The 288,358-nt window shown below is 42.9% G+C and overlaps 1 protein-coding gene across 2 annotated transcripts; it reads right to left on the bottom strand.

Moving 5' to 3' along the window:
- Positions 1-5,796: 5,796 nt before the first annotated feature.
- On the bottom strand, positions 5,797-240,903 carry LOC146035694 (vascular endothelial growth factor receptor kdr-like). 2 transcript variants are annotated; one of them, XR_014460700.1, is made up of 31 exons: positions 240,397-240,903; positions 171,009-171,105; positions 164,068-164,279; positions 158,221-158,345; positions 141,387-141,540; positions 139,029-139,165; positions 137,904-138,063; positions 131,111-131,228; positions 129,584-129,759; positions 98,541-98,691; positions 94,942-95,062; positions 86,168-86,279; positions 76,429-76,716; positions 73,882-74,028; positions 72,015-72,143; positions 71,774-71,880; positions 69,888-70,023; positions 68,346-68,450; positions 67,086-67,199; positions 59,859-59,947; positions 52,681-52,834; positions 46,113-46,210; positions 42,868-42,990; positions 40,453-40,564; positions 34,324-34,423; positions 32,316-32,421; positions 31,522-31,646; positions 26,498-26,576; positions 23,987-24,087; positions 10,630-12,419; positions 5,797-10,549 (listed from the first exon to the last, which is right to left on the bottom strand). XR_014460700.1 is itself a non-coding variant. In XM_083159281.1 (30 exons), exons 1-30 carry the CDS (start codon positions 240,458-240,460, stop codon positions 12,221-12,223), a joined length of 3,939 nt encoding a protein of 1,312 aa, XP_083015407.1. In that variant the 5' UTR covers positions 240,461-240,903; the 3' UTR covers positions 5,797-12,220. The 2 variants fall into 2 exon arrangements, 1 of the variants encoding a protein (XP_083015407.1); XM_083159281.1 differs by having other exon boundaries at positions 5,797-12,419.
- Between the last annotated feature and the right edge of the window lie 47,455 nt (positions 240,904-288,358).

Raw genomic sequence — 288,358 nt, forward strand, 5'->3', positions numbered from 1 at the left:
ACGTATATATACGTCAAATGTCGTGAAGGGGTTAAACAAATACATTGTCGTTGCAGTCATACCTAGGATTAGAACCTGTGATATGTCTCACTGGAGGCAGACACCGTACTGATAGAGCTGTCTGCTCCTGCGCTGTAAGTATGCAGATTCCGACTATGGGCGGTATTCAATGAGGCTGATTCGCCAGGTTTTTATGGCGATTTTGTGCTGTAAGGCGAACTTTTGACTAAAACGGTGAATCACCCTATTCAATGACCAGATGGCGAATACATTTCAAGGTTTTTTTCGCCATGATTCACCGAGTAGCAATCGCTATCTTTTTATGGTGAAGTGAAATGTGAATTTTTAAAATAAAGTGTTTTGTTTTTTACATTTGGTGTCAAAAAATCAGGAATTTTATTCTGAGGAGGGGCATGCTATTTTTATTCATGTGCTGTAAGCACATGAATATATATTTAATACAAAAATATATATATATATATATATTTTTTTACACAGACCAGCCAGCAGGGGGCCGGAGCCGAGCCGCTCATTATATATTCATATATTCACTGCATCCGATCATTACATATGCATGATCGGGTGTAGTGAATATACCCTGTCCCCTGCTGGCACCCCCGGGGGGCAGCCTGTGCTGCCTGGCACCCGGGGAGCCCACCTCCCCCCCACAAACGTTCTGGGGCAGGCAGGGAGACTTCCATCTCCCTCCCTGCCACCGTCCTCAGGCTCCCTGCGGCATCGCCGCAGGAGTTAAAATTCGCCGGTCAGGGGCGTTGAATACTGGAGCCGGCGAGGCTCCGGAACGCGGCGACCAGTGGCGAATGTGCAGCGAATCCTAAACAGGATTCGCTGCACATAGCCAAAATCCTCATTGAATACCGCCCTATGTATATTTGTTAGTTCCAAACTATTAGGCAGAGCTATGTAGTGTAGCAACTTCATAAAGCTAGAATTTGCATGCTTCCTACACCTGAGCAACTAGCTTGGTCAGTAAGGTATCTGCTTCTAGTAGAACGGGTCATGGGTTCTAATAAAGAGTGTGACATGTGCAAAACTGATGTTTAGAATGAAGAGAGTGTGATGTCTAATCAAAAAGAGTCTTCTTCTTTTCTTCTCTGTTATTAAATTTCTTCACTGTTGTAATAAAAGTCTAGAAACATGGCACTACCATTCTTCTACCACTGATGTTGCTCTACCTTGTGGTTTAATTTCAGCTTGTCTGTCTGCCTCTACTAAAAGGATAAAAAAAATGGAAACACACCAGCGCTGTACCTCTACACAATGTATACAAATATAATATAAGGTATAAAAATATAACTAGAGGGAGTCCTCTATTGGAAACACCACCGTCAATGTCTATGGTCAATAGCTCCTTTGTCTGGTCGATTGAGCATAAATTTGATAACTGACCTTATGTCAGATCCCTAAATTCCCAGGGAATATAGGGAGCGTAAGACTGACTTACATTTGTGAGCGCTGAAGAAATCATTAGATGGACGGCAACTATTGAATGATTTCGGGCCGGCACACCAGCCTGCGAATGGATGTTTATGCAAAACATCCATTTGCAGTGCTGTGGGTAAATTTGCCGTGCAGCGGGGTTGTGAGACAAGGCTTGCTAAGCAGCAAAATAATGCTGCTTAGCAATCCAACCAGAATCAGGTAAAATAATATGTTTTTTTTGGTACTCTTTACTTAGAAGGGCGCCCATCATGGCCATCTCGGGCATTGAATGCACTAAAAAATCGGGTGCGATGCGACCGACGAGATGCCCGAGATTTCCCATAGGGAACAATGTTAAATGTCTCAATTGACCCGATTTTCCTGTTCAATGCCTCAATTGACCCGATTTTTCCATAGGAAACAATGTTAAATGGGCCACAGAGGCCAAATAGGCACCCTGAAGTGAATAATGGCCACCCGAATTGTTAACGCCACCCCACGATCAACGTGAACCCGAAGCGTGGCGAGCGCAGCGAGCCCGCGAGGGGCGGCGGTACGCGTCCTACGACCTTTTCATACCCCCACTATCCACGTCAGCGTGGAGTTGAGAATAGAAAGTGTGGCGAGCGCAGCGAGCCACCGTGCCCGAAGCGTGGCGAGCGCAGCGAGCCCCGCGTGGGGCCGCGGATACCTTCACAGGTATCCGCGTCCCCTCGCGGGCTTCACAGCTGTCCGCGTACCCTCGCGGGGCTCGCTGCACTCGCCACGCTTCGGGCTCGGTGGCTCGCTGCGCTCGCCACACTTTCTATTCTCAACTCCATGCCGACGTGGATAGTGGGGGTATGAAAAGGTCGTAGGACGCGTACCGCCGCCCCTCGCGGGCTCGCTGCGCTCGCCACGCTTCGGGTTGACGTTGATCGTGGGGTGGCGTTAACAATTCGGGTGGCCATTATACACTTCAGGGTGCCTATTTGGCCTCTGTGGCCCATTTAACATTGTTTCCTATGGAAAAATCGGGTCAATTGAGGCACTGAACAGGAAAATTGGGTCAATTGAGACATTTAACATTGTTCCCTATGGGAAATCGCAGGCATCTCGTCGGTCGCATCGCACCCGATTTTTTAGTGCATTCAATCACCAAGATGCCCGAGATTTTTTACTAACGATGCCCACGATCAAAATCGTGGGCGCCGTTCTAAGTAAAGAGTACCTTTTTTTTCAGCTAGAAATGGAATTTGCAAGCGATTTTTGGTGATATTTGGTCATGGTGTGATTTTTGACATATGCGATTTTTTGCACATGGTGTGGGGTCCCCCCTCCTGAGCCAAATCAGCCCCGGACTCATTGACAGTTCTGGTTCCAAAAATATGATGGACAAAAAGCATAGTTCTTTGATTGGTCCTGCTTCCAAAAATACAGGGAACAATAAATATGGAGATCCCCTGTACTTTGGAACCAGCAAAGTGCTCCAACAACCAGTGGTGTCATGCCACAGCTAGGAGACACTTTTTATACAAGGCCCCCGCCATACTATGAGCACTGTGGCTGGTCAGGGGGCCCCCCATTCAGGGCTAAAGCCCGGGGCTGTCCCCGGCATCCCAGGGTGGTGAACGTCAGGCTGATCTGTGGAAAAATAGAATGAAACACATTGCTTAATATAGGTGAGCTACAAGACCCACCATGAGAGTCATTAATATGGCCGCTGGGTCTCGTAGTTCACCTGTAATGAGAATGTAGATATAACAACACAGACACCCGTAACAGTAAAAGTTTATTATACACTCCTTTTACACCAAGAAAGCACACGTACTTACCTTGTTCAGCGCTGTCCTCTCTGCTGCTGCTCACTAACAGCTGCCGAGTGAGCAGCCTGTTTTATAGCGGAGATGAAGATGCCCCTGATGTCACAGGGATCCCTGTCTCTGCAATAAAACAGGTTGCCAAAATTAGACTAGTATATGGGCACCTTAACAGTACCCAGTCAATAGTTGGGATCCTGTCTCATGAAATTACACTGGACTCTGAAGCCCCACAAAAATACCAAACAGGAAAACAATAGTGAGCACTATACACTTTGCACGTTTTTTTTCTGATAATACTTAGAAAATCAGCATCAGCAACATTTTTATTAGTATTCATTTATTTTTAATTTAATACACTAGGGAAAGAGGAATAGGAATACATTTTATATAGGAGTATGACCATTAAGGCCCTCATACATTAGTGCGACGTGTCTGAACTTGAAGGGCAAGTCACATGCGATTTCTCTTAAACTCCCCCGACCATCCGATTAGACACTTGGGGTGAAATAAATGTAATAGGATGAGAGATTCAGAAAGTGAGAGATTTGGTAAGAAATCTCCAGTTTTTTTTAAAGTGGTAATCATTTACACTGCAAAATCATTGTGATTTTGAAGTGTAAAAGATTGCCACTTTAAAAAACCTGGAGATTTCTTACCAAATCTCTCACTTTCTGAATCTCTCATCCTATTACATTTCATCCATGATGTGCAATTTTTATGTGCGATTTATCACATGTAAATATAGCACGGAATGAGCAGGGAGCTGCCAGGGGAGATCAAGGGAAATTGGATGCGATACATTAGATGCAGACGCGAGTGCACTGAAGGCTACACTACTGTTTTTTTTATGTGCAGGAAAGGATCTGATGTCGGACACATTGATTTGGCCACTTTTCATTTGTTGTCTCGGGCCGATCCATTGGAATCACAAGTATATTTCCACGTTAGTTTTATAAACCTCACTCTCCACAATTTTGGATAACATCTAAGCCAATATTTGGAGCTAATATGATGAATATTAATAGAATTGTGTCATTCTAGCATCGCCCCCTCTATATAGACCCACAAAGTGCAACATTTTGCCATGTGGGTGAAGGGCTTACTAATATCATGATTTCTTCTTTTTTGGGGGGGGGGAGCCCCCAGAAAAATCCTGCTTTTTGCCCTTGACTCTATGAGATGAGAGGAGATAAACAGGAACCCTGGGACCTGCCTATTGATATTCCTGATTTTAAAATGATCTGTGTACCGGGTTCATGCATTGATTGATACTTAATAACTTTTAAGACATTAACAATGGTATTTATTCCTGTAGCCCTGTTCCAAGATACTTGACATCAGTGTTTCTCAGGGCTATAGAGGATAGAAGCCCATACACGGTCCGTTGTGTACGGCTCCGTTCTGTACTATGCGATGCGCGCTCCCACGCATCACATAGTACGGTACAAAAAGTATGTGCTGCACATTCTTTTTGTACTAGCTACACATCGTATCGGATCGCAGTGCATGCACAATGCATGCACAAGGCATGCGATCCGATACGATGTGTACTATTTAAGTCCAAACGGATCCGTTAAATGGACCGTGTATGGGCAGCTGATGATTGATTTATTTATTTATTTATTTACAGTTTCTTAGTAGATAGTAATCGAAACAAAATGTAGAGCATTTACCAGATTTCCATATGAGAGAAATGCTGGTTCCCCGCCAGGCATTTGATGAGAAAAGCTTTATTAAGGAAGGCGTATAAATATAAAACTAGCCTATGCTGGAATATTTTATTATACAGTAGATGGCAAAAAAAAAAAAGTCTTTCCTGGCGCCTACCCATAATTCTGACTCTATATAGCATGAATAATTTCCTTGGCCAAGAAAATGGCACTAGACCAAGATAATATGGGTAAGTAGTAAGAGGAAAGGAATGAGTTTGTCATTTTGGTCAGTTCAAGATTAAATGTGTGCATTGCGTTGTAAGCATGTCTTTTTAAAAGTTTTCTTGCTATGTATTATATATAAACACTAGTAAAAATCCCATCATAATGACAAACAGCATAGTCCCTATCTGCTCCTACCTCCTTTGTTCGTATTCTAGTTCACTCTTTCTGACAAAATCCTTCTTAGATGGACAAAACCATGGGCGCTGCAGGTGGGGCAGATGTAAAATATGCAGAGAGAATTAGATTTGGGTGAGTTATTTTGTTTCTGTGCAGGGTAAATACTGGCTGCTTTATTTTTACACTGCAATATAGATCTCACTTTGAAGTAAAACCCCACCCAAATCTAATTCTCTCTGCACAAGTTACATCTGCCCCACCTGCAGTGCACATGGTTTTGTCCCTCTAAGAAGGATTTTGTCAAAAGGAGTGAACTAGAATAAGGCCCCATGTGCATTTTGCACTTTCTGTTAAGGAGTAATCTTATTCTTTGTCACTTGAAATATGGAATACTCTGAAAAGAAAACTCAACTAAAGGTTGTAAAGGATCATGCACTAAAGGACTCCATAGTCTGATATTTATAGTGTTACTGAATTGTGAAAAAGCAGAACAATCATAACTGTATAAATATATAATCTTTATTTGTTTAGATTAATAGATAAAATACATATTTGTTACTACATATAAAAGCTTACAAAGTTTCAGTGCATACATTCTTTAATCCAATGCTTGTGGTGTAACAACATCAAGCCACAAGCCTCCAGTCACAAGTTTCACACATGTTCCACAGTGATTCACATAGTCTAATCATTTTGTTATAAAATTGCCCAATGGGCATTGCAGTTAAAAAGTAACAAATATTAATACAATAAAACAGCATAAAGTGAATGGTACTTGTGTAGTTTCACGGCGCCAGCATGGCGCCGTGCTACTTCCGGTTTGTACGCTCGGCAAACTATCTAAAATAAACTAACTTAACTCCATGCCAACATCATGCCAGTTCATACCCCCACTATCCATGTTGGCATGGAGTTGATTTTAGATAGCGTGGCGAGCGTAGCGAGCCACCGAGCCCACAGAGTGGGCGAGCGAAGCGAGCCCCGCAAGGGAACTCAGACGCGCCATGCTGGCGCCGTGAAACTACACAAGTACCAAGTGAATTCTTTCCGATGTCAGATGTCAGTTATTTAGGTAGATGTCCTGATATATATGTGTGTGTGTGTGTGTGTTTACACAAGTTGAATCTCCCATATCCAAAATGCCTAGGAACAGATTTTGGATATCAAATCTGTTGACTTTCTTTAATGTCTTGGGGATGGGACCCAAGTCTAAACACATAACACATTTATCCTTCATATACACACTGGGGGTGATTCTGGTTGGTTTGCAAAAGCAAACTCCATCTTTACTGGACAAATACATGCTGCACTGCAGGTGGGGCTGATGTAACATGTGCAAAGAGAGTTAGATTTGGGTGGGTTATTTTATTTCCGTGCAGAGTAAATACTGGCTGCTTCTTACGCTGCAATTTAGATTTCAGTTTGAACACACCGCACCCAAATGTAACTCTCTCTGCACATGTTACATTTGCCCCACCTGCAGTGCACATGGTTTTGCAACAAGGTTCGCCCTCATTATACACACACCACAGTCTGAAGGCAATTTATTTTATACAATATTTTTTATAACTTGTGCATTAAACAAAATCAAAGGTTTCACTATCCCAGGTGGGCTACATCAATTCTGTGTTTCAGAATTTGGGATGTAGGAGACTTAGGGGGTATGCAATCCTCGGAAATAGGGATGGGGCACTATGTCTTTATCGACAGCAATGAAGAGGGATCACAGCTGTATATATACACACACAAACACACACTGTACATACTGTGTGTGTATGTATATAACACACACATACACACATGTGGTGTGTAAGTTGTTCTCACCAAACCATGACCATTTTTATAAACCCTGTGGAAAGAGCATTATGTTCCTCTTAAAACTGCATTACATTGGTTACTTCAGAAAATGTATAGTGATGATCGATCTCATGACTACAGCATGTCCATGACACGTTCTTATATTTTTACAGCTTTCATACAACAAATAAAAAAATAATAATCAACTCATACCAACAAAAAGAAGCCAGATTTACCTGATAACAATATACGTAGCAGTTATATTTTCTATAGGTAGGTAGATTTGTCATGTTAGCACTGCAGCTGAGGGTCACAATTGTACTAGAGGACAAAATAGATCTGGAAACCTTTCACAAAACACTTGTATGCACAGTACTGTACTGTATGTTACCAATCACTTAAGCGTAAGTGGTGGCACTTCAGAATTAATAGTCCATCAGGTTTAAACAGCGACTTTTTCAGGTAGTGTTAATAGTGTGTAAATATATTTCTAAAGGTAAGTAACCACTGATACCAACATTTACAGCATAAAACCATATGTTGCTAGTTTACAGCTGGAAAATTCCAGTCAATACGATCATTTGTTTGCAGTCCAGGACCTTGCACAGTTTATTGTAGTTCTTTGGTTGAGTCCATTTACGTATGCAGTTGCATATTAACATATTGGCATATTATAAGCACAATGTTTAATCAATTTATAATGTAACAGTTTCATTTCAATGACCATTCATTTAGTTATGTTGCTGTGTCAAAAATAACCTGCACCAAAAAATCGGCAAAATCAGCAATAAACATAGTTACATATCATTTCATAGTTACATATCATCGTTTTATTAAACATTACTGAGTTCGCGAAGACTTCTTAAGGCACAAGTGGCGAAAATGGTACTTGGAAATAAATGACATTGCTTTGATGTTTATGACTGCTTGCAATATATGTATAATGCATTATAACATCACAGAGCGCTGGATTCACAACACAAGCAATGTTTGTATCATTCTGTAGCAATGTCAATGCCATCCTAATAATCTAGACCCGTGGTTCCCAAACTTTGAATCACGGCACCCTAAAGCATCAAAATATTCTCAAGACACCCCTAGGCCAAATGTTTCTTATCGAGAAATTCTGAAAAAAAATATTAAATTAAGTACATTGTGTTTATATGTCACAGTTATGTGGTGAGGGACAGGATTTGCTTCTGTTTGTCCACATATTATGATTGGCAGCCACAAGCACTGGTTTTGCCTGTTACATTGACCATAAATAATATGAATTGATCCTGGTCCATCAACCCAAGGCACCCCTGCAAGTGTCCCGAGGCACCCCAGGGAGCCTATGCACACAGTTTGGGAACCACTGATCTAGATACTGACTAATTCTAACTATGCACAGATTTACTGGCAAGTAACTGTACAAACCCTGGTCATTGTGGCTAATAGGAGGCATTTACTGTAACAACAAGAAAACATGTTTTGCTATTTTTGCTCTACACATCCTTCAATGATTCTAGTCATTTTAAGGCACGGGAAGGATTCCCTTAATCTCTGGCAATCGATTTTTCCTTTTATAACGCATACAAAAATTAACTACTGTTATACTCCCTGAGAAATTATACAAAACATACGACAACCTGTCAATCTGATTTATATTTGCTAAATGTATACAACTGATTATCAGAGACTTTAAGGAAGAGCTTAACTTGTGTGACACAAGATACTGTATTTTGCATTCACAATTCAGGAAGTCATGTGACTGTCAGGGAGGTGTTAGGAGATTTGTAATGGGGTTTTTCTTAGTCCTTCAGAATTATTACATTAATGCAATCCACAGGGAGACAAAAATAGCCTCATGAAGACATCTTTTTATTGTCAGTCTAATTAGATGACATAACCCAATAGACTTTAAATGCGCTAAAGATTTAGTTGATTGCAACATTATTCCATATTCAGCTGGTCACAACCTATGAGTTGGGAGAACAGGGTTAGTTTTTTTGGGCCCCAAATTGTCAGATATGCCAGATTTTTTTGGGCCCCCACATTGTCAAATATGCAATGTACTTTATCAGATAAAATATGTAATTTGGGATCCCTGAAAAATAGCAAATACTTAATGCCCCAGTAAATAATAAAATAATGAACATGTCACTGCTTTAAAGGATCAGACGATGACTGTGCAACATTCTGGAGCATTTAGGAATGAGTAAAACGGACAAAAAAAAACTTTTAAAAAGCAGCATTTGTCATTGACACAATAAAATGGGGATATAATAGCGACTATGTGTCTTCATAATCTATTCAAAGACAGTGCAGGAGATATAAAAACGAGGAATGAAGAACTGAAATTGACTGTAAAAGGAAAAATTGGCGGGAAAAAAACCCATGGCATAAACTTTGACCCACTTCTTTGATCATATTTTCAGCGCAGTGCCCAGAATATCTGCAGGGAGTTTATTCCACTGACTTCCAAATAGTCCGTATTTAGCATTCAACAATGAAATGAAACAAAATGATTCTGACATCTTTAAAACAGTCTATTACATTTCACAAAATAATATTATGCTATATGACACTAGAGTGGTTAGGATTCACAAAACGTAAGCACATCCTTGAGAGGATTGGCTTATAGTTTGTTGTTATTATAGTGTATTGTAAAAGGAATATGTGTTATTAAGCATAAAATTAAGTTTAATGAAAAAAAAGAAAAAGCTAGGGGGTATTTGGCTTGCCCTGTAGCGATGAAGGCTTAGCCAGATTTGTTGCTTTCACATGTTACCAGACAAAAAAATTCAAAAAGTATTTCTATAAGATTCTAAAATGTTTATCGTATAAACTTTATACATCAGGGGAAGGGGACAGTGAAACAAAATTAAATTACAAAGTAATGACCAGTGAAATATTAGTACAGATACAAAGCTACTAATAATACTTTAAAGGCAACATTTTGTCCTATCGGGTACGGTTAAAAAACAGATAAAGGCGCACTAATAACCCCTGATGATCTGGGTGGTCCGGAGAGTATATAGATACTTTCTTATTTGCTACATTGATAATATTTTGTGATAGTCACACAAGTCATACCAGCAATGATTATACCAAGCTAACCTATTATCATTAAGGTTGCATCACCACCAATATGGGGCTGACTCAGCCCCATTGTGATGGACTGCGACTCTGGAAGCGAAGGCTAGCTTGCTGCTCATAAAGTGATTGACACCCTGCGGTTCTGACACCCTGCGGGCCATCAGTGGCCTCCTTCTCCCATGGCCTTCCCAGCACTGAGTGAGTTCTGGCTCACTCAGGACTGCAAGCAGGGGAAAAATCTTTCAACGGTGGATAATTTCCCCCTTGGGAGCACTGAAGTCATTATAGGAGCCTGTATGTAACTATATAAGCCTGTACATCACTATATAAGCCTGTACGTCACTATAGGAGCCTGTACGTCACTATAGGAGCCTGTATGTACGTATAGGAGACTGTATGTAACTATAGGAGCCTGTACATCACTATATAAGCCTGTACTTCACTATAGGAGCCTGTACGTCACTATAGGAGCCTGTATGTACGTATAGGAGACTGTATGTAACTATAGGAGCCTGTACATCACTATATAAGCCTGTACTTCACTATAGGAGCCTGTACGTCACTATAGGAGCCTGTATGTACGTATAGGAGCCTGTATGCCTGTATGGTACTAGAGGAACACACAAGCAGGAAATATTAACAACTGGACCTGATACATACATAATTCTGACCAGTATCATGAGCAGTGACGCTCACTGTGCCATGCATGCAGCCAGGCATCATCATTACTATGCAGAGCACTTGGCGGCTCTCTGCTGCTCTCCAGCCTGTGCTTGTTATTTGCTACACTACAAGGAACATTACCCTTCCGTCATTGTTACATGTTAGTCATAACAAGAATAAAAGAAGCTGCAGTGTAGGAGGTGCACATACAGCAATAACCACCAAACACATTACTAGAACATGAAAAATCAACACGCACTATCCACCCCATAGGCAAAACTGCTACACAAGGCTGGGAAGTAGCTACATTGTGTATTGAGGGACACAATATATGACCCATTGTCCTTTCTCAGACCGTATGTATTATGCATAACCGTTGGTTATGTTGTGTTACATTTTATAGGCACATCCAAACTGCTGTCTTTATTGACACATACACCCAACTTCCTATTCATTTGACCTTGGCTAGAACCATGAAATCATTTGGGGACCAAACATGCAGTGGTGTCAGGCTATATGGCCAGTGTCGCTGGGGTAGGCCATCGTTTGCTAATTAGGAATGGTATAATATCCCTTTCATCACAGAGATACAGTAGTCTGTGACAAATACATTTTGGCTCAGATCAGACAACACTATGAACACAGTTTAGTTCCTTATATGACACTTGGTAATCAAGCATATCGCAACAAACAGAAAACACAATTCATTAATACAAATAATAACAATAATAAAAATATATGTAATAGGCATATACCTGAAATATCTTAATGATCTGACAGATCTATTAGTTACTGTATTGTAGTGTGATTTAGTGGCAGATAACATAAAGCATGTTTTAATATGCTTATTCCATTATATATATATATATATACATATATATATATAAACTGTATATAGATATATCTATATATATCTATATCTGTCTATATATATATATATATATATATATATATATATATATATTTTACATCTTATAATCCTATACTGTAACAGACTAGTTTTTGTCTTCCGTTTTCCAATGGTTGTGTTACAGCTTATCGTCTCTCAATAGGATTCAGTAACGCTTTGGCTATACCCCAGATAGCCATGTGACAAGAATGTGACCACAGCAATACAACTTAGTAAAAGGGGAATATGTGTAGTTACAAGTAGATGCCTACATCTTGCTGCCAGTTAACATATTCAGTTCTAGATCTTGTATTCCAAACAAATGAGCAGATGTCTGTTACTTGAGATATTAGGATACTTCATGTATCAGTGCTTTCTTCTGGCAGAGTCAGACAGACAGTCATGGTTCTGTTTGGTGTCTGTAAAATATGTCTGTATTACAAAACAAGCTGATAGGTGGACCAGTAATAAATAGGTCACTGCCACTTTGGCTACACTGGAGGAGTTGAGTAATGAACAACAGAATTATAATCTGGTGGGCTGTGACAATCAAGATTTAGATCCATGGGCAAAAGGACAAGGTCTTCAAGCATGAGGTCTTCTTCAATTTGGGAAGATGGCTGGTACTTCACGCAGTGCCTCTCATTCTCACCCAGCACAGACTCCTTACTTTTGCTTACAGTTTTCATCCTATTGAAAGATAAAGAACAGTATAAGACATGTAAAAAAGCAATGCATGTCTCAGTTATACCTATGCCAGAGTTGCAGTACTTGTGATGGTTCTCCAGAGAGAGCTCTGCTATTATTTGTCTCAGGGCCCTATCTGAGTAGGCGCGCTCCCATCCCCGACACCACATTACTTCATTTGGTCAGACAGTAAGAGGAACAAAAAAAAAGCCTGTCATACATCCAGCACTGCTCGGCAAATATTTACCTGAACCCAGCTCCAGCCTTATATTCAAACATCCAACTGGTTTCCAGCCTTACTGCAAATTTGGCTGCCCGCTGTGAGTGACCTGCGGCGAACTCTACAGCGTGAACGTCATCAGGCCGGTGAGTGAGCTCTCTTCCCTCAGCTAACATCTAGAGGGCACAGGCAGACAGGGGACGGACGGTCTGCTCCCGACGGTTGGCTCTCAGCACAACTGAGCCCCGCCGGTTGAAGTGGACGTCAGAAGAATCCAAGCGTCATCTACATCTGACCTCGACAATCTGCTCCCGACGGTGGCTCTCAGCACAACTGAGCCCCGCCGGTTGTCAGCGGATAACAGTGGAAACCCCCCCATCCATTTCATCTCCTGTCTGAGACCTCACAGAGCCTAGCGGGACTGGTAACTATACATCCTTTGGAATCTGATACATTGTAATAAAGGCCATTGAATTTAAGGAGCTAGGATGCTCAAGTCTAATTTATAGACATTTATACAGAGCTGCTTTACATCAATTGATGGGACCTTATGAATTGGTCATACTATACATCCCATCAATAATGCTGGATATCGTAGTGTACTATTGTTTTTAACTGTGTATTTATGTATGGTTTTGTGTATTATAAATTGTTTTTTATATCTATATTATATTATTTTTTATATATAATAAATTGTTGGATCAACACAGTGCGCTCTCTATATTTTCTTTTTGTTTTACCATTGAATTAAATTTCATGTGGGAGCAGCATAATTAATTATATATAGCTGTGGTTACTTATATTAAGAAACCAATATTATTGATCCCGATATGCTTTTTGCAAAAGTAAGAGGAACAGTCTTTCTTTATGAGGCCTATACAATTGTTACTGGTGAAACAAACCCGGTCTAATACCTAAGATCCATGAAAAGTGTACGTTTTTCAGCCACGATCACTGTAAAAAAAGCACGCTTATTACAAATTTGGCATTGCCTGCACGAGGAAGGGCAGCCTGACAAGAGGGGGAGTGCCAGAGGAGTGGGGACAAGCCTCCTTATGTCCTAAGTGCCCCAGACTCCATAAGCTAGCACTGCTTGGCACTACACTGGAACAATCACATAGGCATTTGACACATAAAGCACATGGCAATTATTTGATAAAATTATTAAACATCACTTATCTACCATATAAATACTATGGGTACTTGTGTATTATCACGGCGCCCATCGCATCGCATACCACAAATTAATGTATGCGATGGCATGCGATGGGACTGATTTGAGGCTTTTCCCGCGCAGAGTGTACAATTTTAATGTCGCATCGCATGCCATTATAATGGCATGCGATGCGATGCGATGCAACACAATTTCAATGTTAAATGTCCAGCCAGACCAGATTTTTTATTGTATCCCCACCCTGATGGGTAATAAGTATGTTAAATGCCCCCCCCCTGCCCCATTGTTAACGCCACCCCACTATCAATGCCAACCCGAAGCGTGGCGAGCGCAGCGAGCGTGCGAGGGGCAACAGTACGCGTCCTCCGACCTTTTCATACCCCCACTATCCACGTCGGCGTGGAGTTGATTTTATATATTGTGGCGAGCGCATTGAGCCACCGAGCCCGAAGCGTGGCGAGCGCAGCGAGCCGTGCGAGGGGACGTGCATAACTTCACAAGTATTACGCATGTGCTCGCCACACTGTATAAAATCAACTCCACGCCGACGTGGATAGTGGGGGTATGAAAAGGTCGGAGGATGCGTACGGCCGCCCCTCGCGGGCTCGCTGCGCTCGCCACGTTTCGGTTTGCCGTTGATAGTGGGGTGGCGTTAACAATGGGGGGGCATTTAACATAGTCATTACCCATCAGGGTGGGTGTACAATCTAAAATCGGGTCTGGGGGGCATTTAACATAGGAATTAGGCATCTGGGTGCATGTGCGACTTAAAATCGGTCACATCGCATCGCATGCAATCATATCGCATGCGATGCGATTTTTGGTTGTACAATGACCTGCGATGGAAATCGGGGGCGCCGTGATAATACACAAGTACCAAATACTGTACTAAGCAGTAAGGACATATTGAGCATATGATGACTGCTTTATTGCTTTCTTAAAGCCAAATCCTTCTACTTTGTATTGCATGATAACAAACTCTCTATTTGTCATTCTTTAAATCCGATTCATTTGTTGGACATTTCTGCAAATATCAGGTTTTGGGCTCATTTTGGTTGGCTCTCACATCCACTAACCTAAATCTTGGTTAGTTTGCCAGGCATAAAAAAGAAATACCGCACAAGCCATAAGAACAGCAGGATCTGGAAGGAGAACTACAAATAAAACAGTCCATGTTTGACAATGCAAAGTAATGAGCCACAAAAAGCTTTACTGTCAAGTAGGGATTTTGTCTGAAATACATCCAGGGTAAATGTCTCAGAACTCTCCCTATAATGCTGAACTCCTGAGTAATATTGTCTCAGCTCGTGCAGTTACTTCTCTGTTGTAGCCTTTGGACCCAGTGTGAATACATTTATTTTAGCTTACTGCTTTTACAGTAAACTCACAATTTATTCAAGTTCATTAATGTTTTCAATATTGCATAATAAGAATTGTGTATACCACAAAAGCAATGGGTTTCTTCACTACAATTAGCTTCAAAACACAAAACAACATACAGAAACCTTTGCATACTGTAATGTAAAGCATAGCTAAATAGACTCGTATGGGGGTTATTCTGGTTGATTCTCAAGGCTGAGAATTTGCAGCCTTGCGAGTCCACCAAACCCCACCTTGCGAATGGGTAGCTGGCACCACCCATTCGCAAGGGCGACTCGTTCGCAGGGGTTTATGAATGGATGTTACACAGTAACATCCATTCTCAGGGCAGGGGGAACCTCCCACATCTTTCAATGATCGCTGGCCATCAAAAGATTTGAAAGATGCACGCATATCAAAGTGACTTTAAAGTCATATACACCAAGTAAACGGCGCTAATGGACCACACTAATTAGTAATCAAAAAATGTATAAATTTATTAAAAATTAATTAAATGAAATATACACAACAATACAAACAATACCACCGGCCGGTAGAGCTATTAAAATGTGCACAATAATTTCTGGCCATAAAAAAGACAAGAAAAAAAGGCTTCTTTCATTAGGCTATGATGTATGCCTTAGACTCATTATTCCATTGCCTTTATAACTAGGTTTGCCCAATTAGGCTGCAGCATGAAGTGAATTTGAAGCTTGGTAACTTAAAATCCTCTCAATAGTTAGACAGTCCCAGAGAACTTTTTGCAACACTTTGATGGTTATAGATATTAACTGCAAGCGTGTTAGTCAGTCATACAATAAGGCTCAAATGCAGGGCAGCCTTTGAAATTGCTCCATATGAAAACTGCAGGTGCTCATTCATTCAAGCAAAGCAGCGTATTAGAATAAGGAATGGTAAGATACTTATGCTTTTCCGGCGAGTGTAGCACTTAGTTGCCCACAAATAGGTGAGGGTTTGCTGGCCTGAAGCGGGTCCCCAGCTGCTGGTCTTCCCAATTCTGCAGCTTCTTTCTAGGACTCCCGGCTCCGGCAGATGTCTCCCCAGCTCACGTGGTGTTTGGTTTGTTTGCGGAAGTGACGTTTGATGACGCGTTTCCCCGCCTTCTGGTCAGCGGCTTCATCAGATAATTTGTCACAGTACAGCTCCGTCTATTTGTACCTGCTCGCGCCGCCCATATGGGCGTGTGCGCGGCTGTAATTATACTCATTGTGCGGCAGCTCCGTATGTTTCTAACCAAGCCTCGTTTTCACTTCTATCATGGCTGTTTGAGGGAACCAAGCCTCGTTCTCATTTTAGTCACAACAAACTTTATTTCTTTTGTACAGCAACCAAGCCTCGTTATCGTGCCTGGTCTCCATTTCTATTTATACTCATATACGTGGCTCTGTTATTTAATACAATTTAATGATATCCGTTAGAAAATATACACATACGAAATAATGATACTAAAATCCGCCTAATCGCCATGTCAAGACATATATAATAAAGAAAAAACATGTACACATAGAATTTCATAATAATTCTATTTTCAAGAGGAGGGAAGGGGAGAGGGGGAGGAGGGACGGGATTCGCAGGAGAGATTGAAAGGAAGGGAGGTGGAGGAAATGCATTTGGGAGAGAGAGATAAAGTCTAGAGAGATAAGTATTTAGTGAAAGATAATTTTCCCTAACCGGTCAGAAAAATATATATATATATGGTAATCTGAATACACATATATTATCCATACTAATATAGTTAAAGTGGTTCCCGATGTTTCTTTTTTCATTATCATTCTTATTATGTATAGTAAACAGATACACTCACCCATATATATAAATAAAAATATATATATACAAAATAATAATAGCAAACAAAAAACAAATATATTAAAATTATCCTTGTCACGAAAATAAATAAATAAATAATATATGTATACATACTTTCATAGCCAGATAAAACATATTTTACCAAATTAATATGAATCTATCAGTAACCAATAATAACCAAGCAATAACAATTAGTGGCCCATAGTCCCAAATAGCCACATAATTATCAGCAATCATAATATTCCTATCGAATGACATAAGGGAGGTAAGCAGAAGATAGACATGCATATCAATGTATTCAGAGATACCTATTCAGAATATATACAATTTTTATTAACTCTTTTTTGTTGGAGATAGAGAGGGATACTGGTCCTATCCAAGTTGAAGTTGGGCCATTGAAAGTTTAAATATTATTCAGTTCTATGGTTTCGTTTAGACCATTAGGTATCATTGTCCCCAACTGGAAGATCCAGTAGGCCTCTCTTCTGCATAGCTTTCCAAACCGATCACCCCCTCTTTTTGTAGGTTTGATATATTCAATGGCTTTTACTGAAATATTATTCATGCATTGATTTTGACATTCAGAAATGTGTTTAGACAAAGGGTGTGTTCTGACACCGGTTATTATATTGCGTTTGTGCTCCATAAAGCGTGTGTGCAGACATCTTGTGGTGCGACCCACATATTGGAGGCCGCACCCACAGTTTATCAAATATATTACATAAGATTGTTTACAATTAATAAACTCTTTAATTCTATATACATTTTTGTTTGCAAATGAACTGAAGTCTACATTCTTTTGTTTTTCGCTGTGTGCGCATGTATAACATCTGCTATTACCACATTTATGAAAACCTATCGGCAGTTTTTTAAGCCAGTCCTTTTTGTCATCTTTCGTATCTTCCTGTTTTTCTCTACTGAAGTGACTACACACTAGTTTGTTCTTAAGATTATCTCCTTTTCTAAAGATTACTTTATTCCTATCACCCAAAATTTCCTTTAGTAGGTCATCTTGTTTCAAAATGAGCATATTTTTGTTTATAATTTTCTGTATTTCTTTAGCACAATTGTTATATTGAGTCACAAACGAAATTTGTTTGTTTTCTATTTCTATTCCCACCTTCTTTTGTTTTCTCTTTTTTGTTTTGGTTTCCATAAGCAGTTTGTTTCTTTCTTTTGAAAGAGGGCTAAATTTTGCCCCAGTATCAAAACCGAATATGTTCAAGCTGTTTGTGGATCTGAATAGATTCACACGCAACTTGAGCAGGAAACGTTACTTTGCGTACAAAGCTCTGAAAAATAAAAATAACACCCAAGAAAAATCCCCGATAATTCTAAATACTGAAGATTTAGGTGCTATAAATATTCTTGAGTCCCTACAAAACGAATCGGATCAAAATAGTGCAAATCCCTCTTCTTTTGTTAAAACATATGATTATGAAAGAACTTCAAAATTTAGAAGAAAATCAGATTTCTACCCCCTTCAATTTAAAGGGCCTTTCATAGAAAGTTTCCACAAGATAACATTGGATCAATTAAATAATATGTGTAAAAAAGCAGATTCCCAAAGATCACGAGACAATTTGAACCCAAAAGAACGTAAGGCACTAAAATGTCTCTACACGGACAAAAACATAACTATTAAATCGGCCGACAAGGGCGGTGGGGTTGTCGTCCTAAATACAGAAGACTATGCAACAGAATGCTATAGACAACTGGATAATTCCGATTTCTATAGGCGTCTGGACGGCAACCCCACAGCTAGATATCAGATCGAACTGCGAGATATGTTAGACCAAGCTCTGGCAGCGGGCGCAATATCCAAGGAGACTTTTAATTTCCTTTTCCCCATGCACCCCGTCACTTCCACGTTTTATTATTTGCCTAAAATTCACAAATCACTTGTTTCACCCCCTGGTCGTCCTATCATTTCAGGTGTAGGGTCCCTCACGAATAATCTTTCACAATTTGTTGATCACTTTTTACAAGGTCACGTAGAGGGCCTGAGATCATACATAAGAGATACAAAACATTTTCTCAACAAAATCAATGAGATTAAATGGAAAGAGGGATACCATCTCCTCACATGTGATGTAGAGGCATTATATTCCAACATTCCTCAAAAGAAAGGAGTGGAAGTAATTAAACAAATTTTGACAAATGATGAGGAACTCTCAGACCCTCTACGTGACTTAATTATTCAATCAATCACGTTTATTTTAGAACACAATTATTTTCTTTTTGATTCACGTTATTATTTACAGACACGGGGGACTGCCATGGGGACCAGGTTCGCCCCGAGCTTCGCAAACCTATACATGGGTGCCTTTGAGGACATACATGTGTGGGGGAGCGGGCTCGGGGGGAGTCTGGTCCTCTATGGCAGGTATATTGATGATTTGTTTATAATTTGGGATGGGGATCAATTATCACTTAATCACTTCACTGATAGTCTTAACACAAATGACTTTGGTTTAAAATTTACTAGTTCTCACAGTACCACCACTATCAACTTCTTGGATATTGCGCTCGCTGTGAAAGACAATAAGATAGAAACACAAACGTATGTAAAACCAGTCGATCAGAATCGATATTTAAAATATGACAGTGCCCATGCTAAAGTCTGGAAAGACAACATACCAAAAAGCCAGCTTATTCGGCTGAAGCGTAATTGTTCTACGGATGAAGCTTTTCACAAACAATCGCAAAACTTGGTAGGGACCTTTTTGGAACAGGGTTATCCAATTAACCTTGTCCAAGGGGCAAAATACGAAGTAGACAAAATGGAAAGAAACAAACTGCTTATGGAAACCAAAACAAAAAAGAGAAAACAAAAGAAGGTGGGAATAGAAATAGAAAACAAACAAATTTCGTTTGTGACTCAATATAACAATTGTGCTAAAGAAATACAGAAAATTATAAACAAAAATATGCTCATTTTGAAACAAGATGACCTACTAAAGGAAATTTTGGGTGATAGGAATAAAGTAATCTTTAGAAAAGGAGATAATCTTAAGAACAAACTAGTGTGTAGTCACTTCAGTAGAGAAAAACAGGAAGATGCGAAAGTTGACAAAACGGACTGGCTTAAAAAACTGCCGATAGGTTTTCATAAATGTGGTAATAGCAGATGTTATACATGCGCACACAGTGAAAAACAAAAGAATGTAGACTTCAGTTCATTTGCAAACAAAAATGTATATAGAATTAAAGAGTTTATTAATTGTAAACAATCTTATGTAATATATTTGATAAACTGTGGGTGCGGCCTCCAATATGTGGGTCGCACCACAAGATGTCTGCACACACGCTTTATGGAGCACAAACGCAATATAATAACCGGTGTCAGAACACACCCTTTGTCTAAACACATTTCTGAATGTCAAAATCAATGCATGAATAATATTTCAGTAAAAGCCATTGAATATATCAAACCTACAAAAAGAGGGGGTGATCGGTTTGGAAAGCTATGCAGAAGAGAGGCCTACTGGATCTTCCAGTTGGGGACAATGATACCTAATGGTCTAAACGAAACCATAGAACTGAATAATATTTGAACTTTCAATGGCCCAACTCCAACTTGGATAGGACCAGTATCCCTCTCTATCTCCAACAAAAAAGAGTTAATAAAAATTGTATATATTCTGAATAGGTATCTCTGAATACATTGATATGCATGTCTATCTTCTGCTTACCTCCCTTATGTCATTCGATAGGAATATTATGATTGCTGATAATTATGTGGCTATTTGGGACTATGGGCCACTAATTGTTATTGCTTGGTTATTATTGGTTACTGATAGATTCATATTAATTTGGTAAAATATGTTTTATCTGGCTATGAAAGTATGTATACATATATTATTTATTTATTTATTTTCGTGACAAGGATAATTTTAATATATTTGTTTTTTGTTTGCTATTATTATTTTGTATATATATATTTTTATTTATATATATGGGTGAGTGTATCTGTTTACTATACATAATAAGAATGATAATGAAAAAAGAAACATCGGGAACCACTTTAACTATATTAGTATGGATAATATATGTGTATTCAGATTACCATATATATATATATTTTTCTGACCGGTTAGGGAAAATTATCTTTCACTAAATACTTATCTCTCTAGACTTTATCTCTCTCTCCCAAATGCATTTCCTCCACCTCCCTTCCTTTCAATCTCTCCTGCGAATCCCGTCCCTCCTCCCCCTCTCCCCTTCCCTCCTCTTGAAAATAGAATTATTATGAAATTCTATGTGTACATGTTTTTTCTTTATTATATATGTCTTGACATGGCGATTAGGCGGATTTTAGTATCATTATTTCGTATGTGTATATTTTCTAACGGATATCATTAAATTGTATTAAATAACAGAGCCACGTATATGAGTATAAATAGAAATGGAGACCAGGCACGATAACGAGGCTTGGTTGCTGTACAAAAGAAATAAAGTTTGTTGTGACTAAAATGAGAACGAGGCTTGGTTCCCTCAAACAGCCATGATAGAAGTGAAAACGAGGCTTGGTTAGAAACATACGGAGCTGCCGCACAATGAGTATAATTACAGCCGCGCACACGCCCATATGGGCGGCGCGAGCAGGTACAAATAGACGGAGCTGTACTGTGACAAATTATCTGATGAAGCCGCTGACCAGAAGGCGGGGAAACGCGTCATCAAACGTCACTTCCGCAAACAAACCAAACACCACGTGAGCTGGGGAGACATCTGCCGGAGCCGGGAGTCCTAGAAAGAAGCTGCAGAATTGGGAAGACCAGCAGCTGGGGACCCGCTTCAGGCCAGCAAACCCTCACCTATTTGTGGGCAACTAAGTGCTACACTCGCCGGAAAAGCATAAGTATCTTACCATTCCTTATTCTAATACGCTGCTTTGCTTGAATGAATGAGCACCTGCAGTTTTCATATGGAGCAATTTCAAAGGCTGCCCTGCATTTGAGCCTTATTGTATGACTGACTAACACGCTTGCAGTTAATATCTATAACCATCAAAGTGTTGCAAAAAGTTCTCTGGGACTGTCTAACTATTGAGAGGATTTTAAGTTACCAAGCTTCAAATTCACTTCATGCTGCAGCCTAATTGGGCAAACCTAGTTATAAAGGCAATGGAATAATGAGTCTAAGGCATACATCATAGCCTAATGAAAGAAGCCTTTTTTTCTTGTCTTTTTTATGGCCAGAAATTATTGTGCACATTTTAATAGCTCTACCGGCCGGTGGTATTGTTTGTATTGTTGTGTATATTTCATTTAATTAATTTTTAATAAATTTATACATTTTTTGATTACTAATTAGTGTGGTCCATTAGCGCCGTTTACTTGGTGTATATGTTTTTTGTATTCTGTGAGGGCTGAGTATCCCTCCTAAACGGAAGCTGGGACCGTCACTAGTGCCCTGCGCTTGGTTATATCTATTATTATGACTTTAAAGTCACTTACATACGCACGCACACTGGGAAGGAAATGGGCGTCTGAATAAGTATTGCGGTAGGGTACAGAACACTGCCGACGGGATTAGGGGTTCGATAGCGTGAAAGACTCCTGCACAACAATGTTACATACAGGCAAATGCCTCCACTTCAAATCCCCACTATCCACACCAGTCTGATGCGTTGCAAGTGCAGCGCGCTCCACGCAGGGGCGCATTACGCATCCTCCCAACATGTTCATACCCCCACTATCTACGTCAGCGTGAAGTTGATTTTATAAAGTGGGCGAGCACAGCGAGCCACCGAACCCGAATCGTGGTGAGCGCAGCGAGCCCCGCGAGGGTACGCAGATTACTTCACATGTATTCCGCGTCCGCTTGCCACGCTACGGGCTCGGTGTCTCGCTGCGCTCGCCACACTTTAAGAAATCAGCTCCACGCCAATGTGAAAAGTGGGGGTATGAACAGGTCAGGAGGACGCGTAATGCGTTCGCTTGCCATGCTTCGGACTGGTGTGGATAGTGGGGGTGTTTAAGGACTCCATTCACACCTGTCATGTCAGGTAGGTTAAAATGGTCAATGGTTACTACACAATGTAATAAGCACAGACTGACTACGCTAACTACACAACGCTGACTGACTACGCTAACTAATAAGCTCCGGCTGGCTGTGAACGGATGGGAACACAATGCTGATACTAACAGGGATGCCTGACTGACTACTTGTGTAGTTTCACGGCAGTAGCTTAAGCTACGCTGTCAGCATAACCCAACGGCTGCAGCCACGGGAACACTATGCTGATTCTGACAGCGATGCTACGCTAACTACGTAACTGCCACCGTGGAACTACACAAGTACCTAATATAATGCTGCTGAGCTTATTAGACTTGCAAATGTTCCAAAAAAGTAATCCACAAAACCATAGTAACATAAGTGTTTAATGAGCTAAATCTTAAACAATTTCACACTGATATTGATCTCCTCATTGTATTTAATATACACATTTTTTTAATTTAACCATCACCATCCACAATGGTATTGCTGCATGTATCTTAAAAAATGAGAAAATCACTTTTGTAGCTTATAATGACACAGTGTCAGTTACCAGAACTGGTCAAAGGCTGTGGGAGAGGGATTGGAAGATCCCTCTGCTGAGTAACGAGCACATTCACCAATGGGACATCAGATCCCATGGATCATTGCTATGTCCTAATAGCCAGATACAGGAGATTGTAAAAGACAAATGATCTTTGCAGACCTAAGTCACCATTATTCTCAAATAGGACTACAGTCTGTGCCCTACATTTTTGGGAGTTTGGCCCCATTGGTTAACAACACCAACCTCTGATGGCGTTAGCCACATTATGACTATGGAGGCAAAACGTGAGCATAGTTATCAACTTTATTATGTATAATAGCTAAGTATATGTATGTAACTTTTTAACAATCTCTAGGGAAATAAAGACAACATGTATTTTGTTCTTTTGTGAAATATCCAATTAAAACGTGATAATCACCATCACTAAACAGTTCACTTACGCATGAGCAATTATTCCAAATGGCCAAGACCGAGTCTCTTGTCGCTTGAGATTCTTCATTTCCACTGAGGATAGGACCATCCCACTATCAGATTCACAATCCTACAGTGTAATAGAGAAATACCTCGTTATTGTTATTATTATTACTACAGCAATTTCTGTAGCCTCCTTCATTGCAGTTTTTCCTTAGGTTTCTACGTCTTCTCTTAAGCATCAGTCCTAGTTATGATCTTACTGTAGCATGTTTGGTGCTCACAAAAAAACTCCAACTTTATTAAATATGTAATTCTGAGCACTTGTTCTTCATACAATTAATTGATTTTTACAGCAAGATGTAATAACTAATGTGGTCCTAAATTCATAATGTTTCAAATCACCTGTCTAAAAAACACTCAATTTTATGTTGTTTAAGTCACACAACATGCAGTTCATGGCAAATGTTTGTTTTATGCTCTTGACTCTAGGGATGTCCAGGCCAATGGTAATTAACTTTGATCATCTCTTAGGACCTATTGCTGATGTGTGTTTGTGGAAAAACTTAAATGTGCCTCTTTCACTTCAATCAATGTCATCTGTGGAAAGGGCTGTTTCTAGAATTTAGTGGGCTTTAGTGAGTTAGTGAGCCTGTGATGACTCCCTGTATTCACTATAATTCTGAAGCCTGGAGAGTGACAGACTGTGGGGGCTAAAGGAGGCGGGAGGCGGAGTGAAATGCCAACCAGTCTGACTCTAGAGTTACAGACAGTAGGGGGCAGAGCCAACACTGTTTGTATGCTGTAGGTCATCCCAGTAGTACAGGTTTGACCATTTTCTCCTAATAAAGTAGCATATGTGGCCCCCTCGCTCTATGCCCATGTACACTGTATACTCTACATTAATTGAAAATGCACCATCGCTTGTACGACCTTCAGTATAAAAATTGTAAACTTTGTCCCATTTATTAGATTTAATGTCATTCTCCCTAATTGGTTATTACTTCTTTCATGACCAAATCAAAATTCACTTTTAGCAACAAAATCGTAAAGATTGGGCTACTGCTGAGGCTCAAAGAAGGATCCAGAGGGGGGCTGCAGCACAGTTCAAAATTCAAATAGGGGAGGCACAGCACCTGCCTCCAACTGCCATTCCAAACTGGCAGTTAGTGTTGCTCTCCTCCACTGGAATTACCACTGCTGAGGCTTATTTACTTTAACACGTGCATCTGCAATTCCTTTGCTCTATAATTCACATGTTTGTTGTGTGTTTTGTTCACAAGTTATCACTGAAGCAATCTACAGTATCACTGAGGCAATCACCTTGCAGGGAGAGCTAAAGTTTTAATTTCCCAGGAGGAAGTTTTGGCCAACCCTGGGGAGAAAATGAGGCAGAGGGAAGTTCGAAGACTCTTTCCTTTAAGGGGCCTATTGACTCTGGGGGTCGTGGATGGTGTACCTCTAAGCTTCAGCGAGGAGTAACCTGAAGACCCTTTCCCCCTCAGTAAGCGTTTTGGCTCTGAGGGGTTGGGGAGTAACAGGTACCTCTGAGCTTCAGCGAGGAGGAACCTGAAGACCCTTTCCCCCATCAGTAAGCATTTGGCTCTGAGGAGTTGGGGAGTAACAGGTACCTCGGAGCTTCAGCGAGGAGGAACCTGAAGACCCTTCCTCCCCATTAGTAAGCGTTTTGGCTCTGAGGAGTTGGGGAGTAACAGGGCCTTTTTCCATTTGGAGAGGGTCCAAAGTCCTATGCCCCCCAGCATGTTTTTTTTACAGTCAATAAAGCCATGAACCTTGGACTTCAAGAATGTTGTGCAATTATCACCAGGTGCAAGTAGTAGGTGGAGGAAGCACTGCTCCTGGTCATGCCATGGCAAGATCACTGCTACTTGGACTCTGCCAGCAGCCTCTGGAGAGTCAGGGTATGTAAATGCCATTCTGAGCCGAGACCACCACTTCGGACCTACCACCCTGGTGTGTGCACTTCCAGCTGTCTGTTGTACAGTTTATGAGAAACGCTGGGCCCCCAAGTGGAAAGCTCCCTGGGTGGTGATACAAATAGCTACTCAAAATCTAAATAAGGGAACTGCAATGAATCCAGCCAATGGGATGTGAAAAGCGGAGGGTATCTCAATAGAAATCCAGACGGAAGTGATATTTGCATATTTTCATACAGCCGCTGTGTACTAATTCGCAGCTGCGAATGTATTTGCCTAGATATGATTCAGGCCTCTAGTGTGCAAAAATATGCAGCACTGGCTGAACTTGGCCTAATCTAAAGAAAAGCTATTATGGGTTACGTTTGAAGCCTAATTGTACATTGACAAGTCACGCACAGTGTAAAGGACTCTAATGTGTGAATGCTTCGGTTACTCCTAATTCCAGATGTTTCTGGTGTCTCCCGAGAGCAGGTTTCAGGGTTCCTGCTGTACATAAACATAAGGTTCTTAGTAGATTCCTGTGTAGTGAATTGATGTGTACTGGATTCTTTTGGACAGAGGGAATGTGCTCACTCCAGTCCTTTCTGCAAAACTGTTTACCTCGTTGAGCACTTTGTCCTTTCCCACTGGCACCTCGTCAAATGTCTTCACACTCAGCGGTCGGTTCTTGTTGTTGTTCCTGAAAATGAGATCGGACACAGGGTGAGCCTGACACCCATGTTCCTTTGATAATCTTCCCAATTCAGCTATGAATAAGCAGAGTCGTTACAATGTCATGTTTATCTTTTTCCATTACTGTTCTTGCATTTATTAGTAGCAAGTGCAGTCGCTGTTTTATGTAAGAACTAGCAATGGAAGTGTATGAGAGCAATTAAGTAAAGCAGTTATTAGAGACGGCATCAGATGCTCTTACAGATGGGTTAAGGCTCTTCATTATTTTAAGCAGCTATAAATATAATATACTGTAGTCTGAGAGGAAGGGGTTTATTTACCAAGAGTTGGGTTGTAAAACCTGGACACTTCTGAGCGTGTTTATACCCAATATTTAAAAGGACAATGCTTTACTAGCAAATCTCCGCTAGTTAATATCAGGCATAAACACACTCAGAAGTGTTGGGTTTTACAACCTGACTTTTTGTAAATGAACTCCAAAATCTCTATAGAGCTATAATGAACTCTTGTTACATATTTGTAATTGAAAAACTGAGCCTAGCCTTCCACTAAAAACTGAGGAATGGATCTCCAAATGGGTTAGACCAGTCGGATAGGACCCCCTCCTTTCCGGATCCCTCCTTCCCCTACCCTGTCTCTTCGCTTTCCTTGTCTTCCTTCCTTCCTTCATTCACCCTCCTTTTCTTCTCTATTAAATTTCTTAAATATTTTTGCTTTATGGTTTCTGTAGCTTATAACAGTGTTGTTTTTTATTTTTCTTTATATGTATGTATATATATATATATATATATATATATATATGTAAATGTATATGTATGTGTATGTATATATATATGTATTTATTTATTTTTATTTTTTTATTTTTATTCTTTTTATTATTTATCACTGTTTATATACATTATATCTTTAGTATATTATCACCCTTAAAAACAAAAGAGATACTTCTATATTTTGTTGACTGTAAATATTTGGTCCGGGTTCTGGAACCGCTGCGATTGTTCCTAAATATTACGTTAATTTGTTCATATTTGGACCCTGTTCTACATTATGTCTTTTTGCCTAACTATTTCTTGATGTATCCATGGCATCTCATTAATAAAATTTATTTAAAAAAGGTACTTGTGTATTTTGGCGGCGCCCATCGCATCACATACCATAACGCATGCGATGGTATGCGATGCGACGCGATTTCGTTGGTTAGTGTACGATGGCATACAATTTTCAAATTGTATGCCATTGTACATGGCATACAATGCCATACGATGCGATGCGATTAAACATTGTATAAGCACCCTAATGGGTGCTTACAATGTTAAATGCACCCCCACGCCACCCCCCCTCCAGCTATAAACGTGAACCCGAAGCGGGACGAGCGCAGTGACCCCGCGAGGGGCGGCGGTACGCGTCCTACGACCTTTTCATACCCCCACTATCCACGTCGGCGTGGAGTTGAGAATAGATTAGTGTGGCGAGCGCAGCGAGCCACCGAGCCCGAAGCGTGGCGAGCGCAGCGAGCCCCGCGAGGGGACGCGGATACCTGTGAAGCCCGTGAAGGGACGCGTTTACCTGTGAAGGTATCCGCATTCCCTCGCGGGGCTCGCTGCGCTCGCCACGCTTCGGGCTCCATGGCTCGCTGCGCTCACCACACTAATCTATTCTCAACTCCACGCCGACGTGGATAGTGGGGGTATGAAAAGGTTGTAAGACGCGTACCGCTGCCCCTCGTGGGCTCGCTGTGCTCGCCACGCTTCGGGTTCACGTTTATAGTGGGGGGGTGGGGTGGGGGTGCTTATACGATTTTTCATCGTATAGGGGGTCAAAATTGCGTCGCATCACATCGCATGCCATCGGGTACATGGCATGCGATGCGATACGTTCATCGTACGATGCTGAAATCGGGCGCCGCCAAAATACACAAGTACCTAAAAAAAAAAAAACTGAGCCCAGGGCTTTAATAAATAAATAATTTGTGTTGTAATATGAATTAGTACACAAAGGCATAAAGGCTACCAGTTTAGTGGTGGATTGTCACCAAATATACATTGTTTTTATACAAGCCTTTAGGTATTTCATGCTTAATTTTTTTTTAAATAGTATTCATATTAGCATTATGTTTCCTAATATTGTACACATGTATGACTTGTATTGCCTCATCTTTCTCCTCACATAAACAGGTCAAGTTATGAGGGTGTTTCCTTTATCACAGTCATGTGCAGTAAATGCTATCCCTAGTAATTCTGCCTTAGAATCATTGTAGTGTTAGTGGTTCTGAAACCTACCTACCAAAAGTACTAGTTTGTGGATTTCATGGTCTAATACAAAGCTATCTTATACAACCAGTGAAAAGAGTGACAGAGGGCTAGATGTATCAAGCTTCAAAAAATTATAATTTGGAGAGTGATAAACAGCCAGCCAATCAGCTCCTACCTGTCATGTTACAGGCTGAGTTTGAAAAATGATAGATAGGAACTGATTGGCTGGCTGTTTATCACTCTCCACTTTATCACTTTTTGAAGCTTGATACACTGGATCTGCATATACTGATATGAAAGGATTAAGTAGTGAGATTTGTTTTATACATCTTCATTTACTGGTGATGAGTAAAGATGGGGGGTGGTGTTTAGAGGTTTAGCGGTAAGTGTATGCCCTGTGGAATATTCCAGTTCCTTTTGCCTATTAAGCATTCTTCCCTCCTGCCCTAATTGTTATCAGTTTTAATGGGGTTTGCAGGGAAGAACAGCTTCTGTGGCCATCATGCTATTGCTCTTGCAGGCCAATACATGAGCTCGGCTGAATCTACCTTACTGGCTTCAGTGGAACCACTTGCCAAATGATCCTTCTGTGTTTGCATCAATGGGAGGGAAGCTGCATACATTGAGTGGAGTATGTCAGTAATGTTGAAGACCCACAACAAAGCCGGGTCTGTTGCGTTTCACAGATATAATACTTGCCCTAATTAATTACCAACATCACATAAAATTAAATAAATCTGACCAGTTCCTCCCAGCAATATTTTCCTGTGTGTTGATATTTTAGATAGAATTTTTTTAATTGTCTGGGAAGTGGGGGCTAACGTCAACCAATAAGGAGTTTACCAGCAGTAACAAGGGTTATAGCAAAGGTAGCCTGACAACTGGATAAATATGGTGTGTCACAAAAGATAATGTACACATTGATTATTGAAAAGGGTATACAGCTTCCACCATCAAGGAAAACATCAGCAGATTTCTAAACATATGGCATTAAAATATACCATATACATACAGTACTGCATTGTTGCTTTTTACATCTGATTATGGAAATTGTGTCAGTGTTAGTACTATTTAGAAGCAAATCTAGTATTTAAAATTACAACAGGTTTCCTATGGGATTAGACTAACGGGTGTAACAGGCGCCCCTACTGTATGATGAAACCACATTAGGGGAAATTTACTAAGATGGCAGTTGTATTTCACATGGGATGTTGGTACAGGAAACCAATCAGAATCTACTTCTTATTTATTTTGCACCTTCTAGAAGATAATAGATAGTATGTGATTGGTTGCCCATAGCAACATCCCATGTGAAATACAACTCTAATCTTGGTGTATTTCCCCCCTATTGTGTTGCTATAAAATGTACCTCTCTTTCACCCCCCACATTCGTGCTCTCTCACAGTCTTGCCGCTTTCACCTACGCAACATCTCACGCATTAGATCATTCCTCTCCACTGACGCGACCAAAATTCTCATTCACTCTCTTGTCATCTCCCGCCTTGACTACTGCAACATCCTTCTCTCTGGGCTACCTCTCACCCGCCTCGCACCTCTCCAATCCATTCTTAACGCTGCTGCTAGGCTCATCTTCCTCTCCCGCCGCTCTACCTCCGCCTCCCCCCTCTGTTTATCTCTTCACTGGCTCCCCATTCCTTTCCGAGTTCTCTTTAAACTCCTCACCACCACCTACAAGGCTCTCTCCTCCTCCACAGCTCCCTACCTCTCTTCACTGATCTCTATCCACACTCCCTCCCGTCCTCTTCGCTCCATCGCTGACCGCCGACTGACCTCTCACCTAATCACCTCCTCCCACTCCCGTGTCCAAGATTTCTCTCGCGCTGCCCCCCTGCACTGGAACAACCTCCCGCCACCCATCAGGCTATCTGATTCCCTTACCTCCTTCAAGCGCTCCCTCAAAACCCACTTTTTTCGACTAGCCTATCCCTCCTCCTAACCTCTTTTGATCCTCCTATCCTGCCTCCGTTCCCCTCCGTTCCTACTTATCCTATTGTATTTCGTTCGTCCACCCACCTATTTTTAGTATGTTAACTCTTATGAGCAGGGCCCTCCTTCCTCACGTACTCACCCTACCTCATTACCTCACCTGTGCTCCTGTCCTGTTCTTCCCTTCCTCTACTTCATCTTCGGTCTCCTTGACTATTTTGACACCTACTTCTGAACTGATGCTGATTTTAGTTCTACCAGCTATACCCCTATTTATACTGTATCTTTCTACACACCCTGTACGTTACCTTGTAATTTGTTTTTTTTTTTGTTTGCTATGTACGGCGCTGCGGACACTTTGTGGCGCCTTATAAATAAACGTACTACTACTACTACTACCTACACTGGTTTCATGCATTACAATGTGCCTTACAATAGTTGGATAATATACAAAAAAACTGCACGACAGGTTTCATTATACAGTATGTGCTCCATCTTAGCTCACACAACTACACATCCTTAGCATCTGACAGAATAAAATAAAGCCTAAGATTGCACATACTGGAAGAAACAGTCTTTTTTAGTTTAATAATGTAAAAAAAAAGTATTTCACTTGTTTGCATTTCAAAACTTGGCAGCAATCCCCACACTTTTCTTTGCCAATGGCCACCAACAGAGAGATACAATTACAGTTCTGTAAGTATTGTTCCCAACGTAACATCCTTCCACCTCACTGGAAATGCAGATTCTCACCCAGATTCTAGCGTACTCCATCGTGTCATGGAGAATCTTACACTTTGTTCTTCACTACCAGGTTTTACGTTTGTTTCACCATCAATGCGTAAAGCAGTGTTCAGTGGAATGTAGTCTTTTCCCTCCTATAATAGATATATAATACACGTGATGTTAACATATGTACAAAAGAGTGAACACAATCTGTGACATGGCAGGTAGGAGCTGATTGGCTGGTTGTTTATCACTCTCTATTTTATCACTTTTGAAGCTTGATACATCTGGCCCTATGTCTACATACATCATGTGTACCTGGATCACATGACCAACTGTTAAAAAAAACTGTTCCAGGTGGTCTAGTGGTCTTTTGCCTTCCCCAGTGGCTTTAATGTGGCTTCTAGATCCTGTGCTGTAGCATATCTATAATGGGTTCAAGGTGCACACCAATTTAATCATACTCACCTCTCTGTCTGTGGTTGTTGTACTTATTTTCCCACTATCTCTAATTCTAATCTCTAACCCTTAACTCCAACCCTCTCCCTAGTGCCTAACTCAACATCTTTCACTCAGAAAATAACCTGGGTGCAAAAGTCTGAGGGATGATTCAGTTGAGCGATGCTATCATGCTTAATTTGATTTATAGCAATACCTTTGCTACAAAAATACCACTTTTAAGTATATAGCATATTTGGATCAATTTACACATATTTACAGTAAGTCAATTATATAACAATCATTAAAAAACAATGTTACAACATTGATAATCTCATGTCACCTATTTATTTATTTCCGAAGATGAAATGTTGACTACAAACCTGTTGAACATTTGCTTGGAGCAGGTCTCCTAATCGTTCCACTAGGTCAGTAAAATTTGGTCTGTCTGTTGGAATTCCCTGCCAGCAATCCAACATTGTTTGGTATCTAGCAAAGAAAAAATGTGTCTGTTTGTGGCATATGGTAATCTATAACAAATAGCAGATGCATATTACAGGTTTAGTCTCCCATATTAAACAAAGTTGGGGCCAGAGGTATTTTGGATATTGCATTTTTTACATTTTTTTTATATTTGCAGACCATAATGAGAGATAGTCTGAAGGGAATTTTATAAAATATTTGTAATAATTTAGTGCATTATAAAAAAAAAACAGTATCTGTACATTTAGCCATCAGAAAACAAAGAGTCACTGTCTCACATACAAACAAAATCTGTATTTCAGAATATTCCGTATTTTGCATTTGGGAGACTCAACCTATACACAGTTTCTTAATAAGATATTCTGTTGACTTTATTCATGTAAAATGTAATTATCTGTATAAAAACTAGACACCTAGAAGGTGGTACAGTATATGATTCCTGGACACAATAACTGCAGGGTTAACAACAAATAACAGCCAAAAGGGGAAATTTACTAAGATGGAAGCGCTATTTCACATGGGATGTTGCTATGGGCAAACAATCTGAATATAGTTTATTTATTTAGCACCTTCTAGAAGATAATAGATAGCAACATCCCATTTATGTATTTTTCTATTGGCTAAATATATTTACATGAAGCCAGAGCGAAGAATATGTTTTGCAGGGCCTGCTATGCTGATCTACTTATTCTAGTACAGCTACAACTCAACTGATGACCGATGCCCAGCACAAACTGCATTAGTTTTGTACAACTGCACCAAATAGCTTGCCCTGCTCCCCTCATGGGGCATGCTAATGCTCAGCAAATTAAAAGGGTGCCGGACGGCTCCCCGACAGTCGGGATTCCGACAGTCATTACTCTGACGTCGGAATCCCGACTTCTCCCTTGTGGGGGTCCATGACCCCCATAGAGGGAGAATAAAATAGGTGGCAAGCGCAGCTTGCCACCGTGCCCGCAGCGTGGCGAGCGCAGCGTGGCGAGCGCAGCGAGCCTGCAAGGGGCTTCATTGCGCTCCCTCCGCTGTGCAGTCGGGATTCCGACGTCTGACTAATGACTGTCGGAACCCCAACTGTCGGGAAAATATACCACACCCAATTAAAACAACTCCCTGGCCAAACATCTGAGCAAAAGTAGAAGGGCCACATCCAATTCTTACCTACCTACCGCCACTTAATATATTTGATCAGTATCTCTCCTCAAACAAAGCTTGTTTTAGTTTAACCTATAGCACTTAAAGTATTTATAAGTTTAAAGTGACATTGGAGCCGTTCTTATTACATGTGAAAGGTTTGTGGGCTTGAAGCTTTTCTTTATACTAGGTGGAATATGGCTACAAATGAGCTAATTGGTATAATGTGAAACTGGGGGGTACGAGATGCTTCCTATTAACGGCATAGGATGAGAAAATAATATCTGTCATCTCCAACTCCAACTCTCATCTCAAATGCCTATTGGCTGATGGAAACATCTGCCACTCCACGTCACCACCTTCCTCCTACCATTGTCCTAACCCTAAACTTGCACAAATTGAGGTTGCACAGCACCACCAAGGATGAGTTTGTTCCTCTGTTATTTTGTAAAATTCACTGCTCTAAAAAATAAGATTCATAATGCAAGTGGTCATTTCCCCGTTCAACACAAGAAGGTGTTGGTACGCTTGCTGCTGACACCTCATCCACCACTTTCAGTTGCCTCTGCCAGTAATTGATGGGTGGAGCGGTCTGTGCCAGAAAATGATAATACTTATGTAGCAGAATATGATGGAGCTGAACGTGCCAGAAAATAATGAAACTGCCTTGATCATATTATTCTATTTTCTATATAAATGATTTCAATTTCCAGACATATAGCTGTATAATGAATTGTATATTGTATAATATGTATTACCGGAAGCAGGTATTCTTACATTTCAGGGGTGCAGTACTCCGGCGGTCTCATGCGTGTTCCCTCTTTCAGTCGGCAGCAGAAGTCCTCATCTATCTGTACACCGGGGTAGGGAGAAGCGCCTAGTTGATAGCGATGATATGTATTAATTTTTAGGAAGCATCGCTGAAGAATTAATAGTTGTCCAGCTACCATTTTATACATTTAAATCAATTTAGAATTTTTCTACAACTTTTTTATTTGAATTTGATTTTCAAGGTGTAATCATTTTTTTTGCAGAGCAGTGGGACACAGAAAAAAGAATGGGGAAAAGGGGATTAACAAATTGATTAACATGCAAAATAATATTTTTTTCTGTTTTCCAATACATAATACAGATCAAGGGCAAATATTTAAATTCAGTTATTCACAGATGGAATGCCAAGAACTGCTAAACCGCACAGGCCAATAATACAAAAATATAAGAACTTAACTAGCATTCGTACAGATCTGAAAGATATACGGTACAGCAGGTTTATCCAACATGGTGACATGTATTCCACTTAAGTTAAGATAGGCATTCATTAATAGTAGGACTAATCAGGTCCTTATCATAAATAAGCAAGGTTAACCATATGATATGGAATTTGGACAGAATATTATTTAAAACAGTTATTCATAGCAAAAAGGAAAGTTGGAAAGAACCTACCAACTATGATGGGTCCATAGATATGATACTTTTAATAAAAATTGAAAATCACTTTAGAGTCTGTCTTGTAAGAGAACAAGATTGTAGTGTCATGTAACTTTTTAAGTGATTACTAATTTTCAAGATTACAGAAAATTATTTCCAAAAGCATTCTGGTTAATACATCCAGGCCTGATTCAGGGATAGATGCTAAAATAGCAGATGGGGTATAGACACTTCCTGTTGGCAATGCAGATACACCTTAAGTTTGGAAGCAAATCATAATTGACTATTTTCTCCCAAACACCAGAAATTGGACAAAAACTTGCTCACAGAGGAAACGCTATTTAAAGTTGGTCATACACTTGGCGACTTCTCCGAGCTCCTGTGTTCCCCCTTTGAGCTACCCGGGAACCTGCCAGGCAGCAGGGCCACATAGGATGTGTTATTTTTGCATAAGCTGTATCGGCTGTATCGGCTGTGATCCCAGCCAAGCCTGCCTGGCATGGCTGTGATGCAATGGATCCTACGTGCAGCTCGTGTGATCCAGTAGCTCCAGTATGCACAAGGCCACACATCACTTGGGATCTCATGTCACATACATGCAATTTGGATGCTTTTTAAGATTAAGCTTTTAAGGGGATTTTTAAAGTAATTGCAATCACATTAGAGAAACAGATAAATGGTTGCTAGCATAAGTACATGTTACAGTGGAGTGGTTGAGCAATAGAGAAATTGAGTTTCCGGCATGTTTCTTAAATTGGGACACAATAATGTTTCAGCAGTCAACCCAAATTATATTTATTATCTAGATTCTCCTCCCAATTGGGAGAACAGTATGGCTTTCCATTCCAATTGTAAAATTGAAAAATGTCCCGGCATGACCCGGTATCAGTGGTCACGTCATGCCTCATGTTCCATGCATGGATCCTTCATGCTATCTGCTCTATTATGAAATCTCTGTACCAAGAACAATTGGCCAGCTCTCCCCTAGCGGACATCTCACTGATGGAGTAACTAGTTACTAGCCCGACAAAATGACAACTTAACAGTAATGCCCGCACCAGCGGCTGAGCGTCCCCAAATGTAGCAACATTGTAATTGCTCCATCATGTGGGATTTAGTGGCCACTGGTGCAAAACACTTACTGTACATTTACCCAAAGAGGAGAGGAACATGCGCAATATACAAGTCCCATCATTCCCATCATTCTATGCCAGCAAAGTGCTTTCTGGGAGCTCAGCTGCCTGGTGTTTGCTATCTTTATTAAGGTGACTTATGGTTTGCAAACAGTCCCATAATTGTCAGGTTTCTTTTGCTGTGATCAGGTATCCGTAACCCTTTGAGTGCCAACGTTGCTGTGAGAGATGCATAAAATATCTGCTAAAAATGCCAGCCTCACTCACAGCGACTGTTTTTTGGGGGGGAAAAATTTATCTGAACTTCAATTAATTGACTTCAGATCGTTTGCTGGCACTAACTAAAGTGATTCATAATCCTTGACTACTGCCCTGGCATTTTTAGTGGATATTTTTCCCATCAAAGTTGGCACTCAAACGGTTAAAGCAAAAATGTTCAGCGGCCAGTGAGGTTACCATTAGGCAGGGCCGCCAATAGGGGGGTGCTGTGGGTACAGCTGTCCTAGGCCCTCTGGAAGGGCCCGGGCAGCTAATTTTGCCAACTGCAGCCCCCCAACTGCCTCCGTTGATCTGCACTCAGTAAGCTGAACAAAGCAGGTCCCGGAGCACAAGATTATTCAACCCAGGATGCCGGTGGCCATTTAAAATGCTGCAGCGGCTTTTGAGCCAATCAGAACTCACCTACCGGCAGCCAAGCAGAGCGGCTGTCGGTACACAAGTTTTGATTGGCTCAGCAGCCGGTGCTGTATTTTAATTTGCCGCCTGCATCCTGAGTTGAAGAAGCCTGCGCTCCGGAACCTCCTGGCTGCAGCTCAGCGGAAGAGGAGATGGGGGAGCAGGAGCCGGGTTACCGTAAGTCAAGGAGGGGGGACCCGGGGGCCCGGACTGAAAATGAGTCCCAGGCTCAAGGGTGTTTGTGTCTATGGGGGCAGCATGTTAAAGTCTATGGGCGCACACCAAGAGATTCCTTACCATGGGCTCCACTTGGTCTAGAACTGACTTTGCAATGTATCTTATTTTTTTCTTAGTTCATACATCTGCAACTAGTTACTTTTTATGAAATTTAAAGATGGTAAGGTCAAAATGATTCAAAGGTACAGCAGGTGGTAACCAAGGACAATTATAATGTAATGAATACACCAAGACATGCAGTGAACTATTTGGAGATATGTCCTTTTAAATTTAATTTACTGATGCGATAATAAAGCTATGTTCAAAAATAATTGAAAATGCTGAAAAAGTAATTTAATATAGGCAAACTCCTGGGAAATGACAGTCAACTAGGTCACATTTTATTATAGAACTGACATAGTCACATAGGAATTTACATTTGAAACTTCTATTATTCCTTTGATCTCAAGTTTTGTTACAGGACACAATTTATGTGTTACATCTACATGCTTATGAGTCAAGTGCCAAGTATATTAAAAATGCCGACTTTGTTGGCCACCAGTTGGACAGGCCTGGATTATTACACTGTAGGTAAATAAATAACTCGCACAGCATCACAAGATTGTTATTGCACTGTTATATGGCATGGGAAGAATTTCCTCACCTGCTTTTATAACAGCATGCATTAAATGCGAGCAAAACAACAACAGCAATCTCCGTATGACCATTTAATGCAATAATAAGGACAAAACAGCACAAGAATGTTAGTTATAACTGCACATGCTTTTGTAGGGAGGAAAAAACAAGTACTGCATTCCTAGGCAAAACCATGCATCATTGCAGGTGGGGCAGATTTAAAATGTGCAGAGAGATTAAGGGGGGTATTCAATCCATGGTCATTTTTCTGACTGTCGGAAAAAAACATACTTTTTGACATTTTTCAGTCGGAAAGCATGTGGCTCTGCAAACTGTTTTAGTCGAAAATGCATCCACTTTCGACTATTTTCCGTGGATGCAAATATGACTTTAAACAAAGTTGAATCTGTATCAGCAGAAAATGTTATATTTACATCTTCTCATCAAACCAAGTGCCACTTTCTTTGTTTCTAATTATCTTGCATTTAGTGTGGGTGATTATCCCACCATCAAGGGCCTTATTCTGGTCTGTGCGGCCGGAGCCGAATATGCGGCCAGGACCGTGCGTCCTAAACCCGCCTTCCGTCCGAATGCGGTAAGCCGCTGACCGCACGGAGCACGAGTGGATTTCTCATGTATACACCTCCTCCATCTCTGGGAACCTCCCCCATCATTCGATGGTCGCATACCATCGAATGCAGGACCGAGCGGTCAGGCAGCTCCCGCGAGTTCAGACCACTCGGGCATTTCTCCGTGCAAAAGCAGGGATCTGGGCGGGCAGCTGACATCCGGCAATGTCATATGTCCACCCCCTACACGTGCGTCACGGCCGCATTACCATACGTACGCCCAGCGTTTTCATGGGAACGCCCATGAAATGCGGGGCGTATGCATATGGTAATGAGCCCAAATAGCCCTTCACGCCCCTCTCCACTCCCTGTTCGTAGTGTAAACAATTCATGCGGAATTTGGACGTGCGTCCCTTTCGCACATGCGCAGATATGCCTCTGCACATGCGCAAACACAAAACATCGGCGGAACGAACGCACGCGGACATATCCGCACCAACCAGAATAAGGGCCCAAGTGACTGCTCTTGGCAAACCACCCCGGGCAGCGCCAGCTAGTGCTACCTAGGTAGGTAATTTTTCATATCCAAGTCTACATGGCAGATAACAAATAAGGATGTATCCAATCCTGTCTCCTGTTTCCGGTGACGGAAACAGCGGCCCTTTCCTATTCAATGCTGCCGATTCCGACACCATTACTAAAAACAAATCCAACTTTAAAACAAGTCGGATCTACAGATGCAGACTGTCAAATTCACAGGTGTATTTCAACAAACCGCATTGAATTCCGACTGTCGAGAGAAACAAAATCGAGTTGGGATTCTGACTGGAATCCCGGATTAAATACCCCCTTTAGTATTTGAGGGGGATGGGTAAAGGCATTCGTATGATATGTAGTATACTGTACATGCATAAATTAAAAAAAGTATGATTGACATTAACTCAAACATATAAATGGTACACAGGGCTAGATTACATTTGTTGGGACCAATGGTATCTGACTTGTGGGAGCCGCCTCCAATAAAACTGTCAATATGATATGCTGGCAATACTATTAAAAAAGTATAATATGTAAATACTCCCAGCACAACAAAGGGATACATTTAGTAAAGGTTCTAAAAATAAAAAAGAGGTGATGTTGCGCATAACAAAACAATATGAATCATTTTCTAGGATGCAATAGAGAAATGATAGAGATAATCGGATTGGTTACTATGGGCATCATCACCTCTTCATCTTTAGAAGCTTTAGTAAATTTACCCCAATATATTAGACACATTGTAGAATCATAGAATTCTGATGGCAGATAAGCCCCACTTGACACATCGAGTCTGCCCTAAACATGAATCGGTAATGCTAACCCTTACGCCATCCATACTGCCTGCCCATATAGCAGCTGTACTGCTCCAAAATGTAAGTTTCCACAGTCGATATTGAGACAGATGTATTAAGCCTGACGAAGAGATAAACTGGAGAAAAAGTGGAGATAAAGCGGAAGGAGATAATGCACCAGCCATTCAACGCTCAGCTGTCGTATTTCAAAAACAGCTGATTGGCTGGTGCGTTTATTCGCCAGGCTTAATACATCTGTCCTATTATGCCATACAGAAAACACAGTTTCCATATGCCACAAGGGCATCACACATTGATGATGTAGCTGTGTACGAGGGCACCCCTGGGTGACTACCCCATTTGCCTCTTGATATTAATGCAATTATGGCAGAAATGTAAAAATAGCGATTTGCTGGATTCCGTATGGCTCTGGAAATATAGCTGTTAGATGGAAAGTGGAAATTGGTTTTATGACAAAAACAACTGATCTTGTTTAAAATAATTGCCACTTTCAGTCCAGTGTCTATGGGCCTGATTCAGACCTGATTGCTGATCTGAAAATTTGCAGATGACTGCGAGTGGTCAGCCGCCACCCAGGCAGAGTGAAAACGTGCCTTGCCTAAATCTCTGAATGTATTACAAAAATGTTGCAATATTCGTACATCCGTATGCAATTCACTTGCCATCCAATGATTTTTCCCAGTCTGTGCAAATTCATGTAAGTCTGACCCTTTTGAGACAAGTCTGACCCAATTTTGAGACAAAGACAGGATGATTGAAGCCGGTGCTGACATCACACACCCTCCCTACAAATAAGAGCTTATAACATGTGGGTCATCCTTTTAACTTGTGCAAGGGATATATAACATTGCTTTGAATAAAAACATTGCATAGGCTTCATTTACCACTACAACTTACCTAATGAAAAGATCTCCCATAGCAGTACCCCAAAGGACCACACATCACTTTGTGTAGTGTAGATTTTATCAAATATAGCTTCAGGTGCCATCCACTTAAGAGGTAACCGTGCCTATGAGCAGGATAAACATATATGAACATTTTGCTGACATAACTGGAACATAAAACAATAACCTCTGTCAGGTAACATTGTCAATGTAACATTATGTAATTGGCCGTTTTTCTGACCACATCTTTTATCCCTTATAGTAATTTAATATTTAGGGGTTTTTATGTTTTAAGCAGTGAAAAGAGTGGAGAAGCGCACCAGTGGAGAGGTCACACAAACCAGTCAGCCAGCTTTAGGTAACATTTATCAATTACATGATAGAAACTGATAGGTAGAAGTTTATTGGTTGCTAGGGGCAACCTCTCCATTAGTTCACTTCCCCACTCTTTTTTAGATATCAGCACTATATGGGGTCTATTCATAAAGCAGTGACAAGAGTAGAGAAGTGAGCCAGTGGAGAAGTTGCCCATGGCAACCAATCAGCTGCAACATATCATTTTATTGAATGCACTTATAAAAAGGTACTTCAAAGCTGATTGGTAGCAATATGGCTCACTTATCCACTCTTTTTACTTTGGAGAGATAAAGTACAACCCGCCGGGGGGGGGGGGGGGCTTTGGGGGTATCACCATAAAAATCTGGTGATGCCCCATAGAAGCCCATGGGCTTCTAACATGACCCCCCCCCCCCTGCACCGCCCGACCCCTGCCGCCTCGAATCGACCCCCCTCACCTGTGTCCGGCCAGCACAGAGCTGTGCTGCCCGGACCTGTGACCTCCTCCTCCCTGCACTATGATCCTCTTTCGGGTGCAGGGAGAAGGAGAGCCCGGCGCAGCAGCAGCAGGTAAGGGAGGGAGGGGAGAGCCACCGGGTCCCCATGGGACCTGCTGACTCTCACAGCAAAGGACAGCTCTTAACGCAAGAGCTGTCCTTTGCCATAATTATTGCATATGTTAGTGCATATGCGATAATTATGAATGCGGTTGCCGGCGATAGGGGGGCGCGGATGTTAGAGAATCCCCCCCTCAACCTGTAACATGGCATTTAGAAGTTGATTTGCTGGTACTTTGGGACAGATGTACTAAGCTTGTAAAGCTTATTATAAAATGGAGAGTGATAAACCGAAGAGACTGGGTTTGAAAAATGACAGGTAGGAGCTGATTGGTTGGTGGTTTATCACTCTCCATTTTATCACTTTTCAAGGCTTAGTACATCTCGCCCTTTATCTCTGTCCAAGACTTAGCATATAGACCCCTTAATATGGTTGTAATAAGTCAGTAAGACGGGGCCACACCCAACACAGGAGTACTGTATATGTTAATGTAGCATACAATTATGAAACAATATTGAGTATGAACATAATACTGTATTTTCCACAATATTCTATCATTTTTTCAAGCTCTACTCTTCAAATTTACTTTAAAGCAGATGGTACTTATGTAATATCTGGGCTCCCATTTTTCTTATGAGACCAGGTCCCCTCGCGGGGCTCGCTGGGCTCGCCACGCTTCGGGCACGGTGGCTCGCCACACTATATAAAATCAACTCCATGCGTAGTTGGATAGTAGGGGTATGAAAAAATGGGATGCATTTAACATGGGAGCCCAGATAATACATAAGTACCAAGCAGATTTAAAAGAGTACAGGAAAGTGGTGTATTTCTCAGCCTCATTCATCAGATAAGTTATATGCCCAATACCAGGACATTATGTTGGTGTGGCCAGAAGCATGTGGATGTGTACACACGGGGCAATATAAAGCACATATCGCTGGCAATATGGTCGCTGAGCGATAAGTATCCTTGGTAGTTTTCGCCTGATCCGACAGTAACTCGACAGTCGGAATTCAATGTTCCAGCTGTTGAGTGTTGGAAAGTCTGTGGATCGGCAAAAACGGCCGTGGATTGTCGAAAACCGTCTATTTACGACAAAACAGATCCAACATTAAACAAAGTCGGATCTGACACCCTTCAATGTTGTGGTTAACGGCAGCATCGAATAGGTGAGTGCCGGTATTTCCCCTGTCAGGAAATATCGGGGACATATTGAATATAGTTGCTAGAACTGTCTTTACTAACACTTGTAGAAAATGAAAAGCGGAGGTGTTGCTCAAATCATCCAATCAGATTCTAGCTATTATTTCTCTGTTGAACTCTAGAAAATGATAGACAGGAACTCATTGGTTGCTATGGGCAATTCCTCTACTTACATGTTAAAAAAACATTAGTTAATCTACCTCTATGTTTTTTACATGCCTTCGTGTCACATCAGTGACAACATTTGCTAGTGCTCCGTATCCTTCTCCCGCCTTATTCATATAAAGCAGTGTACAAATTAGAGCTCAGGCACCTGCAGAGGGCTACTCACATCTCCTTTGCGCACATAGTCTGGGTCTTTGTATATATCACGGGCCAGACCAAAGTCACAGATCTTCACAACGTTATTTTCAGACAGGAGGATGTTTCTGGCTGCCAGATCACGGTGGATGCACTGCAAGACAAAGAAAGAAAGGTCTGAAATCCGCAGGATATAATATAAACAATAAACATGCATTCCAATGTTTCAAAGAATAGTTTTACAGTCCATTCATGCCAGTAGATACTATTCTCATGGGATTTACACAAATGGATTTGAGAAAAAGTATTTTTAGCAGTTGAATTGTTCATAAAGCAGAAGAATGCTTCCCAGTGTCTCACTGTAGTGTGTTATTTATTTGTATTCATTAAGATAAGGACGTGCAAATCTTATAGGAAGCCAAATTTTATAGGGAGCCTAAGTAAGGGTGTACATTCTGATATTATAAGAAGACATAGAGGGCAGGATGTATTAACAATTCAAAATACATTCCGACCATTATTAGTATTGCAAAGGGCAGCTCAAAAGACCTGCCCTTTGGGAAGCCGCTGGCGCCAGACGAGAGGGTCGCTGTGGGTCTCCCTCACCTCCTATACCTGGGAGCCTCCTGCTGCTGACGGCTGCAGTGACTCCTCCTCCCTGCACCCAGAAGTCACTGTTGCTAGGGAGGAGGAGGTCTCTGGGTCCGGGTCACATTAGCAGGAAGTGAGGGAGGCGATGCAGGTATTGCAGGGCGGTGGGATGCGGTAAGAAGTCCATAGGCTTTTATAGGGTATTGGGGCAGATGTATTAAGCCTGGCAAAGAGATAAACTGGAGATAAAGTGGAAGGAGATAGCACACCAGCCAATCAACTCCTAACGGTCATATTTCAAGCACAGCTGATTGGCTGGTGTGTTATTTCCTTCCACTTTATCTCCAGTTTATTCATGTCAGGGGGCGTAACTAGATATTTGTAGGCCCCATAGCAAAAGTTTGTAAGGGCCATATATTTAGCGACTGATGGTGATAAATGTATGTAAAACATATACAATTGACAGTAAGGAGGGGCCTCCTTTAGCTCTGGGCCCCATAGCAACTGCACCCATTGCACCTATGGTAGTTGTGCCCTTTCTTTTTGTCAGGCTTAATACATCTGCTCCAATGCCAGAAAAAGCTGGCGTTACCTTCAGCATAGAAAAGATGGTTACCACCCATTGATATATATGAAAATGCGGTAAAATCACAGAGAACAGGGTTTTTACTGCAGTTTTAATTTGATACATCCTGTCCAGAATCTGTACTTACTCATCCTTATTGGAATGTTTATTATCAGGGATGTCTATTACAGCTTTAACATAGTGTCTTTTTCCTTAATAATAGACAAAGAGCTTACAAGTTAACACAAAGCTCATTGGGATTCAGATGTAGAAAGAGGCTATCACTTATTTTGCTCATTTGGACATTTGGATTAAACATTTGGGCTGCAATTTAATAGGGTGAGAGATTCAGAAAGTGAGAAATTTGTTAAGAAATCTCCAGTTATTTTAAAGCGACAATCATTTACACCTCAAAATAAAACTGGTTTGGCAGTGTAAATTATTGCCACTTTAACATCTCTCACTTTCTGAATCTTCCTATTAAATTTCCCCCTTGAAGTGTTAGTACTCGGACCTTACACACAGTTTCAGTATGATTTCCCAACATGCAAAATTCAGACGGTCAAAATACTGACCAGCATTGCAAGACAGTCAAAATGCTGACATTCATGATGAAGACATGGTCAAAATGTCGACATGGTCAAAATGCCAACATTGCAAATGTTGGCATTTAAAAAAAATCATGAAAAACTCATGTCAACATTTTGACATGTCAACATTTTTACGAGTTCTGCGCCAGATGTATCAAGCTTCAAAAAGCGATAAAGTGGAGAGTGATAAACAACCAGCCAATCTGCTCCTCCCTGTCATATTTCAAACCCAGCCTGTAACATGGCAGTTAAAAGCTGATTGGCTGGCTGTTTATCACTCTTGTTTTGTACGCATAAAATCTTCTTGATGGAGAATTTTTTTATTAATTTATTTTTCAAAACAAAACCATTACTTCTTGCCGTATGGTATGATGTTACATAACTCAGCCAGCATCCTCTATATACATCAGCCAGCAATTGCCTCACAAAGGCCCTTATTCTGGTTGGTGCGGTAATATCCGCGTGCGTTCGTGCCGCCGATGTTTTGTGTCTGCGCATGTGCGAGCGGGACGCACGGCCACATTCCGCATGAAATGTGTACACTACGAACAGGGGGTGGAGAGGGGTGTGAAGGGCTGTTTGGGCTCATTACCATATGTTTACCCCCCCCCGTTTCATGGGCGTTCCCATGAAAACGTTGGGCGTACGTATGGTAATGCGGCCGTGACGCACGTGTAGGGGGCGGACATATGACATTGCCGGATGTCAGCTGCCCGCCCAGATACCTGCTTTTGCACGGAGAAATGCCCGTGTGGTCTGAGGTTGCGGGAGCTGCCTGGCCACTCGGCCCTGCATTCGATGTTCTGCGACCATCGAATGATGGGGGAGGTTCCCTGAGATGGAGGAGGTGTATTCATGAGAAATACATGTGCGGTCCGTTCGGACAGCTTCTTACCGCGTACGGACGGAGTTGGCGATCCGTATGGAAGGCGGGGTTTAGGACGCACGGTGCTGGCCGCATATTCGGAACCCGGCCGCACCAATCAGAATAAGGGCCAAAGTTTCTATAATGCCTGTTTCAGTCTGTATATTAAGCTGAGATTGCGGGAGCTAGAAGCAGGGCCAGATTAAGGTCTGTGGGGGCCCTGGACAACAAAAATTGTGGGGGCCCCCTCTTCTCACACCCCCCCCCCTCCCCCTACCCATCAGAGTCAGAGCTGCTGCACAGGCACAGCTGCTTCATGGCACCTGGGTCATGGGGTGATCAGGCGGGGAGAGCGGGATAGGTTCTTCCGGAGACAGTGTGACAAGAGAGCAGGTTGTTGACTGTCCAGGTGCCGCAGGGACCCCCTTTAAAATGTTAATATGTTTGCAAACATAACACTTTTTTTCCTTGGAACATTGTACTTTGTTTAAAAAAAAAAGTGTTTTATGCAACAATAAATCAAATGAGGTTTGAAATAAATTATGCTTGTATACATTTCTGACTAAATAATAAGCCCCAGAGTACATAGCATGAAGCATAGCTGTGGGGAGCTGCAGGATATGAGCTTGTAAACTGGCCTGAATATAAAGGTCCGGAATTCTTACTTTTCGTGAGGCCAGGAACTCCATCCCCTTTGCCACCTGAAAGCTGTAACAAATGAGATCTTCCATTGTTAGCTGCTTCTTGCTCACATCTTCAGGGTCTGAAAAAATAATACACTTTGTTTAATTTATAAATACTCAACTGCTTCAACACTGTAGGGTAGAGTCATTTTCTGGATACTTTTGGACCAAAGTTGTTCTTAACAGCAGTAATATTTCCTTGTCAATTACTCGGTCTTTACTCAAGAATTCTTTTAATAATAATTGTTTCCTGCAATTAGTTTTTAACATTTTTTGCGTGATATAGAGTTCAGTGGGAGTTATTTGGCTGCAGTAGTTGGGAGCTGCACAATACAGGGAACAGATTCTTAAGGGGTGTACACACAGGGAGATTTTGACTAATGGACAATTTTGACTAAGCAATTTTGGGAGATATTTTGACTAGATGCACTGGAGATTTTGACTAAGCGATTTTGTCTAAGCAATGATAGTCTATGACAGGGGTTCCCAAACGTTTTTGAATCACGGCACCCCGAAGCATCATAAAAAATTTTTTGCGGCACCCATAGGCTAAAGGTTTCTCATTGAGAAAGTCAGAAACAAATATTACGTTAAATAAATTGTGTTTCTATCTCATCCTTAGTATCCGTTATGTGGTAATGGACACAATTTACTTCTGTTTGTCCATAATTTGACTATTATATTGCACATAAATAACTTGAATTGGTCCTGGACCATTAACCCAGGGCACCCCTGCAAGTCCCCCAAGGCACCCCAGGGTGCCACGGCACACAGTTTGGGAACCACTGGTATATGATCTATTTTAGTCAAAATTGCCTTGCCTGCACAGTCAATCTATGCTAAGCAATTTCTGCTAGACAATATTAACTAAGTAGGCGAAATATAGAGAGATTTTGGGCAGTTTTCAATGTCCCTAATCGCGATGTGCAGCGAATCCTGTTTAGGATTCGCTGCACATTCGCCGTGTTCCGGAGGGCTGGAGCCCTCGCTGCCAGCCCTCGCTGACACAGTATTCAATGAGGCAGGGGCTCGCTGCCCCTGACTACAAATGTGAACCCCTGCGGTGGACGCCTCATGGAGCCTGAGGACGGCGGCAGGCAGGGAGATGGAAGTCTCCCTGCCTGCCCCAGAACGTATGTGGGGGGGAGGTGGGCTTCCCGGGAGCCAGGCAGCACAGGCTGCCCCCCGGGAGAGCCAGCAGGGGACCGGGTATTCACTGCACCCGATCGTGCATATGTAGTGATCGGGAGCAGTGAATATATGAATATCTAATGAGCGTCTCTCGACTCCCGGCCCCCTGCTGGCTGCTATGTGTAAAAAATATATATATATTTTTGATTAAATATATATTAATGTGCTATAAGCACATGAATAAAAATTCATGCCCCTTCACAGAATAAAATTCCTGATTTTTTGACACCAAATCTAAAACAACAACAACTTTATTTTAAAAGTTCACTTTTCACTTCACCATGAAAAGATGGCGATTTGCTACACGGCGAAAATCACTTAGAAAGACGGCGAGAAGTGCACGTTGAATAGGGTGATTCACTTTCTGACCCAAAAAAATCACCTTCCAATGCGAAATTACCACATACAGGGCGAATTATCCTCATTGAATACTGCCCTTTGGCTAACCTTCTAGGAGATATTGACTACTGTATCTATTCAAAATCTCCTGTTAAAAGTTCTCCATGTGTACACCCCTTTAGTGAATGTTTCTGCAAAGATATGGCAGCTTCCAGGGGAAAATACTGTTTACAGTTCAAGTGCAGAGCTATTTGCTATTGAACACAGAACATTGTTCTGCAATATCCTCCAACACGAAGCAGTTAATCATTGATAACAGCACAGCAGTGAGGAAAGGAATGAATTGAAGGCTGATTAGCCTGTGACAAACACAGCACATTGTATGTATTTATTCCAATAAAACCAAATATAAAGGAACGACATCCAGTAACTGGTGTCACAAGAAGAAATCAGCAAAACCTCAAGGATTCCATGAACTGTCCAATGAATCCAACATCTGGTGCCTACTCAGCTTTTAAGCCTGTATTGAACAGTCAGCATCAAAAGGATTTTGGGCTGAGACTGTATAATATAGTTAAAACACCAAAGAAAACTGACAGCCAAGCTTTACTATCACTCAAAAGGAACCAGTACAGAGCTCTGGAAGCAGCAAGGTGTTAATCTGTACGTGACTCCGTTTATCCAGCTGTAATTTGGTAGGCTTCTTTAGTCTTACACCTTGTAATAGTATTATAAGGTCAGAAAATCACAGCCATCACTATGATTGATGAGAGCTTTGTTATCTTTACACATTGGCTTCTGGATTTTGTTATTTAACACAATTAAAGTTATTTATAGAACACAAGATCAGCAGACCCGCAATGCATATTTAAGTGCATCAGAGCGCCTACATACTTTTCCACCCACAAATCCACCTCCATGTAAATCTTAACTCCTTTATAACATTTAAATACATTAAGTAATAATTATTTTTTATGCACCTACTTGCAAGGCCTGGGAGACTCAGAAAATGTTCTGGTAGTTCCACAGAACCCTGAAGGGTGGATTTTCCCTATCTTCAACCCACTTACCAGTAAAGTTGACAGGGTGGGGATATAGTTCAGTTTATTGTAGGTCTGTAGGGAGGGTGCAGGTTCAAAATGACACAATTCTAGAATTACATAATTGTATCCCTGCTACCTCCATGCGGACCTGTGGGAAATGGCGTGGCCTCTGTAAAGATACAGGCCCCACCCCTGGCAACCCTTGGCAAATAAGTTTATACACCACCTTGTTCCCTATAGTACTAAATGCAGTATACATAAGTTAAGGCAGCCATCTTGGGCACACTCAGTTGCTGTTCTAAGCAATTATTCTCAGTTCCTTTTTTTATAGGACCCAACAGTCTTTTAATCTACTAGTATGCGTTTGTTTTTTTACTTCTGTAAGGAAACTAGAAACCCCCTCAAAAAAACATGGGGGTAAGCATACAGACTTTATAACATAGGTCTATGTCTGAAGTTGTATCTGCGACTTTTCCTAATTTCCTAATGCCACTACAAAGACCTTCCCTTGTGTGCAGCCATGTATCCGAATGTGTAAAGACTGAGCTGCACACTTTCCTCTTTTACCGCAACTTGGAAACTTGCACCAGTGCTATGACAGGCATAGATTATCGATTATGGCCTCCTGTGAATGAATCTGTGTCACTGTACATAACCACTATCAATGACATACACACACACACCTCGGACACTCCCGTAAAATGCAACATCTTCATTTACCTAATTAACCCCTCCTGGTTACCTCCCTGTCACCACTCAGGAATGCTCATACATTACCAATAAAAGTCTGATACCTTTTAATTTTTTAAATCGGGATGCATGCAGGGATGAAAATCATCACTTTACTGCATCTGACATCGACGCTATGTCCAACCCAGAATCAGGCCCTATGAGTCGCTACTTTGAGTGACGCCTAATGTGAAAATTTGTGACAAGCTGCCATCACAAGACTTATTTATTGGGAGGGCTCTAGGGTAACGATACTTACACCATCTTTTTTATCCACCCCTCTGTTACCTCCCAATCGCCATCCAAGGGTGCTCCATAAATCTCTGCTACAGTGCATATAAATGTGTACTACAACTCTATATGAAGAAAATCAGGACGCATGTGTAGTGCGACTAACTATCAGGCCACAAATCATAAATAGGAATACTGGCTGGACCAGTAATGAATAGGGATGTGCACCGGCCACTTTGTCGCGTTTTGGGTTTTGGGTTCTGATTACCTTCAGGTTTTGGGTTCTAATGGGTTTTGCCAAAACACCCCCTAAACGTTTTGGGTTCTAATTTAAAAAAAAAATAATAATAATTTGCTCCTACTACGCTCCTACATTAATTTCCACTCTTTTCCAGTCTATTCTGAACACCTCACAATATTGTTTTTAGGGCAAAAGGTTGCACCGAGGTAGCTGGATAACTATGTTAAGCCACATAAGTGTGCGGCACAAACATGTGGCTCATCTAGGAGTGGCACTGGAGTGGCAGACAGGATGGCAGTTTTAAAAACTAGGCCCCAAAAAGACCCCTACCTGGCTTGATCGTGTTGGATCTCTCCTTGGGGGTTTGTGATAACATGTCTTCTTTAGTAGGCAGAGATGTTTGCTGTGTTTTTGATGACAGCTGAAATCTCTTCAAATTTCTAAAGGGGGGAGTAGGAGGGCTTGCATGGTCATGTGAAGTTGAACCACTAGTCATGAATACAGGCCAGGGCCTTAACCGTTCCCTGCCACTCTGTGTCGTAAATGGCACATTGCCAATTGTACGTTTCTCCTCCAAATGATTTGAATTTCTTTTTTTTTTGGTCCTCCTTTTACTGAACTTTGGCTTTTTGGATTTGATATGCCCCGTACTTTGACACCGGACATCGGCCTTGGCAGACGACTTTGATGGCATATCATCATCTATGTCATCATTACTACTTGCATTTGCAGCAGATTCAGAAGTAGGAGGAAGCGGCCCTTCATCTTTTCCTATTTGATTCTCCATATTTTGCATCACCGTTATTTTTGTGGAGTCATGCAATATATTACACCACAGGACAGCACCACCATATACGGCAGTAGATGCACCAGTAGAGAGATATCATATATATATATATATATATATATATATATATATATATATATATACGGCAGTCTATGCACCAGCAGAGAGATATTATATATACGGCAGTATATGCACCAGCAGAGAGATATTATATATATATATATATATATACGGCAGTATATGCACCAGCAATGAGATATTATTTTTATACGGCAGAATATGCAACAGCAGAGAGATATTATATATACGGCAGAATATGCAACAGCAGAGAGATATTATATATATGGCAGTATATGCACCAGCAGAGAGATATTATATATATATATATATATGGCAGTATATGCACCAGCAGAGACATATTATATATACGGCAGTATATGCAACAAAAGAGGCATATTATATTTATACGGCAGTATATGCACCAACAGAGAGATATTATTTATACGGCAGTATATGCACCATCAGAGAGATTTTATTTTTGTACAGCAGTATATGCACCAGCAGAGAGATATTATTTATACGGCAGTATATGCACCAGCAGAGAGATATTATTTTTATATGGCAGTATATGCACCAGCAGAGAGATATTATTTATACAGCAGTATATGCACCAGCAGAGAGATATTATTTTTATACGGCAGTATATGCACCAGCAGAGAGCTATTATATATATTGCAGTATATGCACAAGCAGAGAGCTATTATTTATACGCAGTATATGCACCAGCAGACAGATATTATTTTTGTACGACAGTATATGCACCAGCAGAGATATATTATATATACAGCAGTATATGCACCAGCAGAGAGATATTATTTTTATACGGCAGTTTATGCACCAGCAGAGAGATATTATATATACGGCAGTATATGCACCAGCAGAGAGAGATTATTTATTTATACAGCAGTATATGCACCAGCAGAGAGATATTATTTATATGGCAGTATATGCACCAGCAGAGAGATATTATTTTTATACAGCAGTATATGCACTAGCAGAGAGATATTATTTATTTATAAGGCAGTATATGCACCAGCAGAGATATATTATTTTTTATATGGCACTAAATGCAGCAGCAGAGAGATATTATATATACGGCAGTATATGCACCAGCAGAGAAATATTATTTATACGGCAGTATATGCACCAGCAGAGAGAGATTATTTATTTATACAGCAGTATATGCACCAGCAGAGAGATATTATTTATACGGCAGTAGATGCACCAGTACACTGGTATTAATATTTATTTATATGTCAGACTCAGTATACAGTAGATGCACAAGCAGAGAATATGTTTACTAATTATATAAGGCTGTAAATACACCAGCAGGGAGGTATTAATAAGTTTAACAACAGTGCACACTGCACAGTCATATACTATTTCTGATTGAAGTGGCCAGGTACTGGCTGGGCTGGCAGCCACTGGCAGTGCAGAGCACATACCACCAGAGAGCAGAGCAGACAGTGGCACTAGTAGGCACTGGCAGTCATCCCAGCAGCAAAAAAAGACAGCTCCCTAACCTAACCTAACAAAGCTCCACACAGTAAGCACTCTTATCCCTAACCCTCCTAACTCATGAGTGACAAATGTCGCCGGATTCTCGTGGTTATATAGAGATCCGGATCTCGCGAGAATGACCTTTTGCCCATGTTCCTGGATCCGAGTCAGGTGGGAAGCTCCGAGCGCTGCTTGGATCCAGGCTCGGATTAGTGACGTTCGTGCGGCCTCGGATCTGGGAAATCCGAGCCCGCACATCTCTAGCAATGAACAGGATGAATGATCTCTAAGGCTGAGATTTTTATGCCCAGAAGAAACGTATGATGAACATTTGTTACAAGAGTACTCATGAAATGGGGCATAATGTGTTCATATAAGATATTTCACAATTTATACAAAATGTGCTTATTTAACGCATATTTTAATTACCTTCTTCTTCATCTTCAGAGTCAATATAGCTCTTGTCTTCTATGAATCCTGAGCTGGCTGAACTACCGGTGCTGGCCACACTTTCCAACCTTCTCTTTATTAACTCAGAGAGGTCGTCATTTGACTCATCCTCCGTTTTCTCCATTTCCTGTGACTGATAAAATGTGAAAACATATAAATAGGCTTAGCCATCACATCTAACATCTAACATCACATCTTAGCCATCACATTGCTCAACCCAGATAAATATTCATATAACCAAATATTTGTTTTACACTTCAAGTCCTCTAATAATGTTGTATCTGCTCGAGTAACATCTTTCCACCTTGGCATGTGTTCTATTAAGGGATCTCTCGAAACATAAGCTACACCGTCAAAAATGGCACATTCATAAGAAAGCTAACATGCGTGCACCTCTTCCTACCATTCCCGTAATACGAGGCATACATAAGGATAGGATTCCATAGCATGGCAGTCCCACCAGATTGCAAGACAGTCCTGATGGGATGCAATTAGATATGAATGCTAATGGAGGTTATGTGGGGGTTCCAGAATATGATAGGCTTGCCTGAAGAGGTGAGTTTTCAAGGAAAGCTTGACAGTTTGGAGGCGAGAGGAGAGTCTTAATGTGCGTGGAAGGGCATTCCATAGGAAGAAAGTCCTGCAATTGTGAATGGGGTCTAGTAATGAGACACTTATTTATTTCTTAACAGTTTCTTATATAGCGCACACATATTCCGCAGCGCTTTACACAGAATATTTGAACATTCACATCAGTCCCTGCCCCAGTGGGGCTTACACACATTGGTGCAGATGTATGGACTAGCATTTAGGGCATTTCTGAACTTAACTGTAGTTAACTGGGGGGATTACAGTTTTTAATATGTACTCAAAGTGCACTTGGCCATTATGGGTGCCCGCTTCTCCTCGTTATGCAGGAGAAGCGGGACCTGTTATTTTACAATCTTAAAAGGGCCGTTTAATACATCTGCCCCATTCATTCTAGGGTTACTTTTAAGAATTTGTTTACTAACATGGGAGCTCTATTGCAGAGTGGATGTTACAATGGGCAACCAATCAGATGATATATATTATCTTCTAGAAGGTACTGTACAAAATAAATAAGTAGATTCTGCTTGATTGCAGATAGCAACATCCCATCATCAGCAGAACTCCACATTTAGTAAATGAATCACTTTGTTTCCAATTTGTTAAAAATAAATAAAAACATTTTTGCCATTATCTAGATATATTTATTCAGTAGACATAGGGCCTTATTCTGGTCAGTGCGGCCGGAGCCGAATATGCGGCCAGGACCGGGCGTCCTAAACCCCGCCTTTCGTACGGATCGCTCACTCCGTCCGAATGCGGTAATCCGCTGACCGCACAGAGCACGAGTGAATTTCTTACGGATACACCTCCTCCATCTCTTGGAACCTCCCCCATCATTCGATGGTCGCAGAACATCGAATGCAGGACCGAGTGGTCCGCCAGCTCCCGCAACCTCAGACCACACAGGCATTTCTCTGTGCAAACTCAGGGATCTGGGCGGGCAGCTGACATCCGGCAATGTCATATGTCCGCCCCCTACACGTGCGTCACGGCCTCATTACCATACATACGCCCAGCGTTTGCATGGGAACGCCCATGAAACGCGGGGTGTAAACATATGGTAATGAGCCCAAACAGCCCTTCACGCCCCTCTCCACCTCCTGTTTGTAGTGTACACATTTCATGCGGAATTTGGCCGTGCGTCCCGTTCGCACATGCGCAGAGACGCCTCTGCACATGCGCAGACACAAAATATCGGCGGCACGAACGCACGCGGACATTACCGCACCAACCAGAATAAGGGCCATAGATATATAGATAGAGCATGGCATTACTTTTAAATGATCGCTGCAGTCATGTAACATTCTGAAAAATGAAAAAAAAAAAGTCCTAATGAAACACAGATACCATACTGTGTGGGGAAAACAGCTGCTAACCCAAAAAGCCACAGATTTTCTATAGTTAATATGCATCAACACAGGTTCTGTGGCTGTCTGACCCCAAGCCTGCATGTCATCTGGTTTTAATCAGCCACAGAACCTGTGTAATCAATGAGTGTCACAGTTTAAATGAATATGGAAAGCCTATCAATAGGTCATCAATAACCTGAGGACCTGCGCATTGGCTGAGCTGCAGCAGTGAAAAATGATTAATATACTATGGTGCATGACAAAACTAGTGCATATGTTCTCCTATAGTAGACAGCTTCAGAATTAGCACCTGATGGGACCTGCATTTGGAGCCCCTGCTGGTTCCTGTAGTGCTGCCACAAGGAGGATCTAGGGATGACTTCCGATAGACTGGCTCTCAATTTAAGGTACTCTTTACCTAGAACGGCGCCCGCGATTAGAATCGCGGGCGTCGGGGGTAAAAAATCGCGGTCATCGCGGGCATCGCGGGTAAATCGCGGGTACATAAAAATCGTGTACCCGCGATCACCGCGATTTTCCCATAGGGAACAATGTTAAAAAGCCTGATTGACCGCGATTTTGCATTCAATGCCTCAATGCCCGCGATTTTCACATAGGAATCAATGTTAAATGGGCTACAGAGCCCAAATAGTCACAATTAACCCTTAAATGTCACCCCAATTTTTGTACGCCACCCCACGATCCACGCCAACCCGAAGCGTGGCGAGCGCAGCGAGCCCGCGAGGGGCGGCGGTACGCGTCCTCCGACCTTTTCATGCCCTACTATCCACGTCGGCGTGGAGTTGAGAATAGAATAGTGTGGCGAGCGCAGCGAGCCACCGAGCCCGAAGCGTGGCGAGCGCAGCGAGCCCCGCGAGGGGACGCGGATACCTTCACAGTTATACGCGTCCCCTCGCGGGCTTCACAGGTATCCGTGGCGAAAAGCGGACACCTGTGAAGCCCGCGAGGGGACGCGTTTACCTGTGAAGGTATCCGCGTCCCCTCGCGGGGCTCGCTGCGCTCGCCACGCTTCGGGCTCGGTGGCTCGCTGCGCTCGCCACACTATTCTATTCTCAACTCCACGCCGACGTGGATAGTAGGGCATGAAAAGGTCGGAGGACGCGTACCGCCGCCCCTCGCGGGCTCGCTGCGCTCGCCACGCTTCGGGTTCGCGTGGATCGTGGGGTGGCGTACAAAAATTGGGGGGACATTTAAGGGTTAATTCTGCCTATTTGGGCTCTGTAGCCCATTTAACATTGATTCCTATGTGAAAATCGCGGGCATTGAGGCATTGAATGCAAAATCGCGGTCAATCTGGCTTTTTAACATTGTTCCCTATGGGAAAATCGCGGTGATCGCGGGCATCGCGTCGCGGCCGTTTATGTACTGCCCGCGATGTCGCGATCACCGCGATGGGCGCCGTTCTAGGTAAAGAGTACCCAATTTAGTTATATTGGTAAGTGCTATTATCATGTAGCCTAAAGCTGGCCATACATCTACAGATCGATTGTCAGATCTGGCTGGTTGGAACAAACACCTGGTTATATGTGAATGACCGCTTTTGGCAGTTTTCCAGCATTTCAAAGCAAATGGTCAACTGTCATTCGCTCTTATCCATTACCGAGATTTTGTTCCAACCAGCGCAATCTGACAATCGATCTGTAGATGTATGGCTGGCTTTACAGTAGACAATTATATGGCCCAGATTGGGTGCAGTTATCATGCAGTGTAGGACTGCCGAGGCCTGCAGGCTCATCATATTTTATGCAATTATATGTAACTAGTATCCCTTTCACATAGCACAAAATTACCGGGTTGATGCCAGTTTCTTGCTTACACTCTGTTTTTAGCTTCAGAATGAATAATTTTTTATTTATTTAGCAAACTTTGTTTATCAGAATCACAGACTGTATAGGGCCCAGATTTTGTCAGATTTGACCCAATTCAGATGGATTGGGCCAATTTATCTGACAAAATCTGATGTGCTTGATGCTGTAGGACCCAATGCGCTTTGGGTCTAACCAAGAGATTGATCCTCCTGCACATAGGATAAATCTCATGTCAATCAGGTCCAACTTGTTGCACAACAAGTTGGACAAGTTCAATTGCATGAAATTTTGGCTTTTGTTTTTAGGAAGAAATATAAGGTTAGCAGATAATAGTCTATGTCAGTGGCTCCCAAACAGTTCACATTTTCTAGGTCACCCAACAGGTGCGGTCACAGGTGTACTCATTACTCACTGACACATTTTGAAAGGTGGAGGGAATTATTTCACTTGAATTCTGGTTGATTCACAAGGCTGCAAATTCACAGCCTTGCGAGTCCACCAGACCCCGCCCACACGTGCACTCTCGGCAGAAAGTGGGCGGGCAGCTGATATCCGGTGATGCCAGCTGCCTGCCCCCCGCACTCGCATCACTGGGCAATTTGTATGGGAACGCCCAGCGTTCTCATGGGAATGTCCATGAAATGCTGGGTGTTCCCATGGGGGGATCGCCCAGCTTGCTGCCCCCATGCTCGTAATATTGGGTGTGTACGTCCGGCGAACACCCTGTTTGCCGTGGCCCCATGCACCCTGCATCTGCACATGCGCAAACTCACACAATTGGTCCCCCGTTTCAATGCAAGGGGGATCCGAACGGACCTGAATAAGGCCCCGAGTTTCAGAACCTATGGTCTATGTAATACCCTTATGTAAACAAGCTAGTGATATACTAACCATTGTAATGTATGAGGCTAAAAATGAGGTGTCCTATAGCCATACGTGTTACACAAACAATCAGGGGTTAAAAGAAAATTACTATCAAAATATTCCAGAGTGCAAGACCCCTGTCCATATACATTCACCATCGGTGTCATAGTAGCAGAGAGCAAAATAAAGGCTTTCCATGGAAAATGTGTCTCTACTCCTACTCGCCATAAAGTTGGCAGGCACAGAATATTATTTCATTCATAATATTGTAGTTCTAAAAAAAAAAGATTTCTATGTTATTTAACTGTTCGTGATATTTCATAGTGTGTCCTGGTTCTGAAAAGTAGAGTTTGGTTTGATTGAATTATAATTCAATTAAGTTATAATTTTGCCAGGGCTGGAAGTAAAGCGTATCCGATTGATGGAACTACAATGTCTAGATTGACCAGGTGTTTGTCCACGCTTAGTTGAACCCATCTAGTTAGACTCCTAAAGATAGTCGACTGCGTCTAGATCATCAGTCACAGAAGTTAGATGCCAGCGTTAGATTGACGGCAGGAGCGTTGATCAACATAAGTTTTTCTGTTTTTATTTTGTGCCGAATGTCACAGGTCGACTTGCTTCAGGCTTTACTATCCAAGTGGACATGGAGTGAGATTGTAATAGTGTGCCAAGCATAGCGAGGGACCGTACCCGAAGCACAGAGTATGGACACTGTGGACATATACAATGTCCATAGGGAACCAAAAAAAAAGAGAAAAACTCATAAAGACCATGTGACCGTTGACCACGCTGCCGTCGATCTAACGCTTGCGTCTTTCTGGTACTGTTGATCCAGTCGCGGTCAACTATCTTTAGGCGTCTAACTAGACTGGTTCGACTAAGGGTATAGCAGATGTAGACAGTGTTGATCCGCTATACCATAACCAAAGTAAAGTATCCAGTGTTCTTTATTGTAAATACCATATTAAAAGAGTGTGACTGTGAGGGGGTACATTATTAGTTGCAGGCTTTTGGGCTACGGCATACAGAATGAAAAATACATTCATTTGAAATGAAAAAGATGCAATAGATCAAGAAATTGACATGAATAAAATGACTGCAATACCCAATACTGGTCTATGAGTAGAATCATTATCGAGGACGTCAGTCTGGTTGTGGTCATCTTCTAACTGCAATAACAGGCTCCAGTGACACTGGAACAGCTTGGTCATATGCATTTCAGCCACATTCATATCAGGCCAAATCAAACAGTGATCCAGATGCCCGGCTATCAGACAGAGTGCCAAGATTGTACCATCTGTGGGCAGCATAAACCTTATATGGCAGAAATTTCTATCAAAACATTAAGTAACTGGGATGAACAAGCTTCTCAGCAGAAACATGGACAATCTCCCATATACAGCTCTCTACTTAAATGATCTCCTGTGAATGAATTTCCATGCATGTCTGTATAAACCCCTAGACAATGAGCTAATCTTTTTCAAACTGTAAATAGTCCAGGTCATTTAATTTGATTTCCGATGTTTGTAAAGAATAACAGTGTTCCATCATAGGTTCACTAATCCAGGCAATTCACACATTAACACCCACTCCTGCCATCAGAAACTGTGGGGCCTGGGGCTGACATAATAGGCAGGGCCCCACTTCCCTTTCTCGAACCTCTGGCTTGCCTGGTGAGACCTGTGTCCACAGCACTGACCGCACTACACCCCTACATTGCTTCAAGAGAAATGTGATTTTTGATAATGACAAATTATACTCTATAATCTCCAGTCCCAGGCCCCCGTTTTGTCTGGGCCCGGGACTGGAGTTCCCGCAGCCCCCCCCCCCCCCCCCTGATGGCTGCCCTGTTAACACCTTCTACCCCTCCCCCCCCCCCCCCCCCCCCCCGATGGCTGCCCTGTTAACACCTTCTATTCCCTTAGAAAAGACTGCTGCAAAAAATATCTGTGCATAGACATTTTCCACAAAGAAGTGGAAGAGCATAATGTAAATACAGTAGTTTTATATACATTTTGTAGATATTAACCTATTTTTTTTTTATGCAATTATTATTATCAGGAATTTATATGGCACCACAAGGGTTCTGTAGCACTTAACAATACATCAATGAGCACAAAAATAAATAAAACAATTAAATAATGAATTACAGTACAGGACAAATTAGGACAAGTACATAAAGACAGTTCCATCAGAGAACAGGACACTGAAGATATGATTAGGGTGGCAGATATATATATATATATATATATATATATATATATACTGATAAAAGCACATGAGAACAGAGGGCCCTGCTCATGAGAGCTTACATTCTAAAGAGGATTTCTGTATCCTTTATCATTTAAATTGTAATCTCTTGTGAGCAAAGGCCCTCTCGGGTTGCATTTCTTTGTTTCCTCCTGAATAATTGATCATGGCACTGAATGTTTACATATTTCCTTTTTACAGAGTTTTGTATACAGTATGTTGGTGTTACATAAATAAAGGATTATAAAACAAACAATAAAAATAGTTGTACCTTGTAAGCTACGAAATCTGCTCTCTTGCTTCTTAAATAATTAGACAAATTTCCATGCTTGCAATATTCCACAATAACCATGAAAGGTCCTGTAGAAAGACAGTGATTAGATAACATACTGTTACTGTACATAAAACCTTTTTAGTATATTGCATAGAAAGCCTGTGCCAGTACTATCCGGTTAAACTTTCAACAGTCTAAAATCAGCTCTTCCAATTGGCTCAATAATAGCATGATAGGTCAAGTCAGAATTTTTACTGGAAACTACTGAGAAGGAAAGGGATCTAGGAGTCCTATTTCAGGTGACTTAAAGACTGGTGCGCAATGTGACAAAAGCCATAAGAAAGGCAAGTTGGGGGCCTTCCAATGGTGACTGGACAATGGTCAACTGGCCAATGGTCGAGAACCTGACCGTCAGACATCCTATGTTGAAATCCTGACTGTTCAACTGCCCGACAGTCCCGACCAACTGGGCTATTCTCCCTTGTTGGGGTCCATGACCCCCATAGAGGGAGAATAGAACCTGTGGTGAGTGCAGAGAGCCACCAATCCTGTGGCGAGCCCGCAAAGGCTTATTTGCACTCGCCCCCCTGTTGGAGTACCGGCTGCTGGGATTCTGACCGTCGGCCAGTCATACCACACCCGGTATTTCAGATGCTTGGTTGCATAGGGAGAGGTATCAGCACTAGAAAGAAAGAAGTAATAATGCCACGGTATAGGTCATTGGTACGACCTCATCTAGAATATCCCCAGAAGGAGAAGGATATAAATATATTACAAATGGAACAATGCAGGACAACTAAAATGGTACACGGCCTACATCACAACACTTACCCGGAAAGACTAAAAAATCTCAATACAGGTTGAGTATCCCTTATCCAAAATGCTCGGGACCAGGAGAATTTTGGATAACGGATTATTCCGTATTTCGGAATATTTTAATATTTTAATGATGTATTTTGAAGTATCTTGCATTTATGCTGTATAAACACATAATATACACACAAATATATTTTATTACCACATAAAATACACACAAATATATTTTAATTGTTCAAAAAACAAGGTTTCAAAACGTGAAACAAAATGTGTGTACTATCTCAGCACTGAATTTGAATGCGAAGCAATCATTGTCTTGCACATATATAGTGCCAGTTACATATCATGTCCCCAGTGATGCTGTTACAAATGTCCCCAGTGAGTTTTTAGCAAAAAAAAAAAAATTTTTCACTTTCTGGAATGTCCGTATTTCGGAATAATTCGGATAACGGATATTCGGATACGGGATACTCGACCTGTATGTATATGAGCTACCATGGGGGGACATGATAGAAACTTTCAATTATATCACAGTTTTTATCACGATTCATAAGGGAAACATGTATTAGAACACAAGGACATGCACTGGTACTAGAGGGAGGGAGATTCAGGGGAAATCTGAGTAAAAATTACTTTACAGAAAAGGTAGTGGACAAGTGGAATAGCCTCCCATCACAGGTGGTAGAGGCTAAGACAGTGAAACAATGTACCCATGCATGGGATAGATATTAGGATAACCTTATCAAGAAATTAGGATCAAATAGGGTTTAAGGTAGCAATATGGTCAAAAAAGGGGCAGACTAGATGTGCCAAATAGTTATTATCTGCCATCAAATTCTATGGCAGAGGGGCGAGGGGTGGCGGAACGCGTTTTTCGACTTTTTCATTACTCCACTATCCACGTTGGCATGGAGTTGATGTTATATAGTGTGGCAAGCACAGCGAGCCACCAAGCCCAAAGCGTGGTGAGCGCAGCGAGTCCCGCGAAGGGATGCGGATTACTTTAAATGTATTCTGCGTTCCCTCGCGGGTCTCGCTGCGCTCGCCACGCTTCGGACTCGGTGGCTCGCTGCGCTCACCACACTATATATAAATCAACTCCACGTGATGTGGATAGTGGGGTAATGAAAAAGTTGGAGGATGCGTTCTGCCGCCCCTCGTGGGGCTCGCTGCGCTCGCCACGCTTCTGGATAGTGTGGGGGTGTGCGTTAAACCTATTTTTGGGACATACAATCATATTATTGTATACCTAATGTCATGGCAACTCACACCCTATAAAATCAAATGCGATCGCATGCGATTTTGCGGCAGATGCGATGCGATGGCCCGGGCAGAGAGAGCAGTGAATAAATATATAGGAAAATCGCATCGCACATCGCATGGCCCTCAAATGGCCCATACGATGCAATGCGATTTCACTACGCAGAATAGCCCACTAAGCAAATAGCTTAGTGGGCGCCGTGCTAGGAAACAAGTACCGAACGTTCTGTCTATCTGCTCAGCACATCTTGCTTACACACTTGGCTCTGTCCTCGTGTTTTTGTTGTCAGAAGTGACAGATGGCGTGCTGCAGATCCAACTCTACTGTTCACACATATGTTCTGCCACTCTAAAGCCTTATCTCGTTTTCACTCTCTTTTCCTCTGACGCAGGCACTAAAATTATTTTTTTAATTATTAGCGTCATAAATTAGTGCTGAAAGAACACTGAAGTCCAAGTGCAGTAATCATACATAACGTGATGTCTTACAAGGTTAGGAATGTTCCTACCTCCATCTCAGGCAGAAAACCAAGATTTCATAAATGATAGGTCATTGTTTTGTATGGCTTATCACTCAAAAAGTACAATTAGATTGAATAACTTGTACAAATACTGTACCCAGCCATGCTTCATTCAAACAAATATAAACAAGGGATCTCATTTAAGGACTGTCTGTGTAATAAAAAAATATAAGATATTGTGACAGTTGGAGTGGGCTCTCCGGTCCTGTCGCTTTGCTCCCACTCCACTATTTTGGAACTGAACATGGGATGGTTGATAACTAAGATATTTGTTGGTGTTACTGGATCAAATGTACTAGCCTCCGAGTTTAGCGGTTATACGGGATGCAGGATGAACTTGGTGGTGTTTTACAGGGGCAATCATTTACAAGACAAAAGCATGCCTTGCAAATGATTGCCCCTTTAAAAAAAACTCAGAGCTCAGCCGGAATCTCGTACAGTCACCGAACATGGAGGCAATTACATTTGACCTATATTCCGATGACAAAACGTTCCTGTATTTTAAACGGATAGATAAACTGATTAATTTGTGAAATGGAATTTGTTAACGGAGTATAGTTATAGAAAAAGGCCCTTATTCTGGTTCACTCGCAAAGGCAAATTCCTTCTAAAATGGACAAAACCATGTGCACTGCAGGGGGGCAGATGTCAAATGTGCAGAGAGAATTAGATTTGGGTGAGTTATTTTGTTTCTGTGCAGGGAAATTACTGCCTGCTTTATTTTTACACTGCAATATAGATCTCCTTTTGAAGTAAAACCCCATCAAAATCTAATTTTCTCTGCACAAGTTACATCTGCCCCACCTGCAGTGCACATGGTTTTGTCCATTTGAGAAGGAATTTGTCTTTGTGAGTGAACCAGAATAAGGGCCAGAGTTTCATGTTATGATACTGAACTATGTGAATTCTTAGTTGCCTTTATGTTGTAACAGAACAAGATTGTAAGCCACAGCTGAGAATATTGGGGGTTATTTTGGTTCACTCTTTCTGACAAATTCCCTTAGATGGACAAAACCATGTGCACTGCAGGTGGGGCAGATGTTACTTGTGCAGAGAGAGAATTAGATTTGGTGGGGTTTTACTTCAAAGTGAGATCTATATTGCAGTGTAAAAATAAATCAGTGCATATTTTCCCTGCACAGAAACAAAATAACTCACCCAAATCTAATTCCCTCTGCACATTTTACATCTGCCCCCCTGCAGTGCACATGGTTTTGTCCATCTAAGACGGAATTTGTCAGAAAGAGTGAACAAGAATAACCCCCATTGTGTCAAATATGTAACTGATTGCACATTTATGATTATTCTATGTATTGATGTAACTTTACTGAGGTTTTTATATTGGACTGAAAGATGTTGATATACATTGTAGTTGACATACTCAAATGGTGTTACAATAAAAAAGATTAACAGAAAATGTAATTGCTTGTATAATTACTCAAAATTAATTTAGGATTCAATAAGATCTTGACAGAGCAGCACAGTAATATGTCCCATGTTTGTTGCAGATTAGCTGGCGGTGAATCCCTATTAAGAATAGCTTGTTCCATCTCATCATACAGATGCCTGATTGGACAGAGATCTGCTAACTTGGAGGAGGGGGGGTTAAGATGAATTCACTGTCATATTCCTGGAACTGTTCTTTGCTAGTTTTGTGCCAAGAGACTATTTGTAGATTTGATGTGCCAAGAATAACAATATGCATCGGCAACAATGTTCAGACATCCCGTGGGAGTGAATTGCTAATATACTCACATTGACAATTCCAATATGTGCCATGAAAACACATCCAATAAACTGCTGCTACCTACAGTATATCCATTGTTAAGGCAGAGGGCATATTACACAGCGCTTTCGTTTTTTCCATCAGTCCGTGCACCAGTGGAGCTTACAATCTATTTATTGTACTACATGTACTGTATATTCATACTAGGGTTCATTTTTTGTAAGTATCCAATTAATCTGCCAGTCATGTTTTTATATTGTGGGAGGAAACCAGAGTGTCTGGCTGGAGCCCATGTAAACATGAATACAACATACAAAGGTTAGTGCTTGTTAGCACATCCTGGTATACCCGTCCGTTTAAAACAACAGGGAAAAGAAATCCTGAGATTCATTTGATCAGGTCATTTTTTTTTCCAATGACCCACTTTAATACAATTGTATTTAAAAATATATCCTACCACTGGCGCTGTAATTCAACCAGCTGCATAAAAGACTATGGATTGGTCACAGGACCACTCAATTAAATTCAAATGTCAAATAAATATAGTCTCTCATGCGCTACTGAATAAGTCCAGATAGAGTCTGATTCCTCCAAAGACTTCACCTTCCCTCATATGTTCCATAATTCATCATACAGTATGTGGAGAAAATAAAAGAAAAAATGCCATGGTGTGATATTATATACATGTTTCTCCCTTTGTTGTGGGCAGTCAAGAGGGAGGCTATAGAAAAGTTGCGTCCTGAGAATTCCCAAGTTCCCAGGACATTATGGGTTCACCTCATAAGTGCAAATCTGATAGATTGCTTACATGTAAGGGGTGGTGTAGACTCCTATAAAGGTTTCTTTCGATGAAAATATCACAATGAGTGGATATCAATTTATTTTTATTCTTAAATACATGTAAGCAATCTATCAGATTTGCACGTCTGAGGTGAACCCATAACGTCCTGGGAACTTAGGAATTCTGGGAGCAACTTTTCAACAGCCTCCCTCTTGACTCTCCACAACAAAGGGAGAAACATGTATATAAAATCACACCATGGTATTTTTATTTAATTTTCTCCACATTCTGTAGGATGAATTCTGGAACCTATGAGGGAAGGTGAAGTCTTTGGAGGAATCAGACTCTATCTGGACTCATTCGGTAGTGCATGAGAGACTATATTTATGTGACATTTGAACACAATTGTATTTAGTTGCTACAGTAGATGACTTATTGTTGATAGTAGGTAGTCTGGTACACTGCACACATTATTATAGCCCAGTGGTGTCACTAGGTGGGTGTGGGCCGAGGGCTGTCACTAAAAAGCTCACTACTCCTCAGGGACAAGTGCATCACCATCACATTAAGGGTCTGATGCAGACCTGTATGCTAGGCTGTGTATGTTTGCAGCATTGCGACCAGGTAAATGCCACTCGGCGACCGACCGAACGCAGCTCCCCCCCCCCGCCACGGGAATCCCCGCATTTACATGTGAGGGGATGTGTACGCTTCCCATTTTTCCCCATTCCCAAATAAAAGTCAGTCTAGACTGACTTTTATTTCTGACTGAGGTGGCCCATGGGGAAGCCCATAAAACTCTGGGCGTTCTCCTGCACCAGCCCATCCGCCCTCTTCCCACTGCAACAGTGCAAACGCCCCTGCAAGTGTGATACTCACCGATGGCGTTAGCACATGGTATTTGCACATGCGCATATTCACGCATGTGCAGACCCCCACCATCAGAAACAGGGTTGAATTCGGCCCCATCTGATCAAACCTGAATCAGGCCCTAAGTGCAGCATTCAGCTCCTGGCACAGCGAAGAAGCCGACGGTGCAGACAGACAAGTTTCGGAGCACAGCCAGCATCTCACCGGGCACATTTCAGGGTGATAAATACAGACCCAACCACCCCTTTTGGACATATATGCTTTTCGCTAGCGTGGGGGGAGTTCAGTTCACCTGGTGTCACTAATCCCAATGACACCAATATATAAGCAGTATTGGTTTCCATGATATATCATACAACGGCTGTCGATGTATCATACAACTGCTGCCATTCCATGTCCAAAGACAAATTTAAACACAGTTCTATGCACATATGAGGGATGACTCAGTTGAGGACAAAGCATAAAGAACAAGTAACTTTGCAACCTGGTAACACCATGTTTACACAGCAAGTAGGGGAGATTTACACCAGATGTGAGAGAGGCGTGTCCCAACTAATATGCAATGTAAACATAAAGCCGTCCAGCATTTGTGGGCTACATGCAAAAGAAGTGTTTACCCTGCATGCAATAGAAAAAATCAATGTACTTGCTCTTCTTGCACTGCAAATTGGTTAGTTAGAACCACAGTTACACACCGTTATTTGCTCACACCTCAGAATCAGCGCCATGATGAGATCACTGATTTATCTATCAGTTAAATGGACAGGAGGTACTTATAATAAAAGATCCATAAAAGTATTTTTATGAAAAACTACTACATGTGTGGAAAGGTGGAATGATTTGCGTGCTTTAGTAAAGATAAAAAAATATATATGTGACACTTTCCCAGAGAATAATATTCAGCGAGTTATACTAGATTTTCAAGGCAACATGTGTCCGACTATAGGATGAATATACAGCATCAATGCCCAGAATCATCAAAGTACATGAATGGGAATTATTGTGTGACATACGTGCACTACACGGGATTACACTTTGATGGCTGTGAGCTAATGTTTGGACTTCAACTGACCCAGGAACAATTACTTAAGAATTCAGTAATTGTCTTGCAATCAATGCAGACATGCACTTAAGTCATTTGTTTGGAATTTTAATCTTTGACTCCTGAATGACTGAAATGTTGTCCATGCTGTGCAGGAGAAGTGTGGCGCAGCAGCGCATAGAGTAATGGGGGTCCATTAGTGACTCACCTCCAGGCTTGGTGCAAGCTCCCAGCAAATTAACAACATTCAAATGATGCCCGATATGGATAAGGATCTTCAGCTCGGACATTAAAGCCTTGCATTCGTTGTTTGTTGCACACTCTATGTAACATAAACAGGACATAGTCATCGCTGCACAATGGGATATTTTTACAATGCACAGAAAATCCTGTTTATTTTACTGGGGAGACATCAAGAGACAAAGGAAAACATCACAGTCCCTAGAAGGAATCTCACACACACGCACTCGCAGCTCGCAAGTCGTCTTCTACTTCCTGCCCTGAGTAGGATGCCATTTATTTTGTGGCAGCAGACAGAGAAATATGCGAGTTCTAGACACGGCACAAATATGCCATATGGTAACTGCCTGATGTACGACGGCACAAATAAGACTCATTACTTGTGACTGAATAGAATCTTCGTGTCCAGCAAATGTTACAGAAATCCTGGAAATGTTCTTGTTTGCTTATTAAAAAGGACATTTCAATCAATTATTGTCTCAACATTTACTACAGAAAAGCAGAGGAAAATATTAGCAGATGTTTTATTTGCAGTCTGCTAACTGATACTGTTCATTCAATGTCACATGTACATTTAGGTATGTCTCCGCACTGCATCTGGAATATTGGGCCTGATTCGAGTTGACTCGCTAAGCAGCATGGATTCGTGGCTTAGCAAGCCCTCTTACGCCACCCGCTGGTCGAGAGAATGCAAACCCTCCACCCCCGCACGAACATCCTCGCCGCAATGCGAATGCACGAATGGATAATTAGCATAAACACCCATTCGTATGGGAGCATATGGGGCAAACATCATTCGATGTTCACAGACTATCGGATGATATTTCCCCCATTCGCAAATATAAGTCAGTCTTGGTTGACTCATATTTGTGGCGTGCAGAGTGGGGCGGGAGGCTGACGTCCCGTGATGTCAGGCACCCGCCCCCAGCAGACACCGGCCTTGCCCAAGACCCCTTGGGAATGCCAGTATTTTCATGAGGACGCCCTTAAGATGATGGGTGTTCCCATGTACCATCTCCCTGACCGACTCCAGCCTGCTACCCCCCCTTCCCCCCCCCTCTGTCCCTGGAGTGAATACGTTAGGGAACCAATCGGACATGAATCAGGCCCATTGTGTCTACGAGCTGTCAAACCAAGCACAAAAATGATATCAAGATATATGTGTTATCAGACAGATACTTCAGCATCTTGCTTCTGTCAACAGAGAAAACACAAGCAGAAATTATACCTTTAAGCATCTTAACAGCAACTGTTTTGCAAGTTGAACATTTATCAATGCCAAAAGCAGAAGCCTCCACCACCTTCCCGAAAGCACCGTGACCCAGCGTTTTACCTGGAGGTAAAAGTCAACAGTGAACCACGGTCTAGACAATATCAAGGTGATGCATGCAGTGTAAGTCATGCAAAGTCATGAGAGTGTATATTAGGAGCAAGAACAGAAAGCGAAATTGTCTCAAACATTATGCTAAAATAGCAGGATTAAAATGATTTTCATTATATTGACTGTTCTTTGTGTTAGAAGTGACAGAAAAGAAGCAAATATTGAAAGATTATATAGGTTAAAAGGTTATATAGAAAAGGGCTGATATCAAGAAGGAGTCATTTTTTTGCTTTTGTGAAACATAATGGACTGAATTGTTTTTCTACATTCCATTCAACGTATCACAGCAGGTGTGACTGTAAGGAGTAGGTCATGCTCTGTGATCGAGTATCTTACTCTTTATCGTCAAGATCTCTGTTTTGTTCCTGCAGATACATTTCCACTAAGAATTTAGGGTGGGTGAAAACAACCTGGCAAATGTATAGGTTGCACGCCAGTCCAATATTTAGGTGTTGCTATGCAGATTAATCAGTTCAATTTCAATTACTCATGGGCAAAGGAATGTGCAGATCATTAAAGAATTCCCAGTTATAGGTTAATTACTCCTTCTTGAGAGAAACCAAAGTTTGGCAAACAGAGATAAGAGCAAACTCCTGTGTGATGACAGTTTGCAGAAAGATTAACATTCACCATGAGGCCAGGATATGAGACATGTATACATAGATGATGAGGCCTTAAACATACAACATGCAGAAGAAATTACTATCGGTTTGTTTATCCTTTCATCCCATGGATATCCTGGCAATAACAGTTTATAATATAGGGCTTCAATAATTTAGAGCATACATCCACAATATTGTTGGAAATGCCTCAAGCTTGCCGATCAATATAACACTAATATATGACAAATCTCATATATGTACTGTAGTAAAGTACTTGACTACGTTATTATTTTAAATGTATGGCCTGGGGATGGAAACAAAGTTGGAGGAAGCCAGTCGCTCCTGTGGTCACAACCATGACCCTTACCCAAGCTAACATGTATTCTGGGTGTTGCTCAGGGGCGTAACTTTATATTTGTAGGCCCCATAGCAAAAGTTTGTAAGGTACCCTTATTTAGTAACTGATGGTGATAAATGTATGTAAAACATATTACTTAGAAAGTAAAGATGGGCCCCCTTCAGCTCTGGGCCCCATAACAGTTGCACCCCTTGCACTTATGGGTTACTTCCTTGGTGCTGCTTACATCTCCTTTACTACTTTATAAAATCGCTGGCACCTCAGTTATTAAATGGCACATTACCGCTTCTAGCCCCACTCCCCAGAGCGATCAGTGGAGGTCGCAGCAGAGCTAAGAGCCTTTAATCACAAGTATACGTTATAAATGACATGCTGTAATGGTGCAGGAATGACATGAAGTATTAAAATGTACAGAAGAATTGTACTTACCTAGACTAAGTCTGTCACGTGGGAACTCCCACTTGCTGCTGTCGTATGGAAGCCTCTCACACTGCTCATCCAGTGGCATCTCATCAGGATCCATAATGATGGAAAGGTAGCCTGTTTTAATTTCTGATGCATGTGGCTGTAAACAAGACAAGACAGGTAAAAATGCACACATATGCCAGGGTGCGTATACACCTGCGAACACCGAGCCGCCAATATGCATACACGGGCAAAGAGTGCAGGGGGGGAGTGTGGGCAATGCTGCATTCTGCATCGCCTTCATTAACGATCTGCTCCATTGTCCGTGCATGCCCAGATGATGGAGGGGGTCGTAAATGAACTACGGGAGTGTGCCACAGCCGTCGGGTGATAAAATGAGTGATATCGCTCAGAAGGGCTAAAATTAGCAATATCTCTCATTTTATTGCTCCATGTATATGCTCCTTTAGTCTATATAAAGGTTCCTAACAACAGAAAAGCTGCAGGTTGCATTCCTTTGCTCAGTGCTATTACAAAGCAGGTCGATTTGGCTCCCTGGAAGACTAGATGTTGGTGTTGGCTGTAGAGGAGGTATTTATCCCTCCTAAATGAAGTCTTATACATCAATTTATCATTCCAAGTGAACCAATGTCAGTTCTCAATCTCTGGCAACTGCATTAAAGTCTCCTGCCAAACACTGACAGCTCGAAATGGCCACATGCAGATTTGCTTTATCATTGTATATTTTTTCATCATATGGAGATAGGAGTTCGGAACGGGTATAGATTGCAGTAATACAGATTCATTGTAACCCTTTGAGTGCCAACGTTGCTGTAAGCGACCCTCAAAATATCCGTTAAAAATGCCAGCATCGCTCACAGCGACTGTTCTTTTAGTATAAATACATACAAATACAGCCAGGTCAATTCATTGAGGTGTAGTAAAGTATAGCACCCAAAAAGACAACAGGTGCTGTGAGCGGCACTGGCATTTTTAATGGGTATTTTGAGGATCTCTTGCAGCAATGTTGGCAGTGAAGTAGTTAAGAAAAAAGGTTTGCTTGTCAATTTTCACACCTATTTTGAACAGAATGGAAAGACACATGCAAGAATAGAGAAACCATTATCCTATTTACTAGTCAGAGCAAGATGGGTTTTAGCCATGTTAGACATGTAAACCTTCCATCAGATGTTGGTAAGGTTAGATAAATAAACAGTAGGGGTGCACACACGACGGGCTGTAGCAGGGAGATTTTGACAAAGCAATATTTGCTTAGTCAAAATCGCCCAGTCGCTGCCAGAGATAAGCCGGTGGCCATCCCCAGCAGCAGCCCGTGCATGCAGCCGAATAGACACTGCAGCGTCTAGCAAGAATATTCTTACCTGCAGTGTCTATTTGGCCAGGCTGTAGCGATGCTACGGGGCCACGATTCGCTATTGCCCGCTGTGTACACACGGGGCGATGCAGGGACACATTCTAAACAATTTTGACTATGTAGTCAAGATTGCTTAAATGAATCACGCCATGTGTACACATTTTCTTTATACTACATATGGTGTTGTGAATTGTTCAATTATTGCAGTGGTAAATATCAGTTCTATAGTCTTAAAAATCAGTATACTTGCCTTGTGCTTTCCCTGTATTATTTAGCAAAAAGGGCTCTGTTCCAGATGGATATATATTTTTATTTTACATAAGATAGACATTTTCCTACTGAAGATGTGATTGATAAAAATTGTATGGTAACATCCGTGTAGAGTTTTTTCTTTGCCTATCTGTGTATATGACACATCTGATGAGACATGGAAACCAGACACCCACTTAGTGGCTTCCCCCCTGCTGTGTAGTGTGTTCCATCACAACCAGCACTCTTTTATATGCATTGGGTCCATTCCTGGAGAAGCACTTACCTTTTTCAGCTTCCGTATGAACAGGGTGAGAAGGAGCCAGAACAATGTGGCTGCCACTCCTGTGCACACAAGGATGATGACTTCTATGTTAGATTTCTCTTCTCCACCTGTGAACACAGTTGTACAGTTTACATTAGGGAAAGCTCACAGCTGAGGTTACTAATGTACATGCCACATTAATTAACTATATCTTGTCCATACATTGCACGACTGAATGAGAAAAGTTAGAAGCGCTGCTCACCTCGTATATAGATGAAGGCAGAAGTGTTGGCATGACCCATGTCATTGGTTGCTAGACACTCATACAAACCCTCGTCTTCCTTTTTGACTCTCTCAATCATGAGACTGTTATGTTTAGGTAGAGTAATTCCTATAAAGATAGCAATATGAATACCATATGTATATTATCTCTTATAGAGAATTTAAGCATCACCTAACAGAATGTTCCACCATGGGAGGGATTCAATTAAAGGCAAATAATTCTGCCTGGCCTAATCAGCACAGTAGCTGCACTTTACGGAGCCCAATCTCGTACAACAATGTTCACTACATCCTAGGATAGAGAGCAATTTAAAGAAACTTTGGGATTTGGCCAAGTGGGTGAAGTGTGCAAAATGCAATGCCCTTGCCAGCATTTAAACTCCACTGCAATGTCAATTTGCACCCTTCACCTGGAATTAAATTTGTAATCTGTAATTGCCAAGAGATTCTCCAACACATGGTGCCTCAGGGGGGTGTGGCCAAGTGTCGCTGTGACCATGCCCCATTCTCAATAACACACAATTTAAAGGCCCTATACACTGTGGCGACTTCTCCTCTCGGAGTAGTTGCATGCAGTGCTCCCTTGAGCCACTGGGAAGGATCGCATGTGATATATTGCATGTGGTCCTTGTGCATGTGATATATTGCATGCAATCCCAGCCAAGTGTGCCCGGCTCAGAAGCAATCCAAGAGATCGCTTCTAGAGCAGGAGTGACTCACAGGGTAAGGTGAGATGTGAACGTTACAGCGCATTGCATCAAACCTGCTGTCAGTCTCCTGCAATTTGGATTTTTTTCCCTGTGATTGCTGCTATCACATATGATGGAGCTGGGTTTGCACTGAAGTTGGATATGAACACATCAATCTGTAGGCTGGAGGAGGCTATGGAAGGAGGGGAGGATTCCAGAGGCACAGATAGTGAGGCTCAGACCAAGCCTTGTATACAAGAGAAAAGAGAGAAGTGGAATTTATGGACAAACTCTAAGGGTCTGCAGGAGTGACTGAAGAGAAGATACGCATGATTAAAGAATCTACGTCTGTGGCAAATGCAGGATTTTAGAGGGAGGTTTCCCAATGTAATCCAAAATCTCCCACTCTGGAGCACATTGGAGTAAATACAGGAGTCTGGGGGAGTGGTAGCAGCTCAGAAAACAGGTATTTTTATACACTGGATACTGTATGGAATACAGTATTAATATTTAACTGTACAGCTGGTCTATAGTATAGGCTGTTTCAAAAAGCGGATAAGTGGTCAGAAAAAGGTTAAACACATCATAGTAAATAAACACAAACATAGTAGAATCAGTACTGCACTTTCTAAGCTCACAATCTCCCACTTCATGGTAAGGCTCCTGTATCTTCCTATGGCAGCTGCTCTCTGGTCCATTGTAATGTTTGAGAGCTCAGATGCACTCATACAGTAAATGTGGGAGAAGAAGAAGCTGGAACACTAGGCAGCTCTGTTCTGTCCCTTACACTGCATGATGTAGCGGCAGCTCTATTGATCATATTATATACCAGTGCTATTGTTGTCATAATTTAAGGCACTAGCCAAGAGGAGGGGGGTTTCCCGGGCAAATAGAACCCCCCTCCCTGCGTTTGCCTATGTACGTATATATGAAACTGAGTGAGAATAATTATGTGATTCAGGAGGAAATAGGACGTTTGTACAGTACGTTAGCACTGCAAATGCAATGGCGGAAAAACAACCCGTTGCTTACAGAATAACAGATACTACGGGTTGGGTCAGGGTGTGGGTGAGTACCTCAGGGAAACATACACAATGCTGCTGTTGGCTGTAGAGCAGTAGGAGGAAAAAAATAAATTGTTACAACCGCTATCCTTACCTGAGGCGGGTATCAACACTTTACCATTCTTCAGCCATGTAATGGTGGGAGAGGGTTCTCCGGTGACATTACATTCTAGGATCAGTGTGCTACTGCTGTTTACTATAGCATTTTGAAGATTCTGCACCATCCATGGAGCCTGCTTATCTGCAATAAAACAGATACAAAATGACACACACATAGAAATATTAACCATTACAGCACTACAAAACTTTTAACCTGTATACTGTATAACCTAATAAAGAAATCAAGAATATACTTTCAATAGGAACACCTTAGTTACTGTAGTTGACAAGTTAGACCAGGGGTGTATAATTTAAATCTGTGTGAGGAGCATAATGGGCGATAAATGCTTTCTCAAAGAACAAGGGCTGGAACAAGACCTGTGGATTCCTAGGCATTTCCCCTCACAGCTCACTCTTACATTGACAGGTGGAAGGTTGGGGCAGAAACCTTCACTCAACAGTTTGTGGCTCATGGCTGTGATTCCCCCTAACCACCTAGGTTCACCTTATGTTAGTGCTAGACCTGGCTTAAAGGGCAAAGATTATTATTATTATTATTATTATAATTTTATTTATAAGGCGCCACAAGTGTTTCGCAGCGCCGTACAAAGGAACAATACAGGGAGACAAAGCTTGGCATAACAAAAGATAAAGATAATAAATATAATTAATAAAGTAATTATATATAAGTATATATATATATGTAATAAATATAATAAAGATAATTATTTCTCCAGAATAATTGCAAAAGGGATGATTTTCAAGAAGCATGAGAAATGCTCAAGTGGTTTCAAATGAATAAAATAGATGTTCTTGAATGACCCTGTCAGAATAATTATATAAATATCATTAAAAACCTGTGCTAAGACTTTAACTTACTTTTCTTTACCGCTTCCCAACCAAGTTGAGCAATGTGCATGTAGGGGTGGGCAACAATTACTTCAGCTTGGTATCCAAAATTAATAGACTTCCTGAGACTACTGGGGGTTTCGTCAAGTAATAGCCAAGAAATATTGATTACAAAATGCCAGCTTTGTTAGCAAATCAAAAAAGCACAGAACTTGGCAAAGCCATGTTGAACTGCAAGTGGGGCTGGTGTGCAGAGATTTTTACATTTGAATGGGTTATATTTTTTTTCTGTGCTGGGTAAATACTCCCAAATTCACCTGTGCCCTAGATGCCGTGGAGACAATGCTGATCTCTTCCATTGTCTATGGCTGTGCCCAAAGGTTAGATCTTTTTGGCTCAAGGTTTATAACTTTGCTATGGATGACTTACCTTTTACGCCAGAGTGGGCTATTTTTGGTATGCTCTTCCCAATGTCGAATAATTTCTCGTGGTGGCTGTAAACTATTATTAAGCATGAGTTCGGCTGCTAAAAAAAAAACAATTCTACAGCTATGGAGTCATTCTGAGACCCCTCCTTTTACACTATTTAAAGAAAAACTATTTAATCTATTCCGGATGGATTGGATAGAAGCTTCCCTTAGTAAAGAATCCAAGGTTGCCACTTTTTTGAACTCTGTGAAAGTTATATTTCAACCCTCCCTGAACCGACAACGTTACTGATTGCTTAATGTTTTTCATCAACATTCTGGTACCTAACGCAACTAATAGCTAATGATCCCCCAATCTTACTAATACACTTTTGGTGTTCCGAGAGATGTGTCCTTCACATCTGTATTGTTACCATCAATTTGTACCTTTCTCTGATTTCTTGCTATCATATATTACTTGATAAACTTGATTTTTGATTACTTTATTGTATTCAGCAATGTGTGTTGTATACAATAATTCAGAGTTTTCTTATAAAAAGTTTTGGGGAAAAATAAAAAACATATAAGCATGTGTAAAAATGGAGCCTATACTCTACAATCGCTAATGCCATCTAAGGGTGATGTTAGCTATGAGATCAGAAATAATAGCACTATTACTGCTTTCATCTGCTGTGGTATCCCCTGGTTAATAGTCTATTTATATAAAGCCACCAAAATCTTCTTTGGAGAGCTGAACACAAGTTTTTTTTTTTTTTTTTGGGGGGGGGGGGGGGGGGGCTCTTTAGTCTGCCTGATGGTAGGACTAGGAAATCACAAGTAAAACAGTAAAGGCCCAATCCAGTGCTTTATGGCCACTTTTTATGCGATTCCGATGCATTGCTGCGACGGATCGCATGAAAAGTGACACATTACATATAATTTTCCTGTGATTGCGATGCGTGTTCCTATGCGCCTCACATCACAGTTGCAGATATCCCATGAATATTTATCACCCGTCGCCCTTGCTGGGATTGCATATGATGCATTATTTGCAAAATTACCACATACAATGTATCGTATGCGATCCTGCCACCTGGGTAAGTTGGCGGGGTATCACATGTGAGGTACCGCATGCGTTACCTCGCCCTAGTCTATCGGGCCTTAAGACTACGTTTGCCTTAATCAGAAGATTAAAATGTCATTGCACAATGATTGTCACAACATATAAAAAGCATTAAATCATAATATTTAATTGTGTCCTTTAGAGTGAATAGAAAATAACCCACCTAGAACGATCAAACTATTTGTCCGTCGAACTGTATCACTGTATTGAGTCTCAGCCGAGCAGTTATACATTCCAGCCTGCTCTTTTGTCACATTTCTCAGAGTCATTGAGAGATAAGTGGTATGATTGTCAGAATGGATCTCCATGAGGTGTGCAGGGACCACTTCTCCAGAGGGGTAGAACCACGACAAGTTTGTAAACAGATATTTGTCTACCTTGCAGACAAGCTTGACGTCACTCTCCACCAAAACAGTTGTCTCTTTTTCTGTCATGACTCCTGTTTTAATCTCTGCAAGAAAATGACACAAAAATAGACTATAAATGTTATCTTTCTTATGTCAGGTTATATTATGAAGCATGTCCTAGCATAAAATACATGGGTATTAGAAATCAGTGAGGGGTTCTATGTATTATAAAAAACACAATCATATAACCAAATACTATTATATAATATATGTTAATAAACTTACTTACAATAAACTTACATTTTAGTATTCTAATTAACATATGGTTAAATATTTTTTTGAATTTTTGGTATAAGGCAGCTGTCACCTGAGAGAGAACTAAAAAGAGTGTGCAGTAGATTAGATATTAGAAATTGGTACAGAGTTAAATGTTATGTGAAATTTGATAATTGAACCAAAGTAGCTGCTCTCATTTGTTTCAAACTTAATTATTAATTTAGAGTACATATCATAGTTTTAACATTGGAAATAATTCTGACTCGTTTAGTCTATAACGATATTCTGCCTGTAATTGGGGCACAAACCATGAGCCTAGAATTAAAATTAACCCATAAGAATCTTAACCATTTGGGGGTCAGGAAATATACAAATTAGATTTTTCTCTTGCGAAACTGCTCCTGTGACCTTTGACTTCCTAGTCCACTCAAGCAGATGTGATTCCAAAACTTTTTTTTTTATCATGCTCAATAATAATCTAAGAGAAATGTAGTATCAATCATGTTGGTAAATACAGTCCAGAGAAGATCACTGATCCTCTCTGTGGGCGATCATTTAATGACCCCAATGACGCCAGAAGAGATCAAGCCGATTGGCTCAATCACCAGATGGATAGGTAATATCCAACTAGGCCACTTAAATTTGTGGTCAAATGATACAATGCGAAGCCAGCAAAATGTAAAAAATTCTAGATTATAGAATTCAGAAGCTTTTCAATTAAAACCTTGTTACCCCTTATAGAGAAGTAACTCAATTCCAGTGACTGTGAAAGTAGTAATATAATTAAGGTCACCAAGTAAGAAGATACAGGAATATGGCCATGCATAGTCGTCAGTCTATCCCTAAATAACTTCCAAATGTGCTTGATGGATTTTGAAGGATTTCCAAATCTAAAACATTTGTAGGGAATCTTGTACTGAGTTGTATTCACATTACAAATATTCTAAGCCTCATATATTTACAAGCAGTCAATATCGGCTTATGGGCCCCATACATCAGCAATCACAATTTATGGTTTTCCAGATACAGGGATATTTTGGCCAGATAAATGGATTTTACAATCTATCTGACTTTGCCCACACATTACAGATTTATTTCAGTGATTGGCAGATTTTTCCATCTAAAGATTGCATCTTCATATCTGGAAATTGCCCAATCGATTGTCATTTCAGCTGTTCATAATGTAAATAGATGAAGAAGACGAATTGGGAATGCCCACACATATAAAAAAGATCCGCAGATAATACCAGATTATTAAGCATGTTTAAAAATCTGATTAAGCAATCGATTGGCGATTTTGATTGGGATTGCCAAAAGGGGGAGCCCACACATCTAAAATGTATTGTGGCAATCATCTCCATATCTGAAAATTGTCACAATTAATTTCTGATGTATGGGGCCCTTTACAATGTGAGATCTTTAGCAATGTAACTGCAGGAGGAGATGCATACTAGCCCCTTCCTGCATACCAGGAGGAGGTGCGTGCCACTTCCTGCCTGCATTTGTGATTGCTAACACTGTCATAGTTTTATATGAACATTGCAACCATTGATAGTGATGATCTTCTGCACCTGCTATGGAAAGCTATTCACCCCCTGTGAAAAAAAAATTGCTGGCCAAGGGGAAAATCGTTCAGTGTGTATACATTCAGCGATTTTCACATCATTGCTGTCCATACACGTTGGGCAAAATCGCCCAGTGTGTATGGACCTTAAGTCTTACCTTACTCAGACTTGCAGATGCAGGGGGCATTGTGAGGCTAAGGAAACTGTGTGGGCGACATAGTCAACAGGGGTGACAAGTACACCAGGCAGATGTGTGCATATTTGAGATGCAATTGCAGGATCTGTTCCACACAGAATAGATCCAGTTCATGCGCAGTTTCCCATAAGTCATGAAACTGCGCTACTGATTGCTTATGAGATACAAAATTGCATCTCATCTACATTTCCATAGTTTGTTAGTTAATTTAGCCGGTTTTACAGTTCTGTATGTGTAATCTATGACGCCAAGAAGCGCTTATCCACAAAGCATGAAAAAAATCCATTTTTGTGATATTATTTTATTTTAAGATTAGAAAAAGAATGATAAACAGCTATTATCAATATTCTTCTTCTTTCATGCAGATCATTATCCCAGTGCTCACTTCTAGGCGCATCTGCCATTACACACATATGCATTTCAATTGCAGACATTAAATGTGCCTTGGGCCATACTTTTATTATTGATACCAGTCACTGAATTAGTATGTGATGCGTGCAAATCACATACCGACCTTTGCACGTCTGAGCCATATGGAGAGAGCTAACACGTAGCTACTGCAGCCTGGAACCTATTAGTGAGAAACATGTATTCTTTATTGTCAGCCAGGAGGTAGTCATTTTACTGTCCTCTAAAGGAAATAGACAACAGAGCTGAAATCACATTGGACAAGTGCTGTGCGCTTTATGGAAATGCCCAGGAATGAGACAATGAGATTAGCATGTAAGCGTTCTAAGAATTTCCCAGACCCTTCACTTAATATGATGCAGCCAGCACATAACCATACCCAGAACCTTATACGTGAAATTTATAATCTCCTATTAGAATACCTGCAATTTGCTTTTACCCCACAAGACCCATAAAGTTGAACGTGTACTTTATTTATGCTCTATAGTACGCTGCTGCTGCTTCAAGCATTAGCCTCAGTGGTAACCTCAGGTCTCTTCTCTCCATCACATGAAGTAATTTGTACAACATGCCAGATGTTCTGAGGAATTTGAAGACAGATATACTGTTTACTTAGTTTATCATTCATTTTCCACATATTCCCACTCTCCATGGAACTGCAACTGATTATGATCAAATAATTATTAATGTTGGCCAAAGTGTGGAAATTATATTCACGTACACACAGTAAGGGGCTGGAATGGTGAGGGACATTATACTGGTGTTGAAATAATAGAAAATAATGGTAAGGCAAATTTGGCTATCTTTGTATCACTACAGGATTATCGCAGTGAGTTTACTGTTTAGCACGGCAGTCGTTTCATAATGTTATGATAGCCCTATGGCGTTTCAGAGGGGAGTCGGCAGTTTCACAAGGAGGTAGGATACCGCTGCAGAAACAGGAGAAACAGCTGGAAAAAGACAGAGGAGGGTGAAAGATACTGGAGAGGGACAGGGGGAAGGAGTGAATAAAAAGGAGAGGGAGAGAACAAATGATATGTGAATTCAAAGGCGAGAAGGAAAGATAATAAAAATCAAAATGTAAAGGGTGGGATGTATTACAGAAAAAATGTGGTTAAAAATCCCATTTTATGGGTTTTTACGGCTTTTTCGAATATACTAAAGCCGCTTCCACTATGCAGCATTGCCTTGTGAGGGATCGGCCGACAGTGTCTCTGTGGTAAAATAAGTATAAAGGCAGAATATGGTGTTACAACAGATAATCTATTCTATTTCAACAAAGGGCCTAATTCATGTTTGTAGGCAATGGCCAATGTTCACGCATTGGAGCTATTATCAATAGACTGCACGTGTGCTGCAAATGCAATGATTAGGTTTCAAGGTGCAGCTGCGATCCTGCTCGCAATGAGGAATTCATGGAGAAGTGATTGACAGGAAGTGACACTGTGGAGGTGTTAATGGGGAGTAGTCGAAAAACACAAGCGTGTCTTGCCCATTTTCGAAGCGTGCATCTGCTGTGGGCCTTGAAGGTATATATGTGCAGATACATGGCGCCTGTGTCACTTCTGCTGTGTCCAGGCTGTGAAGCCATAGACAAACCCTTAACCTCAATGCTCCTCATTTCTGCGATTGCTCTGATGTGCGTCTCTTTTCATTTCAGAGAGGACGCTTCACTTGGTAACATTAGCAGTTCTATAGACTATGGGCAGTATTCAATGAGAAAAATTTGCCGTGTTTTATGGCGAGTTTGTGCTATTTTCGCGTTGGAAGGAGCATTTTGCTCTCCAAAAGTTAACCACCCTATTCAATGTGATATTTTCGCCGTTTTTTTAAGTGATTTTCGCCGTGTCTCTCCGTGTAGCAATTCTCCATCTTTTCATGGAGAACTGGAATGTGAACTTTTAAACTAAAAGTTTTTTTTTTTTTGGTGTCAAAAAATCAGGATTTTTTTTCTGTGAAGGGGCATGTTATTTTTATTCATGTGCTTATAGCACATGAATATATATTTAATTAAAAAAATATATATATATTTTTTTTTTACACAGAGCAGCCAGCAGGGGGCCGGAGCTCTCGAGCCGCTCATTAGATATTCATATATTCACTGCACCCGATCATTACATATGCACGATCGGGTGCAGTGAATACTGGGTCCCCCGCTGGCTATAGGGGGGGCAGCTTGTGCTGCCTTGGTCCCGGGGAGCCCTCCTCCCCTCCACATATGTTCTGGGGCAGCCAGGGAGACTTTAATCTCCCTGGCTGCCACCATCCCCCGGCTCCCTGCCGCGGACGCTCGTCCGCTGCAGGGGTTAAGACTCGCCGCGAGTGGCAGTGAGTCTTAACCACATTAAATAGTGGGAGCAGGAGTGGCAGCGAGCCCTCCGGAACAGGGCGAGTGCATGGCGAGAGAAAAAATCGCCATGCACAGAGAATTTTTCTCATTGAATACTGCCCTATGTAGATACACAGGCAACTGGGTCCAAACATGAATTAGTTATTAAAACCTCCTAACAGACCTTTATGGATAGGATCATTTATGCCCATGTTTTATATTTGTATTCAGACCCCTTATCTCAGTTTAGTACATGGACCCCTATATCGCTGACTGAAAGGCATACAAATGACTGGTATGAATGGTGGAAGTGCTACTCTGAAATAATACAGATCCCAGAGAAAAGAACAGATTCTTTGCAGTGAAACATTTGGCTATTTGGAATCCAAATATGAGAATACTTTCGGGCATTATTCATTACAGCTGTTTAGGTTTGCACTGTATGTTCAGGAAGCATTGCAGTGTACACATGGTGCAAACCTGTCCCAAATAAACTGCTCTACACAAATCATTCATAGAAACGCCAATTACCTTCATTTTGTGATTGCAGAATGAACTGCAGATCTTCATATAAACATCTGCTGACAGCAATTGTCAGATTAACCTGCTATCCCAGCTGGAAACATTGCTGACACACAGTACAGTCATTTTAAAACATTTCAAGCATACCGATTAGCTGGGGAATTATTAATAGGCATAAACATTGCATCCTTTCCTCATATTACCAACTTAGTCATACAGATAGAGGAGTTTCTGCTTGTTTCTGCACATATTCACACCCCTGCCCTGGCAGCATATGCATCTGCTTTACGGGTATGGATCCTTTGGTCGACCATAAATTGTTAGACAGTCATTAGGTCGACACCCCTAGGTAAACATGCTGAACGGTCAACATATGTCTAGGTCGACATGGGACAAGGTCGACAGGTCATTGGGTCGACACAATCATTAGGCTGACATGGGCTAGGTCGACAGTCAAAAGGTCGACATGTGGTTTTTCACTCGTGGTGTCGACGTAATCACTGTCGACCTTATGCTTGTTGACCTAATGATCTATCCCGTAAGTAAGAATTGTGAATTCCAATGAGTATGTATTTTGCTTTTACTGTTACTGAAGCCCATTTTGGGTAAATATTGTTTCCATACCTTGAATTGTAGTATATATTTCACTAGGTATGTAGTCATTAGGTCAATAGTGTCTAGGTCAACAGTCAGGCCAAGTGATAGTGGGGTCTAGCGGGACAACTGTGATAGGCCCAACAATTCTGAGTGGCCCCAGAAGCAGAGCATAGCTGCGGCTGCAGTGATGTATGCCATCTGTGCCCTGCCACCTGTACTTTATGTGTGGTTCTGCCGCCGCAGCCATCCACTCAGCCATCTACAGGCTGTGCTGTTAAGTAACCGCCACCTGTACGGGTGTGCCTCGGCGGTGGGACCAGTGTTCCCTCTAAGCGTGCGCACGCACACAACTCGTTACAACAGAGCGCACAAAGCAGCTGTGGTCCGTTTCTGCAGTTGTGGACTCAATTAATGTGTGTTTCACCCATTAACTAATTTTCCAGTTATATATAAGTGCCGCACAAAAATTTAAATTTCCTTCCAAAGTTGCACAGCCAAAATCTTTTGCCGCACACAGCCTTCGTAAAATTAGAGGGAACATTGGGTGGGACCACATAGATAGTAGAGGCAGACAGTTGCGGCAGAGCATATATGGTGGCCTGGCAACACACAAAAGTCCTGAGTCTGTGTCCCTAACTCCCCAGGGCAATGAGCATATATGCTCCCCCTGGCATTGAGCATGTAATCTTCCCTGGGCAATGAGCATGTAATCCCCTGGGCAATGAGCATTTAACCCCTCAGGGCAGCAAGCATGTAAACCCCCCCTGGCAATGAGAATGTAATTCCTCCTGGGCAATGAGCATGTAAACTTCGCCTGGCAACGAGCATGTCAATTCCTCCTGGCAATGAGCATATAATCCCCCTGGGCAATGAGCATGTAATCCCCCCATGGGCAACAAGCATGTAATCCCTCTGTGGCAAAGAGCATGTAATCCACAGTGGAAATGAGCATGAAACCCCTTGACAACAACATGCAAACCCTGTCATTGAGCAAGAAAACGCTGGCAATGAGCATGTAACCCCCAGGCAATGAGCATGTAATATGTGGCATAATATGTAGTAGACATTACAGTGTGCTATAATAGGGCATTATGGTGTGTGGTATAATATGTAATAGGCATTAAGGTGTGTGGTATAATGTATAATGACATTACAGCATGTGGTTTAATATGTAATGGGCATTACGGCCTGTGGTATAATACGTAAAGCTTGCGAGCAGGGCCCTCCTACATTTTGACTGTCTGTAAATACCCTGTTTTGTTGTATCACTGTCCCCTTTGTAAAGCGCAACGGAATATGCTGCACTATATAAGAAACTGTTGATAAATAATAAATAATGGGCATTTTGGTGAGTGGTATAATATGTGATGGGCATTACATTGTGTGTTAAACTGTGTTGTAAGCATTACGGTGTGTGGCATAATGTGTAGTAGGCATTAGGTGTAAATATTTTCCGTGCGCCTGCGGAACGAACTGTTCCTATTTTTATAGTGAGGGAGGCTGTACTCTCACTCCACGTAATAGCATGGGGTTGAAAGGGTACTTGCATTTGGGTGTAATGATGAAGGAGGTAGGTGCTCTAATTTGCTGAGGTGGAGGAAGTATTAATGAAGGGGGTACTCCCATTGAAAAGAATAATTAGCTGCAGCTGTCAGTCCAGGGGTGAGGCTGTCTGCACTGGTGGCAGCCATTATATGGACCTTCTTGCCACCAATACTCCCACCCTCCCTCCCTGCTCCACACCACTACTAGTGCTGGAGGGGGTTGTCTAGAAACAATTGTATATGGGGCCCCAAGATTTCTGTTGCTGGCCCTGTCAAAGTCATTAGGTCAACACATGAAACAGGGCAACATGTTCAAAAGGTTGACACAAGCAGGAGGTCGACATGAAAAAGGTTGACATGATTTTTTCTTGATTTTATTTTGAAACTGACTTGTTCATACGTTCCCATCCCAGTATGCATAGAGAGAGTAAAGCTGTGTACACACACTTCAATTTGCTTTAGATTTAATGTTAGATTTGATTTTCTATTAGATCTGGCATTAGATCTTCCCATTCAATTTAGCATTAGATCTGTACTTTTGCATTAGATATCGATTTCGATATTGAATTCGATTTACATTCATGGTACAGTGTACACATTCCATTTACTGGATCAAATTGGATATTTCCTTGGCTGCACAGTCTATTTTTCTTTTCAACGGGAGCGAGCATCGAATTGAATGCAGATCAACAGTGTACTAAAAACCATTCGATGTGGATTCGATTTTGCGTCTATAAGCAAAATCAATTCGAAAACAGGGAAAAATAAAAGCGCGTTTACACAGCTTAACACAGCGCCCAAAGCATGGCGAGCGCAGCAAGGGGACGCGGTACACTTATACAGTGCCCATGTCGAGTTAAGTCGACATAGACACCAAAACCATGAAACACTCATGCCAACCTTTTACCATGTTGACTTTTTCAATGTCGACCTATTATTTGTGACCATGTCGACCTCATGCATGTCAACCTTCTTCATGTGTCGACCTAATGACTGTTAACCTAGACCGTGTCGACCTAATGACCCATAGCCTTTTACTATTGGGAAGAGAACAATGTACTGTATATTGTAATTGCCTTCATACATCTTCATAGATTTGAAGACTAAAGTGATAAAATAAAAAAATATATAAAATGTGCACTGAAATAAATAACTTTAAGTATAATTATTTAGGTGTAAGTATGTGGAGATAAATAACTAATATATTGAATGTAGAGATCCTTTTATAAAGGTAAGTGTATGTTACTAATGAGTGAGGTGGAAACATACCACTAAATTCACCTGAATAGATTTTATTATAGTGTAGTATATCTAATATGGATACATAACAAGAAGGAAGTAGTAACATCTGTGATATATTGGGATTTGGACTTCTACCGACTACCGATCTGCTCACTGACATTATATTTATATGTATACCAATGAGTCCAAGACTATCATTTAATAATATGAATTCAGCTTATCATCTTGTTATTATTACCATATCTCGTCCAGATATGCTGGCAGACAAGCTTTTAATCATATTTAATATTTACACATCTCCATTTTGTATGCTCATATCATAAATTTTGGTTTAACATCTGCCTCTGGTTTAACATCTTCTTGTATTACAGTATCAGTCAGGTCAGAATATTCTTATCCCCAATTATCAGAGAACAGAACACACACACAAATACTCATTATATTTATTCAGTAATATTTTTTACAACTGTCTTCCACCTGCTTGTGGGAGTGGGTGTGGCCTCCGGGACCGAACCCTAGTTTTGTCTATGCCCCCGGAGAGTGCTGTGGCTACAGTACCAGCACCTACACAGTGACAGGAGCCAAGTGCGCCCATTATGTCACAGTGCAGCACCCGTCTCTTGTAACTGAGCAGGAGCTGGCACTTTGGTGTCAACCCTCCGCAGGTGACACCCAGGTGTCACCTGCAACCCCTGCACAATACAACTTTTGAAAATCATAATATTATTGGTACTGAAAATATAGACATGAACATATCAGTCATAAAACAAAGTGTAAGAGGCAATAAGCATGGCTGCAATTTTTTATCTAAACTTTACATTTTACTCTATACACAAGCAATAGTTCTGTACAAAATAACTATATCACTATATTTACCTGACAGGATGAAGTGCATAATTCTTTCATCTGTCCCTTTCTCGTTCGAAGCTTTGCAGAAGAAGATCCCAGACTGATTGCTATTAGGAGAAGTAATCAGTGCACTCACAACCTGCAAAACATAATATACCCTATTTACCGATTACCATATACACTATATGCAAATTATTGCTAATTATTTTTTTATCTAAAGCTGTAGTATCAACACTGAGCTTTCATGATGAAACATATTTGTAGGCACTGATTGTCCATATGACATGATAACCATGAATTCACAAAGTTCTCCTTTAAATACAGTATAAGGAAAGCAAGAACAGCTAATGTTTCCACAGTGACATAAAAACTAAAATGCAAATAATAAGGGGAATCCATTGGTGATGTACTGTACTGTCCAAGTTTGTTGCAGAACTGCATCAGTCAGAGTCATTCATGGACATTCTTTTGGCAGTGCATTCATCTGGCTAAGAAGCCTACTTACTTATGTTAGTTTACAATCTTGTCATCTAATGTTATTGGAAATATATCTCTTAGATAATATGCATTTGTTTTTTTTACAAGAATCTGAAATTACTATACTCATTGAATGAAACAGATATTATCATGTATTATCAAATACAAGTGTTTGGCGATATCAGACAGTATCTAAACTGTCACCCTGTCTGCCACTGCTATGCTGCTGGTTTCATACCCCCCCCCCCCACACCCCACTGTGCACTATTTAGTGGGGAGCAGGTGCTCACCAGTGGTAGCCATGAGGACTGTAGTCCCCCCATAACACACAGTCAATAACCGTGGGGAAATGGGGGAGCCTCATACAGCCAGCTATATGCAGTCAGTTGTTTAACTGTGACCATATGAATAGGCTGATTTATTAGTGGTTCATAGATACCACTTACTGTAGGTACCACTTCATACCATACACTACTTGGAGTAGGGAAACAATATCATTTTTTAACAATATATTTTTATTAATTTATACTACTTAGTATATGCCACTCACCAAGCACTTAGTCATGTATGTTAATGGGTATTAATGGCTAAATTACAAATATATGCATATATTCAAATATATCTTTGTGCAGTCCTTGCACATTCAAACACATGGATGCACACAAGGGAGACTGTGCATTGGAATTTGCATACAGTGACAGATGAACTGGTCTCTCCCCATTCACTCACATTTCGGCTTCTCTAGGAGCGGGTTGTTCAGTCTGTGAAAGTTATTTAGGGACTGTGTGTAGGGACTGTAAACCCTATATGATAATTTCTGAATGAAAGGGAGGCCAATGAAATCTAGTAGACAGTCCACCATCAATCAAAAGCCAACAGATCTCCAAGCTCCTTACTTCAACGTCATGATGGAAATGTGCTTAAGAAGGATTTCCATAATTGAATAACAGAACAAATGCACGATAATATGACAAGATTAGCACATCATACACATCTATTGTATCACAATAAGAGCCCCAGATTCCCTGATTTTGGTCCAGCAGTGTGTGTGGTCCAATCATTTCTGCATTATGCTTATTAATACTTTAACGTTACGAGTCATATAACCAAAGGCTTCATGGTTCTTCAGTCTTTTTATTTCACTTCTTTCTGGATAAATGGAAGATCTCTGTGATATTTCAGAGACATATGGAATGCCTTAAATAGTTTCAATGCTAGCAATCAGTCAAGAGAAAGATGGAGGTCGGTATAGCTATTACAGTAAATGTGAGTCTGTGACTGAGACAATTATATAAACTAAGTATGATATATGTATATCTCATGCAATAGATCATACTATAAAAACACACACACTCCAACTATGACTGATGGTCCTTCTGCTCTACTACTAAGCATTGTATCTTTTCCTATATTATACATTTATGTACCTGGCTTTCATAATATGACACAGTGAATTAGACTATATTAATATCTCTCGTAGACATTTAATATAACATATTTCACTGCTATTGTTATTACGATTTAGGCAATGTTTTGGTTAATATAGATTACCTGTTACTGATGGAAAGTTGCACTTCAAAGATTGTAAAAAATATTTACTGTAACATTCAAAATTTAAAATAACTGAATTTAGCAATGCGATTTATTCAGCTAAACAGTTTATTATATCTGATGGTTCCTCAAAAACTCCTATTTTACTTTATTATTACTATTTGTATGTCCCACAAGTCTCACTGTTGCTTTAGCTGTTTAATGTAGAAATCTAATGAGTAAAACAAGGTATAAAGAAAAGAAAGCATCATAAGTGTCATATATATTTATATATGACACTTCATATACAAAACATTAATTGAAGCCATCAGAACAGAACAAAATCTAAATGAGAAAATGTCAAATAAATGGTAATATGTACAGTATTTTAATAAAAGTAAGATAAAAAAAAACATAAGTGGCACCACTAGACTCTAATTAGGCATCCACTTAAAAACCAGGAACACTGGTAGAGCCAGACAGTGAAATAGCCAACCAGGTTGCTGCTGATCCTAAATACTGAACACTGACATCTATATACTAATACTTAATCCATCTCATTATAAATATACCAGATTTCATATTTCACCTGCCTCAGCAAAAAATACTGTACCAATAACACTGGGATTAACAGGTGCGGTGACCCTGCTAATACACAAATCTCTAAAATTTTCATGGATTCTGTAAATTAATGCCTGTTAGCAAGTTACTTTAAGGACATGATCATGGGGGAATTCAGGAGTGCATTTTTAATAGAATTTTGGATAAAGCTTTTAGTGGAATCGTAAGTCTAAATTTACATTAAATATGGTACTTGTTTCCTAGCACAGCGCCCGTCGTGGGTGATCGCATACCTTAAGTTAAGGTAACTTAAGGTATGCAATGGACGCGACTGACGAGATTTTAGGGCTATTTTTAGCCTTTTCCCCGACAATTAAAAAATCGCGTCCATCGTGTCCATCGCATGCCTTAAGTTAAGGTATGCGATGCGACCGACGCGACCAACGCGATTTAACATTGAATGCATTGTATTCAATGTTAAATTCCTATGTAAAATCGGGTCCATTGTATGCCATTATAATAGCGACCGATGCGATGGACCCGATTTTACATAGGGAACAATGATAAATGGCCCAATGGACCCGATTTTTTATTCTATACCCACCCTGATGGGTAATTTGTATGTAAAATGCCCCCCCCCCCCCCATTGTTAACGCCACCCCACGATGAACGCCAACCCGAAGAGTGGCGAGGGGAGCAAGCCTGCGAGGGGCGGCAGAACGCGTCCTCCGACCTTTTCATACCCCACTATCCACGTCAGCGTGGAGTTGATTTTATATAGTGTGGCGAGTGTAGCGAGCCACCGAGCCCGAAGCGTGGCGAGCGCAGCAAACCCCACGAGGGGACGCGTAATACCTGTGAAGTAATACGCGTCCGCTCGCCACGCTTCGGGCTCGGTGGCTCGCTGCACTCGCCACACTGTTTAAAATCAACTCCACGCCGACGTGGATAGTGGGGGTATGAAAAGGTCTGAGGACGCGTACCGTCGCCCCTCGCGGGCTCGCTGCGCTCGCCACTCTTCGGGTTGGCGTTAATCGAGGGGTGGCGTTAACAATGGGGGGCATTTGACCCATCAGGGTGGGGATCATAGGCGTGCGCAAGGGGGGTGCCGGGGGTGCACAGGCACCTCCTAATGACCCCCAGCACAATTGCAGGCAGCACCTCCTAATGCCCCCTCCCCCAGCCGACTAGCAGCTGCTGCGTTGGGCTGGCTTGGCTGGGCTCCTTCAGCAGTCAGCACGAGTATTTTCAAAAGGGGGCGGGGCCACGGGGGGTCCGTGATTAGGCCACGCCCCTGCATTTTCCTATGCCCGGATGGAGTCGGTGGACTAGTGCAGCTGCAGGCTGGCTCCTGGCTAAAGATGTGTGCAGAGACTGGGGACCAGTGAGTAAGTGTGTGTGAGTGACATATATTGTGATGGAGTGGGCTGTGTGTGAGAATGTAGTGAGGGGAACAGGGGGCCTAATTCAGGATTGCTCACTAAGCAGCAATCTTTTGCTGCTTAGCCAGGGCCGGTGCTAGGCTTTCATGCGCCCTAGGCAAAAATTTAGCTTGCCACCCCTACTCCCCCAAAAATCTACTTTTGAGCCTCTCACATAACTCTTGAAAACCACTATACAACCCCCCCCCAGCCCCTCCTCCTCCTACCCTCAGCCTGGAACGCGTCCCTAGCATCCAAGTCACTCACCGCCCCCGGAGCGCCAACACAGGGTTTGCACATTGCAGAGAGTCGCGCTGTGTGCTGCTATGCATCCCTTGTGTGCGCATGCTGGCAACCCGGCACTGTCTGCGTAGCTGTGTCAGTGCTCTAGCAGGATTTCACCTGGCTGCCCGCCTCTCCTCCGTCCGATTTACAGCATTACTTCTGACAGCCGCCAGACAGTCACGCAGACAGTGCCGGGTTGCCTGCGGGCGCACAGAGAGATGCACACAGCGCGGTTCTCTGCAACCCCGTGTTAGCGCCTCTGCCATATTTGGGGGGAGGAAGCTTACCCTTGCCCCTTTCCGATGCCCCTGCTTGTGTTGTAAAATAATGTAGTCTCTTTCAGAGACATATTAGTGTGCTGATCCCTTCAGTTCTGCCCCCTCACTGCCGGCGCCCTAGGCAGCTGCCTAATGGTAGCACCGGCCCTGTGCTTAGCAAGCAGAACACCGCCCGCCGAACCCCTGTGTAATGTGAATATGGGTCACTGTGTGCTAATATTAGTCACTATGCACTGTATAATGTGACTATGGGTCTCTATGTGCTAATATTAGTCACTATGCACTGTGTAATATGAATATGGGTCAGTATGTGCTAATATTATTCACTATGCACTGTGTCATTTGAATATGGGTCACTATGTGCTAATATTGGTCACTACGCACTGTATAATGTGACTATGGGTCACTATGTGCTAATATTAGTCACTATGTGCTGTGTAATGTGAATATTGGTCACTACGTGTGAATATTGGTCACTGCGCACTGTATAATGTAAATATGTGTCACTATGCGCAGTGTAATGTGAATATCGGTCACTATGTGCGAATATTGGTCATTACATGCTGTGTAATGTGAATATCGGTCAATATTGGTCACTGCGCACTGTGTAATGTGACTATGGGCCCAAGAGCTGTGTAATGTGACTGGGTCACTACATGCTGTGTAATGTGACTGGGTCACTACGTGCTGTGTAATGTGACTATGGGCCCAAGCGCTGTGTAATGTGACTGGGTCACTACGTGCTGTGTAATGTGACTATGGGCCCAAGCGCTGTGTAATGTGACTGGGTCACTACGTGCTGTGTAATGTGACTATGGGCCCAAGCGCTGTGTAATGTGACTGGGTCACTACGGGCTGTGTAATGTGACTATGGGTCACTATGCACTGTGTAATGTGACTATGGGTCACTACGGGCTGTGTAATGTGACTATGGGTCACTATGCACTGTGTAATGTGACTATGGGTCACTATGCACTGTGTAATGTGACTATGGGTCAGTACGTGCTGAGTAATGTGACAATGGGTTACTACGTGCAGAGTAATGTGAATTTGGGTCACTACATGCTGTGTAATGTGAAAATGGGTCACTACATGCTGTGTAATATGATTATGGGTCACTACATGCTGTGTAATACCCAGTCACTACATGCTGTGTATACCCAGTGGTCTTTACCGCTGCTCTGCCGGACCGATGATGAGGTTAGAAGAATTAAATGGGTGAACGGTGTACAGCGTGTGGGACCCCCAGCGACATTTATGTGGTAGCATATGTAATAGCCATTACAGTGTGTGATATAATATGTAATGGGCATTATGGTGTGTGGCATAATGTGTAATGGGCATTATGGCACAATGTGTAATGGGCATCACGGTGTGAGGCGTAATGGGCATCACGGTGTGAGGTGTAATATGTAATGGGCATCACGGTGTGAGGCGTAATGGGCATCATGTTCTGAGTCATAATATGTAAGGGGCATCATGGTGTGAGGTGTAATGGGCATCACAGTGTGAGACGCAACATGTAATGGGCATCACAGTGTGTGGCGCAACATGTAATGGGCATCACAGTGTGAGGTGTAACGGGCATCGGGTGTAACGATGTGAGGCGTAATATGATGATGTGATATGATGTGAGGCGTAATATGTAATGGGCCTTACAGTGTGTGGCATAATGTGTAATGGGAATTACAGTGTTTGGTCTGTGTATTGGGCATTACAGTGTGTGACATAATGTGTATTGGGCAATATGGCATGTGGTATACTATGTAATGGGTGTGTGATGTGTAATAGGCATTATGGTGTGTGGCATTATGTGTAATGGGCATTACGGAGAGTGGCATTATGTGTAATGGGCAGTACAGATGGTGTAATGGTTAACATTACTGCCTCACAGCCCTGAGGTCATGGGTTCAATTCCCACCATGGCTCTACGCAAGTACGGGGAGAATATGCAAACTGTGCGGAGTTTGCATATTCTCCCCGTACTTGCGTTGATTTACTCCGGGTATTCTGGTTTCCTCCCACAATCCAAAAATATACTGGTAGGTTAATTGGCTCCCAACAAAAATTAACCCTAGAATGTCTGTGTGTGCGTGTATATGTAGTAGAGGGGATATAGATTGTAAACTCCACTGGGGCAGGGACTGATGTGAATGTTCAAATATTCTCTGTAAAGCGTTTCGAAATGTGTGTGCGCTATATAAGAAACTGTTAATAAATAAATAAATAATAAATTACAGTGTGTGGCATTATGTGTAATGGCCATTACAGTGTAAATTTTAGCACTTTCCCTGTTTCTGGTGTGTCTGGTGGGAATGATTAATTCTGAAGCACATATACATAAATAAGTCACCTTCTATTTAGTTTGCATTGGTGCCCAGTAGGCGGTGATGGACACACCCAGTAGGCTTTGATGGACATGCCCAGTAGGCGTGATGTACACGCCCCTCCAATGGTGCACCCCCTAATAAAATGGGCTGCGCACGCCTATGGTGGGGATACAATGAAAATTGGGGTCTGGGGGGAATTTAACATTGGGCCAATGTAAAATCGGGTCTCAGGGACCATTTTACATTGGTTCCAATGTAAAAATTGCGTCGATCGCATCGCATGCGATTTGGTTGCATGCAATCTGATCGACGCAATTTTTTAGGTCCCGATGGATACAATTTTTATCGCTGGCGCCGTGCTAGGAAACAAGTACCTTAAATATAAAAAACATAGGGGGGGGGGGGGTTATCAAAGCTAGGAGATAAAGTGCAGAGAGAAAATTGCAACCAAAAAAGCTCCTGTAATGTTTTGAACAGCCTGTAAAATGACAGGAGCTTTATCTCTCTCTGGGCGGGATGTATTAATATACATCGCCGCCCTTCGCATGGCAGCCGCCGCAATGCTGCCGCATATGTACTAACATATGCGGCCAGCATCGGGTCTCCGTCACCTCCCGGCGGCTGCCAGTGCCCCCCTGCGTCTCCTCCTCCCCCCTGAAGCCGGATGTCCTCCCGGCTGTGACACCTGGGGAAGGAGGAGATCAAAGGAGGACGGGAGGGGGGAAAACGGGGCGGACGGGTATTGATACATAGGAAAAGTACATCTCGCCCTCTGAGCTTTGTTAATCACCTCGTACTATAGAATGCTATGTACAGCAGAGAGTAGACTTTTAAAATGCTGGTAAAGTATAATAATGGAAAGGAGGAAAAAGGTCCATTTGCTTCCTCAGGGACAATTCTTTCATCAGCGAGGTTTTGCACATTTCTCACTTGATAATATGACAAGTGCAGGATGGTGCGATGTCTAAGATATTAAGAGATGCTAAAAGACAGATACAAATAGGTGATGAGATCCCTACTGTGACCCAGTGTCTAACAACCCTTACTCACGTAGAACAAAGGAATTTACCCAAAATCATTTCTGTAAGCAGACCTGTGAATTGAGCAAACTCAGAACAAAATGCACTTTTCAGATACTGTAGATGTTCCTCTCTGGACCGTGTTTAGATAAGCCTGCACAAATCAGTGAGATCTGTGCAGACATCTCTATTAAAATGTGTGTCCCCCTATAAGTATAACCAGTCCTGATTCTAAATATACAAGGGATAAAATATGTCAGGTCCCCCTGTATTTTAAGAACTGGCACCGTACTCTGGGAGAAGTCCTGTTAGCAAAAATATAAGGGGTAAAAGGCATAAAGGTCCCTCATATTTTTTTAAATCAGCACCAGGTTCCACTAGACAGGGAGGGGCTGTAGCAACTTGTCTGCACTTGCTGGGGTTTACTGGGGGAGTTGCCCCCCCCCCCCCCAATAATAGGGACACCCCCCTCTGAGGCACCCAAGTCCAAGGCTGAAGCCCAGTGGTATCCCTGGTACTGTACTGTTTTTTAAAATGTACACAGAGAAGCACTGCAGAGATCTCATTGATCAGTGTAGGCTTCATGTACCTGAGTGTTTGGCTGCCAACAAACACGACAGCCAAACACAGCATCGGAACACATGATTGACTAAAACAAGAGAACATAGTAAATGTCCATGTTTTGGCTTTAAAAAAGAACCCATGATCAATATCACCTGTGTTTGATCACATTCAAACACACGTGAAATACTATTCTTAGTAAATTTACCCCTAAGTGTGCAGTACTTCTAAACTCAAGCATCATATTTGCTAACACAGTGGCAGAACATACTAGTAAAATGAGGAAATCAGAAAACAGTATGAAGAAAGAACAGGCACACTTCCTGTCTATAAAGTTACCTTATTTTTCTCTTCAGGGGTAACTTTGACTTTTTCAATAACAGGTCTTGTGTGTATATCAGTGGCGTCAAGTTCAAGAGATGAAAGAGGAATCTTTTCCACCATGGAATCCACATCGCACCTTGCAGGGAAGACAAGAGCATTTATACACTGCAGAACTGTATTTGTACTTCAATCAACACAACTTGGCTGATCGCTACATAGGCACCAATAAAAACACTGATGGGTAACATACTAAGAGGTTTAAAACATGGTATATATACATTTAGGAGATAGGTGCAAATGCAGTAGACTTAAGCAGTGCCAGATTCTTCTCGCAACAGCATTGTGGAGATATGAAGGGAAGGAAGAAGATAGTAGGCTGCACATAGGCAGGCTTCCATACACTACAGTATGTAAGTTTAATGTGCATTATATAAAAATCTCAATAAATGAAATGTCACAGAAGGACTGGAACGGTCATTGAGCACATCTGAGCCGCCATCCAGAAAGCTGGGTGAGTGCATCGAAACCATGCTATGTAATTCCAAATACACCCAGGAGAGGCATGGCTATGCCCCCTTGTTTTGTGCAGGTGCATGTATAGCACTCACACCAAGAGAGATTGCATGGATGTATATAGCAGCACTTTAGCCCTGGATCACTGTCTAGTTTTTTAAATGTTATATCATTTTACTAATGTGTGAATATACTGCATTGCAGAGAAATGTCAGTTACATTTATTAAATGATACATGCAGCAGACTTTGGGGGATATTCAATCTCCACACGGGGGAAATAGCAGCGGGGCCCTATTTAATGCTGTCTTCACGACAGCATTGAACGGGGATCTCGGCAGAAGGTGCTCAACTTTACAAGCAGTTGGGCATGTTCTGCCGAGAACAGCCGGGAATTGTTGAGCTCCCGGCCGCAGCTCGACGATTTCCCTTCTCCACACCCCCTTCTCTGCACTCGGCAGGCAGGACATTGAATCACGCCTGCCAAATCAGTGTTGAGCTTGCCAAGAATCGGACAGGGTCACGACTATTGGGCCAGCCCGACAGTCGTGACCCTGTACTGAGTATCCCCTTTGAGATGACTGAGATACAGTATGATCAGAATGACGGGCCTTTGTGGACAATATACTTTTAGAGAAAAAAAATCCTCTTCTTAAAGCTTTTAACTATGTTGCGTTCAGCAATGAGTTGTTTGTTTAAACAAAGGAAATGGCCAGCCTGCTACCACTTGTATGATCTATAAATGTCCAGCAGACAATGCGTTTTATGCTCTCATTGCGACCTATCATGTCTTGTCCATAATTGCGTATTCCGGAGTAAAAGACAACATCAGATGGGCGAGACAGTCTCTCATTAAGAGTCTTTGATAATTTCATGGGCATGCTGGGACAATTAGCACGTTCTTCGGGAGGCCCACAGTTGGAAAGAGACCAATAGTTGGTCTGACATTCAGGATTTGTAAGTGCAAGTCAGGGATTTGAGAGGAAACAAAGCAAATCAGCATTTGGCTGAAAAGAACAATAGGCACAATCTGATTCTCCTGAATTTGAAGAGAGGCAAAGAGAAGAAGAAGAGAGGAAACCAGGCAAGAGCAGGAAATAAATGCATGCGTCATACAGTATCACGCAGAAATCCTTGTATGACTTCTGTGAGAAAGAGATAAGACTATTCTGTCTATAAGCATAACCCTACGCTAACAACACACAAGATATATTGTCTACTGTGTTCACTGCCACCTTGGTTTCAACTGCACCTCCTCTACCCATATATTCTGAACATAGTAGAACGCTTCAAATGTATCTCTACAAAGGAAAGGGAAACATATAATGTAGACAGTTGTAAACCTTTGTACATGAGACTAGTTTAGAAAGTATCCCCTCGTTCACTTGAAGTTCTTTGTTGTTGATTTTTTCTTTAGTTTTAAAAATGTGATTTGCTTAACACAACATAAGAAAATAATATGAAACCAAGGACAAGTGATTTTGGTGGGGAGTCAGGGCAACACGGAGGGTCTATTGGTTAGCATTACTGTTTCACAGCACTGAGGTCATGGGTTTGATACCCAATGTAGCCACAAATGTGTCGAGTTTGTATATTCACCCCATGCTTGCATGGGAGTTTCTCTAGGTACTCCAGTTTCCTCCCACAATCCAAAATGATACTGGTAGATTAATTGGCGCCTGACAAAATTAACTCTAGCATTAATGTGGATGTGTACATGTGGTAGGGAATATAGATTTTAAACTCCACTACGACTGATACGAATGGCATAATATCCTAAAGGGCTGTAGAATATGTGTGCACTACATAAATAGCTGGTAATAACTAACAAATAATAATCACTGTACATTCTTACTGAACACATCATCACAGAGTATTGCTTACTATGAGCTGCTACCACATAGATGGAAAGTACAAACATATGTACAAGTTCTGGTATGGAAAATGTCGCCATATTTAATCCACATAGAGCATACAGGTTGAGTATCCCTTATCCAAATATCCGTTATCCAAATTATTCCGAAAACCATAGTCTACCTACTGGGTACATCTGTAACTGGTACTACTGGGGAAAGGATATGTAACTGGTACTACTGGGAAAAGGATATGTAACTGGCACTACTGAGGAAAGGATATGTAACTGGTACTACTGGGGAAAGGATATGTAACTGGCACTACTGAGGAAAGGTTATGTAACTGGCACTACTGGGGACGTGATATATATCTGGCACTACTGGGGACATATGTAACTGGCACTAATGGGGACATGATATGTATCTGGTACTACTGAGGACATAATATGCAACTGGCACTACTGAGGACATCTGTAACTGGCACTACTGAGGACATCTGTAACTGGCACTATTGAGGACATCTGTAACTGGCACTACTGGGTACATGATTTGTATCTGGCATTAAATATGTGCAAGGAAATTATTGCTTTGCATTCAAATTCAGTGTTTGATATTGTACACAAACTTTGTTTCATGTTTTAAAACCTCCTTTCATGCACAAATACTGTACAATATATTTATTTGTGTTTCATGTGTTTGATGTGCTTATACAATGTCTGTGTATTTCATGTGTTTGATGTGCTTATACAACATAAATGCAAGATACCTCAGGATACCTCATTCAAATATTTAAAAAAATCCAAAATACGGAATAATCTGCTTCTGGTCCCGAGCATTTTGGGTAGGGGATACTCAACCTGTACTGCATTGCGCAGAGTGCCCTTAGTCTGAGTAGTATGTCGTCATTTCTCCGGTCACGAATTTTTTATAAAATGACCTATTCTGTATAACATTTTTGCTTTTCAAATAACAAAGCAGTTTCATTGAAATTAGCCAGATTGTGACCCTCTCATTGGATTACGCAAGCTAATAGGTGATTACGTTATAATATAGTTATTACTTATAATCAAGGTTGGAAAAGTTTCCCCAAAGGGTTTGTGATTACAAGCTGCATAAAAGAGGAAATGAGGGGAAACGATTTCTGTTTGTATAGGGATATTTTAACTTGAATGATCTTGTCTGGTATTTCTCCCACACCCACCTTTTCTATATGATGTATTTGTTAAGGTCTGTGGGGAGATATTACTTACGTTGTTTGTGTGTGTGGACATGACTGCCAGTACCAGGTGATTGTGGGAGGAGGGTTTCCGTAGGCTGTACACTGGAAGCGCTGACTCTCCCCAAGCAGTACTGGCTGCACCCTGTGGAAGTCTGTCTCCTTCTCATAGATGATGGGCTGAACTGGAAAATGGGCAAACACAAGGACATAGTTACATAGGGATAAATCAAACCTGGATTGCCAGATGGTTGTATGTGCTGGTATGAAATACAATTCAGTGTAGGGCTGATCTGAGTCATAACAGAGGGCAGTAACAACAAAAAAAAGTGATTGATACTGTATACAGTAAAGGCTAGGGTGGGAGAAAGGAAACTCAGAAGGAAGTCAGAAAGATAACAGTGTTTACCATCCATAGTCCTGTTTTGCTACTGATAGTCCTCACTATCCTAATGTGCTGCCAGTTGCAGAACATAGATATAACTATACATATACTGAATGTGTGAAATAGCCCTATGTGTTCCTATATTACTCCAACATCATAATTCCAGACATAAAGCTTCCCATACTGCTCTTGTATAGTTTTGTGTAGTATTATCGATATATGTGTCTAGTGTCCGTGAGTCTTCAAAACACTGCCATCTGCTGGTAGAGAGTGAAACTGCATCTCTTTCTCACACATGCACAAACACAGAAGGTAGCAGACTAGCTTTCAAAGCTTTTGCTTGGAGTGGGCTGACTAGTAGTTTTATACCAATATCACTGTCTGTATTCCTATTGTAACCATGTTATTACAGGTATCCCGATGTGTCTAACATTCCACCGCAGCGGCCGGCTAATATTTACAGAATTTAGCCCGATGTAGAAGTCCCTGATTTGAATATGCCCAAGTGGTTCTATATTCATATTTATTTCGTTCCATATGCAGAATATGAACCTTCACCTTCACAGTGCAACAGTTCTTCTTCTAAATTATAATAAATGATCAACCTTCTTTCCATTTAGTTGTGTTCCGGCATTTTCTAGCAAATAAGCCGATCTGAGGTGGTGCCGCCTTTACAGGTACATCAAGAATGAGTGACAGGGATTAGTGAGAGGAGATCTGCAGTCCCATAAAGCAGAAGGTGCAATAGACACTCAGTACACGAAGACTTACTGCTACTGTGTGTTATTTATCACAATGTATCAATGTATGGACCATTATCTTGTTCTTCCAAAGTGTGCACACTGACTTTGTAACATTGACTATTATTATAGCATTCCTATGAACGGTATGTAAGTTAAGATAATAAGATGATAGTTTTTCCTCATGTCGCTTGAACTGTACTTCCAGGATACATGGATTTGTCTTGAAGCAAGGTAATGTTCTGTAGTGTGACTTGCCTCATTAATTGTCATGACAAAAACACCCACTCCATTGAGGGGAAATCCTGTAATAATATATCATAATCAAGGCTAACTCCATAAATGGGGATGTGAGAAGGAAGCAGGGGCTTTGGGATTAATGTTTTGGCAACAACCTCAGGAATGAGAAGCAGTTGTGGTAGGATATCAAGCCAGCTGATAGTTATCAGGGGGAAAGGCTTCCGATTAACATACTACTTGGAGCAATTAAGAAAACAACGTATTTCAATGAAGAACTTTGTGCCGGAAGCCGAACATTTCACTCATTGTCTTCAGCATTCAGGAGCAAATTATTCATTAGGGAATTTGTAAAACTCCAGGAATAATACAAATCACATTTCTTTGTTATTTGGTTTTAGCGTCTTCAATCCTTTTGTGGCAGTCTCAGGATGATGAAACCGAATGGTCTGCTGACACTGTGGGCGGTATTCAATGACCTGAATCGTTGGTCACAGCGATTCAGATTTTACATTCGCCAGCCATTCACCGTTTTTTTTACGTCGATTCGCCAAGCGTAGGGATTCGTCGGGAGTCGCCGGGACTAGCTGTGTCACCCTATTCAACGTGGCTGAGAATCGCCGCCCCCAACGGCGATTCTCAGCCAATCCGGCGTTTCCCTAAACAGCTTCAGTACTGTAAGAAATTGCAGTGAAATGCAAGAAAAATGCAAATTACCCTGAAAAAACGATTCCAATACAGCAGACTGCAAAAGCTGTGTAATCTCCTCAAAGGCCAAACGAAGGAGTGAGGTGGGGAGGAGAATCATGGGTAAGTGAGGTGCACCATGGGTAAGAACAGTGCTTTGTGGGAGAAAAAAAAAATACCAGAAAAAATTAAATATATATTTGTATAGCACTTCTACGACCATCACATCACACAAGGGCAGCAAATAATAATACATTACACTTGCAGAGTTAAATTGAACACTTAAAACCAATTATTTCACAGGTTCCTATAAAAGTTCACCATAAAAAGATGACGAGGGACACTCGGTGAGGAACGGCGATATGAAACAAGAAATAAGAATCGCCAACCTCTCATTGAATACACTTTTGGCGATTCATGGTGATTCCCGTCGACTACCGGCGAATCCCCATGAAAATTCCTATAGACAAAAACCGGCGATTTGTAGAGAATAACATTTGGCGATTGGTGCTTCATTCACCGGTCGTCATCGGCGAATAGAGGTCGTTGAATAGGGTGATTCGCTTTTTCAGCTCCAAAAATCGCCGGCACACACGAAAAAAACACAGAATCGCCATAAAACTTGGCGATTCTGCCTCATTGAATACCGCCCTGTGTATGAAAATACCTGGGCTGGGCAATGTGTGACTGCGAGCAGCATGAGAGCAGCCGGGATGCAGGAGGTTGTGTCTACATATCAGTGCATTACTGTATGCGCATTGCAATCCAATCTCACAACTGCATTGAGTATGGGCCATAGAATGGGACACCATCAAGGTTGACATACATTACCACTAAAAGTTGACAGGGCTTAGTATGACACATGAAATAGGTCCATATGGCTAAGGTCGACAGGATCAGAAGGTCGACGCAAGATTTAGGTTGACAATGGAAACGTTGACAGTCAAAAGATCAAAATTAGTTTTTCACTTTTTTTTGTAAGTTGACATGGACACCGTCCCCTCGCATGGCTCGCTGCGCTCTCCATGTTTTGGGCACGCTATTGTGTTCTCCCCCTATGCCCTAGTGGATGGCAGGGTATGAAACACCGCCCGTCGGCACAAGTCTGCTTAAAATTTTTTGAAAAACTCATGTCCATCTTTTGACTGTCAACATTTTCATTGTTAAACTCATACTGCTTTCACATTGCAGAAATGGGTAATGACACGGTATTCTTAAATGGGACTTTAAAACGGGTCAGAGCCTTGAGACCTTTCACATTGCAGGTGAAAACCGTTTTAAAAATCATTTAATACCATTCAAACATTCAACCCGTTTAACCCCCAAGGGACACGTTTCAAGCTATTGAAATAGAGCTGTTCAAACTGCCAAAAAACGGCTTTAAAACGTGTAGGACTCTGCTTTTTAACCGTGTTGAAATACCGGTTAACTTTAACCGGTAAATCAACTCTGGCACTATAACATTGCAGCCTTAAACGTTTTAAAATGGAAAAAAAACGGCAATATACCATTTTAAAAGTGCGATGTGAAAGGGGTATAATGCTTGTGTTGACTTTCTGACCCTAACAACCTTAGCCATGTCGACCTATTCAATGTGTTGACCTAAGCCCTGTATCGACATAGCATCCATATCCCACATCATTGTAATTTACATAATTTTGTTTCCCTATTACATAAATTACTATGATAAACATTGATTAAATAAAAGACTCCCCGGAATGATTGCTCCCCACGTCACCAACGCTTCCTTTCTTCTCTCACCTTTAATGCCAATCTTAGCCAAATATGAAAAAAATCCCATAAAAAAATACAAGATCGTACATCATAGCTATATATAATTCTCGGATGATTATAGTTATAAACTCCGCTACCAGCCATCAAATCGCTAAGACTGTTGCATGTCATGTTATGTCTGAGACTCACCCACCGTAAGTGGCCATAACATATAAGGGGCCAGATGCACTAAGCATCAAAAAGTGACAAACTGGAGAGTGATAACCCACCAGCCAATCAGCTCCTACCTGCCATGTCACACACTGTGTTTGAAAAATGGCAGGTAGGCACTGATTGTTTGGCTGTTTATCACTCTCCATTTTATCACTTTTTGTAGCTTAGTACATCTGGCCCAATACCTGAAAAAATGATTATTATATTTTATTTACACAACACCAAAAAATGCACTTTACAGCAATGTTTATTCATTTCAGTACAATCTTACCCCACTGTAGTTTACAGTTGAATTTATTTCATACAGTGACACAAACACACACTAGGTAGTTAGTGCTATGGTAGAGGAGGGGTGGGGGGTTCTGAAATTCAGAACCTTGCTGCTCCTATACTGCCATACCTCCCAGCTGCCTGATTTTAGCTGCATTGAACACTTCAAGTTCTGTGAAAATGGCAGAATTCTGGGGAGGTTCTGAGCAGGTTTTGGGTGAATAGTGGCAGGACGTGTTCTGCACATCTAAATGTTCAGTCTCAACTAGTATGTATCATGCATTTGGCTAATCTGGCTTCAGTCTCCCCAGAAGTCTCCTCAGAAGAGCACAGTCTGAGAACACTGGGCATACTTATATATAACCATTTCTCATCCTAACCCTCTAATTATGCTCACTTCTATCCCTGCTGTGTCACCCCAGTTTGTCCTTTAGACTGTAAGCTCTTACGAGCAGGGCCCTCTCTCCTCATAGGCTTTTCAAAGAATATATTTCTGCCACTGTTATAATTGCATCATTGTCTGCTGCGGCAACTGTCTTGGTACTTATTTCCTAGCATGGCGCCCACGATCTAGATTGTATGTGTGGGGCTGATATCTCAAGCATCTCATGCATCTTATGTGTTTGTGCGGCATAAGATGCATGAGATGATGCAATCGACGCAATCGACGAGATTTTTACATTGGGATCAATGTAAAAAGACCCCAAAACCCCACTTTTAATAGCTAACCCCCCCCCCTCATGGGTGAAATGCCCCCCCCCCCATTGTTAACGCCACCCCACTATTAACGCCAACCCGAAGCGTGGCGAGCGCAGCGGCAATACGCGTCCTCCGACCTTTTCATACCCCCACTATCCACGTCGGCGTGGAGTTGATTTTATATAGTGTGGCGAGCGCAGCGACCCCGAAGCGTAGCGAGCACAGCGAGCCCCGCGGGGGGAAGCGGAATACATGTGAAGTAGTCCGAGTCCCCTCGCCACGCTTCGGGCTCGGTGGCTCGCTGCACTCGCCACACTATATAAAATCAACTCCACGCCGACGTGGATATTGGGGGTATAAAAACGGTCGGAGGATGTGTACCGCCGCCCCTCGCGGGCTCGCTGCGCTCGCCACGCTTTGGGTTCGCGTTGATAGTGCTGGTGGCGTTAACAATGGTTATTGGGGGCTCACGATTTTTTATCTCATGGATCTCATAGATCTCATGCATCTTATGGATGCATAAGATCCATGAGATTAAAAAATCGGGTCCATCGCGTTGATTGTATGCCTTGAGTACCTTAAACTTAAGGCATACAATCAATGAGACGGGCGCCGTGCTAGGAAATAAGTACCACTGTCTTTTATTTACCATGTACTGTACTTGTACAAAGTCAGTGTGATCAGCAAAAGGAAACTGTTTATAATTTTACCCAGACAATAAGATTGAAACGCCAAAATGCTGTAAGCATAAGATGCCATTCTGGCTTAGCTTGTTAGTCAGTCATGCTATGAGGGGGATTGTGTCCTTCCCCTCTGGACAGTGTAAGAGAATGCATAAAGTGCCCAGCATGACATAAGTGATACATTGGGCAATGAGAGGCATAAGGAAGAGATAAGTGTGGTGTTAGTGAGAGCCATGAGGGTGGTAATATTCTGCATATTAGAGAGGACAAAGAGGGAAAGATTGTAGAGTTAGATAGTTAGTTAGGGGTAGATGTATGAAGCAGTGATAAGGGATGAGAAGTGCCTGGTACTTTATCACCGGCCAATCAGCTACTGACTGTTAAGTTACAGGATGGGGTTCAAAAGAGACAGTTACAAGCTGATTGGCTGGTAATAAAGTACCAAGCACTTTATCACTTCTCCTACCTTATCACTGCTTCATAGATCTACCACTTAGTTAATTAGGGGTAGATTTATTAAGCTCGGTGAAGTGATAAAGTGTCTGGTTTTTATTACCGGCCAATTAGCTGCTACCTGTCATTTTTCAAACCAAGCCTGTAACTTCACAGTTAAGAGCTGATTGGCCGGTGATAAAAAACAGACAGTTTATCACTTCACTGAGCTTTATAAATCTGCCCCTCAGTTAGTTATATAAACACCTTCCCGCTAGAAATCCTGCACTTACTCCTGACTGACTTACCAGAAAAGAACCCAGGGCCTCAGTGCTGCAGGACTTCATTGCTAACCACTGAATCCTGTCCTGATTACTAGGACTTATTTTTCAGTCTTTATGAACACCAGAATATATTGGATGTTCACAGTAAATCATGTAGACTAGAAAGTAGACACACAATAATGTTGTACTGAGTAATGGAGACCTGGGGCTTTGAAATACACAGGCATTTTCTCATATTAAAAACGCTAAGAATCCAAAGCATTCTTATTCCCAGACCCTGGACTGACCCTGGGTTGTAATGAGGACCAAATCTGGGATTGAATGCTAGGTGGAATGAAATGCTTGGATTTGACCCTAGCATATTTGGAGCATGATCCAAATAGTTAGAAGCTAAAAATGGTAGAAGAGTGAGAAATCTGGCCTCATCCTCCATTCCACTCCATGAACAGAAGATGGTATTGCTGTGGAATGCATTAATAAACATTTCATGTTTGGATTACATCAGCTCTCAGTCCGCTCTCATGCATGTATTGCCCTTTAACCCCTCCAGAATTGTTTATCACTGTATAAGTGAGTGTCGCACCACTTAAATAGGCATACAATCATATAATGTAGTTGAACAAACACATAATCTAGTCTATCAGCCATACACAAATAAGCGCAGTGATCCAACAGCAGAAGCAAAATAAAAGTCCTTATTTTTCCATAACTAGCAACTAGATAAAGGCTACAGTGCACTTCTAAAAATAATGTATCCTGCAGGGATGATCTATTCTATTCATTCAGTACAGTATTTTATATTTATATACCGAACCTAATAAGGGTCCTGATTCAGATCTGACAGCAAGGCTACACTTTTTTTAGAATGGACAAAACCATGGGCAATGCAGGTGGGGCAAATGTAACATGTGCAGAGAGAGTTAGATTTGGGTGGGTTATATTGTTTCTGTGCAGGGTAAATATTGACTGCTTTATTCTTAAGGTGCCCACGCATGGATAGATATGTTTCCCGTCCAATATCTATCCAATTTCCCTTGAAATCCAGAACACCCCATATCATGCCCACACACAATACAATTGAGTAAACGATCAGAGGGGTGTTCTGGATTTCAAGGGAAATAGAATAGCTGTTGGATTGGATAAAATATCTATCCGTGTGGGCCATCAGAAGGTGATCCGTGGCTTAGGGTGGTGGTGGTGGGGGGGGGGGAGCGCGGGAGATGCTGCTGCCGGAAGCCGGAAAGAGAGGCTGCGGTAGCGTCAGACGGCAGGAGATTTCAAAACTCCCATTCCAATGAATGGGCGGGGACTGATTGGCTGAGAGAGCTCTCTCAGCCAATCAGTGGCTGCCCAGTTATTTGAATGAGAGGTTAGAAATCTCTTGCCCGCCTGCTGCTACCGCAGAGGGGGGAAAGCTGGAAATGCCACAGCTGGGAGCCTGGTCATCCGCTAGAGCCAGACCCGTGGCTGGTAGGAGGTGGGAGATGCCACTGCCGGGAGCTGGGCCATGGCCACATCAGTCATTATGCCTACACATGGATTGGTGTGGCCAAATCCTGCATGTGTATCCTGCATCTTCCTATGTATTATGCATTATGTTTGTATTAAGTTGGTATGCAAAAGGTCCATGCATCAGAATCTTAATGTCTCAAGCTCTTATACCTGCTCTAGACTAGACTACATACCAATGTAAACACACAATAGAAGACACAAAAGATGATGTCCTCGGGCTAAATACCTTTTTAATTAAAGGTTCACTAGTTCAAATCTAGCCTTGAGCTTTGGTAAAACTATATTATAGCATTGGGTAAACATATCATCTGTGTCTGTCTATCAGATCAACCATGATAAACCACAGAGGGGAACAAATAGAGAATCACATAACATTTTGTGACAGGTCACACCATTGTCTACACGCATGAGCAGTTGACAGCCTAGCAATGTAGTAGGCTTCACATTGTAGGTTTTCAGTTTAGCTGTATATTCATTTCATTTCTAGAAATAGCAGCACATTTCAGATGTTACTGTATCGTGAATATAACAGTGCATTGTGGCATTTTGTTATACTTTTGCCAAGGAAGAAAATCTTGGCTGCATGTGATTTTTTTCCATCACCAGAACACAGCTTGGCTTTTAAGAAGCTGATTGCAATTTTTTAACAAGACCTTTGTTGCAACATTCCAACACATCAACAAGCTTGATGCTCAAAAATCAGGCACATAGTAACATCATATAGTTTTAGATAAAGGATTGTATGACCGGGACCTAATGGGACAGGTTTTGATTGTTTAAACATAATATAATTTGCCAAGCAAATGCTGACATTAGAGTACATAGTTGCATTATTAATATTGTATGAATTGTAAATAGAAGTGTGTCAAAAACACTGCCATGCACTTTTACAAGGGTATATTGGGGTAGATTTATTAATTTTCCCTTAAGGATCCTTATTGGCACAGGTTTGCTTCACCACGAACCTGACTTTCGCCGGGGATACGCTCCCTCCCATAACAGCTGGGCGATCCTCCCCGGCTTTTTGCTCCGCCCATGCGCTAGCTTTCTATGCGCATATTTTTTTTTTTACAAGAGCAATTAGTACAATAAAGTTTATTCACAAAAAAAACATACAAAAAAAAAAACAGAAGTCCCGACACCCATAGTGCCACCTCAGGACAGCCAGGCCGGGGAGAGAATACAAAGAATACAATAAAGTTTATTGTAATGATAAAAAAAAGACACCACAAAGCTTGCACCGCCAGATTAGTCTGGCGTTAGAGACAGCTGCGCCCAGCCTAAGGAAGGCAGATAAGGAACTTCCGTGAATTAGGTTGGAGTGTTAAGCGCTGTACTTCAAATAGTACATGCGCTAGGTAGCCGCCCCTGCATCGCCGCCGTTACACTACCCGCACAGCGGGTTAAATAGATGAGGGGAAGCGCTATCCCCTGCTTTAGAGCACATATGCTCCACAACGACAATTAATAAATCTACCCCATAGTATCTGGACATATCCATGAACAGTCTGATAGCCAACACTTCATGACCACCAACATTGACAATTTTTCCATGCACTCCTCACACACTAGTGGTAAAGTTGCTTTAGTGCCATATTGTACTGTACTGTGCACACCTCAGCATTATGGAGAATGGTATTCCCCCAATATATACACTAAAACCATGTTTATATGCAGATAAAAACATAAAAGCACTGACTGCAACTAATGGCAGAAATGACTCCTCAGGTCCATCTAATTGGTATCAAATGTCTAGGTTGACGTGGCCAAAAGTTTGACACAAGCAATAAATCAATATAATGATGGTTGATACATGAAACAGTCAACATGATTATTATTATTTTTTTTTTTTCATTTATTGGAATAGATGTGTGCTTTTTGGGACAAATTATAATTTTCCATTAAAGTGCTCTGGGATATGGGCTTATGTTTTTATTCTCTTTAACAGCTAGTTTAATGGGCACCCTACATTATATATATATATATATATATATATATATATATATATATATATATATATATATATATATATATATATATATATATATATAGTCCATCTACTATTATGTAGGGGGGTTGGAATTGGTATGAAATCCAGACTTATTTGTCTGGAATGTTATTGTTCAATAGTAAAAGAGGAGACAAATCCAGTTCCAGACACGACAGTGAAATACCTATGCTTTATTAAATTCTAAAGTGTGTTGTCAAGTATCCTGTCTTCATATGAGTACAAAGGGTGGAGATAAATAAAAAAAAATCTCACATTCCTTGAGATTGTGCATTGAGAGAGAGAAAGAGAAAGGCAAGCCAAACAGGATACATTTAACAACATACAACTTTGTAATAAGCTTGTAATAATGTGTTTTTCTGCAAACCTTCTGTACATCAAAACAATTGACAGAAAAAGGTCAGAGTTCAAAGATTTGCCTAGAGGCCGCTAGAACTCATCAGAGCGGGGGCAAAAAAACCTGCCAATTATTGGGTAATTACAGCTTCAGAAGGTGTCTGCACATTTCTGACTTTGTTTTGAAAATGTGTTAAATGCTGCGATTCTTGGAAACCAGCTGGGACAAGTGTGTCACCTGAAATTCCATGCATATGTTTGTGAGCATTAGCTGTTTCTTGTGTCTTTCAAATGTATTTACTATTTTACAAAAGAGTTGCACATCTACTGTTACCCCATTGAGGGGTATTTACAATAGAGAACCCCGAGACTTAAACCAGTTCCTCTGATTACCTGGTATGGAATGGGGATTTGGGATTTATGTATACTGGACTAGCAGACACTGGGGCACATAACTCTTGCACACTTGAGCAAAGAATAGACACACATTCATGTACAAAAAGTTACAGATCTTGTGAAGAATGATACCCACATAATGTTTCAGGACATACAGTATGGGGCTAACAGTCTATGCTCCTACCACAGGGACATTTTAGATCTCTATGCTGCCTATACTCCACTTGAGTTATATATTAATGGAAGAATCTGCCCAGCCCATGAACTAATCACATTTATTCTAGATGTAAACCTTATTTAATAAATATTTAATTAGCATCTCTTATTAAAAATTTTTTTTTTTTATAAATGGTGCAACTTCAGCAGTTGGACAGCGTATAACAAGGTTGCAGGAGTCACCATTATAGATTCCTTTCTTTAGCAGTGCTGCTCTCCATAACTTATTTCTGGATAACAGACGATTGAAACTTGTCACATAACCACAGCCACTGCGTCTTTCCTAATCCAACTTCAGATGCGCTAGCTACAGTATATGGGGATCCATCCAAGGAAAATGTGTGAACGTAAAAGACGTTAATCACAACCACCCACTGTAGTTGTCGACTCTTTAGCTGCACTTAGTAAGTGAGCCCAATTATTGTATACAGTAGGACCAGGTGCATCTATCCATGTGTTTTATTTTAAATACTTAGAATTAATTGCTATGGCTTTGAAACTACTGTAAGCCAAGAACACATGATATAAGATGCCTGTCACTGACTGCTACATTTTCCTTGCATACTTATACAATATTTACAGAAGCAGCAGCAGCGCGACAGTCACTTCTGTGCAGATAGGGCCACAGTACTAATCCTGTTCTGTAAACATGTATTATTAACTTGGATAGGTAAAAAGTTTTTTGTTTATTCTTGACATACTTACAGTAAAATAATTAATAGATTAGAAATGCATGTGTAGACTAGAGCGATTTGAACAAAGCTTAATGAAGTCACATAATAATAATAAAAGAATACTGTATTTATTAAAAAAAAGCAGGTCAAGCTAATTAGTTCATAGAAGTTCATGGCGGTTGGGTCCATATGTAAAAGATAATGGGATGTATTTAATGGGAACCTCTTTCAGAAATGTACTGTATCACTCTACGGAACATCTCTTTTTGCTACTGTTCACCGTAATAATCTATGTTGTTTTAGGGCAATTAATCATTTTCCTTGGGACAGGAAACCTCCTCTAATCATCAGTTTTGCAAACGAATGGAAAAACCTGTTCTTTCTCCGCTGATAGCAGCAGCTAAAGATCACATTACCAGACACATCATAAGAAGCGGAGGAATCTTTCTAGGGAAGCCTATAAAATTGGGCCAGACCACAGTCCCCACTGAGGATAATAGGGAATGCGGTCTTCAGTGCTAGATTGACTAATGCTGAGATAACTTGGAAAGGTATATAAAACTACATATTGTTTATTGTATGGGCACTATACAGAGATATATTTGGGTGAGGAGTGTTCAAACTGAAGTCTAAATTGCAGTGTAAAAATAAAGCAGCCAGTATTTACTCTGCACAGAAATAACTGTTACATTTGCCTCACCTGCAGTGCAACATGGTTTTGTGCATTTGAAAAATAAAAAATTGCTTTGCGGTCCAGTCTGAATTAGGCCTATAGACTTTACATGCTTATGAATGAACAACTTTTATTTTGTATGAGAAAGTCACATATATTAGCAATATCAATGAGGTGTCCCCAACTTATCTTTGGCAAATTTGCTCGTTAACGAACACCGTACCCCATCAGTTTTAGGGGGGTATTCAATCCCGGCCGCTATTTGTGACAGAGGAAATAGCGGTGGCCGCCTATTTAATGCTGTCTTTCCCGGCAGCATTGAAGAGGCAGATCGACATAATGGACCCGACTTTAAAACCAGTCTGCCCCGTTTTGTCGATTTCGACCATGAATTGCAGCATTCGCGACTGAATCTCGACAATTCACGTCTGTTTACACGGACACGCTCCACGCTCCCTTTTCTCCGGTCGCCAGGCGGGACATTGAATCGCGCCTGGCGATCTGTGGTCCAACAAAACGAAAACGGGCCAGGGTCACGGCTGTCGGGACCCTGGATTGAGTATTGGTGCATTTGTGCTGGCACAGTAACAACAGCCCTAAAGCTGTATACTTGTGGCTTTGTACACTGCTTATCATAAGTCAACTCGAAATAGCGGGTTCTTAAAAGTTCCTACTGAAAATACACAAAAACAAATGGAGTGAAAATGACAACCTGTAAAATCAATTCACCTATCCCAGGAATGGAGCCAAGGCAGGAAACCGTACATTAATGATTATGAAGCACTGTGCACATTGAGCAGAATTCACACAGCTGTCAGGACAAGTGATGCTTCTATGTTGACCCTTTTCCACTGAATGCATCTTTCTCTCTATTTCTAAGAACTGATGCTCTGATGTACAGAAAAAAAGACAATTCTTTTTTTTCCATGGAAAGCTGAGAAACTATATTCCCTTAGGGAAGTGAGATAAAGCTGATATACATGACGAGTGTAACCTGGAGTTTTATTCAGGAACTGATTCCTTTCCAAGTATACTTTACAATAGGAATAAATTCATTCTATGTAAAAAGCCATTTGTTGTCCAGCAGATCATTTGCATAAAAAGGTGAATTTGTTCATTAATTATCCCATTACGATCTGCTTACTTTTTCTTAGCACATCCACATTTTATCTATTTATTGAAATAAATAACAGATGATGCTTTGCATTGAAGCTATTTCTGTAGATTCACAGAGCTATTGGTAACTTATAACAGTTGTTATTATTGAGGAATGCAGGGGGGGGGTGTCCACGTGTTGATGGCAAATGTATCTGTTGCTGATTAATAAATTGAGGGGCAGATGTATGAAGCAGTGATGAGGGAGGAGAAGTGATAAAGTGCCTGGTACTTTATCACCGGCCAATCAGCTCCTGACCCTCCCTTTTTAAACCCAGCCTGTAACTTAACAGTTAGGAGCTGATTGGCTGGTGATAAAGTAACAGGAACTTTATCACTTCTCCTCCCTTATCACTGCTTCATACATCAACCCCTAAATATGGTACATACTCTACCATGGGTAACTTATTACATTATTTTACTGTAAGAGCTAGCCTGGACCCTCTTAGAGCCATAGTTTAGCTGTCTTCTGCAGTGGGACCTAGGCCATAATGTTATTAGTAGGGGACAATATATGCAGCTGCTATGGGACCCACAACTTAGGAGAGGGGCGAGGCCAGTCTTCTTTGTCTGTCCCATATTTCTATGTGAGTGTTTTTGTCACTTACAAGGCAAAATCGGGTGGCATTACATTCAGTCCATCATTTGGATTTGTGTAAGCATTTATCAAAACTTTAAAAATGGACAAATCATTTTTAAAAATCAAAAAAATCATAACCAGACACAGGCTGCCCCATGCCCCAAGCCCCCGTCCACAAGGTGAATGGATGCCGCACACAGACATTCACCTCCTCCCAGCCTCCACTGCTGTCTGCTGTCTGGCTGTGTCTGCTTCCCCAACCCGTCCAACCCTCGGACGCTGTGGTCTGGAGGTTGGACTTTCCCCATTGATGTAAACGGGAGTCGGGTCGGATGACCCAGCATACCCATTTACACTGCCCTCTACCCAGGTCCTGCCTGTGTTCTACCCTGGTCAGGACTTGGGTAGACACGGGTTAACCTCTTTTACAAGGGTTATTAGATTTATCTAATGTAAAAATATATTAGGTTGGCTTTACGGTGTTAAATAATCTTCCAGGAAATTGAAATGTGGGTGAAAAAGTGGCTAATTCGTATGCAACATATAAAAACCACCAATCTATGTAACATGTCATAATCAAGCCTGATAAATTTGTTTGCTTACTCATAGCACAAGTATCTGCACAAAATTAGGAACATGGCATCAATGTGTCATATCTGAATGCCTTTTTTTACAGCCAAATAATATTACTTAGCCAAAGCTAAATGCAGTAGCAGCAACCATTTAATGTACAGACTCCTTATCATCCTGGTCTCACTAAGTACACCCATTCATAGGCTGTGCTTTGTAACTAGAATGCGCCTCATCGCTCCACATTCCACAAACGTTGGGGATGTTTTGCCAGGGAAGTGCTGCCTGATCCAATCGGGGCTTAATCTGAAACAGGAACGTTTACAGGTTTTATATCCCTTCTGGGAGTCAGCCGCTTGGATGTTCATGCCACAATCTGTTGTTTTCCCAATTCACATCTGTGGCAGTTAAAAAACAGTTCTGGGGTTAATGGGAACAGGTACTGTTCATCCTCATATTTTGGCGCCCATTACTAAGAGCAACTGATACAAAATCTGGACTCTTGGCGCACCATGTCCTGCACACCTGTATATAGGCAGAACCCATGTGTAAAACATCACACGTCTGCTGGCTCGTTAACCCTTTAGGGACTTTGAGAAAAAGGAAAGGGTCCAGTAAAGTGTTGTTATTATTATGTGTTTGCGCAGCAGCATTGCCTGCTTAGCGTGAAGAATGTGTTTGCTTGTTTTTTGGCTTCGTATTTGCTCCACTGTCTAACATCCGCCTCCTGGCCAGGCTAGCTACATGATATTAAACGGGGAACAAAATCCCAGAAATGAAAACACTTATTTTGAAACTTAATATAAAACATATGTTCATAGGAGTAATAAATGGATAATACGTATAACATGAGTATGTCTGCACACATCTGTGGTATATAATCTTATCATAGTAAACCAATGAAATAAAGATAATGATATTCCTCAATGGCAATCAGAACTATATGCCACATCTATTTGTGTACTTATTTTATACTGTACCTATGGGCCTGATTCAAAACCCCATATATGTCTATATACAGTCTCATATAGCAAAACTGTGCATGCGCAGTAGCTAATTTATACATTCTGTGTATCTCTCTGACATACAGGTATATAGGCCGGAACTTCCTGTCTGAGAAATGGTTATTTGTGTGCAGTAACTGGGTGGCAACATTGTGGGCGCACCCGAGAGATCAGTCTTCAGGAAATGTCATGGGTGTGCCATGAGCGAGCGGCTAGAGTTCCCTGCTATTAGCGCTTATCTATTTCTGATCTATTACACCCTTTATGGAGCTGTTGTGAGCGTTGAAAATAAAGATGACAGTTTTGGCTGGAGGCAGAAAACAGAGGGGGTTGTGACTTTCCAATTGAAGCCGGACAGATACTCAAATTAGTATAAGTAGTAAATTTGATTGCCGCAGCCATCAGCAATTAAATCTGCTTTGCATGAGACTCAAAATCAGGCCCTATATGTCTTTTTCAAGGATAAACGAGGGGTGGGGCATAGCACTAGACTGCCCCTTATCCCCTTCTGCACTCTTCCAACCACCCACACAATGCTCCTCTATGTGAGACATGGAAGGGCAGCTACACTTCTCCATATAAACAGGTGAGACCAGTGGTGTCACAAGGAAGGTGCAGGCCTCTTCTGGGTGTCACCAGCCAATGGGTGACACCAACATGCCGGCTCCTGTTCAGTACTGTAACATTCCATGCAGCACCTGGCTCCTGTCACTCTGTAGGAGCCATGACTTATGTCTACATTGTCATCAGGTAAGCTCCTATCTTCTAGATCTTCAAAGTACTAAAATGGGGGTAAGTCCGTGAGGCCATGCCCCATTTCAGTGAAGTCATGCCCCCACCCTGAGGCACCCTTTTTCTTCATGCTAATTATTCCCTGCAGACTAACTTGTTGTCATGAAAGCTAGTGACAACTCTGGGGGGCATCTAGTGTGAAGGATCCCGAGGGAGATGAAAAGCACTAAATGAGTGGCACTTTGTCCTTATTCACTGATGAAGTCAATCCCAAACACTACCTTTTCAGAGTCTCACACCAGCAGCAAGCAGCAGTGCTGAAATCACTGGTAAAATTGTACAGTGACCATTTTCCAGGGATTTGCACATGTGCAGTAGAAAAATCCCTGGGAACATGGCGTAGCGCCAGAAATAACTCACTTGCGCCACTGGCTACAAAGTAAGGCGTCCACATGAAGACTACACAAAAGCCTTTCTTCGCTCTTAATGTGCCCTTAATTAGCACAAGCCCCGTTGGCAAATAAAGTATAACCCTACAATGGACAAGTGTGTCATAGGTTCACTGCGTTCCTTTAGTTAAGTAATGAATACTTAACAAAAAACAAAAAAAGTAATTGGATGCCATTGAATTGAAAACAAAAATGTTTTAAATGTATTTGTCCAATGTGTTCTGAATTTTATATTTTGTAACAAATAGTGTAGACCAGTAAACTGTAAGGAAAAAGGTCTATTAAAGTATACTACCTTTCAAATATATATATTAATCAAACTATAATCACAATTTATGGCAGTATTTGTTACCTAACTTCTCAGTAATTTCCATGCAAAGAAATCTACAGTATTTTGAGATGAAGAAATGAAAACAGTGCTCCCCACACGCATCTCTAGAATATGTCAAAACAGTTTTTAATCTAAATTCCTTGGTGTGAAAATGTCAACTTTAATTAACTCTGAAAAATATTAATTTCTTCCTTCTTCACATCTGACATGTAAATGTGTGTGCACATTTCCTAAGCACAAACTGCATAATAGTTAGAATTCCTGCCTCACAGCACTGAGGTCATGGATTTGATTCCCACCCTTGCCCTAAATGTGTGGAATTTGTATGTTCTCTCTGTGCTTGCGTGGGTTTCCTCTGGGTACTACAGTTTCCTCCCACAATCCAAAAATATACCGGTAGGTTAATTTGCTCTAACAAAAACCCTAGAATGAATGCTTGTGTGTGTACTTGTGGTAGGGAATATAGATTGTGAGCTTCACTGGGGCAGGGACTGATGCGAATATTCAGATATTCTCTGTAAAGTAGTGCGGAATATGTGTGTGATAGTAAATAAATAAATACTTTCAATCCTCAAATTAAGGCAGGTTGACTTAATTGCAAATTATGACACCCAGTCAGACCCAGGCTGGGATTACTATTAAGCTTTTACTATAGTGTACATTTGCCAGTGTCTCAGACCTTAACGACAGCTATTTTTAGACTTACGTTAATCCAAGGCAACTATTTACAAAGGTATTGATCATTGTGTTGACTCAGTAGTTGACCATATTGACGTATTGACTAAGCCACCTCATAGCAAAAGCTTTAAGAGCTAGTCTGCTACCTTCTGTGTTTGTGCATGTGTGAGAAAGAGTTGTAGTTTCACTCTCTGCCTGAAAATGGCAGTGTTTTGGAGACTCACGGACACTAGACACACACAGTGTCCGTGAAGTATCCAGCATCCAGTCTCCTCCGATAGGAGTCGAGCGCTCACAGTCTGCAGACGCGCCCCCGGGTAGCAGCACTGTTCTCGCGAGAACAGAGACCCGGAAGTCGCGTCACACAGAGTGACGGTGAAGCCGCACACAGCGCGGCCAGAGGACGCTGCGGCTGCAGCAGTCCAAACAGCGAGATGCCAAAGAACGGAAGGGGATACCCCAGACCACCACTGCCTCCGGGTCCAAGGAACATCATCCCCCACATACGGGCCCTTATTCTGATTGACGCGTACTTTTCCGCATACTTTCGGATCGCGTCTTTACGGCGTCTGCGCATGCGTGGAGAACGCAACGCGCATGTGCCACGCCTTGACACCGTACCTGTTCGGGCAAATCCCGTACAAAACTGTTCACCGCAATCAGTCGGGAAATATGGGCGTATTATGGGCGTCATGCGGAATGACAGATGGGCGTAGTTTCAAAGTGGGCAAAACGGGGCGGAAACATGGGCGGACACGGGGGAGTACACTTATGTTGGGGGGCGTGCATTCGGATACCACTCCGAATGCACGCGAACAAAAAGGGAAGAAATGTGCGGTGTCCAAAAGGCTAGTATTGCTTAGCGGACACCACTCGTTCCTGCGGTAGGCGAACGGACCGCCTAATGACTACAAGCATTAACACCTGAACCCAATAGAATCGACTCCTTTACTCATTACTCACTAATAGGACGCTTGTCAGTGCTTTAATTGAAACCATTGCACTTCAATTGCTGTAAGGGTTAATGTGTGCAATGCATGTGTTAGGCATGCTTGTAAGGATATATTGGCATCTAATTGATTCCAATTCCAAATAAGCATTTTTGTATGAGGATAGGTAATTGAATAAGTGGGTCATGTGATGTATTGCAGAATAGACATAATAGTGGGTTGTTTGGCGTAAATACACCGCTTACGTGCGGAAGCACCGCTTGCCTCCCGTTCGGATGCGGTATTCCCGTGCATACTCTGTAATACTCTGTAATACCGTGCAGAATCGGAGTGATTCTCCCGCACACGCATGGTTTGTATGTCGTCCGTAAACACGCCCTGTTCTTAAAGAGTGAGTCCGTCCGAATGCGGAGGACACGTGGGCGTTTCTACGGACGATGGCCGCACGCGGCAGCACACCGTGGCGTGCGGACCGCACCGTAAGAATTCGGGAATATCCGCACCGATCAGAATAAGGGCCACGGTCAGGACTGACCGGGGGTCAGCAGGACCTGCCACAAGAGGCGCAAGCACCCACACGGTAAGGAGCAGTGCAGCGGGACGCCGCACACTGCTCACACCTAACATTGACCTTCAACACAAGAACCAAAGTTGCCCGCAAACAGCACAACTGTGTGAACTATATCTCCAGGAACACAGAGGACCCAGAGAGACATAAGCCAGTTGGTTTATGGTAGAAAGGGGTCTGTTGATCCCCCGATCCCCTGAGGGGCTCTCACGTGTCCTAGTGTGCACAAAGACTTTGCACCCCTACAAAGTCACCCCATTTTTACTGTTACTTGGTATCTTAAATAAACAGATTTCACACAAATATTGGTACATCCACTTTATTTGACATTAGACAGACACACACAGGAGCAGCGCTTAAGCCCCCACCCACTGTTTTTCACTAGACACAGACAGACAGACAGACAGACAGACAGACAGACAGATAGATAGATAGATAGATAGATAGATAATTTGGCATACAGTAGGTCAACTAGGTCAGTGGTTCCCAACCCTGGTCCTCAAGTACCCCCAACAGTGCACGTTTTCCAGGTCTCCACACAGAATCATAGGTGAGATAATTAGCTCCACCTGTGGAGCTTTTAAAATGAGTGCACCTTCTGGGTGACCTGGAAAATGTGCACTGTTGGGGGTACTTGAGGACCAGGGTTGGGAACCACTGAACTAGGTCATACGGTTGACATGGTCATTAGGTCAACATGGAAAAGATAGACAGGAAAAAAGGTTCACAGATACAAAATGTCAACACATGAAAGACAACATGGAAATGGTCGACACCAAAATGGCTGACACCCTTTTTTAGGAGGTTCCCATTTATCATTTAAAGCCACATGCATCACCAATTACTGTTCCGCATCCCCTTGATTGGCTAGCTTTGCCATTCCTCGGGTAATCATGGTCAACTCCACATGGATGGAAAAGGATAAAAAGTTGAAAAAAATGAGAAAACTTGCAGCTACTGTACCATTGCATAAGGATCAATTGAACCTTTTGTGCCTTAACCCTTTGAGTACCAACATCTCTATGAGAGATGTGAAAAATATCCACTGAAAATGCCAGCGTCACTCCCATTTGTTATATAAATTCAAATTAAAAAATGTTGTGTAAAAGAGGATTATATTCTCTATATACGGTAAACATTACAGGTGATTATGATGAATAAAAATGTTTGCTTGTCAAATTTTTTATACCCATTTTGACAATTTCACTTGGTGCTCAAAGGGTTAAACACTGTTGACCTGTTGACCACGGAAACCTTTTGCCCATTCCACCTATTCATGTTGACTTAATGCATGTTGACCATATGGGGTCAACCACTGTCAACTTAAATAGGTTCAACCTATAATACGAATTCCAATTTACACAGGTTCTGTGGCTATTTAAAACCAGGTGAAATGCAGCCTTTAGTTTGGCCAGCCATAGAATTTGTGTAAATTATAGCTGTCCCGGATTAAAGGAATATTATGGCAAGCCGCTGCCTAGCTATTTGGATGTTTATTTCTAAAGAGATACAATGAAGACTTATTTCCTCACGGTATCATCAAAACACCATGAACAAAAATGTGTAGCACACCTTACACAACACACAAACATAACATACCTCTAACAGTACAACACCCACCCTCATTCACTAAACACACCCAAAAACAGTACAACACACACAAAACAGACACACTTAAACATTACACAATGACACAACACACACATACACATACTGTATATACGTAGCGCACCTCACACACTTACGCATTGGACAGATACATACAACACAACACCCACATACTGTACACTACAACACACACACAAAAACAGTCAAACACACAAAAACACACAGAACACATACAAATAATTGCTTAATAGCATATCCTCCAACTGTACCGAATTTGCCTTTTTTTACCTGCAAAAAAAAACTGCACCAATTGTACCATTTTTTTCTTTTTTTCCCATATCCGATTCTCCAGTCCTCCAGGCTGTCACTGTGCTCCCCAGCCAACGGCACTGAGAAATCTTTGTCCTGGCCAATGCACCGGTTGATCAATACAAGTGGGTGGGTACACTGCACTCACCCTGATAGTCAGTTGGATGTTAGGTGCTGCTTTGCCTTAAGGGTGTCCCAGAACCTTCTGGTTCATAGATAATGTTTGGTCGATTTCCCATCAATTAGGGACCCCCTCTAGGTGTACCAAATACCAATTAAGCCCACAATATCCACACACCCCCATCTATAGATCCAAACAATTATCAATTTGAATCAGAACTTATTTTTTAATCATACTTTCATATCTTCATTGTATTTCTATGTACACCATTTTTTTTCACGATTTATTGAGTAAAATGTACACTTTAATGTGACAAATCTTCATCTCAGTCTTATTCTTCAACTTCTTACAATCATAACATTCAAACAAATACAGGCAGCGCTTATGCCCATCGACCAAACATTATCAATGTACCAGGTAGCGTGCATCGCATCATAACGTCACGTGGCCAGGCCCGTGGACCTGCTCCCGCACTCGCTTTACAGATCTCCAGACGTGTCAGAGACTGCTGCAGCAACTCCGTGGCAGGAGCGGTGAGGAGAGCGGCAGTGGGAGGGAGCTGTGAATTTTTAACTAGTTTTGGCGCAGTAACACCTGCCCCTCTCTCCAAGCACTCAGCACCTGTAATTACATTTCCAAGAAACTGTACCATTGAAAGTATACAAATGGAGGTGTCACCACACTCCCTTTCCCCTGGCCATGCCGTTTCTGATTTTGTACCAATTTCAGACCCTCCCTAGTTGGGTAAGGAAAGAACCAGCACTCACGGTTTTGTGGTATAAAGATGATTGGGTACTTGTGAGTTATCTGGGCGTCCGATTTGGGTACTTACGATTTGCATGCGATTTGCATGCGATATCGCATGCGATTTAGCATGCGATTTGCATAAGATTTGCTATTCATTTCATTACCCCACTATCCCCAAAGTGTGTCTATCAACGTGAACCCGAAGCGTGGCGAGCGCAGCGAGCCCGCGAGGGGCGGCGGTACGCGTCCTCCGACCTTTTCATGCCCTACTATCCACTAGGGCGTGGAGTGAGAATAGAATAGTGTGGCGAGCGCAGCGAGCCACCGAGCCCGAAGCGTGGCGAGGGGACGCGGACACCTGTGAAGCCCGCAAGGGCACGCGGATACCTGTGAAGGTGTCCGCGTCCCCTCGCGGGGCTCGCTGCGCTCGCCACGCTTCGGGCTCGGTGGCTCGCTGCGCTCGCCACACTATTCTATTCTCACTCCACGCCCTAGTGGATAGTAGGGCATGAAAAGGTCGGAGGACGCGTACCGCCGCCCCTCGCGGGCTCGCTGCGCTCGCCACGCTTCGGGTTCACGTTGATAGACACACTTTGGGGATAGTGGGGTAATGAAATGAATAGCAAATCTTATGCAAATCGCATGCTAAATCGCATGCAAATCGCAAATCGCATGCGATATCGCATGCGATATCGCATGCGATCTAGTACCAAAATCGGACGCCCAGATAACTCACAAGTACCGATGATTGTACTCAAAGGCAGTACATGTTTAAACGTATAGCGGCTGACCCAACAGTCATTTCAACTGGCAGCTTGCCAGTTTTCGTCAGGGGTCAGTTGAAACGGCTGTTGGGTCAGCCGCTATACGCTTTAAACATGTACTGCCTTGAATACAATCATCTTTATACCACAGAACGTGAGTGCTGGTTCTTTCCTTCCCCAACTAGGGAGGTAAGTGTTGTTATTTATTCATTATCTGGACCCTGCACCATGGCAAAGTAAGCTACCTTGTTGAGTGCCACCTTGCACCCCACACAATATATATACACGTTTAGGAGAGACCTTCTTAAATACAAGAGAAATATAAGACAGTTGATGCCGATTATGACGACAATAGAGTGTACTGCTGGCTCACAGGTGATCGCTCTGATAGATGTACAGAGGCTAGTTTTCCCCGTCGCAAACCCTGGCAGCAAAAACATGGGAAAAATCGTGGTCGTCAGCTCAATACCAATATGACAAGTGACAGTGATTTTGCTGTGTCAGAATAGGATGAAACCACTGAATCAAGTATCCCTTTAGGCCAGGCGGGCCCTGGTTCATACCAGGCCATAAGAGGCTGGCCACCCGCAGGGGGCAACAAAATAAGCGAACCAAGACGAAACCCGCCGTGACAGGCACTAATGAAGAAACCTTGATCTTCAATGTTTCGAGCCGAAATCTGTCTACCACTGAACTAGCCGTCTTGAATAAAGGTCTCACCTACGTGCCTACAAACTTTTTTGACAAGTTTGACTGGAAGTGTGATCAACACAGATTTATGAGAAAAGTTTTTTCAGCATAAACCTGTGCAAGCATCCAGCATCCGGTTTGACAATTTATTGGCTTCTAGTTCTGGTTCTAAATTTGATCCTTTTTCAAATAATCCATCGATAAAAACGTTTGGTAGAGTACTGGATGATTCGGTGGCCAAGTTTATTGCAGCTCCTGGCAAAATTTCGAAAAACTTATCGCATGCAGAGACTTTGGCTCTTAAACAATTGAGTGAATATCAGGACATTGTCATTCAGAACATTGGCGACAACCGTGAGGAAATTTATCATCAATTGTCCGATACAGTGGTATACAAGAAATTGCCCAGTAATCCCACATCTAAGTATCAAAGAGAACTTGCATCTATCTTGTCATCTGTGGTTACTGAGGGTGTGTTAACACTAAAAGTACGGGACCGGATTTATGTGGCGGCTCCGGTAGTACCCGTGCTGTACACCCTCCTGGGCATCCTATAATTGCTGCTAGGATTTCTCTCTACCATTCTCTCTATAATTGCTGCTAGGAATTCTCTCTGTGTCATAGCTTCTAGATCAGTGATTTTCAACCACTGTGCCGTGGCACACTAGTGTGCCTTGTGCTTCAGCCATTGTGTTACAAAAAAGATAATTTCTGAAAGATACTACGAGTTTTCTAAAATTATTGTCAGCTATTTCTGCAGTTCCTCCTGGTACTCTCATGTGCTGTCTTGATGTGGCTAGCTTGTACACATCCATACCCCATGCAGGGGGGTTGGATGCAGTACAGTCTTTTCTAGAGGAACATTTGGATAGTTCTGTTTTCAACCATCAGTTGTTTTTGAAATTGCTCAGTCTGACACTGCAACGAAATTTCTTTCTTTTTGACGGTAGGTATTACCTACAGCTACGTGGGTGCGCTATGGGATCCGCAGTAGCACACTTGTATGCTAATATATTTATGTTTAAAAAGGAGGAGGAAAATACTCCTCTGAGGCCTCATTGATACACTTTAAGTGGTTTAAATGGTGTGAGTTTAGGGAGTCCCATAATCTCTCGCTATCTAGTGAAAGTACATGGGGAACTTTAGCCCTTAATTCCCCTCCACACACACCTGACGTATAATTCGAAATTCTTCTCCTTTACTCTCATGTCATGCTCTGTGCATGATCTCCACATAAAGATGATGGTCTTTAATATATCACTTGTTCTCCCCCCCCCCCCCTTATGTGTTTGTCCTCCTCTTCTTCTCCTTTTCTCTCTTTCCTTTGCTCCTCTTTAGCTTTATATGTTTGTCTCCCTCTTTTTTCGTACTATCCCCAACACTTATTGTTTTATACTATAGGTCTCCAATCTCAGATTGGTTACTACTACTATTTGTATACTTTTGACTAGAGATAGTTGATGGTAGTATCACATGTTTTGATGGCCTTGTACAAATTGATACTTTTAATATACTGTCTGTACTTTTATAATGTACCTTCTTTGGAGATCTAATAAAAATGTATTATTAACAAAAAAAAAAAGGAGGAGGAATTGTTCCTCAATAATCCAGAGGTCAGTGAGCACTTGCTCCTGTACACACGCTACATAGACAATTTATTTGTCTTGTGGACAGGTGGGCAGGAGCGGTTCGATTCACTGATGGCTGATGTGAATTCCAGGGACTCACCTATTAAATTCACCTATTCTTGCCATGATTCTATCACTCCTGGATGTGGCAGTTCACATCAACAACTTGGCATTATCGACAGATGTATATTCCAAAAATGTCGATAGAAACACCTTCCTTATGGCGTCTAGCCATCATCCGCCAGCCTTAAAGAAGGGCATTTCCCGGTTCCAAATGATGAGAATTGCCCGCATAATTAGTTATCCATCTGGATTGTCTGACCGATTGGATCATTTAATTTCTAAATTTATGTCTAGAGGATATGACTCAAACCTACACAAACAAAAAATGGAAGTTATGTCAATGTTCTGTTTAGATCTTCCGGAATCTAAGAAACCACAAGAGTCTAAGGTTTTGCCCTGGACTGGCACTTATTCTGTAGCTAGCCCAGTCATTAATTTTGCCTCTAAAGCCCTTTGGCCCATTGTCAAGAGCGATCCAGACCTGAGGGGTTTAAGTGCAGTACGGCCCTTAGCAGCATTCAAAAGGGGCCGTAACCTTAAAGATAGATTAATGAGGATGGACATCACGGGAATGGGGGTACCTAGAGCCCCCAATGTGTACATTAAACCACCGGGCTGCTACAGCTGTTTGTCTTGTACCACTTGTAAATATCTCATGGTGTGCAAGAAGTTTAGGCATCCTCATCTGGATAAAGAGTACCAAATTCGCTTTGTACTGACCTGTAGATCGGAGTTCATCATCTACGTGATTGTGTGCCCTTGTGGCTACTACTACCTGGGACAGACGACTAGATCTTTTCACGAAAGAATGGGACTGCACCATCGATCTGGCCCAGCCTATTGCGCGTCACTTTAAGGTGAAGAGACACACATTGTCCTCGCTTAAATACTTCATTATTGACCATGTCCCGGAGTCCCTGAGGGGAGGGGACAGAGCGAAGCGTCTATTGGTGGCTGAATCCAGATGGATTTTCAGACTTAGGCCCTTATTCTGGTTGGTGCGGCCAGAGCCGCACACGGTGCTCTGGCCGCACAAACCAATCCCCGCCCACACTACGGATCGCCACGGCCGTCCGTACACGGACAGCGGGCGATCCGCACGAAAATGGTGGAGGCGTACGCCTCCACCATGGTGGGAGCTGCCCCCTGCATTCGATGGTCGTCGACCATCGAAGGCAGGTCCGCACGCCCCAGCAGCTCCCGCAAGCTGAGACCACACGGACAATCGTCCGTGTGTTAGCTTGTATGGGGGCTGAAAGCTGACATCCGGCGACGTCAGCTTTCCGCCCCCATGAGTTGCGTCATACCCTCATTACCATGCATACGCCCCGCGTTTGCATGGGAACGCCCATGAAACGCGGGGCGTACACATAGGGAAATGAGGGTATGAAGCCCCTCACGCCCCTACACGCCCCCTTTGCGGCGGACGAAATACGTCTGCGGCGAAGGGGGCTGCACATGCGCAGATTGACCTCTGCGCATGTGCAGAATAAAAACATCGGCGGTACGGCCGCACGCGGGCCGTACCGTCCGAATTAGAATAAGGGCCTTAATACCATTCACCCCAATGGGTTAAATGATAAAATTAATTGAAATGCTGTGTTATAGTATCACAAATGGGTGAGCTCACATTCAATCTGTTCATTGATTTTTTCTGCTATGTATTTGTTCTCTGTAAATATGGATTTCAGTATTATATTACATATTTATTCATGCCTTTGGTTTCCCTTATACCTAGGCGCCAGCATGGCCAGCATCACCGGCTAGGCAGGAAGGAAGTAACTGTACTATGCAGGCTTGGAACGCAAGCTGCATCGGTTGCTGAATAAATGAAAGAAGAAGTAGCGCTTAACAATGAGGAATAATCAATGTAAAAAACATTTATTATGCAAGAACCATAAAAAATTAATTATGACATATACATATACATATAATTAAAAATGGGGGAATGGTATTAAAAACTCTCTCAGAGGCCCTCTAATTGTGCCACTGTATTGGATAGGATCCGCTCCTATTATGCCGTCTGGATGGAAAAAAGTCCCAAAGTGGAACGTTGCAGTTCTTTGAACTAGGGGTACATATGGCTATCCACTGGATTCAAAGTACACAATTGGAGATGGGTATAGTTACCACTGAGTGTCCCTTTGGAGACTTGTATCCTTGTAGGACTGCTATTTCAAGCTGTGATCTCCGTTTGAAGGGGAAAAGATGGATGAAAAAAAAAGGTGTTTTTCTCCTGTGTCAGAATCACGATGGTGTGGAGAGCAGGTGGAAATGTCCCGAACATGCAATTGCTCCAGAATCGGAGGTGAAGACGGCTGGTTGGATCCTGGTGGGCACAATGGGCGATGGCAGTGGGGGGCCTTGAGAGGAAGCAGCGCCAACGCGTTTCACTGCCTCTAGGGGCAGCTTTTTCAAGGGTATGCTGCTGTGGGTTCATTGAGGGTATTTATACCTGCATTTGATTATGAAACATGGTGCACCTGTGTGCTGGGCGGCATCTCATTGGTTTTCATAAACATATTATTCAATTATAAGAGACAATAGAAGGCAACAGAGCTAAAAAATGACATTGTAAAAGTGTTTTTATACTAAAATAACAAGAAACAGGTAATTTGTGAAAGGTAAGTATAACACGTGGAAGAGCGCTATTGGACAAACATCAGGTGTCTGGAATAGCATTTCCTCAAACATTTGTTAGGTGTCATAGTAACGTGACACGTGTTTTGTTTTGAACCAGTAATAGATGAGGGGCGAGATGTTTAGTAACAAAAGGGGCTGGTGTATTAGCGGCGTGCGTTCCAAGCCTCTTTCCGAGTACCAATAATAGATGAGGGGCGAGGTGTTTAGTAATCAAAGGGGCTGGTGTATTAGCGGCGTGCGTACCAAGCCTCTCTCCGAGTACTATGTTTCCGGGTGCCATGTCTGTGAACGGGTTGTCTAGGCAACTAAGCTTGCGTCTCACGGCTCTTAGACGGAGCGGGAGGCAGGTAATCCATTACTGGCTGCGGTATCTGTCACGAGCCTGGACTATGTCCTATTGGTTTGTTATATGTATATAGGCAGGTTGCCTAGTGACCAGATTAGCGTCCCACAACACCGATTCGGGACGGATGATTAGTGATCAGTACGCTGATAGCAGCATATATTCTAAGTATGTGGCTAATAATGCGGTTATAGTTGTTATATCCGAAAAAGAATATATCTAGGAACCCGGTATTTAGGTCAAAATAAATAATAAAATAAAATAAATATTAGCAAACCCAAAGGTTTGTTGTTTATATGTACATCTTTTTTTTCATTATTACACACCATTTAGTACAATAACATTCTGACCCCAGATGAATACAGTATTGTTATTGAAACCACATAAAACATGTGATCACCATTATGATAACAGAAATCGAGTGACAGCAGAGATTGAGTAATTTTCATAATTAGTACACTGATTAAAGACTCTTTGTTAGTTTAGAGCTTGGTTTTAGTTTTGTGCGGAGAATACATATGTAGATACATATGACACACTACATTTTGTTGTGGTGATCCACACATGGTATCGGGTTGTTACACCCAATAATTGGCTGTAACAATTATTGGGTGTAACAACCCGATACCATGTGTGGATCACCACAACAAAATGAAGTGTGTCATATGTATCTACATATGTATTCTCCGCACAAAACTAAAACCAAGCTCTAAACTAACAAAGAGTCTTTAATCAGTGTACTAATTATGAAAATTACTCAATCTCTGCTGTCACTCGATTTCTGTTATCATAATGGTGATCACATGTTTTATGTGGTTTCAATAACAATACTGTATTCATCTGGGGTCAGAATGTTATTGTACTAAATGGTGTGTAATAATGAAAAAATAGATGTACATATAAACAACAAACCTTTGGGTTTGCTAATATTTATTTTATTTTATTATTTATTTTGACCTAAATACCGGGTTCCTAGATATATTCTTTTTCGGATATAACAACTATAACCGCATTATTAGCCACATACTTAGAATATATGCTGCTATCAGCGTACTGATCACTAATCATCCGTCCCGAATCGGTGTTGTGGGACGCTAATCTGGTCACTAGGCAACCTGCCTATATACATATAACAAACCAATAGGACATAGTCCAGGCTCGTGACAGATACCGCAGCCAGTAATGGATTACCTGCCTCCCGCTCCGTCTAAGAGCCGTGAGACGCAAGCTTAGTTGCCTAGACAACCCGTTCACAGACATGGCACCCGGAAACATAGTACTCGGAGAGAGGCTTGGTACGCACGCCGCTAATACACCAGCCCCTTTGATTACTAAACACCTCGCCCCTCATCTATTATTGGTACTCGGAAAGAGGCTTGGAACGCACGCCGCTAATACACCAGCCCCTTTTGTTACTAAACATCTCGCCCCTCATCTATTACTGGTTCAAAACAAAACACGTGTCACGTTACTATGACACCTAACAAATGTTTGAGGAAATGCTATTCCAGACACCTGATGTTTGTCCAATAGCGCTCTTCCACGTGTTATACTTACCTTTCACAAATTACCTGTTTCTTGTTATTTTAGTATAAAAACACTTTTACAATGTCATTTTTTAGCTCTGTTGCCTTCTATTGTCTCTTATAATTGAATAATATGTTTATGAAAACCAATGAGATGCCGCCCAGCACACAGGTGCACCATGTTTCATAATCAAATGCAGGTATAAATACCCTCAATGAACCCACAGCAGCATACCCTTGAAAAAGCTGCCCCTAGAGGCAGTGAAACGCGTTGGAGCTGCTTCCTCTCAAGGCCCCCCACTGCCATCGCCCATTGTGCCCACCAGGATCCAACCAGCCGTCTTCACCTCCGATTCTGGAGCAATTGCATGTTCGGGACATTTCCACCTGCTCTCCACACCATCGTGATTCTGACACAGGAGAAAAACACCTTTTTTTTTTCATCCATCTTTTCCCCTTCAAACGGAGATCACAGCTTGAAATAGCAGTCCTACAAGGATACAAGTCTCCAAAGGGACACTCAGTGGTAACTATACCCATCTCCAATTGTGTACTTTGAATCCAGTGGATAGCCATATGTACCCCTAGTTCAAAGAACTGCAACGTTCCACTTTGGGACTTTTTTCCATCCAGACGGCATAATAGGAGCGGATCCTATCCAATACAGTGGCACAATTAGAGGGCCTCTGAGAGAGTTTTTAATACCATTCCCCCATTTTTAATTATATGTATATGTATATGTCATAATTAATTTTTTATGGTTCTTGCATAATAAATGTTTTTTACATTGATTATTCCTCATTGTTAAGCGCTACTTCTTCTTTCATTTATTCTCCTTTTTCTGGGACCTACTCAGTCCCTTAAAGTAGCAGCTTTCACTTGACACACACCCCATTGACAGCGCCCTCGGACTACCCTAGGGCAGTCCCCTTCTTGCATCGGTTGCTGGGCAGCGACGACACTGACCACAGCTGGAATTGTGCAGTCGGACATCCGCCTCCTGGGTCTGGCGGCATGTGCCGCACATGGACAGCAGTGGGTGTATCGGTTCAGTTGTGAGTATAAATGTCTGTTTTGTGATTGTATTTGTGCTGTAGGATTGTGTCCTGAATACGGGGATCAAAGCCTGAAAGCTAGACTATACACTTCCTTTTTTGTCTTCAACTTTTACTGCCTCTTGAGTGCCATTATTCTGTTGGATTGCGTGCATACCTATGTTTGGGCACCGGGGACCGCGGTTATTGGTGAGAGTGCCTGCAGGCTTGGATTCGTATATATATATATATATATATATATATATATATATATATATATTAAACTAGTATTTGTATTTCAGTCTAAACACAGTAGCTGATGTCAGCTTTACCCTTGGAAAATAGTGTTTGCAGTAGAACATGCTGTAAAAGGTGTATTACTGAGGTATTGCACTCAGCTTTTACCTTGAACATCCACAGTGAAGTTAAAGCTGGCTTGAAGATTGTGTACGGCATTGGTAAGCAATATGGTGTAAACCCCAGAATCCTTTTCTCTTAAGGTCCTTATTGACAAGCTATACGTTTCTGACTTTGCTTTATAGCAGGATTGGCCTTTTTCTATTTGTTTCCCATCTTTAAACCTGCATACAACAGAACAGTACAAAAACAAGAGGTTATGAAATTAAATTTAAGCTAATTTTTGGAAGTGATACATACATATACCCCAATTAATTTACTTTAACTGATGGAAAGAATTACAATAAATCAAAAATACCAACAGTTCTGGCCAGCTCTCACTGGTTGCTGGAGCATGCTGTTTCATCTCTCAGATGCCGTTCTCTATGTTTGCTCTCGAGAACTACAGTTTACATTAATAAATCCTTCCACTTAACATAATTTGGTGATGTGTACATTACTCCAACAAGCCTCTTTATCCTCTTGTCTTGCTTTCTCCCAGGGCACAAAGGAGACCTGCCAACCCTACCTCCTCCCTTGCTAGATGTGCTAATAATACTCACATTTACTCAGGAAATATGGATATTTCACAGATACAAATTTGCTTTAATACTTTTCCAGGCAGATACACAGTTATAATAGAATCATCATACTGCCACTGCCCATCCGCCCCAGCCACTGCCCATCCGCCACAGGGACCCCGCTGCTTCCCCAGCGCTGCACAGACCATGATGCCCAGCGAGCACAGCACCTCGCAGAGGCACTGTTTGGAGCGGGCAGCCCTCTGTCTAACTGCCCAGCCCGTACCCGGAGCTGCCTGTCCTGATACTATCTGTATCTGCAGCTGCCGGCTTGTATGTCTGCTCCTGCCCCCTCACATGCCGTAGCATGGTCTTTCTAGCAGTGGCCCTCCCCTGCCCAGCACGCACTTGGTGCAGCCCAACTTCCTCTGTCACCCTGGCAAGGCATCCTCCTTACAGGAGGGAGGGGGAGAGGAGACATCCGGCTGCAGCATGTCACCTGTATGTTCTACCTGCTGTGTATGCACTGTATTACATACTCACACATACACACATGTACACAGGGTATATTATACATAGTACACACATATGCCGCCGCAGCAGCACTGTCAGGAGCAGCCCTCTGTCTACCTGCCTGGCAGCCCAGGGGGGGGGCTACAATTTTTTTTAATCCGGCCCTGCTGCTTAATGGAAACTGGGACAGGCCTGGGCAACCTCTGAAGGGCCCTTTTGAGCTATATCATTTAAATAATGTTTAGTGTGTATGCTCAATATCGTTAATAATGCATGCACATCGTTATTGACCCCCTGTCCTCTTTGCATGCAGCTCAGTCTAGCTATATCAGTGACTGAATGCATAGCAGGGGTCTCATTCTGGGTGTATGCACTATATCATTCTCCCAGCAGCACCACCACCAAAATATTTAACTACTGTATAAATGCTTTGCCACTAATCGGTTAGCATGTACGCGGCATTACATACTGTAAATGTAAATATTTAAAGACAGTAACTCACCAGACAGTAAGTGGCAGGGGGAAAGCCTTCACTTTAATAGACAATGTCAGCTCCTTTTCACCCTTCAATACCTTGTACACTTGCTCTGTTTGCGGATGTATGTGAAGGAAAGCTTTTTCTACAAAGTAAAAAATAAATAAATGTCAAAAAAATTCATGCATATTCTGAACCACTTTTGAATTTAACATTAAATATAATAGGAATATAGCAATTAATGACAATAAAATACACACTACCCTTCTTCATATTTAAATTACTTTAATGCTTAAAAATTAATATTAAAATCAAATGTTGCAATCATTGACAAATCAATTCTGAAGTTTATATAAATTATAAGAAAAGATTGATTTGCAAATCAAATCCTAAATGGATCCTATTTTCAGTCTGGGCGCACCAGCAAACAGGAAACTGGATCAGCAGGCGAGCACGCAGCGGGAGTTTCTGACTACCCAGAAATCCCCCCTGCCCGCCGAGCTGTCCGATTTTCAACTGGGCTGACAGCAGGGGGAGCTAGCTGTAGTGGCAGCGTGCAACTCCTCCCAGACAGTCAGTGCTCCGTGTGGCTGTGTGAGAGCTGGCCAGGGGAGAAAGGGATTTGTCCCTTTCAGCTAAACAGGTATACTACTCAAGGGCGTAACTACCATAGGTGCAAGGGGTGCAGCTGCTATGGGGCCTAGAGCTGAAGGGGGCCCATCTTTGCTGTCTAAGTAATATGTTTTACATACATTTATCACCATCAGTTAAACAGGGGGCCCTTACAAACTTTTGCTATGGGGCCTACAAATATCTAGTTACGCCTCTGGGTATACTCCTCTGATGTTTGAGGGAGTGAGTGGGGAGAGGGGGGTTTATGTTGTGTGTGTTTTTTGTGGATATGGTGTATCTATGTCTGTATGCTATTTGTCTGTGCATGCTGTGTGTATGTACAGTGTGCTAAGTATGTGTGTGTGTCTGTGTACTTTAGTGTATGTATGCTACTGTATGTGTGTCTGTGTTTATGTATGCTATGTGCGTTTCTGTGGGTACATATTGTGTAAATGTATGCTATGTGTGTTTGTGTTTGCAGTGTGTATGCATGCTATATGTGTGTGTGTATGTACAGAAGAATGTGTGAACGTGTGTACGTGTGTGTGTGTGTGTGTGTGTGTAATGGAAACCCTCATGAAAATCCTGCATTTGCCCATGAACTTACAGTACAACCCCTCTTGTTCTCAGTACTATAGTAGGATTCCCTTGTTATAGGAAATGAAAAACAGCTGGCAGATATCCAGCACAGGGCTGATGCTTATATGAGGGTTCATGGGAGCAAAATATCATATTCCCTTTTTGTAGATGCCGTCAGATCTGATTTGAGAAGTGACTGGGCTCAGCTACATCCTCCTGGCCTGTAATTAAAAAGATTGCCATCCCATAAGACCCAGTATAATGGCCAGTGGTCTTTAATCTTTCTTCCCATTGTAAGTTTGTTGGACGGAAATAATACACTTACTATATGATTTTTAAATAAGCCACACAGAAAAACCCAGGGACAATAAAAAGACTCAGGCCCTTGTTATCATGTTAACATGCTCCATCTTTTCCAAATATCACTGGCAAGATGGTGCTGCATAGATGGGAAGACCAACTTGCTGGCACCAAGTGAGATGTGGACTTGCAATGGGGGCAGATCGCTGCTCAGACGAATGGGGCCAATGCAGATGTGGACCCTTCTGGCATTAACATGCTGCTTGGGGGTTTGTAAATGCAATAAATTGAAATAAAGGGTGAACACTAAATGAGAAAAAAAACTGTATATCTAGAGATATGTTTGTCAGAACACAGGCGTGTTAGCAGAGGAATCCCAGAATGGCTACTTTCGAGTAACAGTCCCCACACACCATTTTAAAATAAACATTTTGGAAACACAGCCCAAAAGGAAAGCCATTTTATGTTTTTACAGTGATTCTTATCATTCTCTCAGACACTACACTTCTGTTTGTTTTATTTCCTGACTGTATAAAATGGTGGCCGTGGTTTCCTTAGATATCAGTGAGAGGAATGTAACCAGTTTGATTATTTGCTCTGTGCGAGACTGTGGTAGATTAATAATGGATTTCAAATCTATGTTATTATATATTTTACTAATGGATTTCAGCTGTTGCCTCTTGAATATTGATCACTGCGGTTCTCATTTTTTTTTTAAATAACACCTCTTCCAAGCACTTATTTACAGATTAAAACTAATATAGCTTAAATACACATAAGAAAATATAACTGTGATGCAAAACAAAACAGAGAGTCAGTTATTAATGTTCTTGGGTGTTACGGCTTCCGAAATTTTTCCTGCTCATGTACCTCCCTTGCTTGGGATGCTTATTGGAATCATTGCTGTGTTCTTTTAAGTCCACTTTAATTATTCTCATACTTGCTGTTTCATTGTATAGCACTATCAAATAGTGCTGCACTTTACAGAGAATAAGCGGCATTCATTTAAAAGGCTTTTTAAATTATTGTCGCTTTAAATGGGCAGTCATGCAAGTTGTTTCTTCCTAGAAACATTCACAGTGTGTTCCACAAGTTTATAAGTATATATATATATATATATATATATATATATATATATATATAAAAGTCCAAATCGCAGTCAGCACACATCTTCAAATCAACCAGTGAAATGTTGTAGCCATATAAATGTGGTATTGCAAAAATTAGAGGCCAGCATAACACAATGAAATAGCAAAAAAGTGAAAATGTATTTAATATTTTAGAAAACATTTAGGTGGACACACCAGCATAGCAAAAAAATGTAGTCCATATACAAATTACCGGATCCAACAAAAGACATGGCAGGTGTAGCATGGTGTGCTATCACCGTCCTCAGGAGCATAATGCTCCTGAGGACGGTGATAGCACACCGAAACGGCCGTCGGGCATCAGTGACCCTCTAGGTGGACCACCATGCTACACCTGCCATGTCTTTTGTTGGATCCGGTAATTTGTATATAGACTACATTTTTTTGCTATGCTGGTGTGTCCACCTAAATGTTTTCTAAAATATTAAATACATTTTCACTTGTTTGCTATTTCATTGTGTTATGCTGGCCTCTAATTTTTGCTATATATATATATATATATATATATATATATATATATATATATATATATATTATTTTAGTATTGGCCAAATGATGTGAAAAGTTAGATAGATCACAATGGAAATGGCAATGTTTTCAAATGTATCAAGCACTGAAAAGGAAATTGTTTTGGAACATGAGTGCTATTGCTAATCCATCCTCACATGGCATCAGAAGGTACGTTTTGGGAGAATGCACAAGGGGGAGGAATCCTTTCTGACCCCTCTCCTGTGTATGTGCAGATCTTTCTTGTAACAAGACCCATGCAGTATTTTTTTTTTCAAATAAATATATGAATTAAAAGATAACAAAAAACTTAATTATTAAAGTTATGTACATATGTGCAATTGTGCATACCTATTTACTAGCCATTCCATTACGGTCCACAAAGCTGGTAACTGGCATATTCTACCAAGGTGCTTTCTAGCCAGACTCTGAACTTTCGGCGCATACTGTACTCAAACTGCATTTGTACACATGGCTGTTGTTTATAGCTGTGGTATAAACAACAGCAAAGTTTGGGGGTACTTGTTTCCTATCTGGGCGCCCGCTAAGTTAATTGCGCACCATGCTATTCTCCGTATAAAAATCGGATCGCATCGCATCGGATACCACAAATACACATACACGATATTGAACGATGCGATGCGATGCGATCCGATTCGATTTCCCATAGGAAACAATGTTAAATGGATCAATTTACCCAAATCAGCATAGGGAAGAATGGTAAATGGGCCAGAAACCCCCAAAAAAACCACAGAGCAGTGGAATGTCCCCCCAAAAGTAGTTGACGCCACCCCGCCATCAACGTGAACCCGAAGCGTGGCGAGCGCAGCGAGCCCGCGAGGGGCGGCGGTACGCGTCCTCCGACCTTTTCATGCCCTACTATCCACTAGGGCGTGGAGTGAGAATAGAATAGTGTGGCGAGCGCAGCGAGCCACCGAGCCCGAAGCGTGGCGAGCGCAGCGAGCCCCGCGAGGGGACGCGGATACCTTCACAGGTAAACGCGTCCCTTCGCGGGCTTCCCAGGTGTCCGCGTCGCCATGGACACCTGGGAAGCCCGCGAAGGGACGCGTTTACCTGTGAAGGTATCCGCGTCCCCTCGCGGGGCTTGCTGCGCTCGCCACGCTTCGGGCTCGGTGGCTCGCTGCGCTTGCCACACTATTCTATTCTCACTCCACGCCCTAGTGGATAGTAGGGCATGAAAAGGTCGGAGGACGCGTACCGCCGCCCCTCGCGGGCTGGCTGCGCTCGCCACGCTTCAGGTTCACGTTGATGGCGGGGTGGCGTCAACTACTTTTGGGGGGACATTTCAATGTTCAGGGGTGTTTTTGGCCCATTTACTATTGTTCCTATGATAATTTGGCTAAATTGAGCCATTTCACATTGTTTCCTATGGGAAATCGAATCGGATCGCATCGCATCGTATACCATCGACCGAATCCGATGCGATGCGATCCGATTTCATTACGGTGCCGTACGTAGAAAACCTGGGCGCCCAGATAGGAAACAAGTACCAGTTTGGGACTTGGCAGGGGTGAAGTTAGGCATCCTGCCACCCCCAGACACAATATTATCGGTCACCAACCATCATGTCACTGCACCCTTCATGTTAGGGCCTCCCAATTGTCAAGCCTCATCACCTCTCTACAGGGGCGGATTGGGAGTTGAATCCGGCCCTGGAACCTTCTTGCACAGCGGCGGTGGGGGGTGGCGCCAGTGTGCGGAGGGGGGGACTCACTTGCTGCTTTCTGCTTGAAGATGCCGGGCGGAGAAGGGACGGAAGCCCGCTTGAAGGCCCATGGGAGGTGCTGCGCTGTCGTGCATGCGCAGCAGCCCTCCTGCGGCCATCTTGGATTTGGGCAAAATGCTGCAGCCACTACCCACAGCCCAGCCAGGACAGGGGAAGCGCGGCCGGCCCGATTTGAATGAGTTTTGGGCCGGCCCACCGGGAAATGGCCCAGTTTCCCGGTGGCCCAATCCGCCCCTGCCTCTCTACCACTGGAATTTTCTGCACCCCCCTAATAACGAGAACAAAAGGAATCACCTGGCCTCATCAGTCCATCTGCCTAGTAGGGCTCCCATGCAAGTGAACATGCTGTTCCACCTACCCCCTCCCTTCCCCCTGCAGGTGTCACCCACATGCCTCATGTGCCTAGTGGAAAATACACCACTGGACTTGTCCGGTGTCATGCAGGGCCGGCGTTACCCACTCAGCAGCTCCTGCAAAGCAGGGAGGCACCATGCTGAAAAGGCGCTCTCTCCCTGCTCTGGTAAAGCTGCCTCAGCCCTCACTGTCACTGCCTGCACGCCGCCCGCAGTGCCTGTCTAATAGTGGGTGGCAGTATGAAAAGCTACTCCCTCACCCCGAGTGCACACACACACACTGTCTGTCCTCCAAAGTCCTCCTCCTGCCCCCTTTTCCTCAATGGAAGGTTGTCGGACTCTTGTGCTGTGGAAGGCAGCTCTGTAATAACAAAGAGCGGCAGTGATCGTGCGGTGTGGCAGTGCTTGATTCCCCGCCCAGTCTCTGTACAGCTGTGCCGCGCCTTGCACTCGTCTAAACTTTATATTTTTTATATATATTTTGATCATGGCTACTGGCTGCCGCAGCCTGTCAAATATTGTGACAGGCAGCCAGCAGCCTGAAGAGCAGCTCCTCTCACTCACTGACACTGTGAATGCCTTGATGTCATGTCCGGGTCCACTCCCTACCCATTGCTCCCTGCGCCTGTCAATCAAATGATGAACAGCCCGCCTCCTCTTCCTTCCCTATTCTCAGTGTGCAGTGCAGCCCAGTCCTCAACACTCTGCCCCTCTATCTCCTCCTCATTCTTCCATCTCTTCCTTCTCTCTCCTCCTTTCCCCCTCAGTCACAAGTTGGAAAAATGGCGTCCTCAGCACCCTCCTATGCAGATAGAAGAGGAGAGACTCTACAAGATTTAAACAGCAAAGAACAGTGAGTCTTTTATTATACATGTTTATAACATATTTATTAATAATTGTATATTTTTTATATTAATTTAGACACTTTTTAAATAATACCTACAACATTTTGCAGACACAGCACTGAGATGCGAGCGGTTTGCTACACAGTGAAACATTTGCACAGTATCGACTGTATCCTGGCTGCGCAGCCTACAGTAGCTGTGAAGCCAGATGCAGGCCAGCCATGTGTTGGGTTGTGTGCGATGTCACCCAGCCGTCGAAGCCCTCCACCTGACATGCCTGCATTGTCTCGACCACTTGCATGAAATGCTGAAGCGATGCCCCCACAACAGGCCATCAGCGGCGGGGAGGGTGGGTGGTGATGGAGGCTTGCATGAAATGCTGAAGTGATGCCCCTGCAACAGGCCATAGGCAGCGGGTACGGTGGACAGTGCATACGCTCCTACAAATAAGCTGCAGCTTGCTGCAATGGCAATGTGAAAGGGCGCAAAATTTATGGTTTGCAGGAGGGTGCCGGACACCCTAGCACCGGCCCTGGTCATGTATGAACTGCATTGATACAATTTGTCAAAAAAATAATCTGTTATTATCACAATTTGTGGCAATAACAGATGATAGTTTACAAACCAAAAAAAGTCAATCTCAATACACAGGCCCCTAAATCATATAGAAGATGACATTGTGGTATTTTCTTCCACATATTTGTATGCATTATAAAACTATTTACTTACCGTAAACTGTTACTGAAATGTTTTTAGCCGCTAAAGGAAAGTTGCTATCCCTGCAAGTGTACACTCCATTGTCTTTCATTGTCACATTATCTATCACTGTGAGTCTGTCTCCCCCATAGCCGTGTGACAGCGGATACAAATCCTTCTCAGAATGTAGGACCTGGTAGAACACAACAATGTTGTTTAGCATTCAGACAGTTGTTTAAATGTTATTATATTTTAAAATAGTGTGCGGTGAACCTGAAATATTTTATGTTTACTATGTTAAAATAATCTGTTACTCAAGCTGTGGACACACGGTGCGATTATGGCTCATGGCCGATTCTGACTATCCGATTTCGGCTAACTGCACTTTAGATTTACTTTAGATTTAGACTATCTTGATATTGGGCCCTAGGCCAAATACATTCTACAGGTGAGATAGTCAAGATAGACTTTCCTGCACAATCTATTTTCCTATACAATACTAACGGGGACTTGCATCTGCATCTAATCGGCATCGCACGCAGCTGAACACTGAGATTCAGACTAACTTTGTGTTACATTTTTTAATATTTCACAATACAAGCCAACATTATTGTAGTTTTTACCTTTTGTAAACGATATTTACTAAGTCCATTGTTACTACTACCAATTGATTCTGGAAGCAGCAGTAATATTACAAAAAAAAACTATTTACTGTACTACTGGTGGCATATTAGCTAAATCTGTTATTAACACGTCAACATGGTCCTATCCCAAGAACGTTTTATGGCGATTTGGGGTAAAGCATCACTCGGGTGGGACAGCAATGATGTAATTCATGGCAAATGACATCATGAAGCTCTTTGCCCCACCCACTGTACCCTGAAAGCACCAAGATGATGGAGACTTGCCCATTATCTGGGGGGAGGGGGCAGGAGAAACTGTGTAAAAGATAGGAGCCTCACTGAAATTCCTGGAGAGTGAGCTAAAGGGTGTGCTAGTTCATACATTTTTCTCAGATTATACATGTCCATGATGAGCCCTAAGGGTATGCAAGACAATCAACCGCTTATATGTCCTAAAATCACTGTATTTTATACCTACTCAAAACCCCTTTTTAGTTCTCATTAATTTCAAGATGTTGTTTATTCAAGGTGTTACCTTTCTTTGGTGAACCCATTCCAAAAACACTCTGGAATTAAAGGGGGCTTCTCCAACGCAACGCAGCTTAAGCTTCTCTCCTACCAGCAGAGTAGAAGGCTTCGCAATCAAGTAAGTTATTACTGTAGGCTGGAGCCCTATAATATAAAAAAAAACTGGATGTAAATGTACTGCAATGGATTACACAAACACAGAAAGCATTGAATCAGATGAATTAGAACTGTGAATAATACTTTATGTACACTATTTTAATCTTTCCATTGCAAACTGATGGAAACAGGCTGTGCAATGTCTCCTAATTGACAGGATGGAGTTAGCAGGAGGTGGAGGAAGGCCGGCATGCAGAGACACAGAGATGTGTCACCTCCATTATCTGGGAGGGGAAAGCCATGGCTCTGCGCAGCCCCCACTTCTGTCTGTCATCTGAGTAAGCTGGAGCTTATTGGTGGGTTTAGAAGTGATGTCATACACAAATCATTTTTACATGGGAGAATTACATAAAAGATAATAATCAGAATATGTATTCATTCATTCTATCCAGTGCATGCATTGGCAAACTCAGGGGTTCACAAACGTTTTTGACTCAATGCACCCCTAGGACAAATGTTTCTAATTAGGAAAATTAAAAAAAAAAAATTAAATTGTGTCATCCATATGGTCAGTTATGTGGTTAGGGACAGGATTCACTTCTGTTTGTTCACATATTGTATGAATCAAAGTCATAAACACTGTTTTTGTCTGTTACATAACCAATAATTTGGTCTTGGACCACCAACTCTGGGAACCCCTGCAAGTGTCCTAAGACACCCCAGCTGCTACGGCACACAGTTTGGGGAACACTGGGCTAACCAAAAGACATTCAGGATCAACGCGCACCTACCCAGGATTTTCTTCAGTGGAAAAGGCTTCAAGGACAAATATCCCAGGTAAAGTGACTCGTGATTTTTACACTGGCACAGTATTGTATTGTGTCTTTCCCAGGTGAGCTGCAGTGGAAACAGCTCTTACCCTGGATTTTCGACACTGGAATTTCCTGATCCATGTAGAAGGAGGACCTTCTAGGCACTGAGGTCCACTGGGGGGTTCCCCTGTGAGACAGTCCAACCCTGGACATTTGGGCTAAGTGCCTCCCAGGAATACAATGTTGCTTATTTTATGTGCTATTAATGTGAAGTTCACCCTTAATTCACCCTCCATTTGCTCACTTCTCACTCATTTTATTAGTAGTGTGGCCAGGAAAATGTATAATTGGTTCGTGATAGCTCTCACAACAAATGTAGAAGTATTTGTTTACATGGAATAACATGAGAGTAAGTGACATATTAAATAATTATAAATTATATTTATGTATTCTACAAATCACAAATGTGCCTAGGGCATAATATACTAAAGGGGGAATTCAATTAGCTGCAGAAATTTACTACGAGCCTTATTGATTTTCAAGTGTCCACAAAGTGAGGCAGCACCTATCAAAAAATAATGCTAATAACTAGGGGTTAATGGATGCCGCAACCCTGTTCACACATAAATATGTGAACTTTTGTGTGTTATCGCCCATTAACGTGTAAATGTCCATTGAAGTTAACTGGTTTTTAAAAGGGTGCCGACCCTCACAAGGGTGAATCACCCATGTCAGTCAGATTCCCGACTGTCGGGCATTCAAACAGTCGGGATTCCGATGTCGATATGCTGACCATCGGGGTCCTGACTATTGGGCTGTCATCCGGCACCCATTAAAAGAGGGGTTTCAGTGATAGTATCTGGAATTAAATAGCCATAGGTGATAAATCGCTTAACAGGTTTAATTGAATTCAGCCCTAAGAGAAGTTAATATCAATGTCTTGACCCTACCAGTAAAATTTTTTGAATGGCATATGTAACCAGTGGCGGCTTCAGAGGTGGGTCTGCAGCCCAGTCCAAAATTCAAATAGGGGAGCAACACCAACTGTCAGTGAATCAGTTTGGAGTGGCAGTTGGTGGCATGTGCCTCCCCTACAGTATTTGAATTTTGATCTGCGTGCTCCTCTGAACCCGCCACTTTATGTAACATATATAACTTAACTTTGATGCTGCCTAAGGAGCAACTGGAAACGACGCTACTAGTTCCCAATGCCAGAGACTTGGTTTATTTTGCTCTGTATTAGCACAATGTTTACTTCAAGCATTAGTCTATAGCTTTTATATAACTTCAAGACCATCTGTATGCTGCAAAGCAAGAAACTATTTGTGTTGCTTAGATCTCCAACAATGGTGCTAAAGGTTACCGTGAGTCTAAAAGGAATTTTCAAACCTGATTGATGATGAACAAAGTTTGTCAAAATAATTAGACATTACCTTTAAATGAGAGCCAATGCTTACCGTTACTGTACATCAAGAAGGAAGTATGGTAATGAATGTTATTGACCACCGTGTTACACTGCAAAATTTCTTGAAATTTGGAGTTAGGTATTATAAAGCCAATCTTAGGGTCCCACTTCATTCCAGGCCGGAAAATTTGAGATTTATTAGGGTACTGAAGGAAAGAATTAAAAAGTTTATATTAATTTAACATATCCCATTTCTAAAACCATAACAAGTGGAAGAAAACATTGTAGCTGCACACATTTGTCGTTTGCAGGGGCGTCATTGTCACATCATCAGGAACAGGACTGTGCTTCACAACACACTAAGAGCTGAGTAATGACTGTATGACTATGACCAGCTGTAATGCACAATATAACAAATGCAAAATACTGTATAAGCTTCCTCAAGTGATAATGCTATTGACTCTAAGGTAGATTCACCAAAGCTTCTGAACATGAAAATTGTAGTTTTACTATCAGATTTTAGCTATCATTTCTCTATTGCATTCTCAAAAATGATTTAGAGATTCTGATTGGTTGCTGTGGCTGACGCCTCCTCTTGTCTGTTTTAAGGGATGTACACATGGAGCGATTTTTGCTAGTGAGCGACTTTAAGCGATTTTGACTAAGCGATTTTGTCTATGGGCAATTTTGACTATACTAGAATTAACATACTTGGTTGGTATTTATTGCAGTTCGCCTGATGAATATCTCCCTCAGAAGTGAGATAGAAAGAAAAACCCCTACCGCGCCAGGAAGATTTAATAGCAGCAACTCTGGGAGATCCCCTGTTAGGCGGGATCCAAGGGATTTTAGAAATGAAAGAAAAGGGTTTCAGAGTGTGCTAATAACAATTGCAGTAACACAATAGTGATTAAAAAATGATGACATTTTTAATAAAAACATTCAGTATAATGTCTGATATTTCATAATCTGTGATTGAACTTCCATAGAATATTGTTGTCCCAACGCGTTTCGTTACTGAAGTGACTTCATCAGGGGCGAAGGAAGCAAATAAGCAGAACTAGTTCGAGCGTTAGTCTTCGTATATGGTACGACCTCATAAGAATTGTAATTCTGAGGTGGTGGTCCCAATCCTAAGTATGGGTAATCGTCAAGAACAGTTGACGGAAAAAGAGCTGAATGTAGTAAATCCTTATTTAGGCAATAACAATAGATTTTGACAAGTAGCAAAAAGTGTCCATACCGGGGATCCAATGCTGATTTTTTTCTGAAAGATTGGCCCCCAATATGGTGACAATTGGGAACAAAAGTTCAGACCAGTATAGGGTGGTCAAACTGGATGTGCTCTCCAGGGATCCAAAATCAGAACCAGCGATTTTAACTAGACAGCCAGCAATCTAGTCAAAATATTCTTGCCAACTTGGCAACTATTTTTTACTAGGCGATATTATAGGGAGATTTGTCTAACCTTGACAGTGATCTTCACTAACCTCTAAGCAATTTTGACTATGTAGTCAAAATTGCTTAGAAGGATCACTTCGTGTGTACACCCCTAAGCAGGAGATTTTGGCTAACCTTCTAGGAGAATTTGCTGCCAAAATCTCACCATGTGTACACCCCTTTAGAGGCTTTAGTAAATCTACCTCTTTTGTATTTATAGCAAATAAGGAAATGGGGGCAGATGATCTATGGGTATTAACAGATTTCTATAATTGTTGGATTGTTTTCTCCATGACATATACAGGTTGAGTATCCCGTATCGTATATCCAAAAAAACAAAATATTCCAAAAAAGTGGGTTTTCAGAATTCTTTGAGGTTTTATTTGTTTGTTCCATCCCCCCCCCCCCCCCCCACAGCCCCTTTTTTCATACTTACCACGGTGCATTGCGCGAGTGTGCGGGCATGCCGGTGATGTCACCGGCGAGCCTGCAAACTCATGCAATGTACCCCTGGGACCCCTGAAGAGGATCCTGAAGGCTGCCGTGGACGCCGAGGGGCACTATGGACGCCGGGGGACAATCGGAGCCCCACCAGGGGACCAGGTAAGTATGTTAAAAAATATTATTACAAAAAACGGAAAAATCCCTTATCCAAAATGCTTGTGGTCCCGAGCATTTCAGGTAAGGGATACTCAGCCTGTAGTACCTAGGTTTGATTATAAATTACACAATGTAGAATATAAATAACACTTTAATTCACCTACAATATTTAGAAGTTTTCTGGATTACTTAAATCAGCGAAGAAATTATGTTATGGCCTCTATTTACTCCCATACAGTGTTATACACAAGAAGCCTCATTCAGAATTAAAACAATAGCAAAATGCATCTGGAAATAAAAGTCCCATTTTGCTACCTTTCCTGAGGTGGTCACAGACACAGAATGTGACCAACTGCAATTCATTCTGTGTCCAACTGCAATTCTCTCCCCATACTTGATGCAAGTAATAGGAGCAGATGCACCAGGGAAATTACAGCAGATGTGGCTGCAATGTGGGTACAAAGGATGCTAAAAATCACTGTCAAAATCTATCTGCCCCACCTGCAGTGCTACATGGTTTTGCGGGTGTGGTATAATTGACCGACAGTCGGGATTCCGACAGTCATTACTCAGACGTCGGAATCCCGACTGCACAGCCGGGGGAGCACAATGAAGCCCCATGCGGGCTCGCTGCGCTCGGCACCTATTTGATTCTTCCTCTATGGGGGTCGTGGACCCCCACGAGGGAGCAGTCGGGATTCCGACGTCGGAGTAATGACTGTCGGAATCCCGACTGTTGGGGAGCCGTCCGGCACCTGGTTTTGCCCAGTTGTGTGTTTTTGCTTTACTTACAAACACGTATCAGGCCTACAGCATGCAGACACTTTACATCATTTTGCTGGGGAGGTCAGGTTATAACTAATTAGAATGGAACATGTGAGATGCTAATTGAAAAAGACCCCCGTTCCAAACAGTAGGAAATATACTTTAAGAATAAAGGAATATTCAGTACAATGTCATTATACTATAATATCACAGCTTCATCATTTCATTTGCAAAATGGGTGAAACTTAGACACATAGGCCCTTATTCTGATCGCTTCGCTTGGACCCGAATTCAGCCAGTGTACTCATGTGCATATACGCATGCGCAGAACCATTTCTGCGCATGTCTGTATGCAGGGAGCGAGCAAACTCAGAGAGAAGTCCGGGCACTGAGTGCTCGCTCCTGGCCTTCCGAGCAGGGGGTGGAGAGGAGTGTTGCGGCTTGATCAGGGTCATTACCATATGCGCACACCCTGCGTTTCATGGGAGTTCCCATGAAAACGCAGGGAGTGCGTATGGAAATGCGGTTGTGACATGCCTGCAGGGGGTGGACAGCTGACTTAACCGGGTGTCAGCTGCCCGCCCATATCCCTGCTTTTCTTTGCTCATATGTAAGAGTCTAGACCACTCGTACATGGGCGAGCGCTTTCCAAATCATGGTTGCCGACCATCGAACGATAGGGGGGTTCCCACAGGCATGCCGACCGACTGTATTCAGTGTGCGAATGGGAGGTGCGGGCGATCCATTCGTCAGACGGGGTTTGGTACATTCGCTTCAGCCCGGGCATGCCTTCCAGCAAAGCATTTAGAATAAGGCCATTATGCAATATTGTATGCTATTGTTACAATTTAGTTCAGTTCAGTACGATATGGTATAATGTGTACACACGATGTGTCATAAGATGTGCTCTCTCATACATCTTATGAGACATCCAATAATAGTCCTGCATACAGGCTTGATAGTAAGATATTGGGTGATGCTATGCACATATTATGATCTTACAATTTTATGTCACATCGTATAGTGTGTACATAAGATATCATCAATCTTAAAGCGCAATGGAATATGCTGCGCTATATAAGAAACTGTAAATAAATAAATATTTCTGGGAGAAGAAGGGAAATTGCATACAATATTTTATTCTATTCCATAAGCTACCTATATACACACATTATACCAGTGGTCAGGGAACTCGGTCCTCATTACCCCACACAGTGCATGTTTTGCAGGTCTCCTCACAGAATCACAAGTGAAATAATTAACTCCACCTGCGGACCTTATAGAATGTGTCTGTGAGTAATTAGTACACCTGTGCACCTGCTGGGTTACCAGCAAAACATGCACTGTGTGGGGTAATGAGGACCGAGTTCCCTGACCACTGCATTAGACCAATGGGATAGGATAAGATATTGTATAAAATTTCCCATGCTCTCCCGGACATGTGATATGTTATGTGCAGAGCATCACCAAATACAGTATCTCCCCATTAAACCTGCATGCAGGACTATCAGACAATGGGTGGGATGTACTAAGGGAAAATTGCGGTAAAACCCCTTACAGCATTTTCAAATGTACTAAGACCCGGCCGTCTGACAATACCCTATAGAAGCCTATGGGCTTCTTATCGCCGCCTGCCTCAGACTCCGACCCCACTCCGAGACTCTGGCATACACCTCTGTCAAACTCCTCCTCCCCTATTTTTCAGCAGGCTCCAGCAGGAACTGAGGCCCTTATTCTAGTTCACTCTTTCTGACAAAATCTTTCTTAAGGTGCGTACACACGGGGGCGATTTTGTCCAAAATCGCGGGAAATATGGTCGCTGAGCGACCATATTGCCCGCAATGGGAGTGTGCACCGGCGATATATCGCTGGGTGCGCGCTCCCGTTTTTGCCCCTGTGGTAATCGCTGGTCGCAGGAACATGCTCCTGCGACCAGCTGATTACCACTGCCGGGCTCCCCCCGGCAGTTTCTTTTTCATCAGCGACCATCTCTGGTCGCTGATGGACAGGAGAAACTGAGCAATATATTGCTCAGCCATATATTGCTCAGCAATATATGGCTGAGCAATATATCTCCCCTGTGTGTACACAGCATTAGATGGACAAAACCATGTGCACTGCAGGTGAGGCAGGTGTTACTCGTGCAGAGATAATTAGATTTGGGTGGGGTTTTACTTCAAAGTGAGATCTATATTGCAGTGTAAAAATAAAGCAGCCAGTATTTACCCTGCACAGAAACAAAATGACTCTTCCAAATCTAATTCTCTCTGCACATTTTAAATCTGCCCCCCTGCAGTGCACATGGTTTTGTCCATCTAAAAAAGATTTTGTCAGAAAGAGTGAACTAGAATAAGGGCCTCAGTTCCTGCTGGAGCCTGCTGAAAAATAGCCCTGATTACACCTAATTGGATATGCATGTTTGTGTGTGTGTAAAATCGTAATGGTCATGTGCAACTTGTCACTGGCAAGGTTATGCAGCTGGTAAAGGAGAGCTGGCAAATGGGGTTAAAGAGAAGTGCGAACTATTATATTGCTGGCAATCTGTGGGGCAGCTGTATTAAGCCTGGTGAATAAATAAAGTGGAGATAAAGTGAAAGGAGAAAACGCACCAGCCAATCAACTCCCAACTGTCATTTTTCAAACTGAGTTGATTGGTTGCTGCGTTATCTCCTTCCACTTAATCTCCACTCTTCACCAGGCTTAATACATCTTCCCCTGTGTTCTTTATATTTGTAACAGACAATAGCCGTCGACCCATCAATGCTAAATAAACCCCTGTGGGGGTTATTGACTAAGACGGGAGTTCTATTTCACATGGGAAGTTGCTATGGGCAACAAAACAGAATCTACTTATTTATTTAGCACCTTCTAGAAGATAATAAATAGTATCTGATTGGTTGCCCATAGCAACATCCGTATGAAACAGACTCTCGACTTTGTAAATTCCCCCCTTTGTCTCTTCAATTCAGTATAGATAGCATTCTTGCTTTTTGTATACTACAAATTGTATCATAATATACTACAGGCACAGGGCCAGATGTACTAAGCTTAAATAGTGATAAAATGAAGAGTGATAAACCACCAGCCAACAGCAGATCCACGCTTCGAAAATGGGCAAGATATACGCTCATTAACACCTCCAAATTGTCACTTCCTGTCAATCACTTCTCCATGAATTTCTCATTGCGAGTAAGATCGCAGCTGCACTCTGGGCCAGATGCACTAAACTTCAAAAGTGATAAAATGGAGAGTGATAAACAGCCAGCCAATCAGCTCCTTCCTGCCATGTCACAGACTGTGTTTGAAAAATGACAGGTAGGAGCCGATTAGTTGGTGGTTTATCTCTCTCCATTTTATCACTTTTCAAGCTTAGTACATCTCGCCCCCTATGTGTGTGCAGTGTTTCATGAACAAATGTTTGTGAACCCTCCATTTATCACTTTTTTTCTTTTCAGGTAATGATTGTCAGCTAAATTTGGGAAGTTCTATAATTACCCATCGCTGCGTACTCCCCTTCCTGGGCTTCCTTTATACACAGGAAGCCGCCTGAATGTCTCCACACGACTCTACCACTTCCTTGCAAGAAATGGACGTTCTACATTACATGTGCTGAGGATAAAACCTAACTGGCAGTTACTATGCTGACAGCAGTGAGGATGATGGACAAACATCAATAAATGTATTGTAGGAAAGATATGGACACTAATGCACTGCACACAGCAGGGACTAACCTGAGGATGGTGAATCGTTTATATCAATTTTATTATTATTATTATTATAACTAGAAAATACCTATTATATTTTTATTTTTTTATATTTAAATGTAACTCCTATTACATACCTTTTACTATGAATACAACACAAATAAATACAGATTCAGCAGGCTTTCTAGTAATAGATACAAAGGGGGAAATTTACTAAAGGAAATTTGTAAAAAAATATATATATATTTGTATTTAGAAATACACTTATTTTTGACATTTACTATCCCGAAAATACGGCAAAACGTATTCGTATTGATAGCACATCAATACGAATACAAATACGAATTGCCGTATTTTCGAGATAGTAAATGTCAAAAATAAGTGTATTTCTAAATACAAATACATTTTTTTTTTACAAATTTCCTTTAGTAAATTTCCCCCTAAGAGTTCAAAATCAAACTGGTTGCCGTGTACATGATTGCCGCTTTAAAAAAATGGAGATTTCAAACGAAATCTCTCACTTTCTGAATCTCTCATCCTATTAAATATCACCCACAATTTCTGCTTTAAGGGTCTATGAGAAAGCAAATGGAAAAACATGCATATAGGTTCATTTAAAATGTCTTATTTATTGTTACTTTGGACCTTCATCTTTATTAATAAAAATGTTCAAATATTACCATAAAATGCTGATCTCTAAAGCCTTGTTTAGCTCTAATATAAGGTCTGGTTTATTAATAAGTTAATTGAATTAATTATGTAAGACAATTAGAATAATTGTATATTTTAATGTCTTATTTTTTAGATTTGCACCTTCATCATATATAAATAAAAAAGGAAATACATAAATAGTATATATATATATATATATATATATATATATATTATATATATATCATACTTGCCTACTTTTGAGTAATAGAATTTTGCAAAGCGCCCCCTTGAGGGGGGCATGTCATGCTCCACCCAAAGGGTGTGTCTAGTTCCATATATGGAGAGATTGTGAAAAGAGCTTGTGAACGTCGCACCTAGAAGCGTGGCTGTGTAATTTAAAATTACTTATATCAAAATGTAGATGAGCCCCAAAGCAGTTAGCAATAGTTACTATACTTGATAAAGTGCTGGGAAATGGCGCTGATGATTCATTGTAAATGTATCTATCTCTCATTCCTTTTTTTTACCCAAAAATGTATCAGTGTAACGTGGGCTAGGTGAAATTAGGGAGATTGCTAGACTAATCAGGGAGAAAGGGAGATTGCTGTTATTTCAGGGAGTAGGCAACTATGCCATATATATATATATATATATATCATAAATAAATAGTGTTGGCATGGTGATAAAGCTATACTGTAAACAGAAGAGGTGAGCGGGGTTTGGAATTGGAGAGATTAGACAAAACCAAGAACTATAATTTACAAGAGGACTCAAGCACTGTGTGAGCGCCAGCTTCCTGTTACACCCATGGATTGCTAAAGCCATTACAGCTATTGGATCTGCATCCGATTTTTCCTAATGCACACACAATAGAATACCAAAGATGTAAGAACATGAGTAGATGTCATGTGTCCATGCATACGTATTTCATCTCAACTCCATTTTTCCAGGATAACTCCAGTTAACTCCAGTTTTCCAGTTAACTTAAGTTAGTTAGAAGTTAAAAGTCAAACTCACTTATTACCTACAACATACCATTATACCAAAGATCCGCGGAACTACGACTATGCAAATAAATGGTCAAAGACATTCAAAAACTAGCTGACTATACTGGAGGACTACTGCCCACTCAATGGTTGTATTACCTTAAAGAGCAGCAGCAGCACCCGCAGCACCATCATCATGCTCATCCTGTCAGCATGGTAATGCTAGCGCACATGCCAGGTCATACACAAGCAAACTAGTCTACCGTACTACTGTAATAAACATACCAGTGTAACGCTGGCCATACACTAGGCCGAGGCATGCGACCTTGAATGCAATACCTTGGCAACTCCCCATTGGGGAACCGACACGCTCCTCGATGGATAGGTCGCATACGATACATCATATGCGGTCCTTTTACATAAGATGTATTGTATGGGATCCCACACTAAGTGCACCAGGATACGATGTATCATTGGTGCAGCAGTGACAATGTCCAGATATGCACATATATGCGCTGCGACACTGAGTACCGATATGTGTTGGCACACTGCACAGCCATGCACATGCCTGCCCCTATAGTCACATCCACTGGGCACATGTCACAGCTGCAATTAAATATATATATATATATATATATATATATAATAAATGGAGAGATAGAGGGGGGCGCCCAATAGTGCAATAAAGTTTTTTTTTATTTTTTTAAAAACACGTAAAAAATAAACACTCATTAAAAAGGACTCGTACCGAGTTTGACCTCAGCAGTGGGCTGATTACCACTAGATATATACACAATCCTCACTGGCAGTACTGCATTCCCATAGCTATAGTCACTGCTTCAGACGGCTTCCACAGGACCTCCTGCTATCTAGTGGTAATCAGCCCACTGCTGAGGTCAAACTCGGTACGAGTCCTTTTTAATGAGTGTTTATTTTTTACGTATTTTTAAAAATAAAAAAAACTTTATTGCACTATTGGGCGCCCCCCTCTATCTCTCCATTTCTTCTAGATCTTTGGTGCTTGGGATAAGCACATATCAGAAGGGGAGCGACGGTCCAATAAAATATTTAAAGGACAAGTGCAGATTAAAACTAACATTGGGTGTCTGGGAGCTAACTAGCACCGACACAAGAGCCCAGCTAATTGGGCATATTCCTGCAAGCGTCAGCACTCCTTTACCACCAACAAACTATCCGAGATATATATATATATATATATATATATATATATATATATATATATTAGGGGCTCTGCACACACTAAATTAACTGATAATAAATAGTGGAGATTTGGTTCATGAATTGATCAATGCATTACACTTTGCTTTTATAGGTGAGCAGCTACCAACACACCTGTCACTAATCATCTAGGGAAATGGTTAACATAAGCTATGGAATCTTAGTTAAAAACAAGGTGTATGAGAGAATGTGACCACAATAAGACTAATTAAAAAAATTAATCTAATAAATAACATTGATGTGATAGCTATGTGTATTGTAGCCATTTTCAGCGATAGTGTTAGGACCTGCAGAAAAGTGGGGTCCCTTGAAGGGGGCTGCAGGCTTAAATGCATTGATCAATTCATGAACCAAATCTCCACTATTTATTATCAGTTAATTTAGTGTGTGCAGAGCCCCTACAATGTCTGTTTAAACAATGCGGTCACAAGCCATAGGGCACCCCAAAACTAGGAAAGGTGAGTGCCGATGTTAAGTGTATATATATATATATTTATATATATATCAAGAAGGTGGGGGGTGATTGGGGTGCGCTACCTAGTAGAGAAACTTTACCTCCCAATACAACATATCAATTTCAAAACAAAATGCACATTTCTAAATTAGTGTTCTTGTATTTGAGGATGTTCCCAATGAATAGGCTCAGTCCATTTCTGGGTAAATAGTTATTTTATTGGTGAAGAAAAAAACCGACGCGTTTCGTCTCTAAGACTTTATCAGGGGTAAGAACCAATGGGTGAATAGATTTTGTGTAGCTGGTCCTATTGGAAGTTTCTGCTGATCACAGCTGATGCAATAAAATAAATATCACCAAGTACTTCTCGATTGGGCTCGATTAAATGGATTTCTGTACGGAGTTGAAAGTTTAGTGTGGGTTCTTGCTAGGAACAATATCAGGACGTTCTCTCTGTAGTAACCTCCTCGCTCTGCAAATGCGTCGGGTTTTTTTCTTCACCAATAAAAGAACTATTTACCCAGAAATGGACTGAGCCTATTCATTGGGAACATCCTCAAATACAAGAACACTAATTCAGAAATGTGCATTTTGTTTTGAAATTGATATGTTGTATTGGGAGGTACAGTTTCTCTACTAGGTAGCGCACCCCAATCACCCCCCACCTTCTTGATTACTACACCGTTCCTCACTAACAGGAGGAATTTTGGTGGTGCTGCACACACAACCCAGCGCAACTCAGAGTCAAAAACCCTTTCTTCCATATATATATATATATATATATATATATATATATATATATATATATATATATATATATATATATATATATATATGTGTAAAAGAGTAAAATGAAGCGCACCAATCAGTAATCAAATAAACACAACTTTTACTTATATAATACTGACATACATTGGGGTATAAATGGTATAGCTTGCCATGGAGGAGTGGGGCAGCACTGCAGGAAGGCACCGATAGAACAGCCGTACATGGGGTGATCAGTCGCCGGCAGGAAACAATCCAGCAGCCGCTCACTAGGAACTTCTCCTCACAATCGACATGGACCAGGGGGATGTCACAACGTCAGGATCACAGGAAGCCACGCCCAAAACGCATTTTGTCGGCTCCTGATTGGCCGCTAGGCGGCCAATAGAATCATTCGGAGGAAAGGCGTGGAAGATGAAACATCTCTGCGCCTCTCCAGTCCGTGAGCGGGTACCAGCCGGGAGCAGCCCGTCTGCCGGAGAGGATGCCGAGGTCATCGCCGGGGACCAGGTGAGTAGGATTTCCTTCCTTAGGAACCCCTTTTGGACTACTTTGGATCCTGGACCCCGGAGACATCAGCCCTGGAGCCCAGGACCCCGGACCAGCCCCGGAACCAGGACCAAGGCCCCGGAACCGGACTCTTCTGTCCAGGAGCCCCGGACCCCGGACCCAGGATCCAGGGACCGACCAGCCCATGCTGACCAGCCAGGGGGATAATGCTGTGGCCCCGGGACCTTATATAATAAGTGTCCCCCGGCTGTGGCATTACCCTGCTGGCTGGTTGGGTCTGGTGCTGGTTCTTAAAATAAGGGGGACCCCTAGTCATTTTGTCCCCCGTATTTCGGGAAACAGCGCCGGACCTTGAGCCTGGTGCTGGTTTCATTAAATCAAGGGGACCCCTATTTGTCGGGGACCCTGATTTTATGTCACCAGCACCGGCTCAATGAGCCAGGGGCTGGTTATGCTCTGGCGGGGGACCCCGCGCTGTTTTTTTTTTTTATTTTAACTGTTTAAACTTTTTTTACACCAGAACCCTGCACAGATCGCAATGATCTGTGCAGGGTTCTGGCTAATTCGCACATCAGAACCTGGTCTGATTTTTGGGCGAATTATAGACACAGTTTATACAAATCGCATACCATTAAATATGCGATTTGTATACTTTTTAATGTGAAAGCATCTGGATGCGATGTGCTGCGAAAAGCAGCCATCGCATTTCCAGTGTGTCCAACTTGTTGGCCAAAATCGCACTTTTTTCACATTTTCGCAGCTCATTAAATATTCGAAAATGGAAAAACATGCGATTTCGGCCGTTTTTGCGAAAAAAATCGCAAAAAAACCCCCTGCAAATCATAGAATGTCACCCTTTGACTACCTCCATATTTCCAGCTTTGCAAAGTCTCTATACAAATCAACTAAGCCCAGATCCCCACTCCCCATTGAACGCTTTTGTATTTACAGTCCAGACCGCAGGGGAGCAATCTCATATCTATACTCCCTGCTGGCAGACAAACCCCCGGCTAAAGAACCTTTTGAGGTAGCTTGGGAAAGGGATTTGGGCGTTGCTTTGGAGGAGGAGGAGTGGTCAGAAATAAAAACACTAATCTTCAATAAACTCGAATCTCAAGGAAAATGCCTTTTAAAGTCTACTCTAGGTGGTACATGGTTCCCCCAGTAATACACCGTATTTTCCCTTCTAGCTCTAGTCAGTGCTGGTGGAACTGTGGATCGCAGGGTACGTTCATCCACATATGGTGGGATTGCCCCCAGATTAGCTCCTACTGGGATGACATTTTTTCTCTTTTAGGAAAGATATTGGTTTCCCCGACCCCAAAAAATCCCTTGTCGGCTCTACTTTGCAGAACAGTTGCAGGGACCTCAAAACCTAAAAGCAAGCTATGTGGCCACGTACTCAACTCCGCCAGATTGCTGATCGCGGCAAACTGGAAACAACCTACCGCCCCTTCCATTCAGGCCATTATCAACAAGGTCTGGTTTGCAGCTTCCATGGAGTATATCACTGTGCTGCTACACGACTCAGTGGGGAAATACAGATCAATTTGGTCTCCATGGTATGTATATTACCAGAGACAACTCCCCGGGTAAATGCGATCACTATCTCTTGCCTGATGCTCTGACAGATTTAACTATTGAACAGTTGATACCCTTTCATGTGTGAGGTTAGATGACCCCCACCCCCCTCTCTTTTGTTTCTATCTTTATTTTATTCCCCCCCCCTTGTTTTTTTCTATTTTTATTTTTTTATTTTTCTCTGTGTTTCCCCAATGCTATTATTTTGATGTTTGTTCTCTGTACAAAAAAAAAGACAGTGGTACTCTTAACGGTATATTTTATTTATATGCATTATACCATGTTGTTTGTTTATACCGAATTGTCTGTAAATGCATTGTCCAGATATCAGTCTCATTTAAATGTACTGTTTGCCACTGTAAAAATAAAGAGTTAAAAAAAAAAAGTCTTTGGGGTCGATCCTATAAGGTGGGGATGATTTGTGAGTGCGAATCATCACAGTACCGGCACACTTTACGGCAGACAGAATTCGCCTAAAAGCGATCGCACCTCCTTGCTTGATTTGGATGCCGATACCAGCATTTAAACGTGTTGGAACGGCACCCGAGTAGCACCTCGTACCCTTCGGACCTAATATGATCGACCCCCAAGTGTTTACTTGATATTTGCAAGAGACCAAAGAAAATATACGTGGGGATTTACTGTAAACTCCAATTTGCAAGCTACGAGCAAAATACTAGAAGGAATTACAACCGGATCCGGATAATATATCTTGTAACGTTTTATGTCACTAACAGAGCACCAGAGCACAACATTTGTAATCGTTCAGCGTAAAATTATCAGAACAGCCTGCCAATTCCGACAGACTCCCCATTGCAGCATCAGAGAAACATGTCCAAACTGCAATTAAACAATTCGAAACAGAAACACAACTTCAAGAGGCTGTCACTTCAAAAAGAATTATGGTTTGTAAATCCTGACAAAACATTCACTGTAGAGAAAGCATGGGTGCAACATGCATTAACCTTGTACTGTAGCTGCCTCCTGAACAAATGCATCAGAAATCCTCTTGGGTGGAATGAGTCTGTTACTGACACATCTGGTTTATCCTTTGGGCATTGTTTGTAATCCTATTGTCATGTTTACAAATGTTTAAAAATGTCTTATGACAAATCAATTGTCTGCATTACAAGAAAAGACCCGATAGATATAATTTTAAATAAATCACACACAGGAAAATACATTAGGTAGGCTATATGTTAGCAAGGGGTGGCCAATCCCGGGATCGGGATTGACAGGATCCCGGGATTTGGCCCAAAATTTGCAAGGATTTGAATCCCGGGATTGGAGTTTACAATCCCGGGATTTCGTGATTAGACTGCGCATGCGCAGTCCAATGCTGGGCAGCGTCTGAGCACTTGCTACAGATCTGCTCAGTGCGCCGCAGTCAGAGGTCACACTGCGCACCACACTGCGCAGCCCACCGGGCGCATCCCCGCTCTCAAGTTCCAGCCTCACCTGGGGATTTCATGATCTACCGCTCCTGACACTGCTCTGCAGCACTGCCCGCTCCCAGCCGCACCACCGAGTATGTCGCTCTGCTGCACTGCCTGCTATGTAAATGTGCAGGTGGTGGCATTTTTTTTTTTATAGGGATGCCAAACCCGGGATCCCGGGAATCCCAGGATTCCTTTTTTTCTTGCTCCTTGATAAAAAGCCTGTAAGGGGCTTGAAACAATGTATATATATATATATATATATATATATATATATATATATATATATATATATATATATATATACATACAGTAGATGGATGAGCGGCACTCTCGGGTTTTTCAATAAATAAATTACACTTTTTAGGTGCAAATTTCTACGTTTCGGTTTATTTCAATAAACCTTCATCAGATGAAGGTTTATTGAAATAAACCAAAACGTATAAATTTGCACCTAAGCAGTGTCATTTCTTTATTGAAAAACCTGCTCATCCATCTACTGTATTATTATCTGCAAAGAGAAGGCACCGGGTAAAGTTACATCGTATGAGGGCAGGAGTGCCAGGCCGTCCAAGAAGATATATATATATATATATATATATATATATATATATAGTCTCTCTGTACCTTACTGTAGGACCCCTGACAGGCTCAACGCTGCCTCTGATTAAAAACCTTCCCATGACGAGGAAGCTGCTGCTGTCCTTTGTGGGCTTGAGAAGCATACGATGAGCTCCCCCAAGCAGAGCTCAGCACAAGCCTCTCAGCCTCAGACCTCTTGTGCAAAGTCTCATGGGACTTAGTCAACTCCCAGTAATGCACTGCACACTTGTGCAGTCAGTGTGCTTTGGCTCCCCATGCTCAGCACCATTAATCATTGTCACATTGGCAGATAGGTGAGCTGCAGCACTTCCTCACTCCCATGCACAAGACTTTTAGCTAAAAAAAAACAACAGCATTTTTTTTAAATACATGCCAACCACAGGGGGCACCTAGATAGCCCAGGGGTACTGGCCCCCTGAGCCCCCCCCTCCCCCTCCTTAATCCAGCCCGGCCTTAAAATCCACGAAGCACAGCAGAAATACATGGGCCGCACGGGCCACACAATGTTTAAAAAATCTCCCTATCCAACTGTGCTCAACAGAATTGGATAGGGAGATAAAAAAACGTGAACCTAAACACACATGTTTACCCCGCACACACACACACCTGTTTTTTTCCTGACCAGTGTATTATTGAAGCTAAGTGGATACCCCAGTATGCTAACAACTGTCATAAAACTTTTTCACAGAAGAATGCAGACCCTCCAACATGATCCATTCCATTAAGTACAATATGTTCTGTTCCTGGACTCTTAATGTATGATTATTCATTTATAATTCCGCTGTGTTGAATTAGTTTATTGATAAGATGTTTCAACACAAGTGATGGCAATTATACAATAAAAGTCCAGAAGCAAGAGGATTTTGGGATGCGGTCATTTGGTCTACTGCATTATGGTCGACAGTCATTAGGTCGAATCCATTAGGTCGACATGCTAAAAGGTCGACATGACTCTAGGTCGACATGGGAAAAGGTCGACATGATTCTAGTTCGAAAGGTCATTAGTTCGACAGATCATTAGTTCGACAAGGTCATTAGTTCGACATTGTCTATGTCGACATTCACAAGGTCGACATGGAGTTTTTCACTGTTTTTTGAGCCAACATGTGCCGACAGGCGGTATTTCATGCCCTACCATCCACTAGGGCGTGGTGGGAGAATAAAATAGTGTGCCGAGCGTAGCGAGGCACCGTGCCCGACGCATTGCGAGCGCAGCGAGCGATGCGAGGGGATGCAGTGCACTTTAAACTGTGTCCATGTCGACTGTGTTGACATTCAGGTAAAAAAAACAGTGAAAAACCCCATGTCGACCTTGTGAATGTCGACATAGACATTGTCGAACTAATGACCTTGTCGAACTAATGACCTGTCGAACTAATGACCTTTCGACCTAGAATCATGTCGACCTTTTCCCATGTCGACCTAGAGTCATGTCGACCTTTTAGCATGTCGACCTAATGGATTCGACCTAATGACTTTCGACCATAATGCAATAGACCAAATGATCCCAACCCGAGGATTTTGTACCTAATGCAATGAGTCATGATGGAAGACATGAGAATGTATAGACAAGAAAATATACAGTTTGATTTCACCTTCTACAACACATTTTAGTATATATTGTAAAATAACTGCAATCTTTTATAACGCTGAGAAAAGATATGTTCTAAAGCAACAGACTTAATTTTGTTTCTGCCTGATGCCATTTTCACACAACTACTGCATAGCCCCCAAACAGCTTCCTGAGCATTCATTTACAGTATAATTGTATAGGTCCAATGTTTAAACTTGCATAAAGCAGCAAATGAGTATGGATATACTTGAATGTATGTGACTGAATGGAGGCCATTGTTACTTTATGCAGAGGTGGAACTCCCAGGCTTGTCTAATGGGAGGATATTTGGAACTGTTTCCTGAAATTGATTGTTCATGGAAATGGGTAAAAAAGACATTGTTTAAGACAACTAATGATATAAAGATAAATATTATTAAATGTGTACAATAGCTTACAGTCCATTGCGGCAATGAACAATGTATAGAATAATAGCTAAAAAAAAAAAAAAGTTAACGCTCCTAATATTGTGTGATGTAAAACTGTAAAATGTGTCAAACATTCTCGATATAATCCTCATAGGAATCCATGGCTTACTTCATGTAAGGTGACTTTGTATCTGGGAGAGCTGACCCGGCAGGGAATAACCTTCTCATTTGGACCTTCCAGTTCTGCAAATCCTGGTTCTACTTGATGCATCTCTAGGAATGGATGTTCATCATCTGCAGGGAATACACAACTGAGATTAGGATTGTATCCATATTTATAGAGGAAAACAATAGCGCATACTGTATGCACCAGGCCATCCTGTGATAACATTCAGCGTCTTTTCGCAAGTTGATTTACACAAAGTCAGTGTTTGGTGGTGGTAACTGCCCATTTTCTGGGAGTGTCAGTTCCGGCCCTGATCAGCCTGTTTCTATCGCAATGGCTAAGTAGGCCATGGGTTATGCACAGACTGCACACTGTAAAATCATTCAACGGTGAGTGAGTTGGGAATGGATATGCAGCAATTGCCAATCTGCGATATTTTCACATCTTTTTCACAGCCTTGCGCAGAGCAGGATTTCCCTCTGGAGGGGCAGCGACTATCTGATCGCAGGGCTCTGCAAATTATGAGGTGCGATCAGGTTTGAATAACCCCCTCAATCTCATACTCTAAATTGCATTATAAACAATTGCTGCCCAGCATCCCAAGTTCAAGCAAATTACAATAGGGTCTCTACCAAGTGCCTTCCGTGCATGCACCTGAAAAGGGGGTGTGGACTAATGTCAAAGGGCATAGCTTTACAGGCAGTGTTATGACCTTGAGGCACTGCCCTGTTTTCATCACTGTGGTGGCATGCCCAGCTCACTGGGAGCTGGTGCCTATGCCACTAAAGTCCCTTTCTCAAAGGAATTTATAGCATCTGTTCACTGTAGAGCAGATGTGAGAGTGGGGCCTCCCAACTGTCTCCTCTCCATTGTGATTCATAGGTGGGATGGCTGGAAAGTGTCTGATAAAGAGCGATGTCACGCTAATATTTGGACATTTAGAAGGTGTTCTAAACGTACTTACTGTACCTACTTTTAAATTGTTCTCTCTGGGAAAAGCCTGGAGAGGACTAGCAAGTGGGCTGTGCATCTAAATAAATAATAATAAATTAGGTTCATGCATATTTAAATCGAGTGTGGGGCCTAAATACAATTATTATTAGAAAATTGCATCCCTAGGCCCATTTCCTTCTCTAGGAATGTGGGGTGAGGGTTGAGTCGCCATGTATGTTTCATAGTTTTCACCCGTGTGCAAATGCACCAGTCCGGACTAGATAAAAACAGAATTTTCAGAATAAAGGAATATTTGCCTGCAATTATATTAATACATACTCTGAACTTAGCCTATGTGTAATCGCAACGTTGCAGCGCACGTCAGTGAAGACGCCACTGAATTACATATGAATGCATCATCCTTAGAGGTGTGTGCTCAGCTCCTGAGCATGTGTGGAGGAAAACAAGCAAGATACACTCTGCAGCTTGTGGCCATGTGCACAAGCCCCGTAGCCACTTAATATGAAACATATTTATACCACAATGATATACACGTTTGCTTCCTTACTGAAACCACAACATTGTATTGAATGGTGCATAATTGCAAATGGGATCGGTTTTCCTGATCTCTGTTAGTAGCCTAATAATATAGAGCCTAGCAAGCGGGTAAGTACCGCCCTGACGAACACCCAAGAACACATTCCCTTGCATGAGGCCAAAAGGGAGAGAAATCATTAGACAGTCAACCAACCAGAGGAGGTTTTTACCTATGGGCTGCAGGGCTGTAGCTCCCCAGGTAAATTCTACCACTGTTCTCTGCCCAAGTGAAGCCATATGCAGTCCGTGAGACTGCTCTGGCTTTAATGTAACTGGCAGTGACTTCCTATTGGAAGTCCGACCTGCCAGTCACTCAAGGCAGTCCCATTAGGTGGTGTTCCCTCCCTCCAGGACGATACTTTGCATGCGCCGCTCCCAGGAACCTGGTTAAGCCTCCGGGGGCTGCTGCAAAGGCAGCCCATGGAGGCTTGTGCCAGCACATGCGCAGTATGTATGAAATGACTGCACATGCGCTGGTCCACGCATGGGACCGGTGGCCAGGACCGGCAGATGCGGGGAGCAAGGCGGCGGCATCAGCAGTGGAGGGGGGGCGGCACTCTGCGGCAGCCCCCCTCCTCCAAAAGGGTAAGAGCCGCCACTGTCACCAACCATCGAATGATTTCTCTCCCCTTTGAAAATCAAATTCAGTAAAAACTTCTATTTCAGCCAGAGATGGACAAATACTGGGTGGGCACTGACATCATGTGATATCAGACATCCTTCCCGAGCAGGCATTGGCCTGTCTGCATTCCCAGGGCTCATAAAACGCTGGCTGTTTCCCTGCCCCGGCCTGGTGTTCATCCCCACCAGCCTCGTCTGGAGGGAACGTCTGGAGTGTGAAACTCACCAAAGCCGTTCGCTCCTGGGGTTTACACATGCGCATAAACGTGCATGCACATGCGCAGACCGCCGAATTCAGCCATTTCCAATCAGGTCTGAATTAGACCAATAGTCTGTATCAAAAAAGGAAAGCTTGTATATAAGCAACAACTCTGTGCAGCCGCTACTCTATAGCAACAAAGGTTCTATAAATCATACTGTACGTGCCTTCTATTGTGCAAAGATGTTGGAAAGAAATCGCAAGAGGAAATAAACAGAACTAAAGTGCTCATCGCTATGTTGATGTTACCCCCGCTCTTGTTTTCTTTGCCCAAGCTCCTATTCTGAGTCTTGCAGTATTAGTATTGTGTAGGAAAGCTCTGTAGGAAGGTTGATTGTTCTTTTTATGCTACTAAAGTACGTGCAACTTTACATATTACTTCTCCTCTTAGAAGATAATAGAAGATCCTAACTTACCTTTTGGGATATTTTGTAAAGAACTTTCAGTTATGTGGCTGAAACGCTATAAAATATATTAGACCGCAATGTAGAATTAAACGGATACCATTGTTGTTGGTGTGTCAATCAATTCATTGTTTATTATGGTGGTCACACCTGGCCTCCAAGCTGTTGAAATCTCTCAAGATAAAAGTAGAAAAGGGCTTTCAATATTTTGCCAGAGGTGACAATGGAGATCAGCAGAGGCCACCAGAAGGCATGCACATGGTGTACAAGTGCCTGCTATTAAGGGTTTTATGCAAAATTAAGCCCATGTTGTATTGAGCCCCTTGAAATAAAATGAGTGACCTTATTTTTTTATGTACAGTAAAATTAACAATTATCATGATCTCCCCTGCTTTACTAAAAGGTGGAATGAGGACCTGAGGACTGACTTAACAGATGCCAAATGGGGAAAAATCCTCCAACTTGCCCACGCCTGTTCCCCCAGCATACTGGTAATGGAGACACAATATAAATTACTGTTGCGGTGGTATAGATGTCCCGATACTATATCTAAGATGGGACGAGGTATACCCAATATCTGTTGGCGTTGTTTCTTGGGCCCCGGGAACCCCCTCCACATTTGGTGGGACTGTCCCTCAATACAACCTTACTGGAACAGTGTTATCTCTATTTCCACAAAGATACTAGGTGAAGCGGTTCCTTCAGGCCCCCTGTTCTGGCTGTTTCACTATTCGTCTGGTTCTATCCCAAGATATAAAAAATCCCTCTTATGCCGTTTAAACAATGCAGCAAAGGCAGTTATTCCTGTACGCTGGCGATCTTCCTCTCCTCCAACAATCAAAGAGTGGTTCCATAGAATAGATATGTATATGGACATGGAGGATATAGTGTCTTCTGCTGGAGAAGATTACGACTCCTTCAGAGATACCTGGGCTATGCGGCTAACCTTTATAGACTCTCCCTCATATGGGACAGCACTGGAGTCTACCCCCTCTACACTGCCTTAGCTATATTTTATTTAAGTTACTAAGTCCCCAGGTTTTGGCATATATACACCCAAAACAAAATATATGTATATTATCTTCTCTGTATGTAATTTAATTGTAATTGCTGATATGTATCGGATCTGTCCCCCCCCCCCCCCCCCCCCCCCCTCCTCTCTAACCCTTAACTTCACTCACTATTTCCTTTTCTCTCCCCTGGTCTCTGTATGTCCCCTTTCCTAACTCTATGTTACATTACATGATGACGTTGATGGTATTATCTTGCTGTACCGCAACTTTGTTTACTATGCTCAAATAATTTTCAATAAACATATTTTGCTCTAAAATGAACAATTATCTTCCATAGGCCAATAGTGGTTGCCATAAACAAAGGGTAATTCATGTTATATGATAAATTAGTACTGTATGTTCCTTCCTCTTTTAACATCAGATGAACTCAATAACGACCAGCGTCAGTCACAGTAAAAGGAATCACAGGTTTTGTGCAATGTTTACAGGTTTCTGTAGTAAAGTGTTGACATTAATAGTGTAAAACATAGTAAATGGAGCATAAAAATATTTAGGAAAGTTGTAATGCTAAAAGACTGAGCAGTCCTGTCACACTGGGCCTTATTTTGGTTCATTCTTTCTGACAAAATCCTTCTTAGATGGGCAAAACCATGTGCACTGCAGGTGGGGCAGATGTTACTTGTGCAGAGAGAATTAGATTTGGGTGGGGTTTTACTTCAAAGTGAGATCTATATTGCAGTGTAAAAATAAAGCAGTCAGTATTTTCCCTGCACAGAAACAAAATTACTCACCCAAATCTAATTCTCTCTGCACATGTTACATCTGCCCCCCCTGCAGTGCACATGGTTTTGTCCATCTAAGAAGGATTTTGTCAGAAAGAATGAACCAAAATAAGGCCCACTGTGCCATGGTGTGGGGTCACAGATCAAGTGGAAAGACGTACCCGCTGACAGTTCCTGTCCAACTGAAACAGAAGCTACTACAGGAAACCTTATTCAGGGATTTGGAGGAATTTTTTCTCCCTTATGGCCCAGTCAAGAGACATCAAACAACATCCCTTATCACTGACAAAGCTATTGGTACTGTAGGCCACGTTTCCATAAATACTGTTACCATGTATCCTTATAAAACGGTCTGCCTTCTATGTGTGTGATCAATTCTCTATGGAAAATATGTTATTAGTTCTGCTTATTAGTAATTAGTTCTCCTACACTGTACACAGTATGTTGTAATCGGCGTGTGACAGTGCGACAGACATATCACATATGCTAGGCCTGTGCACAGATCTGTGGGCACCCTACTATTTAGGAGAACCCAATCCTCTCAGAAGTAATGGGAGGTTTGTTGCCTTATACTCTACAGCTCAGACATGGCATGCGGTTCTGACTAAGGCAATATAGCCAAGCACAACATGCCCAGTATAACTCTGACATTGAGGAGCAGCTGTGTATCCTTAATGTCAGCAGCCAGTAGTCTGTGTGGGGTCCAGTAAGAGCACACTGGATGTGTTGCAGTATGTCATTTCTTTAGTGTTTTAGTAGAACAATAACCATTGGCACCCTAGGAAATTGCATATGAGACATTTTCACCATTGCAGCAGCATTCAAATGGAAATTCTAGTTAGTTGACATACATTTTAAAATGAATATGCATATCTGTATATCCCAGTAAAGCCATTATTTATTTTCTATTAGTAATATTTTCTACATGCCATTCGTTAAATTCATTTTAGATTAGATTAAAAAGGTACATTAAACAAAGATTAGCTTTTCCTTTCTACTTTTGAACAAGTAGCGCTAGCTCTGCTATTTCATTTTTTTTAAATATCTTTATTTACAACATCAGAATGGGACAAGTAGTCCTAACGAACCAACAAAACCCACCCAACACCAGCTCATGGAGGCAAACAAGTAAAATGATAAACAAGCTGCTATTTTAATGTAATAACTTTCTTTAAGCCTGATCAATGTAAACAATGTAGACAAATCAGGATTCAGGAATACAATTGCAAAATGTTACTTACCTTTTACAAACAAGTATGTTTTACGCTGGATCAGTGTGTGGTCTTTGGTTTTATAGCGGCACGAAATGTACCCGGTGTCAGTGGCAATGGCTTCGGTGATTCTTAGCTGACTGCAGGTCAAGTTTGTATTCTTGCATGGCTTCTCCTTAACGCTCATTCTAGTGTTGTTTAGATGCAACTGTTCCCACTGCCAGGTGACTGGGGCATATCCTCTGTAAGAATATTGCAAGGACAGACATTATTAACATGGAGAGCTTTAATTGTGACTGAAATGTCTTCAGCAACACAAAAAAACGATAGCATTCCCTTCTATATAATGAATATACAATGGCATATGATGGAGAATTATAGACACTTACTTAGAATAAGAACATCACACAGATCTACTGTACAGTATGTAAAGTATATACACTTTAGGCCGCCATCCACTAGGGCGAGGTATCACATGCAATACCTCGCATGCGATACCCCACCAACTCACCCGGCAGCTGCCGGGCAGCAGGATAACATACTGTATGATACATTGTATGCAGTCCTTTTGTATACAATGTATCGTATGAGACCTTAGCAAGGGCTATGGGCTGCAATTAATATTCATGGCAGCCCATAGGATCTGCAACTGCGATGCAATCTGCCATCTGTCACAGCGATGCGGCCTTTACTCTGACAAAGTTCACATAAAGAGCACCAATAAGGTATAGGTAAATCAGTTTATATACCACACCATATATAAATGTACTGAGGTTGAGATGATTTATAATCTGGGAACAAACACTGTGGCGGTAAGACACCCCTGGCACCCCTAGGGCTGAGGCAGCAGCACAGAGTATTTTATCAGACAGCATAACTATGCAATGTCTGCAGCAATTTACACCCCTAGCACCCATAGGGGTTGGACAGCAGCAGAGACTATGGGCCTTATTCTAGTTCACTCTTTCTGACAAAATCCTTCTTAGATGGACAAAACCATGTGCACTCAGGACAGAAAAGAAACAGGGGGGGAAATGGAGGCAAGGGATCAAAAACACGATGATGAGACAGAGTAGCAGCAAGTAGGAGCAGGGCTGTCTATAGTGACTGGCACTGAGCAGTGTGTGTGTGTGTGTGTGTGTGTGTGTGTGTGTATATGTGTGTGTGCACAGTGGGACATGATGTGTGTGCACAGTGTGTATATGGAGTCACACAGTGTATTTATATGGGGGCACAATGTATGGTGTGGTGTGTTTGTGTGTGTGTGTGTGGGGGGGGGGGGGGGGGTGACAACACACTAAATAACTATGTGGCTGAAAATCATACTTTTGTCCCAGATGAACTCACTAATCAAATAAAATCAATTGTGTGGCAGTTTCCACTTAGAGGGCCGCAATGCATAATAATAATAATGTATTTATTGGTGTTTAATTTGTACACAATTTCTTTTTCATGCAATTTTCTCTAAAGGCAAAGCAAAGGATTAACTGATATGTGACTTGTATCTTGATGTGTTGTATTGATGAAAAAGGTGTTTTTTTACTTGCAGGGAGTTGTAGGTGTTTTTTCACAAGATATTAATACATTTTTTACACACACCTTGTACATCACAACACATACTGTACATTTACTATGAGCCACACATAATCAAAACACTTTTATTTGCTGAAATACACATGTTAGTTATCAATTCACAGGTTTTTTTTTCCCGGAGGAGATTAGAGTAATGCTGCTTTAGGTAGGTTTAGTCATCCACTAGCCTCTAAACTTTCAAGCGTTCCCTGAAAACTCACCTCTTCAGGCAAGCCTATCATATTTAAGTTCCATACGCATAACCCTCTGAGGCACTTATGTATATATAGCTTTCCTTCTGGACCTACAAGCTATGCTATTACTGGTGCCTGTCCTTGTGTTTCCCTTCTATGTCCCTATAGATTGTAAGCTTGCAGCAGGGCCCTCCTACCTCCAAGTCTGTCTGTTGTCACCCAGTTTGTTTTATCTCTGTCTACTATTGTAAAGCGCAACAGAATCTGCTGCGATATATAGGAAACTGTAAATAAATAAATAATAAATTAGAGGAAGGTTTAGAGGTAAGTATTAGGGTTAGGGATAGTGGTCAAATACCTACAGGAACTCTAGTGAATCAGGGTTAGGGTTATGGATAGTGGTCAAATACCTACAAGAACTCTAGTGAATCAGAGTTCTGATCTTGAAGTGATGGTCACATGACTGCTGGGACCCAGAAGAAGGTGCTGCAGCCACCGGGAGTAGCTAAGTCACCAGTTATCGTTGGGCCACCAGGACAAAATGTCAACATTCTAAAATGTTTTGACTTTTCAACACTGTCTACATGAGAAATGTGCAATACGGTCAACATTGACAGTATGACCATATCAATGTCGACAACTTTAATGCCGAAATTTCATACCCAACCCTATACACTGTTCTATGGCAACAAGTTATCTTATTTACCACTTTTGTGGAGTTCCTGGTGATTTTTCCCATCCTTTCATGTAAATAATAATAATAATAATAATAATAATAATAAAAAATAATTTGCACAATTACTCATCACACTTAACAAATGACTTCTCCTGGAATGTTAGAAATAGATATCTGATGAGGGTGTAAGACTGAAACCCTAAAGGAAATCCAGGGAATTGAGTTATTGCTTAAAGTTACTGTGGTCTTTTGCAACATCCTCTCCCTGTTCCTTTCCAGAAAAAGTTTTTGGCTTCCAACTGAGACTGTCTGCCTGCCTGCCTGCCGCCTTCCTGAGGGTGATGATGCTGCGGAGGTGATCATCTTGAGAGCACTTCCAGCCATTGAGTGACATGTACACTGACTGTGTCAGCTTGTGACACCCACATGTAATCAGACATTGTCACGCAGTCACTGGGCGGCTACTGTCAGATGACCCTTATGAACTGGGTGAAGTTTACATGGTACTGATGATAACAGTAGTTTTATTTTCTTGTAATAATATTTATTTGTACAGTATGTCTCATTCCACAAATACAAAATTAACAATGATCTAAGGAGTAGATGTATTATAGCGACGCTTATCGTGCCACTATAACACTTCCTGCTTTGCCTCATTAACGAGGTGAAGCAGGAAGAGACATCAACAAGATGTATTAACATCTTGTCCGCTGTATCGGGGGAGCGCAAACTCGCCGCTCCATAGATATAAACTGGAGCTGTCTTCTTCCCTCCAGCCAGCTGTACTGGGCATGTGCGAGATCTCTTTACACTGTAGCAGTCAAAGTCAATAGCGGCAGAATGGATAGCCCTGCTGTTCATACATTTGCCCTGCATATCAGCCTTTTATCTATTACGAACAGCAGCACCTTCCTACATGGGGGAGCAGCAGTATCAGTGCATATAACGTGTGCTGATACTACTTCTCCCCCCCTAACGGTATTTCATACATCTTCCCCTAAATAATTTGTAAGATCACAGGGGCAAACGCAGGATTTTCAGAAGGGGGTTTCCAGAGGGGCAAAGCAAAGCCGGGTCAGATAAAGTATTATAGATAGACCAAATGTATTTAAATAATAATAATAATAATAATAATAATAATAATAAATATATATAGTGGAGTGGGTTTATTATTCATAATTTTCTGGTGGGAGGACAGCTTGCTTGACTGCAGATATCTCCAGTTTCCGAAAATAGATTTCTTAGATTTTTATGGAATTAAAAACTAGAGAATCCCACCTACCAAATGATACAGGGGACTAGGGGATCAGAGTTCAGGAGGCAGAGCAATCCGCCAACGAGTATATAAAACTACATACCAGGTGTGTGGAGCTGGAGCAGTAACCAGCTGCTGGAAGGCTGATATCTCTGGTTCTGGGTACAGTAGAGACCAGCTACTAGTGTTCATCAAAGGAGGAGAGTCCCAGCTTTTGGAATATACCCTCAGAAAACTCTACGTCAGACAGAACCTGAAATATCTGACTGGGAACAGCAATTAATAGGCTTGGATGGGGACCACTGCTTTGAAGTCAGATATCTCCGGTTCCTAAGGGCCGATTTTTAAAATTATTGTACCCATTTAAAGAGGGGACCCTCAACTTTCAGCCTAGGGCCCTTAGACTCCTGGGGGTGGTTTCTGGGTACTCAACCCCCCCCCCCCCTCCTGCATGCGCTACTGGATCATTTAGGACCAGTACTGAAAATATACCCAAAATGCACTTAGCCTGGTCTGGTTTACAAAATTCCAGACGGAGGTTATTCATAGGCCTGTGGAATGTATCTAACTTACATAGTCATTTTTATATTGATTTCATTTCATTGAAACCATTCTGGATACTATATACTATTAAGGGCAATATTTACTAAGTGAAGGGTTTGAAATCCTGGCAGGATTGCGGTCAATCTAATACAAGCTATGGGGCCCCCTGAATGGCCAGTAAGCATCGGTGGCGGTTCCAGGCTCAGCACTTTACTTTCTGGTAGACAGCAGGGGGAGAGGAGGTGTGTCACCTGGAGTCAGACAGTACAGAACAATGGGCCAGATGTATCAAGCTTCAAAAAGTGATAACATGGAAAGTGATAAACCGACAGCCAATCAGCTCTTGCCTAACATGTTACAGGCTGGATTTTAAAAATAACAGGTAGGATCTGATTGGGTGGTTGTTTATCACTCGTCTGTTTATCACTTTTTGAAGCTTGATACATCTGGCCCAATGTGAGCCTGATACAGGAAGAGTTGGTGCTGACAGTAAGCCACCATTTCTGGTAATAGCCACATACAGACATGGGCCCTTATTCTGGTTGGTGCGGTAATATCCGCGTGCGTTCGTGCCGCCGATGTTTTGTGTCTGCGCATGTGCAGAGGCGTCTCTGAACATGTGCGATCGGGGCGTACGGCCAAATCCCGCATGAAATGTGAACACTCCGACCAGGGGGTGGAGAGGGGCATGAAGGGCTATTTGGGCTCATTACCATATGCATGCGCCCCGCGTTTCATGGGCGTTCCCATGCAAACGCTGGGCGTACGTATGGTAATGCGGCCGTGACGCTCGTGTAGGGGGCGGACATATGACATCGCCGGATGTCAGCTGCCCGCCCAGATCCCTGCTTTTGCACGGAAAAATGTCCGTGTGGTCTGAGGTTGCGGGAGCTGGTGGACCACTCGGTCCTGCATTCGATGATCTGCGACCATCGAATGATGGGGGAGGTTCCCTGAGATGGAGGAGGCGTATTCCATGAAAAATACACGTGCGGTCCGTTCGGCCAGCTTGTTACCACGTACGGACGGAGTTGGCGATCCGTATGGAAGGCGGGGTTTCGCACGCACGGTCCTGGCCGCATATTCGGATCCGGCCGCACCGATCAGAATAAGGGCCACGGTCCTCTTCTTCCTAACTACCCCATGGCAGATGAAAGTCCCATTGAAAAGCATTCCATCCTCTCACAGTCATAGCTGCGTAATCCTCAGTGCAGTGATATGTATATGGGATTGAGTGATCTGCAGCATATCCTCCTTGGATACAATTAAATGACCTTGTGATCCCAATGTGCTGCATGACCTCTTAGCATTGTGAGGAAGAGGTAATAGGATACAGTAGGCTGCTGCATGGGCATAGTATAAAATATGGTATAGTCTAATTTTCAGATTTATCACCTGCTGAGCATCACCCTTACTGATTAAGAATTGTGCAGATGGAGCAAAGCAGTGGCGTGAGCTGGGGGGGAGGGCTTAGCCTAAGAACATGGTCTCCTGCACACTATTACCCTTACGTCATCAGCAGTAATGGTTTCTAGACTTGTATATGACTTTTGAACAAAAGCGTTTCCATGCTCCATTTCCATGTTCACTGGTGTACCTACCCTGCTCTCTGAATCTCTCTCCTTTTGCATGTTCACTAGAGACAGAGCTGAAGGACTATTACCTGTCCTCGCAGCCCAGCTACTCACTGATGGTGGATGCTTGAGAATGACACCAGGGCTTATCAAATCACTAATCTCTTCTCCTCGCATCACATTTGGCCGCACCTGTGTTTTTTTGGCTCCCTAGGAAAAACTTCAGCTTACTGATCCTACCACCACACACACACACATCAATACTGACTTTCCACAAACTCCGGTGGCATTTTAAGGTTTGATTTGCATGAATTCCATTTGTATTAAGTTCCTTAAGGATGCCTCTCTCAGAGTCTTTCTTAATTTTGTAATAGTCAGACTCAGGGGCACCCCTATATTCTGGAGCCCCTAGACAGCTGCCTAAAGGTAGAGCTGGCCCTAGATGCAGAAATAGAACAGCAGCAGGTCAGTGCTCTCATGCCAGTGTCAGCTCCTTCTCTAGCATAGTATCCCTCACCATTACTGATCCCCCATCCCAATGTGTCCTCTACCTACCCCAAATTAGCCCACTGTGCAGTGGCTGTCTGATTGCTGGGCTCTGCAATTTCACAGAGCAGCAATCAGGTCTGAATAATTCCTGCTAGCCACAGTAAGCTGTTGTGGGTTTCCTCCAACACCTCCTATGGTGTTTGTCATCCTTCTGTACCTTACTCAGTAGGACTGTAGGAGACCTCACAGGCTCAGCACTGCCTCTGATTAAAAACCCTCCCATGACGAGGCTGCTGCTGTCCTCGATGGGCCTGAGAAGCATGTGATGAGCTCCACCAATCAGAGCTCAGCACAAGCCTCTCAGCCTCTGACCTCTTGTGCAAAGTCTCACGGTACTTAGTCAACTCCCAATAATGTACTGAACACTTGTGCAGTCAGTGTGCCTTGGCTCCCAATGCTCAGCACCATTAATTATTGTCACATTGACAGATATGTGAAGCTGCAGCACTACCCCACTGCCATGCACAAAACCTTTAGCTTAAACAAAAAAAATGCCGGCCATATGGGGCCCCTAGCTAGAGGGGTGACCCACTGAGCCTCCCCCTTAATTCGGCCCTGCCACTGTATGGTACAATAGTCTGACAGTGAACTGCATATCACCTTCTTACCTGCAGGATAAAGTGTAGTCTTGCCCTTTTTTTATTTCAAAATGATCACTTCCTTTTATCAGCTGCTGCTTAGATATGTCCTTATATATGTGATTATCTGTAAAGAAACAGAAAAATAACAATTCATATCTCATATTTTGCCATTAATAAATGCATGCAAATAATTCATATTCTTTATATAAAGGCATTTAATCTTTAAAGACATTGTAACCGATTCCTAATATTCAAAGATCCAAATCATACAAGTGGGGTCAGACTATAGTCAGTGATGTCAGGCAGGCATTTCCTAGTTCAATACGTTTTATTGTTCTCTTAAGAAAGAGACATTTGTCAAGTCCTTAAACATGTTTTTGCAGCTGAAGAACCTTTTCTTCTTTGTGTTTATGTTACAGTTACTCAGACTTTTTTTGTTGTGTCAGATATATTGACCCATACACCCAGTAAATATATAGAAACATAACAAGTGGTGCATACTATATATTCTGTTCATTTGTATTTTCAGCATAGACCAGTATTAAATGCAATAATATTTCTGTCAACCTTACTGTTATCTTTTCCATCTATACCATCTATAAAGTTTTCATATAATATTTTCTAACATATCTCCCAATCTTTATTCTCACGAGCTTGAAAGTGTGCCTCTGTACACAGCGTCTGTGCAATATCATACAACTAATATGCTAGTGTCATGGGTGCCTGAAGAACACAGCATGGCAGATATGATGGCTGCATCTGGAGAATCAGAATCGTATACCCATCGTGATTATCAGCTGTGATGGTCACAGCCATCAGTCTGCCAGGGACACAAATCTGTGTCAGAAGATGCAGAGGGGGAGGGGTTTTTTTGGGGTGATCGCACAGGACTACAGTATAGAAGGACCCCTGAGTGACAATAATCTGTAGAGATAATGGTAGGGGTGTGCTACCTTAGGACAAGATAAATGGACAATTGAAGAAAGAAGAAGAATGTCCTTTAGTTAGGTGCACCTTACAAAAAAGAATTTAAAATATAACTTTTATTGTTTATGTTCATAAAAGGCTGCGATAATTTAAAACCATATAACAGACAAGGGTGGGTAAACACACATAAAAAATGGGGTGGCAGGCAGGTGTCCGCTGATAAGAGCTGGAATATTAGGATTTAGTTGTATCTGCAAGGATGGTAGTATATAGGGCTAATAATAGACCAATACTAGGTCTGGTTCACGGATAAAGCTCTGCTAAAGAGTCTGGCTTATAGCCCTAGTCTATCAAGATAAATATATACGTGCTCAGTACAATAACACAGTTGCCGTGTTTATGCTAATCACTGGCAATATTTAACACTGAACTGCAGCTAAGATGGTCATAGCTTCTCCTAAATGTAGTCCCCCGGAGAGACCTTAACACACGTGAATTTGTGTGTAATTAGAAGGAAATGGGGGTATTGCTGTATTAGGTATGTCGCCCAACAGCACTAGTACCCCTAAATACTAGAGTTCCAATGAGGGGTACCTCTAGTCTGAGCACAGAGCAGGCTGGAAGCCCTGATAAGGGCTATCAAGTCTGAGTATTACTACACATCAATCAAAATTGCATTGTAAGAAAAATAATAAATCTATCAGCGGAACACTGCTGTCTGCACACCGCTAGCCGGCGCGCTTCGCAGTTAAGCTTCCTCAGGGCCAACCTGCCTGAGGGACTGTGAGGGTTTAAATACCCACTTGTTGAATTGTATGGCCAATCACAGCACTCGCTGTTTGGCGCCAAAAAACGCGTCATAGGAGCACAGGGACCAATCTGTAATGTGTATGTGACGCACCCCTAATGGGGCTGGAGCGTCTGTCAAAATCAGGAAGTGTTTAAGACCATGTAGCCAATGGGAATCATATATGCAACATCGTCATATGTGTATAAAGGTTGCCGCGGCAACCCGCCGAGTGGTGAGAGGCGGGAGCCGCAGCGGATGTGTATAACGGTTGCCGCGGTAACCCGCCGGGTAGAGGGAGGCGGGGGCTTGATGTTGAGACGTCGTGAGGCGGGAGCCGCAGCAGATGTGTATCACGGTTGCCGCGGTAACCCGCCGAGTAGAGGGAGGCGGGGGCTTGATGGAGAGACGTCGTGACGTCTGTGCGTGCCCGGCGTCTCCGTCCTGGTGCGATGCGCATTATGTTGCTATGGCAACGTGGATGCCGACTGATAGGTAACGTAAAGTCATACCTATGCTGGCGTATATACATTGCCAGCATATTGACATTCCGCGGGCCAATAGTAGTCTCCGTGGGTATAGCCATGGGTAAACTGTCATCATATCACCCTGGTTGTTTAGAGGGAGGACTATGTATACATGGTTAGAAATCATATATTGATGTGTCATAATGCACGATCTGTATGCCAGAGAAAAATCATATAGCGCTTATGTGCATAAGAGATATCTATAATATCCAGAGCAGTCTGCGTCCCATTGAGTTATAAGTTGTTAGATGTGAACATAGCTGTCAAATATATAATAAATAAAACAATGTTTTGTCCTCCATGAGTAATCTGTCAATCCTATCTGCAAATACTCCAATATAGTGTGCCCTATTGAATAGGTCGACATGCTGGACGTGGCATGTCGATCATGCGAGGTGAAAGTGCTGGTGCACAGGCTACATATGAGCCTGATCAGAATTGTGATAGAATGTACGTTGTAGAGCCAAAGAAAAACGATATGTGACAAATTGAAAAACACACAAAAATAAAAACATAATGAGAAAATGTGGAGATTCTACAGTAAAAATAAGGTGAGTTCTGACCCCTTGGGTCAAAGTGTCCCCTAATTGGGGGTTTGGGGTGATTGTAGGCAACAGCCAAAGTGATACTTGGGAGTAGGCCTGTGAGTGTTATAACAATATATATAAAGGGGTGAAGAAGGAAAGATATAAACATGGAGTCTCAATGGTTTTGTACTTTTACATGTTGGATAAAAAAACCAATGATTGAATCTGATGTTAGGACAGATGGTCAGTTTATCACCTTTAATTGGTATATCTGTGGGTTGTGTTGGTAATTAGTATGCAGTTCTTCGCAGCTACCTGATATCCTCTGGATATATCCGAACTCCTGTTCATAGTGATGCAGTAAAAATACGTAGCTAATAAATATATCACGAATATGGGTAATCCCTGGATGGAGTATGTTTGTATCAATGCATACAAATGCTAATATCGGACATAGGTAAGTATTGATTCGTCCAAGGCAAGATGTTTGCGCACTGATGCATCCAAATGTTAGTAACGGACATAGGTAAGTGATAACTCGTCCAAGGCAGGATGCTACTTAGTGTATGCCCACTAGTATCTCTCGTATCTATCATAATTCGTGAGGGACATTGGTTCACCCTCAGGTAAGTAAGTTATTGTCCATATGTGTATTTGGCAAACTGGACACTGTGCACATGGATCATACACAACTTGATGTTAATGATATCAAGATAAGATCAGTTATCAAAGAAGGGTCTATGGATTCAGAGGAATTATTCTGCATTCCTCTGAATCCATAGACCCTTCTTTGATAACTGATCTTATCTTGATATCATTAACATCAAGTTGTGTATGATCCATGTGCACAGTGTCCAGTTTGCCAAATACACATATGGACAATAACTTACTTACCTGAGGGTGAACCAATGTCCCTCACGAATTATGATAGATACGAGAGATACTAGTGGGCATACACTAAGTAGCATCCTGCCTTGGACGAGTTATCACTTACCTATGTCCGTTACTAACATTTGGATGCATCAGTGCGCAAACATCTTGCCTTGGACGAATCAATACTTACCTATGTCCGATATTAGCATTTGTATGCATTGATACAAACATACTCCATCCAGGGATTACCCATATTCGTGATATATTTATTAGCTACGTATTTTTACTGCATCACTATGAACAGGAGTTCGGATATATCCAGAGGATATCAGGTAGCTGCGAAGAACTGCATACTAATTACCAACACAACCCACAGATATACCAATTAAAGGTGATAAACTGACCATCTGTCCTAACATCAGATTCAATCATTGGTTTTTTTATCCAACATGTAAAAGTACAAAACCATTGAGACTCCATGTTTATATCTTTCCTTCTTCACCCCTTTATATATATTGTTATAACACTCACAGGCCTACTCCCAAGTATCACTTTGGCTGTTGCCTACAATCACCCCAAACCCCCAATTAGGGGACACTTTGACCCAAGGGGTCAGAACTCACCTTATTTTTACTGTAGAATCTCCACATTTTCTCATTATGTTTTTATTTTTGTGTGTTTTTCAATTTGTCACATATCGTTTTTCTTTGGCTCTACAACGTACATTCTATCACAATTCTGATCAGGCTCATATGTAGCCTGTGCACCAGCACTTTCACCTCGCATGATCGACATGCCACGTCCAGCATGTCGACCTATTCAATAGGGCACACTATATTGGAGTATTTGCAGATAGGATTGACAGATTACTCATGGAGGACAAAACATTGTTTTATTTATTATATATTTGACAGCTATGTTCACATCTAACAACTTATAACTCAATGGGACGCAGACTGCTCTGGATATTATAGATATCTCTTATGCACATAAGCGCTATATGATTTTTCTCTGGCATACAGATCGTGCATTATGACACATCAATATATGATTTCTAACCATGTATACATAGTCCTCCCTCTAAACAACCAGGGTGATATGATGACAGTTTACCCATGGCTATACCCACGGAGACTACTATTGGCCCGCGGAATGTCAATATGCTGGCAATGTATATACGCCAGCATAGGTATGACTTTACGTTACCTATCAGTCGGCATCCACGTTGCCATAGCAACATAATGCGCATCGCACCAGGACGGAGACGCCGGGCACGCACAGACGTCACGACGTCTCTCCATCAAGCCCCCGCCTCCCTCTACTCGGCGGGTTACCGCGGCAACCGTGATACACATCTGCTGCGGCTCCCGCCTCACGACGTCTCAACATCAAGCCCCCGCCTCCCTCTACCCGGCGGGTTACCGCGGCAACCGTTATACACATCCGCTGCGGCTCCCGCCTCTCACCACTCGGCGGGTTGCCGCGGCAACCTTTATACACATATGACGATGTTGCATATATGATTCCCATTGGCTACATGGTCTTAAACACTTCCTGATTTTGACAGACGCTCCAGCCCCATTAGGGGTGCGTCACATACACATTACAGATTGGTCCCTGTGCTCCTATGACGCGTTTTTTGGCGCCAAACAGCGAGTGCTGTGATTGGCCATACAATTCAACAAGTGGGTATTTAAACCCTCACAGTCCCTCAGGCAGGTTGGCCCTGAGGAAGCTTAACTGCGAAGCGCGCCGGCTAGCGGTGTGCAGACAGCAGTGTTCCGCTGATAGATTTATTATTTTTCTTACAATGCAATTTTGATTGATGTGTAGTAATACTCAGACTTGATAGCCCTTATCAGGGCTTCCAGCCTGCTCTGTGCTCAGACTAGAGGTACCCCTCATTGGAACTCTAGTATTTAGGGGTACTAGTGCTGTTGGGCGACATACCTAATACAGCAATACCCCCATTTCCTTCTAATTACACACAAATTCACGTGTGTTAAGGTCTCTCCGGGGGACTACATTTAGGAGAAGCTATGACCATCTTAGCTGCAGTTCAGTGTTAAATATTGCCAGTGATTAGCATAAACACGGCAACTGTGTTATTGTACTGAGCACGTATATATTTATCTTGATAGACTAGGGCTATAAGCCAGACTCTTTAGCAGAGCTTTATCCGTGAACCAGACCTAGTATTGGTCTATTATTAGCCCTATATACTACCATCCTTGCAGATACAACTAAATCCTAATATTCCAGCTCTTATCAGCGGACACCTGCCTGCCACCCCATTTTTTATGTGTGTTTACCCACCCCTGTCTGTTATATGGTTTTAAATTATCGCAGCCTTTTATGAACATAAACAATAAAAGTTATATTTTAAATTCTTTTTTGTAAGGTGCACCTAACTAAAGGACATTCTTCTTCTTTCTTCAATTGTCAGAAGATGCAGACCCTGCAAGTCTACAGAACAGGGGAGACACTGGTTTTATAAAATGTCCACTGTCCCCAGCCATGAGGGGACTCAGTAGCGCACGCAGGGGGGGGGGGGGGGTTCTGAGTACCCAGAAACTCCCCCAGGAGTCTAAGAGGCCTAGGCTGAAAGCTGAGGGTCCCCTCTTTCCATGGGTACAAGAATTTTAAATCGGCCCTTGGGAACCGGAGATATCTGACTTCAAAGCAGTGGTCCCCATCCAAGCTTGTTAATTGCTTTTCCCAGTCAGATATTTCAGGTTCTGTCTGACTTTCTGTTTTTCTGTTCTGTTTTTCTGAGGGTATATTCCAAAACTGGGATTCTCCCCCCTTTGAGAAACACTAGTAGCTTGTCTCTACTGTGCCCAGAACCATATATATCAGCCTTTCAGCAGCTGGTTACTGCTCCAGCTCCACACACCTGGTATGTAGTTTTATATTCTCATTGTCAGATTGCTCTGCCTCCTGAACTCTGATCCCCTAGTCCCCAATACTATTTGGTAGGTGAGATTCTCTAGTTTTTAATTCCATTAAAATATAAGAAATCCTCTGTCAAAGAACATGTATTTTAATAACCTTGTTTTTTGTACGATGAATGTATGGAATTTAAATATGTGAAATACGCAATAAAAACAATTTAAAAAGAAAATATAAGAAATCTATTTCTGGGAACTGGAGATATCTGCAGTCAAGTAAGCTGTCCTCCCACCAGAAAATTATGAATAATAAGCCCACTCCACTATACACCCCTCCTCTGCATATTAAACATCCTCTACCACCCTGGAAGTTATGTATTAGGACCCCTTCATTCAGCCCAATGCCCCCTTCTCCCACCTCATCTCCCACCATCTGTGCAGTAAAGGGGCAATTAGTGGAAATTACTGATCCAGGCCCTACATGCTGAGTGGTTGATATAATACCCCCTTACCACCTGTGCGACATCAAAGCTTCCCCCACCCCTACCGCTGGAGGATCGGTAGGTGCCCCAATACATTGCAATGCCCAGGGGTCTACACTGCTGTTGACGCCCCTGTATGTATATATATATATATATATATATATATATATATATGTATGTATGTATGTATAATGTATATATATATATATAATTATTTATATACATTTGGTCTATCTATAATACTTTAACTGACCCGGGATATACTGGGTCACCTAAGTGTCCATATCCGTGCTTTGCCCAGCCCCTATCTGGAAACCCCCTTCTGAAAATCCTGCGTTTGACACTGGGACTGCATGCAAAATTGCAGGACCTGTTCTGTGCATGTGAAGTATACTCACCATCGGAGTTGTACGCAATCCATTGGATTTGTATATATTGTATCAGGCCCAGTGTTACCTAAACTCTATTACTTACTGTATTTACTTTTATATGGACTGGTAGATATAGGAGGTGCGTACTGGGACCACTGGGAATGTTGTGATCTGCGCATACTTACTGGCATTGGGCAGATGTTAACAGGAGACGTGGCATCATGGACAAGTGTTTGCATCATTGCGGTGGGTGTGGCCTTGGAAAGGTTGGGCAGTATGGGGATGTGGACACACCCTTGCTAACCAATGCAAAATTACCAGCATTGTAAAGCAGGGACGGGGCTACGATTATGTGTACATCATCATCGGCCTCCCAAGACTGTTCAATTTAAAGTATGGCTGTGGGGGCCAGCGGCCAGCTCTGAGAGACTCACCTACCCATTTAGAGGGCCAACTCACCATGAATTGCATTAGGTCACATTGCTTTACTAATACATGGCCTGCTATTAAGACTAAAGACAATTACTTTGTTTGGATTATGATAGCTGCCTTTGAATAAATAGAGATATAACTGATGCTTTCTATGGTGGTATGCTGGCCTATTTAGGTTTTTAAGCTGAAAATGATTGTACATATAACAGGTTTGGATCTTCTCCAGTTTATCGCTATCCATCGTAAAGTGATATACTGATAAATTAGAGCAAAACTTCCTCAACACTGGTATACCAAAAAGTAGCAGCATATTATATTTTGAAACATAAACAGCATTAACACATACTGGTCTGTAATCTCTGGCACTCTGTAGTCTGTGGTATGTAACCCATCCAGGGGGTGTCTGTTACAGCATCACCGTATGGTCTGGTGAAGTGGTAAAAATCATAATGGTCGGGACTGGACCATATAGGGTCCGGACCATTACGGTAATCCCTTCCTCCTACATAGTACTCTTCCACATGGACATGACGGGGATGAGCACCACAAGCTCCAGAGTAGAAGCGTTTGCAGCAGGCAAACCCCAGCAGTGTTCTGGGTCCATTCCAGATATTACCATTCCAGATATTACCCAATCCCCTGAAAATCCATGGGAATTTCTGCTCACAAAAGACTTGAGCCTCCCAAGCACAGAGTTGAATAGTATTGGGGCAAAAAGTGGCAACTTTAGTTAGTGGGAGGTGCCTGGGTAATAGCGGGACCTGATATATTATGTGCATTTTATTTTCAAAAAATGAGTGATTGTCTGTGTGAGCTGCAATGAGTATTTAGAAGTCAACTAATGACAGCATCATCCGTTCTGTTGTGTTGCTGCCAGGAATGCGCTCCACATATTTTTTATATTTTGTTTCCCTATGTACTACTGCAGGAAAGAAGATCCCCTAGGATTTTAGCATATAATGTAAAAAAAAAAATGCATGGTTTGAAAGTTTTCAATTTAAATAACACATTTGTTTAATATTGTGTTTGCATATTTTTGTTATTAGACACTATTGTGGAACTACATGTTCCAGCAGGCCCTGTCTTCTAATTCTGGCCCTTGTCGTTTCATAAGTTCCATAATGTTCTGGCACCTGGAGAGATGCTGGTGTTTGTAGTTCTACAATAATGTTTCCTCTTGTCACTATTACCCCCTGGCTTCCATAGCAGCACAGGTGCAAGTAAGATCCAAAGTATAGAAAGAGCTGCTGAGTCTTAGGAGGAAATTTAGAAAAGGTTGATTTTGATGGTTTGATGATTTAGATTATGAGAGATTTAAAATCGATGAGGCACCATTTCACATTTCTGTGGCACACACCCGGGGTGGGGGGGGGGTGTGGTTTACAGGGCTGCCAATAGGGGGGTGCTGTGGGCACAGTTGTCCTGGGCCCCAGCCACTGGAAGGGCCCGGGCAGCTCATTTTGCCCACCACAACCCCCTTCGACTGCCTCCACCTCGCTGAACAAAGCAGGTCCTGGAGCGCAGGCTTATTCAACCCAAGACGCCGGTGGCCAATTAAAATGCTGCACCAGCTTTTGAGCCAATCAGAGCTCGCCTACCAGCAGGCAATCAGAACAGCTGCAGGTACACGAGCTCTGATTGGTTCACTAGCCGGTGCTACATTTTAATTGGCCACCGGCATCCTGAGTTGAAGAAGCCTGCGCTCCGGGACCTCCAGGGAGCAGGAGCCGGGTTACGGTAAGTTAAAGGGGGCGGGGCACGGACTGGAAATGAGTCCCGGGCCCCAAAATTCCTGATGGCGAGTCTGGTGGTTAATGCACCCCAGGCCCCTACAGAGACCAAGTAATCTGTAACTGCTTCCCCTTCTTGATGCCTCTGATTACAGAGGGTACACATCTTTTCTGCATACCTGATACTCAAAGGGGTTTCATCCCATGCTGATGAGTCTGGGTCAGGTACACACTAGGACAGAGTAACCACATATTGAGGGTGTATAGTCACTATACAAGTACAGTTACCAGGCCAGCCTGCCTCTTGTTGGTTATGTGGTTGGATATACAGTTGCCTTTGAAAGCTTGTTGTCTTTCACTTTAATGAATGTGATAGAATTGTTACAAACACATCCTGTTTTTTTTATTAATTGTGTTATGGCTGGTTTGTAAGAATGATGTCACCATTATCAGCATGTAACCAGCAAATAATATGCTGCATAAAGCTTACAGTATATCGAAATCCAACTTAAACCCTTAATAGCAAAATGTCCACCCCATATTTATTTCTATATAAACAATCTTATAAAATATGAGTAATGATTCATATACATATATAATAACTTATGTATGTGACTGAAAATTTGCCAGCTACTGTAAAAGTAAATAATTACTTGAACACACGATTGGGTATCCTCATGCCCAACACTTTATTAACCTAAACCATACTTAAACCTTAACTTAACTATACCTTAACACTACAAATAATGACACAGACAAGTGATGGCTTTTCAAACTTGAATGTCAAATTTATTTTCACAACTTATATATATATAGACTATCAAAATGGTGGCGGCACCAAACAACGGTCAAGACAGGAAAAGTGGGGGGAAACGTCACCATATCATGCATACACCGCTGGTAATCATTCTCCCAACACAACAATCCTTGCCGATGGTGTGGCCATCTCCTGGGCAGAAGCATGGCTCATGACAATCGATGTCAGGGAGAGTGCACCCACTATCTACATACACACACAAATACTCAAGATGACCGTTCTTTACTGCCACGAGGAAAGGAAAATAGGGATGGGAGGGTGGGGCTTCTGAAGAAAAGAGGCAGATCACCTTAACATGTGATCCTTTCTATCTTGCCTACTCCGCCCTAAAAACTCTGGCCTATCCCCTAACTCATATGCATACCCCTGCCTACCACCAAAAGTGTCAGCATGAAAGAACCCTTCAGTGGTTCATGCCTCTTCTGGCTTAATTAGCCTTCATATTTTCTGTAATCATATACAGACATGTTTGGCAAGTACATGGCTTATTGTCAATGTGTGCTGCTGCACAAGGAAATGAGGAGAGAAATGTTTGGGGCAGTGACACCAGAACAAAATTTATATTGAATCCTATTTTATGATAAATCTGCCAGTCCAACTTCCTTCTGCATTCCTGAAATTACAGCTGACCTCATACAAATCACACAACACAAATCCAAATTGATTTTGAAAATGTAAAATCTAAACTTAGAATGTAATCAATGTCAGGAAAGGTGTTTTAAACATACAGAGGCAATGGAGTCGCCTGCCTCTGGGCTCCAAGCCATGAAGGGGCACCTGCATGTTCAGCAGCACCTGGGTGTAATTGTTGCTCTTTCAATGGAGCTCTGTGGGCCCCTGCTGCTCCTGCAGAGTAAATCAGCTCTGTACCAGGAGACCTGCTAACGTCTGCAATACGGGACAGGACGGCTCCAGGCTGGTACTGGTCAGTCTGTGCTGTAGCAAGTGATGGTGCAAAGTGTCGACAAGCACTAGGTCAACCTTGACAAAAGTTCAACACAATCAAAATGTTGACATAGAAAAGCATGACACATAAGAAGGTCAACATGAGTTTTTCAAGGTTTCTATAATATACATTTAAATAAAAGCTGGTGAAGGTGGTCAGCCCAAACTGGCATTATGCCTCCATCAGGTATAAATCTGGAATTCTGGCTTGGATGTATCAATAGTGAAAGAGTGATGAATTGAACCAATGGAGAAGTTGCCCATAGCAACAGATCATTCTACCTATCATTTTGTACAAGGTACTGATATAGCCAGACTCAGATTTGCTGTGATATGTATGCACGTCTGCACGCATCACAGCATTAAACTATTAACTATTCACAGCATAGTTGCCTACCCTCCTGCATTCTGCAGGAGACTGAAAGAAAAAGAGAAAAATGACTGTGCTAATATACAATAGAATGAACAATGAAGTAATTGAACAATGTCAGTACCAATAAAAGTAAATTTTTAATCTTGATAATTAATATTAAAAGAAAAACCATATAAACTCCACATTAATAAAGGCCAGAATTGCCCATTCAAAATACCTTGAAAAAAAGGGGGAGGGGGGAGAAATGGAGAGGAAGGTAAGAATTTCGGTTGGTGGCTGAAAAAATTATAAGTCCACACTGTACCATGTTTAGATGAACTACTGTAGCTTTTTTTTTTTTTAATTTTGTTCTAGGCGCGGAGTCCGTCTCTTGGTTAACCTCACTGGTGGTATTGTTGTAGGAACAAGAGCAAAGTACCCTAATGGCAGCTTTATGTGGCGGATGCAGAACCCCCTGCAGTGTAGTAGCCAAGTTGATATTGAGGGGTACCTCTGGGTGATGGAAGGTCCCATGAATAGAGTCCAGTGTGAAAAATCTTCAGAGGTTCAAGATGGTTATCTTGTGGTGTACGGCGTCATTGGATGGAATTTTGTAAAGTCAGCCACAATGAATCCACCAACGCGTTTCACTCCACTGGGGAGCTTTCTCAAGGTGACTCGCTGAAATAGCAGCAATCTCCCTCTCTACCTCATTAGTCTAGCAATCTCCCTCATTCCACCTAGCTCACATTACACTGTTACATTTTTATGGAAAAAAGGAATGAGAGATAGATACAGTTACATTGAATCATCAGCACCATTTCCCAGCACTTTACCAAGTATAGAATCTCCTACTAACTGCTCTGGGCTCATCTACATTTGTATATAAGTCATTTTAAAAGATTCCTCTCAGATGAAGTAGCAGTACTCACCCACGCTGCTAGGTGCCACATTCACAATCTCTTTCCACAATCTCTCCATATATGGAACTAGACACGCCCTTTGGGTGGAGCATGACACACCACCTCAATGGGGCACTGTGCAAAATTATACTACCAACTATTATCTCCCTGAAACTAGGTTTCTAAAGTAGGCAAGTATGATTCACAGCAGTGCATGCTCATCAACCTCCAGGTATTTAAAATGTTCAAAAATATGAAAAAATGATGCTGTTTGGTGATAATACTGATGTGATCAATAAATGCTTCCTTGTTTCAGTCACTCTGAATAAAGTTACATACATTAATGAGTGCTGGTATGTCAGTGGCATTGTGGAAACAGACATTGCCAACACTGAAATGCTGTTTTTACATTTTAGGCACAGTGCTCCAAATTACAGTAAAAACCCTAATCCAGAAAAGTATTCTGGATAAGAGGTTACACACCTGTGTTTTGTTTAATATAGAGGTTCACTATGAACTAAATATATCTATTGTGTCCCTGTTAATGAAAATAAATTCATATCTGAGTAGGATGCCAGTATATACACAGAATAAATCACTTCAATATGCGCTAATAATTACTCATTACATTATTTACATGTGGTTTTAGTGCACGTATTGTGTTTCTTATTATTATATATTACTTTTACCTTTTTTAATTAGCAGAACTTTCATTTTTATTGTGCATGAGTGAGCCAACATATATCAATGACAACAACTGTCCAGGTAAAACTCTATTAGTGACAGCTTCGGGCCAGTATATCTGCCATCTGCCTTATCATTTATATTTTGATAAGGTGACAGGTAATGAAAAAGTGCAGGTATCACAATCAGTAACATTTTAATCAATAGGCCCTTATATGTTAAAACAGAGACTTAAGAAATACAAAATGATTCAATTTTTGTGAGGTACAGTATGTTTGGCTTGTGATCTGGTTGTCCTAAATCCAGTGCCGAATTTCCCATTAGGCACGTGAGGCACGTGCCTAGGGGCGGCACATGTTTGGGGGCGGCACTCGGATGCTTCTGTTGGTGCTGTCAGCCTGAAATGTACCAGTAACTGCACAATATCCACTGTACTGTTCCATATTCCATCTTGTATAGAGTGTACATGGATATGGCATGCAGATACTGACCCTGTAATCTGTCCTACTTATTCTATTCTATCAAATGACGGCTTATAAATAATCAATAAAAATAATACACTTAGGCAGAGGGGGCAGCCATTATTGTTGTGCCTAAGGGCGCCCTCACTCCTAAATCCGCCCCTGCCTAAATCATCATTCAGCTATAAACCATGCCTACACAGCCATGTCTCTGATCTCTTTAGTAAAGTAATGGTTAAACCTGTTAGAAGCTTATTTTACATTATTTACATCACCAGTGCATATCCTTAAAGATAATGGCTTTCTAAAGGCCGTACACACTGGGCGACTTTGAGCTGAAAGCAGCTCAGTTTTGTCGTTTGAGCTGCATTCAGCTCAAAAACAGCCGGTGTGTATGGGAAAGCAATGAGCGGTTGGTGCTGATGCGCACTCCCGCACCATAGCTGGCCAGCAGATAAGTGACGGGGTGGAGGGCTTTCCATAGCGTCCACCTTCAGGAAACTTGCTCAGTAGGGTGAAAATCGCTTAATGTTTATGCACATTTTCCCCATCATCGCTGTCCATACACGCTGGGCAAAATCCTCCAGTGTGTATGGACCTTTACACTGATTTTTAACGTGAGCTTAAAATTTAGAATAGAAACACCAGCAATTGTGCATAGGTATGTTAACCTATTTCTGATTGGTGATTCATTTTACTGGCCATCCAATGTCGTGGCCAAATGATAATATACATATTGAGAATAGCCACAGGTTTCTATTGCACATGCACTATTTTGTGGATACTAACACATCGAAAGGTTCAAGGGTGGATGCCCAGCCATTACTGGTGCCATGGTGGGATTACAATGTTACATATCATGTCCAAAGTGGTGCCAGTTACAGATGTCCCCAGTAGTGACAGCTACAGATGTCCCCAGTGGTGCTTTTTGCAAAAAAAAAAAAAAAAAAGGGACATTCTAGAAACTATGGTTTCAGAATAATTTGAATAAGAGTTATCTGGATAAGGGAGAAGAAGAGCCCTTCTGAGCGAAATCTTTTACTATCTTGTCTAGTCTGTACATGCAATATCGTAGTGTGTATGCACTTGCCGATGCCGGCACCATGGGTATGGGGCTTTAGCAGATAATAGAGTGAAAATGCCCAAAATTAAGGCACCTCTATAAGAACATTTGTGCCAAAAACACTATTGGTTTAGTCTTGAAACAGGGGAGCTCTTTTGCACTTAGGGTTAAAATTAAATTTTTGACCTGTTCTGGTTTACATGTAAAACAGCATAAAACATATTCTTTCTCAGCAAGGATTTTTTGTGTTTCTCCTTGGTTTGGGTGGTCGAAAAAATGCAGACAGATAAATAACGAAGCCTACAGCATTCCAATAGATTTCCTGTAATGAGCACGCACCTCCATGCAAATGTGGACACGGCATCATAACAAATGTGTGGTTCATGTTCCATTTGTTTGTGTTCCAAATTTTAGGCAAACCAAAAACATATACAGTAGATTCAATGTTTGAAGACGCTTCATAATATAATAATATGGTTATTTTTCCTATGGGACAAGGACATCAAGTGATTTTGGACAGATGTCTCCTCCATTTAAGAAGCAAAAAAAAAAAAAAATGCTTCTGAGTAGTTTAAAACTGCATATTTAAATGTAGAACATTAGTGTAAAATAAGCATGCATACCATTCTTTCACTGGTCTAAGCCTAAGACATTATCCAGTACCACAATTAAAAAAACATCAGTCTTCCTGCTATGTTATTCTGCGGTGCTGAGCTAGGGAACTGTCTAAAACAAGTCTGTAACATAATTGCAAGGCATACATGGAAATCTTGATGTAGCACTGTGTATGGCTTTAGCTTATTATAAACTGTAATATATTAATGCTGAGAGCTCCTCGTATATTCATAACCCCCAACACAGAGTGGCATATCTACTAAATTGCCCCCCCCCCCCTTTCCACCCTGCCTTACCCCTCTGCATGCCGCATCCACTGCTGGGCTTGTCTGTGGTCCCGTCGCTCCTCGAACTCCTGCATATGAAAACTGACCCTCACAAAATGGCTGCCCCTAATAGCAGAAGAGCCGTTGCCTCCTCTAGCATCATCAAAAACTGTCTGCTGGGTACTTATCCACTAAGCTATTTGCTTAGTTTTCCGCGTCCCCTCGCGGGGATCGCTACGCTCGCCACGCTTTGGGCTCGGTGGCTCGCTGCGCTCACCACACTATATAAAATCAACTCCGTGCGTAGTTGGATAGTAGGGGTATGAGCGTACTAACTATAGTGGGCACCCAACTAACATATAAGTACCGTCTGCTGTATGGGGACAGCCATTTTGTGACAGTCAGTTTTCATAAGCAGCAGGAGCCAGGATGAGAGCCGAGACCGCAGACAAGTAAATCTGCAGGTCACGGCCACAGACGCAGCAGGTCTCGGTAGGTGGCAGCAGCGTAACAATTGCTTACACTTTCCACTCACATGTTGAGACACGGAGGAAAAATCATTTAATTTGATTGCTCACCATCAAATGATTTTCGTCTATAATTACTTTTATCCTGGACGGAGATGGTTGAAATCGGGGCAGGCGCTGATGTCATGTGACATCAGCAGCCCACCCCAAGCAGGCATGGACACGCCTACATGTGCATATTCGCGCATGCACAAACCCCAACAATCAGCCATGTGCGCTCATAGCCCCAACTGCCAATACGTGATGCACACTGGATGTTTTGCGATGTTTCAAGAAAACGCTGTCAAACCTGTTAACCCTTGCTGATGTGGAATGAAGCCAGAAGAACTTGCCTTGCTGCAAAACACTTGAAAGTTATTTGCCTACAGTAAAAAAGGTTGGCAGAATGCTGGTGACTGTGTGTACAAAAGATTTACTTACACACATGGTATGTGACGTTTACACCATTACAATGTCAGTTCCAATCAGCTCACACTTCAAGAAAACATTCTGAGGAAAAGACAACAAACTGGCCTCAATCTAATGTAAATATGTATTCTGCAGATACAATTAAAGCACTTTTATCAAGAGACTGTAATATAAACATTCCAATTAAGCAGTCTTCCACCAGACCTTCATAACTGCAGTGACTGGAGAGATAGAACTGTGCTGGCCCCCAGCTGGGCCCTAATTGTTTCCTCGGGTAAGGCATTTAATAGGAAACACCCAGGGCCATGCAACAGAAACCAGTGACTCTCCAGCAACCCAGCATAGTTGGGAAAGAAATCCATTGTACAGCTACTGATTTTTAATTAACTCTTCATGTAACTATTATTTGCAGTCTGTGTGTGTGTGTGTGTATATATATATATATAAAAGTATACTGATGACTCGACACTGTGTTTCACGTGTTTGCTTGGTCCGGTGCCCCCACTTCCAAGCAGGAGAGTATAGCAAACCACAGCGTGTGGCACTCGAGACACTTCTTTCCAAAAATAAACGACAGACACTGTAGCGTAACTTCAATGTTTCATTTCTTTATAGAAATTTCTATAAAGAAATGAAACGTTGAAGTTACGATACAGTGTCTGGCTGTGAATTCTGACCACCCCCTCGCCCGCTGCAATCCTGTGCACAGCTGCAAATGGATGATTTGCATAATATCTATTACAGCCTTGGGTGCGGGGGAGAAATCGATCGATGGTCGGCAACCATCAAATGTTTTCTCCAGTGCTCGCAGAGACACCTATGTAAAATAACACAATTTTATTCATTTGACATTTTTTTCTGACTTTCTTAAAGATAAACTTTTGGTCTAGGGGTGCCAAGAAAAATTTTCTTAAAATCTGGTGTGCCATGGTTCCACAAAGAGTGGGAACCCCTGCCTTACAGTATACAGTACCATATTACTACGGACCAGCCTGGTAAGAGTATTCAACATGTGTCTTTGTAGGTTATATAAACAAACAAGGAAGTGTCCCTATACATAGTAGATATATGTTGATCAATGAAGATCTAGCACAATCCTGATATGTAGTGGTGTCTCCTCAGAGATCATCTCCTCAGAGTCAGCCCCACCAGAGCAGGCTCCTTTCCTCTTTGGAAGACTGCCTTAAGTGAAATCTCCTATTCTTCAGATTTAGGTGGGTTATAGGATATACTGGATAATATACCGCTCCTACGCTGATTGGAAGTATGTATCGCCCATATCGCTCAGTGTGGACCCATGACTGTGCTTTTGTGACATTCTTTAGTAGGGTTGTCCCATCAGATGTGCTGTATGACAGATTGGCTGGTCCCACTGATGGTACATGCAGAGGAAAATGATATCTGGATCGAGCAGTGTGTATGGCCACACAGTATATCGGTCCATGGATCCTTCGGTTGGCTGGGACACTATTCATCCTGATGTGTACCCAACCTAAGTGGGCGATGTGTTGATAATTGCAAGACATTTCCTTGGAATGTATTTTATTATTATACTCTTGCTGGGACAGCTCCTCGGGTAACTGGCTATGCAGGTGATGTCATTACTTCTGACCCTGCAGGCAGGGATTACTTCTGACCCTGCAGAGAGGGATCCTAAAAATCCCTCTTTAACTAGCTTTTTTTTGGTGTGTTCAATAAGCTTTAGTAGCCAAATATCTAGTGATTGCATTAGTAAGCGGGACTCACATGTGCGGATTTTAGTCCCCATAGACTTCTATAAGGACTGCTCTGTGGAATAAAAACATAGGAACTTATTATACATATAGAGCAGTGGTTCCCAATCTTGGTCCTCAAGGACCCCTAACAGTTCATGTTATTAAGGTGACGTGGTTTTTTAGAATGTGATAGGTATTGATACATAGTGCTCCTGACGGGTGACCTGGGAAATGTGAACTGTGTGGGGACAGCACTGTCCCTGCTGTGGAGATAGGTTAGCGACACCTGCAGTGCTGCTAATCAGTTACCATAAACATCCATTCACAGCTTTTATATTGTATGATGTAGCAGAAAGGTCAAATTATCACTGTAACTGTAATGGGCCCCATACATCAGCAATCACAATTAATGGATTTCCAGATCCAGGGATTTTTTGGCCAGATAAATGGATTTTACAATCTATCTGACTTTGTCCACACATTACAGATTTATTTCAGTGATCGGCAGATTTTTCCATTTAAAGATTGCATCTTCATATCTGGAAATTGCCCAATCGATTGTCATTTCAGCTGTTCATAATGTAAATAGATGAAGAAGACGAATTGGGAATGCCCACACATATAAAAAAGATCTGCAGATAATACCAGATTATTAAACATGTTTAAAAACCTGATTAAGCAATCGATTGGCGATTTTGATTGGGATTGCCAAAAGGGGGAGCCCACACATCTAAAATTAATTGTGGCAATCATCTCCAAATCTGAAAATTGTCACAATTAATTGCTGATGTATGGGGCCCTTAAGTCATAATTATGATGTTTGTTCTGTATGACTGTATGACACTCCCAGCCAAGGCACCTACCCAGGAGTACAACCCCGTCACCTGCATCATGGGCGAATTACCATGAGAAAACCCACAGTTTTCATGGGAACGTCCATGAAATGCTGGGCATTCCCAAGGGCGCTACCCATCCCCGTAGCCCCATGCCTCCCTCCCCCCTACTTCTCCTTGTGAATGGGCTGGTGATTAATCAGTTCACCACGCCCGTTCGCACAAAGAGGCCGCACATGCGCATAAAATATTGCTCCACTGTATTTCTATCTAAATGGAATACAGACAGGGTGATTTTCACCCCATTTCTAAGCACTGGCGCGTTTGTGCTTTAGAGGCATTGACGGAGTTTGTTTTAATGAAAATGTAATTAAACAACAGCAACCTCAATAATAAATGAACATATTATAATGTATACCATAATTTGTATGATCACTGCTCTGGTTCGTGCAAGACTCTGAGAAGCAATTAAGTACTTCACAAAGAATGAATGCAATGAGAATAGTAGGATATCTGACTACCACAAGTCTTTTCCTGCCTCTCATGAGTCAGGGTCACAGAAGCTGAATTGAGACTGTCAAGATCTAGTCCTACAAGTAGATCTTACTGGAAAACTCATTATGACACACACAGCAAAGCAGCCATCAATTCCCGGATCTCAGCCATTTATTTCGTGGGTGTACTATTATCATCATTTACTGAGTGTATGTTGTGGACAGATTCCATTATCACCTTTTCTCAATATTATGTCAGCAATCTATGAAGGGGCAAACCTTTGAGCCGGTGCCCACACACTAGAAAGATCTGCGATCTTAAGATGTGCGCATAAATTAGCCTTGAAATCTCTGGACCAAAGATTTCAGGCAAGCGCACATCTTTACCAAAGATTTTTCTTAAGATCCCGTGTGCGTTCCTATGGATCTTTTGTTAAATCTTCTGATCTTTTGTGCAGCACGTAAGATCAGAAGATTCAGCTAAAGATCCACGGGAGCGCGCATCGGACCGATATCGGCCGATTTTAGACCGATTATCGGTAAATATCGTACGATATATCGGCCGATTTAGCGAAAATCGGACAATCGGCCAAAAAATCGTTCTAGTGTGTGGGCACCTATAGCAAATTTGGTACTTGTGAGTTATCCGGGCTGCCGATTTCTAAATCGGGTCGGATCGGGCACATCGCATCGCATCGCATGCGACCATCGGATGCGATGCGATGCGATGACCCGATTTTTCCATAGGAATCAATGTTAAAATGGACTGAGTCCATTTTAACATGGAATTCAATGGGAAAAAGGGGTCCTTTTCATACCCCTACTATCCAAGTGGGCATGGAGTTGGATATAAACCTGTGGCGAGCGTAGCGAGCCACCGAGCCCGAAGCGTGGCGAGCGTAGCGAGCCCCGCGAGGGGACACAGAATACCGTCCCCTCGCGGGGCTCGCTTCGCTCGCCACGCTTCGGGCTCGGTGGCTCGCTACGCTCGCCACAGGTTTATATCCAACTCCATGCCCACTTGGATAGTAGGGGTATGAAAAGGACCCCTTTTTCCCATTGAATTTCATGTTAAAATGGACTCAGTCCATTTTAACATTGATTCCTATGGAAAAATCGGGTCATCGCATCCGATGATCGCATGCGATGCGATGCGATGCGATATCGCATCGCATCGCATCTGATTGTATGCCTTAACTTAAGGCATACAATCAAAAAATCGGCAGCCCAGATAACTCACAAGTACCGCAAATTTTTTAAAGGGGCCCTACATAAGCACAGTTGCAGGAGGCGGGGCAGGGTGGTGGGATGGATAGTGAATGCTTTCCACTGGTTCAGTGCTGCTGCTGTTGGTTAGAGGGGCTATGATGCAGGTGGTTCCTTGCTGGGCCCTTTGGGCCCCAGAAGCGGCTGGGCCCCATAGCAAGCACCTTCTATAGTTACGCCACTGAATCTATGTACAAAGCAGCAAACACCACAACTATGCGTATATAATGGACCAATAAAACCATGCACTATATATATATTTAAGAACTGAAAACCTTGATGATTTCAAACTATTTTCACAATATACATCGCATCATCAAATATGAGATCTCATTATTTTTAACTTTAATTTTCATTTTTGCCCTTCTGAGTGATATTGCTCCAAATATTACTGTGTGATTGAACAATGAGCGATGTGTGCTCCCGCAGGTCGTTAACGACTCGCCCGTCTTCTGTACGTGCAGCTCAATTTGAGACATCATGGAAGACTGCATGTATGGAGTGGGGACCCGTTGATGTTAATAAACTATATAATTTAGTATGTATGCGTTATATTGTTCGCTGGGAGTTGTAAGAGAATTACTTGATGATATCACTCATTAAGCTAATCATCAAGACTACTGTATATGCAATTCAGCTTTCTGTTCAAGCTGCACCAGTTAATAAAACTAAATATTACCCGATAATGCAAATGTACTGTATGTACTAAGTTTACAGTCACTATTTTGCCTATCAGCCTTGTAATATTGTTGATTATGAGTCAAATAAGGCCGTTACATACTGTAGTTACATAGCAGTTACATAGTTACATAGTAGTTACATAGAAGTTGAGGTTGAAAAAAGACTTGCATCCATCAAGTTCAAACTTATACAAGACCCGTTAGGTGGTATAGTCTAGATGTGATATCCCCATTTTAGTATTACCATCTGTTCCAGCTATGGTGCTTAGTCTTACCCCTGGATGTTATGTTCCAGTAGATGTTCGTCCAACCTTATTTTAAATGTGTTTAATGTGTCTACCATCACCACCTTTTCTGGTACAGTGTTCCATACCTTTATCGCCCTGACCGCCAAAAACACTTTCCTTCTAAGGGTACGGAATCTTCTCTCCTCTAGTCTGAAGGCATGCCCCTTGTCCTAGTTTCTGACCTCAGAGTAAAGAGGTTGCTTGATAGTTTAGAATATTGCCCCTGATATATTTCTACATGTTAAGCATGTCTCCCCTTAAATGTTTTTTTCTAGTGTAACCATTCCTAATTTGTCCAGTCTGTCTTCATAGCTTAAGGAATCCAAGCCTTTTATTAGCTTGGTTGCTCTTCTCTGGACTTCTCAATTTCCAAAATGTCCTTTTTGTAATGCAGGGCCAGAATTGCACTCCAAATTCCAGGTGAGGTCTAACTGCCCTGGAGTAGTCAGCCTGTTCCGGCATGTTGGGGGACCACACCCCAGACCCATACCCAATATTGGGGACCCCCAGTGACACATAGACGCCTTGACGTACAGCCTGGGGGCTTAGCCCTATATCTGCAGATATATGCAACCAAGATCTCTGTATTATCTGATTATTATGTGTATATTTCTCACTCAGTGTGCAAGTGGGATACAAAATGTTTTTTTCCTAAGCAGAATTACCCCTCCCTTTTGTCACCTGAGTGACATCACAATCTGATTGAGCAGCTTGCCAACAAATGTGTTGTGAGGTCTAATTAATGCCTTGTACAGTGGTAAAATGACATTGTTTTCCCTAGTGTCCATGCCCCTTTTTACACATGTTAGTACCCTGTTGGCCTTAGTAGGTCCTCCATAACACTGAGCGCTGCACCCTAGTTTGTTGTCAATTTGAACTCCTAGGTCCTATTCCAACTTTGATTTTCCCAATTCAACTCCGTTTAATATAAGTCGCACACTGGTTATGTCCTCTGAGATGCATAACCTTACATTTATCTACATTGAACCTCATTTTCCATTTATCAGTCCATTCATAAGGTTTATCTAAGTCCTTCTGTAGAATGTTGACATCCTCAAATGTTCTTACCCCCTTGCACATTTTTGTGTCATCTGCAAAAATTGAGCTTCTGCTTTCTATCCCATTCTCTATATCATTAATGAATATGTTAAAATGAAGAGGCCCTAACACTGAGCCCTGTGGTACTCCACTTAGTACTGGTATCCAACTTGAAAATGCATTGTTTACCACCACCCTCTGTTCTCTATCGTGCAGCCAACTTCTTACCCAGTTACAAATTTTAACCTCTAGCTCCAAATCCGTAATTTTTTTTAACCAGCTATTTATGTGGCACAGTCTTGAATGCCTTTACAAATTCCATGAAGACCATATCTACAGCATTGCCAATGTCAAGGTTTCTGCTAACGTCCTCATAAAAACTTATTAGGTTAGTTTGGCATGAACGATTCACTGTTCAGTAGACATCGAGGTAATGGTTTTATGTGGAACTAATATATTTTTAAGAATATTTGCCAGTAAATGATTTTTGCCTTGAATGGTTTTGGAAATGGAGATGTTGATGAACATGAGCAAATAAATTATCAAGTTGGGACATATGCATTAACAGTGCCTATATTAGCACAAGCTTTCCTGGTGGGTTCTGGGAAATTTATTAAATGGAATGTTCACGGAGCTATAATAAGTTATTGAGCCTTTTCTAGTAACATCTCACTTGATGCATACAAATAAGCTGTCAATAATCTCCCTTGGCAACACCTCAATGTCTGGGGACGTGACATATTTTAATGCGGGATTCTTATATTTTCTGCAGTGCATAGTGAAGCTGTCCTGCTGTAAGTGTTCCCTGCATCATTTAACAGTGATGACAGCAGTTGCATTTAGTTAGGTTCAATGCTACTATTTTTAACAAGCAAATGCTGCGCTTTTTTTTTTTTTTTTTTTAGATGTAGTTTATTGAAAGGTTCCAACATAGGGATTATTTAGACTTTATTGCACAGCTGCGAATTCACAGGCTGTGCGATAATCGATCAACTGTACATATGTATGTCACAGTATGAATGCACAAGGCCATCCTAGGATAAAGTCCAGCATCTTTTATTTATTTTAGTTATTATCAGTTTATTTCTTATATAGTGCAGCATATTCAGTTGTGCTTTACAATTGGAGACAGTGATACAACATACTGGGTATTTACAGATAGTCAAAAAGGGAGGACGGCCCTTCTCTCCCAAGCTTACAGTATATAGGGAAATAGGCATGATACACAAGGATGAGTGCTATCTATTGCACAATGGTCCACCAGAATACAAAGGTTCTTGGATACTGGATACGTACAGGATTGGATACTGGTCTTATTGTGTGTGGGAGGGCATTCCACAGAGTGGGTGCAACCCGAAGAAAGTCCTGCAATCGTGAATGGTAGCAATAAGTGTGGATGAGAGACGAAGATCTTGTGAGGAGCGAAAAGGTTGAGTAGGGAGATATTTTGAGATAAGAGAAAAGTATGTTGGTGTAATTGGTTTATGGCCTTGTGTGTAAGTAAAAGTATTTTGTATTGAATACGATAGAATACAGGTAGCCAAAGGAGAGACTGACAGAGTAGCTTTGCAGACAACAAATGTCTGGAGAGGAAGATTAGCCTCGCCGCTGCATTTATGATGGACTGTAGTGGTGAGAGTCTGTATTGGAGTAAGGAGACTAGTTCAATAATCAATGCGGGAGATGATGAGAGCATTTATTTTGTATTTATTGGCCATACACAAGTTGATTGACATGAAGCTGGCATTTGTGGGTGTCACCCAGCTGTTTACTGAAGTGTCAGGAAAAATTCAGGTGTGCTAACGCGTTTTCATTGGCGGTGTGTGACATCATCTCCGGCCCCAATCAGCCTTATTCTGTAGCACTGCCCAGTAGGTCTTGGGCTATGCACAGACTGCATCCAGTGGGAAAATCCTTAGATGGTGAGTGAGTTGCAAAGGTCTTTGCAGCTAATCACAGTGCTGCAATATTTTTTCAAGCTTTTTTGTGGGCTTGCACAGGGCGGGATTTCACTCTGCCTGGGCCGTGGTTACAACTCAGCGATCAGGTCTGAACAGCCTCCATAGTTTTAATATGACAATCGGGAAAGACACAGAGAAGAACAATAAATGTATAAACAAAACAGTATAACAACATATGAAGTAGTAGTTTGTGTCACTCAGTAACCTAGAGTAAGAATCTATTTTATGTAGCAACAGTAATATTATCAATAATAAGCAATAAATAGGTGTATATAGGGACCGGTCGGTTGTCCTTCACATTGCAACTCTTTATAATGTTCCTACACTACCTTGATCATACACTGTCCACATATATCTTGGCTTTTTTTCTCAATTTGTCACAACATGTAAAACACGGCTTAGCTGTTTTTCCAAATGTAGCAACTAGATAGAGTCTAAAAAATTTCTGAAGCAGTAGCACTTGTATAAAGTAATAGATTAGAGAAGCAAATTTTTAGAAAAATCGCAAAGCGTGACTTTTGCAGAGTCCAAGGTGTGCCATATTGTGCCATACATGGCGCAGTAAGACCAAGATGTACGTGGACACATCTGCAGAAACAAAGGAAAAACATTTTGTGCCCAACATGTATTTATGGTTAATGACACAGACCAATCTTTTAGGACTGAATGATGTAAGACAGATGACCGAGGTCACCACAAGAACCACACACATACTATACGTACATACTAAAATGATAAAGGACCCATGCTAGTATTGCTCAGAAGAGAGGAGCGTAAACTCACCAATCTTCTGACAGGTGTACATTAAAGTAACAATAAACTTGTCAGTCAGAAGATTAAGAGAAGGGAAACGACCAATTATATATCCCATGGGCACCATTTAGAGGTAATGTTTTTGAAAGCCATATTAAAATGCAAATACATTCTGCAAGAGATACCAATTTCAGATCGCTTTTAAGGACCAGACCTCTTTATCACAGACTTCAAAAGATGCAATCGTATGGCCATGTTGACCCCAGTCATTACTTTGGGCTCCATTAATCAATCAAACAGTCAAAGGATGACGTCAAAAACACACATGTAAAATGATTGCAGGAGGGAATGCTTAACAGCTGAAAGAAGCACAACCCCCCCCCCCCCCTCACACACACACACAAACCACAACATTGACCTACTAAGAGTGGTTCCCACTGAGGACTGATAAGCAGGCACTCTGTTAGAATTGGCAAGACCAAAAGTTTAGGGTTAACCAATTTGTGCGAAAGTTTTGATAGCATATTGGAATTTTTTTTTTACATTTTATTAGTATTAATTATCTACAGTATATAGTGTGAGATCTTGGCTCCAAGACAGGTAGGCTCAAACGAAATAGGTTGCAGCAAGACCAGGTTTTATTAATGAGCAAATTAATGGGAAGCTTAACAGCAGCACATTAAGGGCCTTATTCTGATCGGTGCGGCCAAACGTGCGTACGTTCCAAAACAACGTACGCTATCCGTACGCGGCCGTTGGGGTTAAGTCCACCCACAACTCAGCCGCATACGTACGGCCAGAAACAACGTCGAAGGGGAGTGGCGTACAAATGTGCGTACGCCAACGTACACGGACGGGCCAGCCCTTACACTCCGACAACTGGCGTACAATTGAGCGTACACCACCGTTTACGGACGTCTCTCGTCCGTCTTCCCACTGACTTCTTGCGGCTATCTGAGCGTACGCCAGCTTGCACGGACGGGTCCCTATTGTTTTCAATAGAAAAGTCAGCTTATGTCACCGCTCGTGAGACTGAGCGTACGTCCGTGTACGCTGACATACCCTTCACATATATGGACCTGCAAATCTTGCCTTTCAACTATAATTATGAAAATTAATTAATTGATTGAATTAATTAATGTGCAAAATAGTGGCCATGGGCTTAAAACATTGCTGAAACATCCTTTGTAGGTGTTAGATGTGGTTTATGTTATTGTATCCTAAATACAAAACCTATGTTTGTATTAGAGTGAACACGTTGACACATGTCGACTTGTGTAGATTGAGTGTGCTACTGTGTAAAGTCTATGAAAGCACGTAGTGAATGTGTATAACTGTTTAACAAATACCTACCTTAGCATATATAAGCAGGTCTTAAAAAGATTCTTACCTTAAATTAAACAAACCTTTAAATGTAGAGAAGTATAGAAAGATAAGCTTCCAATGTGTTTGAGTGATGTGTGTGGCTTGCAGGTAGTGAAATCATGGTTTGGACTTAATAGACTGCAGCATTGGTTATTACATTCAGGTGTATGTGTTTGGTAGTAAGCAGCGTAAATTAGCAAACCCAGGCGCACGCTGGCATGCGGTATATGTAGGGGTGGTTTGAGATGGCGGTTGGCGGCCGCCTGTTTTGTGTCCGAAATGAACGGTGCTGTAGTCGATCGTGCGGTAGTAGCACCGCTCATTTTTGGTGCACACCCCCGTGTACGCCCATATTTACACCCATTTTCCCTCATTATTTCGGCCGCTCCCCTCATCACGCCCCTATGCCGCCCCCAATGCCCGTACACTCGCGTATAGGTTTTTTCGCACGTAGAGACCCGTCCGTAAGCGTTGTGGAGTGTTCGCGCCTGCGCATTAGCGAATGTACGCATGCGCAGATCATTAAAAATCCCGGGACGTCCGCGTACGGCCCGGCCGCTCCAACCAGAATAAGGCCCTAAGTCCAAAACAAACCCAGGGCGAAATGTAATAAGGTGCGATTTTTAGACATGTGCGATTTTTGGTCAAAAATGGCCGAAATCGCACATTTTCCGAAAATCGCACATTTAATAGGTTGAAAATCGCGGTAAAAAAAAATCGCACTTTTTACCGCGAAATCGCACTTTTGGAAGTTGCGATTTTTAGTCACATTTCAAATCGCATCCAGATGTTTTCCCATTATAAAGTATACAACTCGCAAATGTAATAGGGTGCGATTTTTGGTAAACGTTACCAAAAATCGCAAAAAAAATAGACCAGGTTCTGACAGGCGAATTTGACAGAACCATACACAGATCATTGAGATCTGTGCATGGTCCTGTTAATAAAAATGTGTAAAAGTGTTTTTATTAAAAAAAAACGGCGTGGGGTCCCCCCTCCTAAGCATAACCAGCCCCGGGCTCATTGAGCCGGACCTGGTTCCAAAAATACGGGGGGACAAAAAGCTTAGGGGTCCCCCGTATTTCTGAAACCAGCCCCGGACTCTTGGACCGGTCCTTGTTCCAAAAATACGGGGGACAAAAAATCTGGGGGTCCCCCGTATTTTGAAACCAGCACCGGGCTCCAACAGCCGCGGTGTCATGCCACAGCCGGGGGACACTTTTTATACAAGGTCCCCCGGCCAAAACATGAGCACCGTGGCTGGTCAGCCTTGGACGGGGTACCTGGAGGAGTGGGGACCCCCCCCCCAATAAAGGGGTCCCCCCCCCCAGGCTTCACCCGTCCAGGGCTGAAGCCCGGGGCTGTCACCGGCGTCCGTGGCCAGTGGACGCCGGCCTGATAGGGTTAAATCGATCATACGTTACATTGCTTTATACCGGAGAACTACAAGTGCCAGCAGACCTCCCCCGCATGCTGGGACTTGGAGAACCACAAGTCCCAGCATGCGGGGCATTAATGGGCCCGCTGGGACTTGTAGTCCACCTGTAAAAAGAATGTTTATAAAAAACACACACACAGAGAAGTAAAAGTTTATTACACACACACCTCACTTTTACACCAGCGTTACTTACCATTCCTGGATCCAGCACTGGTCTGGCTGCTTCACAGCCGGCTCCCCGCACTTTCTCCGTTGCCTCTAACAGCTTCTGTAGCGCAGTTCCAGCGCTACAGAGGCTGAGAGCGCGATTGGCCGATACGTCTCCATGGAGACGCATAGCTCAGTCCTGATTGGCTGAGCTATGCGTCTCCATGGAGACGCATAGCTCAGCCAATCGCGCTCTCAGCCTCTGTAGCACTGGGACAGCGCTACAGAAGCTGGTAGAGGCAACGGAGAAAGCCGGTTCTCCCCGCTGCCTGTCAGTGCGGGGGGAGCCGGCTGTGAAGCAGCCAGACCAGCGCTGGATTCAGGAATGGTAAGTAACGCTGGTGTAAAAGTGAGGTGTGTGTGTAATAAACTTTTACTTCTCTGTGTGTGTGTTTTTTTATAAACATTCTTTTTACAGGTGGACTACAAGGCCCAGCGGGCCCATTAATGCCCCGCATGCTGGGACTTGTGGTTCTCCAAGTCCCAGCATGCGGGGGAGGTCTGCTGGCACTTGTAGTTCTCCGGTATAAAGCAATGTAACGTATGATCGATTTAACCCTATCAGGCCGGCGTCCACTGGCCACGGACGCCGGTGACAGCCCCGGGCTTCAGCCCTGGACGGGTGAAGCCTGGGGGGGGGACCCCTTTATTGGGGGGGGTCCCCACTCCTCCAGGTACCCCGTCCAAGGCTGACCAGCCACGGTGCTCATGTTTTGGCCGGGGGACCTTGTATAAAAAGTGTCCCCCGGCTGTGGCATGACACCGCGGGCTGTTGGAGCCCGGTGCTGGTTTCAAAATACGGGGGACCCCCAGATTTTTTGTCCCCCGTATTTTTGGAACCAGGTCCGGCTCAATGAGCCCGGGGCTGGTTATGCTTAGGAGGGGGGACCCCACGCCGTTTTTTTTTTAACTTTTTTTTTTTTGCACAAAATCGCATTTATGAAAATGCGCACATTTTCATGACTAAAAATCGCCCGAAATCGCGGCAAATCGCATTTTTTGCCGCAAATTCGCATCTCATTACATATGCGAATTCGCGGCAAAAAATGGGATTTTTAAAGGTGCGATTTGGTGCGATTTTTTTTTAGTCTAAAAAATCGCACCCTATTACATTTCGCCCCCAGTTTTTCTTCAGCAGCAAAAGGTAAATTTATTTCCATTCAATTTGAACACAACGTCTCTACTCTTTTAGCTTCAGAACAGGCAGGCATAGACCAAGGCACTCACCCTGTCTCTGCATTAGCAGGTCCCAGACAGGCAGACCCAGCTCTCTGGCTTGCTTTCTTCAACACACACAGTCCCAACACTGCTCACAGGCTGCTTCCCAGTATTAATCAACTCCACAACTGCACCTGAACTCCCAGCTCAGCAGTTGATTAACTTGGTGTGTAGTATGGGAATGGTCTAGTACCAAATTCCCACAAGCATACCAAAACCTAGACAGTACTCATTTCAACCCTGTCTGGGATTTATACCACTGACATCAGCAGTCTCAGTAGCACATACCTGCCATCAAGCACTTTACCTGCTCACTTCCTACAATATATATGTCTAGTATCCATTTGTGTGTTTCTGAAACACTGCCATCTGTTGGCAGCGAGTGAAACTACATCTCTTTCTCTCACACACATACAGAAACACAGAGGCAATCATAAGGTAGCAGACTAGCTTTCGAAGCATTTGCTTCGAGCGGGCTTACTAGTTTATATTTTCCTAAATGCTCATTGCCAGGGGTTACATGCTCATAGTAATCGGTTTCCTCCTGCTTGTTTCCAGGGGTTTCTTATTCATTGCCAGTGTTTTTTTGCTTATCAAGAGTGGATTACATGCTCAATGCCAGGGGTTAATGTGCTCATGCCAAGGGCAATATATATATATATATATATATATATATATATATATACAGTGGAATATGGCTGGCACTTGAAACCATCCAATCAGCGGCTGGGTGCCCTCCACAGTATTAGATAGAGGCGAGTTACCCAAATAAATGAGTCACAGGAGGCGGCACTCCCAGTAAAAATGCAAAAAAACGTTGTATTCAATGCATCAAAGTAAACACACAAACATGGTGCATAAAAACTTCAGCCTAGAGTGTCAACAAGTTTCGGAGCCGAAGCGCCTTCCTCAGGACAGCTGGAAGCATGTAATCTCACAAAAAAGTGCAGTGCAGAATTTTTTTGATTCTGCACTGCAGTTTTTTGTGAGATTACATGCTTCCAGCTGTCCTGAGGAAGGCGCTTCGGCTCCGAAACTTGTTGACACTCTAGGCTGAAGTTTTTATGCACCATGTTTTTGTGTTTACTTTGATGGATTGAATACAACGTTTTTTGCATTTTTACTGGGAGTGCCGCCTCCTGTGACTCATTTATTTGGGTAACTCGCCTATATATATATATATATATATATATATATATATATATATATATACACACATGGGTAATCCGTGGGCTGCTGGTGTGCTCCCTGCGGACAAAGAGGCGGCACTCAAAGGACTTCCAATAAATTTTTATCAATATAGATGATGCATGTGAGAGACGACAACGTTTCAAGGCCTACATCGGCCTTTTCATCAGGTCAGATAACGTGCATAGCGGTGTAAAGACGATATATAAGAGTCTTTACACCGCTATGCACGTTATCTGACCTGATGAAAAGGCCGATGTAGGCCTTGAAACGTTGTCGTCTCTCACATGCATCATCTATATTGATAAAAATTTATTGGAAGTCCTTTGAGTGCCGCCTCTTTGTCCGCAGGGAGCACACCAGCAGCCCACGGATTACCCATGTATATTACTCTACTGGAAGGCACCTAGGCACTAATTGTTTCATCCAGAGTGCCGACCCCGTCTCTTCAAGCTATATATATATATATATATATATATATATATATATATATATATGGTACTTGTTTCCTAGCACGGCGCCCGTCGTGGGTGATCGCATACCTTACCTTAAGGTATGCGATGGACGCGACCAACGCGATTTTAGGGCTATTTTTAGCCTTTTCCCCGACAATTAAAAAATCGCGTCTATCGCATGCCTTAAGTTAAGGCATGCGATGCGACCGACGCGACCAACGCGATTTAACATTGAATGCATTGTATTCATACAATGCAACCGATGCGATGGACCCGATTTTACATAGGGAACAATGTTAAATGGGCCAATGGACCCGATTCTTCATTGTATACCCACCCTGATGGGTAATTTACATGACAAATGCCCCCCCCCCCCCCCCCATTGTTAACGCCACCCCACAATGAACGCCAACCCGAAGCGTGGCGAGCGCAGCGAGCCTGCGAGGGGCGTCGGTACGCGTCCTCCGACCCTTTTCATGCCCCCACTATCCACGTCGGCGTGGAGTTGATATTGTATAGTGTGACGAGCGCAGCGAATCACTAAGCCCGAAGCGTGGCTAGCCCCGCGAGCCTCGCTGTGCTCGCCATGCTTCGGGCTCGGTGGCTCGCTGCGCTCATCATGGGGTGGCATTAACAACGGGGGGCCATTTGACCCATCAGGGTGGGGAAACAATGAAAATTGGGGTCTGGGGGGCATTTAACATTGGGGCCAATGTAAAAATCGCGTCAATCGATGGATACAATTTCCATCACTGGCGCCGTGCTAGGAAACAAGTACCATATACATATATATATATATATATATATATATATATATATATAAAAAGTATCAGTTCTTGTCTCCACATATAGCATCAATAATCAGTGATTGATACATTTTGCAACTGTAGCAACCAGCATTTTAGCAGATAATCACAGGTTCTATTGACGTTCTTGTGTATGTTCTTGTTCATGTGTTCACTCTAAATCAGTGTTTTTCAACCACTGTGCCATGGCAAACTAGTGTGCCTTGAGCTGTTATTTAGTGTGCCGCAAGGTAAAAAGGTTGAAAATCACTGCTCTAAATAATACCTGTATATACTCCAGTAGCTCTTTCCATTGTGGAGAGCTTGCTACAGTCATCTTACAATAGCATTAGTTATCAGAAATAATGCCAAAAACAATAGGTTTTCGGGGCTAGAAAAATAGCACAATCAGAAAGCCCCCTTATGGGTATGTTAGAAATATCATAAGAAAACAGCAGTTCCCTCCCAATTTCACACACTGCTTAACTTGATAAATGGTGCCCCTAAACAGGTTAACAATAAAACTGTGTTCTTCTAATAACCATTGAACAATGTGGTGACTGGAAATATATGGATAATTATAATGTGAAGAATCCTTGGCACATCTAATTCATCTGTGAATGTTCTGAAGTCACTTATGAAATATGTTCCACGTGTTATGATGTCAGTTATTTTTTTTCTTTGGGATAAAATTTTAAAGCATTTTGCTTGTGGGAAACAGAGAAATCTAAAAAGTGTTCTGAAAAAAATGTGTTCAGTGACAAGACTGCTCTGCCTGCCGCCAAATATGTAATTCTAGCCTGAATAGAGGCCTCAATTAAATGCCAGGTGATTTTTTCAATGTTCTTGTCAAATACAATTCATAAACTCTATTAGGGAAGGTTTAATAACCATAATATGTTTAATGTGCAGGGAAAATGATAGGGGACTCCACAGGGATTCTCCAGAGTTCAGGAATAGCGTAAATGAGCTGTTGAATCTGATCTGAATATGCTGGATGAAGCTAAGTAATTGCTGCATTGTTGTTTCTGTATTATCTATATACAGTATATAGAATTATGGGGGCTAAAAATTGTGAATTATCTTCCAATTGCATATTAGAATAGCTGTACGGTACTAAAATAATGTGATATGGGTGTGAAAATAGGATTGTTTGTTAACATTTTGTACAGGAGAAAAAGAAGAACATGTCAATTTGTCAGCAAACTGAATCATGTGTTGATGATCCATGTATGTTTCTGGCCAGAGCACAGAACCTTGGGCAGTAAAATAATTAAAAAATATTAATCTCTAGAAAATAGAGCAGCTGCCAGAAAGAGTTTGTATGATCTCCAATTGCAGCAAAAATGTACAATAAGAGATGACTGAGCTGAGAAACTGTGTAGATATATAAATATATCTAAAAACTATATTTCTAAATTGCAGAAACTCAAACAATGACCAGAAACATTATTTATTTATTTATTAGAAAGATAAACTAGTAATTTTACGTATATTACTAAAGAATTATAGAATTACGAGATCAAAGTTAAAACATCTTCTAAAATGTTGTAATTATTATGATGGAAGCCTGAAAACTTTTCATAAGATTGTGGTATAAAGTTAGAAAACATTATTAACATTTATGTATTAAAATATACTTATGTGCTTATATAGCGCCAACATATTTCATTGTGCTTTGCAATTGAGAACAAAACATTAATACTACACTGGGCTATAACATTAGTAAAGGGCCTGGATCACAAGCTCACAATCTACAAGGATCTATCAATAAGTACCTGTGTTAAAAATAAATACAAAAATTACTAAATGTTTTATTTATTTTTCAATATAATCTCCTTTCACAGCAATACACTTTTCCCAACGTCCCTGCCATTTCTTTAAACCGTCTAAAAAAATATGATTTGTCAAACTCACGTAGGCTTCTGTCTTGACGATGACCTCCTCGTTTGAGCTGAATTTTTTTTCCGCGAGCCACATTTTCAGGTTAGGAAACAGAAAGAAGTCGCAGGGAGCCAAGTCGGGCAAGTACAGTGGATGCGGCAACAATTCATAGTGCAATTAACAATTCATAGTGCAATTCATGCAATTTGGCCGCAACAATTCCAGATGATGGAGTTGGTGCTATGTTGTGGTGGAAAAAAAACTAGCCTACGAATCAATCTGAAATTTGGTATGGTGTTGTTTGAAAGATAATACCAACTTTCCTCAGCAATGTCACCTGTCTTCAAACACAGGTACTTACTGATCCACCCTCGTATAGACAGAATACCCGGCAGACAGGATTTTGATAGAAGGTATGCTTAACTTATCCCTGCCCCCCTAACCCCCCCCCCCCCCCCCAGTAGCCTAGCCCTAACCAGCGGTGTAGCTAGGTGCCATGGTGCCCGGAGCAAGGGCATATTTCGCACCCCCCCCTCCCGGTAATGAATTGAGGGTGTGGCTAACTTGTGTTGGCATGTTAAATTTGAAATATATAAGACACTGTAACGGAATCTGCCGCGCTATATAAGACACAGTAACGCAATCTACTGCGCTATATAAGACACTGTAACGGACTATGCTGCGCTATATAAGACACTGTACTGGAATCTGCTGCGCTATATAAGACACTGTAACGCAATCTACTGCGCTATATAAGACACTGTAACGAAATCTGCTGCGCTATATAAGACACTGTAACGGAATCTGCTGCACTATATAAGACACTGTAACGCAATCTACTGCGCTATATAAGACACAGTAACGGAATCTGCTGCGCTATATAAGACACTGTAACAGAATCTGCTGCGTTATATAAGAAGCTGTAACGGAATCTGCTGCGCTATATAAGACACTGTAATGGAATCTGCTGCGCTATATAAGACACTGTAACGGAATCTGCTGCGCTATATAAGATACTGTAAAGGAATAAGACACTGTAACATTCCCCCCCCCCCTCCCCTCCCCCTGGCCCCATGAATCCCCCAAACCTCAAGTTTATTACTGTTTACTAACATCATTAATTAGCTGTAAAAAGTAAAAAAAAAAAAATCCAACTTGATCCAACAGATAGATAACAGGGCCGCATGGGCGGCAGCAGAATACCTTCTCCTCCAGACTGGTCACTCTGGGAGTCTGGAGTGCTGCTGCGTTGTGCTGCGCTGCGCTGCCCGGAAGCCGGACCGAGCAGCAGCAGCAGCAGGGCAGGAGGCAGGCGCTGGGAAGAGCAGCCGCCGGCACATGCTGCCCGCCGTTAGTGTATGGGGATCATGCTAGGATCATTTGCGGAGGGGGGGTGGGCCGGCGGCGCCATTCCACCAATCGGTGCCCGGAGCATGAGCTCCAGTGGCTCCGCCCTCCCTACGCCCTAACCTTCCTACGCCACAGCCTAAATGTAACCCTCCTGTCCACATCCTAACCCTTACCCTTACTCCCCACAGTCTAACCATAATCCCCCCTCCATACCTGCCTTTAACTTGCCATGCATGCTTACATTTGTGATGCCAGCAGTTGGGATTCCCCATCTATATCAGGATTCCACCACTGGTCATTTGGTCAAAAGTCAGGATGCCAGTGTTAGTATTCTGACTGCCGGCACACCGTCTACCAGGATGTTAACCAAATCCCCTATTTACAGCACAAGTCATAATTCATGATAAACCCATTATTGTATTCTTGATCCATCACATGTTATCATGATGTGACTTTAAGACTTTTTTTAAACACAAATGTTTTTAAGGCCTCCTCAGTTATGCCAAGAGGCCTCAGTTTACACACCGGCTAACTGTTAGGAGGATGTGCTCTGGCTATGCCAGGTTGATTTCAGCTGGATTTCTTACATCAGGTATTGCATCAGGTATTGCAAGGGTGCAAATGCAGACTAGTACTGATGACCACTACAAAGTGAATTAGTGCGGACACTGAGGCTGCATACAGTTGATACAGACAACTCTAAATACTGACAAAAGTCTAGATTTAGAATGTGGTTGCGGGGCCCTATCTAGGAGAGGGTGAGCATTGCCACAGCCAACCTGCAGGGCCCAGAGGACAGCAATGACGGTGCAATTTTTAACTCCAGTTCAAAAATAGTAACTTTCCTTCATTCAGAGAGGGAAACTGTTATTTTACTTGTACAAAGCTGAAAAATGAACATGATTGTACCACAGGCCGTTCTCTGGATTCTGCAAGTCAGTCAAGTGTCCAAGAGCAGCTAGCCAACCCATGATATGATGTACTTCTGTTACCAGGATACAAAGCAGCGCAGAGCAGTCAGGAGCTTTCCATCATAATCATAATATGAAGAATGAAACAAAATGTACTTCCAGGATGGGGCTAGCAGAACTATTATTTATTTTGTGTGGGGGTTTACTGTGTAATAGCTAATTTTTTTTCCTGTTCTACTAAAATGAGTCAGTCATGCTGCCTCTTCCTGAAATGTTGTGTGATGTCATTTTATATTAACCTATTTTCTAGATAAGATAAAAGTTATACACCCCTCTGCATGCTTTGAAAAAAGGAAATCTCACTTCTGAGAAAAGTTTCCATGGAATTTTTCACAGTACAGTATTGTTTTAGTCATGTTGGATGGAGAACCTTTGGTCAGCATTACACCATTTACTGTACTTATGCAATCTTTTTGTTTCTTACAGCATTTCAGAATAGGCTGACAATAATTGAAGGTTAATAATATATAACTGCAGTTCAATGATTGATTTACAGGTGTTTATTTTGTTTCCGTTCAAAGCAATCGGTAATTTACTGTTGAGATTTACTTTTTAAGGCAGGGTTGCCTACCTGACCCTCTCCTTCAGGGAGAAAATGCTCTGTTCCTGGACTTCCCTGGTAATGCATGATTGCCAGCACCAATGCCCCGCAGCTCAAAAATTAACAATATTGTTCAGTGCCATATCATTCAGTACCATCGACCCCCTGCCGAACATGCAGTCACAATATTGTCAGTTTGGACTGCATGTTCAGATGATCAGGCATGTCGTTAACGATCCTCAGGGTGCGCGCATCGTTAACGATATAGTGGCTACACACTGAAGATTATGCACGAAGATATCTTTAGAGCTATAGTTTCATGAATATTGATTTACAGGTCGTATATTGTGTATACAGCTTTAATCATTGTTCTTTTTTTTTTTTTTTTAAATGCACTGTATATAGGCCAGGATTCAATTAGCTGTGGCAGATTACTGTGGGTTAATTAATCCCCCAGGGCTATGTAATTAGCCCCAAAGCAGGGAATGTCATGGATGTGTTGTTTACCTGCCTCAGTGGGCCATTTTTCCCCCCTATAGAGGGAATATGCATTTCCTCTAGGAATCATTTCTGTTAACCACAGTTAAAGAGCTGCAGAGGTGTACGTGTTGGAGTGGACAACGTAAAAGCTGCAGTCTTTGTGGCATCACAGAGATTGTGGCTTTGACTGATCCAACCACCACACTTGCCTCTGCAGAATCACTTAGTACCAGCTCTCAGCCTGGCCTGTGACCCAAACTCAGAATCCCTGGGGGAAAAAACAGCCCCAGGCCAATTGGATGAATAGGCAATTTTCCCTTAGAAATTCTTCCTTTCGGATTGTGCGTCATAAATAAACCCCTAAACTAATAAATATTTTTTGAAGGCAAGAATGGTACTGAGCATACTCCCTATTGTTCCTAAACCAAACCTACTACTGCTCATGCGCTGGACCATCTGTCACTGTGTTCGAGTGCCACAGTGGGAGAGACGGACATCACCCCTTAGCTCCAGGAGAGACTCAGTGATTACCAAATCTACAGTGCTACTGCTACAGTGGCTTCCAGATATCATTACAGAGCCTGGTACCACTTGCATCCACACCTCCACCCACTTTCGACCTGTAAACTTCATGCACCTCTCCATGCTAGAAGCACATGTATGATTGCAAGTAACTGTGAGTATGGCTCTACTATCATACTATAACTTCAATAAAACACCCCACTGGTAAATTGGGTTGTTGTTTTTTTATTCGGGATGTGTGTACACTTACTCCATTACATTGCCACCTATACACATATATTCTTGCAATACTGGGATTAATAAAAAGTATCATATGATATGCCTACTGATATACGTTCATGGTCATTGAATAAGAACACTGAATAGTTTTACAACACATCTAATATTTATGGAAGGAACAGAACATAATTTGCAATGAAATGCGCATTCGTATTCCCTTTGTACAGATGTTTATGTCTTCCATTGTATTCAGAGTTCACATGGAAGGACAATTAACAATAAAAACAGTTTGAGATGATATAAACCTCCACCCATAGGTGCCGATTCTGTGGGTGCTCAAGTGCCCGAGCACCCACGGAAATTGATGTGCACCCACGAGCCCGAGTCCCTCTGCTAGGCCGCCATATTAACTTGCTAATTTGCGGCTGCAGCACCCACATCACCGGCCCCGCCACCTTGGAAATAGTATGCCGGGAAGAGTGTATTCTGTCCGCGGAGTACCTGCACTGTGGGGGCATTTATGTACCTGCACTGTGGGGGCATTTATGTACCTGCACTGTGGGGGCATTTATGTACCTGCACTATGGGGGCATTTATGGAACTCTGTTGCCGTAATTTGAATATTGGAAACAACTGTGCTCCATAATATAAATTGGTATTATTTTGTGGCCACACCCCTTCCCCATGAAGCCACTCCTCTATATTTTTGGCTTGAGCACCCACCAGCAAAAACATAAATCGGCACCTATGCCTCCACCAAATAATAGCAGTGGTTAACCCATAATATGGTTAAATGTATCTGGAGAACATAAAACAAGCATTTGAAACAGTGGCGGAACTCCCGGAGGCAATGGAGTCATCTGCCGCCGGGCGCAAGCCTTAAAAAAGGGGGCACTGGCTCCATTGGCCCCCGATGCTTCGCTCACTTGTAAAGCACCCCGATAGTAGGCAGCAGCATGGCACGGTTCCCACACCCCCCCCCATCCCCCCCATCCCCCTGCAAGCTGGTTTGCTGCAGCAGCAGTACTAACTGTGAGTCGGCCGGGAGACTTGCAGCAAGTGCAGGATGGGTCAGGTGACACAGCATATGAGCTCCCGGCAGCCCAGCTCCACGCAGCGAGCTTTAGCCAGCCATCAGTCTTGCATCCAGTCACCGGCTGCCGTTGAGGGCCCCCAGATAGTAGCATCCCCACTGCGCCTTCCAGGCATCGAATTTGCGGTGCAGCCTACCCCCGACCACCTCCGCCCAGAAGCACATCTGCCACCGCCCGCGGGGAAGGCAGAGGCCGCTCTACGCTCCCGCTCAGCCGGGCATGCAGCGCAAATTGAAGCCTACACTGCCAGCAACATCAGGAGAAGCCCGTGAAGCAGCAGCTCAGCGAGTCCGAGGACATGGAGCTAGAAGGAGAAGGTACCTGTCACCCCATCATCCTTCACCATAACCTCACACCCAGATGGCCCCTGCATTGTGTGCACCATCCAGAAGGGATCAGCACCGTCGGGCCCTGTGCGGGTTGGTACAGCCGCCCACCTCCATAGCCCTGAGTGCCTGCGTCCAGGCTGTAGCAGTATCAGGCTCGTGCCCTGTGCCCACCAAGCTCTCTTTTCCTGCCTGACACCCTCCTATATCTATGCCTGACACCCATGTCACCTCACCCCTCTCTCTGCCTGACTTCCCCTAACCCCTTCTCACTTTGTACCTGAACGCTCTCGATTACCCCCTCTCTTTTATCCCTTAAATTATCTCACCCCCTTCTCTCTACCCCTGACACCCTTGTGACACTCTCTCGCTCTCCCCTCTCTATCTTTACTTGACACTCTCTATCCCTGACTCCCGTTCTCCCCTCTCATTTCCTCACTTTAGCTATCTATCAATGGGGGGCACCAACTTTTTTTTTGCCTCCGGGCGACATGGACGAACTTACGCCACTGATTTGAAAGCAATCTAGCACAAAGCTATTAATTTTCCAAATATATACTATACTTAGCCATCAATATCAATGCACTGACTACAGCTCTCTTCATACCTACAGTGTGCTCCCACGCTACTCATTCTTGGACATGGAGCACTCCTCAGTCTAACATAAGAACTCCTCCCTAATATTTTGTAGCTATATATAGAGCTCCCAGGACACCGATCACTGTGGCTGAATTGTTTTGTGCATGCTAAGAATGGGAGGGTATTGTGTCCTGCCTGCTGTGCTCAAACTTGATGACTATAGCTCATTCCTTAATGTAACACTGAGATTCCACAACAATTTGTGGTTTTATAGAATTACATTCTAAAAGTGTCCGGCAGGGCAGGACTAATATAAATATTATTACACCTAGAGATTAATTAAAGTACCTGTGTGTGGATCCAGTTACTGATGCATATACAATTCCAACTATTGATTGCAAATACTATTATGTAAAGGGATGACAAATATACCAAGTTATCAACCTATGAAGACATAGGAGATCATTGTTCCTGTAGGGTAAATATCTATTTTCATACTTTTTCATTCTTATTAGAAATATAAGTTGTGAGAACTCAGACAGTGTGACTTTTCTCAGAATCCAATTACATGTCAGCTCCCTGTGCAGATCAAGGCACCCTAGAGAAACAGATTTTATTTTAACAGCACCCCCTTGGCTTAAAGTTTGAAAAAAAGTATTAAATTAATAAATTTGTGTTTATAAGTCATTCTTAGGTTCAATTATGTGGTGAGGGACTGGATTCACTTCTGTTTGTCCACATGAATTATGGTAATAGGCACTGGATTTGTCTAGTACTTTGACCATAAATAATTTGAGTTGATCCTGGACCACCAAGTAGCACCATCCCTGTGAAGCCACGCCTCTTTCAGTGAGGCCACACCCCACTTTCATTGCCAGTGTGGCTTCACAGCCCAAATGTTGGGAGGTATTGGTATAGGTCTATATGGGATGAATTAAGCGTTGCAAACTATGGGGTTTATTTACTAAGCCTTAGATGGAGATAAAGTACCAACCAACCAGCACTTTTCAAACACAGCCTGTAACATGGCAGTTAGTAGCTGATTGTCTGGCATTTTAACTCTGTCCACTTTATCTAGTTTCAAGGCTTAGTAAATAGACCCCTTAGCAGGGACAAAAATAGGGGGCGAGTGGCTAGGGCAGGGCAACACCGGCCCTCCAGATGTTGATGAACTACACATCCTAGCATGCCTTGCATCAGTTTCAGCATGGCCACATAGCAAAACTAATGCAAAGCATCCTGGGATGTGTAGTTCATTAACATCTGGAGGGCCGGGGTTGCCCAGCCCTGGGCTATAGGGGTCACATTGCCTGGGTGCTGGTTGGTTGTGATACCCATATGTGCATGCATAAATGCATACTGAGTGATTATAAAGGTACCAGCAAGTTAAATTTCAGCCTATTCCTCCTTAATGGAAGGTAAATGTGTCCGATTGTTGCATCAATGTTGCGGGTTAATAATTTGTCACACAAGCCCACAATCACTTATTGGACACATTACCTCCTTTATTTATTAACCTGCAACATTGAAGTGACAATCAGACACATTTACCTCTCATTAAGGAGGAATAGACTTAAATTTTACTTGCTGGTACCCTTAAAATCACTCACTACGCATTTATAGAGAGCTTTTAATCACTCCCCGGGAAGTGAACTTATATTACATGTTTCATGGTGTATGTCTTTTATAAATTGATTTGTTATTATGCTGATTTAATGCTTATTGTTTATTAAATATTTTTATTTTTTAATATTGATTGACTCATTCATTGGCACCCAGTGCTCCAAGCGCCCCACTTCTATTCCTATTTCTGTAACTTTTTGGAGGCGAGCATTCCTCCCAGTGGTGGCAGCTAGAACACTGATCACACTAAAGTTTTCTTGAGCACCTGAGATTCTTTTCTTTTTAATTATTTTCTTAGCTTAGTACTCAGACCTTATAATATGCTATGCTCTTAGTCCAAATAAAACAAAAAAAAATACCATTCACAACTGTTCAGCTGCATACCATCTACTCTATAATTGTCTATCAGAATTCAATGTATAGCCAACTGGTTAATTGAAAACCTGAATTAATTCTGATAAATCTTGTCCAAAGCAGGAGGTAAAAAGACAAACCAATATATTACATTTACTACTCATACAAGACTGCAAATGACCCATAACATCCAATCAGATGCTTCTATGGGTCTAACTAGCATTACAGCAATCAAAAGCTAATTGCCGTTTGCACCCCAATGGAACAGTTAATAGCAACATATAAATAATTACATACAAAATATAAATAATACAGTACTATACATACACGTCATTATAATCTTTCCAGGAAAATTACAGAGAACTCTCATTAACAGTCCTAGTTATTCATAATATAAATTAAATGAGGTCAAAGGTTAAATGAAAGAGCAAACTTGATTAGTAAAACTGTTCTGACTGCCAAATTTTATATTTAGAGCCAGGCATCTAAACAACAGTAAAACAAATATTTGAAGCTTGTTTGTCCAAACCTTCTGTAACTATTATTTTGGATCTAAAACTCCCAGCCAGTACACAAGAGGGACTCAAGGGACCAATGCATTCCCTACATTCCAACATCTTGGCTCATGGTCAGAAGGATGCTGTAAGCAGCATAAGCAGCATTCCCACTCTGTGCAAGATCAGCTCAATGTGCTGGAAATAGGGAAATGCAGCAAGAAGGAACGTCATCTACCTGATTATTGCTGCAGCCAAGCAACTTATCACCCCCCACCCCCCCCTAAGGCGCCAATTGAGATAATTTGGAAGTTATGGCTGTTCGAGGGGAGGGAGGGGGGGGTCCTAAAGAAAATTCCACATCATAATAGAAAAAAAACATTAATCAAGAACAATGGGGAAATAAAACATATATACAGAGATACTGCATTCAAGAAAACTCTGTATAAGGATCCTATTACATCATATTATCTGTATGAGCCTGATTCAAACCTGTTCCCTAGGCTGCGTAGCAAACAGTTCAGCGCCGCCCTGCCAAACACCCACCCCCCCCTGTCGCCCCCACGCCGCTTGCATCCCCTCACTAGCATGCGAGGGGATGTGTATGAGAACACATTTATTTATTTATTATTATTATTATTATTTATTAGCAGTTTCTTACATGCGGCCAAAAGGGAGAGACATCTTTCAATGATCTGAACTGAGTTTTATTCCCACCGCAGATTGCTGAAAAGGGGGCTGGTGCAGTGGCGTAACTAGCTTCTGGGCGCCCCCCCCCCCCCCGCCGTTAAAGGGAGGGCGCCCACCCACGCACCCCGCCGCACCAACCCCCGCCCGCCGCACCAACCCCCGCCCGCACCGCCGCACCAACCCTCGCCCACCCCGCCGCACCAACCCCCGCCTCGCCGCCCATGCAATCCCCCCCACCCCCCGCAGTCTTACCTAAGCTCAGTACGCGCTGGTCCCGGCTCCCTTCTTCTGCTATGAGGACCACCACAAAATGTCCGCCCCCATGCAGCAGACAGTTTCAAAGAAGGGAGCCGGGACCAGCGCGTACTGAAGAAGACACTGACAGGTAAACACTGTGGGGGATGGCGGCGGGGCAGCGGGGTGTAACTATAGCACTGCAGCCCCCGGCGCCCGCACATGCACAGCGCCCCCCTGCGGTCGCGGGGGCTGCGGTGCTATAGTTACGCCCCTGGGCTGGTGCGGATGTCATGTGCCATCAGCCACCCGCCCTGAGTAGGCAGCGACACACCTGCTTTCCCGCGGGAACGCCTAGTGTTTTTACAGGGATGTCCATAAAATGCTGGGCGTTACCCTGCTGCCACTCCCTGCCCACCCCCTTCTCTCCTAGAGCGAGCAGATTGGTGAGTGTGTAACTTGCTGAAGCCGGTCGCTCCCAGGGTTTGTGCATACCCTGGAGAAGGGGCCAAATTTAGACCCGACAGAATGGGTCTGAATTGGACCCTATATACAAGTGACTATATACCACAACACCTAAAGTGGTGGGCACACGGTGTGATCTTGGCAGGAGATTCTGAATAGATAGTCAAAATATCCTAGAAGGTCAGCCAAAATCTCCCAGTTTTTCTCCTGCTTAGATACCGAAGCTAAGTCAGTATCTCCTAACATAGATAGGCTGTGCAGGCAAGGCCATTTTTACTAGGTCTTAAGGTGCCCATACACCAGTGACATAGGCGAATCTAGAATTATGTTAATGGGTGGTCCCAGATCTAGACATAATAGCAGGGGGACCTTTGCGCAGCGTAGCCGTGCGTGAAAAAGGGGGTGTGGCCTCATGGGAAGGAGGCATGGCATCACAAAAAGGGGTGTGGTATTACACTTTAGACCATACACAGTAATGCCCATTACACATTTTAGCAAACTCCGTAATACCCATTACACATAAAGCCACACACCGTAATGCCAATTACACATAAGGCCACACACCATAATGCCCATTACACATTGTGCCACACATCATGATGCCCATTACATACTATATAACAAACCGTAATGCCCATTACATATTTGCCACATAAGTGCTGCTTACCTACGTGCTCATTGCTAGGGGGTTCTTGCTTGATGGCACCATAGTACCCAATACACATGATGCCGCACACCATAGTACCCATTACACATGATGCCGCACACCATAGTACCCATTACACATGATGCCGCACACCATAGTACCCATTACACATGATGCCGTGCACCATACTGTAGTACCCATTACACATGATGCTGCACGCATAATGCCCCTTACACATGATGCTGCACACATAATGCCCCTTACACATGATGCTGCACACCGTAATGCCCCTTACACATTAAGCCACACATTATGCGTAATGCCCCCACATACCGCCACTTGTAGCGTCCCTTAAGCAATGCCCCCAAAAGTGCCACTTACTGTAAATTTTTATTTGAGCCTTCGCTGCTGCTGCAGGGAGAGATGGAGAGCGGTGCAGCTGCTTCTATGGGGAGAGGAGCAGAGCGCAGAGCACACTTCCACTCCCCTCCTGGTGTCCCTTCTAGCCGAGTGGACATTTGAAATATTGTGCGCGCTGTTGTTGTGCGTGACATCGGGGGGAGCATGCCGGGCGCCGGCACCACATGATTAAAGGGGGGGCGGGCTGAGGTGAAAGCGGGGAGAAGAATTGGAGCGGAAGCTGCAGGGTTGACAGTTATTGACAGCTGGGAAGGGAGCAGGGGGCTGTCCGGCTGTATTTAGAGCACTGCAGGTCATGGCTGTTTGAAATAATACCCCTTTCACAACAGAAAATGCAGGGATTTACCCGGGAATATGGTCCCAGCAGGGCCGACTCTACCATTAGGCAGCTTTAGGCAACTGCCTAGGGTGCCGGGATCTGTGGGGGCGCCACTAAGTCTGCAAATCAAAAAATCAAGGATGTCTATGAGGATCCTTGTTGTACTTTATGCTGGTGGTGGCTTCCCCTACTTTGCTGCAACCTCCTCCTTGTACTCTGTTGTGGGTTGCAAAGGGAAGTGTGCAGAGGGGTGCCAGGGAAATCAGGGGACTTGCCCACCTTACCGGGGGCCGGGGAGCTGGGAGGATTTTTTTTGGTACTCTTTACTTAGTAGGGCGCCCGTCGCGGTCATCGCGGGTACATTTATGTCTGACCGCGACGCTACCGACGCGATGCCCGCGATTTCCCATTGAAACCCATGTTAAACATGGAAATCGTGTCGGTCGCGTCGCAGCCGGCCATAAATGTACCCGCGATGCCCGCGACGCGATGCTCCCGATTTACCATAGGAATCAATGTTAAAAGGCGCGATGGACCCGATTTTACTGTTAAATGGCTCAATGGACCCGATTTGGCCATAGGAATCAATGTTAAATGGGCCACAGAGCCCATTAACCCTTAAATGTCCCCCCCAATTTTTAACGCCACCCCACGATCCACGCCAACCCGAAGCGTGGCGAGCGCAGCGAGCCCGCGAGGGGCGGCGGTACGCGTCCTCCGACCTTTTCATGCCCTACTATCCACTAGGGCGTGGAGTGAGAATATAATAGTGTGGCGAGCGCAGCGAGCCACCGAGCCCGAAGCGTGGCGAGCGCAGCGAGCCCCGCGAGGGGACGCGGATACCTTCACAGTTATACGCGTCCCCTCGCGGGCTTCACAGGTGTCCGTGGCGACGCCGACGGGCTCGGTGGTTCGCTGCGCTCGCCACACTATTATATTCTCACTCCACGCCCTAGTGGATAGTAGGGCATGAAAAGGTCGGAGGACGCGTACCGCCGCCCCTCGCGGGCTCGCTGCGCTCGCCACGCTTCGGGTTGGCGTGGATCGTGGGGTGGCGTTAAAAATTGGGGGGGACATTTAAGGGTTAATGGGCTCTGTGGCCCATTTAACATTGATTCCTATGGCCAAATCGGGTCCATTGAGGCATTTAACAGTAAAATCGCGGTCAATCAGCCTTTTTAACATTGTTCCCTATGGGAAAATCGCGGTCATCGCGGTCATCGCGGGCATCGCGGCCATCCCGATTTACCCGCGATGCCCGCGATGCCCGCGATTTTTACCCCCGACGCCCGCGATTTCAATCGCTGGCGCCCTTCTAGGTAAAGAGTACCTTTTTTTTTTTTGGGGGGGGGTGGCTAGGGTGCTGAGAAGCCTTGCACGGGCCCTGGGTCCCAGGATCATGCAGGGACATTCCCAGGCTGACCCCTTACACACCAGCCTAGTCCCTGCATTTTCTGGTGTGAGGGGGAGAGACAACCACTCCCCTCTCCCTACTCCCCTTTAACCAACCAGCTATATCTTCGGAACCAACTGACCCATTTACAAGAGACCAGTATCAAATTGAAGAACTTTTGAGTTGGCTTCCAATGATTTTGGTCCCGTGAAACTGGGCTGTTTGGTTCCAGAGAAATCTGCCCTCAAAGAACATAAATTACATTTAAGAAATTTAAAAAACGGTTTAACCTCAATATCCCTGGAACCAATTAACCCATATGGATCCAGCCTGGCATCAGATTGAAGGCCCAGTGATTTGGTTAGACTGAGATCAACCTCGGGCTTCAGTGATGCCGAAGGGGGAACTGGCAGCCGTTGAACTTGGTGGGGGTCGGAATTAGCGGGTCCCATGTTATCCTATAGGGAAAACATTCCAGCTTTGCCTGGCATTATCTCCGGATCCCAGGGGGCTAGAGACACGGGGCTGGGATCATTGGAAAGCCCCATCCCTCAGCTACAAAATTAGCCATTAGCCAATATCTCACCATGTGTACGTGGTTTAAGACGTGGACACCTTTTTGCTAGCACTGAGTCCCCTTAGGTCATACCTCTGTCTGGGACTGCTGCTGAGAGCACAAAGATCTAATTAGGTCTGTCAGATAAGCATCAGTGTGTATTGCTACCAGGGTCTGCCTGGTGAGATGCTATCACACATGCTCCTCCTTAATATGAAAAGCTTTTCACAAACTCTGATTTACTCAGCTCTGCCCTATGGTGCATACGGATCTATTTAGCGTCAGCACTTTCATTTTAGTGACTCTAAACATTACCTGATTATTTGAAAAAATTGATATAAACAGCTGTAAAACAGATGCATTACACAGTCTGTGAGCGTCTCTTATTATCTGCCGGGAGTAGATTAGAAAAAAGCAAAACACAGCCCTGCTTCTACATAACTGTCAGCACGTTGCCAGATTTATCTTTCGTAATATCATATATTTAGTAAACCAGGGTCAACTTTGATTGCATAGGGCAAAGGAGGATCCCACAAAGGCAAGGAGTCTTAACTGATGTGAGACATACCAGACACATGTCTAGCAAGAGAAACATAAAACAACTCAAGATATTATCTTAAATGGAGTGAATCAGTTATAGCCATGTAACTATGAGATGGCAAACGTGAAGGTGATTCAGTTAATCTACAGCAGGAGCGGGTCTCTTTCTTTCCGGCGGATGGCGACGCCAGCCGCCATCCCCCGCCACCCACCATCTGTATCTGCGAAAGGGGACGCGCGCGCACGAGATGCGTGCGTCCCCTTTCGCACGGTTCCCCCGGGTCCCCGCCGGCTTGTCGGCGGTCACCCGGGGTCCCCACCGCCTCCCCGCACCCCCCCCTAACCCTGTCCGTCTCCTTGAAGCGGAGACGGACAGGTTTCCCGTCGCCCTGCCGCCCAGAAACTGAGACGCGCGTGCGTGTGAGACGCACGCGCGTCTTAGTCAGATGGACGCCGGGCTGCTGGCGGATCGCCAGCGGTGACGTTCTGGCGATTCGCCAGCAAGAGGGAGCCCGGCTCCATCTGTAGTTTTGGAATGCCGAACTCCTGGGCGTCCGTCTAATTTGTGATGTCGCTCTATGCTTTTGGTGAAAGGAACCAGAAAAAAGCTCTTTAAACCAACATTCAGGGCCGGTGTAAGGCTTCTCAGAACCCTAGGCAAAACTTCAGCCTACTGCGTAATTTAGTCCTGCCCCTAACTGCAGATGAATTGTTGTACTTTGAGGGTGGGGCCTAGTGATATGCAGCACGGTGACTCCTCTCTGTATTTTTTAAAGTAGGCAAGTTTGCAACAGTTTTGTTGAAGGATGCTGGTAGGGTGACCAACTCATCCCTTTAATCCAGGACACATATTAATTACTCAGGTTCTGTGGCTGGCTTTCACCTGGTTTTAAACTGCAACACCTCAAGACTCCATTTCACCTGGTTTTAAACTGCCACAGAACCTGTGTAATTAATATGTGTCCCTGATTAAAAGGATGAGTTGGTAACCCTAGATGCTGGTCTCATTTATATAAAGAAGAGAAATACAACACTAAACAAACCACTGGCCCTGGTTGAGATATTCCTTAGTTGACCATGTGCCCTTTGACATCTCTCCGCAAAAATCCCTTTTGAAATGTACTGATTATAACATTCTGGTACATATGAAAAGGAATATACTGTACATTTCACCGATCACACATACTGTATCCACGAGCACTGCTATTCTTCACAATCCCCATCTCCACCTCCCTTTCCCATGGACGCAGAGGGCCAGGCACAAGCAGACCAGCAGACCCGGTGAGAAGCCCCCCCCCCCCCCAACTAGGACAGGAGGGGGACAGGAGGCACATCAGCCAGGGGGACCCCCGGCACTACACCCAGAGGCCGGTAGGATCTCCCCCCCCCCCCCAGCAGGCCGCATCAGCCCCGGGTAACTCTCTGCGGCAGCGCCCCCCCACTGACTCTCCCCCCCCCCCCACTGACTCTCACCACTGCCTCACTGACTGACTGATAAAACTATGGCAAGGCATGCTGGGATGTGTAGTTTCCCAACAGTGTGTTATGGCAATTTTCGGGACATATATCTGCCTTCAGCTATGTTGCTATATGAAGAAAAACATGGCCCCAGCATCGCTACTGGCGCAGCCAGTCTGCATGACCACAGATTCTCTATAGATGATTTCCTTGTTATTGCAACGGTGCTGTGTATATATATGTACGCCGTTACAGAGGACATGCAATAGCTTCAATGGGCGTCTTTATTATTTTTCTGTGTGGCAGCTTCACTTGCAATAATTAGCATATCTGTAGCCCCAGCGGCCTAGCTACGTTTTGGGCCCCCCCCGCCGCCCATTCAAACCCCCCCAATCCCCCGCAGCCTTACCTTTCGCGCTGGTCCCGGTGGCACCGTTCTTCTGCTGAGGACCACCACAAAATGGCCGCCCCCATACAGCAGACAGTTTCAGAGAACTGTGTGCTATATGGGGGCGGCCATTTTGTGGTGGTCCTCAGCAGAAGAACGGAGCCGCCGGGACCAGCGAAATAGGTAAGCCTGCGGGGGATTGGGGGGAGGTGTAACTATAGCACCGCAGCCCCCGGCGCCCCCATATGCACAGCGCCCCCCACGGTGGCGGGGGCTGCGGTGCTATAGTTACGCCAGTGTGTAGCCCGATGAATCACAGCTGCGCGGCATGTGCACGCAAACATAAATTAGGCCCTAAGTCAACTTTACCTGTGGTCAGAAAACCTGGCACAGATGCAATGTCTATGCGGTTGGTAGTCTGTGACACTGTTGGACAGTGTCACCATAGTAATACCCTCAATATCATTATAATTCATTGAGTTTACACAAAGGGCTGACATATGCTTTGTATTTTAAAGGAGATGATTGTCTCCAACATACTGTACATTGACAGCACTGATCACAATCCAACAATAATATTCTCAAGATGCTCCCAGTCTGGTGCAATGTGTAGGACGACTGGTGTTCCAGTAAGTAAGTGTTCTCACTGTCAGGAACCTCCTCTGACAATAATTTGGCAGTCAAAAATCATATTACAGGAAAAGCAATTGCCTCTATATAATTGAATATATGCCAAATTAGTCTTAATTATAACATGATGATTTCTCCTAACTAGAATTAGGACCAATCTTAACTAAAATCTGTAACCTCTCTTTCTCTACTAGTATCTTTCCTTCATTGTTCAAACAAGCAGTTATTACTCCGATTCTGAAAAAACAGAATTCTGATCCAAGCTCTCTCTCTCAAACTACCGTCCCATTTCTCAACTTCCATGCACCTCCAAACTACTTGAAAGACTTGCTTATACTCGCCTCACACACTTTCTTAACTCGCACAACTTAATGGACCCGCATCAGTCAGGCTTTCGTGCCCAACACTCCACAGAGACAGCACTGACTAAAGTTGTGAATGATCTGGTCACTGCTAAGTCTAAAGGCCACTACTCACTACTAATTCTTTTAGATCTCTCTGCTGCTTTTGACACTGTTGACCACACACTTCTCATACAAACACTACAATCCATAGGTCTTAAAGACACAGCCCTCTCTTGGTTCTCATCCTACCTCTCTAACCGCTCCTTTAGTGTTCGTTTCTCTGATTCTACCTCCTCTTCGCTACCTCTTTCAGTTGGAGTACCTCAGGGTTCAGTTTTAGGTCCCCTGCTTTTCTCAATCTATACCTCATCTCTTGGCAAACTAATCAGCTCCTTTGGATTTCAGTATCATCTGTATGCGGATGATACTTAGCTCTACCTATCCTCCCCGGACCTGTCCCCATCTGTATTGAGCCGTGTCTCTGAATGCCTTTCTGCTGTTTCATCCTGGATGTCATCTCGCCACCTCAAACTTAATATCTCAAAAACAGAATTAATTATATTTCCGCCAATAAATAGTAGTTACCAACCTGATATCTCTATCGCTGTTGAGAAGATGACAATCACTCCTACCTCTCAAGCTCGCTGCCTAGGTGTTATCCTTGACTCAGAACTTTCCTTTGTACCCCACATTCAATCTGTCTCAAAATCATGCCACATGCACCTAAAAAACATATTTAAAATTTGCCCTTACCTTACACAAGACACTGCAAAAACTCTAATCCATGCTCTTATCATCTCACGCATTGATTATTGCAATAGTCTCCTTATTGGCCTTCCCCAATACAGACTCTCACCACTACAGTCCATTATGAATGCAGCTGCGAGGCTAATCTTCCTAGCCAGACGTTCATCGTCTGCAAAGCTACTCTGTCAGTCACTTCATTGGTTACCTGTATTCTACCGTATTCAATACAAAATTCTTTTACTTACACACAAAGCCATAAACCAAACTACACCAACATACATATCTTCTCTTATCTCAAAATATCATCCAACACGACCTCTACGCTCCTCCCAAGATCTGCGTCTCTCATCCACACTCATTACTCGCTCCCATTCCCGACTGCAGGACTTTCTTCGGGCTGCACCCACTCTGTGGAATGCCCTCCCAAGCACAATAAGACTCTCCTTCAGTCTCCAAACCTATAAGCGTTCCCTAAAAACTCATCTCTTCAGGCAAGCTTATCAAATTCCAGAACCAGTCATAGAACCTTGCGTTCTGGTGGAATCGATGCAATAAAGAATACAGTATCTATCCTTATGTATCAATGCCTATTTCCCTATAGATTGTAAGCTTGCGAGCAGGGCCCTCCTACATTTTGACTGACTGTAAATACCCTGTTTTGTTGTATCACTGTCTGCTATTGTAAAGCGCAACGGAATATGCTGCGCTATATAAGAAACTGTTAATAAATAAAATAAATAATATAATAAAGAAAACTGAGGGCTAATTAAGCTGGAGGTGACATAAACTACCGCAGGATTCTGAGCTGCCTGCACTTTAGGTTGTGTGTTTTGCTAGGGGTTATGATGATCAGTATTAGCCAATTAGGGAGCAGGGGAGGAGTTCCTATAGTTAGGAAGAGTCAGGAAGTCAGGTGATCTTCCTCTCTGGTCCGGATTTCCCCACCCTTCCTCCTTCCCTCCCTCCCTCCCTATTTTTTTATCTTCTTGGCGGTGGTAAAGAACGGTCCTTGTTCAAATGAAAGTCATATGAGGATAGTGGGGTGCGCTCTCCCGACATTGATATGACGCTAGCCCATGCCCCTTGGACAGGGGATGGGCTGCACCATCCGCACGGGTGGGTTGTGAAGGGAGAGTTAAACACCAACGATGTGTGAACGGTGTGATGTGATCTTACCCCTCTTTTCTCTATGACCGTTCTTTAGGGCCGCCACCCTTTATAGATATATATATATATATATATATATATATATATATATATAGTTGTCAATCAATAAATTTGACATTCATATTTGAAACTCCAGCACTTGTGTCTGTCTTGTTATTTTAGTGTTAAGTTATATAAGGTTTAGATAAGTTATTAAAGTGTGGGGCATAAAGATTGCCGATGGTACTGTAAGTTTAATAAATAAATAAAATACTGTATACAGTAATATTGTTCATGCAAAGAAGAACACAATCACTGACAGAGGCTGCTACTGTATGTAATTAATGATTGCCATCTAGCTGTATCAAGCGGGTGCCGGATGACCCAGCGACAGTGGGAATTCCGATGGTCAGTACGCCGACATTGAACCCCAATTTTAAAATGCCCAACATTCGGGATCCCGACTGACAGGGGCTATTCTTCCTTTTGGGGGTCCACGACCCCCATAAAGGTAGAATAAAACCTATGGCGAGTTCAGCGAGCCACTGCGCACGCAGTGTGGTGAGCGCAATTGTGATTCCGATGTCAGCATACTGTCGGGCCAGCATACCACACCCGTATCGAGCAGTGCTTCTGGATAAAGAAATGAAGCATTTATTACTAAATTTCGCTGGCCATTAAAACCTTTGTAGCTTCAGTGTGTTTAATAGGCTTATGTCACATCAATATATTTCACAACATTTCCACTGCTTAATGGGGGATGCAGAAGTCTGATGTAAATTATAAAGCTCAGTTATAAAAGTACAGAATGTATCTATTCTAAAGTGCATTTAAAATGTGGCCAACATGCTTTATCTCACTATATTAATTTAACTATTTTTAATATCTGTGCCCCATCATTCTGATATTCTTTAAAAGTACAGAGCTTAGCACAGGTGCTGAAAATACAGCTACTCGTTCTTGTTTTGGTATATTACATAGAATTTGACGGCAGATAAGAACCACTTGGCCCATCTAGTCTGCCCCTTTTTAAACATGTTACCGCAAACCATATTTGATCCTTATTTTTTTGGATATCAATATGCCTATCCCAAGCATGTTTAAAATGTTCTACTGTATTTTCCTCTACCACCTCTGATGGGAGGCTATTCCACTTATACTGTACAATACCCTTTCTGTGAAGTAATTCTTCCTCAAATTTCCCCTGAATCTTCCTCCCTCTAGTTTCAGTGCATGTCATTGTGTTCTGTTGCTCCGCTTCCTGTGAAGAATGTCTTGTACCTGTACCTTGTCAAAACCCTTAGCATATAATAATATATAAATACTTTTGGGAAGGAAAAAACAAAAGCCCCATACACACAAGGTGTCACGGCCTGCCACAGGGGGACGCTGGTGCAGCAGGGCATACCTGAGAGGGCGCTCTGGAGGGGTCCCACTGGTGGAGGTGCAGGGTGCTGGCGCTGGTCCTGTGTGGCTGGGCATTCTTCCAGCATGCTGACAAGGTCTGGGCTGTTTAGAGCCAGGAATAGCTCTCTGAGCACTGGACTCCTGCGGCGCCATCTTGGTTATGGGCAAACAGCCCATTTTGCCCTTACTTTGGTCCAGGAAGTCCCACTCAGATGGAAACCGCCCTAAGGGGTATTTAGGAGGAAGGCCTGGTACAGGAAGTTGCCAGTGCAACGTCTCCACAGTCTAGTACTGTGGCCACTAGTTCTCTGTGCTCCATTACTATTTCAAACAGCTATTGGATTCCAGCACAACTACCGGTTCAGCTACCAGCTTCTGCTGAAGTCCTGTCTGCCAGTATAATCCAGCCTGCCTATTCCGCACTCCAGGTGGTCCTCCAAGCCTCTGCATTCCGGTATTACCCTCCGCCAAAGTGCCTACCCTCGTGTCGGCGACGCTAACATACTTGCAAGTGAACTTCCTGCTGCTGTCACAGTTTACCATCAATAAACCCATTCATGCAACAGCCGCTCATTCGTCCAGCACGTTTATTGTACAGAGGTCCAGGCACTCCTGAAGTTTCCGTGTCTGTACCGGGTCCACAAATTTCCCCAGGCGTGACACAAGGCAATTTCTGCCTAGCCTACATGCTAAGTGATGTAGGCTAGGCAATTACCCTGGAGCTTCCCGGAGGCTTGATCACCCATACACACGTAGTGATTGCGTATGGTTGATCTGTGCTATCTCAGTGTTCTCTATGCACATGATGCAGGAGATCTATCTAGTGCTATCTAGCAAGTGCTAAAGATCTGAGGTTGCAATGGCGAGGCGCATGACCACACATCGTTATTGCCATGCAGTGCACACATGGGGTGATGTGTGCTTAATTTCTAAGCGACAGATCGCTTAGAAAAGTGACAAAATTAGTCCAATATGTGTGTACCCTAAGTGGTTTAGGAAGTGAAGGAAAGAATATTAAGCTGGACTCATGAATCTTATCGGCTATTTGACTGATAGGCTGAATGTGCCTCAACTGACCACCACAAATGAGCGAAACTATTTGAAATCCATTGAGACTGCAATTGTTCTATGTCAGTTACAATTAGACGTGTCCATGTTCTGATAACTGACATAGAACAACTGCAGTCTCAATGGATTTCAATTATTTCCAGTGCACCAGACATTTGCACTAGTAAGGCTGCAGGGTATACATGCATTTGGTCTCACCTGTCAGTTTTTTGACTGGCATCATTTCTGGCCAGACTGAACACAAAATTGGGTCTTTACTCTTTGGTGATGATACCATTTGGTCCAATTTTACGCTACAGTGAAGATCCCATGTGAGGTGACATTCCTATGGGGGGGGGGGGGAGTTACAGACTGGTGATGTGTGTTAGGGGGTAGAGAGTGGCATATTGGTGTTGGTATGTTAGGGGGTTGAAGGTGTAAAGCTGTCAATTCCATATCTGCCCATGACACCAGGGAAGGGCAATGTAGTGGAATTAGCATAAAGTCACAGACACAACTGCAGTAAAAGACACAAGGATGGCTACCCGACTCAGGACCTGGCTCCATGAGGATGAGTCCTGCCCCTTGAGCACTCACCATCCCCTCAATGAACCCCTCCTCCATGAGGGCTGCTTCCAGAAATGTCCTTGTCTGGTTTTCCATCCCAATCCACCCCTGGGCCAATTTAGACAGACGAGTCAGGGGTGGCGGCGGCGGCGGGTTCTGCGGCGCGGTCTGCGGCGTCTGCAGTCGCTCGCCCTGCTCATCTGCCCGCAGCCACACATGCGGGAGATGAGCAGGAGCTTTCTGAGCGACTGCTCTGAATTGTACAGCCAGTCCGTTCTGAATCTTGGACAGATTCAGAACGGCGGGGGGGCGCATGTAAATCGCTGTGTGGGCTATATACACAGCGATTTACATGCATTTTCAGGCATTTTCTGAGCGATTTGTTAGAATCGCTCAGAAAATGCCTGAATATCGTGCTGTGTGTGGGGCCCATTAGACCACTTATTCAAAACGCAGGTTCAATGAGGTTTCCATGTGTCAGTTTTACCTGACAGCTGGCTGTTGAGTCCCTTTTTAAATGTTATGAAACAGTAAAATAAACAGTCAAATAAACAGAAATATGGAATCCGGTGGAGTGTTTGCACTTAACAAACAGACCAGTACAGAGCATAATGATCATATAAAATACAGCAAATTGTAGGTGATGGGTCCAGGACAGAGACGCAAGGGATGGTAGGAAAAGACTTAATACAAGACACAGGCTAGGCAGCAAATGGACAAGGTAAATGGAAAAAAAAACCTTAAGGCACAGTGGCATAGGCTAATATTAGTACAAGAACAGGGGCATAGATTGTGACTAGAACTTGACTTCTGCACGTTTAGTTTCAAGAAACAATATGGGTCTGGAGATTAAGGCAGGCCACAAAATACTCCAGCCAAGGCTTTCATTACTGTACATAGGCTTGGGGTCGGGGGGCATCGTTTGTAGGCCTGGAGAACCCATGACAGCTGGGCTATTTGGAGTGGAGAAGAAAGACACAGTGGTGATAGCCAACAGGAAAACAGAACGTAAGAGAGAGATCATGAAAACCCTTGCAGGTTATTGATCCATAATTAAAAATAAAGTTTTCATATGAACTTCATTCCATATTTTGATGTCCATGTGTTACAGCTGCAAGACTTTGATAAATGGTTCTCTTTGTGCTATTAACTGCCATGACTTCTGGCTCTGCACAATGTCTTTGAGGTCCCACTATTGTGACCCTGAGACAGAGAACAATTCTAGCGTGCTTGTGCAAACACCCTGAGCACTTCCTTTGCTGCATCTTTCCCACACTACCCAGAAACACAGGAAAGACTGCGAGAAGCTGGGTGGAAATGCAGGAGCTGTAAGGAGCGCTGTGAGCTGAGTTCCGGAGTCCCAGCGCTTCCTCCCTGATTCAGCTGGCACAGACTACACTACTTCTGCAGTTAGCACTTTGCTCTCTATTGTACTGACTAACGAATTACAACGTCTTCTTTAGGAAATTATATGTTTTCAACAGCGTTGATTCTGTTATTGAATTACCTGAGTATCATCAGTATTATACAGTAGGTGAGGTCGTGTTTAAAACAGCATCATGATATACTATCCTATCCAATCCAACAAGCAATCACTATAGTGGGTTATGGTTATGGCCCTGTATAATGACAAGTGACTCATGACTTTCACCACCTGTACACACATACAAAGAGTAAATAACAATGGCGTCTCATAAACATATAGAGTAAAGGTAAAAATGCAGAATCAGGCTACAAATGCGGTCAGAAGCTACTATTAAAACTGATTCCATATGTAAACATTGTACCAAGAATAGAATCATAGAATTTTAAGAGAAGATAATAAGCAATCTTACTGTCCTGTGTATTCAAAACACATGTATACAGGATTCAAATTTGTTAGGAGCCAGTTAACCTGCTGTATATTTTTGGACTGTGGGAGGAAACCGGAGTCCCCGGAGAAAACCCACACAAGCAGAGGGAGAATTTACAAATCTCCACATAGTTATGGCTGTGGTTGGAGGCCATTCCATGGCCTCGGTGCTGTGAGGCAGTAACATTAACCATTACACCATCCATAAATAGGTCTGGAATATTTAAAAGCCAGTCGAAAGTTAATTATAATCCTAACATAATTGTACTGTAAGAGGACATTTTGCACAGGTTGTTACCTTTCTCTGTCCCAAGCCTGACCCAGGTGAAAGATAGCCACAAGCTACCATTGGTTTCTGCACAATGAATTGGGGCATCTTCAGCAAAACCAGTACAAAATCAGAAGTATGGTTATTCTCTGCCCTTTGTACAATACAAATGGCATTTAGGAGCATGCTATTTTAGTTTCTGGCAACAGGTATACTTTGACACCCATTAAATCAACTGTTTTTTTTTTTTTTCTTTTATATCCCCTATTTGGTACTGTAGCTGAGTCACTGCTTGAATGGAAATTAAAAGCCATTGTTCATCTCTCTTGTGTAGTATAACTATATTGCTGCGGCTGTCTCAGTTAATTCAAATAAAACATTTTTTTTTCTGCTTAAAAATGTCTTTAAATATTTATTATTCTTTAACAACTTCAGCTGGACGCCAGAGGAAGCTCCATGTGCAATGGGTTGCTCAGTGTACGCATAGGGGGTCATTTTGGTGCAGTTGCAAGATAGTGCTGTATGGTAATGAAGCAGGAGGTGTCTATTACAAGCAGATGGACTGCCATATTTATAATGTGTACAGAGCACATGGGCCCTGGGGGTCAAGGGGGGCCCATACTGCACACCTATTTTTTCAGTATTTACCCTTCGGAGTCCCAAGTCAGCAGCAGCAGCAGCAGCACAGAAATCACTGGGGACACTGGTGCAGTGGACATTCTTCTGATGTCTCGCGCCTGCGCATGTGACAATGCTGGGGATCCCAGCATTGCAGGCTACAGAGAATATCATACCCCAATGCACCAGCTGACCAATTGGGGTTTTTTATGCTTTTTTCTTTCCTATATATATTTTATTGAACCTTGAACATCATACAAAGACAGAGCCAATCAGTTTGGCTGAAGATGCATAAAAGAGGTACAAACATTTTCCAAAACTTCTCCCCTCCACAACAAAGATAAATCAAATATAAACATAGACTTGAATAGGAGCAGAAGCCCCCATCAAGCATAATTTGAGAACATCAGTCTTAGAATGAAAGAACAATAAAATATATCCTGTACAGAACCCCCCGCAATTAGACATGAATGCCTATTCACCAATATAGCATAACAGACATTATGAAACGTCATAAATATATATGGAGTCAGAATACTAAGCTATAAAGAAACCCGAAAACATAAATAAAATAAAAAACACATAAATGCCTGCCCATGCCTCAGAGCCATCGATCCATCCATTTACAGATCCATCCAACAAGTGATAGAGGAGATCAGGAAAACAAAAGATGAAGAAGGGAGAGAAGGGACGGATATCAAAGAATGATAGGGCGTCTATCACCTAAACTTTGACTTGATTACCAACTTTCAATCACTAATTTAGTTTAGGTACTGTAGGAAGGGTCTGAATATATTTCCCTCAACATTGAAATAGAGAAGAAGTCAAGGATTTGTGTAAAGATGTCTCCAGACAATCCATGGTAAACAGGAAGAGCAATCAGGAAATAGCCATAGAACAGTGGGTGCTATATCAGACAGAACTTTTTTGAGAATGTTAGGTTGGTCAGCCAGATAACCAAAGAGTGCCCAGGGGATAGTACATTGAAAAGATATACCTAAATCAACCATGAGACGTAGTGACACAATTTTCTCCAACATTTTTGAATATGGCAATAGCTCCAAAAACAATGTATCTGTATAAAGTCAGCCTCTGCCTCTGAACATTTGGAATAACCTGCAGTCATGGATACACCCATCAGGTGGCATTGTTTTGAGGACAGATACGCCTTGTGGAGTATCTTATATGCCATTTCCTGATAAGAACTAGCAGGAACAAACTTCAAATTACATAAAAAAGCATCTGAAAAAGCATCATAGGGAGAGAGGGGATATGAGAAGTCCACTTAGTCAGCTCTGGTATTTAAGTTCTAAATCTACTTCTGTGCAAATATGGGAATATATCATGGAGATAGGAGTGGATACCAGTACGCATAAGAGTCAATTGGATTGACAAAATCTTAAGGTTGAGTTTAAATATTGAGGAGCTTGAAAAAATGGTAATCTATGCTGAGGAAGAAATGTATATTTTTCCATTGCCTCAATGTGAGTGGAGTATTGCAGGTGTTTGGGATGGTGTTGTCATGCTTAATGACAACTTGTGGGGCATAGTGAGTTGGATTGTGCTGGCAAGTGACGTCTGAGGCGTTCTAGTGTGACTTATAGCACATTCAAGTGCAACATCTTTAGAGACTTCCCATACAAGTTGCTATACACAAAACATATGACTAAATACACCATTGGAATACAAAGACACATCCTCCATGGATTGTGGTCGATCTGGGAGGCAGATGTAAGCAGCAATTCAAGCTGAAAATAAATGAAGTCTTTGTAAACTTTGGCAGCTCCTGAGCTATTGTTCTCACAATAATATTTAAGTTAAACACTCACAAGTGCCATTAAAATACTGCTATATGCATTTCCCAGCTTGTGAGAAGAGCTCTGCTCATTGTTGTGTGCAACACCAGCCTAGCTCTAGGGAAAGAAGCTTCCCAGTATGCTTGTGCTTATGGTGATCTAAGCTCTGAGTTAGTGGATGTATAGTAGACATTAAGCAAAAACAAAATGCAGGTAATGGCCAAAAAATCTAAACAGCAATGTAAAGGTACGTATACACCAGCCAACATTTTAAACTATATGGACGATAACGACCAGTCATAACATTTAGGGCCTTATTCTGGTCCGGTCAGCCAAATGTACGTACGGTCCATATCACTGTACGTTTCCCGTACGCGGACGGTGAGCGTAAGTCCGCCCACAAAACATCCACATACGGACGGTCACAAACACCGACAAAGGGGAGTGGCGTACACTTGTGCGTACGCCACCGCACACGGACGGATCTCTTCTTAGACACCGATAACTGGCGTACAACAGAGCATACGCCATCGTTTACGGACGTCTCTCGGCCGTTTTCCCACCGACATCTTGCGGCTATCTGAGCGTACGCCACCGTGCACGGACGGGTCTTGCCTGTTTTCAATAGAAAACTCAGCGTATGTCACCGATCCTGAGAGTGAGCGTACGTCCGTGCACGCTGGCATACCCTTCACATATATGGCCCTGCTAATCTAGCCTTTCAACTATGATTAATGCAATTAAAAGAATGATTCTAATTGTTAATCAATTATTGTTTTCTATTATCTCAATTGTCTACCTTAATGAACAGCCTAATAAAAATACATTTTAACCCTCCTTACATGTATATTTATTATGTTCTAATGTTGCATTTTAATCACTATCTATGTGTCTATTTAGCATAAACCAAAAAAAAATGTTTGTGTTAGAGTGAAAAAGTTGACACATGTCAACTTCTGTAGATTGAGTGTCCTGCTGTTTAAAGTATATACAAACACTTACTGAATGTGTGTAGATGGTTATAACCTAACTACCTTGGCATATATAAGCAGGTGTTAAAATGAATCTTACCTAAAACTAAACCAACCTTTACATGTAGAGAAGTGAAGAAAGATAAGCTTCCAATGTGTTTGTGGGCTGTGTGTGGCTTGCAGGTAGTGAAATCATGATTTTCACTTAATAGGCTGCAGCATTGCTTAATCATACGGTATCTCTAGGGGTGGTCTGGAGGTATCGTTGGCGTCCGCCTGTTTTCTGTCCGAAATGCACTGTGCATTTGCCGATCGAGCGGTTGTAGCACCGTACATTTTTGGTGAACACCCCCGTGTATGCCCATGTTTACGCCCAGTTTTCCTCATTATTTCGGCCGCTCCCCTCAACACTACCCTATGCCACCCACAATCACCGTACTCTTGCGGATAGGTTTTTTTGCACGGAAAGACCCGTCCGTGAGCGTTGTGAAGTCGCCGCGCCTGCGCATTGCGGAAGGTACGCATGCGCAGATAAGAAAAAAACCCGATCCGACCACGTACGGCCCCACCGCACCAACCAGAATAAACCCCTTAGTGTGTACGGACTATATTACACTATATCATTAATGATACTAGCTCCTGCGGGTAGTTAGTGACAACCTCTATCATTTGTACATGCAGCTCAATGTGAGGATATTGTTAACGACAGCATACTCCTGGATGTGGCCACTGATATTGTTTGTAAAATCATTCAATGTGTATGCATAATAATGACAACATGGGATGTTGAGCATTGTGGACAGCATGCTCCTTAGTAACTAGACCTTAGTAAAAAGGCAATTGTGCAATAGGGATTCATCGCCATTCTTCCACAAGAAAGTCACAAACATACTGTAATTCCTTAATGAATTTCCCATATTTGCTCACACAATCAGATGAAAATTTTGTCAATTTAATAGTTGGCAAAGGCAACCAAACAGTTTGTAACTGTCATCTTCAGGCTGTAGCAGATGAGTGACAGGACTGATTGGTTGCTGTAAAGAATGTCTCCACTTTATCTCTCTCCATAATTTGAAAAATCTTCCCCTATAGCTGGTGACTGAGAAGACCACGAACAATGGATAACAACAGTGTTATGCTCAATCTATTGGATGATCAAGCATTCTGCAACCTCCATCCAATGTTTTGCTGGTAGACACCACTCACGGCAAGGACAGAAATCCTGTAGCACTGGCTGAAGATTATCACTTAGTACTTACAAGTAGCTTTTAATATTGATCTTTGTAGTAATGAGTGTATTAAAACAATGCCAGAACTATGCATCTATTAACATCTGCAACACTAGAGCCCTTCACTGCTAGAAATAAAAACTTAAGAGTTATAGAGTATTTTATGTAATACATATAATTGTCCACATATTGAGAAGATGTTGGAGGATTCTCCATCTGACTCTGCCTCCTACCTCTACTGTTCAATAGTTCAATGCGCCTTCTCTTTGGGCAACTGATCATGGATTTCTAGATGTGGTGATCAGTTTTATAAATGCAACCTGACTATAATTTTTATTGAGCCTGATCGCTCATACTATATGCTGAAATTTGCAGTCTATTGTTTTCCCATTGCTGGTCTTTGCTAATAACATATTGTCCTTGGAGTTCAAAGCTGACACCACCTCCTGACAAACCCAATTATAAGGTTTTTTGAAGGAGCGCTAATAATCATCCTTGACAAAGTGCGCATGTCGCATGAAACGCGTTGGACCAGACAGAAGACAGAAGATCTCCCAGCAAGCCGTCCCCCTGCACCCGTCTTCAACTCTCTCTGCGGCCGTCTAACAACTTCCAGCCACTTCCGGTTCCATCGGGATAGACGGAGCATCAGCGTAGCGGCTGCCGCACACCAGTGTGGTCCAGCCGGTCTCTACGCTTGGAAGCCCTCTAACAAACATCATCCCAAAGGAACCCAGGAACATCCAGAGAATATAACACCAATGAAAGTAGGGTAAGCTAGGGTCAGACGCACCGGAACGATCACCACTCCATAACAATACCAACCTTTTCAAAAAAGGGTGTAAACATTCACTACTAATCCTTTTAATCCCTACAGGTACCATTTTAATTTAATTCACTTTAAAAAATCCATATTGCCACTATCCAATCTTAATTTATCTCCAATTTATTTTGATATTATAGCGCTCCTTCAAAAAACCTATTCCTTCCAAAACCGACTGGAGCTGCTCTATAACCCAATTATCAGCCTGTACCAGAATCACGGAGGTCTCTGAGACTGTGATGACCAAGCTTAGCAAGTCAGAGCTCTTCAGCTACCATTAAACTACAAATCTTAAAATGCAATAATGTAGCTAACTAAAAAAACTAACCAGGAACACAGACGCCTCCAGTACCTCAGTCAGCCTTGGTTTCACCATCATACAGAATTTTAACCATTCAAATTGCATATTCCAACATTTTTTTTGGCAGGAAACCATCTTGATCTGTTTTATTTGTTTATTGTCTGTTTATTGTTAAATTACAGCACAAAATGAGTTTTCTTTCTTCTAGGCCAAGGCCGATCGGCCAAAGGCATCAAAAGGAAAAGTTCCAGTGGGCCAATGTACAACAGAGGCTATATTTGCTGACATGTGGCCCCAACCCCTGCATGGCAGACAGCCCACTGCATTCATTACACTCATTAAACTACATTGTTACCATTCATTCTGTAATTGCAACTCTGCCATTCACTAAGCGACTATTCATATACAGTAGTATATACTTGTGATTGCTAACTGTAACTTTCATATCAAACAGCTCATATAATTAGTGGTCCTTAATATAGCAACAAGTTCATGTTTTGTGTCATGAAGGATAATGAACTTTACTGTTTTATCTCATCTTAGATGATGTCAGCTCTACATAAGGTCAATGTAGATAAGCAGCCACGAAACTAAGTGCCAACCCACAAAGCCATTCAGAAGTTGCCTACTTGAAGCCACCATATTCCTCCTGAAATCAATAATTTCAGACACTTAACCAAGTTGAATCAAGGAATCAATGAATAAAATGGCCTATTTAGAACAATCTATTATGTGACAACATTCTGGGTGAGATTTAATACGATGAGAGATTCAGAAAGTGAGAGATTTGGAAAGAAATCTCCAGGTTTTTTTAAAGCGGCAATCAAACTGGTTTTGCAGTGTACATGATTGCTGCTTTAAAAATAACTGGAGATTTCTTTCCAAATCTCTCACTTCCTGAATCTCTCATCCTATTAAATCTCACCCTCTGTATTGTAGGAAGCATTGAAGAAAATTTTACACCAATATAACAATACAAACGAGTTGCTTCCATGAACTAGCACATAAAGAAACAAATGCATTATTATTTGACAAGTGCTTTCTTGCCCCTTCCATAGCGCTACCTTGTGATATTTCCAAGTCTGTAAAATTATTTTGCAGCATTTAAATATAATCTTTCTAAGCAATGTGTGAGCAGTTCCGGTATCTGTGGTGCAACAGGCTCCCTCCCAAATGTATCTGGTACCCAAACACAAAAAAAAACAAGATAAAATAAAATATAACATGAGCAATTTTCAAGTATCCCTTTAAGCATTGTAAGTATTTTCCCTGCAGTAAATTGTTATCTCATTGCAAGTGAAATATGTGTTGTTTCCAGAAACCTACCATAAAGCGCACTTGACCTGATCTGTGGAAGGTTTATAGAGTATTCAAGCTGTTTAAAGAATTAACTACTTATGTTTTAGCCAACACATATGCATAAGGTTAGCGAGCAGATAAGAGCTTGGCCCACCTAGGAACTACGCTCTATGCCTTATAAACATGATTTATACGCTCATATTTTATCTGCTGTCTGTGTTGACCTTAAGCACTCATTCATTAGAAATTCAAGGTGATAACTGAAGCATTTCAGGGTACATTAATAATCAGACCTCCATTAATAATCAACCCAATTCCAATTTTCAATACAAATATGCAAATACATATTATAATGTTTTTTTCGGTACTTGTTTCCTAGCACGGCGCCCACGATATTCAGTCATATGGCATCGCATCGCATGCCATATGCCGGCATGCAATGCGATTTTAAGTTGTATAAGCACCCTATACGATTTTTAATTGGATAAGCACCCTAATGGGTGCTTACAATGTTAAATGCACCCCCACGCCACCCCACTATCAACTGCAACCCTAAGCGTGGCGAACGCAGCGAGCCCGCAAGGGGCGGCGGTACGCATCCTCCGACCTTTTCATACCCCCACTATCCACGTCGGGCGGTGTTTATCCTATATAGTGTGGCGAGCGTAGCGAGCCACCGAGCCCGAAGAGTGGCGAGCACAGCGTGCCCCACGAGGGGACACGAATTACTTTACAAGTATTCAGCATCCCCTTGCGGGGCTCGCATCGCTCGCCACGCTTCTGGCTCAGTGACTCGCTGCATTCGCCACACTATATAAAATCAACTCCACGCCGACGTGGATAGTGAGGGTATGAAAAGGTTGTAGGACGCGTTACAGTGCTTATACAATTATTTGTCTTATAGGGGGCACATTTAACATTGCTTATACAATTTTAAATCGTATACCATTGTATATGGCATACAATTCGATGGTATACAATTTAGAATTGTATAACATCGGCTGCCATCGAATAACATCGCATTGCATACCATCGTATGCCTTATGGTATGCAATGCGATGGGCGCACCTTTTTTTCTATTAGATTATCCGGTGCTTTATTAGGTATGGTCTATGCATAGGGAACATATTTCTTGCTCTTTTGTGGTCAACTGTTGAAACATGTGCCATGAATAAGTATGGATGTCAAAACGCTTTCATGTTATACCCCTTTCGCATTGCAAACATGGTCGGACCCGGGTTTGTGATATCACATTAAACGTGGATCACCCATTATATAGAGGGCAACCCAGGATAAACATTTCTTATAATCTGGGTCGAATTGCTGGCTTGGTCAGTATAACCCAGGACATAAGCTTTGATGCTTTCACACTGCACCCGGGTCCATACAACGCCAACCTGGCAATAACCCGGGTCCGAGGTGCGGTGTAAAAGGGGTTTAACATAGATGAATGTTTTTTCTCACCTCTCTTATTTTTCCAGTAGCCCAATGCCACCTGACCTTGTTATATATAACAGGAAATCACCAGGACTGTGGAAAGCGTTCACATCTACCAGTAGCATTATGCAAATCACTCTTAAGCCCCATACACACTAACCAGTGAGATCTGTGAGTGATATCATTAAAATTGTCATCAGAGCACAGAGCATATGATATATCGCATACACATTGAACAATATCATTAACAATATCATTCAGTGACATCACCCAGCCCTTGCTGCTAGCATACCACTTTGATGATATAGTCAACATTGGGCAGCAGCACAATGGGAGCAGGTATTATGGGAGCAGGTATTATTAACAATATTGAGCATACTAGAGGATATGAACTATATATCGTTAATGATGATACTGTTCTCGTTCATATCATTAAGGATATACTGTCTGTTTAGTGCATATGGGGCTTTAGATGGTTCTTTCCAGCAATGGTTGCAGTACTGTACAGTATGTCTGCTTTTTGGTTAAATTGATCTTAACAAGTGTTTATGATGGGGAAAAGTCATTGCTAATAAAAAAAAAAAATTATTTTGCAAATCAATATACCTTATTATTTTATAGTGTCCCATGAAGAGAATGTATTTTTCTTGAAGTTTTTGCCAAGTGCGCTTTATGATGGCTCTTACGGTGTACAGTACATATAATGTGAACTTTATAGATTAAGTGAGACGATTATTTTATAGTCACACACAACATTTTATATGAGTAAAATATAGTAGTAAGACAGATATGTGGTGTAATTATATTACTCCGACTTTTATGAAAAAGTTCTAGTCCAGACAAGATAGCAAGATGGATAATATAAAGATGTCATATTATTATAGGTGGATTACACTGTGGATTGTTTGGTCAGTTATGGCAAGTATCATTAAAGTTCATTGGGTTGTAAAGAATTATTCTGAGAAATGCTGAAATAAAAACTTTAGAGCTCAAGTTGAAGTATTATTATTAATAATAATAATTTGATTTACACTATAACAGATAATACAGTAAATACAACTGTTGGAAGTCAAATTAAGGCATAAAATAGAGAGGTGTCAATCAAAATAGAACATTTACATTTTTGTTCATTGTAAACCGAAATCCGTTTTGTAGGGACACATGAAAGCTTCATGTGAGGCTTGTGTCATGCAGGTATTTTCACCTGCTGTATGTACAGTAGACAATGTGTGTGTATGACTCCTAGGAATGAATGATTTACATTTGCAGCAATTAGACGCTGTACTTCATACATGAAGGTAGAGGCACCTACAGTATGTAATGACACCATTAGATAAGGTCAGGGACTTTTTACCTGTTGTTGAATTACTTCTAACATGCCCTGTCAGCTGTAGGTGAACAACAGCAGGGAACCAATTGTTATATATTAGCACATCATCATCTCTATCTAAATCGATATATTTATGTATGACAGCTTAGCATGATGAACCTTTATGCAAGTCTGCATTCTATTTTACATGTGTACACAGGATAATAAAAGAAATTGCAATTGATCGATTTACACTTAAAAAGCTGTAAGATTGGTGAGTAGAGCGCCATCTGTTGGTAGATTTACAAACTAAACTCTATTCTGAGAATTTGTAGCGCTAATTGAAAACACATCCCGAAATAAAAAAACATCATATACCACCGCCAAGCAGTTAAATTATTACATATCTGAAATAGTTGTATTCATAAAGAAAACAAACAGAATGATGTAACATTACAAGGCAGACCAAAGGTCACTATGGGGGCATTTATATGTGAATGTGTGCAAATTGTTTCCATGGGGGAAATGCCGTGATGCATAGTTCCCAGACAGCAGCAGTTAGCATCAGTACTGTATAATTGTGCCACTTGTAATCATTTACGATGTGTGGTTTGTGGTACAACGAGGTGTGAAATTTTACAGTAGGCAAAAATAAAGAAGATGCAGAGCCAGTCAATCAGAATTACCCTTCATCAAATAATATTAACTAATGTCATTTACTGAACTTGTACTTGTTTTTCAATCTCAGTCCTCAACACACAGTAACAGTCCAGGTTTAAAAAAATCCATGCTTTAGCACAGGTGGTTAAATTAACATAACTGAGGTACTGTACTACTTACATCACGTGCGCTTAAGCATGGATATCATTAAAACCTGGATTGTCAAGACGCATTGGCGGAGCCTGCTCTAGTGGCAAAGCTCTACACTAGTACATCACTACACATGTGCCAGTCAGTCTCACATCACAGCACTGTATTATCTGCTGTTTTCTGGTGTTTATCAAACCCTACAAAGACAACCAGCCATCGATGCCTGTGTGTACATGACAGGTATAATAACCTATTGTGATGGTAATATATTCTATGCATAAACTCCTCCAATACCTCCTGTACAAGGAGGTATTATGTCATCACTTATAACTGTCGAGTTCCAATGTCAGTGTTAGCAACTTGTGCAGTGAAAGGAATAATTACTCCGAGTCCTTACTGTCATCAGTTTGACAAGTCAACTATCATTTCTGCGTCCTACTTTCCAATCTTGTGCGTTTATATGGGCACAGGTACATTTCGGGTATAGCAGTGAGCAATGTGTTGTCTCACATACAGTTTTTATATGGAGGATATAATCAGACTGGGGACTGTTCACTTGTCGCAACGCATAAATAAACCAATGGATTCATAAACAATAACATATACAGTTCACACATAAAGACACAGTCCTATTAATTGCAAAAGATAACTGCTCTGAGCAGCAATGGGACAGTGTTGCTGTTAGTGTCCGATCTGGTGCAGATTACGCTGTAGCTGTGTATGATTTCTAGATTGATTCATCTTTAAATAAACGTCAACACATTTCAGGACAAATAGTTTGTGACTTCTACAATATAAAGTAGGTCAAAGTATTGAATAATGATATATCATGTGTATTCCAGTGGTACCACGCCAGCTCCATACAGCGTATATAGCCAATCACACAGCAGAGCCACCTGACTTGGAGCACCTGCAATAAAATACCTACTGTACCCAACCCACACATGCACTTAGCTACAGAACACATGAGCTGGAAGCTGATGGTCCCTGCCTCTTACCTGCGCTGCACTGCAATCCTTGGAGCAGGGTAAAAGCCAAAGGGACAATGTGCATGATCCCCATGGTGACAGCTGATGGCACGGTGCTTGTCAGAACTATACAGCTGGTCCTTGCAATTCCTTTACTGCAACTGTCCTGAAACCCACAGCGGTAGCTCCTGGCTCCAGGATGCAGAGAGGATAGTCTGTAGTGCAGCCACCAGCACCAGCAGGTACTAGCAGGGACTGCTCAGCCAGACATCGTGATCCAGTCGTGTCTGTGAGAAGCTGTGCTCCCTTACAGGTGCCGATCAGGTCTGTACACAAGAGATCACACAGGCTGCAGCAGGCTAGAACTTTTTTCTTTTACTCTGAAAACTTTTTTTTTTCCCCCAGCTGCAAAACCCCTGGGGATAGCTGTCCTCTTCACACTATCTAAAGAGAAGGCAGGCAAGCAAATCATCTATGTCCCACAGTGCATGGCCAGCCAGGAGTGCCTCTCTTCTGGGATGTTTGCTACAAACTGAGATTCTTTATAAGAACACAAGAGGAAGGAGATACGTCAGACGCAGCCAGAGAGCCTCTCGTGTCACCATGCCTTCCAGGCAGCTTTTCCTGGCTCTGTTCTAGCCAAAGATTGTACAGATTGTACTAAAGGCTCTGGTCTTAAAGGATCTCTCTTTAAAAATATCTCTTCTTGCCCTTCCTGCCCTCTCAGAGATGGATCAGTGACAGGTAGATTACAGGTATGGAGTGCAGATGGCCGGAGGTGTTTAACAACTGCAGTGCTGGACTAACCTGGAGCATGACTGGGTTTTGAAACCCAGGACCAGTCACAGTGTATATGACATACATGCAGCAACCTTGTTTCCAGACAGTACTATTGGCTATAGAGCTATTAGGGATTTGAAGGCATCAGGAAAAAATACATCAGTTATTTCTTTAGATATATGATCATAAATTGGAATGGCTTTGTTATCTATTGGTAGATCTGGAAATACTTCATCTGGCTGGGTGGTGTACAAGGTGTCCTAGAATAGGCAGGATACCAGCCTGGAAGTCTCATTAATCTACCGACAGGGAACTGTAAAAATAGAAGTTTATTACAGAGAGAATACAACTGCAAACTAATGTATGTGGTGTTATCCTATTTCCTTAGTGTTGTGCCCACTTTACAAAGCAGAGTAACGGTGCCCGCACATGCTTAGATATCATGTACAACCCAATGTCTACCCAATTACCCTTGAATTCCAGAACACTCCTAATCATGCCCACACACAGAACGATTGAGTAAACGATCAGAGGGTAAAGATGGGTTGGTTAAGGACTGCAAACCATATATCACATCATCGCCACATCGTTCATCATGCCTACACACTGAACAATGTAGCCAAATAGTGCCCGACGGGTCATTCATCTATCCACCTGATGAAGGGATCAGCAGGTGCCATGAACAACTGGCGGGCACCCCCATTGGATAGTGATCATGCCCACATATGGAAAGTTTTTTTAAAATGATTGGTTGCTTCGATCGGAAACGGCCATATTGTTTAAAAAATCTTCCCCCGTGTAGGCACCTTAACGGCTTCAAACAAAGTATAGCGATGGCCAGGGTTAGACACATCCGATTATTATGAGGATTGACAAAATGAATATGTAATTAATTGTACAGCTGGAATATATGGGCACTTTACTGTGAATTACAGGGAAGTTGTTAATCAGGCACACGTCCTCTCTGGTGCGCTCTGTATGTTACAGTATAGACTGATGTAGTGATTGGTGTATGACTTGTGTGTGTAAGGTCTCTATTAGTAAAGGGAAAACTGTAATTGTATTACGCATTTCTGCTATTGTCACTGAATGATATAGCATATACCGGGTCTCATCCTACAGTACACTCCGGGTTTAACCCCACAGTACATCCCATAATGTAGTTCACCCTGATTAAGACTTGATGAAGTGGCAAATCTAGGGTGACACTGGCAGAGGGGGGGGGGGGGGGGGGGCGGGGGGTGTTTGGCATAGCATACTTTTACACCACCGCAAAAACCTGGGTTTTTGCTCCGTGGACCGGGTCAGCGGCGGTATAAAAGGGGTCAACCCATGTCCATTTACACGGGACTCCTACCCATGGTGAAACACGGGCAGAACCTAGGTAGATGCCAGTGTAAATGGTCCAGCATGGGTTTGGACATCCATGTAGCATGAAGTTCTGCTGATACCACAGGCACTGGGCACTACCTGGCACTCTACATGCGGTCTACAGGTGTTTCAGGGTGAGTGATGTGCATGCCTCCCACCCCAGTGAAATTTATTTGAGGGGGGAGCACAGGGAGCGGGGGAGACACAAATCAGAGGTGCTTGCTGTCTGCTGCTGCAGGGGCATTTTTAATGACACGACATGAAAAAGCAGGGCTGACCCAGGTTCATTGTAAATTGTGCAGACCCGGGTCTGACCTGGGTCGAAGTGCTGTTGCATGAGAAGCCAGGTGGTTCTTTTTATTTATTTATTTTGTAAATGGTGGTGGTGGTGTGTGTGTGTGTGTGTGTGTGTGTGTGGGGGGGGGGGGGGCTGATAATACTATACTACTATACTAGGGGCAGCCTGAACCCTCAATTTGTCCCTAGCTTTATGTACATTTGTAATGAAGTCATTCATGTAATTGTGTTATGCATCTGCTCACATCTGGTGCTGTGGTTTGTAAGACAGAAAGCTGAATCTTGGAATTGGCGGCATTCTTACAACTGTTTCACTTTCACAATAGTCCTGGAACATAACCCAACAAGTGAAACAGAAATAAAAGAAAATTATGTATAAATGATTTGTATAGCATATAAACATTCATTACACTACATGGGGTTATTCTACTTTATTCGCAAGGCTGAGAATTCGCAGCCTTTCGTGTCCACCAAATCACTGCCCCCCCTGCAGCGTGTGTTCGCATTCAGGGCTTGCAAATGGATGGTTAACATAAAAATCCATTCACAGCCTGTGGGTGAACACCGACATCATTTGATGGTCACCAAACATCGAATGATGTGGAACGGGCACACATATCTAAGTGACTCTCTGGTCACTTAGATGTGTGTCCACCCTCGGGAGGAAGTGGGTGGGCAGCTGACACCCAGCACCGACGTCATGGCTCTTTTACCATGGGAATGCCCAGCATTTACATGGAAACGCCCATGAAACGTTTTTGTCCATTTGAGAAGGAATTTTCCTTTGCGAGTGAACCAGAATAAGGGCCATTATGTAAAAAGCAGAAGTGTGTCTTTCCTCCTGGGGATGTGGATGTACTTCCAGTGTTGTTGGTTTTCCTATTGGTGCTATAGGTTTTTCCTTCTGGTGCTGTGTGTTTCCTGTCAGCGCTGTAATTTTCTTTTTGGTTTTGTGGGCTTCTTTCTAGTGCTGTGAGTTTCCGTGTTGTGTTCTAGGTTTTCTCTTTGTGCTGTGAAGTTCCTTCTAGTGCTATCAGTTTCCTTAGGTTACTGTGGGCTTCCTTTCAGTGTTGTAGGGTTTCTCCTGGTGTTGTAGGTTTATTTGCAGGGCTGTGACAGTCCTCTTGATCCTATAGATTTTCTCTAGGAGCTGTGGGTTTCCTTCCAGTGCTGTGAGTTTCTTTCTGATGCTGTAAGTTTCCTGCCAGTGCTGTGGGTTTTCTATTGGTGTTGTGGGTTTCTTCCCAGTGCTGTGAGTTTTCTGTAGGTGCTGTATGTCTCCTTCCATTTATGGGTTTCATCCAGGTGTTGTTTGTCCTGGTGCTGCAATTTTACCCCTAGTGTGGTGGGTTTCTTTCTGGTACTGTGGGTTTTCATATGGTGATGTGGGTTTACTTCCACTGCAATGTGTTTCTTCATGGTGATATGGGTTTCCTTTGGGTGCAGTGTGTTTCCTCCTGGTGTTGTAGGTTTCCTTCCAGTGTTGTGGATTTCCGCCTGGTTCTGTGGGATTCCTTGCAGTGCTGTGGATTTCCTCTAGGCGTTGAGAGTTTTCTTCAGTTGCTCTAGGTTTCTTTACAGTGCTGTTGGTTTCTTTAGATGCTTTTGGAATGCTTTGGGTTTTTTCCCTGGCGGGTTCCTCCCTGTGCTGTGGATTTCTTTCTGGTGCTGTGGGTTTCCTTCCAGTGCTGTCTGTTTTATCTTGGTGTTTGGGGGCTCTTTCTGGTGCTGTGGGTTTCCTTCTGGTTATTTTGGATTACTTGTACTAGTGCACTGACTTTTCTCTAGGTACTTTGTGTTTCCTCCTGGTTCTTTGTGTTTTCTATATGTGCTGTGGATGTTCTCCTGATGTGTGTTTACATCTGATACTGTGTGTCTCCTTCTGGTGCTGTTGGTTTTCTTCTGGTGCTGCGGCTTACCACCAAGGTTTTAGGTCTGTGGATTTTACTGTTCGTGGCTGTGATGGTTTAAGGCCCAGAGTAGTGGAAGTTTGGAGGTCTCGTGCGTGGATTAGTGCAAGATACTGTAGGTCTTCACAATAGATTCTGGAAGTGTTACTGAGTTCATTGATAGATATCAGTAAAATGCCGGACACCCAAGAGGAAGTAGCAGAGTCTAAATCTGCTAGTAATCTTCTCCAGGGACGCCCACAAAGGGATATGTTTTTTGTTGACGGCAGGTCTCGCCCCCCTACTTGGATTTTCCTGTACAGATAACTGTGAACTGGGATAGAGGTTTTTAAACAGTAAATAATAATTAAATGGACTGAGAATGGTGGTGACTATTGGTATGGAACTGACAGTGTGACAATCGGACTGGAGCCAGGAGTTTCTCCGGATTCATGAGGAGCTCAGAAACAGAAATTATATAACCCAGGAATGGTATTGAGGAAACCTCAAAAGTACATTTGGATAACTTGTCCAAATGCAGATGATTACTCCTAGGGTAGTACAGAACTTAATTGACTTGATGTTGATCTGTGCATTAATTACATGAAAAATTAAGAATATTGTCAATATAAACCACCATGAATTTATAGAGAATTTCATGTAAATGTTGTTGACAAAATGCTGAAACACCACTGATACATTACAAAGTAAAAGGGCATTACAAGGTACTTGTAATGCCCATCTCTGGTGTTAAAGGCAGACTTCCAGATCAGATTCTAGGCTCCATGCAGATCCAGTTTTGTAAAAATAGTTTCTCCTTTAACTCTATCGAAGAGCTCAGTTATAAGAGGAAGTGAGTAACTATTTTTAATTGTAATATCATTACGGACTCTATAGTTCATGCAAGGACATAAACCACCTTCCTTCCTCTTCATGAAGGAAAAAATTGGCACCCACTGATGAAGATGAAGAGGGATGAATGAATCCTTTTTTGCAAGTTATCTTTTATATACTAAAACATTACCTGAGTCTCTGGGACAGACAAAGGATAGGTATGTCCCCTCGGCAAAGACTTACCTGGTAAAACATTGATGGGGCAATCCCACTTACCTTGGGAAGGCATTTTATCCAAAGCTTGCTCACTAAATACATTAGCAAAATCTTAATAGGCCTCTGAGAGGACAGACTGAGCCTTAATGTTAAAGTGTTTCAGGCATGCATTTCTGATGACAATTTGAACTCCAGGTTTCAACCTGAAGAGTAGACCAATCAATGCAAGGATTATAATGGTGCAGCCCAGGCATTCCCAAGACAATACTTTAAGACAGTTTTGGTATAACAAAGAACTCAATTTCAGCAAAAAGGGTTGAAGAAGTGTATTGACAGGAACCAAAAGTTCTTTAGCCAGGGTAGTAGTTCTAAAATTACTTAATCGGCCATATATGGCCGATCCTGGGATGAAAGTGTATGAATGGGATCGACCGTGAACGGGCCACCAATATGAAGAGAATACTGCAAATTTACAAAGTTGCCATATTCTCACGATTCGTAGTTCCCAATATCGTAGTCATTCGTATTTGGTTGCCGAATTGCCGGCAGCCAAATACGTATAACACAGCAGTATCATGTGAATCTGTCACATCTGAGTGATGCTGCCATACAGTATGTAAAAGATAGGATAAATAAATCATTTTTAAAAAGGCGTGTGATCCCCCTGCTTGGCAATTACCAACTCCGGGCCCATTAAGTCAGTCCTTGTTACAGAAATCCGGGGGGGAGGGGGGGGGGGGGGGAGCTGGGGTCCTCCTGTATTGCTATAACCAGCACTAGGCTCATGGCCTGATCCTGGTTTCCAAAACGAGTAGTAGTTCCCCGTATTTTGTAAACAAAGTTTATAACAGCTCCTTTTATTTCCTTAGAACTTAACACGTTCATCAGTACTCGAGCAGTCTTCAGGCCTTGCCCTCTCAGGCTATAGTGGATTATCACAGCAGTAGAGGTAGTGACAGATTGACAGCCTGCGGAGAAGCACTGTCAGTATGGCTAGTACAGGATATGTGGATTATAGAGCAGCATCAGCAGGACAGGTAATACAGATTGTCCGAGTTGCAGATCAGCACCAGCAGGTCAGGTAGTACAGGATTGTCAGATTGCAGAGAACACTGACAGGACATGTAACACAGATGTGCTGTATTGCAGAACAAATGGACAAAGTATCCAGGAGGACACTAACGTAGCCTCACAGACCAGGACCAGTGGTAAGAGTGAGGACCACAAACTATAACTGGCAGGGTTGGGCTGGCCAGATGTCAATTTATTGGTAAATCCCACCAATCAGAGGAGACGTAATTAATTACACAATACAAAATGGATGAAGTGTTGCAAGTAGCAGGACTTCCTGAGGTTGCTAGGCAACCAGGGACACTCTAGCATTCTGCCATCCCCTTTGATCAGCAGCATGCATCAACTATTGGCCTCTGCGTGTATCTGGAGCGACCGCGTGCTAGAGCAACCCTGCGTATCGCTATCACCGGGAGATTAAGATCTTGCATGCAGGATGAATCTAGTCACATCACCAGTCAGGGCAAGTGTTCTCACCAGAGAACACTGGGCCTGACAGATTACCCAGCACACATTGCTGACAGGTCGCAGTCATAGGCGCCGATTCCGTGGGTGCTCTGGGGCCTGAGCACCCACGGAAAATCTTAAGCACCCGCCAGCACCAGGCCCGCCCGCCGCCGCCCGCGCTGGAGGCTGGCCGCACATCCAGCCCACCCATATTGATGTGACGCGCTGGCGTCACACCGCGCTCCCCCTCCTTCTCCCCCGCCCTGCGCTGCCCTCCTCCCGAGTCCGCGTACAGCGCAGGGCTGGCGTCTAGGCTGAGGGAGCTGCAGCGCGCAGCTCCTCTCATCATCTCCCTTCCCTTAGCAGCAGATCCGGGGCTGGACGCGGCCGGAGGCAGAGCTGGGCTGGCTGGAGGAAGAGACGGGCTGGCTGGAGGAAGAGATGGGCTGGCTGGAGGAAGAGACGGGCTGAACGGAGGCAGAGACAGGCTGGGCAGAGACATCCTCCTGACTGACAGCTGGTCTGAATAGCGGCTGGTGGTGGAGGAGCGCGGGCATCTTTAACCCCTTCACGACATTTGACGTATATATACGTCATGGCCGGGAAGTACTTCCCGACCGTTGACGTATATATACGTCATGGCTTAAAACTGTCACTGCGTCTAGAGACGCAGTGACAGAGGGACGATGTCTGCTGTCCCTGACAGCAGACATGTCCGTGCATGCCCAGGGGGGGCGGCGATGCCGCCCCCCCGTCGGCGATCGCTGTGATTGGCTGTTCATTGTGAACAGCCATTCACAGCGTTTTCTGTGTCACCGGCGAATAACGTTCGCCGGTGACACGGGATCGGAGGTGATTGGTGCTGTAAAGTACAGCACCAATCACCGCGGGGTGTAAGGGTGACACTGGTGTCACCCCACCTCACCCCTCCCGCCCCCAAAGGCCGTGATTGGTTCGTCGGACCGACGGACCAATCACAGCCATGGAGGGGGGTTTAAACTAACGGTGACTGCACTGCAGACGCCATTCCGGTCTGGAATAGCGTGCAGTGCGGTCACCGTGCCCAGCTGCCGCCTATACTGACCAGAACCCATCCAAAATACTTACCTGATCATTGAGATTGCTTATGCTTGTGACATCTTGTGACATCCTGTGACATCTTGTGCTGCTGCGATTTATTAGATAGAGAGAGAGTTAGAGAGAGAGAGATAGAGAGAGATAGAGAGAGATAGAGAGGCCTAGTGCTATATTTTGTGCTGCTGCAGTGTGATAGAGCTATAGATAGAGAGATAGAGAGAGATAGAGAGAGAGAGATAGAGAGAGAGATAGTGACAGATTGTGCTATATATTTTTTATATAACTGAAAGAGATAGAGAGAGATAGAGAGAGATAGAGAGGCCTAGTGCTATATTTTGTGCTGCTGCAGTGTGATAGAGCTATAGATAGATAGAGAGAGATAGAGAGAGATAGAGAGAGAGAGATAGAGAGATAGTGACAGATTGTCCTATATATTTTTTTTATAACTGACTGCTGCCCCCCCTTTTGTGCTGATCAGTATAAATTAACTGATCAGCAACTTTTTGGGGGCGCAGGTTTTTTTTTTATATATAGATATACCTGTCAGTGCTGCTGCTGCAGTGTCATAGAGTGATAGATAGTGAGAGATAGAGAGATAGAGAGAGATAGTGACAGAGAGTGATAGAGAGTGCTAAATTTTGTGTCTGCTGCCCCCGCCTTTTGTGCTGATCACTATATCTGAGGTGATCAGCAACTTTTTAGGGGTGCAGAGGTTTTTTTTTTTTATATATACCTGTCAGTACCACCAAAGGTTGTGCACCTGCTGCCCCTCACTGGTAATCAGTGTCGCATCACTGATCACCTTTTTTTATTTTTTGTGAGTGCTGTGGGGTCTTTTTTACATTTTTTTTTTTTACACACACTGTGATTTTGTGTGTGTCCTGTGGCCACTGTGCGCTGATCAGTGACGTACATCACTGATCAGCTTTTTCGGCACAGGGTTGATCTATTTTATTTTTTTTTTAATCAAATTCCTGTTGCCTTTGAGCGCTGTTCAGTGACGGACGTTACTGACCAACATCTGTGCTCAATTTTTGGCGCAGGACCTTTTTTTTTTTTAACCCCTTCCATTTTTTTTTTTTTAACCCCTTCCATTTTTTTTTAACCCCTTCCATTTTTTTTTTTAACCCCTTCCATTTTTTTTTTTAACCCCTTCCATTTTTTTTTTTTGAACCCTTCAATTTTTTTATTTTTGTATTTTTTTTTTTTTCTGCACTACATACATACACACTACATACCCCCCGGGTTGAAATAAAGTTTGTACCCCCCCCTACACTATACACGTGTTGAAACATTTCACTACCAGTAACACAAAAATATAAATGGCATCCCAAATGTCATCCCAAATGTCGTCCCAGTCATCCAGGAGAATGTATTCGGTGGAGGAGGCATATGCCATGCTTGCCTCTGACTCTGACACAGCAAGTGAGGCAAGCGGGGAATTTGAAGGATTTGTCTTAAGCTCCTCTTCCTCCTCTGATGATGAGGGACCCCCTCAAAGACGCCCCCGTAGAGCAGCTGAGACCCCCCCCCCAATAATTGATCTCGTATGGACCCCACCACCAGACAATTTTGAGCCCCAGGTTCCTGAGTTTTTGGCCATCCCAGGAATCCAATTTGATTCAACAGGTCTCAGAGAAATTGACATTTTTAAATTATTTTTCTCTGATGATTTTATAAATTTAATGGTGGACCAAACTAATTTATATGCCCAGCAGTTTATTGCTCAAAACCCCACGTCATCATTTGCTAGGTGGACCCCTGTAGATGCAGTAGAGATGATGACGTTTTGGGGTCTGGTGTTACATATGGGCATAGTAAAAAAGCCACAAATTAGGCAATATTGGAGTACAGATGTTCTGTACAGCACCCCATTTCACCGTATGGCCATGCCCCGGGCTCGTTTTGAGGCAATCCATAAATTTATACATTACACCGATAATGCACAGTGCCCACCCAGAGATGATCCCACCTTTGACAGGCTATTCAAAGTCAGGCCGGTCATTGATCATTTCAGTGCCAAATTTGCAGAGCTATACATCCCTGATAAATGTATTAGTATCGACGAGTCCCTTATACATTTTAAAGGAAGGGTTAAATTCCGCCAGTACCTTCCCAGTAAGAGGGCAAGGTATGGGATAAAAATGTATAAGCTGTGTGAAAGCACCACAGGGTACACCCACAAGTTTAGGGTATATGAAGGGAAGGATTCAAGAATTGAACCACCAGAATGCCCCCCCTCCCTCGTAGGTGTTAGTGGAAAAATTGTCTGGGATTTAATGCACCCCTTCCTGGATAAGGGTTATCACCTCTATGTGGATAACTTTTACACCAGCATCCCCCTGTTTAAGGCCCTTGGTTCAAGAGGTACAGCAGCTTGCGGTACTGTGCGCAAGAACCAAAGAGGCCTCCCCAAAACGCACATTGCCCAAGTAATGAGAAGGGGTGAAAGCAGGGGAATATGCACCGAAAATATGTTGTTGGTCAAATATAAGGACAAGAGGGATGTCCTTATACTGACAACAATTCATGGAGACAGTACCACCTCCATCCCTGTACGAGGTACCAGTACCCACACCTCAAAACCAAATTGTATCCTAGATTACAATAAGTACATGGGTGGAGTGGATCTTTCAGATCAGGTACTGAAGCCGTACAGTGCCCTGCGGAAAACAAATATCTGGTACAAGAAGCTGGCCGTGTATATCATCCAGATGGCACTGTATAACGCTTACGTGCTATTCCGTTCTACCGGCCAGAGGGGGACATTTATGCACTTTCAAGAGGAAGTCATAAAGAGCCTAACATTTGGGAATCAGCAGGCAGAGGGCCCCAGTACTTCTAGTACTGGCCCCCGTATTGTACCAGGGCAGCATTTTCCCAACGAAATCCCCTCCACTGCAAGAAAGGGCAGGACACAAAAAAGGTGCAAAGTTTGCTATAAAAAGGGAATAAGAAAGGAAACTATTTTCCACTGTGAAACTTGCCCCGACAAACCCGGCCTATGTATAAAGGAGTGTTTCAAAATATACCACACATCGATGGATTATTAGGTTCATCATTTCACCGTGCATCGGGGGTCTTGCTAATGCCACATAGCACCCACCATTCATTCCACCAGAATCTGAGCTGCAAAATCCAAAAATCACTCCTTCCCTTCTGAGTCCTGCCATGCACCCAACTGGTATTTTTTGGTCACATGTGAGGCATTGCCGTACTCTGGAGAAATGGGGGCACAGATTTTGGGGTGCTTTGTCTCCTTCATTCCTTGTGAAAATGAAAAATTTTGAGCCAGAAGTACATTTTTGTGTAAAAAAATGTAATTTTTCATTTTCACAGCCCAGTTGTACCAAAATTGGTGAAACCCCTGGGGGTTTGAAATGTACACTATACCCCTAGATGAATTCCTTGAGGGGTGTAGTTTGCAAAATGGGGTCACTTGTGGGGGGGTTCCACTGTATTGACAATGCAACATAGCACCCACCATTCATTCCACCAAAATCTGTGCTGCAAAATCCAAAAATCACTCCTTCCCTTCTGAGTCCTGCCATGCACCCAACTGGTATTTTTTGGTCACATGTGAGGCATTGCCGTACTCGGGAGAAATTGGGGCACAGATTTTGGGGTGCTTTTTCTCCTTCATACCTTCTGAAAATGAAAAATTTTGAGCCAGAACTGCATTTTTGTGTAAAAAAATGTAATTTTTCATTTTCACTGCCCACTTGTATCAAAATTGGTGAAACCCCTGGGGGTTTGAAATGTACACTATACCCCTAGATGAATTCCCTGAGGGGTGTATTTTGCAAAATGGGGTCACTTGTGGGGGGGTTCCACTGTATTGGCAATGCAACATAGCACCCACCATTCATTCCACCAAAATTTGTGCTGCAAAATCCAAAAATCACTCCTTCCCTTCTGAGTCCTGCCATGCACCCAACTGGTATTTTTTGGTCACATGTGAGGCATTGCCGTACTCGGGAGAAATTGGGGCACAGATTTTGGGGTGCTTTTTCTCCTTCATACCTTCTGAAAATGAAAAATTTTGAGCCAGAACTGCATTTTTGTGTAAAAAAATGTAATTTTTCATTTTCACTGCCCACTTGTATCAAAATTGGTGAAACCCCTGGGGGTTTGAAATGTACACTATACCCCTAGATGAATTCCCTGAGGGGTGTAGTTTGCAAAATGGGGTCACTTGTGGGGGGGTTCCACTGTATTGGCAATGCAACATAGCACCCACCATTCATTCCACCAAAATCTGTGCTGCAAAATCCAAAAATCACTCCTTCCCTTCTGAGTCCTGCCATGCACCCAACTGGTATTTTTTGGTCACATGTGAGGCATTGCCGTACTCGGGAGAAATTGGGGCACAGATTTTGGGGTGCTTTTTCTCCTTCATACCTTCTGAAAATGAAAAATTTTGAGCCAGAACTGCATTTTTGTGTAATAAAATGTAATTTTTCATTTTCACTGCCCACTTGTATCAAAATTGGTGAAACCCCTGGGGGTTTGAAATGTGCACTATACCCCTAGATGAATTCCCTGAGGGGTGTACTTTGCAAAATGGGGTGACTTGTGGGGGGGTTCCACTGTATTGGTGCTTTGGGAGTCTTGCTAATGCAACATGGCACCCACCATTCATTCCACCAAAATCTGTGCTGCCAAATCCAAAAATCACTCCTTCCGTTCTGAGTCCTGCCATGCGCCCAACTGGTATTTTTTGGTCACATGTGAGGCATTGCCGTACTCGGGAGAAATTGGGGCACATATTTTGGGGTGCTTTGTCTCCTTCATTCCTTGTGAAAATGAAAAATTTTGAGCCAGAACTGCATTTTTGTGTAAAAAAATGTAATTTTCCATTTTCACATCCCAGTTGTATCAAAATTGGTGAAACCCCTGGGGGTTTGAAATGTACACTATACCCCTAGATGAATTCCCTGAGGGGTGTACTTTGCAAAATGGGGTGACTTGTGGGGGGGTTCCACTGTATTGGTGCTTTGGGAGTCTTGCTAATGCAACATGGCACCCACCATTCATTCCACCAAAATCTGTGCTGCCAAATCCAAAAATCACTCCTTCCCTTCTGAGTCCTGCCATGCGCCCAACTGGTATTTTTTGGTCACATGTGAGGCATTGCCGTACTCGGGAGAAATTGGGGCACAGATTTTGGGGTGCTTTGTCTCCTTCATTCCTTGTGAAAATGAAAAATTTTGAGCCAGAACTGCATGTTTGTGTAAAAAAATGTAATTTTCCATTTTCTCATCCCAGTTGTACCAAAATTGGTGAAACCCCTGGGGGTTTGAAATGTACACTATACCCCTAGATGAATTCCCTGAGGGGTGTACTTTGCAAAATGGGGTGACTTGTGGGGGGGTTCCACTGTATTGGTGCAACATAGCACCCACCATTCATTCCACCAAAATCTGTGCTGCAAAATCCAAAAATCACTCCTTCCCTTCTGAGTCCTGCCATGCGCCCAACTGGTATTTTTTGGTCACATGTGAGGCATTGCCGTACTCGGGAGAAATTGGGGCACAGATTTTGGGGTGCTTTGTCTCCTTCATTCCTTGTGAAAATGAAAAATTTTGAGCCAGAACTGCATGTTTGTGTAAAAAAATGTAATTTTCCATTTTCACATCCCAGTTGTATCAAAATTGGTGAAACCCCTGGGGGTTTGAAATGTACACTATACCCCTAGATGAATTCCCTGAGGGGTGTACTTTGCAAAATGGGGTGACTTGTGGGGGGTTTCCACTGTATTGGTGCTTTGGGAGTCTTGCTAATGCAACATGGCACCCACCATTCATTCCACCAAAATCTGTGCTGCCAAATCCAAAAATCACTCCTTCCCTTCTGAGTCCTGCCATGCGCCCAACTGGTATTTTTTGGTCACATGTGAGGCATTGCCGTACTCGGGAGAAATTGGGGCACAGATTTTGGGGTGCTTTGTCTCCTTCATTCCTTGTGAAAATGAAAAATTTTGAGCCAGAACTGCATTTTTGTGTAAAAAAATGTAATTTTTCATTTTCACTGCCCAGTTGTATCAAAATTGGTGAAACCCCTGGGGGTTTGAAATGTACACTATACCCCTAGATGAATTCCCTGAGGGGTGTACTTTGCAAAATGGGGTGACTTGTGGGGGGGTTCCACTGTATTGGTGCTTTGGGAGTCTTGCTAATGCAACATGGCACCCACCATTCATTCCACCAAAATCTGTGCTGCCAAATCCAAAAATCACTCCTTCCCTTCTGAGTCCTGCCATGCGCCCCACTGGTATTTTTTGGTCACATGTGAGGCATTGCCGTACTCGGGAGAAATTGGGGCACAGATTTTGGGGTGCTTTGTCTCCTTCATTCCTTGTGAAAATGAAAAATTTTGAGCCAGAACTGCATGTTTGTGTAAAAAAATGTAATTTTCCATTTTCACATCCCAGTTGTACCAAAATTGGTGAAACCCCTGGGGGTTTGAAATGTACACTATACCCCTAGATGAATTCCCTGAGGGGTGTACTTTGCAAAATGGGGTGACTTGTGGGGGGGTTCCACTGTATTGGTGCAACATAGCACCCACCATTCATTCCACCAAAATCTGTGCTGCCAAATCCAAAAATCACTCCTTCCCTTCTGAGTCCTGCCATGCGCCCAACTGGTATTTTTTGGTCACATGTGAGGCATTGCCGTACTCGGGAGAAATTGGGGCACAGATTTTGGGGTGCTTTGTCTCCTTCATTCCTTGTGAAAATGAAAAATTTTGAGCCAGAACTGCATGTTTGTGTAAAAAAATGTAATTTTCCATTTTCACATCCCAGTTGTATCAAAATTGGTGAAACCCCTGGGGGTTTGAAATGTACACTATACCCCTAGATGAATTCCCTGAGGGGTGTACTTTGCAAAATGGGGTGACTTGTGGGGGGGTTCCACTGTATTGGTGCTTTGGGAGTCTTGCTAATGCAACATGGCACCCACCATTCATTCCACCAAAATCTGTGCTGCCAAATCCAAAAATCACTCCTTCCCTTCTGAGTCCTGCTATGCGCCCCACTGGTATTTTTTGGTCACATTTGAGGCATTGCCGTACTCGGGAGAAATTGGGGCACAGATATTGGGGTGCTTTGTCTCCTTCATTCCTTGTGAAAATGAAAAATTTTGAGCCAGAACTGCATGTTTGTGTAAAAAAATGTAATTTTCCATTTTCACATCCCAGTTGTACCAAAATTGGTGAAACCCCTGGGGGTTTGAAATGTACACTATACCCCTAGATGAATTCCCTGAGGGGTGTAGATTGCAAAATGGGGTGACTTGTGGGGAAAGTTCCTAACTTTTAGCACTTATGGTGCCTAGAAACCTACATGGTGCCTAAAAAAAAATCTCATAAAAAGGAGGCTCCAAAATCAAGTAGGTGCTCCTTCTATTATGAAGCCTGTGGTTTGGTCATCGTGCACACTAGGGCCACATATAGGATATTTTTGAAAACACAAGAATTGGGGGAATCAATTTTTAGTCACATTTCTCTAGTAAAATCTACTGTATTTGTTAGAAAAATGTATTAAAATTGAAACTCTGCAAAAAAAAAGAAATTTTGAAATTTCACCTACACTTTGTTTTAATTCCTGTGAAACACCTAAAGGGTTAACAAACTTCCAAAATGCTGTTTTGAATACTGTGAGGGGTGCAGTTTTTGAAATGGCATCATTTATGGGGGTGTCTCACATACAAGTCCCTCAAAGTCACATCAGAACTGAACTGGTCCCTAAAAAAATCAGTGTTTGAAATTTTCTTGAAAATTTGAGAATTTGCTATTCATATTGTAAGCCTCCTAGTGTCCCAAAAAATTAAAAGGAAGTTGAAATAATGATGTCAACATAAAGTAGACATATGGTCTATGTTAGTTATTAACTATTTTGAGTGGTATGATTATTTGTCTCACAAGCAGAAAATTTTACATTTTGCAAATTGCTAAATTTTCCATTTTTTTACGACATTTTGGTATTTTTCACAAAAAAACACAGACTGTATCGACGAAAATTTACCACTAACTTGAAGTACAATGTGTCACGAAAAAACAATCTCAAAATCACTGGGATAAGTAAAAGCAAAAAAAAGTTATCCCCACTTAAGTGAGACATGTCAGATTTGAAAAAAAGGGCTCTGTCATGAAGGCACAAACTGGCTCTGTCATGAAGGGGTTAATCCTGGATGGGTGAGCTTAAAGTACATGTCGGCTGTGTGTACTGTAGTGTATGTATATTGTGTGAGTCTTTATGCTGCAGCTGTGTGTATGGATGTGTGCACCTGCTGTGTGTATGTATGCTAAAGTTTGTTTGTGCATGTGTGTGTGTCCTGTGTGTGTGTGTGCAGGGCCGGCCCTTAGGCATACTAGGCAATTGCCTAGGCCCTAGGGGTGGCAACGTCCTTTACTATTGGTGGCCAGGGCAACCTCTGCAAAGCAGGGAGGAGCAGTACTGAAGAGGCTCTCTCCCTGCTGTGATTATGACACCCCCGGGCGGTAACTTGCGGGGATCGGTGCTGCGCTGGGTCCCTTTGGCGGATGTGAGGTCAGCAGTGAGGTCCCTGCGGCGGATGGGAATTGGGAACTACTAGTCCCCATCCGCCGCAGGGACCTCGCTGCGGACTTCACATCCACTGCAGGGACCGGGTGCCTATAACACAGGGCCGTATTTCTGCTGCTGGGTCTCCACCAGAAGACAGCCGGGTTCCCGGAGCTTGCTGACCATGCCAGGAACCGGCCACGCATGGCGTCTCCTGAGGTTGCAGTGCGGAGCACCACTTCCTCCTGCACACTGTTTGGACCGGGTGTCAGCTCATCCAGTGCTCCCCAGACATCAGCAGCCTGCTGCGGGCCCCAGAGCATGGCCACCAGCGAGTACGCAGCTGGGATGCGACTGGCCGGGAGTGGGAGACGGACTGTTCAAATTGTCTAAGCAGGAGCCAGGGGACATCATAAGGTAGTGGTCTGAATGTGCCTTGACTTGTAGTGTGGTGGGATGTATATATGTATGTGTATGTATATATGTTTGAGAGCGTCAGTGTGTGTAGTATGAATGACAGCGGCAGTGTGTGTAGTATGTATGACAGTGGCAGTACAGTATGTTTAGTATGTATGAATGAGAGTATCACTGTGTGTAGTATGTATGTATGACAGCGGCAGTGTGTGTAGGATGTATGAATGACAGCGCCAGTGTGTGTAGGATGTATGAATGACAGCGGCAGTGTGTGTAGTATGTATGCATGACAGCGGCAGTGTGTGTAGTATGTATGCATGACAGCGCCAGTGTGTGTAGTATGTATGAATGACAGCGCCAGTGTGTGTAGTATGTATGTATGACAGCGGCAGTGTGTGTAGTATGTATGAATGAGAGTATCAGTATGTGCAGTATGTATGACAGCGTCAGTGTGTGTAGTATGTATGCATGACAGCGTCAGTGTGTGTAGTATGTATGCATGACAGCGGCAGTGTGTGTAGTATGTATGCATGACAGCGGCAGTGTGTGTAGTATGTATGCATGACAGCGGCAGTGTGTGTAGTATGTATGCATGACAGCGCCAGTGTGTGTAGTATGTATGCATGACAGCGCCAGTGTGTGTAGTATGTATGCATGACAGCGGCAGTGTGTGTAGTATGTATGCATGACAGCGGCAGTGTGTGTAGTATGTATGCATGACAGCGCCAGTGTGTGTAGTATGTATGAATGACAGCGCCAGTGTGTGTAGTATGTATGAATGACAGCGCCAGTGTGTGTAGTATGTATGCATGACAGAGCCAGTGTGTGTAGTATGTATGAATGACAGCGCCAGTGTGTGTAGTATGTATGAATGACAGCGCCAGTGTGTGTAGTACCTGTGGTAGAAGATGGTGCTATCTGTGTCCTGGGGAGAGGGGATGTAAAATGGAGGTAGATTTTAACCTCCATTTTACATTTTAATTTGATTGCTCTGCATCAGATGAAAACATTCCAAAGTGCACTAGTGGATGGGGCCTTTACACTTGAAGAGACCCCCTCCCACCACATAACAGAATTTAGCATTATTCGTTGTGCTATAATGTGAATGTTTGCTCAATCTGGGTGCCATGACGTGAATTTTGGATCATTTTGTGTGGCATAACGTGAATTTTGACTCATTCCATGTGATTTTTGGCTTATTCTATGTGGCATAATATGAACTTTAGCACATTCAGTGTGGCATAATGTGACTTTTGGCTCAACCTGTGCGGCATAATATATAAGGGGCAAATAAGGGGCCTACTATTGTGTTGCATGATGTGTAAAAGGGGTATATGGTGTGCTACAATACATTGAAAGACACACCCTTTTGAGTGACCACACCTTCTATTGCTGGAGTGCGCCCCTCGAATATTTGCTGGAAGTGTTAAGTGGTGCCCCAGCTGATATAATTGCCCACCCGTGGTATGTACATGTATAAAATGTCATTAACCAGCATGTTATTTTTGGTGTCTAACCACTAAAGTTTGATGGTATTATCACCTGCTAGGGGGCACCAACAAAAATCTTGCCTGGGGCATCAAATTGGATAAGTAATTGTAAAAAAGTAAGTAAGTAAAAGTATACAAATTGTAAGTATACTGTGTATACAGTATATGCTACTGTATACAGTATGTGTGTATGTATGTACAGGTGAACAGTATGTATATTCACCAACTACCAGTAGGCAACATGCTGTGAGTTTTATTATTAAGATAAATCTCTTTGGAGTGCTGGCTACTGTTGTCACTGAATAGTATATATATATATATATATATATATATATATATATATATATATATATATATATATATATATATATATATATATATATATATATGTGTGTACGGTAGGGATACACTCAGGGTAACCCTCTCCCCCAATCCCCCTAACCCTTCTCCCCACGTAGCCTGAACCTATCCCTCCCCTCTAGTGCCTGACTCTAACCCCCGCACCCCACCGCCTAAACCAAACACCCCCACATCGCATCATAACCTTGGTATTATTTTGTGGCCACGCCCCTTCCCCATGAAGCCACTCCCCTATATTTTTTGGCTTGAGCACCCACCACCAAAAACATAAATCGGCACCTATGGTCGCAGTGATCTTACTGAGTGATCTATCATCTCTCAGATCGCTCAGCACAGTCACCCTGTGTGTAGGCCCCATAACCGACCACTTGCTGATTTGTTTGTCTATAGCAAAAAATCGGTACTTGCTTAGTGGGCTATTCTGCGTAGTGAAATCGCATGGCACATCACATCGCATGGCTTTTTGTGCCTTGCGATGTGTGCGATACGATCTCAGTAGTTAATTTATTCACTGCACCCTGAGTGAAATCGCATCGCAGATGAGATCAGATGAGATCTCAGTAGTTCATATGGTAAAACACATAAAACAGCACCACTCTCCATGTCATCCCGAAGCGTGGCGAACGCAGCGGAACGCATCCTCCAACCTTTTCATACCCCCACTATCCACGTCGGCGTGGAGTTGACTTTATATAGTGTGGCGAGCGCAGCGAGACACCGAGCCGGAAGCATAGCGAGCACCGCGAGGGTACGCGGATCACTTTACATGTATTCCGCGTCCGCTCGCCACGCTTCGGGATCACTATATAAGATGAACTCCACGCCGACGTGGATAGTGGGGGTATGAAAAGGTCGAAGGATGAGTTCCTCCGCCCCTCAAGGGGCTCGCCACGCTTTGGGGTGACGTGGAGAGTGGTGCTTTTTTAGGTGTTTCACCATATGAACTACTGAGATCTCATCTCACATCTCACGCCACAAAAAAGGGCCATGCGACGCGATTTCACTCAGGGTGCAGTAAATAAATTAACTACGGAGCGTACGTAGGAAATCTGGGCGCCCTGCTAGGAAACAAGTACATTTTAACCTCCAAATTGGCCCAGCACAGTAATTCTCACAGAAAAGCATTCTAGTTTGCAGGGGGATGCCAAATACCCTACCACTGGCCCTGTCTCTGCCTAATGGGGGGAGGGGGTGTAATAAGGTGGCATAGAGAAATGAATTCCCCCACCTCTGCATGACCACTTTATGCCCTGGATCTAACTCACAGTTGTTAGAAGTGGATGTTTTTTGAGACTGGCTTATAAAATATATATTTGTCATTCTACAGAATGCGACAGGATGGGCTTGGCTGTCTGAGAAAAATTAAATAAACCAGGATGAAGAAATTCTCATTTGTGTGTGAATGACCATGCAGTCAAGGTAGGAAAGGTGCATAACACAAATATGGTTCTGGTGCCAGGCTGAATATAGTCCATGCTAGAGCATCCTGCTGTCTGCGTGTGTGAAGTGGTGCACAGGAAGAGCAATAAGACTTGTGACATTTCTTCAGTATACACATCTTTTCCTCAGGATTATAAATAAAACACTGACCGCAGTGTATGGCTTCAACAGCCCAGGAGCAGCCAGATAAGAGAACATGCTCACTTCAGAAATAGTTCCAAACGAGTCAGAAATGGTGACGTGATTGCGAGTTACTGAAGATTTGATTTTCCTGAGACGCTTGTGCCCTACGGAATATACAAAGGTCTCACTAAATTTATTTATTAACAGTTTCTTATATAGCGCACACATATTCCTCAGCGCTTTACAGAGTATAGTTGAACATTCACATCAGTCCCTGCTAGGGTTGCCACCTCTCTCAGATTTCCGGGATTCTCCCGGATCTGGTGGCAACCCTCAAGGAGGTTTTTTCAGTTTCCCGGATTCCGGGATTCTCCCGGAATTCGGGTGTTTGAAAAAGCCTCCATAGACTATCTCTCTCCCTGCCGCCCGTGCTGCTGCTACCCGTGCTGCTGCTGAGGAGACGAGAGGAAGAAGCGGCTCTCTACAACACTCGCACATGCAAGCACCTCCCGCCGAACCCCGGAGTCTCCTATCATAGGTAGAGATAGTGCAGGTTCACTGACTTTTTAATCACTCAGCACCGACCCCCACTAGGCCGCTCCCTCCCCACCTCAACTGTTGTGCCCCCCCTCACCTTCGCTCAGGCGATCGTACACCGGAGCTCCCCTGTCACTGTCATTACTTTGGGAGAGATGGCGGCAGGCTCGGGATGTTCGGCACAGCTCGGGGGACTCGGGATCGCTCGGGTGTTCAGGCGTCCGAGTCCTCCCGAGCCTTCCCTGAGGCTGCCTGCTGCCGGCTAGTGTGCTGCTATGATTGGCAGCGGCCGCAGTGGCAGGGGAGCTCCGCTGAAGACCGCTGGAGCGGAGGGGCGGGGGTGTCACAGGAGGGGAGGGGGACACATCTAATCCATCAGTGGACAGTTTTTCTGGGACAGGAAAAACCTGTCCTATTTAGGTACTCCTGCCCCAGAAAAAACCCACCACTGAACGGGTTAATATGCTGGGTTACACTGTTTAGTAGGGAGGAGTTATGCGGCTGCAACTTCTGCCTCCTCTGGCATTGCGTTCCACCCAACCTCCGGGCTCTGTGTTCAACCCGACTCCCACTCAGGAAGGGAATTTTTTTCCATAGACTTGCGAGTCTCCGTCCGGCAACAGCAGGTAATGGCGCCTACTATATAGGGTGAGTAGCCTGTGGTGTCATACTATATATAGGGTGAGTAGCCTGTGGTGTTCTGTTATATAGAGAAATCAGCATGTAGTGTCCTACTATGCAAGCAAAGGGGCCTGTGTTGTCCCTACTATACAAGAGGAGCAGGCTGTGGTGTCCTTATATACAGGGGAGCAGCCTTTGGCATCCTTACTATACAGGGGGAGCTGCCTGTGGTGTCCTACCATACAGGGGGAGCAGCCTGTGGTGCCCCACTATACAGGGGGAGCAGCCCGTGTCAATGTGCTATACAGGGGGAGCGACCTGTGGTGTCTCCTACTATACAGTGAGTGCAGTTTCCTACTCTATGGGGCGAGCGGCCTGTGGTGTGTCCTACTATACAGGGGGAGCAGCCTGTAGTGTGTCCTTCTATATAGGGGAAGCTGGGCATTCTCATGGTAATGAGGCGGTGACGCAGGGAGGCGGGCAGCTGATATCACCGGATGTCAGCTGCCTGCCCATATCCGTGCCAGACACGCATATGAAAGTGACCTAAAAGTCACTTATATATGCATGTACGCCCACTTTTACACGCCCATTTCATGAGGCCACGCCCATTTCATGAGGCCACGCCCATTTCGCGAGGCCATGCCTTCGGCGCACGCAATACTAACTAGAGGGGAATATCCAGGAATCGACGATGAGCAAGGGAGCCAATTAGCCTATCAGTATATTTTTGGATTATGGGAGGAAACAGGAGTACCCTGAGGAAACCCACGCAAGTACGGGGAGAATATACAAACTCTGCACAGTTAGAACCATGGTGAGAATCGAACCCATGACCTCAGCGCTGTGAGGCAGTAATGCTAACCACTACACCGTCCGTACTGCCCTGTACATAATATATAAAGAACAAGACATTTCCATTAAGATTTTATAAGGTGGGTGTGCTATAGCTCACAGAAAATGCCTAGGTCAGTCATGTCCAAACTGTGGCCCTCCAGCTGTTGTGAAACTACACATTCCAGCATGACTTGCCATAGTTTTAGTATTCTCGAATAGCAAAACTGTGGCAAGGCATGATGGGACTTGTAGGTAGACAGATAAAAGGTCAACACCAAAAGATCGACTGTCAAAAGGTTGACATTTACAAAATGTTGACAGTCAATGGGTCAACATTGACAAAAGGTCGACACATGAAAAAAAAATTGTGTCAATGTTGACACCTCAGCATGTGGACCCCAATGAGGATAGCGATTCACTTGCCATGCTTTGGACCATGTGGCTCCCTCCACTAATGCTACACATGGATGGATTTGTTTGAACTTGAGAACAAGTTCAAACAAATAGAAGCCAATGGGCTTCTACCGCAACCCTCCGCCGCCCCGTGTCGACCCCCGCCGCCCCGCACGGACACCCGCCGCCCCGCATCGCCCCCTCACCTGTGTCCGGGCAGCACAGAGCTGTGCTGCCCGGACCTGTGACCTCCTCCCTGCACTGATCCTCTTCCAGGTGCAGGGAGGAGGAGAGCCCGGCGCAACTGGTCGTGGGAGGGAGGGGGAGCCGCCGGGACCTGCTGGGACCCGGCGACTCTCACCGCAAAGGACAGCTCTTAACGCAAGAGCTGTCCTTTGCTATAATTATCGTTAGAACATATGCGATAATTATAAATGCGATGGGCGGCGAAGGGGGGCGGAGATTCTTAGAGAATCTCCCCCATAGTGTGATAACTTCAAATGCAGTTTGTACCACTCATAAACTTAATATGGTGAAAACCGTACCCTGTGGACCACAGCATAGGGTACGGTTTTCACCATATTAAGTTTATGAGTGGTAGAAACTGTATTTGAAGTTATCACACTATATGCAGTTTCTTTCCCTTTTCATGTCACATTAGCAACCATCAGAGGCATTCAGGAAGACATTTTTACTGTCCACCTTTTGGTGTCGACCTTTTGACTGTGTACCTAGACAATGTCTGTGAGTCAATGAGAGTGTTTTAGAAAAATGCCAAAGTAAGTCCCTCGCTCATATACTTTGTACTCCATGATGTCAATAATCACTTATATTTGGGAGAAAATGAGAGCTAACAGTGTTCCGTTTCAACATTTAGGGGCATAATGTATCACGCATTGGAAAGAGTTTTCACACCCCTTTCTCATTAAGGGCCTTATTCGAGTTCACTCTTTCTGACAAAATCCTTCTTAGATGGACAAAACCATGTGCACTGCAGGGGGGCAGATGTAACATGTGCAGATAGAAATAGATTTGGTGATTTTTTGGTGATTCTTTGCAGGGTAAATACTGGCTGCTTTATTTTAACACTGCACTATAGATCTCAATTTGAAGTAAAACCCCACCCAAATCTAATTAGATCTGCACAAGTTACATCTGCCCCCCCTGCAGTGCACATGGTTTTGTCCATCTAAGAAGGATTTTATCTGAAAGAGTGAACTCGAATAAGGCCCTAAAGCACCAAGATATATCATGGTGGTAGACAGACAGGGCAATCTGCTCCTGGTGTACAGTCTGTTGTCTTCCGGGTGCACAAGAACAGTACATTGTGGACCGAGTAGACAGATTACTGGGTGGGGCTGGGAAAGACCCAGCGGTCATGGTGCATGTTGGCACAGAGGTCATGGTGCATGTTGGCACAAATGACTGAGTTAGGTGTCCTCAAAAATGATTTCAGGGATCTAGGCCATAGATTAAAGGCAAGGACATCCAAGGTAAGTTTCTTTGGAACTTAGGGCAGTAAATGCATGGCTAAGGGAGTGATGCAGGCAGGAGGGGTTTGGGTCATAAAGCACTGGTCGCACTTTTCATTCAGGGGCCATCTCTACTGCAGAGACAGATTGCACCTGAATGCGGAGGCGGCAGCTTTGCTGGTGGTCAGGATGGTTATAAGGTTGGAGGAGGCTTTAAACTAGACTTGGGGTGGAGGTACAGATAGAAACTATGGGCTCGAAGAACATAGTAGAGAAGAAATGGTCAGTAAGAAAATGGAGGGTGGAGAAGGGGGTCTGGGGAGAAATACTAGAATAAATAAGAAAGCATTAATACCCAAAGAAAACAATAAATCCACTGTGGGAGGTTAACAAACTGAAATGCTTGCTGGCCAATGCAAAAAGCCTGGCAAGTAAGATGGGTGAGCAAGAAAATTTGGCCTTAAGGGACCACTACGGTATAATAGGTATAACCGAGACATGATGTAATGAGACACACAACTGGGCCTTGAACATGAGGGTATACCCTTTTTAGAAAAGATAGTGAAAATAGAAGGGGGGGGTGCCTTTATGTTAGATTGTATCTTAAACCATGTGTAAAGGAAATGGCCACAGGGATAACTGGGGATAATACTGAGGCAGTATGGGTAGAAATAGTTGTGAAATAGAAAAGAACGAACAAATTATTAATAGGAGTTTGTTATAAACCTCCTGACATTAAAGAAAGAGACAAGGCCCTTCTTTTAGAAAAATACAAAAATCAGCAGAACGGGGCAGGTTCTAATATTGGAGGATTTTAATTATCCAGACATAGGCAGGTATTCAATGGGTAGAATCGCGGCTGGCAGCGAATCCTGTGTAGGATTCGCTGCACTTTCGCTGCAATTCTCCCTTCGGGGATATTTGCCTAGCAGCCACGCCTCCGCCCTATTCAACGCCTCAGGGACGCTACACTCACTGGTCCCGATCGTGCATATGTAATGATCGGGACCAGTGTGCAGTGAATAAATGAATATTAATGAGCGGCTCCCGCCCCCTGCTGGCGAATGTGTAAAAAATATATGTATATATTAAAAATATATTCATGTGCTGCAAGCACATGAATAAAAATAGCATGCCCCTTCACAGAAAAAAAAATCTGATTTTTTTACACCAAAAAAAAAAAAAAAACGCTTTATTTTAAAAGATCACATTCCAGTTCACCTAAAAAAGACGACGAATGTAAAATGGAGAATCATGGCGAAAATCAATGGAGAAAGCAGTTTGAGCATTGAATACACTCTCGGCGAATCCCAGTGAAAACCCCATTGAAATACACCAGCGAATTGCAGCGAGCATGAAACAGAGAACTGGCGGCATTCACTGTTCGCTTTCACATTGAATAGGGTGAATCATATTTTCAGTAAAAAAAATTAACCGCAAGTGAAAACAGCCCGATTCGCCGAAAAAAAACTGTGAATCGGGAGCATTAAATACTGGCCATACACTGGACTAATGAGACAAGTTCTTCAGCCAAAAGTGGGGGATTTTTAAATGTATTGCAGGACTAGTATATCACACAATCAGTAGAAGCACCTACTCGAAAAGGGGCCATATTGGAATTAGTACAACAAATAATGTGGATTTGGTATCAAATACCAATTTAATAGAACACCTGGGTAATAGTGAACACAAGATGGTTACAATTGAAATTAACTTTTGTAAACAACTATATAAGGCACCATCTAGAATACTTTACTTCAGGAAAGCTAACTTAAAAACAGTGGGATAGTTTATTTGAAGGGAAAACGTAGAGGAAATATGGAAAACGTCCAAACGCAGTTAGATACAGCAATAAATAAATTTATCCCAAAGGGAAATAAAGGTAACAACAGCAGGACAAAACCATCATGGCTGACTAAAAATGTAAGGGGGCAATGAAAAATGAAAAGAGAGCTTTTTAATTATATATGGCTAATGGGGATGAGGAGGCATTCATAAAATACAAAGAGGCAAATACATTTTGTAAAGGGGAAATCAAAGCAGCAAAAAGAGACACTGAAACGCGAATAGTGTGGGAAAGCAAAACAAATCCCAAAAAGTTTTTTAAGTACATTAATAGAAAATGGTTAATAAAAGAAAACATAGGCCCGGTCACAAACTTGGGTGCACTACCACTCGGGGATTGGCTAGACCTGACACAGGGGGCGCGGAGTCTTACCGTGCCGGGGGTTTTCTGCCAGTGACCCTTCCAAGTGGGATATGGGCTTCGGCGGTCGCGGCCCCCTGGTCAGGTTCCCCGTATGAGTGGTGGTAGCTTGTGGAATATGGAAGCGTGGTCGGCTGGCCGGGTCGAGATCAGATGGACAAGGCAGGCACCAAAGGATAAGGCAAAGGGAGTCCAAGTTCAGGCTGGGTCATACATAGGGAAGCACAGTTCACAGTACACTGGGATGAAGCTGCAGAATGGTCACTGGACAAGCTGAGATCAAACACCGGATAACACAGGTCAGGTACCAAGGATCAAGCAGGAGAATGGTCAGAGTCAGGAGTCTAGTAATGGACAAGACACAGGAATGCTGGAGCTGGTGTGAACCTATACTCTGGCAGCCTCTGTCTGCCAGAGACTGCATTTTTATAGGAAGCACAGGGAGTTGGATACTCATAGGTGTCTTAATCAACGAGGGCTGAGCATGGTCAGTTTACACAGAAATTCCTTGGAGGAGAGATTCACCAGGTGTTGTAACTAATTAGCAGAGCTCAGATCACACAGAACTTTCCTGCAGCATGGAGTGGACCAGAAGCTGCAATCAGCATGCAGAGTTCAAACTACACAGAGCTGTCAGCAGCATGAGACAGAGGGCGGTATTCAATGAGGCTGATTCGCCAGGTTTTTATGGCGATTTTGTGCTGTGAGGCGAATTTCTGACTAAAACGGTGAATCACCCTATTCAATGACCAGATGGCGAATACATTTCAAGGTTTTTTTCGCCATGATTCACTAAGTAGCAATCGGTATCTTTTTATGGTGAAGTGGAATGTGAACTTTTAAAATAAAGTGTTTTGTTTTTTACAATTTGTGTCAAAAAATCTGGAATTTTATTCTGAGGAGGGGCATGCTATTTTTATTCATGTGCTGTAAGCACATGAATATATATTTAATAAAAAAAAATATATATATATATATATTTTTTTTTTTACACAGAGCAGCCAGCAGGGGGCCGGAGCCGAGCCGCTCATTAGATATTCATATATTCACTTCACCCGATCATTACATATTCATGATCGGGTGTAGTGAATATACCCGGTCCCCTGCTGGCACCCCCGGGGGGCAGCCTGTGTTGCCTGGCTCCCGGGGAGCCCACCTCCCCCCCACAAACAGTCTGGGGCAGGCAGGGAGACTTCCATCTCCCTGCCTGCCACCGTCCTCAGGCTCCCTGCGGCGTTCGCCGCAGGAGCTCATATTCGCCGGTCAGGGGCAGCGAGCCCCTGACTCGTTGAATACCAGGGCCGGCGAGGCTCCGGAACGCGGCGACCAGTGGCGAATGTGCAGCGAATCCTAAACAGGATTCGCTGCACGTCGCCGGTATTCACATTGAATACCGCCCAGAGCCAGCAGGACCTCACAAGCAGGTAACACTGAAATACTTGAATGTTGTAACAAGCCCCTTAACCAACACTAAGGGAAATATCATTACTAAATAAAAAATTTCAGCGTTTTTTAGTAGGGCGGTCATTGAAATTTACACGCACTTTAAAAGGGAGGAGCGCTATAGCACTAAAAATGGAATTCACCAAAGAGGAGATCTATAAGAGGGTTTGCAAATTAAAAACAAATAAATCGCGAGGACCAGATGGGCTTCACTCAAGGGTTCTGTTGGAACTAAGGAAGGAGTTAGTAAATCCTCTGCATTACATTTAAAAAAAATCCTTTTCATCTGGTTCCCAAGGACTGGTGATTAGCAGAGATTGTACCGATATTTAAAAAAGGAAAACAGGATGAGCCCCCAAATTATAGACCCATTGTTTAACGTTGATTGTGGGTACATTATTCTAAGAGATGGTATCCATGAATACTTGGTAAGGAGTCATATAATTAGTGTGAATCAGCATGTGTTTGTAAAAAATCGATCTTGCCAAACTAACCTAATACGTTTTTATGAGAAAGTCAGCAGAAACCTAGACACTGTAAATTCTGTAGATATAGTTTGCCTGGATTTTGTTAAGGCATATGACAATGTGCCACATAAGACGCTAATTAATATGGTTAGGGCAGTAAGGATATGGAACACCCTTCCGGAGGGTAGACACTTTAAATACAATTAAAATAAGGTAGATTATATTACAGGGGGATATCAAAGCTAGGCCATACACTTTAGTTAGATCTGCAAAAAAGGTTGAACTTGATAGATTCGTCTTTTTTCAACCTCAGCTACTATGTTACTATGTATTCAACTGCACAGCGAGCGCAGGGCAGCTTCAGCTGTTTTTGGTATGCCGTGTGCTTGCGTCGTTTGCTCCGTCCACCGCCAGCCCGCCCGGTCACCGTATTTAACGCCTCAGGGCTCAATGCCCCTGATGGCGAAAATAGCTAAATATGGCTCACACAACAATGTGATGGCAGCAGGCAGGATGGCTGACTCTCTGCGCTGCACAGGCAGGAGGGAGGGAGGGCTGCAGCTCACATTCATCCATGGGCCGGAGCAGAAGGGAGGGCCGGGTGACCCAGGCAGCAGTGAGCGCTGAGCTGGTCCCGCTCCGCTCCGTGCATATTTAATGAGTGGGCCCCGCCCCCTGCATATGTAATTAAATATTAAATAAAACAAAAAATATATATATACATTAATGTGGTGCTTGTAAAGAAATGAAAAGAGCAAGATCCTTCAAATAATAAATAAACTGACTTGTAGACACCAAAAAAAAAAAAAAGAATACAAAACATTTATTTTATAAGTACAAATTTCAGTTCACCTAAAAAAGATGTCAAAAGCAGAACGGCGAACTTCACCCCAAAAAAAAGTGAACACAGTTCTCCATTTTGGCAAACTACGGTGAACTATGCAAAAATCCCCCTTGGAAACATAACAGCGAATAGAGGCGACTATGAAGCGGCGATTTGGCCAGCATTCTCTGTTTGCTTTAGGCGAACAGTGATCTCTGAATATGGCGAATATCATTTTCGGTGAAAAAATGTGCCGTTTTGACAAAAAAACAGCCCTGTTCCCGAAAAAAGCGGGGAATCAAGAGCATTGAATACTGCCTCTGTATTATTTTAGTAACACCAAAATACGTTTAAGGGCTTTTGGAGCAGTTTCCATGAAAAACTGCTCCAAACATCTTTAATTAGCAACCAGATCGCATTACCCATACTTATAATAGGAAATGCGTTCTAGCCAAATGTGCAACACAAAAGTAAAAAACTACTGAAGTGAGCCCTGTGATCATAACGTCAGCTGGGGAATTTCAAGGCCTAACTGTGAATCAGGGCTTCTGCACAGCTTTCCCTGACCATAGGTAGAGACAGCAGTGTGGGGAATAAATAAAATGTAACAAAAAATCATACCTCCTGCAGTTATCAGTGCTCTGGTGAGGGTTGCCAGTTATCAGGGCTCCCTGCTGCTCCTGTGACCCCTGATGCAGTAAAGGGATGCTGCAAGGTGGCAGCTAATTTTACAGCACCAGAGGTCACAAGAGAAGAAAGCCACGGTTACCGGCAGCAATGCTGGAGACGATCCCCATGTAGGTGATTATTTTCAGCTGTGCAGGGGAGGTCTCGTCAAAATGGGGAGGGGGTGCTGACAGGGGCTGTGGAGGGTGTGCTGACGGCTCTGCATGCAGAGCACAGGATCAGTGTATTTTTTATTGTTGCAAAAAATACCCCTAGAATGCTATACAGAGCCTTTAAAGGGACAGAGCTTTATCCAAAGCCCTGTCCTTGCATGCAGTAATTGATATATCTATGCGATGCAGTCAAATATCACATTGCGAATGTGCCCAATATTATCACATCTGCATCTGAGAATATGGATGGTAATAAGTAGGCCCGTAAGTTCATGGGGTCTATAGAGTGAAGTATTTTGATGGGTACAGCTTCACCCATTTTGTTAATACTGTCTGGAGTCCCACAATGACAGCAGCAGTTCTGAGGAAATCACTGGAAAAATGTCCGCCACAACATTTTCTTGGAGCTCTTTGCATGTGCATTAGAGGTTGAGCCCTCTAGTGCTCAGACTCTGTAGCAGATACACCATAATGCCTATAACATATTATGCCACACACTGTAATGCCTATTACTTACAGGGACACAGCACAGTGCTCCAGTTATCCACACCTCTAGCGCTTGTCAGTTTCACCTCTGCTAATTAAATATGGATTTCAGGGTGCTGTTCATGAGCCCCTTGGGACATGCCTGGCCCTAAGCGAGTGTCTCGGTTGCCTAGCGGTAAATCCGGCTCTGCTCTAAAGCACTGCTGCCAGCAGAGAGGAAGGTGCCCAGACTTATAGGCTGCACTGGGTCTATTAGGGTTGTTTTAAGAGAGGAAGAGGCCCTTCTGGGCCCCGTCCAGTGGCGTAACTATAGCACCGCAGCCCCCGCGGTCGCGGGGGGGCGCTGTGCATGTGGGGGCCCCGGGGGGCTGCGTTGCTATAGTTAGCACCCTCCCACCGCTTGCCGCCCGCCCATTGCCCGCCAATCCGCCGCCCGCAGCCTTACCTGTCTTCAGTTCTTCTGCTAGTGAGACGGACCACAATAAAATGTCCGCCCCATATAGCAGACAGTTCTCTGAAACTGTCTGCTGTATGGGGGCGGACATTTTGTGTTGGTCCATCTCCATAGCAGAAGAATGAAGCCAGCAAGGGAGCCGGGACCAGCGGCAGCAAGACAGGTAAGGCTGCGGGTAGGGGATGGGGGAGGGGGGGGGGAGGGGCGCCCCCCCATTAATGGCAGGGGGGCGCCCAATTCATAGTTACGCCCCAGGCCCCGTCCTCTCTAGTATAGTACAGTGGGGCTCTAGTACAGTGGGGCTCTGTACAACGGTCCAGTGCGCATATATATATATATATATATATATATAGGTCTCTGGAAAAATGTCTGTATAGCAATTTTATGATGATTTTACTACTGCGCATGCACAAATTGACAGGGAAATGTAGCTGCACCAATCTGTTAATTTGTGCAGCACTGCTGCTGCCGACATGACATGACTTGAGGGGTCAGTTCAGTAAATGGGTGCTGGGGTGTGTAATATGGACCCCCTGGACCCAGAGGTCCATGATCACCACCCATTATAGATTTCTAACTGTCATTTTACAGTCTCTGGGCCAGATGTACTAAGCCTGAAAAGTGATAAAATGGAGAGTGATAAACCACCAACCAATCAGCTCCTGTTATTTTTCAAACACAGCCTGTAACATGGCACGAGCTGATTGGCTGGTGGTTTTTCCTTTTTATCATCTGGCCCTATGCTTGAAAATGACAGTTAGAAGCTGATTTATTGGTACTGGTTTATAGGCCTCTCCAATGTTTGATACATCTCTCCCTCAGTCACAACCATTTGAAAATAAGAAGAAATAATGTTGGTTTCTAGAAGTAAAATCCTAAAATAAGGAAGGTAGTCAGCATTTTACAATCCAGTGTAGTTAACACAGCATATAAACATGTGAAATCACAACAATCCGACACTTCTCTCTGGTTAATTAAAGCTGGCAAGTACTTGCTTAATTAATCACCAAAGCAAAGTAAAATAGAGAGATACACAATTTATTTATCTTATGGCAAAGTTCAGTATGTAATATTTCTACATGGTCAGTCTCTGCGTTTTGATGGCTGACTGTTGTTTTAGCTTAAATCCACATAATTGTTATCATCTGTTTTTTATAGGTTTTTTTTTCTTTTAATATTTTTTTGGCCACTGAAATAAAATGAGTCAACCGTGGGGCCAGTGTTTTCTGTTCTGTGTCCTAACGGTATTTCCATCTGCACAAAATCTTGAAAATACACTGAATACTGCATAGACTAATGTAGGGTACACACCAGGACGACCCGCTCACAATGCATATCGTGAGCGGGTCGTCAGTGTCTAGTCCGATCCGCTCACGGTGACGCGGGGGGGCATGACCCGCTCACGATGTGCACCGTGAGCGGGTCCGATCTGATGGCGACCCGCACCCGGCTGTATGGTCGTCATTGAGATCCTACCTGCAGCAGGTAGGATCTCAATAACAGAAAAAATATATTTTGCGCTCAGAGGCCGTCTCTCTGACCCAGATGGAAAAATAGGGGGAGAGAACGTGCCCCTGTAAACGCAAAAAAGGCGCTGAGAGGATGGGCTATCACGTGTAGCTGCTCACACCAGTGGGGGTGGTCATTACCCCAAGGAAGGTATGGAAGGAAAAAAGTGTGATTCGGTGGAGCGCTGAATCAATGAAATAATCAAATCCTGATCATTTAAATGTAAATAAATAAAACAATTTAATACATAAATAAAATTGCATACATCACACAAAAATAATATATATCATACGTAGCTAAAATATCTACTGATGGTGTATTGCACTTTGTAAATAACCCCTATGTATGGGGCATGGATACTCGGGAAAGAATACAGTCACACTTGTTCCTATAGATACTCCCTTGAAAGACAATTTTGCCAATAATGATATACGTTAACTGGTTTTGGTGGGTGTCCATTGACCTGTTGGATAGCCTGATGTTGTGTGTCACCTCGTGAGCATCGGTGTTGTTTACTCACGGAAAGACCGGCTCCAGAATGAACAGGTGGTGGTGTCCCTTGAGTGTCCAGTGGGCAACGAGTTGTTGTAGAGGGAGTTGGTCCAAGTGGTTGGTGGCAAGTATTTTGTAATCCAATTTGTGTCCACAAAAGTATCCAGGGGTGAACCTGACGCGTTTCGTCATCCACGGATGACTTTATCAAAGGTATGACTTGGTGGATGGAGTCTCGGATATTTATACCATCAAACAGGAAGTACAACTTTGACCTCCAAACAAAGTGCTACCCTATTGGTCAATGTAAAAAACATATACTAACATCTAATACACAATCTAAAATATACTACAGGATACAGAAGGCAGTCTGTATATTAAAATTAATCAGGTCATTTATTGAAATAAAAATAACAGAGTAAGTACATATATGTACACAGTAATAACGATAGGGCAGCGTTCCGCGGGGCATTTCCGGGTGTTGGAACGCAAAACCGCGTCACACTTCCGGTAAATGGAACGCAGGGCGCGTGCAGCCTATTCTAAAGATGATTCTGAGCGGGAGATTTGGTCACATTATACATTAGGCTCCGTTAGGGATGGGGGCTGTAATATTTAATTCCCCATAGAAGTATGCAGACGCTGCGGCTGTGGTGTCTGTATGCCGCGCGTCTGTCTCTACTTCCGGTATCGGTGACACGCATTGTCAGAAACCGGAAGTTCCGGTTTCAAGCGTAGTTGCATTTAGTATAGGGGGAAAGGTCTGCGCCATTTTGGAGAGTTCCACTGCATTTGTAATGGCAGTGTATATTACATATAAAACGGAGCTCAATGTAGCACAAGCATTGTATTCGTTACTGTTTACTCATTTACATATGAGAGAGTGGTATAGCGAGAAAATACATACTCAATTCATATCGATTTTGACATAAGAGCAGTAATGTTGACAGCTTATATTAGACAGTTTGCTTGGAAGAGGAGATGAATTAAAAAAATATAATATAATAGAAAAATGAATTTTACTGTATAACATGATAATGATAAGAAAAATAACGAATAGATGAATAAATCAAAATAAAAATAAATGTGAAAATAAATAAATATGAAAATAAATATAATAATAATAAATATAAAAAAATATATAAAAAAAAAATATATATAAAAAAATAAAAATAATAAAAATAAATATGAAAATAAAAATAATAATAGAAATAAATAATAATAATAATAATAATAATATAAAATAAAAATGAATATGGATGATTGTAAATGAATAAAAGTAAAGGACTCAAATAAAAATCAGACTACAAAATATTAGGAAAAAGGTGGGAGGGGGGGGGGAGGGATGAGATTGTTTAGAGGGAGTATTGGGAAAAGACATTGCATAGTGTCAATACATATAATTTTTTGGAGAGGACATCTTTAAAACCTGGGTCATATAGGCTAGAGGAGATTGGGACATCATATTGTTAAGAGGGTTATTTCTGTAAAGTAATGATGCATTATATAATACTATAAATTATCAGCATAAAGGTTGTTAGAAATACAGTTCCCTTATGGCGATATACTGTATTTTAATTTATTTAGTTTATGGGTTATTGTAGACAAACGTTTAATTCCACTTGGTCATTTAGACCTTCTGGGTGGATGGAGTTCATGGTGTGCATCCAGTACACTTCCTGGCGTGCTAGGCTGGTGAAGCGGTCGCCCCCTCTTTTTGTGTTTTTTATGTGTTCTAATCCTATAATTTTTAAACACTGTGGATTACCATTATGGTGTGTCAAATAGTGTCTGGAGACACTATGATCACTTTTTTTGTTTATAATGTTCCTTCTGTGCTCGAGGAAGCGGGTTTTGAGAGCTCTGGTGGTGCGACCTATGTATTTCAGGTCGCACGAACATGTCAGCATATAGATCACAAACACTGTGTCACAATTGATAAAGGACTTGATTTTATATACTTTTTTCTCCGATGTCAATACTTGTTGTTGTTTGTTCTCTATATGCTGACATGTAATGCATCTTGTTTTGTTGCATTTATAGCAACCCAAAATCGAATCAGACATAGCATTTAACCAGTTGGTATTTGTATATGGTATAGAGGACCAGGTTCGACCCGTGCCCGCCCCCCCACACGAGTTGGTCTTCGACCATACCCATGTAGAGGTTGGCGCAGCTCGGGGCAAACCTGGTCCCCATGGCCGTCCCCATCACCTGTAAATAATAAGAATTATTAAACAGAAAATAATTGTGTTGTAAAATAAATGATATTGATTCCAACAGAAAAGTGATATGTGAATCACTGAGGTCCCCATCTCTACTTAATTGATTTTTTATAGCTGTAAGACCTTGGTTATGTGGAATATTTGTGTAAAGACTTGAGACGTCAAGTGTGAGAAAGGCATAGCCATCCCTCCACTTGACGTCATGTATCAATTTGAGAAAATGTTGAGTGTCTTTGATGTGGGACCTCAGTGATTGTACCCGTGACTGTAAAAAAGAATCTACATAAGAGGACAAATTAGCTGTGAGGGAGTGAATACCGGAAATTATAGGTCGTCCAGGGGGTGATGTGAGGGATTTGTGAATCTTGGGCAAATGATAATAAGTGGGAGTGATGGGGTGGTCTGTAAAGATAAATTTAAATTCTTCTTTTGTGATAATATTATTTTCTAGTGCTTTGATACCCTGAGCATCTAATTATAAAGGCACAAAATGAGGCTGGAAAACTAGACAGGGCCCAATTACTTATTCCCAAAGATAAAAATAATAAGAATTCAAAAGACGGAGGAAAGGACAATAAGGAATTTTCCTTCATCTCCACATATAATAGCGAATCCACAGAAATTAGGAAAATAATCAATAAGAACTACAATTTAATTAAATGTGATCCCATCCTCAGAGACCATCTGCCCGTTAAACCAAATTTCATTTTCAAGAAAAACAAGACAATAAAAAACTTTCTATCACCAAGTTTCTATAAGGAAGACACCCCAACAAATACCAACTGGTTAAATGCTATGTCTGATTCGATTTTGGGTTGCTATAAATGCAACAAAACAAGATGCATTACATGTCAGCATATAGAGAACAAACAACAACAAGTATTGACATCGGAGAAAAAAGTATATAAAATCAAGTCCTTTATCAATTGTGACACAGTGTTTGTGATCTATATGCTGACATGTTCGTGCGACCTGAAATACATAGGTCGCACCACCAGAGCTCTCAAAACCCGCTTCCTCGAGCACAGAAAGAACATTATAAACAAAAAAAGTGATCATAGTGTCTCCAGACACTATTTGACACACCATAATGGTAACCCACAGTGTTTAAAAATTATAGGATTAGAACACATAAAAAACACAAAAAGAGGGGGCGACCGCTTCACCAGCCTAGCACGCCAGGAAGTGTACTGGATGCACACCATGAACTCCATCCACCCAGAAGGTCTAAATGACCAAGTGGAATTAAACGTTTGTCTACAATAACCCATAAACTAAATAAATTAAAATACAGTATATCGCCATAAGGGAACTGTATTTCTAACAACCTTTATGCTGATAATTTATAGCATTATATAATGCATCATTACTTTACAGAAATAACCCTCTTAACAATATGATGTCCCAATCTCCTCTAGCCTATATGACCCAGGTTTTAAAGATGTCCTCTCCAAAAAATTATATGTATTGACACTATGCAATGTCTTTTCCCAATACTCCCTCTAAACAATCTCATCCCTCCCCCCCCCTCCCACCTTTTTCCTAATATTTTGTAGTCTGATTTTTATTTGAGTCCTTTACTTTTATTCATTTACAATCATCCATATTCATTTTTATTTTATATTATTATTATTATTTATTTCTATTATTATTTTTATTTTCATATTTATTTTTATTTTTATTATTTTTATTTTTTAATATATTTTTTTTAATATATTTTTTTATATTTATATTTATTATTATTATATTTATTTTCATATTTATTTATTTTCACATTTATTTTTATTTTCATTTTTATTTTGATTTATTCATCTATTCGTTATTTTTCTTATCATTATCATGTTATACAGTAAAATTCATTTTTCTATTATATTATATTTTTTTAATTCATCTCCTCTTCCAAGCAAACTGTCTAATATAAGCTGTCAACATTACTGCTCTTATGTCAAAATCGATATGAATTGAGTATGTATTTTCTCGCTATACCACTCTCTCATATGTAAATGAGTAAACAGTAACGAATACAATGCTTGTGCTACATTGAGCTCCGTTTTATATGTAATATACACTGCCATTACAAATGCAGTGGAACTCTCCAAAATGGCGCAGACCTTTCCCCCTATACTAAATGCAACTACGCTTGAAACCGGAACTTCCGGTTTCTGACAATGCGTGTCACCGATACCGGAAGTAGAGACAGACGCGCGGCATACAGACACCACAGCCGCAGCGTCTGCATACTTCTATGGGGAATTAAATATTACAGCCCCCATCCCTAACGGAGCCTAATGTATAATGTGACCAAATCTCCCGCTCAGAATCATCTTTAGAATAGGCTGCACGCGTCCTGCGTTCCATTTACCGGAAGTGTGACGCGGTTTTGCGTTCCAACACCCGGAAATGCCCCGCGGAACGCTGCCCTATCGTTATTACTGTGTACATATATGTACTTACTCTGTTATTTTTATTTCAATAAATGACCTGATTAATTTTAATATACAGACTGCCTTCTGTATCCTGTAGTATATTTTAGATTGTGTATTAGATGTTAGTATATGTTTTTTACATTGACCAATAGGGTAGCACTTTGTTTGGAGGTCAAAGTTGTACTTCCTGTTTGATGGTATAAATATCCGAGACTCCATCCACCAAGTCATACCTTTGATAAAGTCATCCGTGGATGACGAAACGCGTCAGGTTCACCCCTGGATACTTTTGTGGACACAAATTGGATTACAAAATACTTGCCACCAACCACTTGGACCAACTCCCTCTACAACAACTCGTTGCCCACTGGACACTCAAGGGACACCACCACCTGTTCATTCTGGAGCCGGTCTTTCCGTGAGTAAACAACACCGATGCTCACGAGGTGACACACAACATCAGGCTATCCAACAGGTCAATGGACACCCACCAAAACCAGTTAACGTATATCATTATTGGCAAAATTGTCTTTCAAGGGAGTATCTATAGGAACAAGTGTGACTGTATTCTTTCCCGAGTATCCATGCCCCATACATAGGGGTTATTTACAAAGTGCAATACACCATCAGTAGATATTTTAGCTACGTATGATATATATTATTTTTGTGTGATGTATGCAATTTTATTTATGTATTAAATTGTTTTATTTATTTACATTTAAATGATCAGGATTTGATTATTTCATTGATTCAGCGCTCCACCGAATCACACTTTTTTCCTTCCGGATCTCAATAACGACCGGCCGACCCGTGGGACCGCGCATCGGATCGGTATACGGTCCACACCAGGTCAGAAAAGGGCCCAATCAGCACACAATCTACATCCAATTGATCGGAATTGGATCTAGATTGTGGGGATCGGGCCCTAGTCGTCCTGGTGTGTACCCAGCATTAGGGCTTGACTCACCTTGGATTGCAGCAGGCAGAGCGGGCCCTAACTACTTTGATGCCCTAGGCAACATTTTTACTGGTGCCCCCTAGCACCGTCGCTAAAGATGAATCATATCAATGCCGCGATGCATACACAGGGGCAAATGCATAACGGCAAGCTGCAGGGAACACAGTGCTGCTGTCAGCACCGAGGGTTCTTGTGTACTCGGCAGTGACCGTGGTGGGCCAGTGGAGGGCGCTGGGTAGCAGGATATAGAAGGTTTGGTATGTGACCTACACAGGGAAGCAGGGCACAGTAGCTCAGTGTTGGCAACTGACAGTGAACAGTCTGGAAGCTGTGGGAGTTGTTGACGTAGGATGTCGACAGTCAGATGGGAGGCGACTGGAGGCACAGGTATAGGAACAGGATGGATTCTCAGATGAGACTGGGAAGCCTGGAGTCTTGGGAGCTTCGCTGACACAGGAGAAACTCTGGGGGCAGATTTGAGCAAGAGACTTTATATAAAACATACACTGGGAACCCGAGCAGAGCAAACCAGAGGGTTGGCGGAGACCAGAAGCAGGGGCGCGGAGTCTAACTTGCCAGCGGTGTTCACCAGGAAGTCCCGCAAGGAACTATGGGCTTGGCTGCGTCTGGCAAGCAGGTCGCGGCCCCCTGTCCTGGTCCTCTGGACGCGGGCTAGGAGTGAGGACACTGGAGAAATGAGGAAATGTCTTTGGAGACGGCCTGAGAGCCGGGGAAGATAGTAGACAGCCTGGGAGCTGTGGGACGGCCTGGGAGCCGGAGTTGTAGTTGGCAGCCTGGGAGCTGCGAGACGGCCTGGGAGCCGGAGATGACAGTTGACAGCCTGGGAGCTGCGGGATGGCCTGGGAGCCGGAGTTGTAGTTGGCAGCCTGGAAGCTGCGAGACGGCCTGGAAGCCGGTGATGACAGCTGGCAGCCTGGGAGCTGCGGGATGGCCTGGGAGCCGGAGTTGTAGTTGGCAGCCTGGGAGCTGCGAGACGGCCTGGGAGCCGGTGATGACAGTTGGCAGCCTGGGAGCTGCGGGATGGCCTGGGAGCCAGTGGTGATGACCTGGGAGTCGTCAGTACAGGATGTAGATAACCTGGAGAGAGTGACAGAACCTCTGGAGACACTTGGGAAAACAGTTGACACAGGATGTCGACAACAGATGTAGGTGTGACAATGCTTGAATGCGGCAACTGGTGGACGTCGGAGATGACACGGATGTTGTTAGTCACCAGGAGATGACGGCAGCACAGAGTCTCTGGAGGCCCTTTGGGAAACAGTTGACACAATGTCGACAATAGATGATAATGTGACAATACTCAGATGCAGCAACTGATGGACGTCAGGGATGACACAGATGTTGTTAGTCAGGGATAGACGGCAGAAGCTGAGTGTCGACTGTGAGGTAGACAGTGCCTGTCGGCAGATCAGGACTGAGATGGAAGAAAGTCACTGATAGGTTTGAAGGTAGTTTGGCCTGGGAGCCAAGGGGTCTAGCCTGAGAGCTAGTGGAGATTACTAGCCAGTGCCAGTGGTATCCTCTGCAGGGAATAGCTTGCTCACTCAACCGCAGGATGGAATTAGCAGGAGTCTCTGGAGATGACCGGAACCAGGTAAGTAGGAGCAGTAGCAGCAGGACACTTGGAGATGGGATCACAGGAGACTGGATAACCAGGAGCCTTGGAACTCTCTGTCTCTGGGGTAACCACTCAGGAAGCAGAATGAACAGTTGTTCAAGGCAAGGAGGACTCTGGGAAGCTGGCTTATATTCCTCCAGGTGATTGCTAATTGTCTGCAGCTGCAGCAGCAGCAGCAGCCAGAACTAAGAATTATACCTTCAGTACCTGGAGCATGTGACTAGTGCAGAACTCAGGAAGCTTCATTGGAGTTAATCACTGAGGAATGGAAAGCAGCTGCAACAGCAGCAGCTAGGAACCAGGCCAGCATCAGGAAATAAATGTGAATCAAGTCAGGTTTGTGACAGCTGCAACTAGTCATAGTCAGCTTTCACTCCATAGAAGTCTATGGCATACTCATTTGTACGCACATGTGCATCATAGACAGTACTATTTTTCTGGAAAAATAGGTCCAGGAACTCCAGTTCTGGGGGTGGATCAAATAAATGAAAGATATATATATATATAATAGAGAGAGGGAGGGAGAGATAGATGTATATATTGGATTTAGAAACAAAGGCACTCACAGGTGACTTTAAAATAAAACTTATCTTATGGAAAGTACATTTTCAGTTCCTGATGATGTCATATTTAATTAGAGGTTCAGGAACAAGTTCCTGCTGTTTCCTGCTGAAAAATAGCACTAATCATAGACATGGGCACATTAGTTGCGCCATAGGGAGGCGATAGTGAGACACAGGGCACTAGGAAAGGGAAAGTGAGATGCAGGGAGGTATGGAGGGGATAGTGAGCTGCAGGGTGCTAGGGAGGGGTTAATGATATGTAGGACGCTAGGGAGGGGATAGAGAGATGCAGGGAGCCAGGCAGGGGATAGAGAGATGCAGGGAGCTAGGGAGGGGATAGAGAGATGCAGGGAGCTAGGGAAGGTATAGAGAAGAGCAAGGCGCTAGGGAGCGGATAGAGTGATGCAGAGAGCTAGGGAGGAGATACAGAAATGCAGGGCACTAGGGAGGGAATAGAGAGAGATGCAGGGAGCTAGGGAGGGAATAGAGAGAGATGCAGGGAGCTAGGGAGGGGATAGAGAGACACAGGGAGCTAGGGAGGGTATAGAGGGTGGGATGTACTAAAGGGAAAATGCGGTAAAACAGGGGTTTTACTGCATTTTCCTATGTACCATTACCTGTCCGCCCCATCTCCGCCGGGCAGGGTATTGCCACCTCTGGGTGGCGATACCCTATAGAAGCCTATGGGCTTCTATTGCCGCCCACTGCCCGCGTGACCCCCCTCCCGTCCTCCATTGATATCCTCCTCCCCCAGCAGGTGTCACAGCCGGTAGGACATCCGGCTGCAGGGGGAGGAGGAGACGCCGGGGACACTGACAGCTGCCGGGATGTGACGGAGACCCCCACACACCACATCACAGGTATCGCGGGGGTCTCCGTCACCACACCCCGATGCTAGCCACATATGTTACATATGCGGCAGCATCGCGGCGGCTGGGCGGCGATGTATATTAATACATTCCACCCAGAGAGAGAAGCAGGGAGCTAGGGATGGGATAGCGAGATGCAGAAGCAGGGGCTGAGATAGGGTGACCAACTTTCCAATGGGTGAACCCGGGACGGGGGGTCTGGTGTGCTCCCCCCAGGAAAGTCGGGGGTTAGGGGGGTGGCAGCCCTCCGAATTTTTGGGGGGATATGAAGTCCTTTTTGGTGCGTTTTCCTTGCATAAAACTGTAGTTAAAGCGTAAGATGTGTAGCCTAATTCATTTGGAAAGGCCCCACTCTCAAAATACCTGACAACTCCTAACTGCAAGCAAAGTGAAGGTGTTCCTCCCAGTGGCGCCCTATAAAGAAGAGTACGTCCCTGTGAGTAAAGGGACGATCTGTCACACGCAGCCGCGGCGGTGCGCGGCGGGCTTACTACTCACCCGTTCGCGTCCGCCGTCGGCTAGCGTGTAGTGGTCTCCAGGTCAGCGGCAGCAGGCAGCGGCAGTCTGGTGGGCAGCAGGCAGCGTGGGACGCCAGCAAGTGTAGCGGTATGTGCTGTAGGGGCGCCGGGAGGCCGGCGTCGCCATCTTGATTAAGGGCAAATAGCAGATTGGTCCTTGTCTGAGGTTTCCGCCCATACTGACCTGACAGCCAATGGCAGCCGCCCTCTAGGGATATAGGGGATCTGCCTAGGCCTGTTCAGTGTCAGTACAAAGAGTCTCCAGAGGCGTTCACAGCTCCCAGCTGACTCCGGCTCTCTGACTCACCTCTCCTGACTTGGTGCCTTGCTTCAGTGCTCTGTGTTGGTCTCGATTCAGCTTAACCCCATCGCTGCCAGATCTCTCCACAGCCTGGTCTCTGCCTGCATCCCTGAGCTTCCTGGCCTAAGCTCTTCAAGGTGTCTGCTTCCAAGCAACTTCCCATTCTTCTGTCATCATCCATCTTCTTTCAGTCTTCAAGGATCCCTCATTACCATCAAGTACATTCTCTTTCCGGATTTCTTCATTTCCCAAGACCCCAACCTGCAGTCCGCAGTGCTTGAACTGTCATTGTTTAAATGAACTTTTTCTTCTTTAACAAGTGCCGTGCCGGCTCAACTCTTATTACTGCTAAACTGCCACTTAACAAAGTATTCAAGCGTGTATTGTTCTATTGATGAATTCTATTATTAAACCTGCACGATTTAATCCTTCCTCCTCTGGTCCGTCTCCGGTTGCTACACACCACACGACTTCATCCAGCCCTTCAGTCGTGACAGTTTGTACTGACCCGATGGAGACGGGTGAAGAACAGGCTTCCATGGCGGACGCACTTCACAGCATCATGGCTCGTCTGGAGCAAGTGGAGGCTACCCAACGTCAAGTGGCTCAATTCCTTCAGGTCTTGGCTCCGCCCCAGGCGGCTCCCTCAGTTTCTGTGGCTCCAGCTCCAGAGGTTCCAGTCCCTGGTCCTACACCTGGACCAATAGTTCCTCATCACATGCAATTACCAACCCCCAGCAAATATGATGGTTCTCCGAAAGGATGCCGTGGGTTTCTGAACCAATGCGATGTGCATTTCACCTTACAGCCTTCTCACTTCCCTACTTCCAAGGCTAAGGTGGCTTATATTGTGTCTCTCCTAGCAGGGTCAGCTTTGGACTGGGTGTCCCCTCTCTGGGAACGTGCTGATCCCCTGCTCAATGACTATGAAGCTTTTATTACCTCTTTCCGTCACATCTTCGACGAACCTGGCAGAGTGTCGTCTGCCGCTACTGAGATCCTGAGAATTCGCCAGGGTAGTCGCTCAGTGGGACAATATGCTGTGCAGTTCCAGACTCTGGCTTCGGAACTAAAGTGGAACGAAGAGGCTCTCGTCTCCGCCTTCTGGAATGGGCTGGCAGGTCGTATCAAGGACGAATTAACTACCCATGACTCTCCTGCTACTTTGGCTGAACTCATCTCCTTGTGCAACAAAGTAGATCTACGGATGCAGGAGCGTCAACTAGAGAGAAATCGCTCCGACCGTCTCCGCCCTCGTTTCACCACCAACGCTGTTCCTGTCCCTAGACCTGGGTTCTCCACAACCACACCACCAGACGAACCCATGCAGATCAACCGCTCTCGGCTTTCCTTTGAAGAAAAATCCCGTAGACGTCGTGAGAATCTTTGCATGTACTGCGGTTCTTCCGCTCACCTGTTGTCTTCCTGCCCACTGCGTCCGGGAAACGACCGCTCCTAACCTCCCCGAGGGAGGCCAGGTTAGGAGTTCTGCTTTCATCTCCCTCTTCAACTGTGCCCACCATTCCTGTTACTCTTGTGTGCCCTCAGGGAAAAATCAAGGTCCAGGCTCTACTAGATTCCGGAGCAGCCGGGAACTTCCTTTCTTCCTCTTTCGTTCTTCAACATTCCTTGACGGTGCAACCTTTGGTCCATCCGTTGGCTCTCACTGCAGTAGATGGGAGTCGCATCAGCAGCGGGCAAATCACCCTTCAAACCGATCCAGTGACAGTTCTCGTCGGTGCCTTACATCAAGAGACTCTAGAATTTTTTGTCCTTCCTCAGTCCTCACACCAGGTAGTCCTGGGCCTACCATGGCTTACTAAGCACAACCCTCATATTGATTGGACCAGTATGGAGATCACAGCCTGGGGTACGAACTGCCTAACTACGTGCATGCCTCGTGTCATTCCACTCCATCAAACTAATCCTCAAGAAGTAGGAAGTTCCAGTCTTTCGTCTTCACCAGTTCCACCCCTGTCGATACCCACACCATATCTTTCTTTTTCTGACGTCTTCAGCAAAGGAGGTGCCGATACCCTGCCGCCTCATCGTTCCTGGGACTGTCCAATAGAGTTGATACCTGGGAAGTTCCCACCGCGGGGCCGCATCTACCCCTTGTCTCTGCCAGAGACCAAAGTCATGTCTGACTACATTCGAGAGAACTTAGATAAGGGGTTCATTCGCCCGTCCACTTCGCCAGCCGGAGCGGGGTTTTTCTTTGTGAAAAAAAAGGATGGAACCCTCCGCCCGTGTATCGACTACAGGGGTCTGAACGATATCACGATCAAGAACCGCTATCCTTTGCCTCTGATCACCGAATTATTCGACAAAATCCGAGGGGCTTCCATCTTTACTAAACTGGATTTAAGAGGGGCGTACAACTTGATCCGTATACGATCTGGAGATGAGTGGAAGACGGCGTTCAACACCCGAGACGGCCACTATGAATACCTGGTGATGCCCTTTGGTCTTTGCAACGCTCCAGCCGTCTTCCAACAATTTGTAAATGACATATTTCGAGACTTATTGTATCATTCCATTGTGGTGTATCTCGATGACATTCTCATCTTCTCATCGAACCTCCATCTCCATCGGCAAACAGTAGCTGAGGTCTTGCGGCGCCTTCGCCAAAATAAATTGTTCTGCAAGTTAGACAAGTGCGTCTTTGAGGTCACCTCCATTCCATTCCTTGGCCACATCCTCTCCAGCACTGGGATAGAGATGGATCCAGAGAAAGTAAGAGCCATCTTAGACTGGACAGCGCCCACCACGCTCAAAGGCATCCAGAGGTTCCTGGGCTTTTCAAATTACTATCGTCGTTTCATCCGAAACTTCTCCACCCTTGCTGCACCTCTTACTGCTCTAACCCGTAAGGGTTCTGATCCGAGTCGGTGGTCACCTGAAGCCTCTCAAGCCTTCCAACAACTAAAGGATGCTTTTGTCTCCGCCCCAATCCTTCTCCAGCCAAACCTCGACAAACCCTTTATTCTTGAGGTGGACGCATCCTCAGAGGGGGTAGGGGCAATCTTGTCGCAGAGAGGGGAGGACCAGGTGCTTCATCCCTGCGCCTTCTTTTCCAAGAAGTTTCTTCCAGCGGAGAAGAATTACCCCATTGGAGAGCAGGAGTTACTGGCAGTCAAATCAGCGTTGGAGGAGTGGCGGTACCTCCTGGAGGGGGCACGACATAAAATTACGGTGTACTCCGACCATAAGAACCTTTCATTCCTCAAGCAGGCCCAATGTCTTACAGCTCGTCAAGCCCGCTGGGCCATGTTCTTCGAACGCTTCGATTTTCAAATCAAATTCAGACCCGGGACGATGAATGCCAAGGCCGATGCCCTTTCACGCTCTTTTGAGACTTCCGCTGATCTTGAGACTCCTCCTCGACCCATCCTCGATCCTCTGGTCTTTGCTCAAGTAACAGTCCAGCCTTCACCTCCACCAGGCAAGACCTTCGTTCCTCTCAATCTCCGAAAGAGAGTGCTGTCCTGGGCACACGCTTCCCGTTTCGCAGGGCATACCGGGGCACAGAAGACCTTAATGTTCCTGTTGCGGTCATACTGGTGGCCTACCATCCGTCGCGATGTAAACTCCTTTGTCGCTTCCTGTGTAAAGTGCGCTCAGCATAAGTCTTACAGAACAGCTCCTGTCGGTCCTCTTCTACCTCTAGCCATACCAACAGAACCATGGTCCCACCTGTCTATGGACTTCATTTGCGAACTTCCTCCCTCCAAAGGGCATACAGTAATTTGGGTGGTGGTCGACCGCTTTTCAAAGATGGTGCACTTCTTCCCATTGAAAGGTCTTCCATCTGCTCCAGTGTTGGCTCAGCTCTTCATTTCCACCATCTTCAAACTCCATGGGTTGCCCAAAGAGATTATTTCTGACCGTGGCGTGCAGTTCGTCGCAAAGTTTTGGAGGGCCCTCTGTTCTGCTGTTCAAGTCAAGCTCAAGTTCTCCACTGCGTTCCACCCACAAACCAACGGGCAGACAGAACGAGTCAACCAAGACTTGGAGGCCTTTATTCGTTTGTTCATCTCTTCCTCTCAAGACGACTGGGTAGACCTTCTGCCTTGGGCGGAATTTGCGCACAACAATTCTTATCATTCTTCCTCCGGCACCACTCCCTTTTTCACTGTCTTTGGCAAGCATCCCCGATCTCCGGAGTTCTCAGATCTATCATTGTCCGAAGTCCCTGCAGCTGCTTCTTCCCTACAACGGTTTGCAAAGATCTGGTCAGACGTCCATACAGCTCTCCTTAAAGCATCCGCTCGATATAAAAGGATGGCGGACAGGAAAAGAAGAGCAGCTCCTAAGTTGAAGGTCGGAGATCGAGTATGGCTGTCTACCCGCCATATACGCCTTCGGTTACCGTCCATGAAGCTGGCTCCTCGGTTCATCGGGCCGTACCCGATCACTCAGGTGATTAATCCGGTGGCCTACAGACTACAGCTCCCTCCTTCCTTAAAAATATCAAATTCGTTCCATGTGTCTCTTCTGAAACCTTTGCGTTTGAACTTATATCAGAAGAAGGTGCCTAAACCGCCCAAGATTGGCTCGGAAAGAGAAGCAGAGTTCGAGGTGAGGCGCATTATCGACTCACGTTGCCGCAATACCCATCTTCAGTATCTGGTAGAGTGGCTTGGATTCGGTCCTGAAGAGAATTCCTGGGTTGATGCTGCAGATCTTCATGCTCCTCGTCTGGTGAGACAGTTCTTTCAAAGAAATCCACACAAGGTGCGTAGGTGCCCTGGGGTCACCCAGAAAGGGGGGGGTACTGTCACACGCAGCCGCGGCGGTGCGCGGCGGGCTTACTACTCACCCGTTCGCGTCCGCCGTCGGCTAGCGTGTAGTGGTCTCCAGGTCAGCGGCAGCAGGCAGCGGCAGTCTGGTGGGCAGCAGGCAGCGTGGGACGCCAGCAAGTGTAGCGGTATGTGCTGTAGGGGCGCCGGGAGGCCGGCGTCGCCATCTTGATTAAGGGCAAATAGCAGATTGGTCCTTGTCTGAGGTTTCCGCCCATACTGACCTGACAGCCAATGGCAGCCGCCCTCTAGGGATATAGGGGATCTGCCTAGGCCTGTTCAGTGTCAGTACAAAGAGTCTCCAGAGGCGTTCACAGCTCCCAGCTGACTCCGGCTCTCTGACTCACCTCTCCTGACTTGGTGCCTTGCTTCAGTGCTCTGTGTTGGTCTCGATTCAGCTTAACCCCATCGCTGCCAGATCTCTCCACAGCCTGGTCTCTGCCTGCATCCCTGAGCTTCCTGGCCTAAGCTCTTCAAGGTGTCTGCTTCCAAGCAACTTCCCATTCTTCTGTCATCATCCATCTTCTTTCAGTCTTCAAGGATCCCTCATTACCATCAAGTACATTCTCTTTCCGGATTTCTTCATTTCCCAAGACCCCAACCTGCAGTCCGCAGTGCTTGAACTGTCATTGTTTAAATGAACTTTTTCTTCTTTAACAAGTGCCGTGCCGGCTCAACTCTTATTACTGCTAAACTGCCACTTAACAAAGTATTCAAGCGTGTATTGTTCTATTGATGAATTCTATTATTAAACC

Source organism: Crinia signifera, chromosome 9, assembly GCF_055691185.1.
Source record: "Crinia signifera chromosome 9, ASM5569118v1, whole genome shotgun sequence".
NCBI lineage: Eukaryota > Metazoa > Chordata > Amphibia > Anura > Myobatrachidae > Crinia > Crinia signifera.

Excerpts from the sequence above, each read along its gene's own strand:
- LOC146035694 (XM_083159281.1), bottom strand. The coding sequence starts at position 240,460 with ATGGGGATCATGCACATTGTCCCTTTGGCTTTTACCCTGCTCCAAGGA. Across the intron at positions 71,881-72,014 it reads TGCCTTCATCTATATACGAG|GTGGAGAAGAGAAATCTAAC; the intron begins GTGAGCAGCGCT and ends CTGTGTTCACAG. Across the intron at positions 70,024-71,773 it reads TCATACGGAAGCTGAAAAAG|CCACATGCATCAGAAATTAA; the intron begins GTAAGTGCTTCT and ends TCTTGTTTACAG.